We start from the raw sequence: 281224 nt of genomic DNA, 5'->3' as shown, positions 1-281224 counted from the left end.
GCTTTCACATACTGATAAACTGATCTTCATCTTAATATGCACTCCCAAGTCTGGGTTATTTTTACTTTACATTTTCACATTTCCACTGTTTTGTCTACCCTCTAAAAATTGTTGTCCCTCAGCTGCAATGTATGGGAGTTGGAACCATTATAAATCACTGTATCAGGACACACATCTTCTTCATGTTTCAGAAACACAGTATTTAAAGACGTGCATAAAATTACTTCCAAATATGTCATATGTATTTTTTTTTGTTTGTGCTTATTTCATGTTTGGCAGATTAACAGGAAACGTTAAGAAAAGCAAGATTTTTTTTTTTGCTCCACAAATTTCCTCCAAAAATGTCCCCCACGCTTCCGAAACTTGTGCTGTTTCCGTGACTTACGCACCTGTGGAATGAAGTCAATGTCAGCTGAGGCGATACCTGGATTAGGCAGATGACAAGTCGTGACTCCAAAATGAAGCCACTTTCTACCGGTCATGTCTTTCTTTTAGTGCTAAAATCAGAGGGCTCATTTTTTCAGATGTTCCGAGTTCTCCCAGTTTAATGAAGACCTCACTAAAACATGGACGGAGACAATGTAGTGCGCCACAGTGGAGTATCTCTGGTTCAGAGACTGCCAATTTTCTTGCCGTGAATACATAAGAAGGGCCTGTTCATGTCCTGCACACAGGTTCTGTGGAGGAGGTAAAAATACAGCATCCCTTCTCAGTGTACCGCATTGGCATCTGTTATATATAATGTAAATATAAAACATGAAGTCTGAGTAAAGACCTCTAAATTTCGGGGAGCACCATTACCTGGGAATCTCAACAATTCGCGGACAGGCACTGTAGCCCTGAGCTCAGACTAACCGGCGCTGCTCACGAAGACACGTCAGGCGCTTTCAGGGAATTCCGCGGAGCTGCGGTATCACTCCTGCGCCGAGACCTCTATAGCCGCTGCGGAGCTCTCGGCTGAACAAGTCTGTAGCGTGCACACACGGACGCTTCTCATCCCGTGACTGCCACGCTGCAGTTGTTCTTCGCTGGGGGTGAAAGGACGCACGCCGGCCCATCCTGGGATCCACGATGAGGAGAAGCGACCTGGAAGCGCCGCCCTGCAGCTCTGACCCTTTTGATTCCTCTTATCACCTCGCACCCTGAACACAGCTCCGCGGTGCGGCACGATGCCCACGGCTCCCTCTTCCACGACTCGCCTCTTGCTCCTTTGCTTCGCGCTCAGCGAGAAAGGGGAGCCGCGCGGCACACATTCGCAGTAGTCACTTCTTCTCGTTTACACTGCTTGCTTTGTTTATATGTCTGTGCTTATGGCTTATGGCTTATCTAAAGTATGGTCACCAGTGCCTATGGTGTTAGGGTCACGACAGTTTAACAGCACGGGTGGGTGCGTAGCCCACCTTCCTTGGAAACATTCATGATGTTACAAAGTACAAGTGTGAAGCTCTTTAGGCAGCCAGTTAGACTAGAAACATGACACAAACATATCATGTCGTGTCACGGGGGCAACTGGTGGTGAGGTGGTTGCCGCTGCTACCTTTGGGCTCAAAGGTTTCAGGTTTGATCCCCCCCTCCTGCTGTAGTACCCTTGAGCAAGGTACTTACCTTGAATTGCTTCAGTAAAATTACCCGGCGGTATAAACGGGTAAATAATTGTAGGTGTCTTAACGTTGTAAGGGGGGCGTGTGTGGTGGTGCAGTGGGTTGGACCGGGTCCTGCTCTCCAGTGGGTCTGGGGTTCGAGTCCCGCTTGGGGTGCCTTGCGACGGACTGGCGTCCCGTCCTGGGTGTGTCCCCTCCCCCTCCGGCCTTACGCCCTGTGTTGCTGGCTTAGGCTCTGGCTCCCTGCGACCCTGAAAGGGACAAGCAGTTCAGAAAGTGTGTCTGTGTGTGTGTTAACATTGTAAGTTGCTTTGGAGAAAAATGAAAATATAGACAAAAGAACTTCGAAAGGGATATGCTGCTCGTGTACGGACATGTTGGCCACGGGCGGACGGCCCACCTCATACCTGTAGACGGAGGACAGCACTTACAGAGACACCATTTTTAAGCGTCACTGTTATTTCTCAGAAGGGTGCGGGACGAAGAGAGTCTTTTGAAAGCACTGAGGTCACGTCGGGCCCTCCGTTGACACGGCGTTCAAAGAGCGCCACCTTGAGGACATTCCAAAATATTGTCGTCGGTGTTGCGGGCACTCACGCGCGCGGCCGTTAAGGGGATCGTTCGTTCAAACAGTTGACTTCCTGTGAAATTAACTGGGCTTTTATGCAGCCTGCCGACGAGCATTTAGCTGTTAAGCGCCTATTTTGAGACCTAGACCAATTTTACACATAACTACGGAAACATTTTAAAGAAAAACTCCTCTTTAGCTGACTTTTCAGTCAAAGTATTCATACGTTAGTTACTCATTTATCTGGTGCTTTACTCCAAAGCAATTTAAGGTTACTGTTGGAGATTCTATTCAGTGTGCTCTCATGTTGGTGAAATATCTATCGATCACATGACCTTTGTTGTGCGTGATGTGTTCTGATGAAGCACGTATGTAAATAAATGTTCTCCCCTTCCGGTTTAAGCAAACCGATGGTGTGAACGTGTACTTTGTTACCTCCGTTAAGTATAATCTATTTACCACTTCTCAAACGCAGAGATGGCTGCGCCAACAGGTTATGGGCCCAGGAGAGAAGTAGGTAATAGACTGAGTAGACTGTGTTTCGACGGAGATGAAAAGAATTACGAACTTTGGGAGACAAAGTTTTTGGGGCACCAATGATTCTTAAAGGTTTGCCAGAATCGTTTAAACCATTCGCAGTTCATGTAACACAGAGTGATGAAACTATGACTTTTGCAGAATTTAAGACAAAGCTTAGAAGTTTTGAAAACACTGAAAAGTATGCTAGGTCAAATGACGACAACGTTATGAAAGCGAGTGGTGCAGCTCCTGTGAGAAGAGGAGAGAGAGAGAAAAACGCAGACCCTGATAATATTACGTTATAATTGCGGTCAAAAAGGACATAAAGCCTGGAGATGTCCAAATGAACGTCGTAAAAGTCAAAAACAGTGGTGTAGCTATTGCAAAAGCTCAACACACAAAGACGCATCTTGCAGACGCAAAAGAAGAGACGACGCAAAACAAGCGACGCATGAAGAGGACGCAGATAAACATGCTGCATTTGTCTTCAAAACGTGTGATTATCAGCTAGATGGGCTGAAACATAAAGGACTAATGGTTGATACGGGAGCAACATCACACATAATTACCGACATCGGAAAGTTTAAGAAATTTGACGAGACTTTCCAAACGGGCAAACATTTCATTGAGCTTGCGGACGGGACAAGAGCGAGTGGCGTTGCGCTGAAGAGAGGTGACGCGGAGATATGTTTGATTGACAGTGAAGGAAAGCAAGTGAGTACAACGCTAAAGAAAGCACTGTACATTCCTTCATATCCACAAGACATATTCTCTGTTAAAGCAGCGACTGCCAACGGGGCTTCTGTTCGTTTTCGACAAGGACATGACGAGCTCATCCACAAGGATGGCACGAGATTTGAAATAAAAGAGTATAATAGACTGTACTATCTAAACACTATAGATAAGGGAGGAGATTATTGTAACGGCTGTTACGACATTCAAACTTGGCACGAAATCCTCGGCCACTGCAACTATGATGATGTTTCCAAGTTGCCAGATATTGTGGAAGGAATGGAAATCAAAGGCCCGTCCTGGGTGTGTCCCCTTCCCCCTCCGGCCTTACGCCCTGTGTTGCCGGGTAGGCTCCGGTTCCCCGTGACCCCGTAAGGGACAAGCGGTTCTGAAAATGTGTGTGTGTGTGTGTGGAAATCAAAGGAAAGATTGACAAGTCCAAACTGCACTGTGAAATCTGCACACAAGGCAAATTTGCGCAAAGCAGGAACAGAGAATCCGATGCACGTGCCAAAGTCCCACTTGAACTTGTGCACACAGACTTGGCTGGTCCTATTCAACCAGAGGCTAAAGATGGTCACAGGTATGCACTTGTATTTGTTGATGATTTCTCAGGCACAATATTTGTTTACTTCCTGAAAGCGAAAAGTGACACTGTAAAGGCTACGGAAAAATTCCTAGCAGACACTGCTCCTTATGGTACTGTAAAGTGCATTAGGTCAGATAATGGCACTGAATTCACAGCAACAAATTTTCGGTCATTGCTAAGCAAAAATCGCATTAAACATGAGACCTCTGCACCGTATTCACCCCACCAAAACGGTACTGCTGAAAGAAGTTGGCGAACATTGTTTGAAATGGCCAGATGCATGCTCATTGAGAGTAAATTACCAAAAGAGTTATGGACTTGCGCTGTGATGACTGCTGCAGTAATTCGCAACAGATGCATTAATAACAGAGTAAAGCAGACTCCATACTACATGTTGACAGGAAGAAAACCGGATCTTTCAAAGATGAGAGTTTTTGGATCCATGTGCTATGCATACAAACACGACAGAAAGAAGCTAGATTCACGTTGTGAAAAGGGAATATTTGTTGGGTATGACAAGAATAGCCCTTCATACCTAGTGTATTACACAGACACTGGAAGAGTCCTTAAACACAGGCTTGTCAAATTCTTCAAGAAATGTGCTGTCGAGCAGCAAACTCAAACTGACCCACAAATACCAGATGAGGATGTTTATGGGGGAAGTTATTTGCCATCTAAGGTAACAACAAACATCACTGAACAGAGTTCAGGGAAGTCTCAAGATAGTGGAGACAAAACAGATCTTCAAAATGATGATCAGACTGAAAATATTCAGAATAGATGCAACCCCAAAAGGAACAGGAAAGCTCCCCAATACTTATCCGACTACGTAACTGATATTGAAGATGATGATCAGATACTTACTAATATTGACTACTGTTACAGAATGTGTAATGTACCACAAACCTTCAAAGAAGCCATGAGTTCAACCAAATCACAGATCTGGATTAAAGCCATGGAAGAAGAGATGGATTCTCTAAAAGAAAATGGAACTTTTACGTTGATGGCTCTACCCGAAGGCAAACATGCAGTGGGGGGGTAGATGGGTCTATGCAATCAAGAACAATGCAGATAACAATGAAACATTTCCTAGGCATTGATTTTGAGCAAATGGATGGAGTTGTGAAAATGAATCAAAAGGGGTACATCTTAAAAATACTGGAAAGGTTCAACATGTCGAATAGTAAGTCCAGATCGACCCCATGTGAACAAAAGCTAGAGTATAACGGTGATGGAAACTCTGTAAACCACACAAAGTATCGTGAAGCAGTAGGTAGTTTGATCTATCTAATGACATGTACTAGACCAGATCTTAGTTGGGCTGTGAGTAAATTGTCTCAATCTATGTCAAAACCAAATGAGCAACAATGGTGTACAGTGAAACATGTGATGAGGTATCTGAAAGGTACAGTAAACCAAGAACTGACGTACAAGAAGAGTAACGAGAAGCTGAAACTTACGGCATACAGCGATGCTGACTGGGCATCAGATCCAAATGACAGACGAAGTACGACTGGATACTGTTTTAGTCTAACCAAAAATGGTCCCCTCATTTCCTGGAAGTCAAAGAAGCAGCCTACAGTTGCTTTGTCAACATGCGAAGCGGAATATATGGCACTGGCTGCGACCACACAAGAAAGTCTGTACCTTGTACAATTGATGAATGGACTGGAAAATGGATGTCAGTATGCACCGGTAAAAATCTTTGAGGATAACCAAGGTGCAATTGCTCTTTCCAAAAAACCCTGTTTGTCGACAAAGATGTAAACACGTTGACGTTAGGTACCACTTCATTCGATCAGCAATTAGTGATGGTAAAATAACAATTGAGTACTGTCCAACAACAGAAATGGTTGCTGATGTGATGACTAAACCAATGACGAAGTATAAGAAAGAAAAGTTTGAAAGCTTTATGTTTGGGGCATAAATGTTGCTGATACAGGGATGTAACTGTGTGTTGTATTGTAAATGGACCTGTAGAGAATGAGAGCAAATGGGGGTGTTAGAGATTCTATTCAGTGTGCTCTCATGTTGGTGAAATATCTATCGATCACATGACCTTTGTTGTGCGTGATGTGTTCTGATGAAGCACGTATGTAAATAAATGTTCTCCCCTTCCGGTTTAAGCAAACCGATGGTGTGAACGTGTACTTTGTTACCTCCGTTAAGTATAATCTATTTACCACTTCTCAAACGCAGAGATGGCTGCGCCAACAGTTACAGTTTGTCACAAACTTGAGTGGCGTCACTAGGGGTGACACCAAAATGACTGTCTATATAATTTTTGTGCAGTGTCTCAGCTGATATTTATTATTTTTTTAGAAAAATATCTCTATAGTTAGTTATAACAACAAAACCATTTTTCGTAAGCCCATCTTACATGTTTCAATATACCTGCAAGCGTAAAACTCTATGCTAATTGACTTTTTGAACCTTCCAATGCGCTGCGCTCAGAGCTCTCATTATGATCCAATTACAGTGACGCTTCGAATCACGTGGTTTCGTCTGCACGCGCCACGAACGCGCGCTGTTGTTTTCGTTGCAGCTGTTGTCTTTGTAGTCGTTGACTTTACATTTTTTGGTGTTGTAGCTACATTACTGTGGTAATTAGTATTTGTGAACCTATATCAAAAACTTTAAAACAAAATATAATTTTGATATAGTTAAACAAACGATTAACTACATCAAATTATATTTTATTTTAACGTTATTGATATAGCCCCGGGGGTGTGGTGGTGCAGTGGGTTGGCCCACAGTCCTGCTTTCCAGTGGGTCTGGGGTTCGAGTCCCGCTTAGGGTGCCTTGCGACGGACTGGCGTCCCGTCCTGGGTGTGTCCCCTCCCCCTTCTGGCCTTACGCCCTGTGTTACCGGGTAGGCTCCGGTTCCCCGCGACCCCGTATGGGACAAGCGGTTCTGAAAGTGTGTGTGTGTGTGTGTGTTATTGATATAGGTTTATTTTGAATTCTATTGTTTACTTACCCACATTTTAACTTTCACCACATGATGATGAAACTATGTACTGTAAATGTAAATACATTGAGTCTGTACGTATGATATTGTAATTTAAAGGTGTCATTTTAATTTTTCTAGTTCTTTATGTCACTACTATTGCCATTACATTCAGTGATATGGGGGAATTGCAATTTACCAGTAACATTAGTCCAAAAAGCATGACTAAGGATTCTGGATGGTCTGGTACAGGAGGGGATTACGCCAACTCTGGTGACACCACTGGCAAGCTTGGAGTTATTTGTCCCTTTATACAGCTGGATAATTTTCTGGGTGCAATTGTGGCTAAGTACCTTGCTCAGGGGTACTACACCTAGAGGTGGGGATCAAACCTGTGACCTTTGGATCCAAACACAGTGACTGGAACCACTACACTACCAGCTCCATATGTACATTGCCATTTATGCAGTATTATATTCTTACCACTGTAACTCAGGGTACTCAAGAGTACTAACATTTATTCATTTAGCTAATGCTTTTCTCCAAAGCAACTTACAATGTTAAGGTTACAATTATTTACCCATTTATCCAGCTGGGTAATTTACTGGAGCAATTTTAGGATAAGTACCTTGCTCAAGGGTACTACAGCCAAAGGTGGGGATTGAACTTGTCACTCTTGGGTCCAAAGGCAGGGGCTCTAACTACTACACTACCAGCTGTCCCTAACTGGTACTACAGCAAGGAGTGAGACTCTTAGGTTTCAACATTAGAAACTGTACCTTTTAAACTGACATTTAAATTCTGTTTGCTGAGCCAAAATCGGTTTGGCCAATTTGGGTCAATACAATGATAACCAGTTGTGATGTCTCACTGTAGCGGAAACTGATCTTGAAATGGAAATAAAAAAAGCAAGAATGATAACATGACATTATAGCTGTCACAAACCGCAAGACAGGAAGAGGCTGCTGCGACACTGAAGTCTGTGTAGAGGAGGAAACGCATATTGATAAGATAAAGGCCTAACTGTGTCCCGTGCCCTACGTGTGTGCTCAGCGCCACTGTGACAAACAGCTCTGATATTCTAGCACTACTCAAAATATGGTTTCGTTAATTATTTTATTTTTTATTCTTATTGGATTCTGTCACACCCAAATGTTGCATTTTGCTCTACGATTTCAGGTACTAAACCTATATGACTTATGAGCTTATTTCCTACCTTGTGTAGAAGTGTTCACCTTTGTTCTTATGTTAAATTTAAAGCACCAGGGTTCCATTTACCATGAATACAAATCAAATGAGTAGGTAGGTCAGATCTCAACACTGCTGGGTGCAACTGCACACCAAATAAAATGTGAACAGAATCAAATTAAAGCACCAAACAAAGGATAAGTAAAGTAAGGAAAATCTGAATTAAAAAAAACATGACAAGGCCACCCGTGAACACAAAACAAAAAGAACAAGACATAAGCTCCAGACAAGAGCTAACATTTCATCATTGAAAGCCCACTCATCCAATCTCTTTCAGTGACCAAATAGTGCAAGTTTATTCGTCTAACAAAGAAAAGCAATCCACTATAATAAAAATGAAATGGCTCGCCTTCTCAAACAATAAAATCTACCTCTACTCCTCACACAGCAATAAGTCTCGCTGTCAACCAGCTTCTCTTGTTCTCATTTACATGCCCCACATGAAAACCGGCAACAAGTGACTGCCACTATAAAGAGCAACAGTAAAATTCCACATTTCAATACAACAAACCCACTGAATAAACTAAAAACAATAATTACAATGCCAGGAAGAAGACCCCTGCATTTGAGAGCATCCAACATCTTTAACTCTTTGCGGCATGTACTAGCTTTGCACGATGTTAAACTTTGCTGTTGAAGAAGATCCTCCTCCTAAAGTCCCAGACTGAAGTAGATTCTCTGGGAGCATTTCCATGTATTTTGTTCCTTTCATTCTTCCTTTTGTATGTCCAGTCTGTGCTGATGATAAGCAACCCCACAGCATGATGCTGCCACCACTAAATTTCACTGTGGGGATGGTGTTTGTTGTGCCATGGGCAGTGTTATGTTTTTGTATGACAGAATGCTGCAAAAGAAGTCATGACTCAAAAAAAATCTTAAAGCGCATTTGTAATTTGCCAGAAAGCACAAGACTGACCCAGCTGAGATTTGGGGGAATTTTTTTGTGGTCAGATGAGACCAAAGCTGTTTTTTTTAGACAAAATTTAAAGTATCAAGTATGGCACTGTCATGGACAAAGGCGGGAGACCTAGGAGTCAGTGTGGACCCAATTGTGGGTTTGTTTATTGTGGTAACAAAGAAGGAGTGAGCGAGGATTGTAGTCGGGGACAGGCGTGGGTCGTTTGAGGCGCAGACAATGTTCTTGGGACAAGACTGGAATCAAAATAGATTAGGCAAAGCAGGAGATCTGGAACCGGGAATGCAGAGAACAGGGAACGAAGGACGAAGGGCAAAGGACAAGGAGGGACTGGAAGGACGAGGAGGTAAGTGAGGTTCTTTCTCAATTACAGGTGAAGAGCATTAACTCAATGAGGTTCCGCAACCAGGTAAGCCGGCACAGCTTCTTTTATACACTGCTGCTCTGATTCAGGGCAGGTGCGGTCATTTGCCCCTAGGGTGTGGGCGTGACAGGCACAAACCTAACACTGGACATAAACATAAATGATATATTTTATCATTGAGTACATTTAAATCACATGGAAATATTAAAAATATTTAAATACTAAGTGTTCTAATAACATTTGAATAAATTCCTCAGACCATTGTTCCTTGCCTTCTTATGTTAAATAAAGATAGTAATGGTAAAGTCTTCATAAGAAAACTTGTAGCATTGACTTGTAGCATTAGAAGTTCATGTTTCCCATTTTCGGCAAGGAGCAGGGACAACTTCGAAGAAAGTTCAGCTAGACAATAAAAGAGAAGCGATTTTACTGTTTTTCAGTATTATGATCTTTCACTTACTTACTTACCTATTCCACCCCACCTGGGGCACAGGCTGCCAACAAGGGTTCTCTAGATGTCCTCAAGATCTGAGATGCCTTGAAGTTTCCTTGTGGCATTTCTGTAGCTAGCAAGGTTTTTGTGGTGTAGGGTAGCTAGCCCCACTCCCAACCCTCTTCCTTTCTCAGCCGGATTTGAGACTGTCCATGGCAGAGTTATGATCTCTAAAAAATGTCAATATTTCCAAATGAAATCTTTTTTTATTTCAAATATTGGATTCCTTATCGTAAATACTCAAGCAGCTTGTTTTAGAACTAAATATTCACACAAATTAAATAATTGACATATTATTTGCACATAGGGGGCACGGTTTACAGTATGTTCTGGGTCGTATTTACATCCCTAGAAAACCAGAATGGCAGAGCACTGGTAATAGCAGACTGGTTTGAGAGAAATTACATCCTGAGAGAGGCTCATGTGTCAACAAGTCTACTTCTGGCACAATACAATTAATTGTTAATATGAAGTACAAATCTTGGTTCACTCTGTGAAAAAGCCAACCAGCCAACCAATATCAACAACCGCTTGTCCCAAGCGAGGTTGCGGTGAGCCAGAGCCTATCCCGGAAACACAGAGAGCAAGGCTGGGGGGAGGAGGCGGCGACACCCTGGACGAGATGCCAGTCCATCGCAGACCACCCCAAGCAGGACTTGAGCGCTGGAACCATCACATGGTGGCCACTGGCCAAACCTGCTGTGCCACCAAACCTGCCCTGTGAAGAAGCACACGAAGGAAATGCGGTCCAGCGAATTAGAGCCGCTTCACACGACACTCTGTCTCCGCCAGTCATTTCCATGGGCCTGTGCTCGGGGACACGGCCAAAGTGTCATTACCATGGTAATCAGGAGTTTGGTCTATTAGACTGCAATTGTAGCTGTAGTGCGATCCTTGAGTTGTTTCATTTCGTCTGGAGCCCACTGTTGGGTTCACACCTGGTTTAGTGCAAAGTTGTTGAGGCCCCCAAGATAATGGTCCACTGATGCTCTGTAAAGGAAGTGGATGTTTATTCAAGCATTGATGTGTGAGCTTTGTGAATAAAAAAGATATAAAAGCACACTACTGCGTGCCCTAGAACTCCATCTGTCAAGGTGCTTCGATGGCACAGTCAGGGACTCCCTGTCTAGTGAAGGTGACAGTGGCTTCAGTTTCAGTAGAGTATGATGAATAAAGGTCAGGGGAAAAACAGAGACAGGTGAAGGACTGCTTCACACTCTCTGATCCAACCTGCGTTTGTACTACGTTAGAGTAAGTAAAAAAAAAAAGTACATGCAACAAGTAGAATTAGCAGCAACGGGTGCAAAAGGCAGAATTTAAATGAAACCATATGGCTTGAATCACAGGACGCAAAGCGTTAGAGGTGTGTGAGACAAAGGCATTAAAATGCAGCTGGTTTTTCTGTAACACCTGTTCCAACTGCGCGATTTGGATATAACGCAACTAAGCATAACAAGATCCTATTCAGAAAATTCAAACTCGCTCTATGTATTTTTTTACACTTTGTGTTCAGTTTTAACGGACTGCGTTGCAGTTAGGCAGTGTTAAAAGTTTAAAGAAGTGTTCTGGTCTAATGCCGAAAGAGAAAGTGAATAAATATATATATATATAGTAGCGATATAAAGTGCTTTGAAAGTCACTAAATTACAAAAACATAATATGTTTTTCATTTTTTTCATGGGCATTATCATTTATTTTGTTTCTGCTAGATCTTGCATCATCTTTTAATTTAATATTGGATGTGCTGGGAATTCGTGATGACTGCTGTACTTCATGTGCTCTGCCTTTTACCCCATTTTCTTATGAAACTGCAGTTTTTATTACGACATGATTCATACGAAAACAACCGTCTCATTACACCAGAACTGATTGCATTACTGAAAAAGTAATGAGGATTCTTTTTTGCACTCTGTACAGAATCGTGACTTCCATCCCAGGTTAAATGGCGTACACTTGGCGTGTGCAGTAAGCGTAAAGAAGAAACCCAATCATTGCAGTTCAAAGACAGACTAGTTTTATATGTTGCAATACCATTTGACAGACATCAGTTTGGGTGTGCGAGCGGTCTGAATTCTACATTTTGAAAATTACTATTTACTCTAGTTGGGGGCAATGAGAAAAGAAAGCAGAAGCAGAAGAAAACGGTAGAAATGTTTTCCCATAAGTTAAAAACCATTTATTCTGTACAAAAATATCAGTAATCAATTTACTTTTTTGCATTTCAATACGTAAAGTGCAGTGCCAGAAAATAATCATTATTGGAACACATACAAACGCAAACCCAGCAATTCATTTAAAATGGTATTTACATTTTAAAACGTATTCAAAAGTCAGAGATATGGCTTTTCCTTATTCCTTACGCTAGTGCAAAACCTATTCGACATCAAGACTAAAAGCTGTCTATATTCATCACAGCTTAAACACTCGCTGTAGGAACTGCAGTTTTGAATAGTTGAAAAACATATTCAAGTTGATCCTAGCATAAGCCCTCGGAACATGAGCTAGCAGTCTCTTTTTCCAGTCGCCATGGATTAAAGGTAGAGACGTGTGCACGTCAGTGCACATGCAACTAGTGCGTGGCTGCATAGTGGTGAATGTGTCCTCCTACTCTACTGTCAGTAACTCAGTTTTATCTGTCCTGAAAAAAAATTACAAAGTCAGCCTGCACGGGGCGAAGACATTCAACTTTGTAGTATTTTTGCTCAGCAAAAACTAGTGTCGTAGTTAGTCTGCGTGCACAGCAGAGACAGGAGTGAAGATGCATTGTGCTCGGTGCAGAGCAGATGGCACGTGACGACCTCCACAGTAACCTTTTGCTTTTGAGCTTTTTCAAGTACCGAAGATTGCGCGAGTCCATCCGACCGGTGCCGACAGCTCGGGAAGGGGTGGGTCAGTGGCACAAAACGTCGGTCTCAAACTGCAGAAGCTGGCCCATGAAGGCCAGATTAGGCGAGATGACTCGCCGTCGCTGCTTGACGAAGTCGAAGGCCTCGTCCAGACGCACGCGCAGCGAGTGGATCAGGTAGGCCAGGCAGATGGTAGCTGAGCGTGAGATGCCCGCTTGGCAGTGCACCAGTACGCGCCCGCCGCTCTCCTTCACGGAGTCTACAAGGGACAGGAGGGGTGGTTAGTTCCCGAACAATTTCATGGCAAGTGCTGCGGGTACATGTTGCACTCTGAGCGAGCGAGCGAGCGAGCGAGCGAGCGCCGCGCGGTGCTCACCAATGAAGCGGATGGCCTCTGGGAAACGAGCGCGGATATCTGCCGCCAGGCTGTCCTCCACGCGTAGGGTCATGTAGAGGAGCTCGGTCTCGAAGAGGTTGGGGCAGGAGGAGGAGACGTTAAGCACGGCCGTGATGCCGCACTGCGCCAGGGTCTCGCGTCTCGAAGAGTGGTGGGCACTGCCCAGGAAGAGGAAAGGGAGGATCTCGACCGGACCGTCCTGTCAAAGGAAACATGCGGGAAAAAATTGAATCTTCCGACAATTCTCGCTTTCGCTTTCTTTGGATTTCTACATTTTAAAACAGAAAAATGTCAAAGAACCTTTTTTCATGTGTCTCAAAATTTGAATTCTCCACGTTTGCGGTTAACTTCCAAGTTACTACTAAAGTGGTTATATTTTAACTATTTCAAGGAATGTTTTTTTTTTTATTATTATTATTTTGCCTAAACGCAAACCAGCCAAACTGCAGGGAGGTACACAGGTGGCGAAGGTGGACCGCGGCGAACCGAAAGTCGCCTCAGCCGCACCGCGCCGCGCCGCGCACGCGCACACACACACGCACGCGCCGCTCACCTGGTCGTAGAGGGGCGTGGTCCTGCCGGACAGGCCGGGCTCGGGGTCCCTCGCGGAGCTCTGGTTTCCACTCGCCGCCGCGCTGTTGACGCACAGATCGCCGTAGGCGCCGAAGAAAGACTCGAACCCGCCTGAAAAGGGACATCCGGATCCGCACGTCAGAACAGCCCGTCCTCGCGCGCCACGTTTCAACAGAACAGAAGCATCAGATGCATGAAACCCGTTATTTCCAGCGAGGCGTCATAATATATATAGTGCAGGACCAAATAATGTAAAGTAGGCACCATTGTGCACTGTAAAAAAATGGAATATTAAACAGAAAAATATAAAAAATAATAGTAGCTGTCATTTTACCATATCACATATTCTATGATTACTGCACATTTTTATGCAAAATAATTGGCAATAGCGTGCATCACATTTACTCTGCGTATTATTCATTTAGAGGACACTTTTCTCCGTTTCTCCACAGACGAGAAGAGTGACATAAAGTTCGACACGATCTGTACTCGGTGTGTAATAATTGTCCGTGGGCGCGTGCGAGTGTTTCATAATCTACGTATCATCTCATCATATCTACAGTGAACGTACGGTGAACTCACTCACTCAGTGCGACTGAAAACGACCTCACAGAATTATTTACTAATCGAAAAATCGGATTTTAATGCCTGTGCTGGGAAATTTTTTTCTGCCCTGCTGCGTTACTCTCTGGAGCACTTTTCTCTGACCTGAGTTTTTGTGCAGATCGCATGATGCAGACGAGGCAGTGTGGCCAGCGGTGTTACCGTGGTGTTACTGTGGTGTAAGTAACGCGGCGATCACACTTAGTTCATGACCCTCCTCTTCCCAGACCTTCATGACCCCTAACCAGAGGGCGGCGGCGCCGGAGCGGACCACGAGTGACGAGGAAGGTAAGAAGGAGTACCTTGTAGGAAGCAGATCTGTGCCGCTCCGGGTTCCACCTCGGCTCTCAGGGCGCTCAGCAACATGCTGGCCAGGCTCTCCGCCTTCAGCTCGGCCACGGAGCGGCTCTCCTCGTCCAGCACCACCACCGGGGAGAAGTGTCCGGCGCGCAGCCCGCTCAGCAGCGACCTGTCGGGCACCAGCCACTCGAGGCTCACCACGGCGCTCTTGGACCTTCGCCGCAGCATCGAGTTCCAGTTGACGTTGCGGGAGCCGCGGATGTGCGCCCGGGAGTACGACAGGAAGGGTCTGCAGTCGAGGAGCACGCAGCCGCCCGAGGCGAACAGCTCCGGCGGGGTGCGCAGGATGTGAACCAGCTCGCTGCCCGCGATTTCCAGCGGCTCGCCGTTAGCCATCAGCTCGCGATAGAGGGACGGAACGCCTGCTTTTGCTTCTCAGTCTTTCTTTTCCCCACGCGACCACGATAATGATCTGTCACGATAGCTGCCAAAAAAAGTGTTTTTGTTGTCTCTTCAGTAACTCGTCTCGCTAAATATAGAAGTCAGTGTTCGTCTTGGCTTAATTAACGTGTATTTTTTTGTACGCCAGGCACAAAAGGTGATATCTAAAACAAGTTGTATTTATTGCTCAGCTGCCCGGACAGTTTCTCAGTTTCTCTGTTTCTCTGCTTTTCACGCCTCCCGCGCTCTCTATTGTTTTCTGCCGTGAACTGACAGTGAGGGGCGGATCTTCGCCTTTTGTACTTGAACATTGCGGACATTGGTCCTGCCCTCTTTTCCGTATTAAGGAAAAACGTCACCGACGGAACTGCCATATTTGGTCTCTTTGACGGCGCCGGTGTTCCTTATATGGTTACCGACGTGTGCACTCCCTCGTGGACGCCCGCGCGCGGTGCCTTGGGGTAACCCCGTGTTTGTGTTCGGATGACGTTGTTTGCAGGGTAGGCAGTGTCTCTCGCGCTGAAAACCCCGGTATAATAGAGGTGCGCTGCGTGTAGCAAAGTGTGGCTTTTCGGATCCTCCCCAAAATCAGCCCGTTTTTCAACTTGAGGCAAATTCCACTGAATCACAGCTGATTCACGTGTGTGTGTGTCTGTCTGCTTTTCGGGTGTGATCAATTTTTTGAATTTGTAATAAGTGTCAATATTACAATACGTGCGAATCAGAAGTGCATCATTTCCCGTTATTTGCGTCCTACTTTTCCTCCTTCTCCTCCAGCTTCTGCTTTATTATAATTTACGCAAAGGAAATATCCTACTGAGTGATTATTATTATTGTCAGATGGAATTTTCATTCGGGACCCAAAAGTAGGATTAGGGGACAACACAAGGACTCATACCTGAAAGCTGTGAATGATCGTTTAACCTGCGATTTGTAATTAAAAAAAAAAAATCAGTAAAAACACTACAGGATGTGTGGTTTATACAAAGTTGAAGCAAATACAAATAAAAAAAAAAGCAAAAATGACACTGACATTCACCATAAAAAAACAGCATTGTCTATTTTCGTTGCGCGCACTAGACATCTAGTGATGCGCACATGTCTAGTGCGCGCAACGAAATAGAGGATATTTTAGGTTACGCAAGGATTTAATCGGCCTGCGCAAAAAGTAATCTTTAAGAGGAGAGGACATGATGATCATCAGTGACAAAAGCGCAGAAAATGATCTCTTCCTCCAGTGTCACACAGCTGTCATTCACACTCCATACGCGTTATTATGCACATTACGTTCCAGCGAAATAACCCCCCCCAAGAATCACGTGTTTCCAATAGCTCCATATGGCAAACTGTGATAATAACTGTTCAAAAGTGCACATCATAACTTCCCAGCCTCTCTTCTTCATCACAGTTCTCTCATTAGTTAGTCTGAGCTCAGTCACTCCCATCTCTTACGCAATTCCATCCTTCCGGAATCTTCCTTAATCACACGTAATGCTGCCCTGCGATCTATTTTGTATGACAACAGTAGCGCTGATTAATATTGCAAGGGAACACATTTTCCGCAAGGAACGCGTTTACATGCTGCTTGACTGGAAAGCAGGAAATCGTCAGTGAGACTTACGAGCTGAGCTCGGAACAGACTCAGAGAGCGATGAAAACGTGACCATGATGTACAGTATTGTTACTCTGGTAACGTGTGTCACTGCAGGGCATCATGCGCTGGGAGGAGATTTCCTATGATTGTCTGCTGTCTGCTGGAGCTGCCACAGGTTCTCAGTATTAACATAGTCTGTTTTTACCTTAAATATTCAAATATAGGGGGTGCGGTGGCGCAGTGGGTTGGACCGCAGTCCTCCTCTTCGGTGGGTCTGGGGTTCGAGTCCCGCTTGGGGTGCCTTGCGACGGACTGGCGTCCCGTCCTGGGTGTGTCCCCTTCCCCCTCCTGTGTTGCCGGGTAGGCTCCGGTTCCCCGTGACCCCGTATGGGACGAGCGGTTCTGAAAATGTGTGTGTGTGTGTGTGTATTCAAATATATATTATTATTATTATTATTCGCCAATTATTCACTGGGAAAAAAAAATACATTACATACTGAAACATTTTGATAACTATAATATAACCGCCTGCACTGGCCTGTATTATATCTGACTTGGACTTAAGGAGATAAATGTTTAATAATTTTTTTTTTAATACAGTATTTGTGTCTGATTCGCATGGATCTCATTTTAGGAGCTGTCTTCTGCATCACACAATGATTTGCCAGACTTGACAAATGTCTAATTCCATCAGCGGAGTTTTACCCTGAACCCAGATTTCAGTGTGGGATTCGGACAGCTTTTCTCTGTGCGCCTCCGCACTCTCTCTCAATCCCCCTCTGATCCCTCTAACCCTCTTGCATTAATTTAATCTGACCTCACCTCAGAACTCATCAGTCATTCTAGCGCTGCATGGTTTCCTCAGAACTGCCTAACCCCCACGCTTTCCGCCCCGCTCGTGACTCCCACTCATGCCGATCCCGCCTGCACCATCTCCTGCCCTCTTCTCTTCCCCCTCACTTCCCCTCGCTCCCGTAATCTGAGCTCATCAAGGAAGGCCGAACATGTCCTTCTGCCCCATCTCCCACTCCTCGTCTCGTAGTCTGAACGCACAAGGAAATTCACTCTTGCATATCTTTCTTCTGCCCCTTCTGTCCTGGATCCCCTCTGGAGTAACTCAGTCTATCGTTTTTAGTTCAACTTCCCCCAGGTCTTTGTTTCTCCTTTATGTAATTTTTGTACGTTCTTGTTTTTTCATTGCCGAGGGATGTCAGAAGTTCTCAGTGTGTGATAGTGGCTTCAGACCACTAACAACACCATGCAAGTCAGCTTCCTTTTGGGCCCAGAACAGACCTTTAACACCCACAGAAGTTCACTGGAAAAAGTCGTGAGCGCAGCTGTATTCGGTGCATTGAGGAAGTAAGAGAGAAGCTTAAATAAAGCCTAAAGGCCTACGGACTTTGTGTGTGCGTGTGTGTTTACGCCTGTCAGTCGGTGTGTACGCATGTATGTGAGGGGGTGGGTGGATGTGGGCTGTGGTTTGGATGACAGGATGTTGCCACTGCTCTTGATGCATAACTGACGGGGGGTAAATGACAGGGGGAAAAGGGATCACGTGACAGACAGTTGGCTGGAACACTCGCTCGTTCGTGTACGTGCTGACATCAACAGCCCTTACACACTGGCAGAGTGGAACGATGCAACAGAGATTTTCCACAACAGATAACAGCCCTTGCGGCAAGAGCAATGTACGAACGGCGATTTAACTAGGCCGTGAAAAGAAAATACGTTCGATGATCTGTTTAATTACATGTACACAGATTCTCTAAAAAAAAAAAACACATTTTGGTCATTGCAGCACATGGGCGATGCCGTAAAACTGAAAAGCAAACAAAAAAATAATCGGCGACATCAAAACGGATCCCGTGCGGTACCTTTATAGACACTCGCAGCCATTCCGAACGAAAGGTGGTTGAAAAAAACAAAAGCGCTCAGAAAGGACGATGGTCCCATTCCCTTATATAGACCATATTTTTAAAGGCAGGAAACCCACAGCTATCTTTAGATAGAAAATGCAGTTCACGTAAAAATGGTTTTCACATGTCATGTCAGTTGGTATCCACCGAACAAATGCTATGAGTAGAGAAAGGCCTTTTTTAGTGACATAGAGTCGTTTCATAATTTTCTTTGTGGTTATTCAGCTTTTGTCATAGTGCCCTGTACAGATTAGATTTCACTGTATTGCTACTTATGGAGTAACCGCCGCTAAAGCATGGATGACACAGGTCCAAAATGTCAACTCGAAGAGTTTAACTCTCACACACACACGCACGCATCTTCAGAACCGCTTGTCCCATACGGGGTCACGGGGAACCGGAGCCTACCCGGTAACACAGGGCGTAAGGCCGGAGGGGGAGGGGACACACCCAGGACGGGACGCCAGTCCGTCGCAAGGCACCCCAAGCGGGACTCGAACCCCAGACCCACCGGAGAGCAGGACAGTGGTCCAACCCACTGCACCACCGCGCCCCCCTGAGTTTAACTCAGTTTGGCTATTATATTCATTTAAAGCACATGTGTAATCCGACCCTAATACCCCACAGAACCACCTTCAGACTAGTTTAAGAAAGTGAGGGTGCCATGGTCCCGGCTAACCAGAGCAGATCTTCCAGAAACCTTTCATCAACCCCTAATCCAGGAAATTGATTACACAGACCTTCCTGGATAGAATGAAGGACAGTGGATTGAACACTCCAGTGCTCAGTCCTTAAGTCTGGGTAGGGCCAAGTCCAAACCTATGTGTTGTCGAGCTCTTTTTTATTCCTTATTTCTGATCCCTATCCTTGGAATCTTTTCTGCCTTCTCGATCCCCCGGCCTCTCTCCCGATTCCTAATTTTTGGTAAAATCCTTGTGGTTCTTCACTGTGCTGTCCCTCCGAACATACAGTCCCTGCTGTGTCTACTCTGCTCTTGGGTCCATACTTGGAAGACTGTCATAGACTTCCTATACCCAGCATTTGCAGCCTGAAATCCTGGTGGAAGTCCATAACCTGAAGTCTCAGCCATGGAGGGGGTGACTACAATAGGCAGAATACCAGACACCTAGAGTAAGTCACCACGGTGAGCAAGGTGTGTGGGCTGGTAACACTATAGAGTTCATTGGAAGTCACTTTGGAGAAAAGCATCTGTCAGATAAAAAAATGTGAATGTAAGATATAAATTGTTACTTTCTCTCTTTGGCTGTTTATCTATCCCCTGCTCTACTGCTGCTCAGGAAGGTTTATCTTTACTGTAAAAAAGGAAAAATGCATATTACTGCAAAATGTCAAGGTTAAAAAGAATGTTTTTCTTTGAGTTAAAATACAAGCACACACCATCTGAACCGCTTGTCCCATACAGGGTCGCGGGAGCCGAACCCAGCAACACAGAGCGTAAGGCTGGAGGGGGAGGGGACACACCCAGGACGGGACACCAGTCCATCGCAAGGTACCCCAGAGCCACCGGAGAGCAGGATGAGGTCCAACGCACTGTACCACTGCGCCACCACATCCTCCTGAGTTAAAACATCAAGTGTTTATGCCACAACACAGTTAAGGCCATTAAATAATTTAGTCTAGTGTATTTTACAGTCTATTCTAAAATAATCAGTTAGATGCAAATTAACTGACATGATTGAAAAAAAATTTCAAATTATCTAAAAAGGCAAAATGTATGTACTTAAATATACTCTTAACTACATTAAACAGAAGACATTGGTACATAAGACAGATGTCAGTCACGATTTTGTTAAATCATATTTTGAAAACTAAAGGATAAATGCATGACTAAAACATATGATGTATGATACATCTGGAAAAGACGATATTTCATTCTATTGTATATATTTTGTTCAGTGGGTATATGATCAAATAATTACTTGCATAGGTGGATAATTATACAAATACACAGTTTTGTGTGTAGTTTATCATACATATGTCTAGTGGTTTTCATATGCTGAGCAAAGCTTACGGCTGAAACGTGCTGATGTTATATTGTCACCTTTGCGTTCACATTAAGTGATAAGTATATATATAGTTACCACTGCAAGTTCTGGCCTCATAACACTTTATTTCAGTTTTTTCTGGAGGCTTTTGTTCCCGAACACCAGTAGCAATAGTTTCTCCTGTATGTTGGAGAGCCTTTCTTTAACTTTTCATTATTTTGTGTTTGGACAAGAAATGTACACTTCCGTATAACTATTTTGTACACTCATCGGTACGGGGGGCTGCCTTCATTTATTGTGTGGAAGAATACAGTATCATTCTAATAATGAGTTTAATATACAGTATTAATGGGTTATTTAGGGGCACTTTTGTGGAAAAGTCTTAGGTTATGTATTCATTTACCAGGCTTTGTCATGGATACACACATATCAGTAATGGGGTTAGAGATGGACACTTGTATTAACTAAGAGGAACTTATTTGCCCGTTTATCACTTTTGGGTAAAAATGTACATGTTTTAAAAACTTCCTGCATAAAAAATTTATTGGTTTATTTTAATGGCTGTTTTAACAAAGGGTTGCTGCTTTTTTTTTTCTTTTGCTTCATTTTGACAATTTTACTGGACATTTGGAAGTTTAGAATGAAGCAAAAATGTCATGCTTTATTTTGGGGAATTTATTTTTTATTTATGATCAGATTTGTCTTCGCGGACGGCAGTTCTGATGAGGAGCGCATTAATTTGATTCACTCAAGTTAGGAAAAAAAAATCCTCCGGCGTGTACTCTGGTTGACTTGGTCACACAGTTTGTGCTATGAGAGCATAAAGCGCTTTAAATTATAATTACAGTTTTATGATTTTTTTTTAATCCTTGCCAGACTGCTATTATAATCAGAAATACCATAACTACAATCACTTGCCATAAACTCATGGTTTATATGTGTTTACATGTTCTACTGTAATTCAAGGGTTAAATGATCAGCAACTTTGCTGCCACACATTTAACTGTAGAAATACTGTGATTTTTTTTTTTTTTAACAGCACTGGATTTGTGACACAGAATTAATGAAATTCACAAAACTCTCCGCTCTGACCATTATCGACATAACCGTGTAAATATTTCAAATCATTTAGCAAAAAAGACCTGTTCCATTAATGAGTTAAACAACCCTTAACCTGTGTAACCTGTTGCAGTGCTACCACAATGGACTGATATCACTGGCTAATATTTGGTTACATAAATTAGAATAAATGACAACAAAAAAAGACATTTTTGTCATTTCTTCTTTCCGGTTACAGGGGATGCACTATTATTACAACAAAGAACTTAAAATTTTTTTTCTCTTCTTTATTTGTTACTCCTAGACTTACAAGCCAAAAATAAATCTGCATATCAGCGTTTGAAAGGAACAGCAGTCTCAGGCACTTTTCCAGGCATCTGTGCACAAACTTTATTGGTTGTGTGACAAAAAGGTTGTTTCATTTTTCTTTTTTCGCAAATGTTGTTCATTCTCTTCTAGTCGGCTCGCCCGTCATCTGTATTTCCTCCCTCCGCCTCCATCTCCTTACCAGCTCCTGCTGTCGTTTCAGAGCTTTGCTGAGGACATTTTAACAATACAGTTTTATTAATTTCCTCTGCGAAGGCACTGAGCCGAACGCACGACTTTATCACACTTCTTTATTTAGCTGGACTCACACTACTGGCCCTTTTATAGAACCAGATGAGCTTTTCATAAGACGACTTCTTTTCCATAACATTGCAAACACAACCTTCTAGCCATTCCTTAAACTAACTTAAACAACCCATCCCCAAGAAGAACAATAAATCACGTGAACAGATTTCAGCGCAGACTTCAAATAGCGTAGTATGTTTATTTGCCAATAGTATATTTCCTCCCCACTTTTACCGGGGTTGCTAATTCGCCTATGCTCAGTTTACTACAGCGGCAGCCCGTACTTGCCAGGAAGCTGGGGGCAGACTGTGCGCACTTGACAAATTCACACTCTCGCCAACTCACTTCTTTCGCTGCGTGTCAGGTAACACTGCAGGGGAGCTGGTATTGACTGGAGGAGCGCAGTTCTAAAACTGAGCAGCTCGATTGAGTCAAAGCCCTTCGACATGCTGGGGAAAGGGCCCGCGGAGACCCTTCTGCCGTTTTAAACTCAGATTTAAACCCTTATGAAGTAAAGTTATGACACTGGGCTGGAGAGAAAAAAAAGCCATCTCTCCAGCTTTCTTAACAAAGTACCATACGTATGGTGAAATCCAAGAGTTGGATACAAATCCTGGAATCATCCCCGCCCGACCCATGAGAAGCCCATAGGAGGCAGAAATTGTATGAAATATCATGCCTGGCAAACAACCCTGTGCCTCAAATACAAGACATGCAAGTTTTTGAAAGGATGCCTTTACTGGTTGGTCAGTTTGGGAGCTCCAGAGCAAACTGTGGAGCCACTGAGCTACATTATCCAACGCTCGTACCTTAGAATGACACCTAACTCCAGTTTCTTACATTGGGTCTCTTCTCCTTTCTTTGTGCGTCATGTTCTTCGTTCCTAACTCTGCGACTCAATGAATCACTCACCCAAAGCAAACGGCGATGGCAAGGCTGCCCACTAGACCGAGGGCAGTCACTGCGGCAATAGCCGAATGAACGAGATCCCTGTAGAGCGCCGAAGAAGGGCCGTCACCAGGAACGGTGGGAATAGTGGGAACGTCGGGGGTGGGGGTGGGGGGCAAAGCTTTCACTAATTGAAAAAAGGGAGAGAAAAGGAGCCAAGGCCTGATAATAATGCAGTGATGCAGTTCTTTGGAAAGTAAGGAATTCAACGCAGCGCTCTGGCGGGATCTACTTTTCCCTGAAGTCCGTCACCTGTCAAATTGTAGTACATTTCCGTCAAAACGGTTCCACTGCCGTCCTGCAGGAGGCAGCGGTACACTCCCCGCTCATCCATTTCAAGCTGGTTTAAAATCACCTTTGACTGAGGAGTCACCAGAAACGCGGTAAATTCCCCGGAGAGATCTGAAGACTGAGGATACCACGCACAAAAGAGGACGGATCAAGCGTCAGTCGTTCAACGCGACAGCGCTTACGTGCGGCAAGGAAATGCCGGATCTGTGTCTCACCCGGGAGAAGTGGTACTCTTTTTCCTCAACCACCAGGCTGTGCCAGGGCAGGAAACAGTTGAGCACCACCTGACTGTCCTGCTCCGCTTCAAGTTGCAGCACTGGGCCATGAAGAAAGAGGGAGACCAGCAATGGGTGCATTTAAAGTGATCGTATAGTGGGAAGGGGTGGGGAGGCTTGTACAAACACAGGCAAGGACAAAGTGGGACCCTCACCGCCACAACTACGTTGGTCGACCGGAGACGCACAGGGGTGCAGCTCGTTGCCGCAACTGGCGCAGTTGATCACACTCTGATTGAAGACCCCTAAGGAAGGCAACAGCACACGAGAACGCGTCAGCCGTTCGAAAGCAATGACATCCGCTGACGAAATCTCTCAGCCATCACACGCGAGAGAAGAAAGAGCGCGTCCCGGCGCTCGCCCCTGGAGAGCAACAGTGATGGGGACACGGAGGGTTCTCACAAAGTACGTGAAAATGAAGCACAACTGCGGCAATGAGAAGATTAAAATCAGACTTACCGCATGTATTTGGACAAAGACCTGAAAGAAAATGAATAAAAGGATCAATGCGAGGATATACTCCAAACGCTTGTAATGCCTCGTATGAAGTGACTCAATCCCCCTGTATTATGCAGCCCTGTACCTGTTCTGACAAATTCTTCCAGATGGTTCTTCAGGATTGTTTCTCCCTGCTGAAGTAAGCGAATTGCGAAAAACACCTCTTCCTCTGCGTAGAGACAGAGTCTCTCAGTGACACATATCACCCAGTGAAACCACCTACAAGTCACTCTGGATCAGCGTTTAATGTTCTGAACCACTAGCAATGTTAACTGCTACAATACAGTATTACAAATATATAGTATCTACGTCTTCTCTATAAATCAGCTGAAATCCGATGTGCGAAAAACAGAGATATTGTCCGTTACGCTAATGAAACAAATATACAACAAAAACGCTAAACTCACACATCTGTGTAAGGTGATCTACAGTGTTAAGTTTTTATGCTTAGTTATAAGTACTTAGTAATTGTTTTTGCATTTTTACTCCTTGGTCGTTTTTACTGGATTGAACGTGGGTAAGTGCCTGGACCAATATTACTATAGTAGGAGCGGAGATTTGAAAACTTGTAATAGCTGAAGTGCCCGTTGATGGGAAATCGATGGCTCCGATGACTACGCCATCTGCTGTCACTAAGAAGCAGTTACACCATTTATGTGTCACATGTCACTTGTGTAACATGTTTTTTGGGCTGGATGTGGAGGTCTCATCCATGAGGCTTTTGGCAGACGAAGATGATAAGACACGTGTAATCCGTACTTGGAGGTGTGGCCACTGCACCCATTCCTCATATAATGGGGTTAATTTGTTCCATGAAATCACCATGTTATGCAAATTTCTCTTCTCATCGATCTCACTTGGCTGCCTAGGCGTATCAAGGCCTACAAGACCATCAACAGATCTCTCCCCCAACACCTACAGAACCTGGTCACTTGCTATACCTCAACCAGGCTGCTATGCTACGCCACCTTTGGTTAAGTGGTAGTCCCACTCACAAGAGGCCCACAATGAAAACCCTAACATTTCGGTTTAGGCTCCACTGCAGTAGAATGACCTCCCTCTGTCTCTCAGAACTGCTGAATCTCTGTCAATATTCAAAAAGGGTCTCTAACCACATATCTTTCTGACACCCTTCTCTCCTAGTGTCCTATCTGCTCCACAGACCTTCAATACATTATCTGTTAAAAAAAAAAAAAAAACTCCCTAATCCTACATACAGCTATTTGTGTAATGAATGCTGGCAAAAAAAAAAACAATGATACTTGACTAATAGACAATACTTTGTGTCTAAATATGTAACTTTACATTTACATGTATTCATTTAGCAGACACTTTTCTCCAAAGCGATGTACATCTCATAGAAAATACTATGTGTTCCTTACATTAGGAGAAAGAGAGACAGTTGCAGACATGTGATTCTTAAATACAGTTTGTTTCTTTCCACCATATGAACCAATGCTCATCACAGGAGTAGCTGCATAAAACTTTATCCAAATGATCCACAATTCCTACTCGCAATTTTTTTAAACAAACATTTTTTTAACAAACTTTTGTTTTTTCACATTATATGAGTAGCTGGCTTATCTGTTATTCAACAGTTATGACCTCAAAGTTATAGAGCACGAACATTTACACATTACATGAACTTAAGAGATCATGGGAGAAGTGAGTTTTAAGACCCTTTTCAAACGTAGAGAGAGATTCAGCAGATCTGAGTGTGAGGGGGAGGTAGTTCCACCACGTCGGAGCCAGAACCTAGAACCTTTACGACCTTTCGTGCGTGGGACCGCCAAGCGAGCAGAGGTGGAGGAGCGTAGCAGTCTGGCTGGCGTGTAGCGAATGATCAAGTCTTGTAGACATCTGGGAGCAGTTCCATTGATGCTTTCGTAGACCATGACCAGAGTCTTGAATTTGATCCGGGCAGCTAAAGGAAGCCAATGCAATGTAACTTACTTTCAAAACCTATGAAAACCTGCTTAATTCTTACCTTTCCACTCTCTCAACAGTAAACTGGTTGATCCCATTGGACAGAAAAAATGTGAACCTTTCGTGACGCAAACACATTGCTCTTATGTTGCTTACATATAACACGCAATACTTGATGACACGACATGTAATATTCTACAGCCATGATACAGTTGGTAGAGTAGCATTTCCTTGCAAATGTGCTCGAGTATCAGAGTAAAAGTAAAGTTTCTCAATGGCAAAAATCAGTCAAAAGGTACTATTTCTCCAGAAACTGACTTAAGGAGTAAACGTAACTTCTTACGACACGTTTTTGCTAATAGGAACATCACTTCTCTGATGACACACTTGAACTGCCTTTATTCTGCACTAATCTAAAACCCCAGCATTGCCTCACCGTCAGTTGGATTGCTTGCCAGGTACTTTGCGATTTCACTCTGGAACTGGGTACGTGCACGGTACAGTGTGGTGAAATCTAGCGGAGACAGTGATACGTTGGTTATGAGCAGCATGTCAGACGGTACGATGCCTTAAAAAAATGAACACATCCAGAAGTGTTATTCATGTTACGCTCGCAAATATGAGTTCAGTCGTCACCATTATCAGTTATTATGTGTGATATTGTCATTACCACGGCCTATCATTTCTGCTTGCAGGCAACAAACACACCACACACACCAATTACTCCCTGGTACTGTCTGCTGATGTCTTCATATATTTTATAGGCCCCATTTAAGACCGTATTCAGGCGAATCTGGTTTTCCAGCGGAGCAGACAGTGCTATGTCCTCCAAAAGGTATCGAATCAGTTTGTCACACTGCAGACATGCGCTGGCGAGGGAGAGCAACAGGGCCGCGCAGACGAGGAAAACACAGCGAGCGCGAGCCATTCCGGTGAAACAAGCGATAACTTTTCGAGCAGAGGAAGTGGGATTTCCATGACACTGACGCCGCGGAGAGGTGTCCCCAGCGTGGTAGGCAGAGCCAAACCCCCTGTGACATCACCGCCATCAACTTTGTTGACTGTCATGTTGTTGTCGTTGTCATGGACACTACTAGAAAGTTCTTTGCTCGCTGTGTTGCCATCAGTCTCACCATCACAGCCACTTTACTGTCATGTTAGCAGGTGGTTTGTTTCCAGAGCGCCACTCAGGGGTTTGCGTCAGACATCATGCTATGGCTTCTAATGAGTTAGCGTCCTGGCCACTTCACGTTTATTGTATAAAACAAGTGGTGTATTTCATCTCGGATTGGTGTGACACGGAAAACCGAACGCTTGGTGAATGACGGGGAAATGTTCCGATATCTGAACGCTCTTGCGTGATGACAGTGACGAAGATGCTGACTTTTCTGCTTTCTGGAATGGCTACATTTGGCACAATTACGAGACACACGGTACGAGTTTGACAGCTTCGAGCTTTGGGGGACCTTGAAAGCTGCATTATTGACTGTACGGAGAACCAAGGGGGGTTGGACCGGGTCCTGCTCTGCAGTGGGTCTGGGGTTCGAGTCCCGCTTGGGGTGCCTTACGACGGACTGGCGTCCCGTCCTGGGTGTGTCCCCTCCCCCTCCAGCCTTATGCCCTGCGTTGCCAGGTTAGGCTCCGGCTCCCCGCGACCCCGTATGGGACAAGCGGTTCAGACAATGTGTGTTCACTGATAGTGAGAGGTAGTGGGGAGGGTTCCAGGTACCACCACATCAACTCTGGCATTGCGACCCGACACCTACAATTCCCTTCTTGCAGGCGGTGACTCTCCTACAAAATTAATTTTGTCCGTCCAGAACGCTGATGGAGGATTATGACTTTAATGGATTGTGAAGTCACTTCTTTCACTGGTATAATCCATGCATGTATCAAACTCAACTCATTTCTGCAGGCTGCATACTTGGGCACTGCCATTTGCGGGAACTGATATCCTTGTTAAGAGCGAATGCTGGTGAATTCAGTTGAAAAACTTGCCCATTTGAGTGACGCAGTATTAGGAACAGCACTCAGTACAGCTATGCACAGGCTTGCTGGAATATTGGTGCGACGCCACAACATGGGTAAAGTGAAAAAAATGGACAAAGTGAAAGTTATTCTACATCTCATGTACCGTTGCATTCAGCTGCCATCTAGTGACGGTATAAACTCAGTTCAATTAATTTGTATAGAGTGCTCCTCTCACACTGTGACACAGAGCGCTGAACAAAGGCAAAGGGCAAGAATCAAAAAAATCTGGCAAAGAAACAAAGAAAACTTGACTACAGACTGGCGTAACACATATTAATGCATTTATTAATGCAATAAGTATGCCTATTGGCCACAGAGGAAAGGAGCAAAAACTCCCAACTGAAAGTCAAGGGAGGGAAAAAAACCTCGGGGGATCCAAGTGCCAGTGGCTGCCCGCCCTTCCTGGGCTTCCTACATTAAATAAGACTTCTAAATCAGATTACAGGTAATAATGGCATTGTTGCTGTATGTTGACTTGATTTCCCAGTTCACCAAGGTACGGCGGTTGGTCTTCATCCTCAGTCAGCATGGGGTGCTTCTCTAACGGCTGGCCGGCCTCCTCAGGTTTTATCGTTCGGGTCTCCTGAGGTCTCATTACTATGAAATCTATAAACCGTTCAACACTCATCGTTTTACTTTTTCAAAATATTGGTGCTGTTCCAGATGATTAAGCTGTAGAAATATTTAAATTTCCTTCATATAATGAAGTCTTTTACAATGACAAAGCCTTACAACTGCTTATGAAAATATATACAGTACACTCGCCACCCGTTATTCTATTTCCCAATATCTGGTTTTTCACTTATCCAGCCCACATTTATTAACATCTCTTATTGTTCATTAGTCTGGATTTCATTTACTTGGTCTGAGATATTGGTTCCCAGGCCATGACATGGAGTCTGGTGCAATAAACTGAGACCACGCTTGAAATTATGCTAAGGGTCTGTGAGAGAAAGGCTGAGATGCACTGCACTGTCGGAACTGCATACCAATGCTCTCGACCGCACTTTACAGCCGCACCTGTCTACTCATGTGTTTGCATCCTCTGTTTGGCACCGCTGTGCTTTAAATTTATAATTGTGGCTGGGTGAAATTATACTGCTTTCCCTCCATCTTCCCATCATGCACTATCACAGCAAATGCACTTTATGAAATCATTATTCCTTAAAATTAGTTTCATATACCATTCGTGTCCATGCTTGGCCTTCCTGCGACAACGAAATGTCCATGAATAGCTTGCTGTTATTCTATAGACCCAGAAAACCTTAAAAAACAGCAACAATAAAATAAATATAAAACAACAAACCTTTAACCTCTGCATTTATAATTTAAAGAAAAAAACAACAAAAAAGAAAATTAATTGTTCCTACTTCTGTTTCAAATGCAGGCTTCAAACAGAAACAGAGGTAGAATGGTGTGGAAGCTCCTTAAATAAATACAAACCCATGTTTGCCATTACAACTGCTTGCACGTTCTGAAAAAAACTGTTTGGATAGGTGCACGATACAAAAAAGGCTTTGTATATCCAACTTAAAATAAATATTTAAAAATTAAGGGAAAGAAGCCTGAATTTAAAAAAAACTAAAAATACATGAACAGAAAGGGCTGCGCGTGTAATGTTATTTATTCTGTTTTAATGTTACACCACTTTTTTCCTTTTTATATCAGGCATCATTAAGGATGAATTTGGGGTAAATTCAAGGCTTGGAACCAACAGGCATTTTCCCCATAAACAATTTGGTGCCTCTGCTGTTTGGGTGTAGGTTTGAATCCAGCTGTCACGCTCACGCCAGATGACTGCACGTACAGCTGATCAAGGGAAGGGCTACATAAGGACTACTCCAGTGCACCAGTTTGCGGAACCTTGTTGAACAACCGCTACAGCCTCGCGAACCATAACGGGCACTGCCTCCTTGCCTACCTATTTTCCTTTCCCGTGCTTACCCTGTACACCCCTTGTTTCGCTCTTCTGGCTTCTGTCCTCCTGCCTTGTTTCTCGGACCCTGTCTTTTGGATCTTCCCTGTTATTGACCTATGCACCTCGGCAACCCCTTGCTTGTCCTGGACCACGACTCTGCCTGCCCCTGTATCACCTACACTAAATAAACGGCTCCAGCGTTTGAGTCTGACTAGCCGATTCCTTGTGGTTGCCACGACAGAAGATTTCGCCTTGCCAACAGATGCAGCAGAGCTGCAGTGCCTGCACCATGCCGTTTCCACCCAAGGTGTGTTGTTGGGCTCCCATTACCAGACCTTCCAGCAGCTCATGGAAGCCTTCCAGAGTCTCGTCACTGCGTTATAAGAAAAGGGAGTTCTAGACTCGTCCGACACCGAAGCCCTCCTGGAGCGGCAGGTTGTTTTGTGGACACATGCTTCGCAGTGACATCATATTCCCAGACGCGAATGTGATGTAGTGTTACACATTAGTGCGCTCGATGGGCAGTCCTTAGGAACTGGGGTGGCGAGTTCCCGCACGGTACTGCTACACATACAGGTCGGGCTTACCACCAGGAGGAACTCGGGTTTTTCCTGATCAGAGCCCCCATATTCCCGTGATCCTGAGATTCCCTTGGTTGGTCCAACACGACCCTGTTTTCAGACGGAGCACCGGAGAGCTTGTCGCGTGTGGGGCACGGTACATTAGGTCTGTCTGGCCTTTCCGTGCAGAGTCACTTCGTAGAAAGCCCCGATACCAGCCAACCTATATCCGTCCAGACCAAATACGAAGGCCTCCGTGAGGTCTTCAGTAAGAGCCAATCCGCGTCACTGCCATCCCACCGGCTGTGGGACTGCGCTATACACCTCCTCTCTAGTTCCACCTCCCCACGGGGCCGTGTTTATCCTTTGTTGTTACCCAAACAAAAGGCCATGCGGAAGTACATTACAGAGGCCTTAGAAGCTGGCATTATCTGGCTTCTGCAGGGTTTTTCTTCATCAGTGAAAAGGACGGGGGGCTATGCCCCTGCATTGATTACCGGGGACAGAACGGCATCACAGTCAAGTACCCCCATCCTTTGCCCCTGATCACCGTGGCACTGGAACATGTCCATCGGACCCAGATTTTCACAAAACTAAACCTTCATAGTGCCTACAACTTGGTATGGATCAGAGAGATGGACGAGTGGAAGACAGCGTTCAGTACCTCCCCAGGGCACTATGAATACCTTGTGAGGCCGTTTAGTCTGTCCAACGTGCCCAGTGTGTTCCAGGCCTTTGTTAATCACGTGCTGGGTGACTTAGTCAATGTGTTTGTTCTTGTGTATTTGGATGACATCCTGATATATTCTAGGTCTAGGAAGCAACATGTCCAACATGTGAGGGAGGTACTGAGGTGACTCTTACAGAACAACCTCCATGTTAAAGGAGGAGAAGTTTCATCAGTCACAGGTCGCGTTCCTGGGATTTATCCTAGGCAGGGAAGGAATGGCCATGGATCCAGGGAATGTCCAAGCTGGGATGGAGTGGCCTTGTCTCTAGACCATGAAAGCCTTACAGAGGTTTCTGGGATTTGCTAACTTTTACCAGAGGTTCATCCGGGGGTACAATTCTGTCACTGCTCCCCTGACGACCCTTACTGCAGGTAAAACCTCCCGGTTGTTGGGGACAGCTCCCGCCCAGCAGGCCTTCCAAGCCTTGAAGAACCGTTTCACAACCTCCCTTTGTGGTGGAGGTTGATGCCTCCCTAATGGGAGTCGGGGTAGGGCTGTTTCAACGACTAGGAGGCCCCCTAAACTGCACCCTTGTGCATTTTTCTTGCGTAAGTTATCCAGGGCAGAGAAAAAGTACAACATCGGGAAACCGGGAGCTCTTGGCAATCAAGCTGGCCTTGGAGGAGTGGCACTATTGGCTAGAGGGCGCTGTGCACCTCTTCATGGTGCTGACTGACCATCGAAATCTGGAGTACCTACAGACTGCCCACTGCCTCAGCCCCCAACAAGCCCATTGAGCGTTGTTTTTTACCCGGTTCCGGTTTACTGTGTCTTGCAGGCCTAGCACTAAAAACGCCAAGGCAGATGCACTGTCATGGATCTATGAACACGAACCAGTCCCAGATCCATCAGAGTCCATTTTGCCTAGACACTGTCATTGCCCTTGTGCATTGGCAGTTTCTTCACAAGCTCCAGGCAGCCCAGGAGACCGAACCAGGACCTGTGGACAAAACCCCGGGAAGGAGTACGTGCTGATAAGCATGTGTCCGTCACTGCTGTAATGGGCCCATGATTCTCCAGCGGTAGGGCATCCGGGTCACTGGCGCTCCCTTGCCCTTCTCCAGGGATGGTTTTGGTGGCTCTCCATCAGGGAGGACGTACAGGGCTACATCAAGGCCTGCACCACCTGTTCCCACGCAAAAACCCTGACCCAAAAGCCCACGGGGTTGTTGGAGCCTCTGTCCCCACCCATGCGCTCATGGTCGCATGTGGCCATCGATTTCCTTGTGGACCTTCTGGTGTCGGAAAGTAAGACCACCGTGCTAAAGATAATCGATCGGTTCTCCAAGGCGTGCCGCCTCATACCCCTTCCAAAGCTCCTTACGGCTCTGGAAACAGCAGAGGCCTTATTCCAACATGCATTCTGCTTATATGGCCTCTCAGAGGACATAGTCTCCGACCAGGGCATGCAACTCACGTCTCGCGTGTAGGGGGCCTTCTGGTGCAAGTTTGGAGTAGCAGTCAGTCTCACATCAGGGTACCACCCACAAGCAAACGAACAAGTTGAACACCTCCACGAAGACCTCGGCCGGTTCTTATGCAGCTATTGCTGCCGGAAACAGCATCAGTGGGCCCGGTATCTGCCACGGGCAGAGTATGTCCATAACTCCCTAACACACTCCTCCACAGGGCTTTCCCCCTTCCAATGTGACCTAGGTTTCCGCCCTCCGTTATTCCCATGGTGTACCAGACCCATCAACGATCCTGTGGTGGACACTTATCGGGAAAGCTGGGAGACATGGCGCACCGTACAGGGCCATCACCACCAGAGCACCAGCAGGTACAAACAGCAGGCCGACCAGCACCGCTGCATACTTTTGTTTCTGCCAGGACAGAGGGTTTGACTCTCCACTTGGGATATCAAGATGCAATTGCCATCAAAGAAACAGAATACATCCTACAGTATACTGGCCCCTTTAAAGTCCTGTGCCACATTAACCCAGTTACCTACAGGCTCCAGCTACCCCCCCAGGTGCAGATATGCCCAACCTTTCGCTCCTCAAACCCTGTGATGCTTCCCTTTTCCAGCAGGCCCCAGTCGATGCACCACCTCAGCTGCTGCAGGTAGATGGCGCTCCTGCATACACCATGAGGGCCCTGCTAGATTCCAGAAGGCGGCACGGGTCCTCGCAGTACTCGGTGGATTGGGAGGGCAATGGTCTGGAAGAGCAGTGTTGAGTACTGGCACATAACATCTTAGACCCTGTTCTGATATCTGATTTACACAGGAACCACCCTCCCTGACCGGCCGGCGCCTAGACCCAGGGGTCGTCCACCCAGACCCCGTACGGCAACAGGAGCCACCCATCGGGGGGTACTGTCGCACCCACTCCAGATGACTGCACCTGCAGCTGATCAAGGGAACGGCTACATAAGGACTACTCCAACGCACCAGTTTGCGGAACCTCGTTGAACAATTGCTACAGTCTCGCGAACCATAATGGGCACTGCCTCCTTGCCTACCTATTTTCCTTTCCTGTGCTTACCCTGTACACCCCTTGTTTCGCTCTTCCGGCTTCTGCCCTCCTGTCTCATTTCTCGGACCCTGTGTTTTGGATCTTCCCTGTTATTGACCTATGCACCTCAGCAACCCCTTGCTTGTCCTGGACCACGACTCTGCCTGCCCCTGTATCACCTACACTAAATAAACGGCTCCAGCACTTGGGTCTGACTCCACGATTCCTTGTGGTCGCCATGACACCAGCTCAGTCTGGGGGAAGTTTGCATGTTCTCCCCTTGTCTGAATGGATTTCCTCCGGTTGCTATGGTATCCTCCCACAGTCCAAATTGGTGATGCTCAATTGTCCATAGTGGACACTGATCCAGTGGGCTTTATTGGGAACATCCATGGTGCTGTCTACTCTCCAGATTTCAAAAGAGTTTAGTGCCACCTTTCACCAGATTAACATCCAGAGTTAGCTTTATTCTCAAAAGACAAGAAGAGGTGAGCACAATATCTGGACTTGAGTACGAACACCAGGCTGAATGAACTCCTGATGGGACTGTTAGAATGAGGGAAGAGAGAGAGAGACACAGGCCGTGATTTAGCAAAAGTTAGTTCCTCCGTGAGACATGGCCATGCTTCCTAACCACACTATCAGCACCAAACAAGCAACGCCCTGGTTAATATGTCCCTAAGGCCTGGCCTACAGTGCACGGGGACAAATATAGTATTGTTGATCAGATTGGGGGTTTAGAGATTACCATGGAAATGACAAACCTTGACTCAGCTGCAGCCCTTTATTGCAACAAAGCAGTTCGAAACCTGGTAAGAAGAGTCCAGTGACCCAGATGGTCAAGCTGATACCATCACGCTGATAATGAAAATATATAGTACAATGGAACCGTCATATGCCAGCCCTGTCGAAATAAGTAGGAAGGCACGTACCTACAAAAGCGTACGACACACTTTTCACACTATGCATAATAACAAAAGATGTCAGTACACTTCTTTTCTTACAAGAACTAAATTCGGAAAAATGTTTGTTATACTTTTACATGCTCATACAAAAGAGTTATCACTGCACTCTTGAGAAAGACAAGTGTAATTAAAGCATTACAGACCCTCAGAACCACTTTTGCAGAGAATATCCATTGCTTACAAAATATATACAGCCAAACAAAAAGTTTTCTATGTATATGATAGAGTATGAAACTGACTGTCCTTCTAACCAATATCCATTGCTAATTGTTGGTTTCTGAGTCCTTCTTGTCTAAGTCCACCCAGTCACCACGTGGGAAACTAATCAGTCCTTTTGGAAAGATACAGGTATATGGAATTACTGAGCCCTTCCAGAAAACTGTATTTCTCGCTCTGTTGTTCTTTTAAACAGGTTGTTCAGCGCATACTAAACGAGTAGCTTGTGTGGGGCGGTGGAGGAAAGCGAGCCGAAACCGACTTCAGCTTCCTTTCCAATAGTGCTGGCAATTATGAGCAATTCTGTGTATTGCATGTGATGAAAATCAGCACACTTAACGACACCAGGGATATAATTAACAGCATTCATTAAATCTGTGCTCGAATCTCTGTGACTACAGCAGCATGATATGTTACCACAGTGTTATCGCTCGCTTCGTTCTCTACGCTCCTGTCAATCCGATTCCCTTCCTCTTTCCAGAGCGGTTGAAAGGACAGTCAGTTTCATACCCTATCACATGCATATAAAGCTTTTTGTCTGGGTGTGTTTCCAACGACATGTTCTTCAAATGCAAACTATTGTAAACCGGATTCGATTTCTAGTGACTCAGATGTCTTATATTTTTGAGTGGGGAAACATAAGTGGTAAATCCAAAATGCATTAACCATCACCCTTGATGAAAGCTTTCCAAAAACTGCCTTTTTGTTTGGTCTGGTGTACATTGGACCCAGTACTTGTTCCTTACTACTTACATGCAAGTTTATAGACATATTAAGAGATTAAAATGAGTGTAACTGTCAGGGAATAGGAGAAAAAAAAAAAAAAACAAGACATGGATGACCAAGAATGGGTGAAGTGATGTGAATGGAGCAGCAAAAGCATAAAACCTGAATCACTATAGACAAAGACCTCATGATAAAAACATAGTTAATTTTGCTCTGTTTGCTCTGTTAGCATAGGGGCTGCGGTGGCGCAGTGGCGCAGTGGGTTGGACCGCAGTCCTGCTCTTCGGTGGGTCTGGGGTTCAAGTCCCGCTTGGGGTGCCTTGCGGCGGACTGGCGTCCCGTCCTGGGTGTGTCCCCTTCCCCCTCTGGCCTTATGCCCTGTGTTGCCGGGTAGGCTCCGGTTCCCCGTGACCCCGTAAGGGACAAGCGGTTCTGAAAATGTGTGTGTGTGTGTGCTCTGTTAGCCAATATTAAGAGGCTGTCAAGGACAACTGTAGTGTCAGTGCATACAATTATTCTTTTTTAAGTTTAATTAAGCAAAAAATAATCATAACTGTTGCTGACTGTCCTCTTCGGCGCAGATTACACCATCCAAACGACACTAGTGCTCAACAGTAATGAAACTCTCAATGTACCACAGCAACAGGATAGTGGTAGATTTTCCATGAGAAAATGTATTAAAAAGTTATAGTATATTTTCAAAACATTGGGAGTACATTGCAGAAAGTGTCACACAGCACACACAAACTTCCAGAAAGCAAGGCAATATTTTATGTTATTGCAATATTATAGACATACGGCTATTTTGAGTGACTTAAGATTTGTTTGGCCAAACATGAAGTTTAACAAAAAACGATTGCAAGATGTTGGGAGGGTTTGTGTGGCAGAAAACTGCAGGACAGATTTTGCAGCGGTACAAAATATATTTCATCATAGATGTTTTAATATATGGCATTTGATCTTATTTTCTTAATGCTTGACATATCTTGGGAGTTTTCACACACCTGATTGATATTTTTTCCAGTAGTACATTTCTACCATGCCTGCTCTACTGGGAAATAGAGTTTGTTATTTTTTTCCGGGTCATTGACACAGTGGGTAGTGATGCCATTGCTGTTAACCCAATATTTGAGTTTTGGAGAAAGATCTCAGGTATCGCTGACTTTTTAAATAATGGTTTCAAGGTATACGTCAAGCGAAAAAAGAATGCTGTGTAATGAGTAGCAGGAATATGGTCCCTAGTAGATGAAATCTGAACACAGGCTTGGGAACAGCACTCATGTACATTCACGAGTAGTGTTCTCTACACAAGACAACATGGGTGGTGTCCAGGATTGCTCCTCTTCGAGTTCAAGAGCTGGGCACGTCGTCTTGTCAAGTGGGAATCCATATCAGATCAAGTTCCTCTGCTTGCTGACTCTCTTTTGGTGATAAAGCTCAAATCTACAAACTCCTTTCTTTAGACCTATCATCCATTATCGTAAGGCATCCAAATCAGTTTTTATGAAGCAGCTTGTCAAGGACAGCACTGTTTGAAAGTACTTATTCTCCCTCATTTTATAAGTTGTCGACACAGGTGGAGCTGTCATTTTGCAATAATGCAGGATCACAAATGAAAAACACACATTTAGGGTTGTGACCTTCTTCAGCATTAGTCAGTAGAGCAGACCCAAGAAAAATTTCATACAAATCGAGGAAATAGAGGGACAAAGTACCATCTAAGATTTAAATGTGTAATAATTTCATTCTATAGTCTTCTCTAGGATAATGAGGATAACTGTTTCCTCAATAAGGTAAATTATTAACAGGCACACCTTTAATTGCTATTAATTTATAGGGAAAAACAGCTGTTCCTTAGCTACAAAAGCACCCATGTTTTTACCAAACATGCCTTCATACTTCATACTTCGTCTTTCATACTTGGACAAAGTCTCATTAAAACCAAGTCCAGAATATTAGAGCATTATATCTAGTAGAGCAACTACTGCAATCACTCACAATGCTCTTAATCCCTCACTGCTGAGAGAATTATAAAGAATCATTTGCGACAAATGAACAGAGGGAATATACTGTATACTTTTCCTATATATCACTTTCTGTTTTAAACTTGCGGGTAAAATTTTCCTTCTCTTTTTTGTCTTTGCAATAACTTCAGCGCTTTCTACGTGGTTCTTGCTTTTCGGCTAATTTTGATGATTCATGACAGTTTTACGGTATGAAAAAAGTCACCGGGTCTCCAAGAGATGCCAATGAACAAGAGCATAGCTGTGAGACAACTGAGATGAGAAATAAGGGTGTGTCGGGGGTTCAATGTCACCAATACTCATACTTTCAAATGAAATTTATGTTATTTCCTCATAAGGTGTTTCTAGTAAGTGTGAGTTGCACATGATGCAAATGAAAAGGTGCAAATTCCATGTGGCAGTCAATGTGAGTTCTCGCAACATGAGGGCTCATTATTTGTGGGAGGACCATTATTTTACTGAGCGTGCCTGGGTCCCACAAATGTCAAACCTGTTTTTACCCTAACTGAGGTTTTCAGTAATTAACAACTCCAGGAAAGTCATTACCTTTTATACTCAGCGTGACATTTGTAGTTATAAAATAGTAATAACAGCCTGATTTATAAATCAAGTGTTTAACAGCATGAAGTAAATATTCATTAGACGTTCACTACCGAAAGCAGAGCAAATGTTTCCAAAAGGGAACTACAAAAATTGTAACACAATTAAATACTCGTGTTTTTCACTGTTTGCAAAAAATACAGTAAATCTATCGCTACTTACTACATTTATAAAAAAATACTGAAAAGGAAAGTGGCATATGATTTACATTAATTAATTGATGATATATTTTTTATAGCATATACTTCATATCAACATATCTTTTTTAATTGCAGATTGCAACAAGATCTTTTGTTTTTTTCTTTTCCCTAACAGGACTTATTTAACCCCTTTTAAATTAAACATCCGATTCTTATTTTGTTGACAACAGCGTGACTTACCTGTACCTACCCATTTATATAGCTGGCTAATTTTCACTCATCACTTCAGGGTGAGCGCCTTTCTCAAGGGTCCTACAGCAGGAAGAGGTATTCAAGACCTTCCAGTGGCAGCATGATGGATCTAACCTCTGTGATGTTTGTTGCCATGCTCCTCATTATCACTGTAATTATTGATTTATATTATTCTCATTTTAATCAGCATTAAAATGTGAGGGAACTCCCCAAACCGTACTCATACATACACAGACAGCCAAAGCATCAGAGATCAGGAAATTCTGAAATAATGACTAGTATAGATCTTGCATCAGAGGAATCCTTCATTTCAAACTGTGTACACGCATGCAATGAGGCACACAGTGAAGGGAAAACGAGAAGAATTGTACAAAAGGCTGCTGTAAATGCAGTGTTAAAGATAGGATGTTCCTGGAGGAGTTGTGTGAGGTAGGGCCTGGTGTGACAAAGCTGGCAGATGGCACCACACCTGACCTTCTTATCTGGCGTGGTGTAGAGGAGGTGTAAGTGTTGAGTGAGAGGGAGCAGTCGCTGCGGCGCGAAGGGCTTGGCAAGGCCTATATTCCACGGAGGATCAGGAACGATTGTGCTATTGGTGTGATAACGATAACAGTTTTCTCAGGCTGGTGCATGAGGTGCCCGGAGATGAGTCTGCGGGATGACTAGTGCGTACAGGAGATGAGTTGGCACTATATGGCCTCCATCCACAGACACACTTGCATTACCATGGCAACCAAGCACCACACCTGCTCTCGGGTCCCGAAGCGCCCGTCTCAGTTATCAGCGATCCTGCTTCTGCACCCACCTTCGCTCCCATTTGACCAACCAGGTGACAGCAAAACTAGCTCAGGCTGGGTAAACTTCAATTAGGTAACAATGTTGTTTTCTTCAAAACAAGTCCTTCTGTGTTTATTTAACAGCTTTATTTAGATGCCAGTGAGTTGAAAGCAATTTGTATCGGGCAGAGGATGAAGTTGTCGATAGTGTACCTAGAGGTCCATGTAAATCATTTATGATGAGGAACACGGAAGACTGTTGGATTCTGGGGGTATTAACTATTTATGGATAACGTTTGTCTGTTCACAAGCACAGCACTGAGCTCTCCAGCTTCCTCGTTTGTTCTCTCTGCATTCGAGCTGGTCGTTCGTCCTAAAATGTGCCATATTCATGAAAGAGAACCTTGAGTTCTTTGAAAATTTTGTAGTTCAGTACGTTCAAAAACACAGATTTAATTACAGCTGTTTGCCAATCCATGTGTGCAGTGTGCAGTACAAAAATGAAAAATGGCTTGTGTATTGTACTATATGGTTGTGAAATGTATTGTTTAATGGATGAACACACAACAGAGTGATTTTATGTAGGCTCTAAAATACTGTAGATGTATCCTGTACTTCTGCAGGACAGGATAGGACATTAAGTATCTTAGGCAGCAGAAGACAGAGGGTGATGAGGAAGAAGAGGAGACATGGTTGAAGACCAAGCCCCTCCACGGGCTTTACTATCGACAGACAGAGGGAGTGGCTGACATCAAGAAATCCTACCAGTGGCTGGAAAAGGCTGGTCTGAAGGACAGCACAGAGGCTCTGATCATGGTAGCACAAGAACAGGCTCTAAGCACCAGATCCATAGAGACTGGGGTCCACCATAGCAGATAGGACCCAAGGTGCAGGCTGTGCAAAGAAGTCCCTGAAACAGTCCAGCACATAGTAGCAAGGTGTAAGATGCAAGCTGGGACAGCGTACACTGAGGGGCATAACCAAGTGGATGTGGATGGGATAGTGTACAGGAACATCTCTGTAGAATACAGACTGGAAGTCCCCAAGTCCAAATGAGAGACACCACCAAAGGTGGTTGAAAACAGTAGCGCTAAGGTCCTGTGGAACTTCAAGTTCCAGACTGACAAGCAGTTGCTGGCCAACCAACTGGACATAGTGGTGGTCAACAATGAGGAGGGCAATTGTGATAGATGTGGCAATCCCAAGTGATCGCAATATCAGAAAGAAGGAGCATGAGAAGATCGAGAAGCACCAAGGGCTGGAGGAAGAATTGGAACGGAGGTGTAAGGTGAAGTCCAGAGTGGTCCCAGTGGTAATAGGAGCACTTGGGGCTGTGACCCCCCAAACTGGGAGAGAGGGGCTCCGGTAGATTCCGGGAACAACATCTGAAGTCTCTTTCCGGAAGAGTGCGGTCCTAGGAACAGCTAAGATGCTGCGCAGAACAGAAGCCTCAAACTCCATGGCCTCTGGTAGAGGACCCGAGCTTGAGGAAGACACACACACCACCCCATGTTGGGGTGAGAGGGAAGTTTATATATATATATATATATATATATATATATATATATATATATATGTAAATGACAATATATATGGGTTATATGGATTGTAGGTGTAGATCATTTCACTTTGTGACAGTGAAACTAGATGAATGGCTCTGCTGTTTGACTCTGTCCTCCTCTGATATCTCCTCCTCCCTGAACTTTGAACCATCACCTGAAGGATTTTCAAGGACCTTCACCTCTGTCGTGGAAAGCTGTCTCTGCGTTCAAAGCTGACACCTGACATGGTTTCCTGATGGGGAACCTTTCACACACAGGTTGTCATGATCTGGGTGCAAAGTCATCAGCTGCATAGGCTGTTCTTGTGCTCTTGCGTTGACACCTAGTAGAGATTCCGATAGATTGCGAGCAAGATGTTAGCGAGTGTTGCTTATGTATCAATACCAGCTGCTAGAGCCTTGCTTCTGTTACTTTAGTTTGACTTCTATGTATAACCGAGGGTCAGGAAGTTGGCACCTGTACTAGTTCACTTTATCGGTACAAGGGGTTTCCCTACTCGAGGATTGTTGCAGTGGACTTTTGCTAATGTACAATTCTTTTAAAAGTAGCATTAAATATTAAATTGTTAAAATAATATCACCATAAATATAACTCTCATAGTACAACTGATGGATGGATGGATGGATGGAATAAATTAAATATTTGCATGTCACATTTTATCATTGTAACAATGTTTGTATTAAGTCGAGTGCTTATTATGTAACAAAGTCAGACCCATGTGCAATTTGCATTACTGGCGGCGTCACAACTTTTCATCACATACTGTATTTTAGGTTGAGGTCAGGTGTGTGGTAGTGAGTCGTCGCACTCAGGGATTGCCCCTCACTCTGTACTTCCTCCTGCTGGCCCTCCTCGCCACACATACCATGGCTGGCTGTAGTCCTCTATGGTCGTGCATTTTTAACTCTTTTAACTTGGGTTTTCTTATCTCGTTTTAACTTGAATTAGTTCAATTTCTAGGCCTTTTGATACTCATGGTTTTTTATTTTCAATATACTGCTGTAATAAATTGAAAGTCTGTTGCAGGAACCTTGGAGAACCCAATTAGCATGTTCTCAAGGTAGCAACTTGAGTTTTAAATTTTCCTTAGGCACATCTGCCAAAGTGGTGTACTCAGATCAGGTATGTGTTCCTGGTGTCGTACTTTTTGTCTCGGCATTTTATTCTCAGATTCATCATCGTCTATTTGCATTTACCCTACTTGAGAAGGACTGCGTGCCGAGGTGTCCCGCCACACAAACAGGAGGGTTTGTATGATGCCATTTCAAGTAGAGCAGGTCTTCCGCACTCTGCTCACCTACCGTGAAATTAGGGAAAAACAAATGTTAACACAAAGCATTAAACTTCAATATACCTGGTCTGGAAGGAATGGACACTGAAGAAGATACAGTGCATGATTTACCTACCGATGCACAGATGACTTATGGGTAGAAATCAATGATATAATGAAGACAGACTATAAGACAACTGTTTATAAAAAGAAAACACAAACAATGAATTAAACACATATTGGGGCACAGAGTGCTGCGGATTTGGAAGGGGCAAAGAAGAATGCAGAAGCAGCATTCATCAAGAACAACTTATTCAAACACCAGAGAAATAATACTTTTGGTCAAAGGACCCTGCTTCCGCTAGGATCCGCTAGCCTCCTTAGCACCTCCAGATGTTCTCCCAACGCACTCCTAGACACAGTCACCCCATCGTTTTCCCCAGAAGTGCCCCCAATGGTTGCACACCCACATTTCACCTTATTCCCCACAATGCAACTATTTACATTTAACAAGTTTCCCGCCTAAAACACAGCAAACGGGGGTCGTTACAATATTTTTACTCTACATAAATGGTACTTGAAAGAAGCTGTACAGGAATCGTAATAAATTTACGCTTCACTGGTTGATATAAAACAGAAATCTTTGATCAGAAATCAGAAATCATCACCAAACATAACAAAAAAAATAACGGTAGACAATGACATGACAATATATGGTAAATAATTGTCTCTAAATTAATCTCTAATACTCTCTTGGATAGAAACGCTCATGGAAAAGTAGAGTAAATGACAGATGAAACAAATGACCAGTCACACAGAACTTGAAGACTTACTGACGTAACAGAGAAGACCCATGGTTCCTCCCAGAGGCGAAACAGTCAATCAATAACTGTCTGGGAAAAATGCCATTTATGAGTTACAGTCCAAAACATAGAGAAACTCAAACATTACAGCTTGTTTAAATCCCCAGTGAGTTTCTGTTCCAAATCAAATATACTCAGTACTCTATCAAACATACAGCCATACTAGCAAATACATATTCACTGATGCTGCTTATTTAAGGTTATTTAACATGTACTTACTGTAAATTATTATTTATCAAAGGGTCTCTCTTTTGCAGTAAATATTTTACAGGCGTGCTATATTGAAAGTTGTGCAAGGTAAGCATTTCTGCTAAATGTATAAAATGTGAAAATTTATATCAGGATGTAGTCGACAGTCAGTTCCAGCTCACAGGAACACTTCTTTTATGATCATTCTGTACTTCAAACCTGTCATGATAACCATAAGGTTTATGATTTTATCATGAGTTATAGTTATGAACTTTTTTCTTTAAATACAGGATTCATCCAGTTAACCTGGGATTTAAAAAAAATCATTTGAACTTTTCCGTTGATTAAACCAGTGTTTATTCTGCATTTTTTTTATTTGCAGTGAAATTTAGAAATAAAAGGTACATTTGTGAATTGGTGAAGAATTTGGTCTGAGAAGGCCGAACTGACCTGAATGCCTTGAGTTTGAAGGACCCAGGTTCGAATCTCACCCGCTCCCGTAGTACCCCTGAGCAAGGTACCTACCCTGAGCTGCTTCAATAACAATTACCCAGCAGTGTAAATGGGTAAATAATTGCAGATGCTGTTAATGTGGTAAGACCCTTTGGAGAAAAGTGTCATCTAAATGAATAACTTACTGATGATGACTGTGCCTGCAACAAAAGACCTTAAGACCTCCATCATCTGTACATGATGACCATGTGCTTATTTACATTTATTCATTTAGCTGACACTTTTCTCCAAAGCAACTCACAATCTTAATCAATCTACAATTATTTACCCATTTATACAGCTGGGTAATTTTACTGGGGTGCTTTATGGTAAGTACCTTGCTCAAGGGTACTACAGCCAGAGGCAAGTCTTAAACCTGTGACCTTTGTCTCCAAAGGCAGCAGTTCTAACCACGAAGCTACCCGTTGTCCCTATAAAAACTTTACAAATTGCATAGGTAAATACTGTTTGCTGCTGGACTAAGCTTGAATGTACTTGTAGATACAGATAATTAACTGTACATGTAATGTTCCTTTACTAAGAAATAATGTGCAATCATGGCAGAACTAAATTTCAATGTATAACCGACTGAAAATCTTAAATTTTCTTCAATAAAAAATGAGCTGCCATCATACTATTAGAGATGCAGTGAGGTGATGGTGGGATGCGGGCGGGCTCAGGAGCCTAAAAACCATATTGGATTTTGCAGCAAAGGATTCAGTTGCAGCTTGTGGTTAATTTTTTTTTAGCTTCCAGCATAAAAACTATTGGTGTCTTTCCCACACTCATACTTTCAGCTGTTGAACATTATCTCCTTCTTCTCTTCCCAAGTCCTTGAAAGATAAACCATATACTGGGTATAATTCCTTTATTGAGATGGAACCTCTGCACAGTCCTGCCAGATACCATTAAAGACGGCCATGACCTTGCTGCACCATATGCTGATTCAGCAAACAGCGATTAGACTTCCAGGATCAAGCGTGCAGGGAAATCAATCGTGCTACCAAGAAAACAACTAGAAAAATATCTTTTCTATAAATACGAAGCCTCAGCTGAGGCCAAATGTTAGGCGAAAAATATGAATGGTTTTGTGAGCGATATATAGTTCCAAGATTTATTTAAAAAATCCGGTGCTACTCAGGAATGTTTACTTTATCACGGACAAGCAAGTAATGTAAAAAGCGTGAGTTTTCAAAAACGTCAAAGTTTCTATTATGATATAAATATTAGAAGCCGGAAGGCATAAGAATACGTTTTAATTGGATGAGATGGATTTTTACGTCGTTTGTCGCAAAGGAGGTGATTTGTGATGTTTTTCACTAAACTTTAGTTTGTGCGAATAAGATTTTCCATATGTACGTATACTGAAACACGACTGCCTCGCCTCTTTCACATCACCTTGTTACTTCAACTTGTCACACCGTTATTAGTCCTAAACCAACATTGTCCCAACTTTTCTGGAACGTGCTGCAGGCATCAATTTCAGAATAAACGTAGATCTTCAAAAAACAATGCAGCTGATTCGGTAAAACATGAAGTACCTTGTCTTCACACACAAATCAAAGTAAAATTACAAATCACTCCTTTTTGTTTATATTAGCATTTTCCATACTGTCCTAACTTTTTTCGAATTGGGATTGTATCGTGAATAAAAATCGATATGAAAGTGCAAAAACTGAAAATATTCAGTACATTTAATTAGAATTAAATTGTCATAATTGCCATCAAACTTGTTCTTTTTCTACATTATTATTATTACTATATGCTATATAACCATTATATATTAACCGTGAAGTTCACATTTGCTTTGCTTTTCTAGTATTCTTATACATTTATGTTGGTTATGTAAATTTGTATTGCAAAACTACAGAATCTGACTTCATAAAAGGAACTCAATGCAAATATTGTTACGATAATAAAATGTGACATGCAAATATTTAATTTATTCCATGCATCAGCCCATCAGTCGTACTATGAGGGTCATATTTACGGTGAGAGTATTTTAACTATTTAATATTTAATGCTACTTTTAACCCGTGGTCACCAGTGGAAGCACAACTGTTTATGAAACAGCCTTACGATACCACGTAACACAATCATAGTGAACTGAGTATCTGCTTCACAACATTAAAACAGGAATATCTGTATTTATTTTCGCTTTAGAGAGCCACACATATTTAGCAGGAGCATAAAAACTTGTCTTTTCCTGACCATTAATTAGATATAAATAACGGTGAAAGAATCACCTTAGAAAGCATCAAATACATTGCTACATATAATATTAATATATAAAAATACATTATTAATGGGGCAATACTGAAAACGAACCTGGATAAAAATGTAGTATTTGATACGCTGTCTGAAATAACAATTTACCATCAATTACAGATTAAAGATGTAACACTTTATACCTTTGGAAATGACCTGACAACAGAATAAACACTGAAATAATTGAAACGCATGTATCAATTGAAAAACAAGTGTCGATGGAATGTTGTGTGACAACCGCTTAAACTGGAGACATAAAATAATTGTAAAAAGACGTTTAAAAAATTGCAGGTAAAGCAGGAGAGATGCTGCATAGATTGTTTGAGGGAGCACTTTATTCATAGTTTCATAAATCAAGGCAAGAAAATATTATACAGCACGAAGCAAAGTTGATGCATCTCACCCGAAATGAACTTATTAGTGTGGTATGATGTGTAAGGGTGTCAGCACAGCTAGGGGACAAGACTCCTCTCCCCTCCCCCAGAGTGGGGAGTGAATAGTGAATGCAAGAGCCCCGAAAACCGAGAGTGACATTCGTGAGTCAGCACCGTCCCGGGAACGTCCGTGCTCTTTACTCCTGTGAAACTGGCAGGAGAAGGGAGCTTTCCAGCAGGTTAATCATTCCACAGGATATGCAGATTTTGAACATGGCCATTGGTATTCCCTCCATCAGGCCAGATAAGAAAGACCTGGCATCAATATCATTGGTCCTCGTCTTCATTTCCCGCACATCTCTCATTCAGGAGTAACTGTGGATGCAGACACCTGTGCGGTTCCCTTGGCCGCCCCGGGACCAGACACACTCCAGTAAGGCTGTTTGACAGCTTCCTCTCAAACATCAAGGGACTATAACTGAGAAGCAATGATTCGAACGCTCACCTTTCTCTCCTTTCTTGCCTGTCTGGTAAGTTGCTATAACTTCTCATCATTGAAATGAATTGGAGAGATGGCAAATGACACAACAGTACAGACGCGTTTTGTCGATTGTCATTCGGAAAGCAGAGCTACGATCCAGTAGGACTGAAGCGTAACTGAATTGTGGGTCCGGTCCAGTGAAACGGCGCTGATTTTTTAAATCCTCGTGCTTAAACACACCAAGCAGTCTTCACCTGATGGTCGTCACCTGCCAGCTGCTATAATATCCTTCAGAATATTAAAAGTATATTAAAGCATTTAAAGAATTTCAGATATTGTTTTTTAAGTTGTATAAATATCGGTGAAAGTTACTTTCGGTAAATGTGAGATAAGTGGAAAATACACACACACACACAAAATAATATTTTATTATTTTTAGAATAATAGAGTCTGATTATTTTGAATTTAGCCTTCACAAATACCAACCCCAATCCACATTTTGATTCTTCTATCAGCTCTCACTGTTCTCCTGGGGATATTAGTGCATTACGGTGATTTGAAGTGGAACCGCTTTGTGTGTCTGCATCTTGGGATGGGAAATTCTGAAGTTTCCCATCAATTCGGAAATGAATCTAACATGAACCAGAAGCTAAAACAGCATTGCACTGTTTTTATAGCACATAAGATACATTATCACATAATTATATGACTTAGATTAGCAGCAGAGTAACTGTTTCACTTATATCACATGTATATGGTCCTGTGCAGGGGATAAACCCAGAACTCGTCAAACAGAAGACAGTGCTGAAAACCAGATTGCAGACTTCGAACTGAACCCATATCGTTGACTTGACATGCAGAAATACAATTCTGTTGCGTTTGAGTACTCACGGCACGGTCTTACGTCCACAGATCATTTCAGAAGCTCAGCACGAACCAGGGTTCTGCACATTTTATGAAGAATGTGGCATTAATCCTGATGTGACTGGTAGCCTGATCACTCCCACCATTCCCTGTCTGAACTACAGCACAGCAAGGCTTTTGGACAAAATCCATTACCTGAAGCTGAAGTCTGTATGTCCAATGCTGGACCAAGGGGAGGGCAAAACCTTCGCCTGCTGTTCATTAGGTCAGCTCATATCCCTGGAGAAGAGCCTGAGTTTGTCCAAGGCTGTCCTGATCCGGTGTCCCTCCTGTGCGGAGAACTTTGCTCACCTGCACTGTGTCACAACCTGCAGCTCCAACCAAAGCCTGGTGGTCAATGTCACACGCACCATCAAGGTCAACACTACTGGGCTGGAAAAGGATGCCGTGACGGCCTACCAGGCCTACATCTCGACAACGTTTGCCGATGCAGCGTTCAGGTCCTGTCGGAACGTACGAGTCCCGGTCACTGGAGGATTTGCTATCGCCACCATGTGTGGCCTTTACGCAGCCACTCTGTGTACCCCCCAGCGCTGGTATGACTTCCAGGGGGACTCCAGCAATGGCCTGGCACCCCTGGACATTGACTTTCGACTCATCCCACCAGGTGCACCTGTACCGTCAGGCATCGTGCCCTATAATGGGAAAGTGCCAGGATGCAACGAAACCTCAAGCACAGGCAACGAGCCCTGCTCCTGCCAGGACTGCAAAGAAATGTGCCCCTTTATTCCTCCCCCCACTTCCCCACCCCAGCCCTTCAAAATAGGCCACATAGATGGTCTCCTGGCGGTGTGTCTGTCTATCTTCTGTTCACTACTTCTCTTCTTCGTTTGCTTCCTGCTGCTAAGAACCTCAGACCACTACTTTAAGTCTAGAAATAAAGTTAAAGACAAAAATGGCAATGATTTAAGTCAGGAACTCATGGAGCCTAAAGATGTGACTTGTACTGACAGGAACAGCCTTGCCACACAAGAGTTCCTGGGATCCCTGTTCCAGAAATGGGGTACCCTAATGGCCACACACCCTCTGAAAACACTTCTGGCTTCCGCAGTGGTGGTTGTGGTCTTTGCAGTTGGCCTAATGTACATTGAGCTGACCACCGACCCCGTGGAGCTCTGGTCTGCACCCGACAGCCGTGCCAGACAAGAGAAAGACTTCCATGACGAATACTTTGAGCCTTTCTTCCGCACAAACCAGCTGATCCTCACAGCACCGGGCTACCCAGGCCACTTTTATGACTCCCTACTCTTTGGCATGTACAACTTCAGTGGCATAATCACAAAAGACCTGATCCTGCAGCTGCTGGAGCTACAGACCAGGATCCAGGCCATTGAGTTTTGGTCCGATGACCTAAACCGCACTGTCACCTTGAAGGACATCTGCTTCGCTCCCCTCAACCCCAAAAATCCATCGCTGTCAGACTGTGCGGTCAACAGCCTGCCACAGTACTTCCAAAACAGTGTGGAAAACCTGAATGCCAAAGTGAACATGACAAAACTGGGGGTGACCAAGGAAGTCGACTGGAGGGATCATTTCATCTACTGCATAAAGTATGTATCAGTGACTTTCGGGCCTCTGTGGCTTTTAAAAAGCATGAATGGTGGAAAACTTTGCGTGTATGTAAAACCAAAATTTTAATATTAACTTTAAATATCACATGGTTGGGGTTGGAAGAGTGAGCTGCGACAGCAAAAAGCAGGAAGTACCATCGTAGTTAGTGTTGCTGCCTTTGGGCTCAAAGGACCAAGGTTTGAATCCCAGCTCATGCTGTAGAAACTTCAGCCAAGGTCCTTACCCTAAATTGGAACAGTAAAAATGGCCAAACTATATAAACAGGTAAAGCACTGTAAGTTTAAAACTGTTAGTTGCTTTGGAGTAAGGTGTCAGGTGAAGGAAGAAATGCTATGGATTAATATGGAAGAACGCACACATGTATCCTTAAAATAATTACAGCGGAAAATTCGTAGAGCATACTTTCACAGTAACTGCAAGTGACTCTAAGAATGCACTCTAATGCATTTATTCGCATTGCTTTCAAAAACAGCAGAGTTGGGTTAATAATGAGCAAAGGCTGAGCTCAGCGGCACCATCCGCGATTGTCGCCGTTATCTTCAGGATCTCACGTGAAACTGCTGTTCTCCGCAGCTCTCCGCTGTCTTTCAAAGACATGACAGACCTTGGCTTGAGCTGCATGTCCGAGTACGGTGGTCCCGTCTTCCCATTCTTGGCAGTGGGAGGTTATGAAAGTAAGGTGTTTCCTTTCTTTGTTTCTCTCATGATTTCCTCTGCAATTTCATTATTAAATCTGTAATTTCTTGCTTTCACAATGGCCTTGAGCACACCAAGAGGCAGAAAGCCTAGTCCCGTCATAATTTTAACACCTCTCGGCAATACACGGCTGGACATTTTTATTTCATTTCCCAGATTAAAGGCTCTATAAAGCACATATGAGATCAATGCATTTAAACTGACCAGCCTCCCCTCTCACATGTATCCACTCCCAAGATGAGGACTACACCATGGCAGAGGCACTGATACTGACCTTCTCTCTGAACAACTACCCCCGGGACAGCGTCAAGTTCAAACTTGTGGAGAAATGGGAACAAATGTTTTTAGACATTGTGGCAGAGTACCAGAAGAACCCAGCCACCAATTTCACATTTGCTTACATGGCAGAAGTAAGGCAGGATGTTTATTAAGTCCTATAATACGTTTTATAGAAAAAGGAACTACACTATAGTATATTACTATAAACATGTTGCCATGAATTTTCCTTCTTTTAATAAACGTAAACCCTGAAGATACACGGCGTTCTCACGCTGTCTGTTTGGCACTACCCAGCGGTCCCTCGAGGATGAGATTAACCGGACGACAGCGGAGGACATTCCAATCTTCATGATCAGCTATGCTGTGATCTTCGTGTACATCGCTGTCGCACTGGGCGAATATTCCTCCTTTAAACGCATATTGGTAAGTTCTCAGACTCTTCGGCATTCACAGGCCAGCCACCCTCGAGTCCCACAGGGTGACAGACTTTACAGCTGTTCATAAGCAGCCATTCCTAAAGGTGACTGTATTCAGTTCATTGTTTCCCATATGTCATTCATGTGTTAGTAGTCTCAGCTGATATAACAGCTATTTGGGGAGATATTAATGTTACTGTGCCATTTTCCATTAAACGTACCTATTTAAATGTGTTCTTGATCGAATTTTCAGGAGGTGGATTGTTTGAAGAGTTTTGACCCAGTACTGTTTTACTGTCAGTGCTGTAGCTACAGCCACATGTGTTGGTTTTCAGGTCATGAATTGGAGGGAATGTTTTCTGTAGAGGCAATTTAGTCAATTCAGACTTGGAACGGATAGCTAATCTGGGACAATCTTTTTCAGGTGGACTCTAAAATCCTGGTTGGTCTGGGTGGGATTTTAGTGGTTGGATGCTCAGTCTTGGCTTCCATGGGATTTTATGCCTGGATCGGCATTTCCTCCTCACTAGTCATCCTGCAGGTGGTACCATTCCTGGTGCTGGCCGTCGGAGCAGACAACATTTTCATATTTGTTCTGGAATACCAGGTCAACAATCTTCATGATTCCATTTCTCTGTGTAACTCTGATTGTCATTTATTTTGTCTGAGACTTATATACATTTATATATTCATTTAGCTTTTCACCAAAGTGACTTACAGTGCTAAAATACTTCCTATAAAGCAAAAACATTATCAATGCTATTATTAATACATGAAGAGGCATTCATAGTAATTACCTGGAACATGATAAGGATGGTCGTTTCCATCCCATACAGAGGGACAAGCGGAGGCCTGGGGAGACCAGAGAGGAGCACATTGGTCGAGTCCTTGGCAGAGTTGCTCCCAGCATGCTCCTTTGCAGCCTCTCAGAATCCATCTGTTTCTTCCTTGGTTAGTTCCTTCTCCATGCATCACAAAGTATAGGCTTATTTATGAGTCTCCCCGGTGGTCCCGTCTTTCTGGCATTTTGTTAAAGCTTATGTGGGCAGCAGCCTCTGAGGATCAGGAAGACTGAACACCTGTACCTGTGACACCACTGACAGTTTAGACTACTATCTACATGGAAGTACTGTAAAAATTAAGCAGGCCAGTGATGGTGTCCATATGTCATTTCAGGGGCACTTAGCAGCATGCCGGCCGTCAAGTCCTTCGCTCTTTATGCAGCCCTTGCTGTGGTGATGGACTTCCTGCTGCAGATGACAGCCTTTGTGGCCGTGCTGTCACTGGATGCCCAGCGGCAGGACCGCAATCGTTGTGACCTGGCATTGTGTGTGACTGTGTCCACACCCCGGCCCTCCAAACCCAGTCAGGGCTTCCTGCTGCCTTTCATGAAGCGTTACTACGCCCCGGTGTTGCTGAAACCTGTCACTAGGATCATTGTGGTACGCTACCACACATGTTAAAAGTTGCTTTTGTTGGTGTCCTTAATCGGAGTACAAATCTGAGGGGCACTGTGGTTATTGTCAACTCTTTGTATTCTCCCCTAGGTTGTAGTGTTCCTCTTCATGTTCTGTGCCTCAATCTTCCTGATGTTCCACGTGACTGTTGGTTTGGATCAGGAGTTGGCATTGCCCACGGTGATTCTTGTCACTTTAGTATCCAAACGATCTTACTGCAGCCTTGCTGTTATAGCCCTACCTGTCAATGAGAACAGTTTTTTCATTTCACTGTGATCAGACTTGAACATTGTAATCATTCCCAATGTCAGTTCCCATATCTGACATTTCTCCCTCTGCCACAGGATTCCTACATGCTGGAATACTTCAAATATCTGAATATGTATTTTGAAGTAGGCGTGCCCACATATTTCATCACCACCCGGGGCTTTAACTTCTCGACGACAGAGGGCATGGATGCTGTGTGCTCCAGCGTGGGCTGCGACCCCTTCTCACTCACCCAGAAGATACAGTATGCCACAGAGTACCCAGACAAGTAAGGACTTGAACTCGACACAAAGACCTTCATCAGGATTTTCTGCACACTGATCCATGCATTTTTCAAGCCTGCCTTTTTAAACCAGGAATTTAATGTAGCGCTCATGTAGTGGTGCAAAGGAGGTTTTCCAGTAAGCACTACAAAAGCCGTTTCTATTCGCTGATATTCTCAGGTCCTTCCTGGCTATTCCAGCTTCCTCCTGGGTGGATGACTTCATCGACTGGCTCAACCCTGGCTCTCGATGCTGTCGACTGTACACTTCTGGCCTCGATATAGGGGAGTTTTGCCCTGCCTCTGAGCGTATGTATCATAAATTTATAATATCTCAGAGCAATGCGCAAAGAAATGTTAGCACATGCCTACCATTTAAAATTCCTCATAGACAAACAACATAAAGCATCTTACTGGACTGTGTAGCAGTACTGACAAGCAATGATACCACTAGAACATAAGATAAAAATTAAACTTACCCCAACTTTGCTTTTGTTCTACCAAGGTTAAGTATTATTCCATTATGACTTCTATGCTAGATGTGTTTTTTTTCCTCTGTAAAACATTTTCATCTGCAATGGAATAAACTGTCATGACTTGTTACCAATGGGATCTGCCCACTGTGACTGCAGCCTACAACAAGTGCATGATAAACTGCGTTCGTGCCACCATCAATGTTACCCTAAGGCCCACGGTTGACCAGTTTAACAAGTACCTGCCCATCTTCCTGGACAACGTGCCAGACTTGGAGTGCCCCAAAGGGTAAGAGAGCATGAAACAGCTAGGAAACCATATGGTAACCCACAAGATTCTCAAGAAATTACTTATTTTCAAGGATGACTGTGCCATAATGTCACAGGCAACGTGAGTGGCACTGTTAAGGCCCTCACTATGTGCCACAAAACAACAGATCTACAATTTCTTTGTACTTCCGGAAATTTCATTCCTTGCCCTCAAACAGGGTACTACAAAGCTGTGGATAACTTTGCCCTCCAGTAGACACATCCTTACAATTTCCATTTAACTTCCTGGAATCCCTTGACTAGTACAAAGTACTGAGGTTCTGTGTTCATTGTCGGCTCTTGAAATAACTTTCACTGGTTACCAACCAACATTCTCAGGATTCGTGGGTGTTGAAGGAAATCTCCTTGCCTTCACTGACAGGGGCCTGGGAGCCTATGACAAAGCTGTGGTGAGAGACACGAACGGAGAAATCATAGGCAAGATTATTTTTTTCATCTAAGTGATAAATAAAGCAACAGCATGGAATGGCTTTGTTCTGTACAGCACTGCATAATTAAAATTCAACTAGTCAGCATAAAAGATTATCAGCAGAGACAAAGTATGCTTTATAAATTTCAGTCATACAGTATTTGCAGTGTTTAATGTGTCAGAAATTAATGAAAGACATATGCAGTGAATGGGGTGGGGACAGCAGGTACTTAACTGTAATGAGAAAAAGCTGCCCCTTCCCTCGCCGATATGACAGCGAGAATGTGTCCCCAAACTTCATGTTAGGATCTGATTTGGACTGTTTGCTCCTCCCTTCCACAGCATCACGGTTCATGGCCTACCACACGCCACTCAAAAACTCCCAGGAATACACAGAGGCCCTGAGGGCGGCGCGGCAGTTAGCGGCCAACATCACCCGCAGCATGCGCGAGGTTAACGGCACCGCGTCGGACTTTGAAGTTTTCCCTTACACGTACGTATGCTGCTCTCCTTCCCCCTACACTTCTCTCCGACGACGACGTTTCAAGAAGAAGCTGAATAAATGGGGGTAATTGGGCAATGAAATGAAAAGTCTTATTGCAAACTGCGTGGAGTCAATATTTAGAAACCCGTTCTTGCGCCAGTGCCCACCCGGCACCTGCCCCTGCTCACCACTACTATGCAAGTCTGCTTCCTTCCAACAGGGTGACTTACCTGTTCTACGAGCAGTACCTTACCATCGTGCCCGAGGGCCTCTTCAACATCGCCGTGTGCCTGGTGCCAACCTTTGTGGTCTGCTGCATCCTGTTGGGCATGGATGTGCGCTCAGGCCTGCTCAACCTGTTAACCATTGTCATGATCACAGTGGACACTGTGGGGGTTATGACACTGTGGGGCATCGACTACAACGCCGTATCCCTCATCAACCTCGTCACGGTCAGCTGCTCGTCAACATTCGAACCTTCTACAAACACTTTCTTACACTGCTGACAATAATGCCTTGCCAACACACTCACATGGCATGCAAAATGGGCAGCCTTTTGTGTAATAAGCATTTTGTCAGCGAAGCAAACAGTACATAAACATGAACACATGCTTAGACAGTAGCAGGTGAGGCTGTAGGCTAATGCTTTTTGTACTTGGTGTCCTTACAGGCCGTGGGCATCTCAGTGGAGTTCGTGTCCCACCTGACTCGCTCCTTTGCTCTTAGCACCTGTCCCACACATGTGGAGAGAGCCAAGGAGGCCACAGCCAACATGGGCAGTGCGGTGAGGGAATCGCTGAGAACACACACCTTTCCCTTTCTCGCCGCTCAAAGGGAAAAATTAATTATGTGCTTAGCAGAAAACAGCCCAAAGTTTTTTAAAGAAAAGCGCTAGCAAAAGGACAGACTTTGCTTTAAAAGTGGTGGCTGTACTGCTTCAGTGATCTTCGACTGAACAGGAGTTCCTGGGTCTATCATAGGTGTTTGCAGGAGTGGCTATGACAAACCTGCCCGGCATCGTGGTGCTGGCATTTGCCAAAGCGCAGCTCATCCAAATATTCTTCTTCCGCCTGAACCTCGTCATCACACTGCTGGGTCTGGTGCACGGCCTTGTTTTCCTTCCTGTACTGCTCAGCTTCTTCGGTGAGAACAGCCTCACTCACACACACACACACACACACACACACACACGTGCATTTGTTGTTCACTTATTTTTATTTTAGCTTTCAGCATAGCAACAATTCACCTAAATTACCTTACAAATATTTCTTCCAGTTTGCCCCTTTTCAATTTTCACGTTTCACTGAAGCAATTCGTATTAAAATTAGCTTGAACCCTGAGTGTCCACATGTCATTCACTACTGCAGATCTCTTCTGCACTTTCTGAAATATGTCAAAAAATTTAAACTAATACCATAACTTGTAGATTGCAACAACAGGAATTTCCATGTGCGCTGCAGTGTGAAACTCCTCAGGAACATGCATTCAGGTAGTGGGGTACAGTACCACAGGGAGAGTGGAGCAGCACATCCTGAACAGCTCTTTTTTCTAACTGCAAACCCTCTCACCTCAGGGCCAGGACTGAACACGGCTGTGTTGCTGGAACAGCAGAAGGCGGTGACGACAGCTCAGGAGGCAGAGAGTGACAAGACGCATGTTTACACCAACATGAGCTTCGAAGATTCTGAGATGGGCCGCCCCCCAGCTGGTAACCAGTCAGCCAAAGCAGCAAGATAACGGCATGATCTAAGACACAGTCTCCACAATGTCAGCATCCACACACTATGAACTGACAAATTACTTTACCCACGTGATATACCTCCATACAGCACAAATACAGTGTAGAATGGCCAGGCTGTGGCCATTCCACATTCCGTCTCACAACAGAGAGGGCCAATGTGCAACAGACGAAGCAGAAGCACTGAGCAAGCATGGGTTCGGGAGTCAGATCATTCTGCTGCAGCAAACTGACTCAGTACTTAACATAATCAGCCATAACCAAACTCTAAAGTCAGCCGCACCTCTTATTTGTACTTACAGTGTTTCTACTATGTTGACAAAAAAGACGAGCAAAAAATACATTTTTGGCACATGGACAACATAATTACTTGGTGTTATAAAATTACAAAAGGGAAACCTTAAAACAGCTAATTTTATACTGTAAATATTTAAATGTGTTCTAAAACTTATGCATACTAATTTGTATCTTACATATCATTTATATTTCCCGTTGTGATGTAATACCATGAAAAGACCTTTTTTTGAGTCAGGAGGCAATGCAACACTCCCTTTTTTACAGCTTCTGTGAGTGAAAAACACAGCAACTGGCTTGATATAAACAGTTACGAAATTGTCAAAAATACTTACATATATTTCATGAATTTTAAACACTGTAAAAAAATAACTGCAGTTGTATATTAAACTGATATTTATTTTTTATATTTCTTTGTTTAGTTTATCTTGCTGATGAACTTGCTGTAACATACTGCCAAATTATAAAATTCCAGCGTTTCAACAACTTTCAGTAACCGCTTGTTCTAGGCACGTTGTGGTGCTTTGGAGTCTATCCTGGAAATATAGTGTGCTAGACTAGGCAGGGTATACCCTGGAAACAAGACCAGTCCATCACAGAGCTGTCTCTCTCTCACACACACACACACACACACACACACACACACACACACACACACACACACACACAGGCAATTATCCACCCGAAACACATGTCTTTGGACTGTAGGAAAAAATTAGGGCACCAAGAGAAAACCCACACAAAAGTGGAGAATATACAAACCCAACACAAGCTGAATGGTGATCAAACCCATGCCATACCACACCATCCTGGCACTGTGAGGTACATGCGCTACTTGCTACACTGCCAAAAAAAAAAAACAATCTGAAACTACAATCTGCATTATGATAATACCAACTCATAACATTAGTAGTGAAAAGAAATACATAACATACTACTTTAAGTATTTAATATCCACTCACTAAATCCAGTGTTAGACTGTCAGAATGATCTGTTCTTCGGAAGAAAAAACTAAAACTGGGTTTCATTCAGGTACAGACATGTGACATGGTAACTTGCAGTCTGGAAAAAAAGAAAAGCTTGGTGGGGAAAAAAGTTTTGATTCAGAATTTAACTGCACAAGAGCAGCTGTTCTGCACCGTCGGAAAAAAAATACACACACACACTTTTGAACCGCTTGTCCCAGACGGGGTCGCGGGGAACCGGAGCCTACCCGGCAACACAGGGCGTAAGGCCGGAGGGGGTGGGAACACACCCAGAACGGGACGCCAGACCGCCGCAAGGCACCCCAAGTGGGACCCGAACCCCAGACCCACCAGAGAGCAGGACCCGGTCCAACCCACTGTGCCACCACGCCCCCCTGGAAAAAAATACTGCAGCACATATCCTGCTCTGCAGCATGAGACAAAGATACTATATACAATATCATTCCTTTCAGGGCTTAAGTCATTTGCACCTCACAAAGGAAAAGTGTTTTACTATAGGAAAAAAGATTTCAGCAATACTGCCATTCCAACACCTAAAATATCTTAGTGGCTACCGGCAACTCCGTAGCACAGTGATCCATATGCGATTGTTCGCAGCACTGCAGGGAGTCTTAGGCTCTTAACCTGTAGCCTCTGTAAAAGCAGCAGAGCAGACATGACACATTTTGAGCGAGAGATACCCAGTTGCCCCAAAGGTACCCAGAGTGGTACAGCCTCAGGCTACCAGCAGCTCCCACAGTCCCCACAGCATTGTCCATGACTCAGGCCTGTTCCTCAGCAGCCAGGTCCGGCTTTTTGCGGATCTTCACCCTCCGCATATTCATTCTCCTGTTAGGTCAGCAAGGCAATACCATGTTACCGAGTTACACTGCCGTACACCACATTACTCATGAAAACCAGGTACTACAATTTAATCTACATAAATTAGTATGATTAGCACAAAACAAGAGTTACAGAAGTAAAGTTTGGCCAGGTTGATTCCAGGCCTGACAATCCACATAAATGTGACAGCTGACACAATATTGATATATAAAGTTATTAATGTACTGATTCAGGGTCACAAGGGTGATGATGTCTCTGTTCCCAGGCTGACATCCTTTCACAGTGTCTATGGCAAACAGGGACTGCACGTTCTCTCACACACACACACACACACACACACACACACACACACACACACACACACACACACACACACACACACACACACACACACACTAGAAGTAAGCATCTGCATGTGGTTTTTTTGTGGCTTACCTGTTGGCCTGGCTCACCATGCACTTCCACAGCATTGCATAAAGACCCAAAAGGAAGGCGATGAACAGTGCAGCAGCTATCAGCCCTGCGCAAACATACACATATACCAACACACACATCAGCACTGCAGCATTGCTCTGTCCCTTACACCCTGCTGAGTGGGTCAAGGCATGCATTCCAAGGAAATTCCAATTACAATTGCACAATACAGTAGAAATAATGTCTGAATGCAAAATTTCATGTTCAAAGCTAAAACATTAGCTTCTCTGTGCACGTAGAAAAAGAGAAAGATGAAATATTGGCAAAGTCTTTAAAAAACTGGCAAAATGAAAGCAAATAAGATGGAATACACAGAAAGTTTTACAGCAGCTTGGAGTAGTGAGCAATAGTCAGTGGCAGCTCAGAGTGTTATGAATGTAATTATTACAGTACTTTTAAAGCACTTGTGCCCATATGCTTGTATTCCAACTTTGACTATTAAATCGACACATGTTTTTAACCCTGTATTTGTATTTAAAAAGAGTTTGAAACTTATTGACACATTTAAGTGTAAATTTGATTAACCAAAGGTTGAAAAGATGCTCGATAAGAGTGCACACATTCAACTGTGGTCAGAATTTCATAGAACCCTTGATATGATTTAAGGTCGAAAGTGTCGCTGAATGAGCTTCAAGCACCAACGGTGATTCTCACAAGCAAGGCTGAGAACATTCCCAAGAAAAGAGACCAAAGAATTCTCAGCAGGTCATAACATGTCTAAGATATCTTTTCCTAAGGCTCATGAGCGCAAACAATCATTTAACCATTTGAGGCACTGCAAACACAACTCACTTCTCAGTATCTTTCAATTCAACTTCACAACATAGCAACAGCTCATGGCCACTACTTCAGTTTCCCTTTGTAGGGTCTGAACTCAACTGTTTTCAGACTGTTTTCAGACCGCCAGCTCCAACTGGCATTACATGGGTGTGACCAGTACCAATTACTCATCCCTCAGGTCAGGCGGATCCTTTTGTGAAGACATATCAGTGCTCTAACAGTAGTCAGGAGACACAAACATGGTACACAACCCCGCTGTTTACTAGGTGGGGCAGGATGGACAGGTACTCTTTAGCCGGTTTGTTTATTTTACCAGGAAGATCAGTGTGCCAGGGTAGGTGTTGTTTCCCCAAGGTACACTGTCAAAATGATTCACCTTTGTAGCCCCTCACATGTAGAGAAACACAAGGTTAATTAAGATTGTGTACAGATTTATAGTTGGCCACTATTCACTACAAACAGGTGGCAAGAGTAAACAAATGAAAAGGTTTCAGGTGTTTACTCACGACTTCACATGGCATGAGAGCAGAGGAAGTGGCCCATGACGCCTTCTTACACTGTTCACGCACAATGGTCTCATGCTAGGAACTGTCCTTACTTGTCGAGGGCAACAACAACCCTCCACGACACTGATTATTCTGGTTATGAATGATCAAGTTGGGATTTTTAAACATGCAAACATTTTCCACTCACTCACTCCCTTCCCTTCCCTTCCATAACCATCTGCTCTGGTTAGTGTTGTGGTGGTCCAGAGCCTATCCCAGAATCAATGGGAGTAAAGGCCAAAGGAACACTTTGGATGGGATGCCAGTACATCATAGTGTAGCTATACACACACACACACACACACACACACACACACACACACACACACACACACACACACACAAACAAAATCACTTGGTCTCCCATTCACACACTAAAAGCAATCTAGAGTATCCAATTTTCCTGAGCTGAATGTGTTTGGATTGTGAGAGGAAACTGCACCTGGAAGAAATCCATGCATACATAGGGAGAACATGCAAACTCCACACAGACTGAGTGTATTCAAACGTATCCCCTAACAGACAACGCACTGCAAGGCACCAGCACTATCAGCTGCAGCACTGTGTTGTCCCAAACATTGTCCAGTTTTTTTTTCACATTTATTCTTAATCATGCTTTCTTCACTGACCTATTGCCTAAAATTTGCACAGTGTCTGCAGTGGAGGAAACGTGCCCTGTGTTTCCACACCCTGCAGTTAGTTTGCAGTAAAGTGTACCATACTGTGTATGTTCACTAGTGCTGGTGATCAAGAACAAGTTGATGAGCCTTCCATGTTTATATATAAATCAGTCAACGACTGGCACTGAACACAGATTTACAAACTCAAGAGATTTTTGTTTTCAATTATTTTGAATTCGTTTTAATTTCTAGGTAGTTTCAAGTCAATAAAAGTAATAAAAATATATTTCTTTAAATTCTTGGCTGTATAAATCAGTAAAAACTGCAAGTAGCAAATGTTAGCTGGTACAGGAAGTCCCCGGATTACAAACGTCTGACTTAAGTACAACCCCTAGTTATGAACCACCCCCTTACTGACCAGAAGTTAATTTTTTTGTCACCCTTAATAACAAATGACTTCATAATTAAGCTTATTATATTCAAAATTCGAGTTACATACAATGGTTTGTAATAACAAATGGACGCTACTTTGTGACCTGCATCAAAACATTGCACATCTACAGCTGTCTGTCAGCTCATGGGCACGTGGGCACGAGGTAGGACAAAGACTTCCTTCTTTTCAGTCGGACCACATTCATGTCAACAGTGACCCGTGTGTTACTGTATTTGGCTTTAATTTTTTTGTTTTTATCCTCCTAACCAATGCACCAAAGTGTTAATGTGATGCAAGTGATGGTGATGCATCCAAGAAAAGGAAAACGATCACGATTGAAACTAAAGTGGAAAAGTCACGGTGAAAAAGTAAGAATAAAACTAAAGAATGGTTGTTTTTTTAAGTCCTGACTGATTGTAATTTAATGGTTCAAAGACTTTCGAGTAATGAATTAAAAATAATAAACAGACTTTGATCTTAACTGTGTTTGTCAGTGTACTTCATTTTGGAGACAAATCCTCTGCAATGCAGCCAGAACACAACGCTGGTGGCACTCACCTGGGATAATGCCACTAGTCCTCTCCGTAGGGGGATCCACGTTTGGAAGGTCCGGTTCGGGTCTGGAGTCTGACCAGAGAGAAGAGGCTTGATAAAAGTGTTTCCTGCACTTGCAGCTGATGACCAAAACACACAACTTTGCATAAGATCTACAAGGTAAGTATAAGATCAACGGTGTGCTGTTTTTTCCCCTCATTTTCTTCTACCGCAGCTTGGTCCTCCACCTTGTGATGATAATGTGTACATGATGATACTCCAGAAAAGTTTTTTTTTTATGATGAGTATTTTCTACATTAATTTCCCTCAGTTGGTATTGGTAGTATACAGTAAATAATTGTCTACTGCCTCATATCAACCCACTTTTACAACAAGCATACAGGATGGGGGGATGGGCAGGCACAGTGGAATAAGCTGGTGCTTATGGTGGGTATAGTGGTTTGAGTCCAGCTCAGGGTGTGCAGAATTTCTTCCCGGGTCTGGACCCAGAGGGATGTGCTGAAAAAGACTCTGGCAAACTATTTCCGTTCCTCCCTTGCCTTGAAAAACCAAAAACTTACTTTGAGCCGAAAATCAACTTGATGGAAAATCGATATAGGATATAACCAAAATCATAGAGACACAAGAAAAATAAAACTATGAAATTAATAAATTGCAATGATAAAGGCAGCTACAGAGGGATTATAATCTGCATAAAACCAATTATAAATACATATGAGCGATAGAAGAGGCCTAACAATCAGCATTTTAAAATACGGGTTTCTTAAGAAATTTGAAAAGCCAAGCAGAGTTTGAAAAAGGTGAAACTCCACATTTTAACTGCAATTCAGCTGACCACAAAACCTGCAAAATGATTTAATGTGACAACAGAAAAATTGTCTAAAATCATGACAATATTTATAAAAAGGAACTGCATCAGAAAAGAACAAGTGATTACATGTCAAAGCAAACCCAATGTAAGAGACGGCAACTTAACAGGATAACTGATAATTAACCACAAACAAGTGTCAAAAATGACCACAACGCCGACTCTGACACACCTCTGAGGGCCAGTCTCAACAAAGGTATACAGTCAGCTTCACAGAGGTGGTATTTATGGTATGGCTGCAATCTGGATATGGCTTCCATTCCAGGACAATGTGTAAAAACATAAAACCTGAAGCTCTGAGCAGTGGAAAAAAGTAATATGGTCTGATTTTTCTTTCACCACCTTTCCTGCCTCTAGGGTGTAACAGCTAACTCAAGTGTCCACTTCTTGCAGCACAACGAAGCCATAATCCAATCCTACAGATAACGCCTGTAAAGCATTTGCAGGACGGACTCACTACACCCTTCTGACACCCTCTACTCAGCTCCTGGTTCAGGCTATGGCGATATCAAGCCTCTCCAGCTGATAGAGAGTGCCAAGTTGTGTTAGACCTGCCAAGACATTTCCATGTCAAAGTCAACTTTATTGTCACTTCCACAATATGTTTTGAACATACATCGCAGTGAAACAGTGTTTCTCCAGGACCACGGTGTGACACAGATGGCAACACATACAACATAAACTACTGCAATAAATAGAAATGTAAACAGATTTAAAAGTGGTAGTGCAGAAAGTGAGTTTTTGTGCAACAATTGTTTGAAAAAGAGGGTTAGTGCGACCTAATGTAGGTCAGTGTGGAATGTACTAAAAAAATGCAGCAGCTATACTTTCGGATGGACCCCAATTAAGTGAGGTTTCAGCAGAGACTGTCAGTGACTTGAGAGGACAATCTCTCCAGGCCGTATGAGAGTGGCTGGTGTTCCTCTGGATAGGGGGGGGGGTTTGATTCCAGTGGTCAGAAGTCAGGATTCTGGCATCTTTTGGGGGTTATGGGTGGTACAGAGAGTTCAGGATCCTGACAGCTTGAGGAAAAAAAGCTGTTTCACAGTCTGGTGGAGCCAGTTTGTATGCTCCTGTATCTCATCCCAGACGGTAGGAGGCTGAGGAGGCAGTAGGAGGGGTGTGTAGGGTCACTCACAATTTTGGAGGCTTTGCAGGCACAGCAGTCATGGTAGATGTCCTGTAGGGAGGGGAGTGGGGTACCAATGATCTTCCCAGCTGTAGTCACTATGCACTGTATGGTTTGTGGTCGGAGACATTGCAGTTCTCATACCGTGTAATGATACAGCTAGTCAGGATGCTTTAAGTGGTGCCCCTGTAAAAGGTGTGCATGATGCGTGGTGGCACCCTCGTCCTCCTCAGCAAGTATAGGTGCTGCTGGGTTTTTTTGGCTAATGATGCAGTGTTGGTGGTCCAGGAGAGGCAACTGGTGATGTGCACCCCCAGGAATTTGGTGCTGCTAACTCTCTCAACAGCAGAACTGTCGATGGTCAGTGAGGGATGATGGGTATGAGCTCTCCTGAAGTCAATGACAATCTCCTTCATTTTCCCCACATTTAGGAGGAGATTGCTGCTCCTGCACCACACAGCCAGTTGTTCTACCTCCTCTCTGTATGATGTTTCATCATTGTTGCTGATGAGACCCACCACAGTTGTGTTGTCAGCAAACTTAATGATGTGGTTGGAGCTGGATCTTGCAGTACAATCATGAGTCAGTAGGGTGAAGAGCAGGGGACTGAGCACGCACTCCTGGGGGGGCCCTGTGCTCAGTGTGGTGGTGCTTGAAGTAGTGCTGCCTATCCGAATTGACTGAGGTCTTCCAGTGAAAAAATCCAAGATCCAGTTACAGAAGGAGGTGTTCAGGCCCAGCCGGTCTAGTTTGCCCCTGGGTTGCTGAGGAATGATGGTATTGAATGCTGAGCTGAAGTCAATCAACAGCATTCTGACGTAGGTGTTCTTGTTGTCCAGGTGTGCCAGAGCCAGGTGGAGAGCAGTGGATACAGCATCAGTATGGACCTCCCCACATCATCTCTCTCCATTGGTTTCCTGCTGCTGTTTCTTTCAAGACACTGGTTACGGCCCACAAGGCGGTCAAAGAATCTTCACCCCAATACTTACAAGACCTGGTCATTCCTGATCACTGCTAAACCTTTGACTGCTTTGTGGTCCCACTTACAAGAGATTCGAAATCGAAAATCCATAGGCTTCCAGTTTTGTCTCATGTGGTGGAATGAGCTTATCCTCTCCCGCAGAACTGCCAAATCACTTCCTACATTTAAGAAGGGTTTCAAAACGCATCTGTTACGATCACATTTACATTTCCAACCAGGTCACTAAGCAGGTACCTGTGGAATGTGCACTGTCAAAAATGGGGTTACTGGATGAACTGACTGCTCTTCAGTAATTGCAGGTCTACATTTAAAGCTGTCTTTCTGCTGCAAAATGCATTTGTGTTTACTCAGCTGTGTGCCGCTTTGTAGAAAAATCCTTGTTAAATAAATGTAAATGCTTGTGAATGGGTTTATGTAGAACATGGAAGTGGCTCTAAAATGCTATGGACAGCAATCATAGGATCCAGTATTTGCTCAGTATGAATTTATAATGGCCGAGGAATATAAATTGATTTTGTGCTTGATACTCTGTTTCATGAACGCTGTCTTCTCAGAATGTTCATATGTTCCAAGATACACGTGATTAAATATACTCATGAGTGGTAACATGGACACCATGGTAAAGTGAAATACCTTCCACTGCCTCAACAGTCATCCCATCTGAAAATTAAACTTTTTGCCAAATTCTGAAGTGCACAATGAGCACATTTCTGTGTACTTCATCTCTTGAAGAAGTGGAAAGTTTTCCTCCTGAATAACTGTTTGATACCAGAATTCCAAAGACAACATTCTATGGACTACTGATGTTAGGAAAACCAAGTAAATCCTGAGTGCGGTTTAATATTTGCATTAGTTTGTTCACTTCATGTATTCTGGCTGAAAGGTTTGCATAATGCCATGCAAAACAAGGATCCAGCTGAGTCTCTCATGAGCCAAAGAGCAGACTGTCCAACAGACAGACCCTCTAAAATCAAAAGTTTGAATCAGTGTAATCTTTTGTGCTTAATTCTCCAGTTTATCATGGTTTCCAGGCCTACGGGAAGAATGCATTGATGATTCATGAACGAGTCTTTCTGGTTTTGAAGATGAGACGCAACCACTGGGTGTTGTTCAAAACACGCTGGCAAAGGTGATCCCCAGGCAGAAGTAGCGGCGAAAAGACACCTTGCAATGAAGCGTGCAAGACTCACCATTACTGTGTGCTGCAGCAGCAAAGACCCACGGCCGCTGTGAAACGGCCTTCTGAAAGAGAGCAAAACACACATTTATCGTGGGCAAAAAGCGGACACCTGCACACACTGCACTGCTAGCTCAAAAGCCCCTTCGTGGGCCACCCTCTCTGTCCAGCGCAAAACTTACCATCATTTTTGCCTCATAAATGCCATCATTGTTTGCCCTCTGAATGGAGAACAGGACTAACAAAGCACAGAGCCTCTGGGTTTCAATAGGCAGCCAGACAGTGGGTTTATTCACACCAAGACCACATCTTCATGTCAAAGCATGTTTTAAAGGCCTGACACTGGGCATCAATACATGAGCTATTTAAAGAAAATGCAGCAGTCTGATCTCATCATAAACAGGAACACACTGGTTCCAGCTAAATAAGGCAAGGAGCAAACTGCCCATAGACAAATAATGCCTCATTAAGAAAAGCAACTAAATCCCACATGAGAGGCCTCACATGCCAGATTAACTCTTTCTTTGGACCCGTGTCATGGTACGTGTGGAGAGACCGATCTGCATTTATTCTGCGGGTTTTATTCCCGCAATCCGCAAAAGCGCATAAAAGCGTAAACGTGCAACCGCAAGTTGAATTTATCTCGTTATTCGACTTAATTTTAATCATTTATCCAAAACAATGGCAGTCTGGAAATGGTCCTGAAGAAGTTGCTGCTCTCTCTATGTTTAACTTGGGTGGCACAGCAAGCAGCGCTGGCGTCTCACAGCACATGGGTGGTTCGAGAGGACATGGATTTGATCCCTGCTCAGTCTGTGTGGAGTTTGCATATTCTCCCCATGTCTGTGTGGATTTCTTCTGGGTGCTCTGGTTTCCTCCCACAGTCCAAAGACATGCTGTTCAGGTTCACCCAGTGTGAGTGTGTTCCCCTGATTTATGGGTGAGTGACCCGTTGTAAGTAGTGTATCTAGCAGTGTAAGTCACCACAGTGAATAAGGTGAGTGCGCTGGTAACACTACATAGAGTTCACTGGAAGTTGCTTTGGAGAAAAGTGTCTGCTAAATAAAGAAATATAAATTCATTCTATAAAAAAGATGAGCAAAGGACAACATGTGTTCTGCTAGTCACTAGTACTACTAGTAGTAGCGGTTAGAGCTGCTGCCTTTGGACCCCCTAGCTTGTCAGTTCAAATCCCACCTCATACCCTGAAGTAAGGTACTCACTCCAATCGCTCCAGTATAAATGGGCAAATAATTGTAATTAAGTCAACATTGTGAGTCGTTTTGGAAAAAAGCATCAGCTAAATGAAAGAGTGTAAAAGCAAAGCGAGTCACCGCGTAGCTACCCGAAAATAGCTGCACAGTGCTGCAACGCAACCCGCCCGAGGTGCAGGAACAGAAAAGTATTCGACGTATTTACACTTCAGCGTTAGAGTTAAGGAGAGAAATGTAGGCTCCTTCGGTAGGAAGTGACAAAAAAGTAGCCAGGCAACAGCAGAAAAAGTAATTTGTGAGAAACACGTTGCTGCTGTGGAGACCATTTCATTTGCCAAGATGAAGTGAGGAGAATAATTAGCCGAGGGTTTGGACGAGGACATTTCTCCTCCTCGTCCGCCACATAAACACACGGTGTCCGCGCTACGGAGCGTAGTAAAAAAGTGCACCAAAGTCAGGCTCGCTCTTCTCGCTCAACCAAACAGTATGAAAACAACCAAATACTCAGTGGGAAGAGGACGGGGGGGCGTCTGGCAGGACCGCGAGGAAAGAAAAGAAAGAAAGAAAGAAACTGGCGCTGGAGGAATTAATTGTGCGAACGCGAACAAGTGCCTCAGGACCGGACTCCGTGACGAAAAAGTGTGGCGCTTTTTCTCTCCCTCCAGGACAGGACTTACCTCAGAAGTGCTGCTGTTCCCCTCCTGCCACAAGTCGAGGCTCCTGTTTGTCACGGCGGGCAACATTTCTAGCGGAGTTTCGCGGTTCAGAGCGAAAGAACGACTCAGCTCATCGCTGTCCGCGTTATTATAATAGCGAGTAAAGCTGAGCTCTGAGGTACGAGTTCACACTGTTACTCACTCACTCACTCACTCATCTAATTCACTAACTACTCCCTCCTTTGGGAGAGTCACTGTCTACAGAAAGTAAAACTGAGGTACGAGTTCACACTGTTTTTCACTCACTCATCAAATCATTCACTCATTCCCTCACTCACTCACTCATCTCCTTTGGCGAAGTCTGTCTCTACAGAAAGTAAAACTGAGGTACACGTTCTGTGTTACTCATCTAATTCACTCACTCACTCCTTTGGAGGAGTCACTGTCTACAGAAAGACAAACTGAGGTACGAGTTCACACAGTTTTTCACTCACTCACTCATCTAATTCACTAACTCCCTCATTTGGGAGAGTCACTGTCTCTACAGAAAGTAAAACTGAGGTATGAGTTCAAACTGTTTTTCACTCACTCACCCACCCACCTCTATTGGAGGTATGACTGTCAGTACACCAAGCAAAATGCAATTCACCACAGCTTGGAGATATTTTATAACACACACCTATATGTATGTATGTACATATACTGTAAGCCATATACTGTGCTGTTAATTTGAAACACAAACAATGATTGACAAGATACCAGAAAGAGCGAAGAAAAAGCCAAGATTAGACGACATTTTCTTAAGCTTACATTTTATTGAAATTAAACACTACTGCTGTCTAATGACTAACTTCTGATTTCCAGTCTGAAGACTAGATTCCTACTGCATACTGAATGTGGTACCAGAAGGTTCTTCATGTATGCCTATAAAAGCTTGCAGTGTGGTAAGTCTGATTTCTGATACACCACGTGTTGTGACATGTTGCTGCGAGACAGTATACCTGCACTGCCTCTCACAATATTGTCGTCCAATTAAGTAACCCATCTTAAATATATGAACTCCCAAAGTCGCCTTTTTTTCTTTGAACAGCAATAACGTTATATTTCCATGACAACACTGCATCATCACATGACAAAAATTATTTCCAGTGAATTCCAAAAATGTCCTACAAAGCTGGATACTTGGAGACATCATTCAAAGGCACCTGGAGAGATGTATGTGTGAAGTGTCAAGACCTGTCCCCTAAGGCCAAAAACTTGACATCAAATATGTAACAAAGAGAACTTTACAGTCAACATACAAATTAGATTGCAGAAATGCTGCACACCAGGAGCACAGCAATCAGCAATAATTGCTTGGTGAGCTGCACTTAACAAACAACAAATCCAAGAAAGCACATTCGGACAGGCGCACACACGCGCACACACACGCACGCGCGCACACACACACACGGAATCTCAAAATCACACAAGAAAGAAAAACCTTGTATTAAAGGCATGTGATTTTTTGTCTGAAAATTTTGCTGCAGACATTTTAAGGTGTCCTACGGCTTCAACCCATTATGAAACTTATTACATATGAATAGTTGCAAGGAGACATTTACTGCAAAACTTCTCAAATGGAAACAGACATGGTTTGCAGGATCCGCTAGAAGTTAAAGCCATTGCTGTGCAACACAAGAAGTGCTTCTACAGGCGTGATTATTTTGGAAAATGTTTGTTTTCTCCTTCAACAAACATAACAATAGAAAGAATGATGTAGTAGCAAAGCCTGAAGAGATTTGCAGCTCCTCCTTGTGTGGCATTGCAGACACCTTTCATAAACACATGTGAGAAACGTTGCCATTTGCGGCATTATGTTTGTGAGAATGATCTCAGAGCTACACCTTGTTGAGATTCTGTTCCTGTCTATTTATCTCTTTCAATCATGTTTCGGAAACAAAGACTAGCAAAAGCTTTTTATTATCAAAGCTACTCAGAGGATCACTGCGTTATTGATGCATTTATTAAAAAAATATCTAGTCCCTGGTATTGATATGGATGGGGGGGGGGGGGAGGAATAAAAAAATCACTCAAAACTACAGAACAGGAATGTTTCTTTGCTGCATTTAAAGTACCAGGTTCTACTATTGCCTTAACTTTATTCGGAGGAAGCTGTGGCCAAATAAGAACTGAAACATATTTCAGCAGTGGCCAAATATTAAAGGAAATATGCAAGAAAAAATTATGTCCTTAGTGTATAGGTGAAAGTATCTGGCCCAGATGGGTAACCTTGGAAAGACAGTTTTCAGCCAGCCTTGATCAGGCAGACATGTGGATATACACTATCTAAGGCTGGCAATGTTGCGCACACATACACAGAAAATCATCTGCTGAGTTTAAACAGGCCCAGTTTTACCCTAATTAAATACTAAGGTGGTTAATCCATGGGGAGAAGTTATTCCAAGATTAAGATAACTGTCAGTGTTTTGTAGGTTAAAGTCTGCCCTGCATAGCCACCATTAACAATGTTAAGCTCAGCAAACTCACATAGTAGGAATGTTAATAAGTACTAATAGTAATAATATAAACTGTACTATGCTTTTTACTTGTGGTCCATATTAAAGAACGGTCCATATATTTTCAAGTCTGTCCTGTCTACTTAGTCATCCTGCATTTCTATTCAAATGACCAGGAAGGTTTTGTACAGAGCTGGAGATTTACTAAAGGACCAAGCACCATTCACCTAAAACATCCTTTGCACATTCCACAGTGCTCTGTGACTGCACTGGTCAGGAAAATGTCACAGAATAGGCCAGGGTGTCCAGAACTAAAGTCCCAAGAATGGCTGTCAAAGCAGTGTGGAGAAACTGTGCAAAAAGTGTTTAAGGGTATAGCGCCATCTACAGGCACACAGATTAGTACGCATTCAGTGCATGTACCTGGGAAGAGTGATTGCGCCTCTATAGCACTCACCCCGTGTTGCGTTCATATAGAGGAATACTGGCAACACACCAAGGATGAAAGAGGTCATAAGCTTTAGGCTGAAGCATGACCAACTGAGCAGAAGTATACAGTTTCACTACACTGATCAGACACGGTATGACAATAACAACACTGACAAAGACTGCAATCTTACATTTTAGGGAGATTGTATAAATGAGAAAAAACGGTTATGGAACAATTCAGGACATCGGCCCCTTAAAACCTGCTGGAAACAGCTTGACTCAGTTGAACCGTTTCAAAATTATTTTTCTATGCTGACAGAAGTGTCTGTAAAGACCCACTCTCAGGATCACCTCCAGCTCCCTGTTTGTGTTTTGGAATCGGGTTATTGGGGATGCTGGAAGTGGTAGAGCATTGGGCCAAAAGGGGTAAATCCAACCATTCAGTCCAATGACATCACATCACTGCACAGCACGAGTTCTGCTTCCGAGCCTGAAAGGAAACACATAAAGATGAATCAGCTGCAAAACTTACTGCAGTAACTGCTTTAGCACATCTCAGAACAAAAAGTTTTTACAGAATCGAAAAGGAGAAAGGTCTAAACCAGCATCAATTTAAAATATTAAACTTTAAACTCAGGCATATCACATTATCAGAAGTAGGAAGGGGAAAACACATCCATGCAAAGCTCAAGCTTTCTTTGTTTAATCTATTATTACTAACAAATGGGCATTTTAATGTATCTTTAAATTTTTAAAAATCATGCACAACTATTACATGCTTAGGGTACTTCAGACAAATACTAATGTACTCAAGCCCTGTAAATCTAGTTTATAATAACGTATGCCTTTCAAAAACTGTGGTTCCTTTACAATTTATCAAATACATGTGCTACTTTGCCTGTTACGAAATTCAGGAAGGTTACTTACGCTGTCAGAATACAGATGAGGATTAAAAACCAACAAATGTTGTACACATACACACACAAGTAAAGAGGACAAGGAACCCGATATATGAAGAATTTGAGCAGAATCAGTGTGGAGAGACGCAGCTTTCGGAGGACGTGTCTCCTGTCACGGGTACTCACAGTCTTGTAAAAGGCTTTGGACTGGTTTCCCAGATGCTCAGACTTCTGCACCAAGTCGTCAAGCTTTTCCCCTCTTTCCAGCAATGACTCCATTGTGTTGTGCTACCAGAACACCAATGTACCATAACTTTCCCCAATTAACTCCTTACCATCTTAAATTTCTATAGCTGATGACAAACATGTTATAGAGACAGACTTGACAATCAGACACAGATATAGTTAAAAAAAAGTAAAAGCGCACATAGTATAAAGTGGTAATGAGAGCTCAGTACCTCTCAGGCAGTAAGATGTCAGTACCACCCTGACAGGACTCATTATAGAGCGTAATGACTTCAGCTTGCACTCCTTGAATGCCATAACTCAACCAGTTTGGACCACATCTGCTAATGAAGATGCTCCTCTCTTTAGCCAGGGTGGCGTGCAGAGGGTGCAAGCCCTAGTTTAACATGGCTAGGAATTTGTTTAAAGTACGTACTTCTCTGTTCCACTTCCTTAATAGAGTGCAGTTTAACTCCCAGGACTGGGTGAGCTGTCCTCATTCGTTTATTCAGTCTGCTGGCATCACCTGTACAAATGCCACTACCCTAACATACAGCTGCATAGAAGATGACACCTGCTACAACAGACTGGTAGAATATCTGCAGCAATGACATGCATGCTCCAAAGGGCCCCACGTCCCCTCAGAAAGTAAAGACAACCCTGGCACTTTCAAATAAATGCCAAAGCACCGCTCCATTTTCTACATAAATCTTATCTTGTTAACATACGTGACCTCTAGGGTAGGACATTGTCACAGTTCACTCTGTGCAAAGATGAAATCTGAAATCTCACCAGAATGATTTTGGTTTCATCCAGTTCAGCCTGCACTTTGGTCATTGCATCTGCCTCGCGAGGGTTCTGCAATGAACCAACCAAAGACATAAAACGTGATGCACAGAGACTGGTAACATACAGTGGCAAAAAAAGTAGGTGAACCCTTTGGAATTAGTTGGTTTTCTGCATTAACTGGTCATAAAATGTCATCTCATCTTCATCAAAGTCACAAGTATAGACAAACACAATGTGCTTAAGCTAACAACACACAAACAATTATCTTTCATGGCTTTATTGAACACATCCCATTAAACATTCACAGTGCTGTGGAAAAAGTAAGTGAACACTTGGATTTAGTAGCTAGCTGATCCTCCTTTGGCAGCAATAACCTCAACCAAGCGTTTCCAGTAGCTACGGATTAGACCTGCACAACGTTCAGGAGGAATTCTGGACCACTCTTCCTTACAGAACTGCTTCAGCTCAGCCATATTTTTAGGATGTCTGGTGTGAACAGCTCTCCTGAGGTTGTTCCACAGCATCTCTATGGCTAGGCTCTGACTGGGCCACTCCAAAAGGCAAATTTTCTTTTTTTGAAGCCAATTTGTAGTGGATTTATTTTGACGTTTAGGATCATTGTCCTGCTGCTTCAGCTGGTGCACAGACACCCTGTAGGATATTATCCTGTAGGTTATGTTGATAAACTTGGGAATTCATTTTTCCCTCAATGGTAGCAAGTGGTCCAGGCCGTGAAGCAGCAAAGGAGCCCCAAATCATTATGCTCCCTCCACCGTACTTAGCCACTTGGATGATGTTTTCATGTTGGTATGCAGTGCCCTTTTTAAATCACATAGTGCTGCATGTTCTTCCTGAACAACTTAGCCTTAGTTTCATGAGTCTACAAAACATTTTCCCAGTAGTGTTGTGGAGTGTCAAGGCAGTCTTTGGCAAACGACAGGCACGCAGCAATGTTTTTTTTGGAAAACAGCAGCTTTCTTCATGCCTGTTCAATGTTTTCTGTGTAGTAGACTCATGAAAAGAGATATTAACCAGTTCCAATGATTTCTTCAAGTCTTTAGCTGTCACTCTAGGGTTCTTTTTTTACCTCACTGAGAATTGTGTGGTGTGCCCATTGAGTCATCTTGGCTGGACAGCCACTTCTAGGGAAGTAGCTACAGTACTAAATCATCTGCATTTATAGACAATTTGTCTAGCAGTGGAAAGATGAATATCTGAGCTCTTTGAGATATCTTTGTAACCCTTTCCATCTTTATGCACCGCAACAATTCTTGATCGCAGGGCTTCCGAGAGCTCCTTTTTGCGAGGCATGGTTCACATCAACAGATGCTTTTTGTGAATAGCAAACTCAAACTGTTTGAGTGCTTTTTATAAGTCAAGTAGCTCTAAACCAAACCTCCAATCTCATTTCATTAATTGGACACCAGATTTGCTAATTTCCAGCTCTAATTAGCTTTTGTTGAAGTCATTAGCCTAGGGTTTCACATACTTTTTCCAACCTATACTGTGACTATTTGAATGATATCTTCGATATTTACAAGAAGAATACAATAATTTGTGTGTTTTTAGTTAAAACAGATTGTGTTTGTTGATTGTTGTAACTTACATGAACATCAAACCAGATTTTAAGACAAATTTATACATGAATGCAGTAATTTTCAAAGGGTTCACATACTTTTTCTTGCCACTGTATGACACTGAAACTTTGCATGATTGTCCTGAACGTCTCAAGGTAGTGTACCCATTAAGCACTCACTTGGTATTTGGCTAGATGGCTGTCCAGGGCAGTGTATCGAATGGTATCTGGAGATCCAGATGGCCAGTCGCTGCTTTCAACTTGTTTGGAGAAATCATCCAAAACCTGTACATCAGTGTAAACCCAAAATTTTCATTCATCCATCCCTAATTTACCAAACACAGTGGTCCAGAGCAGTCCTTGAAGCACAAGACACAAGGCAGAGTATACCATGTACAGAATGCCAGTTTATCACAGAGCAACACACACACACACACACACACACACACACACACACATAGACTGAAACACTAAGACCATTTAGAGCCACCAATTCAGCTGAAACACATATTACTGGACTGCTGCAGGAATCGGAGCTGCTGCAGGAAATTGACATAAATATATTAAAATCCAGGAGTGGTGACACACCAGCACTGCCCACCATAATTTTAATTTCTTTAAACATCCCCACTACAACATGAAGCTTGTATTCAGTTTACATAAATTCTGTAATGAAACAGATTTAACCTACACGGCAAACTGAGGAACCATTAATACGGGACGTTCAAATAGCTTCTTGTTACAACAAGAAGATGCATGTACCTTATCAAGCAGGGTGAAACATACTCTCTGAGGATATTCGCTGTCTGCAATCACAACACCGCTGAGTGAGTCGTTTCGCACATACACATGGCATAGGTATTCTGGCAGAAGGAAGGAAATATTTTTTGTTAAACTTCCTCCGGCTAAATTCACTACTTTGCTGATGCTTTAACGCAATAATCAATTGTGCTACATCAGTATCAGGCAGTGGGGCTTGAACTGAACACCTTCAGGGTTACATGACCATATCCGCTCTACATGGTGATGAGTAGCTAATGTGAATGTCAGAAAATAAACCTTGTACTTTCCCCTTTAACGTTATGAACCAAGCTTAAAACGTTAAAACGTTCCATATTTTGTATCTTAAACTCCGCTTATCAAGCTATAGCAGGGTATCAGATGGTTTAGTCCTGAGAGGTGCTGTTTCAGGAGCAAGGGTTTGCAGGTTCAATTCCCACCTTCTGCTGGTATACCCCTGAGCAAGGTACTTAATCTACATTAGTATAGTAAAAAGTACCCAGTTTAATAAATAGGTCAATCACTGTAAGAACCTCAACAGTCAGTGTCTTAACAGTTGCTTTGTAGAAAAGCATCAACTAAAATGAAATGGCAAATTCATGCTTTGACCTTACTGTGCAGTCAGTATTATAGGTACATTAGCAAGTGTCATGTACTGAACAGGCTGAACATATTGTACATACTGTTGTGTATTCAACATTCATTATTGTCATGCTTTATTTCGCTTATGCCTTAGTAGTAACAATGTTAGGTTTGAGTCATATGCTACTTTAATTATTTTCCCTCTATATATAGCTGAGTGTTATTACTGGAACAAGTTGGTACCTAAATCAAGGGTACAAAAGCATGGGTAGAGATTCAAACATTTACATTACATTTATTCCTTTAGCTGATGCTTTTCTCCAAAGCGACTTACAATGTTAAGCTACTTACAATTATTTACCCGGTTATACAGCTGGGTAATTTTACTGGAGCAATTTAGGGTAAGTAGCTTGCTCAGGGGTACTACAGCTGGAAGCAGTTCTAACCACTATGCTACCAGCTGCCTGCAAAATGTGCATCATCTGACTGCAAGGCAACAGCATTAACTATTACTCCCCCTGCTGACTCACCAAAAACCTTTTAGTGACACTAATCCTTCTTTTGGCTTACGCTACATCAGATAATTGCTCTTAAATAGGACCTCAAGGGTGAGGACTGCATTTTGAAGACAAAGCTAAATAAATGTTTTAACACTAAAAGAAAATTCCTCTCTTTCTGCTGAAACATGGTAAACACCTGTAATCTCACCTTGCTCTTTGACAGATGCCCGACTCCCATGTGAGGTGCGCTCTACAATCAGGGCACTGGTGAAGGTCATAAACTCCTGGACACTATAAATGGAAATGCAATGAAAAACATACTCACGTGTAAAATCTGAATGGGGTAATGAATGCACCAATACATCATCGAATGTCAGTGGTAATGGTACATCTCTACACTGAGAACGCAAGGGAAAAATGAAGCCCTACCTCGACCTCTGGAAGAAGCTGAAGGATGATAAATCATAAGCTGCTTTCAGCAAGCTGGACTTGTTGGTCCCCTTATAGAGGACACTGAGGCTGTAGAGCTTCATGACAACAACCTGGCTGGATGAGAAAGGGAAGCTCTCCTAGCTGTGGTAATCTCTGAAACATCACAAGAGCACTTTTTACCCAGCCAGACCAATCCCTCCCCCCAGTACACACCGCTCCCCTGCACAGCAGAAAGTACTACAACACAATGAAGACAACAAAGAAGAGACAATATCAGATGTTGTGAGCAGTTCCCCTGCAGAAGCTCAACGCGATTCTGTCAATGTTCATGTTATGATATGACAGATATACACTGACTGACTGTGACTTGGATGTTTTTAATTCGCTCTGCACTTGACTTTAGTTTACGTTAGCTTCAGCTTGTTGGAAAGTTCTGTGATAGCAAGCCAAGTTGTTGGGTTTATAAACGCTCAGATTTGTTTCTCAGCTACTTTCACTTTGCACACGAATCGATGCGTATTTACTAGGAAGGCACAGCTAGTAATACTAGTAGTATTAAGCAAAGTGACAAACACAGCAGCAGCAGGCGACCGAGCTGCCGATGCGATGATGAGTAACTAACTGAGCCTGAGGCTGACGCTGAGGAGGTAGCTATAATTCAACTTCAGGACGACTTCTCTCACCACTCACTGTTTTCTTAGCTGTGTCACTTGAGTATATACATAAACAGGCAACTAGGCACCTAACAGGAGTGGAAACTGGAGTTATAAAAATAAGTGAACTGAGGGAAGAGATAATCCACAGTACAGCAGCGGCAGAAAACTCCCTAAAGCCACACGAACCACGTCATTGACGGAAGGTGGTCCGACAGCAAAACCGCGCCGTGTGGAAACACAGTTCCCTAAAGCCTGCTTTATTTTATTTAGTTCCGCCGACCATAGTTACCATCATGTCTCATTCAGCGGTTCTGAACCTGGGGACTGTAGCTTCCATTAGAGGTCTAGAAAAGGTCAGAAGGTTAAGAACCTCTGCTCCATATCTTTCTCTAAGATAACAATAGTTTTTGAAATAACATCAACATTTTTAACATTATTTTAAAGTTTACAATCACTTACAGTTACATAGAGAGAATATATCATATTCATTCCTGTATAGAAGCAGGTTTCATTTTGGTAAAAATCTGCAAATTGTCATTCAATAGGTCGTCCATGGGCTCTGCCACTCAGAGACGAGGTTCAAGGTGAACCCTGGTGTAAAATTTTATTTGCTAGTGAAGAATGTTAAGGGTAATCGTGGGCTTGAACTGAATCTTTGTCAATCAGGTACATGTAGATGTTGGGGCTCAGAACATAAATACAGAAGACTGGAGAAGGATGACAGTGAAGATGAGAAATGGAATGAGATTGGTCTGGATCTCAGATGGCCAAGACCCTCTCAGGTGGGTGGGTGGGTGCGTTTTTCTCATTTGAGACTGAGCAGCGTCTGTTTGTGCCAACGCTCCCTTTACCCCAGAACCGGTGCTGGTGGTGGACAGGTGCAGGTGCTGCGGCGTAATTCCAAGTAGCTGAACCACTTAGAGTGGGGGGCACGGCAGGTTTGACCAGTGCCTGCTGTGAGGCGCGTCTGGAGTTTGAGCCCTGCTTCGGTTATAGACATTGGTTGGTTGAACCGCTTAGAACCAGCTAGAGTCCAATGCTTTATTCATTCTGGGCAAAAGGCAACAGCCGTGTATCGATCATTGTTTCATATTGTTGGGTATCAACACAAACTGCAGCACCCCAACGTTTTTCCTCACCAAAGCCAGGTGCTGAGAGCGTGGTCAGATAATTCCAGTTGCTATTGTCTCTTCAGTTTTCACTTCTGCATCTTCTGTCACAAGTAACTGAATCTGATGCGCTCTCCGCCAAATCAGAGTCATGTTTCAGCCATCGATGTCATGTGCCATTATATCGGCACTAGCACAGTCATTAGGGAAAAAAGTTCACGCTGCAAAAACGGCGAACATTTTAATAAGTTAAGCAACCTCGCAGGACAAGCACTTGGCCATGGATGCTGCAGCTGTGAGAGCTCGAGCTGATGATTAATACATGTTACAGGAAACGGTAGCGAACATGTGGCTGGCAGGTTTGCCTACAGTCCTCAGCCAACTGACCTACATCCAAGTGGTGGAAAGGTGCCCCAGGATACGATGCTTTCGCACATAAGAGTCACCCTCCACCAGTGTTTTCATAAGGCTTTTTGGCCCATTTAACAATTTCATCTTGCCCACCTGCTTTGCTCATTGGTAAGTGTTTTGCTCCCATACCACAGCTGAGCAGATGAAGACATTTCCAGAGCAACAGATTCAAAACACTTGGCATAGCAACGATACGCGATGGGCGACGCGCTGTGGACACCCGGGGACACGTGGCTCCTCGCTGCTGAGTGGCTTTCGTCCAGGTGTTTGGGCGGGAAGATGCTTCTTTCCCGTTACCATGGGTACAGACTGAATCATTTCCAAAAAGAGCTCAGTCACAGCAAGACTGGTTCAGTATTCCTTTTCAAGATATATTACAGAACTAAAACAGAGAGTCTCCAGATTTATGAAGTCCTGGTTATTAACGGCGATGTAGCGCACACGTGTTACATGTCGAGCAGTGGAAATTCCCCATTTCGGACTTTTAGGAAAAACATGACAGAAAGAAACTCATCGTGAATCTGAACTTGAACAATCGGAGGGCTGGAAGCTGGAGAGGATGGAAATGCGTCGAGATTTTGCGCTGCGTTAAAACGCAGTGGTCAGAGTTCGTCGTCGATCTTGTTTGGACAGTGTGTGTGTGTGTGTGTGTGTGTGTGTGTGTATATAGTGTGTTTACAGTGTATAGTTTACAAAATGTATCTTTGATCACTTTGGTCGCACCAGAGAGGTGAGCATTGAAAATACTGCGGAAAGGGATGACACCTGTGTGGTAGTTCCTCAGTCCTAGATCACGCGGGAAGGAATACAGAGTTTGCAGGGAAAGGCACCGAAACCGTGAAGCGCGAGAGTGAAAGGCGGTGAGAGTCGTGCGCTTCAATCGCGCTGCGAAGTGGGGGTCCATCAGCCCTCATGCCTGGCGACCACTGCACCATGGAGAAGGTAAGAGCATCGGCCTCCTCACTGACAGCCTACTTTAGCAACCCTGTTTCACATCATAGGCAGTGTAGTGGTTAGAGCTCCTGCCTTTGGACCTGAAGGTCATAGGTTTGATTCCCACCTCTGGCTGTAGTACTCTTGAGCAACGTAATTACTCTCAATTGCTCTGGGGAAAAATTACACGATTATTACTTGTGTGCATAATGATCTGATGCTTGGTTATGTGCAAGGCAGCTCACAGGCTGGGCATGATCTGTTTGGATTAGGATTTGTATTCTAATGCTTTCCATGCTCAGCCACAACTGGAGTTCATACTGTAACATGTAAAAAGTGTCCCTCATAAATGATGACTAGTACTGTATGTTGCCTGAAGGCTTTGTCACTTCACAAAAGCAGTATATGCATCATTCTCCATGGTCAAGGGAAAGATTGTTGTAGCCCAGAAGCAAGCTGAGCTCCAGTGGACTAGTTAAACCCTAACCCTAACAACAGTCCCCGTCCCCGATCACCATAGCTATCAGACAGCCCCAGTGAGCGGCATAATACTCTGTCGGTTCGATTTCAGGTGGACCACATCCTTTCGGAGTTCAGACTGGACGAGGACGACCTAATGGAGGTGATGAGGAGGTTGCAGAAGGAGATGGAGCGTGGGCTGCGTCTAGAGACACACGAGGAGGCCAGCGTCAAAATGTTACCCACTTACGTGCGCTCCACCCCAGAGGGCTCTGGTGTGTGTTGCTTCTACAGACTGGAGTGGGAAACATCTCAATGTGGCCTGCGAGACGAGATGAAATGAGACAGAGCTTAGTGATGGGGTTAGACTTAGGTGCTCATTGGCTTAGTTCAGCATGTAGTACAGTGCCTAGAGCGTTACATCTGATACCATGGGCTCTGAGTCCCGGCCCTCAGAGGAACCCTTCTGTTCTCCATCCACTGCCAACAACCGCTTGCCCCATACGGGGTCGCGGTGAGCCGGAGCCTAACCCAACAACACAGGGCGCAGGGCCGAGAGGGGAGGGGCCACACCCAGGACGGGATGCCTGTCCTTCGCAAGGCACCCCAAGCAGGACTCAAACCTGCTGTGCCACCACACCCCCCAAAAGTAAAGGTCTACAAAAATGGTCAAAGTGTAAAGTTACACACTATTCTGGATCTGGTGAATAGTACCTGCTAAGAGACCAAGCAATAAAGAATGATTTTTGACAAAACAGCAAGGAAATTAACTTGATTACTTTTTCATAAAAACAACTTACACTTGTGACCGACAATTTCAAACTTTATACATTTATACTTCTGCATATTTAGCATTGCATGCATTTTGTATGAAGTATACGACTAAGACTCTTCTCCCATATTGTTACATTACTTCAGCCTTCAGGTCCATAATTGCTGTTACTAAGTGGGGCCAGTGGACAGGACTCTTTCCTAGTGGTCTAGAGGTTCTTGGTTTAAATCTCACTCTTGCTGTATTGCACCTGTCCCTTGAAGAACATTGCACTTTATATACACCTATCAGCCAAAACATTAAAACCACCTGCCTAATATTGTGTAAGTCTCCCTTGTGCCACCAAAACAGCTCTGACCCATCAAGGCACAGACTCCACAAGACCTCTGAAGGTGTCCTGTGGTATTTGGCACCAAGACGTTGACAGCAGATCCTTTACATCCTCTAAGTTACAACGTGGGGCTTCCATGGCTCGGACTTGTTTCTTCCAGCACATCCCACAGATGCTCGATCGGACTGAGATCTGGGGAATTTGGAGGCCAAGTCGACTCCTTGAACTCTTTGTCAGGTTCCTCAAACCATTCCTGAACAATTTTTGCAGTGTGGCAGGGTGCATTATCCTGCTGAATGAGGCCACTGCCATCAGGGAATACCGTTGCCGTGAAGGGGTGTACGTGGTCTGCAACAGTCTTTGGGTAGATGATACGTGTCGAAGTAACATCCGCACGAATGCCGGGACCCAAGGTTTCCCAGCAGAACATTGGCCAGAGCATCACGCTGCCTCCGCCAGCTTGCCTTCTTCCCATAGTGCACCCCGCTTCCGTCTCTTCCCCAGGTAAACGACGCGCACGCACCCGGCCATCCATACGATCTAAAAGAAAACGTGATTCATCAGACCAGGCCGCCTTCTTCCATTGCTCCATGGTCCAGTTCTGATGTTCACGTGCCCATCGTAGGCACTTTCGGCGGTGGACGGTGTCGGCATGGGCACTCCGACTGCTCTGCGACTACGCAGCCCTGTACGCAGCACGCCGCGATGCACCGTCACGGCCAGCATTAGGGTTATCGGCCATTTGCGCCACAGCAGCTCTTCTGCGGGATCGGACCGGACAGGCTAGCCTTCGCTCCCCACGTGCATCAATGAGCCTTGGGCGCACATGACCCTGTCGCCAGTTCGCCGGCTGTCCTTCCTTGGACCACTTTCGGTAGGTACTAACCACTGCATATTGGGAACACCCCACAAGATCTGCCGTTTCGGAGATGCTCCGACCCAGTCGTTTAGCCATCACAAAGTCACTTAGATCCTTACGTTTGCCCATTTTTCCTGCTTCCAACGCATCAAATTCAGGAACTCGCCGTTCACTTTCTGTCTGATATATCCTGCCCCTTGACAGGTGCCATTGTAACGAGATAATGAACGTTATTCACGTCACGTGGTTTGATGTTGTGGCTGATCGGTGTATGTGCTTCTATTTGCAAGCTAGTCTAGAAAAAGAGGTCAGCTAGATAACGTTACATATATCTAATACATACTAGCTGAGATTTACTTTGACAAAATGGCTCCATTGTATTCCCTTTCCATGCTATTGGTCCATGTTTGCTGGCAGCAGCAATGCATACATTCATGGCAACTTTGTTGTTGTCGGATTTCCCTCAGAGGTGGGTGATTTTTTGGCCCTGGACTTAGGAGGAACAAACTTCCGCGTGATGCTGGTGAAAGTGGGAGAGGATGAGGAGAGGGGCTGGAAGGTCGAGACCAAGAACGGGATGTACTCCATCCCGGAGGATGCCATGACAGGCACGGCCGAGATGGTGAGAGCCACTTTGCTGGTGTCACCTAGGTTGGGTAGTTGGTTGGGAATAACAGTGGTGAACCTTGAAAAGTTTCTGCCTACATTACTGGTTTATACAGGAATGTTTTTACCATGTTTCAACACTCTCTGCTCTTTGTCCTGCAACCTCCCTGCTTACTATGGCACACAGCTGTTCGACCATGTTGCCGAGTGCATCTCCGACTTCCTGGGCAAACACCACATTAAACACAAGAAGCTGCCCCTGGGCTTCACCTTCTCCTTCCCTGTGCGACATGAGGACATAGACAAGGTGAGGGAGACAGCAAGCCCGCACATCTGGACTGCTCTGAAAGGAACTGCTCGCTGACATTGCACGTGGGTCCCGACCCAGGGAATCCTACTGAACTGGACCAAGGGCTTCAAGGTCTCTGGGGCTGAGGGCAACAATGTGGTGGGCTTACTCCGAGACGCCATCAAGAGAAGAGGGGTGAGTGTATCCCTCCGTTTACCTGACAGGCAGAGAGCCCATAGCACCGTGGTAGCCAACCCCGCTATAGTGCTCTTGAGCCAAGGTATTAAACCTGATTTGATCCGGGTTCAGCAAAATAAGAAGAATCACGTTAACCTTTGACACTGCTGGTACAACATGTATTGCAATGTCAGGATTTTTCTGTGCATTTTTATTGATTTCCTGTTCGATGCTGGGGAAGAAGGGAACATTCTTCTAATTCTTTTGTAGATTTGAACTCATGGGGAATGTTCCCCAGCGAAGCTGTTTTATTCTTAAGATCCCGTTCCAGTATGATTTGTTAATATTTATTGCTTTCCACCAAAGTTCATTTGTCACCCAGATAACAGTTCTTAACCAACTGAATGTAGCTTGTTAAATACCACAGTGTAGTTTCTCCTTACTGTGTGAATTGTATTGAGCTGCTCTTCATGAGTGGAGAAGACTGCTTGCTGCTGTCAATGCATGACCCCAATTCTTAAGTAGCATAAAAACGCATGCTTAGAGAAGGCTGTGCACAAAACTGTACTAAAGTAGTGCTGTGGTGCCAGGACTTTGAAATGGATGTGGTCGCAATGGTGAATGACACAGTGGCCACCATGATCTCCTGCTACTACGAAGACCGCAGATGTGAGGTTGGCATGATTGTAGGTAAGAGGAGCCTGCATCATCTTGTGCAGAGCTTTGAGAGAGCAACTGTACGGAAGAGGTGGTATATTACCGAGAACATGCACAGATTACTCTGATGTCATCTGTACGCCCAGCTCCGCCCCGTGTGTTTCTCCGCCCTCCCCATCATCTCCCCCGCCCTTTCAGGGACCGGCTGCAACGTGTGTTACATGGAGGAGATGCGCACGGTGGAGCTGGTGGAGGGTGAAGAGGGTCGCATGTGCGTCAACACAGAGTGGGGGGCCTTTGGAGACCATGGTGAGCTGGAAGAATTTCGTCTGGAGTACGACCGCGTGGTGGACGAGACATCTGTCAATTCTGGCCAGCAGCTGTAAGTGATGGTGTCATCCTTCACCCCTTGAAACGCTCTCATGACTCAGAGAGGCTATAAATTGCGTTTTGTGTAATTTTGTTTTTGTAATGGCAGATGGTCTTGAACGTTCCAACCCTCAGTTCATAAAAAACTGTATAAAAACTTAGTTTAACCTAAACAACCAGTGGCTCCCAAACCCATGGGTGCAACCCACATGGGGACTTCCCTCTGGGAGGCAAGACGGTCCTGAAAAAAGAGATACCATATTACACTTGTAAATGGGAATTCATTCACGAGCACAACATGACGGATTATTGAAACATGAATTAAAGTTTACTGTCATGGTTGTGGATAATATACCATACATATCCTCATAGAATAATGTTTGAGTCCATTCACGCCCAGTACTCGTAAGTCAAGCAGACCAGTGAGAAGCATATCGTTAAGCAACACTTGAGTCTGGAAGTGATATTGTTGACAGCGCTGTCATTTTTTGCAAGCTTCGAGGTGTGGTGGGAGGCTTCTTTTGTTTTGCTTCGTTCTGGTGCAAGGGTGTGTGGTGGCGCAATGGGTTTGACCGGGTCCTGCTCTTCAGTGGGTCTGGAGTTTGAGTCCCGCTTGGGGTGCCTTGCGACGGACTGGCGTCCCGTCCTGGGTGTGTCCCCTCCCCCTCCAGCCTTACACCCTGTGTTTCCGGGTTAGGCTTCGGCTCCCCGCGATCCCATAGGGGACAAGCAGTTTCAGACAGTGTGTGTGTGTGTGTGTGTGTGTGTGTGTGTGTGTGTGTGTGTGTGTGTGCACGCGTTCTGGAGCAGAGTAAAAAAAGCTAATATGCCGGCATCCACACAGTTAAGCGGTGCTAAAGAAATACCAGTGTCGGAGCTTATACGTAGCCTTGGAACCCCGAGAACACTACACGAAGAGCTTACCCTTAATCATAATAGCCCCCGAGAAAATCTGTGTGTGATAAAGTCCCATGTTCATGTTATTTTTTCCCATTTCACCCAATTAAAAACTGAACATCATTAGGTGCTGGTAAATAATTCAGTGAAACTACTGTATATGAATAAACATATTAACATACTGAATATACCGGTCATTAACACGGCTTGCAGAAGCACTTAGAATAGCCACTCCAGGACAAGGCAGTATTGAGGGTCACCACTGAAAACATTTGGGAACCACTGGTTTGAACCATGGGTCAGGATATGTACATCATTTCTAGAATTTACATTTAAAAAAATGCATAAATGCAGCTACAATGTACCATCTGTTGTCACCGTGCAGCATCTGTTACATAACCACTGTTGGGAAAAGAAGGTCAGTGTCATCACTGGTATGTTAATAAACTCTTTTGGTAAATATTCTGCGTGTGTTTTTGGAAGCTGCAGGTAAGCATCACCTGGGAACCTCCTGTAGGCAATGAACGAAGGCGGCGAGCGCAATTCATTCATTAGTTCACTTGACACTCCCATGGGGCTCCTCTGTGGTTTCCAGGGAGGTGGTTTGTTTTTCCGCCTCACGCTGTCAGCGGCGCCTTGCGGCCCTTAGTTAATACGCCGGTAATGGCGTCTTCTCCATCATTAGTAGTGGCACTCTAATGGGTGTTTACTGAGTGCCACGGAGCGGGCTGCGTAGGCAGTCGTCGTGTTGGGCGAGGGCTGGGCCGTACGCCAAGGCTGTGTTGTGACGCACGACCCTCTCCTCTTCAAGTTACGAGAAGCTGATCAGCGGGAAGTACATGGGCGAGCTGGTGCGGCTGGTGCTGCTGAAGCTGGTCAGCGAGAACCTGCTGTTCAACGGCGAGGCGTCCGAGCAGCTGAGGACCAAGGGCAGCTTTGACACCCGCTATGTGTCCCAGATAGAAAGGTAGCCTCTTTGTGTTTTGCTATTGCACCATAGAAATATCTCATTACGAAGGGATTGCACATGGAATGCTTAGAGGAAATAAAAGAAACCTGTAGCAGTGCCCGTGAACAATATTTCAGCACATTGTGAGGTTATGTAAGTCCCACGGGTCAAGATACAAGGAGAGAGCAGGTCATGTCACAGGATCTGCCCTCTTCTCTCGGCAGTGACTCTGGGGACAGGAAGCATATCTACAACATCCTGACAACGCTGGGGCTGCTGCCCTCAGAGCGAGACTGCGACATTGTGCGTCTGGCATGCGAGAGTGTGTCTACGCGTGCGGCCCACATGTGCGCGGCGGGGCTGGCTGGTGTCATCAACCGCATGAGGGAGCGTCGCAGCCAGGAGGATCTCAAGATCACCGTGGGCGTCGACGGCTCCGTCTACAAGCTGCACCCCTGGTGAGGCGGCCTCTGCGCTCTTCAAAAAAACACGCCGCTCTCATTCCCCCATCCTTGACGCGACGTCCCCTGATCCTGGTGCGGTTTCCCCTTTCCAGTTTTCAGGATAAGTTCCACAGAGTAGTGAGGGATCTGACTCCTCACTGTGACATCACCTTCCTGCAGTCTGAGGAAGGGAGCGGTCGAGGCGCAGCCCTGGTTTCAGCAGTGGCCTGCAAGATGGCAACGTGCATGCTGACCCAGTGAGGGTGTCCAGTCGTGCCCAACAAGCAGCGATACACACAGTGTCCTGATCAAGGTCGGACCACCCATGTCCCGAGAGGGGACTTCTTTTTCCAAACAGACCGGTGTGTCTCACACGTGAGCAGTGTCTTCATGGACTTGGACAAGCACGCTTTGTCAGATTTATTTATTTCAAATACAGTGGATAAATCCTGAATATTTTTCTATTGAACTCGATGACACTGATTGCTTTTAACATATTTATTGCAGCTACTTTTTTGTGTGTATGTATATATTTGTTTTGCCTATTTCAGAATGACATGCATTATGATTGTTTCCAGTGCTAATCACATTAGAGGATGGGGTTTGTAGATTGAAAGGTCCCCTTGATTGTAACATTCACAGCGATGTTCGCTGAGACACACACTTTCAATATGTTCCCTGAGCAAGGATCAATAACTAGTGTGAGAACTGTTTAACTGGACTCCACCAGATATGTGTGTTTAACTGTGTATAGTGTATATATCCTTCGTAAGTGTTTAGCGTATCGGGTGGTTTAGAATAAAAAAGCTATTAAATGCTCATTGAGAATCAGCTGCAGTTAAACATTTACATTTACCTTTACACATTTAGCAGACGCTTTTCTCCACAGGGACATACGGTGCTGACTAAAAGTTTGTGAACCCTAATCGGATATTCTTGTATAAAAAATTAAAAGAAATTTATAAAATAAATAATTGATTATGATTTACACAACTGATTCTAGTTACCTGCTTGGTTTAACCAATGCAACTTAGGGTTCACTTATTTTTGCACCTGGACTACAGCACTACTGTTCTAACACAACCACATATGGATTTGGTCATTACACACCTATTATGTCACGTGAGAAATGCCTCTTCTCATTGGATAGCCATCTTGTGGTAAAACTAAGGGACACAAGGGGTTCACATACTTTCAAGCAGCACTGTACGTCTTAGAGAACAACAGAACAGTGCATTACACATACAGATGGAAAGATCTAGATACACACACATGGCTCTTCAGTACAATCAATTTGTCTCATACCACTGTATATACTGTATTACATTAGGTGCCGCATATAGGTTCTTTTAAATATTACAGATAAAACAGGATGCCTGTAGAGCACATAGGACATCAGGGAGAAGTGAATCCGGAAGAGATGTGTTTTGAGAACTTTCTTGAATGGTGAGAGAGATTTGGCATTTTTGGAGCCAAAACCAGAAACAGAAAGTCTGGATTCCAACATTAATGTAGATAAGAAAACACATCATAAACAGACTTAAGGTACTCGACTAGCCCAAGATATCAGGTGCTGTAGAACTCATTGCCTTGAACATCTAACCAGGGCATGACTTCGATATTGTGACCAGCCCTAGAGATGGCTTTCTAAGCTGAGTGAAGGAGGTGGTCACAAATCAACAGGCTCAGTCTGCCACTCTTCTTTTCACTTTCATTTATCTCAGAAATTTAATGTAACATATTATGACACATTACACACACACATATATATATATATACGTACTATATAAAAGATTCCGGCACTTCCAGATAAATATGTCCTTTCCATTCTTGCCCTAATTTATCACCTAGCCTGCTGGGCTGAGATTTTCTTGTCATAATGAGACCATTGTGTAAACTCCTCTGCCACCGTATCTCTTTTCCACCCCGGAGGAATCCAAGCAATTAAGTGCTTATCATGGTCTCTGAGACCAAGAGGATGTGGATTGCCATGTAAGGGACTGCAATCCCCACCACATTCTTATTATAGGAGAGGAGCAGATAAGGCATGTCGTACATATACGGCCCACGAGTTCTCTTCTGGCCCGGGGCACGAGGGCATCTCCACCGCACCAGACATGGTGAGTATGATGGCAGCAGGCAACTTTTGGACCAAGATGTCCTCTTGATTGCACAAAGAGATTTGTATAATTCTCCCTGGAATACTTCACAATAACACTAAAATGGTTTAATGCTAGAAATTAACCTTTATAGTAATTTTTTTTTATTGGACATTACAGTTAATTTATGGGAAAACATGAGGAAAGCAGAGGGGTTTTAACGTAAGGGAAGATGTACCTGGTGTCAGGAAAACAGTGAAGAGTTGGAAAAGGAGCCAGTGGTGGACTGAGGCTCAAAATGGTGAACTGACTGAGCTTTCTCTCGGGGTTAGGCTAGCAAGAAGGCCAAAAGCAAGGCTGCTGCCAAACGTGCGCAGAGAGGCTCATCCAATGTCTTCTCGATGTTCGAGCAGTCGCAGATTCAGGAGTTTAAAGAGGTTTGCCGTGCCGTTCGCTCACGATACACATTGGAGAAGCAACATGCCTGAAGCTTCACTGTTCTGATCCTCACATATGTGAGTGTGTATCCTCACAGTGTGGGGAAAAACCACAGTTTGCCCTTGAGCTAAGTTAACTTTCACATTCTAGGGCTGGGCGTTTCAGATCCAGATTTGCTAAATGGGTTGCATCTGCAGTATAACCAGAAATACATGGATTTTTTTACATTTATTAACGTAGCTGATACATTTCTCCAAAGCAACTTATAGCATTAAGATTACCATTATTACAAGCTTACAATTATTTACCCATTTAAGTCCATGGAGTAATTTAGGGTAAGTACCTTGCTGAAGGGTACTGCAGCCAGAGGTGGGGAGCAAATCAGCAACCTTTGGATCCAGGGGCAATAGCTTTGACTACAATGCTACTAGCTGTCCCCATTGCTTTTTGCAGGCTTTCAGCTGTATCGACCAGGACCGGGATGGCATCATTAAAAAGCAGGATCTCAAGGAAACCTATGCACAGCTAGGTATTTTCGCCTTCTCCATGTCAGTTTATGGTGTTTTGCCAGCTCTTTCCAAGGGTTTAAGTAACTGCAACAGAGTGTGCGTGTTTCAGGAAAGCTGAATGTGAAGGATGAGGAGCTGGAGGAGATGCTGGCTGAGGGGAAAGGACCCATCAACTTCACAGTTTTCCTCACTCTCTTTGGAGAGAAGCTCAATGGTGAGACGTCCTGTTGCTCTTACTGTGCAGATGACGTTTTGAAATTTTCAAAATCATGGATTTTTTTAAATTATTTTTTAATAAAAAAACTTTATTAAATGACAATAATTAGGGCAAATAGTACTATGAAATCTTTACAAATATCACAGTCACACAAAAACAAAGGAGCTGTATGAAATATGAGCCTGAAATGCAAGTTATACTTTCTCCTGTTTACATATCATGAATGAAATTAAAAATAACTTCAACTTCTTATTAAACTAGAAAGTTTCTCTAAAACAACCCTGTGGTGAATTGGCCACGAACATGTGGCAAAGGCTTTGTTCTGTTTTGGCACTGTACTTTTCAAACTGGCCATTATCAACGTTTTTGGACCAATGAAAGGATTCTTCCAGTCAAAATACCGATCATTAATTTAGACGGGGCTGAGGTGTGCATTGAGTTCAGGTATTCACCCGACATTTCGGCAAATTGTTCAATTTCACATAAAAAATTTTGATTTTTTTCCATTCAAACAACTCATTTCACCCTAAGACCATTGTAACTTGTGGACTGCTGTATTGTGTTGCTTCCTCTGTTGGCAGGGTCATAAGCATCCCCTCTGTCTTGGGCGATTACGCCGACCTGTTTAAGACTTAAATTCCCGTTCTTTCAGCTCTAAAATTTGTGTTAAGATGATAAATGCCAAAGAAAACAGACATGACTTCTGTTCCCTTGTACTTTAACATTCATTTATAAATAAAAACTTAATGACTGCACTGCTTCTGCTCCAGGCACTGATCCAGAAGACACCATCCTCGCTGCATTCAAGCTCTTCGACCCAAATGGAACGGGCTTTGTCAACAAGGACGAGTAAGAGTTAATACAGGGACAGCCACAGTGTCTGGTTGTTTCACTAACCAGCAGCAAACTTTGCGCAGACAGACAGATACATACGTTTATTAACCCCAAGGGAAACCGCGCAAGGCTGCAGCAGCATACATACAACATAGTGAGTTAAGACACTGGATGTACAAGTAGTACAAAAGTAAGTTCCACATGTTGCCGCATGGTTATTTTCACCCTTTTCACTGCTACCAGCACCCATGATGCATAGAGTTTGGAAGGTTTGTGTTTACAGTTTGTTCATTCATATTGCTTTGCAATGAACTGACATCGCATGGGGCGCGGTGGCACAGTGGGTTGAACCGGGTCCTGCTCTCCAGTGGGTCTGGGGTTTGAGTCCTGCTTGGGGTGCCTTGCGATGGACCGGTGTCCCGTCCTGGGTGTGTCCCCTCCCCCTCCAGCCTTACGCCCTCTGTTGCCACGTAGGCTCCGGTTCCCTGCAACCCCGTATGGGACAAGCGGTTTGGAAAATGTGTGTGTGTGTGTGTGTGTGTGTGTGAACTGACATCCTGCTCAGAGTGTATACTGGCTCACACCCTGCATTTCCACGATAGGCTCCAGACCACTGCAACCCTTCACTAAACAGGCTGTTACTGATAATGGATGGATGATATTAGGCAAAACAAAAAAACACAAACCTTTGAATTATATTTCTGAGCCTTTTGACCTTTTCTCTTGTTGTGATTTACTTTTCAGATTTCGGCGGCTGCTCATGAACCAAGCTGACAAATTTACAGCTGAAGAGGTATGTATTGATAAGGATACAGAATAGGAAAGCCACAATTCTCCACCACAACTGAGAAACACTTTCAACACTTGCAATGAAATTTCCAGGTGGACCAGGCCTTCTCTGTTGCACCGATTGACACAAATGGAAATATCGACTACAAATCCTTGTGTTACATCATCACACATGGAGACGAGAAAGAGGAATCATGAAGAGAGACTTCACCCCAACCGTTCATTCTGTACTTCTCCAGAATAATGCAGGCTTACTTTACATTTTTGTATCATTAATCATATGCATAAATCAGAATAAAATAAGAAGGCTATATAAGGAATACATCTTGCAATGTGTAGACTACTGTACTGGTGCCCTTCAGTGAAATAAAACTGATGAGAAAATGACAAACTGTTTTACATAGTATCTTTCATGTACACTCTCAATATTCTCCTGCAAACAAAACTATAATATCTCCAGGATTCTTAAAAACAGGGTAGCACCCTATCTAAAGGGAACCAGTTTAGAGCAAGAATGAAAATCCTCTTTAACTGCAAAAACTTTGATTTTTTTCATAAGGAATCTTGGACATAAAAACTTGTCTAAGAAAAATATCAGAAGGTTTTGTCTGAATTGCTTCATCGTTCTTGTAAATTCATTCATATTTACACAGATCTCTTGGATAGAAGGTTGAGTTGTATATCCTGGTGAAAAAAAATAGAATATTAAAAAATAAATCTTAAGTGAAAGATGTAGAAATGTGGATGTTGATTTTAAACACAAACTTTGTATGACAGCTTTTTCATATTAAAACTGAAAAAGAAATGATTATCACACCACCAAATGTCAAAGAACAGCAGAATCAGAGTCCAAAAATAGCACCTATTTGAATAATATTTTAGTAATATTTTAATAAATGTGATAAAATAATCACATGATTAAAATTCTTCTGATGTGTACCTTGCTTCTGAGAAAAGTGCCTGCTAAATGAGTAAATGTAAATTGTTTGATTTTGAAAATAATTAGTTCTTCATTTCAGAAAGTAAAAGATTGTTACCACTGTTGTGTTTGTTGTTCCTTCATTATTATAGTATTTAACTTACACCTTTGCTGAAAGGAACTTTGAAGGTCAGGGTTCTTACAATCCACTCATTCAAGAGTGCTGGGACCAACCATACACAGCAGTAAAGATATGGAACATGGAATAGTATTATTTATTAACACACTACAAGCAAGAGGTAAAGCACATCTGTCACAAAAACACTTAAAGTTGGAAACTCCTTACAATGTCACCAAGATGTACTCCAAACTACTATCTTAAACATGGTGTTTGAACTTCTAAATAATAGCATCGAACTACGTATATCGTTATTTACGAGGGTAAGTCAATAAATATCTGCAATCACAATAAAGCTTCTTAGTGCATCAATTCAGAATAAATAGTGTAGCGAGCGCTGATTTGGGCTCCAACGAGGTAAACAGTGACACATGGACACTGATCATGACGAACATTATCATTAATCAGTCTTTATTGAATAAAGTTATATCAATCACAAATAACACAACATACATAACATTTCCCTTACTTGAACTGCATCCTCTACTGTCTATCTAGTACATGTCGTAATATAAAAACTGTCACATAATACTCCACAAAACCATAATTTCCTCACGATGAATTACAATATAAAAATCCCTGTAAAATAACACACACACACACACACACACACACACACACACTTTCAGAACCGCTTGTCCCATACGGGGTCACAGGGAACCGGAGCCTACCCGGCAACTCAGGGCGTAAGGCTGGAGAGGGAGGGGACACACCCAGGACGGGACGCCAGTCCGTCGCAAAGCACCCCAAGCGGGACTTGAACCCCAGACCCACCGGAGAGCAGGACTGTGGTCCAACCCACTGCGCCACCGCGCCCCTTCCTCTGTAAAATAACAAAAAAATAAAAAATTACAAATACAACACTTACATAACAACCCACGTAATATTACCCTGATGGCTAAACCACGGAACGAGACCAAACACTCCGCACCTGCCATGAAGGGATGGCCTCCCAAAAGACAATAAAACATTTATACACTTTTCAGCATCTTATGAAACATACAGCACAATATACCAAGCCCCAAAAAAACAATATCAGAATAAAAACAAGAAAATAACAATATCCTATAAAAGTGTACATGGTAACCAAACTACAAAGGCAACTTAATCAGTAACAAAACCCATTACTAAAATACAGTTCTACAAAAACATACACATGCACATTCCACACAATGCAATTACAATACAACAAATAAATTCTCCAGACATAATTAAATAATTAAGTTAGAGGAGGTTATATATTATGCACATTTCACATATTTTCTTAAGATGCCCTTTTTCAAAACGGGTGACCATCCAAGCACTCTGGAGCTACATCTCAAAGAAGCCCTTCCAACTTTCTTTGGCTTCATGATAACCCCAACAAATTATGTCCCGTTGTATTCTGTGTTTTAGCTTCCCCTGTGCCTTTGCAACCACCCCCAGTACTCCCAGTTGCATCCCCTTACAAACAAGGTTACTTCTGGAGTTCCACAGTTCTTTTTTGAGAGACTAACCACTAACTACCAACCAGTAAAAAAGACACTTTTACTTAGTTTGGGAGACCATCCCTTCATGACATTATCCCGAGTTAGCACCACCTTGTCGTCCAGCTGTCTGCACAAGGGCTCAGTCAACGACCATACTGCCTTGGCAAGTCCACATTCCCAAAACACATGCCAGATAGTTTCTCTCTCTGTGCGCTCAGGTCATGAGCTATCTGGATCTCTGGTCCAACCATTCTCAAGCAGAGTCTTCATCACTGGCAACCTCTCATGTAGTTACTGCCAGTTTAAGACCTGCAGCCTATTGTTCAGCTCCTTTGGTTGAATTTGGGTCCAAATACCGTCCTCAAGACACAACCTTACTCGAGTCTTTCTCCTCTCCAAAAGGGTCTTAGATAAGCCCCTGTGCTTGATGACGGTATTTGCTTTGATATCTACTGGAATTGATTTACTCCATCTTACTACATGTCTGCAGTGACCTGGCAGAATCTTGACTTTGGGCCCACTGCTAGACCACAAATGCAACAAGCGCCTCATTAGAAATGACAACCACAGATGAAATGGTTTTGTGTGAATGCTCGAGGGGAGCTGCCAAATGGGAGCAGAACTGTACGAAGAAGAGAAAATTTGAGGGAAAGTCTAGTTCTACTCTCTCACTCCTGTCCTTTCCCAGGCACATTACATCTCTACGCACCTGTTCATACTTTCCACCCCACACCAAACCGAAAACATCTTTCACAAATGTTGCGGGGCATAGGATAGACATGCACGAAATACACCAACATCGGGAGGTTATCTACCTTCAGTGTTAAGGCCTTACCCTTGTAAGAGAGAGATCTCATCTTCTGTCTCATTGCTACTTCCTCCCAGTTGACACAAGCCAATTCCTTTGAAAAAAACCTCACCCCCAACACAAAGTGGACCTTTGCGCAAAGAGAGGGCACTGGTGTTCATCCTTGCCTTCAAGAGGCCAAAGAATTTTACCATTGTCTTTCCCAAGTTCAGCACTGTACTAGAGGCCTCGCCAAACGCCTTAGTCAAGTTTAAGGCTTGGGCAAGTGATCAATCAGAGCATACAAAGAGAGTAGTGTCATATGCATACTGAGAAATCTTCACTACTCTACCACCACCTCCTAGGATGGGCAGGCCATCAATCCTTGGGTGGGCTTGGATGGCTTCCGCCAGTTGCTCCATATAGAGCACATAGAGGAGAGGGGGATAATGGGCAACCCTGCCTCACTCCACTAGACTGAGACATCGGCTCTCCGAGAGAACTGTTGTAGTGTAGATTTAGTTTTGTTGTGTGGTGCATGTTGTGTTTTAACTCTGTATATGTACTTTATCCTTCACCTACTCTACTAAAACAACAATAGGGGGAGGCATGTTGCGAAAAGGGAATCACCCAAAAAACGGTAGGTAAGGTGTATGATAACACCCTGGGAACAGGCCAGGGGACTACCCATCTTGAGCGGTAAATGTTACCGGGTAAGTTTTCCTTTGATTATTTATTAAGTATGGTTTTAAGCCTTGGGGTATGTCCTTTAGTGTTGTAAAGGTTCTGCCATGCGGTTCTTATATTAGTTGGTCTTACTGATTTTAGTATTTATTTTAAATTTTATTGTTTGCACGGCAGTTTTTAGGATTAATTTATTTATTGAATAAAGATATTAATTATCAGAAATAAAAGATATTAATTAATTATCGGAAATGAATGGAGAAATTTATTCCTGTCGAATAAGACAGTGGAGCCAGACACCCTTGGGTTGGTGATCCGTTCTGATCCGAGTAAGAAAAAAAATCTGAAATACACAGTGGAAAGGGTATAAGGGTGTAAGTGAAAGCATATACTTTATCGGCAAACCACCTTCATAGGAATATCGAACTTTCAGAATGATTCGCATGCAGTGTGAGGCTGACCGTGACGCAGCAGAGTGTGTGTAGGACGGAGCGTGAATCAGTTTGCCCTCAACAACATGGCGTCGCACCTCGTCCACGAGCGCTCTTCAAGGTGAAGGTTGAAAGGTCACGGGTCGAGAGCGGGAGATGGCGGGAGTTCTCAATGTTGTTATACGCATTTGAGGAGAGTACATGTCGGAGAAATCTACAAATATTAAAATTAGAAAGCAAATTGCATCGGCGCTGAATTTCTTTTCACCAGACAACCTCGGTATGAAAAATAAGCATTGTGTGTGTGGGGAAAAGCTTGTTGTTGTGGCTGGTAGTAGAGTTAGCTTTGGCTAAGCATTGCATGTGTCTTGAGTCTTGCTAATCTAATTTAGCATCATCATGCTGCATGGCCTTTTGAACGATGATGTAGGAAAACAGTTTTGTTTCCGTCCTACTGAGTTTAACAGCTCAGTCCCGAGAAGCGTAACTTATTCTATGGATAAATATCATCATACCTTGAGTTTTGCATGAGTGTGTGTGAGTGAGTGAGTCTGACAGAGAATCGACCTTTGCTTGGCAATTAAACCACTCTGACTTAGTTGTTTACCTATATAATTCAGCAAATTTACTTTTTTTACTCTATGTTTCGATTAAGTTCCTTGCTCAGGAGCATTAACTTGGGCAGAGTCAGGTTCAGACCCAGGATCCTTCAGTTACACAGTGGTATCTTTAATCAGTATGCCACCTGCTGACTGCAAGTGGAAAATAAGTCATTCATTTTCCGTTCATACACCGTGAGATGCAGTTTGTAGTGCTGCAGCCACCGATAGCTGTGAGAGAATACACTGCTGTCCTCTTTGCAGGCCCCACCATCATGTTTTCTGACCCAGCAACTCGGACAGATGGAATGCTCCTGGCCCCGCCGAGCTCGGGGGGCGCTGGGGGCCCGGTGTTCGATAGGGTCCAGCCCTCCTACAGCAGCCAATCTGAGTGCTTCAGGGTTGGAGAGCGCAGCTTCAGCCGCCAATATGCGCACATGTACGCCACAAGGCTGATGGAGATGAGGGACATCCTCACCAGCAAAGCCAAGCAGACATGGGGTAAAAACGCACTGCGTGTAGCTTAGTACCAAATGTATTTTTATTGTTTTAATTTTTTTTGTCAGAGAGGTGTTAAAAGTCCTGCACTGAAATAGGTTAGCCTGGTCAAGTGTTTGAGTTGGTTTGTGGTTTCAGGAGCTGATGTGAAAGTGAGACGACTATGTGATCTTCAGAATGGGGAACAGTGTTGCATTGTGGGAACCGTCTTCAAACACATGGAGCTTCAGCCATCCATCCTGAAAGAGATCAGTGAGGAGGTTTGTAACAAAACTCGTACGGAGATCCTGCCAGAACTGGGTTAGTGCTGTGGTAGTTTAACGCAACCTGAAAACAGCCCAATGAACCGTCAGTGGTTTTTGGCTATTGTACCTTCAAGTGAAAATATCTGAAAATCACAAGGGAAATGTGTAGCTGTGTGCAGTTGTGCATTTCTTTAATAAAGAATATTTGCTAGTGTAGAAGCTTACTGGAGCAACATTCATGTAATTATTCAGAAGACCTTTAATATAAAACTTCATTTGTTCATCTTGGTTCATGATAAACACTATTCTTGTGGATAATTTGAATGAACTTTGAATGATCAGTTGACTCTTTTGGATCTTCTTAGATAGGGCTTTTTGACCACTGCTGTAACCCTCTCTTTTTAAGTTGCATTATGTACCTCTATGCATTTGATTTTTCCCTTAGTGTATTGATTATGTCTTTGTGTTCTCTCCAGTTCTGTTGCTATTCAAAACTAATAAAAGCTTTGACTAAGCAATGAAATAGTATCATGCCAAATGTAAAAAATAGCAGAATGTATAAATGGCTAAATGTATTGTTTTGCCTAATTGCTGTCGTTCTCAGCATAACCTGCTGCCCCAGCCACCACGTGCAAAGTACATCAGCCAATCTGATGAACTCATTCTAGAAGACGAGTTGCAGAGAATCAGACTGGAGGGCAACATTGACACGGCCAAGTTTGTCACAGGTTTGTCTCCGCAGTTTGTTTCCTCCCAGTAGTTTGGACTAAGATAATTAGAAGATGGAACTTAGTTTGTGAATGACCTTGAATCTTTTGAACAAAACATAGTAGATGAGCATTACTTACTTTTAAGATTTAGTTAAGGTCCGTGAATATGTATATTAATCTGTATTACAAAGAAATTGTGACTGCTTGCTCTTCATGATGGACCTCAATAAATCAGTTCCACCCACACCTCAATGGCACCATTCTTAATTTTGTGGTGTCTGCCTTCAGGGAGTGTTATTGCAGTGCTTGGAGTTGAGAAGAACGATGGAAAGTTCACCGTGGAGGCTTTCTGTACAGGCGATCTGCCCCCACAGTCCCCTAGATCTCGCCTAAGCTCTGACCGGTGAGCCTCAACTCCACTGACCTTTCTCACAGAATTCTAATTACCAAAAATACTTTTTTTTTTTTTTTTTTTTTCCCGGCAGTTGTCAGAAGGAGAATAGGACAGAGTGCTTTAAAGGCAATGCTTTATTTAAAGTGATCAATTTAATAGTATATGTATTTCTAGCCATGTTTAATTGTGTAACTGATACTAACCTAGGCACTTCCTGTTAACCCTTAATTTTGGACTGGCTTTGACTAAATGTACCTGTACGCTTCCGTGCTGGCTGCAGGTTCGTACTCCTAGCTTCAGGGCTGGGCCTGGGCAGCAGTGGCGGGGACAGCCTTTTGGGCCTGCAGCTGCTAGTGGACATGGTGTCGGGGCAGCTGGGTGATCAGGGTGAGCAGAGCAGGGCAGCTTGCATCTCTCGTGTGCTGCTAGCCGGTAACATGCTGAGCCACAGCACCCAGGACAAGGACTCTCTTAGCAAGGTGAGTGCTGGGGGAAGGTTGTGTGCCACCTACAAGTAGAACATTCCTCACACAGATGACAGGGCCTGAGTCTGGTTCAGTGTTTCTCTTGTTTAAGATAAGTATTCTTGTTCCAGGCCAAATACCTGACAAAGAAGACACAAGCAGGCAGCGTGGAAGCCATTCGTATGCTGGATGAGTTGCTGGTGCAGCTGGTGGTGAGTGCAGACCCCTTTGTCTCGTGCCTTCGGGAGGAGCGTCCCCCCCGCCCTCAAATACAGCGATGTGTCAGAATGCAAATTCCACTTAACTGTCATGTGGATAAATTTTGTTTAATGAACAATGACAATCTCTTAGCTTTTTTCTGTTTTTCTAGCTTCACTCTTGTGACAAAGTAGTGAAAAATGTGGCAGAACTGATTTCAGTTTGCACAGTTCAGAGTTCTCTAAGTGATGATTGAATCAGGAGAATTTCCAGCTAAGCTGTGGTTCCTTCTGTCCCGTGTGTCCTGACCCAAAGGCCTCCGTGCCAGTGGATGTAATGCCTGGACAGTATGACCCCACCAACTACACGCTCCCGCAGCAGCCCCTCCACCGCTGCATGTTTCCCCTGTCCACAGCCTACCCCACATTGCAGCTTGTCACCAACCCCTACCAGGCTGACATCGATGGAGTCCGGTGAGCATCGGGAACATGTGTTCTCTCTTAGTGTTCTTGCAGCTGACTGAACTACAGGGTTGGACCTTTGTCAAGGAATGTTGTTTGTGTGCAGGTTTCTGGGGACTTCTGGTCAGAACGTGAGTGATATGGTGAAGTACAGCAGCATGGATGACCACCTCGAGGTGATGGAGAGCACGCTACGCCTCCGTCACCTGGCGCCCACAGCCCCAGACACCCTGGGTGAGGACCAGTCTAATCCCGTGGACGTGATTAGTCCGATCCCAGTAACGGAAGTGCAGCCTTGCTGACTGTCCGCATGGTGGTGTTTTCTTTTCCAAATTGGAACAGGCTGCTACCCATTCTACCAGAATGACCCCTTCATTCTGCAGGAGTGCCCATATGTTTATTTCAGCGGAAACGCGCCCACCTACCAGGCCAAGAAGATTACTGGTAAGCCGACAGACGCTCGCTTCCTCACTCAGCACTTTCTGCTGTATCCTACAGAACTCAAACAGGAGGACAATGGCTGGATACCAAATGCTCTAATTCATGTAAATGTTTTGGCTAAAGCTTCCTTTCGTACCCATCAAGAGTAGTTGTAATGGCTGTTGTCCTTTTTCCTCCACCCTTCATAATTGTTACTACTGTTACTGTGATTCATCATTAATGATGTAATTGGCTGTTCCTTATATTTGTTATTGGCACTTGATCTTTGTGCTCTCTAGGTGAGGATGGTCAGGAGGTTCTCCTGGTCACAGTCCCAGAATTCAGCAGCACGCAGACAGCCTGTCTGGTTAACCTGCGAAGTCTGGAGTGTGAGCCCATCGTTTTCTCCTCATTCTGTCCTGAGGACGAGGAGGAGAGTGAGATGAACATAAGCCACTGAGAGCATCAGATTCTGTCCTTGATTTTTGTCAGCTTTGCAGTTTGTGCACAGGGCAGCTCTGCTTTTCAGAGTTCATCTCTGCAGTACCCGCACCCGTGCGCCATCACTGCTGCGGTAAATCCATCTGATGGAACAGTTGCCTGTGGTTGTTCATCCATATACCTGCACTTTTTTCCCCCAAGAACCAGAACTCTCAAAAATGCTGCTTTCAGTGAAATTTATGGTTGAAACTCTTAACTGACAAATAAGCAAAAAAGACTTAGCAGATATGTGACATTTGGTACATCGTTTATGGGATCCTTTGGGGAAAAATGCAGCATTTAAAACAAGATTTTACAGATGTTTCCTTCCTTACTTCATAAAACAAATATTAAACAATATTCATTTCTGTATATCAACTGTTATATTTAACCACACTGGCTAAGAGACAAAAATGTAAATAAACCCAAGTTTTTTTTTATAATAAAATGCATCCTCTTATCTTGAGTGGTTGGTAAGTTTTTCTTATGAAATTACTGCACAAAGGGCTATTTTTATTTTTTGGTGCTATCTTACAAAGTGATAGCCACTCCAGGAATGTCATCGCCATTGTCTCTTTTTATTTAACTAACCCGAACAGCCTTCTACATTCTGTTCAATGAGCGCGATCATGAAAAAGGCCTCTCTGCTGTGTCCGGAACTGAAAGCCTGGATTCTTACATTCTAAAGGGAGACGAGCCAAAAAACACTCCTCTTTATGTGCTTTGGTTCTCAGGAGGATAGCCAAACCACCCATTAATCTGTGTATTCGTGTCAAGACAGACATCTTTAAAACTGGGTTCTGGAAAAATTGATTACACACACGCGTTCGTGTACACACAGATGTGCACTAGATAGACTGAACAAAATGACACCTTTCAGACCAAAAGTGTGAATGCATGCTGTTACTGCTGTTTAATAAGTATCTGAATAGTCATAGTAGACATAGTCCTGTGTGGTTGTGTCTCTGCTGACTGACGGGAAGTCGGTCGTAGGGCTCGTGTCCATGTACCAGGAGTCGTAAGCAGAGGTACTGCTCTCCAGGAGAAACTCGGTGGTGGTTGAAATTGGGAAGCTTGTTGTGGGGGGCATGGTTGTTGTTGGAGGATTGGTGGTTGTCGGGGGCATGGTTGTTGTTGGAGGACTGGTGGTTGTCGGGGGCATGGTTGTTGTTGGAGGATTGGTGGTTGTCGGGGGCACGGTTGTTGTTGGAGGATTGGTGGTTGTCGGGGGCATGGTTGTCGCTGGGGCGCTGGTGGTTGTCAGAACTGTGGTTGTGGGAGTTTGGGTTGTTGTCTTCTTTTGACTGGTCAAAAGCTTCTGCTGCCTAAGCCTGCGCAGGCGCATGAGACGCAGACGGCGCAGTCGTGAGGCATGGGACACACCATGCCCCCTAATGCTGTTTTCGCTGGGTCTCCGTCTCCCCATCACAACGTTGCCGTTCTGGAGCAGTGGGATATGCCTGTTTCCGTTCATTGCCATGATCTCCCGGATGCGGTCCCAGTTGGACTTGTTGAGGGTGAAGCTGCAGGGCGTGGCTCCTGGCTCGTATCCCACCACACAGAGGCGGGTTAGGGGAGAGAAGCCCTCCGCTCGCACTGTGACCCGGTACTCCCCAGGGTTCAACAGCCGCCAGTAATCCCCTGTGTCCGCTGAGGAACAGAACATTGTTGATTTCTGTCAATGTCAGATGTCTTCGAGATCCAATGCTATATACACCGAGTTGTGTCAGTCACACTGCTGCTGAGGGAAAGTGCTTTCCTTCCATCTTCCATCTATCATGGAAGATAAACTGGGAATAAATGCTTCTGTTCTTTTTATATGTATATTTAAATCCAGAGAGACTTTCCCCTGATCAATACTAGGTTTTCATCTGTCTGGGCCATTCAGATTTTGGAATCATGGTCAACATGTTGGTAGATGAGGTTTTTTCTTAAGTTCTAAGAATAAGCTTTTAACTTCATGATATACTTTAATATACTTTGCTGAATGCTTTCACACTAATATACTTTCACTCTAAACGTGAGGTGATTTCCCTAAGTTAAAATTTACAAAATGCAAAATATGCCAGTTTCTGAGCTCCAATGGATTCTAGTGTGTTTTGATGAAAGCGGTTGGGTAAATGGTATTATACAACCTCTGAGGCACGGTGAAATGATAAATGTAATATCACATCCAGACCACTCACCTGTCCTCACATCATGGTTCACCCCTTCCACCGAAATGGTTGCGCTGCCAATAGCGTTGCCCTCACGATCCCTCACCACACCCCTGATCCCACGATGCACCTAACAAATAACAGGGACATTTACCAGACCTTGAACTATATGCAGTGTTAACAGTTGCGGTACCATGTCTATTGGTAATTCCCTTTGGATTATAAATTTAAAATATCGCTCACAGTGTTAGTATCAGAATATGTGTACGTGTATGAGTATGTGATGCCCTCACCTGCTCCATGAACACCAAAAGAGCCTCTTTGTTGTTCTCCCACTCCTGCGCGAGCTCACTCTCATGGGGAAACTTATCACAGCCAAGAAAGATGGTCAGCTCGAAACAGTTGGTGTGAAGGTAGCTGAAGTCATTCATGCCTCAAAGTGAAGAAAGGGAGAGTAGCTTGAGTGTCATTGTAAATATGTAGAAATCCTTTAACCATCTGTTCAAATTTATACAATTTCCACAACTGATCAGCACACTCACTGCCCACGATAGGCTTCCAGATTGCACGGTTGACAATCCCCAGACTGCGACTTAAGTCATCCCCGTGACAAGACCCTTGGTAGCTGGTGGCCATGTTGTGATGGGTGGAAGCATACGAGATGGCCAGCCAGCGGAACATGGATTCGTCGGGCAGCTCCCGTGGCTCTTCCTCATTTTCCGGGTAGATCCTCCCCCACATCTCAACATCCTCCTCCTCCTCCTCCTCTTCTTCATACTGGCGTGCAACCCGCCTGCTCCTGCTCTCTTCATTCTCCTCTTTTGCCTTTTTCTTCTGGTGCATGTCATAGGGGTACGAGACAACCTTCTCACCTCCTTGCAAGTTAGCCCCCAGGACAAAGGGGATACTCTGCATCCAGGAAATGATTGCTCTTGTCTCCATTGCAACCTAAACAACACAGGTATAACAGACATATGTGAAAGGATAACAACCATGTTAAGATATTGGTAAGAGTTTGACAGTGAAAACTTCGTTAGGTCAAAATGAACGTTTATGCTAGTGAAGCTGATATAGTCATTCAACGTGTTGCTTTTCTTGAGGTGATTTGTTGAAGTGACAAGTTGCCAAGTGCACTATCTTGAGGAAGATTACAGCTGTTTGGCATGTGGGTATGGACTGTAGAGCTGATAGAGTTGAGTGCCTGCTGTTTGGTCCCAACCTCCCACTTTCTTCCTTTTGACATTACACTTTTGACAATATTTTTGACATATTACATGTACGCTCAAATTCAGAATACTTTGAAAGTGAAAATGCAAATTTGGCCCATGACAAAGTGTTATTTCAGGCAAAAAAACAGTTCTTCAGAAATTACGTATTTTTTGGGAAGATGCATGCTGCACTGTCACAACCTATGCTCTCTGTGGGGTGTAAAGGTGCACCGCACATCACATACGGAGCCATTCTTTGAGAGAAAGCTCTCTGGAATTGGGATGTGGTGATTGGGGGTGGTGTGAGGAACCATGCCCTTGTCCTCTGCTGCCCAAAGGATGCTGTTTAGGTCAGGGAAGTTCTCAAAGATGTCGTAGCCCTCTTCTGTCCAGTGACCGAAATCCCAGTTTCCAAGTTCCGATCCCTAAGGAGTTGAGAACACAACTGTTGGCTTCCAAACAATGGAATGGAAAATAATTAAAATTCAGAATAGCTCAGAGGGTGAAACAGGGGGAACCCTTACAGCTTCAAAGGCCAATTCATGGGCATCAGGGTTGAGTGACGGTGCCAAGTGGATGCGTATTCCGTCCACGATACGGCGCACTCGAGGGTTGCCGTCCTTGTATTCCTTGCATAAGAACTGCATCAGCAGAAGAAGCAGCTCCCGCCCCAGTGCTTCATTCCCATGGATCCCGGCCGTATAGCGAAACTCTGGCTCACCTGAAAGAAACATGGAGAGTTACTCTCAAGATCATCACAAAGACAACTGCTGATAGAAACGAAGCATTGTCTTCTGCTCTCACCTGTCTCATGCTCCCCAGGGTTATCCGAGATCTCCATGACGTAGATCCTACGCCCTTGGAAGCTTTCTCCAATTTCATACATTCTGGTGATATTTGGACACTCCTCGGTGATTGATTTCATCATCTTAAGTGAAAAGGGAAGCAGTGTGACTGATATACCTCATAATGGCCTCAAGATGGGTGTAGAACCATAGCTTGGGATAGGGTCCATACCTGTTCCATGTCTTGGTAGCTGTGATGCCTAAAATCTAAGTCATCCACTGGAATGACCTCATTCTGCATATGGTAATAGCTGTTGCCATCTGAGTGGATGGAAACACAATGTTAGTTGACGATAACCTGGGGAGACCGATGTGAACCGAGACAGCAAGCCAGGCCTAGACTGAGTCCAGTGCCATGGTTTGACTCCAGGTGTATCTCCTTAAAGTGGGAAGCACTCACTGGGTAATGGGCAGCCCATCACCTCCAGCCTCATGCACAAGCTGCCGTTCCAACTCTGGGGGAGGATACGGATGTAACGTGCCACCACGGGCTCTGCAAACTGGGACACCACGGGCGTGTCTTTGTCCACATTGGCGAAGAACAGCTGAGAACCAAAGGTGAATACTGCATGACCCATCTTCGCACAGGGTAGGATGCTTTTTAAAGGGAAGCACACTGATCAGCAGGGAGGTTGTGAGCCTGTCAGCAGTGGCTGTTTTAACATTAAACTTGTTATGGCAATACCGTAAGTGTCCATTAAGAAACACTCTGAATGACATTACGTCTAAATCATATCATTATCAAAGGTGGAATTTCCGTTGCTGTGCTACTTAAGTGTTTCATGGGCCAAAGTCACAACTGACAATGGAACTCCGTTTATCTAGAAGTAGGTGGTGCCTCCAGTCACAATGATTGAGAATACTGACCCACTCGGAGTAGCTGTCTTGCAGCACAGTCCACTCCCGGCTGTCGTTGCTGAAGGCCACATAGTAGGACATGACAAAGTCTTCGCTGTTATAGTGGGAAAGATTAAAGATGAAAATCACAGCTGCCCTGTCAGGTCCCGGAGATACTCTAATTAGCTCTTTACTCTCTCAGTGTTTATTTGTGTCTGTCTGTGTAATTATGTTTCTTAATGACTGTTAATTTTTAGTTTATTTTAGGGGTGGCTGGGGTGTGTGAACCATTTTTGTATAAAATGGGGTTACATACTGTGTTTGCTCTGTATGAGTCACTGTGTTTTACTCCTTGTAAAATTGTAAAACTAAAAAAAAAAAAATCACAGCTGCATGCTTGGGTAGCCCAGATGAAAAACAGAGATGATAAACAGAGCAAAACTCATCAAAACACGTAGAACAAGACTTACTGCTGTGAAGAATAAACAATGGATATAGTTGCGCAATGAGAGAGACCTCTTACCTTGTTTTAGAATCTCTGCCCTGGGTGATGACCCCTGTGAACTCTGTGTCCTGGCGTGCATCCACCTCAAACCAGTGCTCTGTCTCCCCAGGATTGGCACACCAAGCACCACCATACACATCATCCTCATCCTCTGAGGCCTGAAACCCGCAGAGTTATTCACAGTGTCGTTGCGTCCTTAGTCAACCTACATCGTGATGCAGCGTGTCAATCACGGTTCGTTGGGTCCAGGTACGGTTCCCCACCTGGATGTTGAGGCGTCCTCTCTGAGGGCCAAAGCCATGATAGGACATGGAGGATGCCAGGAGCTGGTCATTCTCCACCCGGTGGGACTCAAGACCCAGTGGAGGGCATTCTGCGGGAAAGATGAAGCATTCAGACATCAGGACGAGGACATATGAAAGCAAGAGGAAATTTAATGATATTCTTCTCTATGCTGCTCTGCTTTGGGTGTTGTGTTTGTGACACGCAAAGCAAGAAAGAAGGCACACAAACTATCAGAGCCCCAGATGTGTCACACTGGCTCTGAGAACATGCTGGAAAAGAGTTCCGTCTCATTCTGCAGCCGAACAAAGGTAGGGTACGGAGCCAAAAGTAACTCAGACCCTTCCAGGAAACAAGGAAGTGTTGCAGTTGGAGGTCTTTCAGATACTCTCAGGCATGCCTTCATGTCCAGGGCCGGGGGTAACAGAGTACTTTGGCCAAGTTGGACTGTCAGTCCGTCATATTTTTTAAATATATTACATATAAGAAAGAATCCCAGGTGTCTAGGAAGGGAAAGCCTTGCAGTTTATTTTTCCTTTTGTGGCAGTAATGCAGGAAATGTGTACAAATGTAGTGGATTTTAGGAGCAATCATAACTAATAAGACATGATGTCATTTTTGTGCTGTGTTTGCACAGTGAATTGAAATCTATTTCCGTCGTTCAGTTGTCAGATGATTCAGCAAAGGGAATTGTCAGTGTGCTTTTTGTACAGAACACTGAAGGTTTTGGGTTCCACTCTATGGGTCCAAGTGGAAAAAGGGATAAAGTGGAAGAGAACTGAAATCGGGGCGTGGGGACGCAGCGGGTTTGGCCTGTGTCTGCTCTCCAGTGGGTCTGGGGTTCGAGTCCCGCTTGGGGTGCCTTGTAGTGGACTGGCGTCCCATCCTGGGTGTGTCCCCTCCCCCTCCGGCCTTACGGCCTGTGTTACCGGGTTAGGCTCCGGGTTGCCGCGACCCCGCTCGGGTCAAACGGTTTCAGTCAACGTGTGTGTGTGTGTGTGAGAACTGAAATCTAAAGAAAGGAAACGTGTCAACCAACAGCTTCACCCAAGGCAGAGCTGAGGAAAATGTACAGAATGTAACTTTTTAGCACGTAAAATTAGAAATGCTTCATAATAATAGCGTTATATCTTGTCGCCAACATACGATAACTCCACTTGGTCCTTACTCTTTGGCTCCCTGTAGATGGGTGGTGGCCTGGCTCTCGCGTTTTCCTCCTCCTCCTCCTCCTCCTCCCACATTTTCCTCTGTTTTTCTACCGTGGAATAGAGAGGGAGAGAAAAGAGGCACTTGTGAAATGCGAAGTGATTTCTTAGGTGAGTGTAGAAACATCCATCAACGTCCATCTTCACGTGCTGGTCCACGGACAGTTAAATTGCCGAAAGCAACATCTGAGCCGAGCGGCGACGAATCGCTTTTTCGGAACGCTCATTACGATGCGTGGATTTCCACTTCGGTCACAGCAGTTCGCATGTGTGCTATTCCTACCGGCGTCCATCTGCTATCGGGATCATTTAAGAAGTGATTCACTGTGCGCTGGAAAATTCCATAGTTGTGAAAAAGATTTGAGGCACGCTTTGAGACTCTCTATAGATCACAGTTATTTCATTATATTTTTTTTGCTAGTCAGCATTTTACATATCCTGCCTCTGAGAATTCTGTGCCAGACTGGTCCGCTTTTAAATGCGGCGCAGATGTCAACTGTAATGATAGCGATGGGGATATTAGGTTTGACCCACGACCACTGTTGTCTCATAGAGCAGCATCCTGGCTGCCACTTGTCTTTTCCTGCCTTTTGTAAGTGATGATTATGTAGAGGCATTTACTCTTGAAATACAAGACAGGTGATGGCTGATGTTTTGTCGAATGTATGGCATAGTGACCTAGTTTTCTGTTGTATTATTCAAGGTGTTTTTACGACATTTACATTTATTTATTTAGCAGACACTTTTCTCCAAAGCGACTTCCAATGAACTCTCTGTAGTGTTACCAGACCACACACCTTATTCACCACGGTGACTTACGCTGCTAGATACACTACGTCACTCCTCCATACATCAGTGGAACACACTCTCTCACACTAGGGGGGAACCTGAACAGCATGTCTTTGGAGTGTGGGAGGAAACCAGAGCACCCGCAGTAAACCCACACAGACATGGGGAGAGCATGCAAACTCCACACAGACAGGGATCGAACCCACATCCTCTCGCGCCACCAAGTCGCTGCGAGACAGCAGCGCTACTCGCTGTGCCACCATGCCGCCCACAGGGCTTGTCCGTCTGGAGCGTTTCTCCTTTTGCAGCTCGATTCATTCCTTTGTTCAGTCCTCCAGCTACACGCAGCTACAACCCCACGGAACACATCCAGCTAGAGATGATATACACACTGTCACTTTCTCAGCTGTGCCTGCGTGTCGCAGGAAGTGTCTGAGCAACCGGACCTGAAGCCTCCCTCTGCTTCTTGCCGCTTTCGCTTGCGAAAACGGGCACGTGGCAACAGATGTTTTTCTGAAACCCCCCGTGTCTTTTTTCCTCACTGGTCCTGCTTTCAATTCTGTTTCATTCCGTTTCCCCGTTTCATCCACCACCGCCCATCCCGGCTACCGCCTGCTTTTGCTCAAATCTTCAAACTTCATTAAAGCTGAAATCCCTCCGCATTCCAGGTCATTGCCCCAACCCTCGTTTCTTTTCTCCAGCCATTATCAGGGAGGGGATTTTCTTTCCTGCACGGAAGATTCTCGCTGCCCTTTTCCGTTTCATTCGAGTTTTCCACATCCTATGTCAACGCAGTGAATGGAGTCTAGCACAGCACATGGTCATACCTTTTTCTTCTAACTCTTTTTGCTCCTTTTCCCTTATCTCCTCCAGCCTCTTAGCATCTGTGAAAAGTAAGAAAGGGTGCAAGAGAAATCTGAAGAGCGATTTTAAACAAGGGCTTAAATGTGACTAAGAAGGGCCTACTGCTTCCGATGAGTCAAAGGCAATTGCTATTTTAATTTACGGGCTTTTTCAAAAAAAAAAAACCTAAAAATTCAGCTGCGGTGAAGTGAAACGCCGTCACAATCAGAGCCGCTGCAAAGGGGGAAATCTGGTCTTCTCGCTCTTCGGACTTTCTGCACAACTTCTGACATGTGCGGCCAAAGCACTTATTATTTATAGCGTTAGATATATTTATCTAATTATTTATATTACTATTAGATATGTTTTACTGCTATGCGGACAAAATGTTGTTAAAACTCTAGTTCCAGAAAAGTGTTGTATAAATTCTGCACTCCTAGGAGAGTAAAAGATGTAAAAGGTAAAACCATTGTCAATGACATACTGTATCTGTAGTCGTAGTCCTCAAACCATGGCTTTTCAACAGGTGGTAGAGGTGGAGGACTGGGCTCTATAAAGTGTGGAGAAGGTGGGGGACTGGGCTCTGTAAAGATAATTTGTTAGCCATCAGTGAAGAAGGATTTGCTGGTTTTTTTTTTTCCATATTGCGATGCAAACTGACCCAACACTCCCCTAAGAACTGAGCATATCGCTGCTCAATAGTCACCGACTCCCCCGCACTAGAGGAAATGCCTGTGAGCCTAGTGGTCATGGACCAGGTTGTTTTTTTTTTCCTTAGATGGGTAATCTGATGCACTTCAAATAAACTTGAGACTCGTGGCTGTTAAATTTGGCTCATTTCAAACTAATGACTGACACAGGCTAACAGGCAATTCCTTGAATATCTGAAAAGGAGTCATGATGAAGAATTTTAACATGATCACCAGCCTTCTCTTCTCACAGCTTCACATTTAATTTGGCATTTTAAAGGGTAAGATGTCAGGCAGCCTGTAGTTTGCAAGAGTACTCTCAGCTTAAAGCGCAGCACGGTAACTCCTACGCTGATTGCCACCCCTGAGGGTTAGTAGATGTAATGTCACCTGGGATGGGATAGCGCCAATCCTCTGTGGGAATAACCGTTTTGCCATAGGGGAAGTGAAAGGGTCCAAGCTCATCATCTGTTACACAGGTAAGACAAAAAAGAGGAAATACATTACCGAAGTTTTTTCCCCGTAGTAAACTAATAGTAAACTAATGCTGCTCGGCCTCTTCAATTCCACATATTTAAATCCACTACGCGGCCACACCCAAAAATACCACGTGTTGAAACGTACATGTTGGATCCCAGTAGTCATCCTCCTCCTTCCTCATCACCTCTGTTTCAGTCACAATCACTGGGGGCGCTGACGTCTCCGGCGCCTTCCAGAGGAGGTCTTCTGCAGTAGAAAGAGAGGCGATGGTCTTATTGCGGCACCACTGTATTTATAGCTCACATGCAGCTCAGAGCTCTTCGTTGGCACAAGGCAACAAAGGAAGGAGGGACTCCAGCAGCCCCACATTATCATTATGATGTGGTTGACACAGGGACAGAGGACATTTCCCTGGGATTTACTGCCTCGGGAAGACGCCCGAGATACCGCTGTGGTCCCACCACCGGCCTGAGGAGGGTGGTGTTTGAAGGTGGAGCTCTCTCACCATGGTCTGGTTCTGGGTAGTAGTATTCCTCCATCTCTGGAGCTTCAGTGGAGAACACTAAAGAGATGAGTACACAATCAACCACGTGATGCAGCATTTGTATGTTATAGTTTGCTTTCAGGTTGTTTGAGAGTTGTCTTATGGTAGAAAATTAATGTAAAAATGTATTTTTATGTTATATTTTTACCGTATACCATGTATTGATGTATGGATGGAAGGTGTGTGGGCTGATAACACTACATAGAGTTCATTGGAAGTCGCTTCGGAGAAAAGCATCTGCTCAATAAATACATGTAAATGTAATGTAAATTTTGCATTGCTGAAAGATTCGAGCTTCAGCTTACTGAAAGCAGACTGTGGGCAGGAGAACTTCATGTTCTTTGTTAACTTGTGAATAGGAGAGTTTTTGTCTTGCTAGACAGTTTGTCCAACTTAGGAGGGTTTTGATCATACGTGCAGCGGACATTTACGCGTACTCTCGACACCGTACTGTTTCTAGTCAACAGAAATGATATAAAAACTTTGAGATGTTGGTAGCTTCTGGATTCTGACTGTTTGAGAGCAGCCCTCAACTGTGTGTGACTGGCTCTAGGGCTCGTGGCCCATCAAGGATACACTGATGGGTACCTACACTTCTCCTTGTCCCAGCCCACAATGTAGTCCTCTTCCACCAGTCTGGGGGTTGTTGTTGGAGGTCTTTCTGTCTGCACTTCCTCCTTCACGTGCTTGTGCTTCTTCCCAGACTTGTCTCTGTTCTTCTTGGACCCCTTTGGCTTTTTGGTAGACTTGGGAGCTTTGGGTTTTTTTGTGGCCTTGGGGCCCTTTGGTTTCTTGGTGGGCTTGGGTTCTTTACGCTTCTTACCCTTGCCCTCCTTCTCAGCTGCTTTCTTGAGCCTGGCTGTGGTAGGGTGGGGTAGGTATTGAGCAATGCAGAGGAAAAGGGTGCAAGAACAATGTATTAAGAGCAGGAAAAACCTTTTTTAAAAAAAAAAAAAAAAACATTCTTAGTTTCTTCTGTTCATCTTTAAAACTTTTAAATGTGACAACACTAGGCTTTTGCAGTATAGACTGGAGAGTATTTCCTGCTAAGAAACCATGTCAAAAGGAGTGGGGGGAAAAAAAAAAAAACTTCAGAAAATTATTGAGTAAAGAGCAAACATTTGTCTATTGGATGCACTGTGTGGGCACTTTAGGTGTGCGGTTTAGTCATGTAGAGAGCGAGAAGATATCAATGCTGTGCCAAACAGAATAGCACGGGGGTCTATCAGCTCCATATGGCGTCTATGAAAGGTGGCCTCTGGGTTGTGCCGTCAAGAGCAAATCCTCTTCACTTTTACAAAGCCATCATCACTTGACATATTGCCTGCAGGTGCTCTTATTGCTAAACTGCTATGAGAAAACTGGCTCTAAATGAAGCTTTAAAAATCCCTGTGGCCAAACACAGGCAAGGGCAGGTGTATGTTATTATTATGTTATTATATATGTTATTGTGTTATTCTATATGTCTGGCAGACCTCCACTAAAGTGTATATCAAACTTCTGGTCTTAAAGAACAAACTCTATCATCCGATTGCCACATTCATGCTTACGAAATTCCTTAATGTTACACACATTGCCGCATGATGCTTTTAACCAAAAAATACATGGTCACTTGTGCAGATTTTGTGCAGCTGGATATGGACTAATTTCAGATGTTAAATGGACCTGAACTGCATAAACAAAAAATATTGTAGCGTAAAGCCACCCTCAAGCTTATAGATGTCAAGGTCAAGTACATTTTAAGCCACGCATGTCTCATACATGTCAGATGTTTGTTTTTGGTCCAAATCCATTCACACTCTAATGGTGCACAGAGTAAACATTCGAAACTCTATTGCAGGAAGAACAGTTTAATCACATAATTTTGGGACAGTTACACTTTTTTTCTGGCAACTGCCTTTCTTTGCTGGCTTGAGTTTTACTTGGCTGCCTACAGTAATGAGACTGTTTGCCTGAAAATAAGAGCGCAGCGATACAAGTCAAGCTGTTAGGATTCGGATGAAAGGAAGCTGTTCTGCCTATGTGAAGGGAAAAAAAAAAAAAAAATAAGATAATAAATTAGTGAGATGGAGCTGGTGGAACAGCCAGGGACACTTCGTAATGTGGAGATTGTGATCTTCTTCGCTCGGCGTTAAGGATGATCGCTTGTGAGGAGCCTAAGGTGGAACGCTCCTCAGACATTCTAGAGCGCGAGTAACCGTGGATGGAGAGTATTCCACTGACTCTGTGCAAGTGAAATTGGCCTCATGAGACCTCACGGGAGACCCAGGAGTTGGAATCGAAACGGATCTAGGAGACCAGAGCACACCCAACATGCCAGAACCCCCATTAACCCTATTCCTGAACCAGTCGCCTGCCGTTGGCACTGCACAGACAGCAAACTGCGAGGCCTTTTACTGACAGCACTGGTACTGACTGATACTGACGGTGGTATGGTATTAGAGTACACCTCCAGGATACTCTATGGTCTTAGGGTCTGCTCTTCTGGGTGCTTTAAAATCCTTTTTCACTCCATGAAATGCATAACAAGAATGCCAATCCCTCATAATTTAGTTAGTTTATTATGTCTTGAGCTCTTCCTGTTCTTTTCTCTCGGTTAAGACGTTATTGCGTACTTTGAAATGAAAAACGGAGTAATTTGTGGATTTTTAAGGTTATGTTTGTTCAGCCTTTTCCACTCTCTGAGTCGCTAAGTCCGATAGAAGGAATTATGAAATGGTTTTTGGAAAAGAGGGGTTTTGGAAAAGGCACTCAGTTTTCATGGAAACTCCTCATCTTCTCTTCCAGGTCTCATAATCTCTAATTAAGGAGTGTTTGTGCCAGAAAAATCTTCTGTCATAACATCACCGTCCTTGGAGTTTGTCCTACTTTTCTGGTGTTCAACAAGATACAAAAACAATGTATTATATCACTTCTGAGAGCTTTTTTTCTACAATTTATGAGTGTACTTTGATTTGAAGCCCCATCTGTAGACATATCCAACATTTTTATGAACACGTCACAGACAAAGTGCTTCTTGGGTTTCAGAAGCCTCGAATCAGTTCTGTAACGCAGCGGAAATAACCTAATACTCCTGCAAAACGTTTCTTTTAAAGTGTGATGAAAAGACAGAAGACGAAGAGCCAAGGGTTGTAAGAGGAGCTCAAGAAAATAACGAATTCTGCGTGACGGGAACATTTTCTAGTTTACTTTTAAAAATTGTTCATGGATTGGTTACGTGCTTAGTCATCGGAAGAAATAAATTCACCATTGCCTTTCCTCTGCAAAGAATCCTGTTGTAGGACGTAAGACATTAAGTTTAGAGTTAATCACACAAAAAAAAGCATCTTAAATCAGGGAGCTGAGGACATGCAGATGGTTGGAGGCATTATAGCAGAAGTATAATGTTTAGTCTCTCTTTGCCTAAAACCACAAAGAGTTAACACATTTCAGCTTGAAAGGGGGAAAACTAACAGTGGGTTTAAATACTAAAACTTTTCTTTGTTCATTCCATAACTGTAGGTCCTCAGAGTCAAAGTGCTGGTGTTTCTGAAAACCTTCTGTAAAATGTTCTGATTTTAAAGCCCTGAGCTAAGAAATTGGAGTACACTGCCTTTCTAGAAGATTCAGCTCAGATTTATGTTACACTCAGGCGTCAGTCTGCACTTTGCATTTATATCACACACACACACACATTGTCTGAGACCGCTTGTCCCAAGCGGGGTCGCGGCAAACCGGAGCGCACTAATAGCCCGGCAACACAAGGCGCAAGGCTAGAGGGGGAGGGGACACACCCAGGACGGGACGCCAGTCCACAGCAAGCAGGACTCGAACCCCAGACCCACCGGAGAGCAGGACCCGGCCAAGCCTGCTGCGCCACTGCACCCCCCCTGCATTTATATCGGTGGATGTCAATGTATTCAGCACATGCCTCACCAAGGACCCTGGCTTCTCGCACAGCAAACTCATCCAAACTTTTCTCATCTCATCTCCGGCGCTACATGTGGAGACCTTGCATGTCTGAACCCAGCGCTGTCTGCTCCTTTCATTTTACCTGCCAGTCTTTCTTCCTTGGATTTCTTCTTCTTCGGTTTGACCCTGAGAGCCCCCATCTCAGCTTCCATGGCGGGGTGGATCTCAGCCACCTCATCTTCGCGGTCCTCCTGCAGCTCTGCTCTCCGGCGAGGTCGGACTCCCCCCGGCGCCGCGACTCGCGAGTCTGCGCTGTGTCCAAGCGTCAGCAGACAACACACAGCCAGCAAGGCGACACCTAGCCCCAGGGCGATTCCCCTCATCTTTAACCGCCAGCCGGTGTGGGTGGAGAGTTACAAAGTGCTTGCAACCCTTAATCAGCGTCAGTGACAAACAAATATGGAAATAAGGCAGAAGTAGTTGTAGGCAGGTACAGGTACTCCAAGGCTGAAATGCCGCCAAAAATGGAGGGTAAAATAGGATTCTACAGGTACGAGCGCATCGATAATCCTCGAGGAAAAGTGGACGTTCGGTCGAGTTAATCCAACAAGACAAATGAATGGATCCAGCGAGTTCTGGAGCACAGGTCTATCGGAGGAGGCGGAGAACTGTGTCCCGGTCGCGGCTCGGAAGAGGCATGGAGAGCACCTACTGCACGGATGAGAAAGGAAAACTGACAGCTGCAGCGAGGCCACCCGCAACCCTGTGGAGGACGGGCAGACGGCCGTCTCGAGGTCTGCTGTTCCGGACGGCCCTGATACGAGCCCCTTTGCAGTGTGTCGCAGAGAGGGAAGGGAGGGAGCCTTACACTCTGCTAAGCTCCAGAGGTGGAGACTCACAGTGGAAGGGGGTGGGTGATGATATCGAACCCCTGTCGCTCACTCACAGTGGAATTCTCCCCAAAAGTTGAACAAACAGTGGTGCACAAAAGGCAGAGGGACACGAAAACAACCTTTTTTTTCCCCCCCAGAGACTCGTCCATTTCACTCGGACTGGACGGCGAAAAAAAGGAGGGAAAAAGCACGACTCTCTATCAAACCAGATCTCGGTCGCTCGGTTTTCCGCGCTTTTCTCTCGCAAAGGCCGCGAAGTGAAGGAAGCGGGGGCTGAAGCTGGCCCTTCTCCGGCCTCTTATGAAGGAGCAGCTGGTCGCGCTTCGCTTCATACGCGGAGGGGCTTTGCGAGGTCAGTGCCAATGTTATGTTAACAGAGTCGAAGAGACTGCCTGTGGCAGATAAGGGTTTGTGAGGTTCGGCGACTGTGGTGGAAATAAGGAGCCGTAACAAACCCGAAGGACTAGACAGGGGTTCGGAAGTAGACTCTAGACACGAGAGGGCAGTCACTTTTCCACGCTGAAGGTTCTTAATTAGAAGCAGATGAGCGATTGCGTGTTACGTCTCTTGCTGTTCAGCAAAGTCATTATCATCACACAAATTCACCGCAGCAATGAGTCTACGGGAAGATCGGCTTTTTTCTGCTGCTGCTTCGTCAAGTGTCATTCTATACCATCCCTGTCGCGATGACCCTCCTCATTGGGACATACACCGTGCGACGCGAGGATCGTAGAAAATGTTGGTGGTCTTCGTAGCTCGGGTAGATGGTTGAGGTGTTCGGTTGTTCGCCGAACTTGGCGACGAAACGTTTGCAGCCAAGCTCGGCGAACAACCGAACACCTCAACCGCATGACGGTTTTGCAAACAGCATATGAACTCATTAAACCCCTTTTGGCGTCTTGTGACAGGTACGGTCATATGAATACAAAGAAACGAATGCGTTCGCATTACTTGCATCTCCCGACCACAACAGTTCATTTAACATTTTGTATTTCAGGGGCATTTTTTTTACCGTAATACTTAATGATCTAAAAGGAATTGGAAGCGTGTGGCCAGAATTTTGACTCAGATCCAGAGATTGCACCTGGCTCTCCCCTTCCAGCGATGGGGGCAGATGGATGACATCCCAGGTATTTAGGAGGAAAAAGCCAATGCTTAAAAGAGCAGGTAGTTACTTGAATTTCCACGCTAGTAGAGACTAGATATTACAACATTATATCTGTTTGAGTGGCTGTTTTTATCCATCGGGGTATCACTGTCAGTTTGAGGGCCCTTGAAGTGCATTGTGTGTCTTTAATGGATAGAAATTGCTCACAAAATGCCAGCATTTCCGTATTAGGGTGTACAGATGAGGTGGGGAGTCAGTTAATCTTGGACCTGTTGTTTTCTCCCAGCCTTAGTAGTTGTGTTTTCCCCTCCATCCATGCCTACGGGTTTTTTTTTTCTTTTTTTTTTTTGTTTCCTACAATTGTTTTTAACCGGGCTGGTATTTTTTCTGCATCTCTGCATTTTTAAACAGCACAAAAATGAACTGAACCGAAATAAATCTGCTTCAAAGCACTCGAACGGTGATGTTTAAGTCACGTATTTTTTAAGAGGAGCCAGGTGCCGTGGCTTCGGATCACCAACTGCGGGCGGCGTTCGATTCCGCTCTGCTCGCCAGCTAAGGCGCGAGGCAAACGGGAAACAGTTAGGCGGCTGTGGAAATGCTCTAGAGCAGGTGTGCACCCATAGACATGCTGTAACTCCCAGGAACAATGTGCTCTTGTAACAGCAATTTTGGCCACAGTGCAGGATCCCCCTACAAGTGTTTATACAGTAGTAAACAGTAATAATAGGGTGGCAGGTGGAGTAATGGGTAGAGCTGCGGCCTTGCGCTCCAAAGGCCCAGGATTTGGAGAAAAGTGTGAGCTAAATAAATGTCACGGGGTTCAGCAGCAGTTTTAATTGTTTCATATATACTGTAGCTGTCATGAAAAGAGCAAATCCCATACATATGATGGAACAGAACAGCATGTGAAACAGCAGTTCATGCTGTTTTGAAGGCCGGGTGGAAGTGTCGGCTGTGGCTATATCGACCGACTCAAGGCCACCTCTCGCAGGGCATCACGATGGGCGCCTGCGTCCCGTCCGCTTCCGACCGATGGAGAAGCTGCGTGATCAGTCCTGGTCTTCAGTATCAAGTTTACAATTTTGCTGTGTGTCCATAAACAAGAGGAAAAAGGCAAATTGCTCATCACGATTTAGTGATTACATAGCGTACAGGACAAGAGGTAAACATGATCCAGGACTGAAGATGTTTTGTTCAAGGCTACTAGACCTGCTTTTTGGCTGGTAAAATGTGTCGCTGTTAACTACCTCCCGAGACAGCACACTCCACGCCTCTGCTGTGGAAAAGGCGTAGCCTTGAATGCAGCCAGGTGGGTGATGTCATCCTAACGGAAAGAATACATGCAGATCGGTAGAGTGCGCACGTCACACAGATGCCGCCACGTGAGCCGTGCTGAGGTGTGGGGGGAAGAGGGAGCCGGGAGCAGTTTGGTACCAGAAGGATCCCCAGGTGCACATGGAAGCATTCATGTACCCGCTTGCAATAAGGATTTGGAGTGTTTCTCCTACTGATTCTTAAACAGTTTCTGGCCTTCATCCCAGGTGTGTTGTGCCGTAGCGGAGCCTGGACGGTAAGCCGTTTATAGAGGAGCACGGCTACAGACTGATGGAGGAGCGGAGCAGCGTAGCAGCGTAGCCTGACGTCTGCTCGGAGAGCGACGGCAAGAGAGAAGAGAGAAAAACGTCGAGACGGAGAAAGGCAGAGAAAGAGAATAATGAAAACCTTCTGACCGCTGCAGGGTTTCTAGCTTTAAAAGCTCTCCACAACATCAACACTAACTTCAACAGGATGGAGGCTATTTAAATATTTAAAATCCTGCTTGTTTAAAAAAAAAAAAAAAAAAAAAATCTTTACACCGATACATGGAAAAAGTTTGATTGCAGACGTTACTTTTATATTCCTTTAATTGTTCGGTACAGTTTTCATTCATATTTGCATTCACCTTTCGTTTGCATCACCACGGTGGCAAACTTCAGATAGTTACACGACATACTAAAGTAGAAAAATAATGCTACGCACATACTGAGTGCAGTGAATCTGTGATCCTTTTTCGTACACTTACACGTAGTGCTGCTGTTTGAAAGCATGCGAACTCCTCGTGTCCCTTAGTTTCAGCACCAAATTGTTATTACATGAGAATCAGTCTTTCTCATGTGACGGAACAGGTGTGTATTGACCAGTTCCATATGTCGCTTTAGAGGAAATCGTGTGTGGGGTAGAAACACGGAAGCAGCGCAGGTACAAAAATAACCGAACAGCAAGTTAAATTGGGTAAACCAAGTAGGTAAGTAGAATCAGGTGTGTCGATCGTAATCATTCATTCATTTTATACGTTTGTTTTGATATTTTATACAAGAATAATGCCCACCCCTACAGCGTTCACATACTTTCAAGCAGCACCGTACGTAAGTACTGTATAGAACCTATGGCTGCATTTGGGGGGCTCTAAATTCACACCCTGACGCGTCTAAGTCTGCTGCTGCTGGCCTGCGGACAGAGCACAACGGGAGCCCAGTTCCGCACACACGTATCTGTCTAATCGGCCAGTCGCTGCGTTTCCTTTCCCTGAGCACTAGCTTGGTGCAATCGTAGGCTGGTGATCATTCTTTAATTGTTGGCGCTGCATACCGTACATCCGCAATCCGGTCAGAGCGAGTAGCGCTGCTGTCTCATGGCGCCTGGGTGGAGCGAGAGGATGTGGGTTCATTCCCCCCTCTGTCTGTGTGGAGTTTGCATGTTCTCCCTGTATCTGTGTGGGTTACCTCGGGGTGCTCTGGTTTCCTCCCACACTCCAAAGACATGGTTCAGGTTCACCCATAGTGTATGAGTGAGAGAGAGAGTGTGTTCCACTGATGTATGGATGAGTGACCCAGCGTAAGTAGTGTATCTAGCAGTGTAAGTCACCACGGTGAGTAAGGTGTGTGGGCTGGTAACACTACATAGAGTTCATCGGAAGGTGTTTTGGAGAAAAGCATCTGCTAAATATGTAAATGTAACGCTAATGTAAAGAAAAAGAGCGCCACATCCATACAGTGGCATTGCTTTTTTCACTGTTAATCTTTGATGGAATATTATTCTAAAACACTTCCATCTGTTGTAAATAATGCCACATGAACCGTGGCTCACAACGACCCAGATCCGTAAAATAAGCATATTTACTTGTACACTAAGCACGGTGGTCAGCGGTCAGTTCACTTGGACCGGATTTCTTTGAGTTTGTAGGAGGAAATCTACACAAACAAAGACAGAGGTCGGCACAGGCACAGCTTTGGCCAAATTCACCACAAAAACTGTCGCGTTAGGAAGTGACAAACCTGCCTCTGTGGAGAGCAGAGCTTTACATGGAAATACAAATGTCTGACTGAGAGAAATCTGGGAAAAATCAAATAATAAAAAGTGGTTTATCCACTAAGTGCAATGTGCAAAAAAAAAAAAACGCCACAAATAAGTGACGCGCCCATCAAAAGACGCAGACGTTGTTTTAAGAGACAGACTAATGAAACGCAAAGAGCGAAACATGAAAAACAGCACAATGAAATAGCAGCCGTGCTGTTGGCCCGGCGGATTTATAACTAAAGAGGAGAACATATTAAGCACAGGCGAATCAACAGAAAAACACATAAACAGCAAAACTCGAAACAAAACAAAGCAAAACAAAGTAGAGGAAAAAGGAAACCATTTCTGTAAGAATCATTTGAAGTTATGAATATTATTGAAACCGTTGTCAAAGAGCCCATGTAAACTTGACAAAATATGCAGGCGCACACACACACACACACACACACACACACAAGACAATCTGCTGCCCAATGCAGCTCACCAAAAGGTCTTTGGACTGTGGTAGGAAACCAGAGCGCCCAGAGGACACCCACACGATCACGGAGAGAACCAAGCTTTGGTCCAAGAGCTGTGAGGTGCCACACTGCTGCCCCACATGTGAAAACATTCGGGCTACATTTTTAAACATGTGACTCGTCCGAATACCAGAGGGAAAACTATTCCAAGTCTCGGTGCAGATGCTTCACTCCAGATCTAAAACAGAGAAGTAATAACATTAGAAATATTTATACATAACTTGGAATGAGCCTTACATGCGTGAAACTGGAACCTTTATCGTCCTCCGTTTAATACGATAGTTTTCTGATGCTGAAGAAAAATGTGTAATTTGGAATGAATTTTATTAATGCTTGAACTCACAATGCAAATCTTATGTGTGTCTTGGGAGACGATCAGTATGCGTTCCGAGCCAAGAAATATCACGCAGTGCTTCTGTCACAAAAATGTTTGCATGTGTGAATGGATGTGGGGAGAAAGGAGATCAGTGTCCTGAGGAAAGAGAAAAGCTTCCTGAGCTCACAGGGCAGCTTGGAACTAGTGGGGCTGTTTTGGCCTGCTCTCTTGCACCGAGCGCTTGCAGTTGACGCCCTCCTGCCTTCATTCCAGCAGTGCTCTGTATGTCTTACCACCCTGTCAGTTCTCTGCTTTTCCATGGGTATTTCTTACTAACAACATATCACAACATGTTTATTCATTAGCTCACATTTCCAACTCACTGTGTTAAGCTTTTAAGGTAAGTACCTTGTTCAATGGTACTACAGCCATAGGTGGGATTCAAACCTGCAACCTTCAGATCTGAAGGCAGCAGCTCTACCCACAGGTATGTATAAGATACCTAAGGTATAATAAGGTAAAAAAGAATGGGTTCAGTCAGGAGAATGACACTATTCAGTATATGTATTTGCACAACAAATAATTTTTCCCCAGAGTGATGTACAGTGATTTTTCTGTACTATTTAGCTGACACCTTTACCCAAGGTAACTGGCAGTGCTAGACACACTAAACTACGTATAGTCATTCGCCCATCTACACAGTAGGGTTACGTAGAACGCGTTCGTGGACACACTACTATTTAGTCACCACTTCACTCGAAACACCTGTCTTTGGACTGTGGGAGGAAACCAGAGCACCCGGTGGAATGCACAGGAACACGAGGCAAACGCGCAAACTCCGCGCAGACTAAGCTGGATTCGAACGGAGGTCCCAACCCGTAGCTCACCAATGCAAACGAGGAAGTAAATTCATAATATCTAAACACTCAGCAAGCATAACCGGTACCAGAGACATATGCTGCAGTAACAGGTCAAGAAGTTCACCTGCACAAGTTGCATTTTAAGCTGCTTGTCTACTTGTAATTTAAAAAAATCACACATTCCTTTTTGAACAAATGGATACTTGAACTGCATCCAACAAATGGTTCACCCTAGGGCATTTTCCCTTTAATATAATTATCAAAGTAAATACACGATGTATGAGGGGAAATAAAGGGTGACATCGCAGGAAATGTCAAATAAATCAAAGCAGTATTTCATTCTTCCGTGAATGCATAAGCCAAGGATGTGTATAGTATATGAGTCACGCTCAGTAATGTATAAAATGATAACATGCCACGTACCATGTTTCGGGCATTCTTTCTGGGCCTTTCTGCCCGTACTGTGTGCGATACAACAAGCCACAGCAAGAGACGCCGATCCTGAGTTATGGAGATTGATTGTATGCGTGTGTGTGTGTGAGAGAGCTCCCTGTCTGCACATGCTAAGCTTGTGAGAAGTCAGAGGGAAGGGCAGCGCCAAGAAGGCCAGGCCCTGGTAGCTCACATCATCCGCAGGCCAGGACAGAGAGACTGCGACTACACGCATAGACTGCAGGAAATGAACGCAGTGGTCAGCACAGCTCCCGTCACAGCCGGCGGTGCAACGGTGCAAAAACATGAGGATAAAACAGTAAAGATAAATTCAGTGTAAAATATAGACAACTTTGAAAGTGTGGTTTTAAACAGTCTTGGACTGCTGTCGCATTTTATGTGACCACCAAGCTGATTGCTTCTGCTTCTTATTATATGAGCGTAAATCTGTAATAGGAGTGTGAAGCAGCACTTTATTACTGACCAACTCATACTCTCTCTAGTAAAAACGTATTTGTTTCGTCTTATGAAGCTCTTTCTACGGAAACGCAGAGTCAGCCACCCCAACAGCTGGGTTCCTAACAAAGCTGGATGTCCGATACAGCTCTGCACTGGTGGAGGTCGGTCGGTCTTCAGGGAAACTTCAACACAAAGGGTCACGTGTGGAGGAGAGGAAGCCGAGACGTTCAGGAGGCCTGCGAGGAGAGGTGCTCGATCATTCCCGGTACCACGGTGAACCCTGTAAGTTAGTTTCATGTACGTTACGTCATTTAGCAGACGCTTTTCTACAAAGCAGCTCCCAATGAACTCCATGGAGTGTTATCAACCCGCACACCTTATTCACCAAGGTGACTTACACTGCTAGATACACCACTTACAACGAGTCACTTATTCATAGACCAGCGGAACACACTACTCACCCTGCTATCATGCCCACAGCTCTAAAAACGCGAATGACGTGGTCTGCAGGAACTGATATGATCACTGACCACAGAGGTGCAATGCTCCAAATTGCCCTCGAACCCACTGCACCGAATCAATTACATTTCCATTTAATACAATTAATTTATTTAAGCACTTGTATAGCATATATGCCGATTCACCATGCTCCTCTTTGTAGATCTCGCTCCATTCTGCCCACCGCGCCGGCAACGAGCAGACCGGATCTCACGGAGTTAACGCCAGTCAAAGCCAGAGCTGATTCAAACGTTCCTGGAAGCCCCAGGCGATTCAAGCAGGGGTTTCCTTCTGCTGAGCTCAGATGGAGAGCCTCAACCACGTGGCGGGGAGTTTCCCTGGGCCAGGACAGCAGGTTCGCATTTAAATGTAAATAATTTCGTGCTACTGAGTCAAAGGCGAGGAGCAGCTGTGTGTCTCAGGGTGGATGCTGGGATTTCCGTCATCTTTCACGATGGCCGAGATCCTTCATCGACACGGCGCAGAGAAAGCTCGTTGTCTGTGTGCTTCTTCTCTCCTGAAACCCTTCACCTGCGCAGCACTGCAGCGCTCCTGCAACTCAAATGTGCTCCATTTATAAACAGGCCCAAGAAGTGTCGAGCTGTTTAAATGACGTTACAGAAAATAAACACGCTTCGTGGTGTATTAACCAGAAACAGCAAAACAAAAAACGCTGAACTGGAATATAGGACCTGAAAAACATTCCAATTTTAAAAGTGTGTTTTTATTTCGAAACTACTGCTGGGTATCATGCTTTAATAGTAAAAACGCCATAAATGATCATTCATAGTAAAAGCACTGCTTTTAACAGTGTGGGGATACGTTTCAGGGGCGCATACAATGTCTGAAAATATTCTGGAGACACTTTTGGCACTAAAAGATGCATGATCTTTTGTTATGATTAACTGTATGGCTTGGGTGTGAGCAACGGTGATGTGGCTGGAAGTCCACCGATATCGGTCAGCACAATGTCGGAGCAATCAGGCGACCTAGGAAACGCACTCACTGTACAGCCAGCTAGAAACCAGAGAGGCCTGCTGCCCTGGAGGACCACGGAGAGAAACTTTCACAAAACACAACAATTTTGGCAAAGCCATTCTTCGAGGCCTGGCAAGAATCACCAGCTAATTAATGACACATAGCTGGCGGCACAGACCGAAGAAATCGCTGAGGAAGGTCCAGAGAAAGAGATGCTCCGCGCAACGAGACGTGTTAGACGGAGCGGGCCGAGGCTATCGGAGCCTCCAAGGCTTGCGTGCGGAGGCGTCGAGAGGTTCGTTGCTCACCCAACGCTAGCGTTTCAAAAGCACACCCATCGACACCATTTTTTTTCCGAAATTACGCAAGAGAACGCATTGCAATTGAAAAGCAAAGCTAACAAGTTTGCCCTTAGCTAAAGAAACAAAGAAGACTTCACCATAAAAACTCTCTCTGCTTATTTTTATACTTTATACTGGGTGTACTACACAACTTAGCTGTTTTACAAGGACTGGATTTTATCATTTGTTAGCTACTTTAAAGTACAATCGTTTCAGCCTTTAAATATAACCGAAATACAACTTTACGTAGCATCAAAGCAGCGGTCACGCCGAAGCCAAATTGAAAACGATGCTGTCGGCGTGTTCGGTTTGTCGGGGGCTGTTGCCAGATGCGTCACCTGGGTTTTACTGCACTCTTTAAGACAGAAATCTGGCCACATTGCGGAAAACTAAATTAGATCAAAGTCGGAATATCACAACCAATGGCTGCAGAATAAGCAGCTTTAACTGTACTCTTCTTTCAGAATGTTTTTGACAGACTGGTGAAAGTATTTTCTTTTTTTTGGGGGGGGGGGGAGACAGAGAAATAACAGTAAATCACAAATACCAATTTATACACAAGACTGATTTTTAAACAGAATTTATTTATGTTTCTCCATATAATGCATTACTGTACAACTGCATATATTCTGAAATAACTTTCATTACAAAATAGGGCTCTACCATCCATACACAAAATACTTCTTAGGGACATAAACAGCAGAACAACCTTAAAGAAATTCCAGAGATTTAGGAAAACAACTTATTGTTTTAATTTAGCAGGCAGAAATTGAGACGGCTACACCAAAGTCCCAGATATTTGGTACATACAGAATAACAAATGAACTAGAAAAATGCCTTTCATTTTTGTCTGATACAAAAATTTGCAGCGATCGAGTTGAAGCCGAAGGTCTGTTTTTATTAGACATTGCGAATGCTACATTTCCATCTTTTTAGTTGAAACAAACATTACACAACCCATTTATTGTGCCTTACAAGTTCAGCCCTGACTCAGATTGTCTGAGAATTCCTCATCTCAGTAAAAAAGTCAGATCAATCATCCAAGCAAGCAAACAAGGCAAGAATCCTCAGACTCAGACTCACCAACATGAGCTTATTTTCTGTATTTCCAGCATGGCTTAAATGAAACAGATATACATAGCAAAGATGTGTCTCTTATATGTTGTTTTCCTCAAAAAATATAGCTTGTGTGGAATACACATGACATATCCAAGATACATAACAGACTAACAGAGATACGTTAAGTCGTGCTATAATGCAGTAGTATGCAGAACCTACTTATTCACTGCCTTTCTCAACTAATGTAGAGGAAGAGAGAGATTTGGCTTAATTCTGAGGTAAGCAATGTACTTCAATATAATGCCCGGGAAACATTCATACTTTTACAATCAGTATTTATTCTCTATTTACAAGCTTCCACGTTTCTAACTAATCCGAACCCCGGCACTGACCCCACAACCCGAAGGGTTCTTTCAATATACAGCGTATGGAGCCGAAGTTCCTATTTTGATCAGGGCTCCTAGTTTGCAAACGATCCTCTCTTCAAGGCAGCTCGTTCCTCGACCAACAGTCCGGCGCTGCCCACGTTCCTCACCGCTGGTACGTGTCGCCCTGCTTGTCACGTTAAAACATGTCACCTCGAGGCATACAACAACGGAACCGTGTCCTTTCAGAATCTGCCAAAGGAGCGGGGAGCAGTTAGCAGACACCTCGATACAAACAGAGCCCACGGGCTAGGTGGTGATCAATATTTACAGCTCATTTTAATCACACTAATGGGGTTGTGCGACAAACAAACGGATCAGGTTCTACCACCAGGGTAGCGTGCTCCGGCTTCAGAGACCTGTGCTCCTGCATCCTTCGTGCAACGTGCAAGCTCACTTCCTGGGCTAAAACTCTCATTTGTGCCCATCACAAGAGTAATCCTGCATGTTAGCATTTCTCCATCATGTCAGCGCTAATTTATAATTATTACTATGAATCACAAATCACCGGACAGCGGACAGCCTAAGAAGTGACCTGTTAATGCAATTGTATTGGCTATAGCTGTTGCCGATTGTGGTGCTAAATGTGTTACATGAGGAAAGGGAAATTACCAGATGAACTGCACTGCAAGCTGTACGTTTACAATAAGACTTTGTAACCGAGTAAACGTGACCGTTTCGATCGTATAACAAACTTCACGAGAAACAAAACAACAATATTAGGTGCTACAGTTCTAGCGCTACCTGACATGCTACTGAGAAGTGACTGCTGCTTACGAGAGAAGACCGTAAAAGTGTACTGGACTCTAGCAATGAAGTACCTTAACTATATAACTTCACTTGCAGTAATATAAAGAACAGACTGCTGTATGCATTTTTGTTTCATAACACAAGCTATCTCATTTGAAGCTCATTATTAGTTTTTTGTTTTGTTTTTTTTTTTGTTTTCTGATACCTAAAGTTCATATCTAACCCATTGCTCCTTGACTCTTCGCAAAGCCTTGGAAGGCACCACATGTCCCCCTCCTCCGTAATTTTCAAAATGTTTCTATTTCAGTCAACATAAATGCCACTTTCTTGGTATTTACTCATAATCCTTCATTGGTCACAGAATGGGAGACATCCCCATGATTGGAATGTTTTCAAAAAGTCCACCTTACATATCAACTCAGATTATAGTGAGCCACCTTCGCAGTATGAGAATAAATAGTGTAATTCACAGAATTATGTAAAAAAGAGTAACGTTACTCTGACTTAAGAGTCAAATGTACATTTTAACAAACTACTTTGACCTGCTCAGTTGAACCAAAACAAACAGTGAATGTCATAGCATATTTCACTTGGGAAATTCTAGGTAACAAAAGTTCAGATTTGTTTCTAGAATGGTAACCTTCGACATACCACTTACTTATTTAGTGTGCAAAATGGCCTTTCTCAAAAGACAAAAAGAATTTCAAGTTTTCAAAAATTTATCCCCCAAACTTGGGAGCTTTGACTACAACTGTGAGACAAAAGAAATTTAGGCTAAAAAGGCTAAAAAATCAAAATAAATCAACAGTAAAAGAGGGAAGAAAGTTACAGAAAATGGTTTCTACCCTCAAAAGTACTCTATTTCCCAGAAAGCCGCAGGACTGAGTCATCCGATCAGCCTGAGACTGGTCCAGGGACTTTGTCTAAACAGGAAACGGGACACTTCCTGAACAAAAGGAATAAAATGCCTGGGCTTCTTGGTTTGACTTAGAACTTTGACCACAAATTTCCACTCTGGCTCTGCTTGCTGTGCCACACTTTTAATGTTTACCTTGCTTCACACCATGAACGGCAGCAATAAACCTGCTGGACTTAAGTAAGCTAAGGAAGACAGCAGCACTAACAAGAGACAAGTCCAGCCTACGTACATGACAGCAGTCCCAAAGGAGGACTTATTTGCCTTAGGGACAGGCTGTTTGTGCTCAGAAGCCGTCTCTAACCTTCTCAGATGAATGTGCTTTGGTCACACCCAGTTGTTAACTTGCAGACAGCAGGTTTCAGGCGCCACACACCCTCCCGATACCCTCCTACCGCTTCTCCAAGACCCCGCGAAAGCACCAGGTCTTATTTCCTTGCACAACATACAGAGGTCAAATCACTGTGGCAAAACATAAGCGAAGACAAGCCACCCATTCTGAGATTACACTCAACACCAAATGACCCGCCACCTCCACACTGAATCCTTAGACTGCAACCAGCACGAATTTCCAGTTCATGTCTAAGGAGCAACAGGAACATTGAGAGTTCATCTTCATATTAATGCTTTTCTCATGACTGTAAGCCACTGTAAAACATTCCTTAGTATTTGAAATTTTTGCCTGAGGTGACCACTTATGTATGACATTAATGATCTCTCAGCCAACCATGAAAGAGATTTAAACTCTGATTTCAGGCACTGAAACAGTGTTGCAGACTATTCTCCTTTTTCCACAGTGGAAGTACATTACAGTGTCAACTTTTCTTTTTGAAAAATGTGAGGAAAAAAGGCAATGTATCATGTAAATTTGATTTCTGGCCTATCATCATGACAAGAAAACGATGGCTCCATATTTCGGGCAATCTTGTTATATAACTAGTGACTAGTTTTAAAAAAAAAAAAAAAAAAAAAAAAAAAAAAAAACTGCTTAAATATGCCTTCAATTTATGCACGTTGAAGGTGCGTTTGTGGTTAGAAAGAAGGACATGACTATGGCAGCGTAGTAGAAGGGATCTGATTGAACAGCAGTGTGGTTTGAGGGGTTTCACTGGACAGCAGTACACTGACTGGTTGCGATTAGACGGAACTATAGATGAGACAGATATGACTGGACAGTAATGTACTGAGGAGTGTGACATCCAGTAACAAGCGATGTTCTGAGGGAACTGAATTCAAAATCTGGACCAGTTGAGATTATCAGCTTTGAGACGGAGGCTTAGAGCAAAAGTAGAAGTGGACAGTGCCCCAAAAACTCCAGATTCAAGATCAGCTCCATGACACAGATGGAGAGTAAACTTACAGTTTAGCTAACTGTTCCTGGTCTTCTGCTTGGGGGCACTCTCCACTTGGGACGCTCAGGTTGTCACGGGCAAAGTGTCCTCGTCTTTGTCAGATCAGCCTAGCCTCACCCTCCATCTCTGGCGGCAGCTCACACACTCCAGTGAAGTTCATCTCCTTGCCCCTTGTTCCTGAATGCCCGAGAGAAAGCCTTCCTTCTTCAGGAGAGGTGTGATGAGACGGGCTCTCAGGTGACACAGCTGCCCCACTCACAGTACGTCTCTCTTTAAGGAAGCCCTCCAGACGTTTCAGGATCTGCTTGGGGTTCTTTTTGGCAAAGGTCTCCACTTCTGCATGGCAAAACAGAGGATACAACTAAAGTGTAAGCCAACATCACAGAAATTCACCAGTTTCTGCAAAACTTTCCAACTGGATTAGCTTTAAAATCACACACGAATGCATGTGGCCACTATCTGTAAAGAATTATATTTATTCTATACCAGCTTATTTTCAACAGCTACAAACCAAAAAAAAACAATACCTTTGAGCACAAAGCCTGAGTCTGAGATGGTCTTCTGCTGAGTCTTCCACACGAGGAAGAGCTGCAGAAAAGCGGCTACGTAGAACTCATTTAGCACACCAACCACCTGTTGCCGTCGGTTACACTCCCTGACCAAAATCAGATAGGAGGAGGGCAGAATTCAGTGTCTGGACATTCAACAGAGGTACGGGTGAGTTAATCACATGGTTATAAAAACCGTTTGCATGTACATAAGGTGAGATGAGCAAAAGCAAATGGTTCAGCAAGAACTATTAATTTAAAGAGGTTGGGTATTAGAAATAAAAAGTATGTTTTTCATAAATTTGCCAAAGTAAGTGGCATGTGGACTCACTTGGTCAGAACCTCTTCCCGAAGGGCGTGGAGTGCAATGCGTGTTATGTTGATGGACATCACAATAAAAGGAAAGTTCTGAAATGGAAAAATGCAACAGGTAACCAAGTCTTTTAGGTTGTGCTCAAGTCTGCAGGTCCAAAAAAGGTGGCACAGGGTATGGAGAATCTGAGACTTGCTCTGTAATTTGGGCACTGACTTACCTGAGTGGGATGCTGGGAAAGCTTGTAGATGTCCCTGGCCAGAGGCAGTGTCTCTGGGTCCATCACAAGGTACAAGGTGTGCATCAGTCCCAGGAAGCCAGTTCCTCTCAGGTCCGTAGCAGGGTCTGTGCCTGCATTGTACGCACACGCAGTTAAGAAGATGCGCGAGTAGCAACTAGGGACTAGCAACTACAATGTAGAAAATGAGGAGACACATGCACAACCCCAGCTTATATCACCAGCAGCTCTCACCCTGGAAACCCACTGTTTCCCAGTGCGGCCCATAGCGAGGACAGTCAACCCGGCTGCCCGTGAGCCTCTTGTAGATGGTCTGCAAGACGCGTATATGAACCTTCTGGCTGTTGTCCAACGGGCCTGCAAAGTTAACGTTAAGAGCAGTGAGACCGTGCGGTGCTACAGCCAGGGGTCAAACAGGGCCTCAGCATCACCGGGGTTGAGGGAAGACTACAACAGGCAGTGGCAGCACTTCGAAGAGCAGAGGAAGACGTGGCCGTGAAATACTCACATTGAGCAATTGCAAACACCAAGTTCCTCTCCTCAGTCAGCTCCCGGTGCAGCCGGGGTGGCCCGAACAAAAAGTGCGTGATGGCGGCCCAGCCAGTCCTGTGCAGAGTGGGCTGGATATTCTTCTGCAAGAATGGAAGAACGCAATGTATGGCTGACACTGATGAGTGATTCCTGACTTACTGCGCTGTGTTCTCATTAGGGATGCATGCTGCTCATATTTTACTGATATTATCACTAAAAATAATTTATGTCTCAACATCTGCCTCACCATTTCTATATCATTGCCAAAAACAATTATATAGTCATAAATAAACATTTAGTCAAAAACACATTTGTGATATCATAACTTTTCATTTTCAGTGTTATATTTCACAATAAAAGAAAAACATCAGTTTAATTTGACTTCAATGAATCATTACTAGCAGTAGTATCTAACCAGCCATTCATTTGCTTCACATGGATGTGTGCATAATGAAACTATACACATTTAATACATTTAATATTTAGGCCATGGTGATATCCCATCTGGACTACTACAACTCTCTCTTGTGTGGCCTTCCCACTACTGCCACCTAACCTCTACAGCTTGATACAGAATGCTGCTGCACGAGTTGTGTTTGACTTGCTGAAGTGTTCGTATGTATCTCTCCTACTCGTTTCTTTGCACTGGCTTCCTATAGCTGCTTGGATCAAATTTAAGACCCTGGTTACTGCCAACAAATGCATCAGTAGAACTGCTCCCAGCTATTTACAAGGCTTGATCAAGTGCTACACCCCAACCAGACTGCTTCGCTCATCTACTTCTGCTCGCTTGGTGACCCCGCGCACAAACGGTTGAGCACGGAGGTTCTCAGTTCTGGCTCCGTTGTGGTGGAACGACCTCCCCCTCTCACTCAGAACTGCTGAATCTCTGTCCACATTTAAAAAGGGTCTGAAAACTCACCTCTTCCAGACTCACTTCGCCCATGATCTCTTAAGCTCATGTATGGTGTAAATGTTCATGCACCATAACTTCATGATCATGTCCGAATCAGCCTTTACACAGACGAAACTCCCGTATTGTACGTAAATGTTTGCGTATCTCCGGAAAAAAAAGCTGTAGAAAGGTGATCAGGATTTGTCTATTCTGATGTTTATGCAGCTCCTCGTGTGATGAGGACTGGTGCATATAGTGGAAAGAAACTAACTTTACTTAAAAATCAAACTGTATTCCCTGGATGCACGTTGCTTTGGAGAAAAATGTCTGCTAAATGAATAAATGTAAATGTAATACAAAACATTAAATTTGTCCACAACTAGAAAATAAAATGAATTAGAAAAACCACCACCAACAGTAGAGGACTGGAATCCACTTGTTTGCATTGGGAGGGAATTACTTTCTCACTGTAAATCTGTAATAATTGCACAGTGCTGTGGTTTATTCCTTAGACACACATATATAATATATATATATATATTAGCTACTGAAATTAATTAGTAAAATGCATAATGCAAAATAGATGAGGTAGTGAGCCGCCATACAAAATATGCAGTTTGTAAACATACTAAGTGTGTCTTAGTCAAGCTTATCTTGTACTGGCATCACGTTCCTAGGCCTTTGATGAATCCTACAGTGCTAGTCAAGTTGTACCAATATTGTTACACCTGCCATTTTATAACAAAATTAAGTCCGTTCATATTCAAATAATTCAGTCAAATTTTGCTCTAAAAAACCTCTGCTGTATTGTTCAATTCACTGCTGGTGGTATCTCAATAGTCATTTTGCTTCATTAAGCCATATGGATCTACCAAAATAAAACTTAAGAGGTATTCATTTACATGCTGTCTTAATCTGAACATCCACATTCAGGAATCCTATCAAAGTCACTAAGTGAACAGCTGAAATGTTTTCTCCTTCACCTGCAATGATTTTGGATTTAAAAACTATTGCTGTTTTCCCAAATAGTTCTCTTATACTTTGGAACTTTCATTTCATAACGAATCCATACATTTCCCACTCTCTCATGTCATTGTTTTCTTAGCCGCACTAGATAACACTTCACACAGAAAACATGCTACGTGAAGTTTTGCCTTACTGTGCATCCCTGAGGTCAGCTTGATTTTGTGAGTAGTGTGATAAAAAGGGGATAGGGGGCTTGATCAAACTGCTGCATCGATGAACAGAAGGCAAACCGAACCTTACACATATTTGGAAGCATTCACCTAATAATTTAGGACTAATTTAAAAATTACTGCATGCTTAATTGCTTTATGACAGCAGTGTATTCTGATAAACAGTAATAAAGTTTGCCACATCATCTGGTACCAACAGCGGTAGCAGAGCTTAAAGTATCACTTCTTGGTATCCATCCCTGGTCATTAATGATTCTGTAGTGGTTTACCGAAGAAGCACAAAGTCTGGAACATACCAGGACCTCCGACAGGTCTGTGGTCTGGAAGTGCTGCAGGGCCTCATTGAAAGAGATTAGTGGTGTTGGAGTGAGATCCTCGGGAAGAACTGCAGCAATGAGGAGCATTAAGAAAAGCATTTAGAAAAGCATTTGACCCTCCACATCACTAGCAGAACTCTACACGGATAAATCTGTACACATTAATGCACATGCCAATGATACCATACACAGCACCATGCACAAAACCCACAACAATATGTGTACTATTAATAATCACGGAAACATTACATTCTCAGTTGACAAACGTTCTGACGTTGTGAGGGCCAACATAAAGGGAACTCACCAGGCTGGATGCTCTCCAATGCTTCCCACTCCTCACGTGCCTGCCGGACTTCAGCGCTCTCTTCTGCAATGATACAGATGAATGTGGAGGGAGTCACGGTGCACTCGCTACAACCAGTGTGGGGTCTGCGATTATTTTCTTGCTCTCCACACCCCAGTTCTCTGATGGAGTTCTTACTAGTAACATCTAAAGGTACCCAAGGCACACAGCTTTGATATGTGCTGTCAGTGTTTCGGGAATCAACTATTCAGCCTATTCCAAACCGTTTCATATTGATTTAGAGGCTCTCATATTTTAGTGCTGAATCTCCGTTCAATTTAATACGACTCCCACAGGCCTACCTTTGTAACTGTAATTCCAAAACACGATTTGTATGGGTCTTTCTGTCTATGTCTGTCTCGCCCAATAATGAAACAAAACACTTGGTCCAACATTAATATCAACACTGGATTGTCTTTAAATGAATCTTAAATTATATGGTCCTAAAAAGTGTAACTAGAATGTAGCAAGTGCATTCTTCTCTACCAATTGGACAAAGTTGTGTTCTCCCGGCTAAAATAAAGGTTTTGAGGGGGGTGAGTGACAGAGAGAGAAAGAGAGGACAAGCTCACCTTCAGTTTTCTGTTTCTCACCCCCTGCTGCCAGAGACTGCAGGAGCCCATTCTGCTTCAGACTCCAAATCTATAAACAAGTAATTCCATTCAGACCAAAAGCTGGCATTAACCTTTAAGTGACATTATTGCGAGCTGCATTAAGTGACATTAAAGTATCTTCAGCCCTCCATTGCGGTAAGCTGAGAACACAAGCGTGGAAGTGGTGAGCTCTGGTAGTACTGGGTCCTGGTGCTGTCATACCACACTTTTTCACTAGCTCACCGGCAGAGACTTGAGAGCTGCGTTGCCATTCACACATTCTTTGCCACCGCCTTCTGGGATCAGTCCATTCACTCTCTGCAAAAATGAAGAAAAAGATCACATAACTGGCATGCCGCTTACAGCCCTTCTCCCAGTGTGGTGTCTCTTGAGTAAATGGGTAACGACCATGGCTCCTCCCAAACCCTTATCCAACTTTGTCTCGTAAAACTGGGTCAGGGTTGTAAGATACAGAAAAACATGAAGAGGATTCTCTGGAGAGCCAAAGGATAAAATCAAATAAACAAAATGCTTGGTTCACAAATCAACCAAAGGAAATTAATCTCTACAGCCTGTGGGGTAATTAATTTGCTTGTACTTTTTGGCCTGGTCCACATTTAAGACCCAACGCTTTCTGATTCTGAATGGCCAGACACAGACACACCATTAACAATTTCTTTGTTAGTGGAACTGATAAAAAAGTCAATGATATCATCAGGATCATCAGACAACAGATGATTTAAGAAAACTACAGGACATCTCAGACCATGTAGAACACTGATGAACAGGAGAAATAACTAAATTAGTTGGAGAAAAACCCACAACCAAGCCCTGGACATGCTAACAACCCAATGTTGGTCATGTAGAGGCATGATTACGTCTAAGGATTGCGTAAATAGAATGTATTAATAACATATATGTGTGAACTAAACTAAGAAATTTGAGGAGTGGTAAAAAAAAAATAGAAGTCTGAATATTTCTTATGGCGATACAATAAAGTAAGAACTGCTTATGGAATGTTTATGATCTAGAGAAACAGAAGTAGATCCACCAAAAATGAGAAAGTCAGCTTCTCAGTTTGATGAGAGGGAAGAAAAACAAGAAAGTAAAACAAAAATAAAATGAAGTAAATTTTTCATAGGTGAACTTTTAATAATTTAATGAGTTTGGCAGCAAAGTACACAGAGTAAACCTTCATGCTTCACTAATATTAAAGCAAAGTGATTTTTTCTTGTCGTGTCTATAAAGGACCAATGAGCGACACGTAAATCAAAGAATAAGGTACAGGGAACGATGGGAGGGAAGGTGCTGCAGTGCCTGAGACAGGACGGCCGAGGGATGACATCACCACCAGCCTGGACCCGCAATAGAGAGGAAATGCAGCTCACTTCTCCCCAGGGGATACTATGAAATCAAGCACAGGCCAGCGAAAAGTGCCGCTACAAAGAGGCCGTATCCTGCCATGCCTCTGTTGCGCATCACTATTTATCAAATGAACCTCTGTTTTTTTTTTTTTTTCCCTGAAAAGATTCAAAAATCATAAATAATTTTACTTCTTTGACATTACAGTTGGAATTTTCATTTCACTTCTAAATTATTACACGAGGCTGTATTCCTTGGGAAATAAGACCTAGTGCAAAAGACTGATAAATGCAGCCATTAAAGGCTTAGATCAGGAAAAAAACAAAAATAACGCTGACTATCAGAGTACCATCCTGCACTCTATTTACATGTATTCATTTAGCTGATGCTTTTTTCCAAAGTGACTAACAGTGTTAAGCTACTTAGAGTTATTTACCCATTCATACAGCTGGGTAATTTTACTAAAGCAGGTTAGAGTAAGTACCTTGGTCAAGGGCACTACAACTAGAGATGATGCTCGAACCTGCGACCTTTGGGTCCAAAGGCAGCAGCTCCAACCACAACGCCACCAGCTGTCTATGTATACGATAAAAGTCATCATCTTTCATATTAAAAATTGCTCACCCTTATAGTTCATTAGAGAAGCAACTACAAAGCAGTTATTTGAATAAACTAAAAAGCAGAAGGTTTAGCCCTGGAGCACAAACGTGACGAGTACTTAACACTGACAGATACCCATTTTTAACCCCATATTACATATCAGCCAAAACTGTTTGAGAATAAACTAGAAAAAGTTCTCCTTTTGACAAAACTATCAGTATTGTGATTCCAGTGCTTGTAATGAGGAACCTCCGAAAGCTCTTGCTTGAAATAGCCAAGATCATCATCTCCACAAGGTAGGAAGTGAGCAAAATATCTTTCCCATGGAGTGAGGCACAACAGTGCCAGATTTCGGCACAAACTGGCCAACAACAACAACCAGTTCAGTGTATCCCAAACTAAATGTTGCCTACAGCTAACTGGGAGACAAATACAAGCCACGGGAAACAGATTTACAAGAAACACTAGGATGCAAGGAGAACAATAAGCAATTCTGCAGAAGGTTTACATTAGCACTGAGGGCCTGATAAACCATGATCTTAGCTGAAAGTGCTGCGGTACATTAAAAATTCAAAATTTAAATGTGAGTGGAATGCAATACAAATAAAGCAGAGAGAAGGCAGCATAACAGAAGTTTAAATGATACCAAATCAGACAAGCAAATGCACAAGAAGCACAACATATATTTAAGTGCTGTACAACATGAGTTTCCCATCTCTAGAAGGTTACTGTAGAAAGTGTATACACCAGCACCTTGCGTTATAACATTCAGAAATACAAACATTTTCCAATCTATTTATTTTGAACTGCATTTTTTTCACCAGTCTTACTTAAAAACTTCTATCTGTTGTGGAGTGAAAACAATCTGCATTCCTGCACTCAGCTGGTAAGTGTCAGTAAAACCAGACCAAACTGAACAGGAACATGGGACTAACTTAATTCAATGCACTTCTAGTGTTTATCGTTCCTAGTTTTTATATTCCCGAGTGTTGGTCATCTATAACAAGATAATAAACATTGCACTTGTTTATGCAATGAATCAGTAAACAATCAGCATTGAATAGGAGTTTGTGGATAGAAAGTGTTTGTCATTTTACATTAGTTTTAATTTGTCATTTGAGGTTCATAAAAATGTTCAAATGAAAACTCTTTATAGCTATATCTAAAAATTTGACAGACTCTGACCTGTAAATACATCAAGAGACATCTGTACCATTCTGCTTTTACTGAGATGAGGCAGGTAGTCTTTGGCCATGCTTACGTGATGAATTGGTCAGCAACTTGTATTGAATAGGAGGTTGTGGTGATTACATAAATTTTTACTTTGCAATCATTTTAAATAAACATTAATTTTGACTTAATCTGAAGTCTGTAAAAGAAAATCTGGATTGACAGGCAGTCAAGAGCGTACCCTGGCTCACACCCTACGCTACCAGGACTGGCTATGAATCGTTGCGACCTAGCAAGACGATAGTTATTTATAATGAATGGATGAAAGGTTTGCAGAATGTTTTTTGGTCTGTAACACCTTTATCTGAGGTTTTTAGAGAACTTCACTCTGAGCAAATGGAGGGACACCTGTATTATGTCGTTCTTACTTGTACGGACTTTGTAAGAAAAGCAATTTTGGAATTATTTTTGGAATTAGTTTTTATGTTGAGAAGCCAGTGTACAGTACTATACATCTGATGCAGATAGCTCCATATTTTTTCTTGGTGAAATTGTTGTACAATTCATGAGGAAAAACTGAACATTTATATAATTTATTGCTACAGTATCATAGTGTTCAATAAACTTAAAATTAGCTCAACTTGGAAGGATTCAGCTTAGCTTTGCCTTTCTACAGTCAACTGGCACACCATTACAGCCTAATAATAAAAAGGGGTCGGATGTCACTTAGAGCTTAAGTTTCAGAGGAAGTTGTATAGTAATTTTAGTAGTAAGGACTACCTTAATATTACAATTATTATAGATCTAAGCAATGTCAGGACACTGGAGATGAATGCAGAGAATATCTACCAGACTAGCACAATTGCCCATCTACTGCACAATCTGGATTTACAAGGGGAGTAATTACACCAAATGTCTTGAGATGAGACCACATCAAAAAGGGCAAAGGAGATTAAAGTTTAAAGGGAAATGAATTAGTAGGAGTCACAAGGAAACAGAAGTCAAGCAATACTAGCCTTGTGTAATTACAGTAGAGGTTCCCAGTACCTGGTCTTTACTGGCCATTGGCACAAAATCCTACCCCATGGAATGCTCAGGAGAACACAATGAGAGCAAACTCAGAATAAGCCCTCATAAAGACTATTAATAATTTCTTTTGATTAAAAAACATCTGTAGAATCACAATGAAAAGAAAATACATAAATTCAGGAAACCTGGGTATTTAACAGACTCATACATGTTACAAATATGGTCACATTCCTTCCATCACAAAACCAACTCGTGTATATACTTTGTTTTCTTATACAGAAGGAGAACAATCTCAACCACTGACTGTGGTAAATCTAAATGACAACTAAAACAGTACATTCAATAGGATTATTTCATCATTATTTATCTCTGACTTATCTTCAAAGCAACTTGCAGTGTTAAGATACTTACAATTATATAGCCACTTATAGAATGGATGTAATTTTTACTCAAGCATTTCAGGGTAGGTACCTTGCTCAAGCGTACCACAATTAAAAAACTGTGTGGTAAAGGTAGATTCCTGAAACAAGAATGCAGAAAACCATATGTACCTAAAACTACGCAAAAAGCAATAAACTTCAAATGGATGTAGTCCTGGTCATCTCCCATCAATGGATGAAGTGATGGGCCTTAGAACACCTGAACTTCCTCACTCTCTCTCCAATTAATTAGATCAACTCACAAAGGCAAATCTCTCCTCTTGTTCCCTGGTAAGGATTATTTGCAAATGGATTATTCCTAAAAGGATTAGGGGAGTTCATCTGAAGGTGGCAAGGAATTTCACTTACTTTGTGTGCCAGGTGATACAGAGGTTAAAAAAACTGGACTTGTGACCAAAAGGTGGCGACACATGGGAGGAGCAGGGCCTTCTTTTTGTAACGTGCCCAAGGAGATTAACCTGAACTGCTTTAGTGGAAATGACAAGTAGTGTCAATGGACAGAATGCAAAAATGGTAGACATACAGGTGGTCCTCGATTTACAGCAGGGTTCCTTTCTGACAGCCATGTTGACTTTGTTGTAAATCTTGGATTCCCTTAAACTGCATTACATGAACAATAAGATTAACAATTAACATGTATGAATGCTAAATTGTATAGTAGGGCTTTGTCATATTTTCTCCACTAATTCCATGCATTATGTGTTAAAATAACACTAATAGAATAATATACAGTACAATATTTTCATACATTATTATTTTCACTTTAATTTCTAAATCTATTGTCTTTTCAGCAGAACCATAAAACTTACTTTTTTGCTTGATAACCATTTTAAGTAAAACATAAATTGAAGGGAATCACAAACAAAAAAGTTCTGCCAACAAAATACAATCACAGCTAGATACCCAAACACTGATTGAAACCCAAACAAGAACAAAGCAGTCGTTGGACAGTGCAACCAAACACCGGGACTCGAAAATAATATATGGTATGTTTAATGGGCCAGTTGTTGAAAGTTGCATGCAGAAGACTACCTGTACCTGTTTTAGAAGTTAATTCAGTTCCTTAACTAATACAACTCCACTCTTTCAGCTAGTTTTCCTGAGCTGTACTGTAATTAAAAGCGTTTTTACATGACAGTGCAAATGATACAAAAGTGCTGCTATTTGTAGTGTCTTAAATATTGACTAATATCTATAAAAAATGCTCCCCCTGTTTAAAAAAAAAAAAAAAAAAAAAACTTTGCTTTATTACACTTAAATATTAAAAAACTAGTACAGCACAGACTACAATATTGCAGTGACATCTTCAAACCTGTTTTCATCTGTTGTGGTTTAAATCTTTATCCAAGATTATTTGCATCTGCATTTATAGATACAGTAAATGATTAGCATTATAATCATTCACAATGATTAGCACAGCAAGAAAACAATCATATATTTATGACTGAATATCTCTGTGTTTTGATAAACCATTCAAAGCCTTCAGATGACCACTGACTGTACGGGGGGTGTAGCAACACTGCAAAAATATACCACACCGTGGAGTCCATGGAGGACCCGAACACATACTTTTCATTGACATTGCAGGTGCAATACACTTCACACCCACGTTAAAAGGTTTTAAGGGGTGTGCAATTTTAAAAATATTCTCAGAATTAGAAAACATTGTGGCAGAAAAATTATTATTATAAAGTATTCTACAGCAGATGTTTTAGGTGCTTAAGTGGATCGTAAATACCCGCCACTGGCAGAGTACTACTGGTCTATCACCTTGCAGTCTAGCACAAATTCAAAGTAGAAGAAAACATGACTGCTAAGCAGTGGGTAAACTCTTTACTCTTTTGAGGAAAGACTGGAACAGGTGTGAGGATGGAGCTGGACTGGAATGTTTTCTTCCCAGAGAGAATAAGTAATGCAGCAAGCAGTTTGCTATGTGTTGCTTTATAAGGTGACACAGGCCAAAATGTACTGACTTTATGCCAGATACCCGAACATGATATGGTCCCAATGAGAGCATCCATTCACATTTGCACAACAATTTTTCCATTTAAGGTTCTATCACAAGAGAAAAAATTCATTAAAGGGCTTAATATTCATGCACAAATATTTTAAGCACCTACCTCTGCATATGCTGTGACACAGTGGTTTCCTTCCATGACCTAAGTGCTTAACGGTGACGGTTTCCTACAGTCCGACTCTCCCGAGAGAGCCCACTAAACACGTGAGGCCACACATGGTGAGAGCGGAAGGTTTGTAAAACTTGTCCGGCTTCTGCAGTACCTCCGCTTACAGTCTGTTTTGGCCTGTCAGAGCACTATGAGAGTTATGATGCAATTTCAAAGGATCAGGCAGCGGAGTGCCGTTTCAGCACAGCCCTTTTGGGTACTGCAAGACAAGATGCCACAGAGCCTAGCAGGGAGTCAGAGCAAGGGTCACCAACTTACTGCACTTTCCTTCAACCCTTCGGAGTTGTAGCCGTGACCCAATGGCTTCGATCATGAGAGCCACGGTGATGCACAAAGACATCCGCTTCCTTATGTGAATATATCTTCGGTTACATTGGAAGAGGACATCAATGATAAAAGTAACCGGGAACGTGACCCTTCTTTCAGCCTTTCCTCCAAAAATTGTTGTCTGTGCTACAGATTTTCATTACGAGTGGAAGTATGAGGCCAAACTGGGACACATAGCTGGACTGCGTGCTTCCTTATCACGTGGGATCATCGTTCTGGAACCTTCAGGACTGCTTGCCCCCCCCCCCCACACAGAATTCTGCCACTCTTGTTCAGCTGCAGCAGAGCCCGGTTACAATGGACACGATCATCATGCTTCAGTGTTCCCGGTCCTTTCCCATCCTCCTCAAAAGCAAATGTTTATGTGCCATGGCAGCAACACCTTAAGTCAACCACGGAGGACGTGGAGAAAAAAATAAGTCTTTATTTTTACATGGTGCACAGCCGAAAAATCCCTTCCAGGATACGGGCCACTTGCAGCTTCCCAGTCCTCGCACGTAAATTGTTCTTTACCAACCGTTCTCCTCTTACAACAGCAAGTGCAAAAAAAAAAAGGCCTATCGGCAGGTGGTAGCCGTGCCAGGGAGGGGGTCCAGGTAAAGCCGGCCTCTAATGAGCTCTGAGGTGGAGAGAGAGAGATCATTCACTAAAACATGCAGCATTCAGACTTGGGAGAAACACATTTCCATGGTAACAAGGAGATACATCACCAAATTCAGAGCAGCGGTAACAGTGCCTGGCCAAAATGTTTTAACATGGATGTCGTCTGCAGCTGGCTCATACCTGCCTGGTAAACACAGATCGACTTACAGGAGATTTTAGTCGGTCCTGCACGCTTCTCGATGACAGAGGTGGAATAATTCATTACTCATATTCATGATTATTCACTCTAAGAAGGCACATTAAATACAAATCATCCCAATCACAGACAGCTTTTTCCCCTACACCTAGCAACAATCAGAGCCTATTTCTTTGGCAATTCAAATGCTTCTAGTTTACTGTTTACAAAAAAAAAAAAAAAAAAAAAAAAAAACACAATATAAATTAGCTTAAGCAGGGAACCAGAGAACTGGGTAAGGAGGTCGCTGTGATCATTGTAGAGCCCGGGATGTATAACAATCAATCAATGTCACTATTATCCTCTAAGTACATTGAAAGTTTATCACAGTGACAATCAATACTGACATGTTGGTAATTCACTCCTCAGTTTGCCTGAAACAGTCGTAGTTACTTTACTAGTCGTACGGTTCTTCAGGTATTTTTGCACTCAAGTTGTTCGCCAGCTCAGCCTCAGCTGAGTCCGTTAGCTTGTCAAACGGGAATCTGCCAATTTCAAAAATGCAGTTACCACTTAAGATCAAAATAAACTGGAACGACGGCGAGGACATTGTTTTTTTGGGGTGAGCAGCTGAACATGATTTTAAACACAGAACCGTTGCGAACGCATTTTGCGCTACTCTCGTCTGCCTAGCTAGCCCATGCCTCTGAGCTATTAGCAAAGACAGTTTACTATTTTTCAACAGAACATGTTATACATATTTTCATAAATTAAAATTTTTCCTCAGGCCAGTTATTTTACTTACTGCAGTTCTTATTTCCAAATGAAAACCTCAGCTTTTCGCTTACCTCAGTCTCTCTCCCTCCAATCTCTGCCTCCCTTCCCCCTCCAGCGGTGCTGTCATTCCCGGAGCTTGCTGGGAACTGTAGTTTTACAAGTCAAAACGTCCGGCTTTCTTGCCGGAACTGCTTTTACGTTTGTGATATTTTTTAAGTTAATTTATGATCACCTGTAATTGAGGTGTAACTCAAGCTACTCCAAATCTGACCTAGTTTGCATCGTAAGGGAATTTTAGTTCTAAATATTTGTTTTACGTTAATTGATAGCACATATTGGTTTAAAGATTTGAGAGTGTAGACTGTAATTTGGATTAAAATAAATCAGAGAACAATTTTACTACGTAACAATAATTTTGTTTAAAGTTGAAGTTTAAGTATTCCTCCTAAATATGGCATTAAACAATTGAACTACAGGATATGTAGTTCATCACCGTTCCCGCGAGATTTCCGCTGCAAGTCTCGTTTCGAGCGCGGCCGTTGTCCGGGAGCGAGATGGCGGCGGCGGAGGGAGAAGCGAGCAATGCGAATGTGACGGAGGCGAAGGCTGACGAAGGGTCCGTCTAATGAACATGGTTTTAACTGTTTTATTGTAAAAAATCAAAGTGCAAACCCATAACGTATCTGTTTGTACCTCTTGACATTGTAAAGGTGTTTTCAGTCAAAAACCTGTGCTGTGTTCAGGCTGTGTTGTCGATAACGGACGCCGGTGATCATGGCGGGAGCCGTGCGTGAAGACAGACAACATTCAGTCTTACTTGTTGTTATTATGCAATTACCTAGTCGTTAGTAGCCTTGGACTTTCTGCAGCAGTACTTGCTGCTGGTGTGTTAAATACACTTCATCTGAATATACACAGTAAATATTTGTTGAAGAAAGTTAGCTGGTGAGTGGAAATGCGGCCCTCGCCTCGTCACTGACTCTGATGCTGAACACTGTGACTGCCGTGTGTTTTCTTCTTGACGTCTTATTTTTTTCCTCGGGTTTTTGTGCACATTTTTGTAGCTAATAAATGTATCATTGTGTTTAATTTCAGCGATGGTGCATTCGCAGAACTGGCCCCAACTATGGAGACCGAGTCGGCAAATGCAAAGGAAGCCGCGGTTGGTATTCCTCTGCATCACACTTGTCACTTCTTTCTATTATTTACTGTTGATGCGCCCTAAATGCTACATACATCAATGAACAGAACAGTTTTCTTAGTCATTCCATTAATAGTATGTACCTCAATCAGGGACAGTGTTGCAGAAGTGGAATTTGAACCAAGAGCCATCAGGCTACTGCCTTAAGCTCTATGAAACTCATTACTGGAGGGCATGAGCAGCAGGTTGTGTAGTTGGTTAGAGCTACTGCTTTCTAGTCAGAGGACTCGATCTGGAATCCCTGCTCCTGCTGTTGCACTCTTGGTCAGGCCATTTAGCCTGAATTGATCCAGCGAGAACTTCAGCGCTGCATACAGTTATGTATATATTAGTGATGATGAGTGATATTCCACGCTGTCCAGGAGGCTGCGGGGGAAAGCTCTGAGGCTGTTGACACCCAAGTCGGCTCAGCTGATGAGGACAGCGGCCGCCAGCTGGGAGGGGTGGAGCTGCAGTGTGCGCTCTGCATGAAGTGGTTCACTGCTGACACCTTCAGCATTGACACATCGTAAGTTGAAGACGTCCGGGAAGGGTCCTCTGCCGTGGTGAAATGAGTTTATCTGTTGCAACGTGACTTTAGCCTCGTGTCTCACAGCGCTTGGCCTGTGTGATTGGACGTGGCTTTCATCCCTGATCCATCTTTTTGTACTCGCATTGTTTGTCCCGTTTTTTCTGGCTGCTCTGGTTTCCTGCTATAGTCCTTAGATGTACATTTTAGGTGGACTGTAAATTGGCCGTTGTGTGTATGTCTGTTGTACTGCTCTGCTATATACGTAGATAAATAAGGTAGGCAGTTTAGTGCAGCTTGTGAAGCGTTGTAAGTCTCTGTCCATATAGAATATGTGTCAATACTAAGCAAAAATCATTTTACATTGTTTTGGAGAAAAGCATTTGCCAAATGAGAGAATGCAAATATACCTAAAACACGAATCTCTTTGTTTTTGCAGAACCTGCCTGTCTTTCATGACCAACTATGTATTTCACTGCAACGTGTGTCATCACAGTGGCAACACTTATTTCTTAAGAAAACAAGCCAGTAAGTCTAATTTAATAATAATAATAAGAAAAAAAAAACTACAGAGTTAGAGTGAGAGAAAAAAGTAATTTCTCTTGCCAACACTAAGAATGTTAGATTACATTTCATTATAACATTTTCCTGGGTGTTAGACCACAGTTTTTGAGGTTATAGAACTGTATGTCAGACATTGATGTGAGCAGCATAGGGTACCCTTGTGGGGGGGACAGTTTTGCTTCCTTACTGTTCATGTTATACATCTTGTACTGTAGGTACAACCTTAAGCTGACTCCTGCAGAAGTTCTTAGGCGATGCAGTGATTGTTAAGGGTATCAGGGACAAGTAGGAGGATGCGTAAAGTGGCTTGGTAAAGCCTTTGAGTGGTGCAAATGAAACCAACTTTAGCTCAATGTAGAAAAGACCAATGAGGTGCTGGTGGACTTTAGGAGGAGGTCCAAAGGTACACAGTGATCAGTGGATATTGATGCAGAGGAAGCAGGAATGTAAAAGTACTCGGGTGCTCAATTCATTGTCCTACGGAGCACACAAGTCAGTGCTGCAGTCCAGTCTGTTGTAGCAGGTGCCATCTTCTATGCATCATGACATCAGACATCGTGTACCATCACTTGAACCCTCTGCACACCCCCCTAGCTAAACACAGGAGCACTGTTCAGTTGCGGTGTTTGAGCACAACCTAAGGTGATACGGTATTATAATAAATCCTCCTCCTGTCAAGTGTATTCCTATATCCTGAGTGGTATTGAATTCTCTACTATTTATTAGCATATTCTTACACACCTCTACACTTGTCTGTGTGATGTGTTACTCCATCAAATTCTTGCAGGACTTTGATATATACATTTTGTTGTAGCCTAATGCCATTATAAGTTAAATATCTAAAGGTTATTCTAAAATCTTTGTGCCTTTTAAAAATCCGTTTTATTTTATGTCTTCTCATCCTTTTGGTAACCAAAAACTTGTTATAGAAACTGTGTTAAAAATTCACTGGGGCTGATTTAAAAAGTTGCTTGTTTTAACAGATCTTAAGGAGATGTGTCTCACTGCTCTGGCCAATCTGACGTGGCGGTCCCGGAATCAGGACGAACACCCAAAGACCATGTTTTCCAAAGACAAGGTAAGCATGGTGGAATGTGCAGTACTCATGAGGCTTTTGTCCGGGTCTTTATTAGCATTTACAGTTGCAGTTTCCCAGGATTTGAGGAGTTACTTATGCTTGATGTACTAACAGCACAGAAAGTGTTTTAGGAAGGACTGTGTTTAACTCAGAAAGTCATCTCTTTGAAGCTTTAGTGGTAACTGCAGCATTGTTCTCTTATCCTTTCTTTTTATTCACCATACAGGACATCATACCGTTCATTGACAAGTACTGGGAATGCATGACGACCCGACAGAGACCAGGGAAACTGACTTGGCAGAATAACATAGTGAAGACCATGGTCAGCTGCTCTTTAACTATTATGTAGTTGAATGAATCTATGTAGTTAAATGAATGTTTCTTAGTCCCCCGTGGTGTGCATAATTGCAGAGCAAAGAACGTGATGTCTTTCTGGTAAAAGAGCACCCTGACCCTGGGAGTAAAGATGCTGAAGAGGACTACCCAAAATTTGGACTTCTTGATCAGGTATTGTACATTGCTTCAGTCCCCCAGTTTTGTCATGTGCTGTTTTCTTTTTATGTATGTGTTTTAAAGAATTACAAGGCCAAATTTGAGATACAAATGTTAAATATGAGCAGATTTTTTTTAAAAGAATTTCAGTTCAAGAGCCATCACTACCATTTTATGACCATTTCATTTATGACGAGCTTTTTCATTGTTTAAATAGAATTTGCTGATTGCCGATTTTACACAGGAAATTACCATATTGATTTAAAATCTGAAAACAAATCATTCTTTATTTTTGTATTTACATTAATCTGTTTCAGCATTAGCATGACATTTAAATTAGAACAGTCATCAAAGCCCTATGTTCTGTGTCAAGATTACACATACAAATTTATGCACAGCTACAGCCAAGTTAAGAGGGAAACAAGTGTATATTTCAATAAATGCATGTTGTGACTTCTGTTTAATATTAAGGATTTAAAAAACGGGAAATATAATGCATTTGTCTTGAAAGTAATTCACTGCTCTAATTATGTTTTGTAACTGATTATTTGTAATTTTAGGATCTAGCCAACATCGGTCCTTCGTACGACAATCAAAAACAAACGACGTCTGTTTCAACAGGAGGCGGATTGAATGGTGCGTTCATAGCTCCATGTCTTTGAATTCTGACCCAAAGTACTGTGGTTACAACCTGCATCTTGCTTATATGTACATAGACTCCATACAAATATTTGTCACAAGTTGGGTTTTAAGTACAGTCTGCATTAGATGTTAATGCTACATATAGTTGCTGCTTTCACAATAACTTTACATTTGAAATACCTGCAGCACTATAATAGAAATGTGATATTGCATTTTATAGTTACCAGTTTTAGAGATGTTATATGTTGCATGTATACAGCGAGTCCAGTCATGGATTAAAAGTTAGACTGTTAAATGACCTCCTTTGCTATCATGATTAACCACCTCTACTGTGACATGGACAAATAATGTATTAGTATGGTTACTATAGTTTAAAATTTGAACAGCTGTTCTGTAACTGAGGGTAACCCTAAACAGTTGTACATTGTGTTCCAGGTGGATCGTCTTTCCCAGGTGAATACATGGTATTTTAGCAACTGAATTTTATGATGTTGTTTCATCCTTTCCAAGTACCGTCATTCTTTTAATTTAGCTGGTTGATTATGGATTCCTTGTGCTTGCTTTTCCTGGGCCTGTTTGCCCTCCCCCTGCCTCCACCCCGCCCTGCCCCACGCAAGCCCTCAATGCCCACACTAATCCCTGCCTCTGTCTGCTGCCAGTTTTTACTGCACATATGGGTCTGTGCAGCATTCAACCTGATGCTATTGCAGAAATCCAAACAAATGATCCTTATTAATAAGGGAAAACTAAAAACAATTCATCTTTGATCATTTTCTGGATTTTTTCTCAGCTATACAAAAATTATAATTGGCCTCTTGCCTCTTTTTGCTGAATTATATCTGAATTTGACTATATGAAAATGGGTAAATCCATGCCAACTCTCCCAGTAACTGTTTCCTGACCCTTAGATTGTTTTGGGTAAATGTACCCTTGGGTTCACTTGTTAACTTCTTAAAGGGTCAGGCAACATGCTTGACTACGTTGACATGGAAGACCCCAAAAGCTGAATCTTGTAGTCGTGCAGACCTGATGGGGTCTTCATTCTTCTCTAGGCCTGTCATTAAGATTTAATCCCTGTGTCTCCTGTTTTTAACTGAATGGCTCAGTTGCAGTGTGCATTCCACATAAGAATATAATGAGATTCTTAATATGTAGCTGTGCAAAGCTGTGACTTTCATGTGCATTTCAGCAGGGTGTACCTGTGGTTTAAGGCAAGATGTGTGTTAATCCAGTTGCAGTGTGCATTAACAAGGCCATCTAACTATTTAGTAAGTACTAAAGCCCCAGCAGGTTTAACAGCTATAGATGATAACATCATGAACCAGAAAATATACACCATTTTAAAACAAAACATTGCACAAAATGTTTACCCAGTTGAGTGGTGCAGTACTGCTGTAGCTATAAATTGCAGCATGAATAACAAGTCTGCAGTGTCTTTGTGGTGGTCCTGCAATATTGCACTTTGGTTTATGATAGTAAAAATTCTTAATTCTGCATTAAAGTTGGACCTTCTGAATGCACACTGCAATTGACCCAGTATGTTTTGTCAGTGGCTTTAAGTGGCCTATAGCATGTTTTTGCTCTGGTTAGAATTGCAGTACTGACAATACAGTAAGGTTCCATAACACATTGTATAGGCTTTTTTAAAAGTTTGTCAGTATGTTGGTTAGTAAAACAGCAGTACCATTTACATAACCTCTCAAATATCCTAACTGTAGGTCAATATTATTAGTTTCTCTTTTGTTTTTTTTTTCTCCCCCCATCCTCCATTTCCCTTTGTGTCAGAGGACACCTTATAGAATTTACCACACTTAGAAAAACTTATCTTCAAAGCTGACTGACTTATTGTGCCATTTTTAAAACATTTTTATTCAATCTTATTGTGCCTCTGTTGGCTATAGAGAACCAGCAGCAGTTACTAGATATATCCAGTTCTTGCAGTCCTTGTGTTATAGCAAATGCCTCCTTTGTTTGATTTATTGTAATTGTTTGTCAACTTAATGTTGACCCAGAAATTTTTAGCTTTAGTTCACAATATTTATATCTGTTGGCCTGCCTGCTCAGTGCTCTTCTGCTTTGTTATATTTTAGCTTTGGTAAATTGTCAGCTGCTTTTTTGTTTTTGCTTTGTTTAAAGTTTTGCCTTTGTGTTGTGTGTGTTTTTCATAGGATGGTTTTATCAACTGCAGAATTCAGGGCTCTTGACAAAAAACTCAAGGAGTCCCTGACTCCTCAACCAGAAATTTAGGGGGCAACTCAAATTTCATCTTAAAGCAGGGCAGTAGGTAGTTAGTGTTTACTGCTTTTCCTTGCTTTCTGAAGGTTTAAATCCACCTCCTAGTCTCGTAGTCTTGCTCTAGGTTCTTGCTCTGAATTTATACTGTAAGAATATGCCACAGCTTAAATAGGTAAAACACTGTAAAGTTAATTATCTCACACCGTTGTTTACCTTGGATAATGGTGTCAGTTAAATTTAATATTATTACATAAATATTGGTAACATTAGGTAAAATGTTAACGTTTTACTGTCGATCAGCATGCCGTAAACCTGATATGACTTGTACATAAACTGAGAAGCTTGAGTGCAGTTTTTAATTCTGTTGAATTAAGTTAGCATAAAGATAATAATGTACAGCTCAGCTTGCATTAATCTTTCACCCAAGGAGCAGCCGTTGGTGTTAAACGTAACTTTATATGTTTTTGGTCATGTTTGTGACCATTTTAGCAGTCTGGAGCCCTGGATTTATGACAATATGGTAATGTATGTATTTATTTAGCTCAAAGTTATGACATTTATATTTGCTCATGAGGCATTTGTAGTTATGAGAGACCTGTAAGACAGCTCTGTGTTTTCACTCAAGGGCTTAACTGATATGTTGTAGTTTGTGTATGCGTGGAAGTGCACGTGTGCGGGACCAGTTCAGTGTGTGCCTAAAGGGGCTCAGAGCGTGAAGGGTTTATGCGGCCGGTGCAGAGCATACTAGTGACACCTTTTCTATGTGAAAGGTGCACTGGCTCCTGGTGGGACCGGCAAGGGCAGAGGAGCCAAGCGCAAGCAGCAGGACCAGGGCACAGTGGGCACCACCAAGAGGACACGCAGGTAGGCTTGGGAGCCACTTGCTCAGAAAGTGTCAAAGTTTTACTGTTCATACAATGTTGCTACAAATGCAGCTTGTCAGTCTGTCAGCCTTTGCCAGACATCAAATTTCATCATAGAATCAGAATGTTGAACTGTACCTGATTTTTATGCGTTGTGTTTTTCCTGCCCCTTCACCATTCCGGTGTGTATATGACTCATTATTTTTGGCCATAATCTCAGCACGGTCGTGCAGAAGTTGAAGTTGGTGCCTCGCAACTCCCGGGCTATGGGTCGGAACATGTCTTCATATGTTTCCTTCAGGTGCTCCAATTTTCTCCCGCAGTCCAAAGACATGTTTCAGATGAACTGGACATTCTAAATTGCCCTTGGGGGGTGTGACTGCGCAAGTGAATTGAGTGTGTGAGTGTACATAATGAACCTGTTATGGACTGGCATCCCATCCAGTGTGTTCCCTGTCTCATGCCCAAAACTTTTGGGTTCTGCTCTGAAGCACTGAGACCCTGCACTGGGAAAAAAGGTTTTTGATGATGGATGAACCTCAGCTAGGTGTTCCACTGATGAGAACTAGGGCTAAGTGCACATCTCTAGTGGTTCAACATCTTTCAGACAGCTGATCACCCACACTCAGCAACATTTTTCATTGTAGTGTTTAATGTGCTTTACTGTTCTCTCCACAGTGATCCTCTCTTTGCAGCCCAGCGCCTGCCCCCCCATGGCTACCCTTTGGAGCACCCCTTCAACAAGGATGGTTACCGCTATATTCTGGCTGAGCCGGACCCCCATGCTCCTGACCCTGAGAAACTCGAGCTGGATTGCTGGGCAGGGAAGCCCATCCCTGGGGACCTGTACAGGGCTTGTCTGTATGAGCGTGTTCTGCTCGCGTTGCATGACCGAGGTATGTTGTGCCATAAGACTGAGTTTAGGGACTTAATTTTACCAGCAAACTAGTGACAAGGAACACAGTTGGACTGTGCTTCTCTGAAGCCTTTATTTACAGATGAATTTGAGAGTGTAGCATTCTCTGTCAGGCATGTTTCTTTGTGCCTGTAGATTGAAAAGAAGCAAGACAGCTCATAATGTGCACATGAGAAGAAGTGTGAATGTGTTTTCACCTCTGCCAAGTTCACGTAGTTTTTATACTTTGAGAGGAAGACTGGATAATTGGCTACAACTGCATTTGGAAAGACTTCTTAAATTTTATTAAAGTGACATTGTTTTTGGAACTCACTGGAAGAAAACTATGACAAAATATTATTTATATCGTTGTGTAAAGTACAAACTTTAAAGCAAGTCTGCTGTCCTCATACAGCCCCCCAGCTGAAGATCTCTGACGATCGGCTGACAGTGACTGGGGAGAAAGGCTACTCCATGGTTCGGGCATCCCATGGTGTGAGGAAGGGTTCCTGGTTCTTTGAAGTGTCCATTGACGACATGCCCCCAGATACTGCATCTCGCCTGGGCTGGTCACAGCCCCTAGGTTAGTGTCACCAAATTTCTTTGCTCGTACTCATAAACCCATAGCTTTAAATATAGACAGTACACTGGATTCACAACTTAGAAATACAACTGGGACCAGAAGGTGGTCCTGCGCATGAAAGGTAAAGCACAGAGGTTCTTGGTTCTGGCTCCGTTGTGGTGGAACGACCTTTCCCTCTCTCTCAGAACTGCGGAAACTCTGTCTGCATTCGAGAAGGGTCTGAAAACTCACCTTTTCCGGACCCATTTCGCCCAAGATCTCGCCAGCTCATGCACAGTGTAAATGTTCATGCACCATAACTTCATGAGCATCACCAGATAAAGCCTTTAATCAGCCACTACTTCGGCATTGTATTTGCTTGCTTGTGTATCTTAGATTTTTTTTTTTTTTTTTAAAAAAAAAAAAAAAAGGTTAGGAGGGTATCAGGATTTGTCTATCACTGTGTTTTATGTACCTACTTGAACGATGAACCTTGGTGCAGCAAGTAGTAGGTAACAAACTAGATTTACTTCGAGTCACATGTCTGCAGCCATGTCTCTTTCTCTTAACGTAATGCATAAATTTTACTTTTGCTGAGATGTACGTCGATTTGGACAAAAGCGTCTGCTAAATGAATAAATGTAAATTAGGTTTGTATGTTAATGCAGAGAACTTTTCACTATGTCTCAATCAGTAAAGCCATAATAATTCACATGTGTAGCTACAGGTTAGGTTCCATAGGAACCCAAGATAACACTATAGTTAAATTTTGCTGTGAGGTTTTTATTCATCCCGCTCCTCTCCATTTTCATTAACCACTTACCCTGCGTAGGTTTGCTTTATTCCAGAGTCTATCCTGGAGACAGGTCATGAGGCAGGGTACACTCTGGATAGAATACCATACTGACAAAAAAAAAAAAACTTCAAACACAATTAAGTGTACTTTGAAATTACTGAATATAAAATGTCATCTGCAGTCGTCTTTTCATTACTGATTGTTGACTCCTCAAGTAAGCATGTGCAATGTTCATCAGCAACCACTTTTGTTTTTATTATGTATCTAATGAATAGAGAAATAATAATGACGACGTACCTTGAGTTACTTGCTGGATAGTTCTGTGAAATGTAGCTATTTATATGCTATCTTTGAGCTGCAGAATTTAAACTAATTTAAAATTACAAAATGAAATTGTATTGTCTGAACAAACTCCTAATCATTGCTGATTGTGTGATATATCTTGTAAACATGAACAACAATCCTCATCTTGTTCTTGATTGCTGACACTCATGAACGCTGCATGTGAGCTGTAAACTTTAAAATTCCATCTCATATCCCTACTCTGTTTGGGAGTGCTTTATATGAACTAACAGCTGAGTGCAGAAATGGGTTGTACTCACTCTGCAACAAGCAAATTTTTGAAAATAGACAAGTGCAGAAAAAATAATTGAACTAAAAGTTTGTATTTTTGAAAATTTGGAACTCGAGTTCTTGTAACACAAGGACCCAGTGTAACAAATATTTTAGTGATGTATGTTGCTGTTAAGGCTGTAACTTCTGAGTTCATGCAGTGTGTGTGTGTCTACCCTGCAATGGACTGGCGTCCCATCCAGGGTGTACCCGCCCTCATCCTTGTACTTGGTGCTTCTGAAATTGGATTGATTGGAATAATTAATATATTAAATATGTCTCCTCCTCTTTATGTAATGCATAAATTGTACTTTTGCTGAGATGTAGGTTGCTTTGGACAAAAGCATCTACTAAATGAATAAATGTCAGTATTAACCTGTAGGCAGAGAAGAATTTTGTAGTGGAACAACTGTTTGCGCTGAAAAACTTTATGCTGTGGTTTGGGAGGAGCAAAATTCTATTTGAAAGCAGCTGGGTGCTCTGGTTTCTTTTTCAGATCACATCTTTCTCCCTCTGCTGAACTAATAGTTATGACAAAATTAACCTCATTTGGTGTTTCATGTGTAGACACATTGTGTGGCTTAGGAAGCTACAGGAACATTGGATCTGGGAGACCAAAGTTCACCATTGTGTGTACCTTGTGCTCAGTTCCTGAGTACAGCATTCAGTTCAGCGCTTCTCTGGGTGTCTTCAGGGTCAGCACACTGTAACCATTGTCTCTTAGAAGGAACATGTTACAAGAGGGACAGATTGCAGGAGTGAATGTTTCCAGGGCTGCTACAGTGGGCTGGGGCTGTGAGAACCCAGCAGTCTGGGCTGGGAACAGCAGAGGTGACGTGTGAAGCGCCTCCAGCTTGGCTCTTGTATCAGTGGGGAAAAAACGAACGCTGCAGGGACCACAGCTCTTCATTCCACTCAGCATCACTGCTCTTGAGACAGCAAAGTGCGAGACACACCGGTAACACACTGCTGCTGTTGCTGGGGAGTATTGATTGATCTTTTTAGACTGGAATGCCAGAAAGTAAGTCCTTTACTGTCCAAGCAGCCTCTTAGGAGTCTCCCACCTCACTTCTTTCCGTGAAGTAAGGTGGAAGCTCTGCTTTGCAAGTGTGTATGTATCCTGCTGCACGTGGCTTCTCATGCACCATTACTGTAATTTAGAAAGAGTGGACCACCCTGGGGGAGCAGTGACTAATAACACCAACATGTCCACATGTTCTGTAGTATGTTGTATGTGTGCTCTCAGTAATGTGCTGTTGGCTGAATAAGTCAGTAAAAAGAATGATAATGTGTTTCCTGAGGGCTCGCTACCTTTCTTAATAAGTTGTCAATCACAGATTGCTTTTACTATGAATAAAATGGTCTTTGATTCCCTGAATGTTCATAGACTTGCAATTGTTAAGGAGTTGCGTTATTAGTTTTCATAAATGAAATGTTTTAACCTGAATCCCCTGTTAAGTCAGCAGGTGTTATTCACACAATCAGTTGTGTGTAGTTCTCTGCTATTGTATTGTGTACGTATGCACTTTGTTTACTTAGTATATGAATACCAAAACCAGAATTACTCCACTGATCCATACAGCCAGCTATTCAATTGGCATACAGTTCTGTACATAATTTGTTTTCTGCCTTTTTACTGAGGCAGCTGAAAAGTTAACTGGGATGAATCTAATCACGTTTGTGGAAACGAAGATTCCAATAGGACTCGAGTTCACTTTGGTGCTGCTCTACTGAGCACTATATGCCACTTCACTTTTTCCCCACACTGCCTTCTCCAGGTCCCTGGTAATGTCCTTTGTGTCACTGGTTTGACATGCAAATAAGACCCTTTAGTTGGGCTCATGCAGTTTAATAATTTGGCCACCAGAGGACTCTCCGTCACTCTCAAATAGTTCAGTAAATTGGTGATGTGATCTTAACACTGCAGTACACACTCTACTGCTTTTTGTCCTTTTTTTTTTTTTTTTGTCCTTTTTTTTCCTTCCTTGGGGGACAGATGAAAATTGTATGCAGTTTAATCAAATACAGCATCCTATCTGCTCCTTGGTAACAGGAAACTTGCAGGCTCCTTTGGGCTATGACAAGTTCAGCTACTCTTGGCGCAGTAAGAAGGGTACCCGCTTCCACCAGTCCATCGGGAAGCACTACTCGGATGGCTACGGCCAGGGGGACATCCTGGGCTTCTTCATTGAGCTACCGGACCACACAGAGACTGCCAAGGCCCTGCCGGACACCTACAAAGATAAGGTAGAGACTGGATCCAAAGAAGAGTGCATTACATAACTGAGGACCACTCTACTCAGAAAAACACTAGTTTTTCTTTCAGTTTTCCACTTCAGTAAAGTTCACCTTGCATAGGGTGTGTTGAGGACTGTTTTTAATTGTACTTTTAAGTAATTTTTTGTAACAATTTCATCACATTTGTGGACAGATTTAAAGTTTGGTTAGTTACTTCCTGTCAATTGTCCAAGAGTGAAGCGCCCGTGTGTTACAGATATAAATGAGAATCTAACTGTTTTTAGATGGGAAACTCAAGTTCTTTTGGAAAATATTTTTCTTTATCCTTATTTTGTGTGCATGCAAAATTCCTATACATTTGTTTTCACTGTAAATATGATGCATATCTTGAGTAGAACAGCTTTGCTTGCCATAAATTAAAACTGCAGAGGTTCGTCACTGATGTTTCCTTGTTACTGAAATTTGCAGTTCTACTCATATTTAAGTGAGAAACCACCGCAGTTGTTCAGAGACATGTTTGACTGCTCTTTTGTAGGCGCTGATCAAGTTCAAAAGTTACCTGTATTTTGAAGAGAAGGACTATGTGGACAAAGCTGAGAAGAGCCTGAAGACTGTGACCCCCAGCAAGGTATTCTTGCCATTCTCTCGCTTGCACATATACTTTTATGGTACGTTTTTACAAATTTGTGTACTTGTATGATGCATAGTATTCCTTACAGTATTTGTGATACAGCACTCATTTCTGTTGAGTGGTCTCAGATGACCTTAGGTAAAAGTTGAACAGGCAGTGAAAAAAGATGAGCATACCTTAACTCTTGTAATCCTGATGGTATTTGTTTCTCTCCAGATGATTTTTTACAAAAATGGAGTGAGTCAGGGCGTGGCGTATGAGAATCTCTATGAGGGCCTATACTTCCCAGCCATCTCTCTCTACAAGAGCTGCACGGTGAGTCCTGCACCTGTACCACTGCAAGCTATGAATGGCTCTTCTCTGTGATTTGTCTAGTCAGGTGTATTTCCAAGGGTTTCCGGTTTTATTTGCTACCAATGAAGTCAGTCTTGGTTATTGACAGTTTTGCAGTTAAAAGGAATGTATAAACAAATTTGGAGTGCAGTAAAATAAGTGCTTGTGTGAGTATGATTTTTAGATTGGGGAAAATTCTTCTGAGAAATCTTCTGATGTGGCCTAAAGAAAAGAGCATCATGCATCTTCGGGGAGGTTTTTTGTTTAATGTACATAAATTCTGGTTCCTTTTGTTGCTGAAAAACAAGTCGAGGAACGGTCATAAAAAGTCTTGTTGAAATTTTTATTGAAGTCAGTCAAACTTTAAATTTGTGAACCCAGTTGGTGGTTTTTATATCGTGTGCATAACATTATTCACTGACATTTTAATGCACAAATAAATGTCTGTTTTGTTTTAGGTTTCTGTAAATTTTGGACCACAGTTTAAGCACCCGCCCCAAGATGTAAAGTACCAGCCGGTGAGCAACTCTCTTCCACTGGCTGCTAGTGTACCTTTTATTTCTGTGTATTTTGTGGCTGATTCTGAAGTACATTCTTAACTGTTTCTTTTCTGGAATGAAATGCTGAAATATTCCCGCTGCCTGGGGCTAAAAATGTACAAGTGGAAAAGCATTCCTGGTTTTGTTCCTAGGTGAGTGACATGGGCTGGGTGGCAGTGACGGAGCACACGCTTGCCGACATACTGTACCATGTGGAGACGGAGGTGGATGGCCGTCGCAGTCCACCGTGGGAAGGCTAGGTGGACAGAGTGCCCTGAGCGCTGGAACTGAATCAGTTCATTTGGACACCAGGACAGCTCGCACAAAAGAGCTCATACATGAAAGTTCCACATTCAGAGTCAGGCGGAGTGTTATAACTTGTGATAAGTGTCCCAAAACCGTGCAAAATGGTTTCAGGCTTCCTGGAACAATAAAAGACATATTCCATGAAACATACATCATAGGAAAATGTTACAACTCTAAGGGTGCACAGTGGGCAGGCTACGTTTGGCTTCTCCTCCAGTGTTGACCTCACTTGCTGGAGAGTGCAATTCTAGCGAGAAGCAGGTCTCCAAGAGCTCTAAAGTCCTTTTTTTCCTGTCTGAATGGCCAAACACCTGCTTGCTCTGACACATGGCAACTGATGAGCTCTCCACCCCAAAAGGAGAGTGCAGCTTCGGGGGCTTCTGCTCCTTCGAGTGCACCGAGACAGAACGTGTCCCCACAGTGTTTCAAACCTTAAAGACTAAGCTGGTGCTCTGTTGTAATTCCTATGGGCAGTTAATTACCATGTTTCGTGTAAAATATGATTCATTCTGTTTATGTATTTTTTACTAAAAATGGTTTAAAATAAATGTGGTTTAAGTGAATTATTGTGGGATTTGGCTTTGGATGAGCAGTTTCACAACATTTGTTTTTGATTAGGTAAGTCCCTCATTCCATCAGTGATTCCAATTGCTCATTTATAGGATGTTCAGGAATGCTGAATGCTGTCGTCACACTAGTGCTGTCACCTAAAGTGACATGATTCAGAAAGAAAGTTGGCATCTAATTTTTTCCATTTCTTAAACAGAAGGATGTGTAACCTTTCAGCACATGCGCCAGTGTCCTGCTTTTGCGTTTTAGAATCACATTGAGGACATATTCAGTAGGGCTGAAAATGTTTTAAAGAATTCCCCTGCGTGCATAATTATGACTTATGCACTTGGCAAGATTACAAACTTGTCATTTCTTCAACCAGAATCTTTCACTTTGGTTGCTTTTACAGCGTTACAAATAAGCCCGGTACTGTCATGCTTAAAGACCATGCGCAGTACCAGTACAAAGTGCGAGTCCACCTGGGCAGTAGTTGTGAGGGAGCAGCTGGACAGAGGAGCGAAGCCAAGCAACCGACAAATGTCCTGCATCTGTGGAAAGTGGCGCAGAAGAGCGGAAGGCGGGTGTCTCTGATGTCCAGAGACATCAGAAGCACACACAAGCTCTTTTCTCAAAAAGAGGTAAGATATAACCTGTACAAGTGTGCACCTCTCCTGCCTACACAGGAGGTAAAAGTGGGCCCAAAAGAAGTTGCTCAAGTGTGTGGTGGTTTGTCACCCTGGCCGAAGCGCCTGGTGTCTTTGCGCAGTGACTGCATTTGCCTACAAATACAGCTACAACCCAAGTGCTGTAATGACTCTCAACAACAGTACTTTTATTGTTGTGTACATTTAAATTCTTTTATCAAGAACTGATTTGAGTAAGCCTAGACTAGAAGGATTTGCATTGCTGTTTTGATGAAAACGTCGGGTCATCTTACGCTCATGTGTACGTAGCGAGTTTACAGTGCGCATTCAGATACTGCAGATTTCAAGCAGTATAGATTGTGTTAAAGCTGTTACCTACTATTTTTGACTGTAGAAAGTGGTGTGAATGTCCTCCACAAAGGACTGCTAACAGTGTGACTACACAGCTGCCCTTAGTGTTCACATGCCACGATCCCCTCTTTTTACAAGCCAATTGCTGTGCTGAGAACACGCACAACTCATTGTGTCATTATACATTTTTTATTTGAGCTAAAATCTGCAAGTGTCGGGCTTCTGAGACAAGCTGAAGCTTGTATTCTTAAGAAAATATTATTGTATCAGTACTGTGTTGAAATTGGCACGCGATTTACATTCCATGAACATACTTTAGAAAACATGACAAATGTGGTTATAAATCATTGGCTACTTGAGACTTAGATCATCATAACCCTTTAAATGTTTTATCACATCTCTTCCGCACTTAATGGAAATTCACTTCAGACCACAGATTTTGTGTAATTTGTGCAAAAATGAACCAAGAACAAAACTTAAGACTGGGAGTGGAAATGATCAGGCCTTAAAAACAGTGTTTATGGTTTCTTAAGAACTGTGCTGTCCATGGATGGAAAGCAAGGAGCTGCAGGTCATAGGTTCATTTCCCCGATACTTGGCCGTTCCCTTTTTTTTTTTTTCCCCTGACCTCACTTTTTCGAAATGCGGTGCAAGTGCAGTGGTTTGGTACTGATCTGCAGGCTTGTTTGTCCTGGTCTTTTAGCTATTGTTGCATTCTCCAGCCACAAAGACAAGGGACGTTAATAGCACCATGATGCAGACGTGAGCCCAGGAGTGAAAGCCAGTGTGTACTGCTGAGGAGCATTTCATTTATTTTCAGAATGTAGCAGCAGGAAGCTACCGCAATGAGACTGAAAGGTTATGGTTAACAATCTCTCACACACATTTTCAGAACCGCTTGTCCCATACGGGGTCGCGGGGAGCCGGAGCCTACCCGGCAACACAGGGCGGAAGGCCGGAGGGGGCACACCCAGGACGGGATGCCAGTCTGTCACAAGGCACCCCAAACGGGACTCAAACCCCAGACCCACCGGAGAGCAGGAATGTGGTCCAACCCACTGCGCCACCACACCCTGGTTAACAATCACCAGCCTTATATGGATACTTCTCTTGTAAGTCACACACGCATTCATTTATAGACCAAGGGCAAACTAGAAGCAGCAATTCACCTGAGACGTGTCATCACACGGTAGGAAGCAACCCATGCAAACTCCATACAGACAGCTGGATTTAAAGTGTGAGGCACCAGAGCTACCTGCTGTGTCAATCATGCTGCCAGAACGGTTGTCGCTTCCTGTTGTTTTAATGTTATTGTATCATGTTTTTTTTTTTTTTTTTAGGTACTTTAATGTGTTGGTATGTAATTGCCTGGCAAGGTCGAACAGTTCTTAGTCCCCCAAAAGGGAGGTAACCTTTGTTTCGCTTTTGTCACCCACATGTCATCAAGGGTCTTCAGTCCAGGTCCTGAAGGACCATAGTGTGTGTAGCCTTCCAAATACATTTTTAACCACTAACAATCTTGGCATGGAGGGAGATGCAGGAATTAGCTGTCAAATGAATAATTTTATCAGATGCTTAACTGCTCAGGCAGAATAAAAGTGCTGCTGAAACTCCAGCAACAGAGACCTCATTTATAAAATGTTCATATGCTCAAAAAATTAAACTGATACACACAAACCTAAACTGCTAGAAACTTTTAAATGGTGACATGGAGCCACACAGTCCGGGCTTTCAGCTTTCTGCACGCTCGTCACTCGTGGTGTTTTCAGAGAGGAGCAGATTACCATGTTTTCTGTGCCTGTGTTTTGGGCTGTTTGTTCTCTCACTTTTGTTGAAAGCAAGTATGAGATATATGGAGGTTTTATAAGGGAGGTGCCGGGATGTTGGTTGTGAATTAGCTGAAAACATAAAAGTTGTATATCACATGAGTCTGCATTAAGCTGACAAATGCAAAGAGTAACTACATGAATGACTGTGGCCTTCAGTTTTTTTTCCCTCAGATGCAAATATGGTAAAGGATCTGTGTACCACTAAGGGCTATTTTATTTACATTTCTGACACTTTTTTCCAAAGCTACTTACCCAGTGGTGTAAATAACTAATTCTACTGGAGCAATTTAGGATAAATACCTAACTCACGTGTACTACAGCCAGAGGTGATACTTGAACCTGCAACCTTTGGGTTCAAAAGCAGCAGCCCTGAACATTACACTACCACCAGGCATGCCCACACACTTCCTGAAGCCACAGTAGCCTCAAACAGAAGTTGGTACACTGCTCAAGTACTTACTAAGCACCAGCTGACCCCTCACCACCCCTTGGTTAGTATCACATAACAGGCCAGCTCTGCCCCCCATAGTACACAGTTATGAATTGTTAGTGATCTTCCAATAAGTTTCTTTCAAGCCATAGATGTAGATACAATAATGCTGTGTGCAGGGAGGAAATGGGAAAACAGCCTCAAAGCATTAACTGTGAGCAAAATGCAAAACAATATACACACTGTGCCCTGTAAAGTAGTTTAACACACAGTCTTCTGTCACTTTTGAGACAAGGACTGCACCAGTTTGATTATATGACAATAACTGAACTGGGCAGAATGTCTCATAAGTTTATTGGTGACAATGCCATTGCTCCACATCATTATTTGTGACAACTGAAGAGCAGCAAGGGTCTTCAATGCAAACTTTATATAATGCATATGCAGAATATTGATTGACTTTTCTTCCTCCCATATTGTTTCTTTCAAGTCTAAAATCAATTCTGTGCTGTCTATTATGCAACATACAAGGTCTGATTAAAAAAAGCTGGCAGTAATTTTGTGAATGAAGTACTACTACAGGTTTAGAGGAAGGTGGGGATCCAAAGGTTCCACCTACAGTGACTGTGTGAACTTGGCCTGTGTCTGCGCTTACAGGGGCAGCATCTCTCCGAGTGCTGGACCATCACGGTCTACCTGGACCATAGGGTCTGCAGTTTGTTGTACGCCACCTTTGGAAATAACTTTTTCATAGCAATGTGGGATTCATTTTGTCTTTGAACCAGTTTCTATACAGCTGACATATCTGCAGAAAGATTGTAATTTTTTTAATCCAAATATTTTCATCATGATTTCTAGGACATGACATAACCAGCAGTGATACAGCACTTGTGTATCGGTGTACTTCTCGCTTCCTAGACATCTCACACAGCACAAATGCTTAGGTGCTATTACCTGCTCCCCATCACGTGTTCCAGCTGAGGATTGCCTTTAGCCCTGTTGTGTTTTGATCAGTCTATTAATGGAGTGGAAAATCCCATTTGCTAACAACTGAGGGGAAAAAAAAAAAACACTTAAGTCTCATTCATCCTACTTTTGTCTGTACAAAAAATGTTTGGTTGCATCAGACCTTTCAGGAACAGCTAAAACATTAAAACAATCTTTGGCCTGAGATTATACAAGGCAAAACAAAGTTTGTCTTGAGGTTTGTGTTGTTACATTGTGTGTGTGTGTGTGTGTGTGTGTGTGTGTGTGTGTGTCACAGAGAAAATGAGGAAGAGAAAATGTGTGTGTATTTTAGTCATGAAAAAGACACTGACTTAATTCCCTGCGATGCTTGTCCTTTTAAAAAACAGATGCCCTGATATTTTTTCCTTTATTTTTTGTCACCATTGGTCATGCTCCTGTGGTCCAGTAATCCTGAGCACCACCACGGTCACCGCCTGTTCTCTGCTCCTCTCTTTTCCCGCAGGACATCCTGCTTGCTCCAGTGGACTCTCGGACCCCCGTTTAGCTTCACTCAAGACCAATGGTGTCTTCAGCTCAGATAGCCCAGGATGGCTGCTGATTTGACTCACTGAGACCTGTCCATCAGTAGTGGAACAGCTCGTTCTCCACAGCATGATGCTGTGGTAATCCGCTAGGGGGCAGAGTTTGATATAGAATCCACAGAGTTCACACTGGAAGACGAGACACGGCTGTGGCCAATGGACACCTCTGGGTGCTGGAAAAATGAACAAAAATACCATATGCAGAGTTGTCATATCAGGAGTCATCATGCTGTTGACCCCAGGAGCAAAGTGTTTAGCCTCAAGTGCTTCAGGGAAACTCCTTAGATAAAGGGGTTGAAACGACAAGCTGCTTTCGACAACCAACACCAGAACACACTAAAGGAAGGGAGGGCGCCTCACGTGTCTCCTGAAGATCCTGTCCAGCAGGCTGCGGCGGGGGGGCTCAGGGGGCTGGGACCAGTCCAGGTCCGGGGTCCGTAAACCGTGGGGCCCGAACACATTCAGGTCTTTAAAACACTCCGTCTCAATCATCTGACAGTAGAATAATGGAAGAGATCATCAGTGGTGCCAAACAAGTGATGGGGCAAAGGCTGAGCTCACATCTCTCGGTACCAACTGCGGCCCCCAGGACTCCCCACCTCATTCTGCCAGGGAATGGGAACGCTCCCGGTGGCGAATTTGCTGTAGAACTCATTGTCAGTGTGGTCCAGGTTAACACCTTTGACGGTGGAGAATTGCTCGATGTCCAGGACGTCCTTGCAGTAGACGGCTCTGGGCTGGGTGGGAAGAAGTGCAGTCAGCTTGACTGGTGCTTTTTTAAACAAATCATTTCACTTATGATTACAGAACAAACAGTGTCACAAGTGCTCTACTGCAGCACCGGCCAACCACGTAACTAATGGCTGTAAGTGGCCATTTAGTACAAATGTGTGACCAACTCGAATTAAATTAGCCGAATGTCACAAATATTCTTGAATTACAGGATGAGCATACATCACTCTAAGACCGACTATAGGATTATTTGTCCAAAAACAAACCTCTGCTGGAAATGAATTTATTGCAACAAAAACTTTCTGCTCTGTCAAGCTCGGGTGTTTTAGTAAACGTGTGGCCATTTCTGTGGATCACTGGCCATATAAGTGACCAGGAAAAGAACGTTTTCCACCCCTGCTCTGCGTTGACCACCACAGTGTGAAGTGGAATTCAGGGACACCCATACTTACATCAGGCACAAAGGAGGGCTCTAGAATGCCAGCCTCCAACCGCTTGAAGTTGATGTTCTCGAAAAAGGGGTGTGCCTTCACTGCGTCTGCCCTAACCAGCTGGCATCCCAGTCGCTGCTTTGGGTCTTTGGTCAGTAACTGTAACAAAGTGTTGATAAATTGAGATGGCTGCAACAAGGAGCCATGCTCCGGAGGTGATCCAGTGTCACTGGTAGCGCTCACCATCCTGCAGATGGCCTTGGCATCCTCGGTGAACCGGTCACTGTACTCCTCCTGCTCCTCCTGCACCCGCTTCTCCACCTCTTCCCTCTTCACTCGTTCCTTGCGCGCTCGAAAGGGCGACCGTCCTGCTGTCATCTCGTAGATAAGGCAGCCGAGGCCCCACCAGTCAGGACTCATGGCGTACTTCTCATTGTTGATCACCTCTGGGGCTAAACACATCCACAGAATTATTCATGGCACTCCACACCACCATCTCCTACCGGACTTCACACGAAGAACACGTATTCCTTCTGACAGATGACCACACAAACGTGCTGGACGCGGAGCTGATTCTGCGGGAAGTGATGACGGCTCACGTACCCATATAACCCACGGTCCCCACTCTGCCCCGGATGAGCTCCCCCTCGGGCACCTTGATGGCCAGACCCAAGTCAGATATCCTGATGTGACCTGCAGGAGCCAGGGAAACAGGCATGAGAGTGGTGCGAGTGTCTGACCGCAGCCTCATCATTTACACATATCATTTAGTATGTAAATATCAGCCAAAACAACAGTATGGTAAGTATTTTGTTCAGACAGCCAACCGTCACATTTAGTTCCAATCCTTCCGCTGGATCACAACTTGCACTGTTTCTCAATACTCTTTTAATTAAAAACAAAGTGAAATATGCTGTGTTTAAACTCACCATGGTCATCTAAAAGAATATTCTCTGGCTTCAGGTCCCTGAAAAGCACAGAAAGCAACATCTTCAAATGGGGATTTCCTCCACTTCTCGTACTCTTTGTTTAAAGGCAGTAGGGCAGATTCTTTAGAATTTTGAAAGTTTCTCTGTCTTTACAGACATTACCACACCCCACTTCTGCAATAACGGTGAGTCACCACAAAGATGACTTTCATCAAGCAAGTCAACTCTGGTCGTTGTCGTGCAGTTTCTCTCTTAGATGCACCTTACCAACAGCGACTTATGGCATGTGATGTTGAAAAATAATACACTATGATGGAATAAAATAGCATTTAACTACAAGAAAATCAACATGAAACGCTCTTACAAACATTTCTGGCAGAACTACTTATTCGGTGAGCTTTATGGTGGTCAAGAGTCTATCATGGGAAGGTTGGAGCATAAGGCCAGGTGGAGCCTGGACAGGACTCCACTTTACAAGCCCATCTGAGCAGGACATTTTGACTGAAGGGGAGAAACCTGCACAAATTAATGTATTTAACAGAAAACAAGGTCTGTTTTTTAACAAGACCGTCCTAAGAGAGGTTATTAGTGTGCCGCATGGTCACCTGTACACAATGGATTCCCTGTGCAGGTGGTCCAGACCACAACAGATCTCAGCAGCGTAGAACTGCACTCTCTCTTTCTCGAACCCAGGTGTGCCCATGTTGTAGATGTGGAACTTGAGGTCCCCACCATTCATGATGGTCAACACCAAACACAGGGCGTCTTTGGTTTCATAGGCGTACGCAAGGCTGACCTGCGCACACCAAGACCAGAAGGACCATGAGACACTTCCTTGTTCCTTGCTCTCTGTTGCTGAGCCCCTCCCTGATAGCAGAGGGTCACCATCATAACTGAAAATTTGTGATTTACAGGAACCTGTTCGCAAAGTGTCAAGTCATGATTATGTGGTGGAAAGAATCGCATTGGTAGTGGGCGGCGCGCAGCTCCACCCACTGCAGGCAAAAGAAGATCGATCACGGAGCGTAGACCGTGCAGCCGACACTCACGACAAATCGGCTATTCACTTTCTCGAGGATCTGCTTCTCGTTGAGAGCCATGGACTCGCCCTTCCGCTTCTTGATGCGCTTCTTCTCCAGCTTCTTGCAGGCGTACATCTTGCCCGTGGCCCGTACCTGGCACGCACACACCTGAACGGGTTCAAAGCACATAAGGCACACGGTGTAAGAAACCATGACGCCCCACTACGTTCAAAGGACAGTCCCGCATTCTCTTTCTTTGACCAGGCTACGTTAAACCAAAAACCTCAGCACCACTGTGGCAGCGACTATTTCCTTTAATTGAATTTCATGACTTCTGCAAGAAGACACTCACCTCCCCAAACCCTCCTTTTCCTAGCACACGGTACTGTCGAAACGTATCTTTTGTTACCGGCTGTCTGAAAACAAAACAGAGCTTTCAGGCAAAGAAAATGGGAAAAGGTGATCATTCACCTACATTTTTATGTGGCAGCATAAGCTAAAACGCACACACATACAGCATGTCCTGTTCCTGAAAGCCACACGCCAAACACACGGCACCAGTGACCAGAACTAACCTTTCCAACATTTTCCACTGTAAAAACCGGTCAAAATACATGCTTTCCTGATAGTCGCGGAAGGGGGTCCCACTTAAGTGCTCGTGGAGAGTTCTGTGAATGAAGGCACACAGTGAGTGTGATAAGAGCTCTGTCTTCTCATTTATCTCTAGTATTTAGCTAACACCTTTAACCAGCGGTAATTTACACTGTTAAATACACTACCAACGGTTGATCGGCCATCTGTTCAACAGAGCAATGCCACACACACATTCAGTCACACACACACACACGCGCAGAGTGAGTAATTTAGAGTCACCAATCCACCTGAAACACATGTCTTTGGTCAGTGGGAGGAAACCTGCACAAACAGACTGAGCCGAATTCGAACCCATGTCTGAACGTGGCCCAGGAGCTGTGAGGTAACAGTACTACCTGCTGTGCCACTGTGCAGCTCTTAGAACCTTCCGTTAAGGACTGTGCTCAGAGCACTGCAACAGCTAAAGTTACTAAGAGTAATGGGCAGGAAGTGTGGAAAAGGTGGTACAAACTGTGGCAGGTAACAGAGCTGGAAAGAGGAGAGATGAGAGGAGACGAGAGCACAGCACGGCATGGATGCGGAGGCCTCTCACCTTCGACAGCTGCTGAAGATCTCTTTGCAGGGACTGATCTCCAGGTTCTCCCGACACTGCTGCGCATGGTCCTCTCCTACTTCCGGCACGTAATCAGGCGACTGCAGGTGGCGTACATGAGCCGATCACGCACACGCACACACAAAGAAACTTGAGTTCACGGTCCCAGCAGTAGTTGCTTTCAGTTAAATCAGAGGTATAAGGTCCTGCTACCGACACACGATGGTGTCCCACCTGTTTGCTGAGGAACCTCTGTATGATCTGCTCTCCTCGGCTCTTGCGCTTCTCGTCTGGCGTCACCTCGTAGTCCTCCTGAGGACGGCCACCACGCGGTGCGGTTAGACGGGGTCTGGGGATCCCTCAGCCCACCCAAGCCACGGAAATTACAGTGAAAGTGGATCTGATGGCACACGCTGCTGCCCTGCTTTTCACGGCAATACCGGATCTTTACTTCATTCAGAGTACATTACAGGGAAAGACACGAAGGCTGCAGCTCCAGCAGTGAGAAACGGCAGTAAATCTGTGGCAGATCGCAAGGCGTTTAAACTCGTTTTATACTTGTCGCGTTAGTCGCCACCTTCATTCACTCGTTCGTCATGGACTCGCCGCATGGTTACAAGTCGGTCAGCAGTCCCCTTCCGCCAGCATTACAATTACAGGTCTGCTGGATCAAACCGTTATTCCTCGAACTCCCGTTTACACTTCCCAAGGCATAAATCTTTCATGGATCGCTCGGGGCACACTGGAATTCTGGGAATTAATTTCCATGTAAAACCTGGGTTTCTTCTTTTGATGTAAAAACGAAGCCAAGTCTCAGTGCCGTTTCCAGCGATGTCCACTGCAACGCACATTTTAAGGGACAAAGACACTTTTAGCAAGTAGCCTCGTCTTGCCTCGGCCCCATTTCACTCATCCGCGACCAAAATAGCATCCGCTCTTCCCTGGGAGCCCGTCTAAAGCGACGAGTCCTCTTCAGTCCAAAAAAGGAAGATGCTGATACCACATGCTGCTCTTAAAATGTATTTTACAAGTACTGTAATCAAGTTGCCAGCATTGTTTATCCATTTAATTATTCAGTTATTTATTCCTTTATTTATTAATTTCCCAGAGTAATTTACAATGTCATTTACAATTATTCAGCCAGGTAATTCTTACTATACTGATTCACAGTAAGTACCCTGGTCAAGGGTACTACAGCAGGAGGTGGGATTCGAACCTAAGTCCTTTGAATGGAAAGCCAGGGCTCTATCCACCGCAATGTTTTCTTTTAACCTTTTACCCACGTTTGTTGATTCTAACAGTGTCAAACACGCCCCACGGGTGGTTATTCCGCAGCTAATGCTCATCACTCATGTTAGAGGGAGCAGCACTTTTTTTTTTTGAAATAACTGGCTTTCTAACCCTGAGCTGAAAGGTGCATCTTAATCCTTTGCACTAATGCTCTACCGTTGTCACATAAATACATAACGATGCAGGAGAACGACAATGATTTCTGCAAGGGGTTTAAACATTAAGCGTTTTTCCATCCTGTGCACATGTCTTACGTACAACAGACCGCAAGCGCGGGTTCCCTCTTCTTACACAAGAGCACACGGTACACGTGACTGAGTCCACCCACGCTGGCCGCCAGGTTGTTGCGACCGTGTGCTTGTCAGCTGCTGAGCGTGCATCAGGCGCGGTCGCCCGCGCAGACGGACACCGCTAGCCGGGGTCCCGTTACACAAATTTCTCCACCGTAACCACCTGGCCGTGCTCTGACCCCGACAGTGCTCCAGAAAGACTGCCGCCTCTGACACAGCGTTGCCTGGCGACCACCCTGTCAACGCGGTGGCGCTCCCAGGGGATCCGTAGCGCTGCAGCGCGTGGAATCCCGGTCCCGGCTGCTTCTCGAGTCGGGGTGCTGGACATATGAGGGGTTCTGGGTTTTCATTCCTTCCATTCCTTTAAAAAAGAAAAAAACCTCCACCGCACATGCTCTGGATGAATGCCAGGGTCCCGGGATTTACTGACTATCTCATGGCTCAGGCGTGGGAATGCTGCTGAGTCCTCCTCCCTGGAGCATCCACTCGGTTTCAATAATTACATTCACAGTCATCTGACACTTTTCTCCAAAACAAATAGCATTACTAAGCTGCTCGCAATTGTTTTCCCATTTATACAGCTGGGTAATTTTACTGTCGAATCAAGGCAAGTACCTTCCTTAAGGGTACTACAGCAGAAGGTGGGACTCAAACCCATGTCCTTCGAGTGCAATGCGCCACCTGCTGTCTCAGTGACAGGCACCGTGGTGATGTGAGCTCTAGCCAGAGTCCCCGTTGTGTGTGTTGTGTGCGCTGACCTCAGCGCGGATCAGTGCCCCTGAAAGATTCAGAATTAACTGGACGACGTACAGTGTGTGGGGCTTCCTGCTGTGGTCGCTGACATCCACATATTATTTCCATAATCAGCGTTCGTGACCAAAATAGAATCTGGCATCAGTGGGACTCAAAACCAAAAAAGTAAAATCAAAGTGAAACGAGGCTCGAAGAAGTAAAGACGTCACACCGTCGCCCAGATGAACCAGAGGAAAGGCTGCCCTGGTCACCGCGAACGCGTTGGCGCGATTAGATCTGTCCTTCTGGTTGAGCGGCTGAAAGGCGTTGGGTTGACCCCCGCGGTGGAGCGCGGCCAAAGGGCCGGGGGGCGTTTTCTCTCTCCCCTTTGCGTGGGCTCCCAAAGGGCACTCCCCCTGCCCACCCCCCAGTACCGGAGACAACAATGGGCCGCCCGCTTCCAGCGCCGCAGCCCCATCCTGTCAGGAAGCGGCGGTTACGCAACGGAGGCCTCGCGGCCCGCACTCCGACAATCGAGCGCTGGCTCGGCGCTGACGTCACAGGATGCCTCGGGGTGCCTGCTCTCTACTCGCCCTTTTGTTTTGTTTGTCGTTTCTCTCCATCTCTCTCTCTTTCTCTCTCTCACACACACAGACACTGAACCCCCCGCCACCCCCACTCAGAAAACACACGCACTCTCTTTTTCGTTCATTTCTGCTCCCTCTCCGCCTCACTCATGACTAATTGGCTCAGCTGCGATCCACCCAAGTGAGATGGGAAGAGAGCGATCACAGACAGAGGGAGCCGTACTCAGACGTGCGCCTGTATGATGGTGGCGCGCTGGCGAGGGCTGCGGGACACAGGGGAAACGAAACCTCACTATCTCGACCATGCATTCCCGATGCACTTTCTCGAAGGTGTCAAACACTGACGGACAGGGTCAGCGGACGAGGAGACGTCTATGGTGGGACGCTCATATGCTGTAGGAACTGCAAGCACTTCTTGCCAGGGGGCCTCATGCCCATTCGTTCCTAGAATACACAGTGGTGCAGTCTGATGGGCACGAGACTCCACACAAAGCCTTCTTTCTGACACACACACACATTCTGGGACTTTGGATGGAAATGTGTCATGTCACGGGCATGGCGTTTGGTCTAGATGTGCCGAATGGACAAAGCTTCACGGTCTCACGAAGGCCTTGCTGGCTTTCCTCTCACATGTGCGATGCTGAAGCTTTCAAAGAGAGCGGGTCCCCACCGTACCAGCGGACCTGCGTTAATGGTCACAGCTCGGGGTACTACGGTTTTTTTTGTAATGACAAAACTGTTGCAATCATGATGTGCTTGACTCCACTTTCACAAGAACAATGGTTTCCAGTATTAATTTAAAAAAAGTCTTTTGTTCACAGATGATGGCCGATCTGTACAAGTGTGTATGCCATTGAGAACATTCTGAAAATGGGGTGTCCCCATAAAACAATTTTTTTTTTTTTATTAGCGAGTGTGTGTGTGTCCATATGAGTGGGTGTGCTCGCAGGGCTCTCGTACCATGGCGTCCAGGAGATGGATGCATCGCATGAGCCCAGGCTTGGTCTCACAGAAGTGCCGGAACAGGAGTCTGCCGATGGGCTGTTTCTCGCACAGGCTGAAGTAGTCGCGCTCTGCAACAGAGGCCCCCGCAGGAAGGTCAGCTGTCCCTGAACCACCCACCCACCCACCTACCCTGACACACACACACAGAGCACTCACCGATTCCTGCTTTCAAACCTCCTCCATGAACACAGGTAGAAATGTAAATGCAAGCTGACTAAGAGTGATGTTACTTATACTATGACAGCTCTGTGTATCAGCTTTGCTGCTATCAGTCACAGGTGGCCTGTAAATAGATTTCACCTATTTATCCTGCTTATCTATCCTAGTTATTACTTATACCACTAGCAGATGTTTATTTCCAAAGCTGTTCACAGGGTTATTGTAGGAAAACAGAAAGTGTGGATTATTATTTTTATTATTTCCATTATTGTCATTATTGTTAGTCTATTATTATTATTATTATTATTATTATTATTAATAAGAATAATAATAATAAACATTGCTTAGCTAATGCTTTTGGAACAGCTGGTAGCACAGTGGTTACAGCTGCTGCTTTTGGACCCAAAGGTCACAGATTTGAATCACACCTCCTTGAGCAGCTGTACCAACGGGTAAATAATTGCAGGTATCTTAACATTGTAAGTCACTTTGGAGAAAAGTATCAACTACATGAATAAATGTAACGTAACTAACAAAATTAGATTTGTATGCCAAACTGCATAAAATTACTTGCCCATATGTACAGCTGGGTAATTTTCAGTGCAACAATTCAGTGCAAGTATCTTGCTCAAGGCTACTACAGCTGGAGGTAGGATGTGAACCCGGTTCTTTGACTGCCAGGCACTGGCTCAGATGCTCAGCACTACAGGTTGTTAAGAGATAATCAATGATTCCAGCACAGAAAGTAATGGGACACTGAAGGACGCTGGGTTGCGGGAGGGTTGGGGGCTACAAGACTCACCGATGCTGTTCCTCAGCTCGACGCACTGGCTGATGTGAGGGAAGCGCAGGATCTCCCTCCATTTCTTGCTTCTCCCTTTCCGCTTCCCTCCTCCACCTGCGGAGAGAGCCGAGAGTATTTGGAGGGAAAGCCGGAGCAGGCTCATCCCACAAGGGGCGGCCATGCGCTGCACTGCACAATCTCTCCCCGCGCCGGCGCACAGTTAACCAGGGCTTAACATTTTAATGGCGATCGCCGTTCTGTGAAGAGCGCCGCTCATGAACCTGCTTAAAAAAAATATATATTTTTAAAAAAGCAGTACTGTGCATTACCATGGCTCGGATTTCCTACAAATACTTCATAAAGGAGCTCCTGGGAAATAATTTCAAACAAACGTCCACCACGTTCAAGTGAGCCGAGCCAGAGCTTCCTCACTGATATTCTGCACAGGAACTTCCGTGAATCGTTCAACCAACAAAAAAATCCCAGGAGTCACATACATAATAACCTCTCTTCATTCATATCACTAACCACTTGTCCAACGCAGGGCTGCACTGGCCGGGAATTAATTTATTCAATTTATTTTTATAAGGTGCTTTTCTTAGCTGGGTAATGCACAGCACCGAACGGCTGAGAACTTACAGAAATGATGAAAGACAACCAGGAGATAAAGATGGACATTGACAGTCAGTTCATAAGGAAGATTACGGGCAACTGAAGAGAGGAAAAAAAAAAAAGTCCCGACCCAACGAGATGGAGCAATAATAAAGCTCAGGGGGTCCAAGGAGCAGCGGATGCCCACCTGTTCTGGGCATTGCGGCGTGTGACAGCTGGTCCTCAGGCTGCTGATCTCACGCACACTCTCACACAGACACACTGACTCAACACAATACAGGCAATTCAGACTCTCCGATTCACCAGAAACACACATCTTTGGACCGTGGGAGGAAACCAGAGCACCTTGAACAAACAACTTCGAGCCAGAGTCAGATCTGAACCCACAGCCCAGGAGCTGCGGGGCACCGGCTCTGCATACGATAAATACAGTACGAATGACAATGAGTGTACCGCTTTCACAAACACAGGCATTTAAAACAAGAGCGTCCTACAGAACTGCCCCTGGATTTCGGCGAGGAGAAGCGTCACTCCTACTGCCACAGACAGAAATGCCTAAGCTGAGACACGAGCGTCCTACGTGTGGACGGGTCTCAGGTCCGGAAGTGCCATCAGTTCGCGTGATGCCCCGAGCTCCTCCATCTGCTGAAACCGGTTCAGCTTCTGGCCCCGGTCGCCCCCACACCGAGGGCAGCAGGGAACTCTGGTTTCGATTCACCGCCTCAAGATTCAGACTGCGGGAAAGGTTAGCGGCCCCCACGAGCGCACGGCACCACGTTGCCTTTGCCTCGAAGGCCCTGCCGCGAGTACGTTCCCCTTTAGCGAGAGCAGCATAGGCAGCCTGTCCTTCTTCTGCCACCAGAGGCTGGAGTGAAAGCAAGGCCTTGCATGAGGAACACCTGTCTGCGCAAGCGCGTGTGCGCATCCACAGTTTTCGAGCATGAAATCACAGTCCCAGCGCGCAAGTATAACTTTATATGTTAAGTTACATCCTGCTTCCTCCCTCCATCCCTGCTGGCCTTCCTTTCCAGGACAGTCCCAGCGAGGCCCAGCAGGAATCGGTGACACAGCAGCAGCAGCAGCGCCCTGGGAGCGCAGCTCTCTGCCAGCTCAGATTCCATCCCTGTGAATAAGAGAGAATGGCTTTCCAGCACGGCTCGCAGTCGCGCGCTCACACGCATCTCTCCTACCCCCTCCTTTGTTCACGAAACGGAACATTTCCACACGAACCCCCAGCCCGACACCTTAACCAGAGCGCGGAAGGCTCAACGCCGCGGTGGCGCCGCCTCCCACGGCCGACGCTGCGAACAACCCAAAGCAATAATGCGGGAACTCTCCAGAGCGTCACGTCGCACACGCGCCACACCCCCTGCGTAACCGCTTCAGCAGGTTTCACACGCTCCACGTGCAAAGCGTCGCCTCGGATCCTCCTCCCCGAGGGGAGGCTGACCACAGCGCGGCCTGCTGGCCTGAGGCTCCACCGATGCCATGGAGCGCTCACTCTCGTCTGTAGGCCTCGAGTGTTTGAGTGCTCGTTTCGGGGCGTGAGGGGCGCGCGAGGGCCGCGTTGGCGCCGGAGAGGGTACACCCGCCCCGGCCGAACGCCGCTTATGAGAGCACATAGCCGCGCGACGCACCGCGCTCGCCGTCGCTAAGCACAATGGGCGCAACGGCTGCTGCGCACTTCCACAGGAAACGCGCACACAGCACACACGTAAACGCAGAGTGCGCGTGTGTGTCGCTGCAGAAACGCAGAAACGCAGAAAGAGCGGGAACGCCGCACAAGCCGCACACGCGCGTTAGCTTAGCTACCGCTGCTACGGTTTCTCACTCCGCTCGAGCACGAAGCAGTGAATTAACCCTCAGCTCCTCACCGACCAAAAAAAAATTTTGCACTTTTTAAGGCTAACAACTGAAAACCGGCGTGTTTTGTGACATAAACTACACTTGACAGAACACACACATCAGAGAGAGCTTCCGAAGACACGCGGACGGTACGCTGCGCTGCAAGTGCACACACATTCAAACCACACACAGTACGAACTGTGACACCCCACACACACAGAGTCCATGAAGCCCTTCACACCACACAAGGTTATGGCAGATAAGAGGGACTTTGGTGAAGAGATGAGGCAAAAGTTGAAGGAGACCACTGGTGTCCTGCATAATGAACGGTCTGATAAGATGCGTTTCAACCGCAACACCCTGGAACAGATCCCTCAGTATCATATGTCACGTGCGTATCAACCGCAATAAGTTGGAACACATCTCTCAGCAAACTCTGTCCTCTCTCTGCAGTCTGTGGGCTGTCACACGCTGCCAGGTTCTTAGGAGGCTTTCTGAGGAATGGCCCAAGTTAGGAAATCTGAGACACGCAGACCGCCTTGGACCACAACACGGCCTACCGCGGCCAGGTCTCCTCCTCGCACCCTTTCGCTCTACGATACACCTCCATTCGGGGAAGGCAATACGGAGTGGATGGTCTTCACCTTAATCCCAGATGCTCGCTTCAAGAAAAAGTCTAATGAGAATATATGTGTGTGTGTGTGTGTGTGTGTGTGTGTGTGTACACATGCACCCATTCCTCATATTGGCGTTCGTTCGTTCCGTGAAATCACCCAATTACGCAAACTCCCGTTGTGAAGGGGGTGTAAGAACCATTATTTCATAAGGAAAATCTAATTGGTTCCGGGATTTAAAAAAATAAATAAATAACATTAAAAAACATACATATTAATAAGCAGGAAGCAAAAGGCATGACACGGTACACCCTGAACGGAAATATTTTCTTCATTTGCATCACAAATGTTTATGAGGTGAAGAAATGAGAAGCGCTGCTGTAGGACCTTAAGAGAAGGCACTTACCCTAAACTGCTGTATCACCGAAGCCACCAGTTACCGTGCGGTGCCTGAGAGGCGGGACCAGGCAAGGCCTCCGAAGAGCCCCTCTGGAGGCACGGTGAGCATCAACACCCCCAAGACTCAGCTCATCGCACACAGATCCACCACTAGGTCCAGAGAAGAACCTACAAACGTCCATTCCTAATTCCTCACACGGTTAGTACACTGGGTCTGTGAGTTACAAACTTTTGAAGATGCGAGTATGTTTCTGTTTAATTGCTTTTTTTTTTAAATTACATTTTTCTCATTTGCATACTCTCAAAAAAGGTGTTATTGGAGTGAACGTCACCTGCATTGTCGTTAGCTTGCAGTAAAACGCAACCAAAATATGTGAAACCAGATTAATTCCACTCCCTTCCTATGTGTTTACAGTTTGCATCGGATGTTTGCGAGTGTCCGTGATCAATAACATAATCAATAATGCATGTTTATGGGATAAACCAGTCAACAATCAAACTGGAAATTGCAGAGACAACAAATTTTTTATTGAGTAATTGTACGTTTCTATTTGCTTTCAATGTAGTCTGAACTTAATAAAAATGTTAAAATTGAAAGTCTTGGCGTATTTTTTCCATTCACTATAACTGTATATCTGCCAACCAAATTAAATCAAGTTATGTCCATCTCCACTGTTACAATTTTAATAAAGCAAACAGAAAGTGGCCAGATACTGACAAATGTCAAGTTAATGAAAGAGAATAAAAATCCTGCAACAAATTCAAGCGCTTTTTGTGGCATTCCCTGCCTCGCACCCTCTATTTCCAGAATAGGCTTTGGAACACAGAGACCCTGTGCAGGATGAGCAGTTGGTGAAAAGTCATACAGAGAATTTATAATTCATTAAATTCATTATGGGGGGGGTGTGGTGGCGCAGTGGGTTGGACCGGGTCCTGCTCTCCGGTGGGTCTGGTGTTCGAGTCCTGCTTGAGGTGCCTTGCGATGGACTGGCGTCCCCTCCTGGGTGTGTCCCCTCCCCCTCCAGCCTTACGCCGTGTTGCCCGGTTAGGCTCCGGCTCCCCGCGACCCCATATGGGACAAGCGGTTCAGACAATGTGTGTGTGTGTGTGTGTGTATTCATTATCTGATGTTCTTTATGTAGCGTCTATTATTAAGCTTTTATTGACTGCGACGCGGCGGCTGGATTCACCAACAAAGTGAGTTACAGACAGACTTCCAGCCCCAGTTTTGTCTGTAAGATGAGAACCGACTGTACAAAACATAGGAAAAAGTGCACCTCTAATGGCATTGTCCCAGACCAGAGTCACATGGACTGCTGAGTGTCACAGGATGACCTCTGGAGACTTTTTTGCATTTGGTGTCTCTTTTGACTGAGTCGGAAACTGGAAAGCAGGCTGCGCGTGGCAGGGGCTCAAGGACACGCCGAAGACGCCACTAAACGGCCTTGTAAATGAGCAGGCAGCGTGTGCGAGAAGCGCCCCAATTCACTGGGCCGACAGGGTGCGAAACGCGACCGCAGTCTGATTAACTAAAATAACCGGCTGCCCGAGGGTCAGAGATGCTGTGCGTAACGGGAAACCGAAATGCGTAGTTTCACATCTTAGACGTCAAAGGGGCTGATGGACAAACTGTGCACATCTGGCCCCGAGTGGCGGGTTTTGTCACATCATCAGCACCTTGGGCGATATGACACAGGACATCAGTAGAGTGGAAGAGGGACAACACATGCTCCACCTCGCTTAGCAACATCACCGCAGATCAGATTAAATTAACGTTCACTGAAAGGGTGGCGTCTCTCTCCGCTTGGGTAATAGATGTTGGATAGGAAATACTGTGACTGTAATGTGAACAGGGAGTCTTCTGAAAACATACAGCTTGGGTCACAAAGCCATGAGTCCTGAGACATGAGTGAGACAGAGAGCAGGTTTGTAGCAACACGCATCTCTCGTCAATGCTGTAAAGAGTGATAATCGGTGTACCTCGCAAATTCAAGACATCCACTAATGTTTACATTTCATGCCTAACTCAAAACACACGTAAGCGGTAAATCTCAAAGGTCTTCAATTCCGACATTCCTTGAACAGCTTTTCTTGCTAACTTTGGAAATGAAACACTGACTGAAACATGAGGCAGGAAATATTACTTCCAAAAGCGTACCTTGAGCACTGGAGAACACCAGACTCCCCACAAAGCCATTGGGGTTCAGCTTCAAATTCTCCAAAAATTTTAAATGCACCTCTTTGAAATTGCCGGACCATGACGAGTCTTGGGGAATGGCCGACTATAACATTCTTTACCAAGCAATTGAAAAAATATTCTTTTTTTTTTTTCTTTTGAAAAACCAAGTGAGAACACAGCACTGACTGCTGTGGAACCTCTGGGATCTCAACACGTTTCGGTGTCAAAGAAGTGCCGCAGGGCCTGGGCCAAGAACTTGGACGGGTGACTGGATCATGTTCCAAATGTGTAGAAACCCAGCGGTATCAAAAAGGCTACTTCGTGCTTTTTCATATTAATGAGTTTTCTCTTGTGAAAATCCATGACCGAAGTGTTTGGATCGGACAGTGATGGTGAATATGAGTGAGACAGTAAGCAAGGAGACACCTGGGTGGTGTCACACTGCAGTTCTGAGTTTTAGGTCTCCAGGGGCACATTGCCAGAATAACCACCACCTGCAAACCAGGAAGGCACCCGGAAGGTACGATCTTCTAGCGTTGAGAGATGCTCCACCCCTCCACCAACCCTCATGTGGCCAATGATGGTAGAAGCTCCACTCCTGGAGCAACCACCATGTGCCCAGCAGTGGGAGATACTTAACACCTACAATCAGAAGCATGCGCTCAGCAGTGTGTAAAGACAACCATCAGCTCAGTAGGAAGTGTGATGGAGGAACACAGAACCTGGACATAAGACCCTGCAGGCAGGAAGCCTGAAGCATTAAGCGCAAATTTACGGTATGGAAAAGAACCCAAAAACATTTAGCTGACACTTTCCCCCGATTTGACTTGTGATGTTAAGCCACCGAAAATTATTAATCTGTTTATACAGTTTGGTATTTTTTTTTACCCGAGCAATCTAGTGTAAGTTCCTTGATCAAGAGTACTACTGCTGGAATTTGAACCTGTAACCCTTGGGTCTAATGGCAACAGCTCTAACTCCTGTGGTGCTAGCTGTCCACCTGCAACATTGCTAATATTCAAAATTAATGTAACGCTATACCTTGGATATTCTAAATGAATCACTGCTGCAACGAAGGGCTCCAGGAAGCTACAGTTATCTCGTCAAACCTACCGCACACATTACGACTTCATAGAGCGCTGAAAACATCTGTCTGGTTACGGGGTGTAAGTCCAACACTTCTTTAGGAGAACGGCAGTACGGCAGAGCGAGCGGGCCACCCTGTGACGAGCGACGGTGGAAAAACCCTGCAAGAAGCCGCATTCACGTCAGGGTCAAGCCCTGGCTCCAGTCCTTTCTGGTTTCACTTGCAGGTCCAACGTGTCAGAGCTATAAATGTGCGTGCAATGTCATAAAGCAGTTACGCAAACACCACGCACGTGGACCTCTACGATCAAGTCACCTCGGCCCCAACACACACACACACGAAACAGGAGAAGAGCTGCACACAGAATCAGAGCTCATCATTTGTTCCAAAGGGGTCACTCTTACCATTCCCTGTGTGTCACGCTTTCAGTTTATTACCCTGACAGCTTCAGCCATGTGAAATGAAGATGATGCTAAAGAGGCTGGCGTCTGGCTGGCGAGACGTGGCAGACTCCCATCATCCTCTCTGAGGTACGCTGCTAATGGACCGGTCCGAGGGACGAGTGTGAATTATACATGCTCCACGCCGGGAGGGTGCGTACCCGTGATTTGCTGGGCCAGCACTTAGGCCGCTCTCCAGCGTCCCGTCAGACTGAGATGCCGTCAGGGCTCGAGCACTCAATCCGCTGCACGCCACAGATGCGCACAAACTGCATCGGAAGCTGTCTTCTGTAGCTACATTTAGGCCGTGTGTACTTGCCTTTCCCGATATGAAAGGAGGAGACGTTCAGTGGAGTACACAAATATAAATGGAATCAACCGCACGCCCAACGGGGTAAATTCATTCCAGGAAATCATCCCATTAGGCAAACTCCAGTTATCGAGGGCGGCCGCTTTACCGTCGTCTCTAATGGGGGTGGGGGGAATACATCGACAAATTAAAAATTAACTAAAACAAATGTTATTTTTATTGAGTCTGCCATTTCGGCTGTGATCGGCAGAGATTCTCGGAGCGACGGGAAGTAGGAAGCGTGTACAGAGGTTGGTTTTGTTAAGGAAGAAGCGGTGTCTGTGCGCCTTGCCGAGAGAAACACGCAGTAGGCAATGAGTAAAACGCCTGCGGTGAATGCGAAATTACCGCATTACTCGGAAATATTGCCACTGAACAGGGCTGATGGCCCACTGTATGTGAAAAAGGGATATAATTTCATCATTTTGAGCTGTTGCACTCATTTTTTATGGAAGCGGACCCTGTCACACGCAGAAAGGGTGTACATGTAGGTTTGCCACTTTTACTCTGCCCCATCCATTCCATCCCACCACCTGGGGAGGATAACCGAACACGACCACCCCAGTGACTCCATATTCCAGCATCATGATACTATGATGAATGACAACGTCACCAAATTTCACTTCTGTAGGATGAGTGAGCGGAGAGAACGTCAGAGGTCCCGCAGCATCTGCTGGGCTCGTCCTGGACGACCAGATATGTCCAGCGGTGGGATTCGCAACAGATGTCATTTTCCCCTTTGACAGTGACCAGCACGTCCAGCTCACCTGCTCAGATGTGTTGTCACCCATGTAAAGAAAAAACAACACGGGAAGTATGGGTGTGACGGTGACCCGGTGCAGTACGTGCTGAAGCTGTTGCCTTTGCACTCGAAAAAAAAATGAAAAAACCACGCTCGAATTCCTGCTCCAGCTATAGTACCCCTGACCGCGGTACTTGAGCTGTTACTTGCTCCGGTAAAGGCGAATCATTGTACGCAACATTTCCCCTAAATACATGAAATGTTAAAAATGACACAGTACAGACACAGCACAGTTGAAGCATCTCACCCCCCTCCCCCCGTAGGTCCAGTTCATTTTGCAGCCTGCAAATATGTGAAATGTCGATCAGTCAGAGGATGCGGGTCCAGCGCCCGAGGGGGTAGTGACTACATCGGGGACGACCGTACCCGTACATTACTGAACCCAGAGGGGAAGAGGGCGATCACCGCCTTTGCTGACTGGCCCTTCATGATGGTTCACACGCCTTTGAAAAACCCAGCTGTGACACAACGCAGACACCCCCTCTGTCCAGGACTTACATAAACTATGACTTATGCTGGAGAGGTCCTGTTTATCTCCTTAGAGACCGCTGAGATGTAGCGTTTCGGCCCTTGAGTGGGCAGGCAGCTGACGAAGCCGTCGATTCCCTTCTTCTTGGGTGGAGTCCAGCGGAGTACTGCATCCTCACCGTGTGTCTCACAGCATTTCCTCTCATGTCATAAAGCTCTGGGTCCGAGCTTCCTCCACCTACATGTTAAGGCGCTGGCCGCTTACCGAAAGAAATTCGCTTGAGACATGCAGAAATTAAAGCAAACGGCTGTTTACTGTGCAGTCACATTCAAAAACACATCAGCGAGATTTCGCATTACACTTCCCCATTTCTTAGAAAAGGACAGAGAGAATTTATGAATGCGGACACTGGTTCATCAGCTTACAAGCGCTACTGGGACTGGAACAAAGTGTGTAACTCAAGTTGTTTGTGAACCCAAAGTCATTTTTAGCACTGCTTCAGGCTCCATAGACGTTTAATAATATGGACATCCCTCAAAAAGCCTGTAAAACCCCACACACACACACACACACACACACACACACACACACACACACACACACACACTCTCTGAAACCGCTTGTCCCAAGCAGGGTTGCGGCGAGCCAGAGCCTAACCCGGCAACACAGGGCGCAAGGCTGGAGGGGGAGAGGACACACCCAGGATGGGACGCCAGTCCGTCACAAGGTACCCCAAGCGGGACTCGAACCCCAGACCCACCGGACAGCAGGACTGTGGTCCAACCCACTGCACCACCACACCCCCTATATTAAAAATACATAATCTGGAAATATCAGTTTCCTTCTGACAATTCATAACTGGTCGTTCGTAACCTGAGGAACTGGTGTATTTTGACGACATACAGTGTGTTGTCACTGTCATTACCTGTACCTTGCAGTGATTTCTACACTCTTAATCAACCCGTAAAGACGTTTGTGAAGTGCGATTGAGAGCACTCGTTCGAATGTCGCCAGACTGTTCTAGCCAACGCTGTGGAGAAGGCTTCTTCGACGTCCACATGCGCTCGTGTGTTTTAAGTGTAATTTTTGAGATGGGCCTAGCTAATCTCTGACCAGGACCTTTGGACTCTCTTGATGACTACATTACGACCAACGACGGTTGAAGCATGTTAAAAAAAACCCATTTCATACGCATACTCTCCACAGTTACTGCTTCTAGTTTTCCCCAGCAGCTCTCGAACCGTAGCTTCGAGCTTTAGCCCACAAGCATCAGTCAGAGTACTTGGTGGGAGTGCGCCTTAAAACTATTAAAACTACTCTGTTATCTTAAAAATCCAAGATACGTGGTTAATAAGAGTTTACAAATTCTAGACACCACACACAAACATATATATGCACTGTAGAGTATTTGGTGTGTTTGCTGCCAGCAGTGAGGCCGATGAGAACATGGTGCTCATCCTTGTGCCGCAATGCATTGTGGGTATTGCCACAGAAGCCATTCACACAGCACTGGCTCTCACAACAGTCATGGACACCAGCGCTATCTGTTTCTACCCCCTGCCTCTCACTCTCTCACTCTCTCTCAATTTCTCTCCTGCTGCTCAGGCTACAGAGTAAAACCACATCCTGACAGCCAGGGTGTCAAAGAAGGTCACAAGCAAAATAAATAAATAAAAAAATAAATAATTTCCCCAAAAAAAAAAAAAAAAAAAAAAAAACACACTTCTGAATGATTCACATTCATTCCCTGAACTCTGCCTTCACCCACGACGCCTCTCCACCCTGGGGCTGGAAGCTGACGGACATTTCTCCTTGCAGGTGCACGACGGGCTGCAGACTTATACAGGTCATATGTCCCACCCACCTGCTGCGCCACTGCCGATCAGGCGCTCGGCTTTGGGCCGCTGAAATTCTCTTCAGATTCACGCAACTGCAATCTAACCGCTAAGGGGAGGGGGGGGGGAAGAAAAATTTAAAAAAAAATAATTTGTTCTGGCTTGGGCACACTGGGCCAGTAGGTGGAGCAGTGGTTAAAGCTGCTGCCTTGCACTCAAAGAACGCAGGTTTGAATCCAACCTCCTGCTGTAGCATCCTTAAGCGAGGCACTTGCCTTAAACTGACACAGTAACGACGAGCCAGGTGTACAAATGAGTAAATCACCGCATGGAGCTGAAGATTCGATTTGACTCTGGAGAAAAGTCAGCAGAAGAAATGCAAGTAAAGCTCCAAGAGGAGCACAGGTGACTTACAAGACGACTTGGCACAGAGAGGACAGAATACGCCAGCGATGACGAAGACTGGGAACGGAACGAGGATGAAGTAAGCGCTGGGGCGTTACCCGTTCCTTCCCCCCCCCGGTGACCCAAAGACTCGGGAGACAATGTAGAGGCGCAATAAAACTAACGAAGGCATTTTAAGGTCGCAGCAGGCATCCTTCATCGCACATCCTGTTTCGCTCTTATTAGTCAGATGCACACCGTCGCTGTCATCTAGGGGCATTCCTTTTCCTGTCAAATGACAGCATCTGCGCTCCTGGGAGGAATAAGCCACGCCGCCCTGGAAGCGGAAGTGCGTCCACGTCTCCGCGCTCCATCCCGCACGCACGCACGCAGCCGCGATTGCAAGGCATCGGGTTTGTCTGGTGTCGGCTCGCCGGCGTCGCTCCTCATTCGTCGAACCCAGCCCGGTGACGCCGTTGATGAGGCCGGGCGAGGCAAAAGCCACGTCAACATGCGAATGTGTTTGTCCCTGGGAAGAGAGGGAACATCAGCACGAGTGAAGGAGCTCATCTCGGTCTGTGTGTGTGTGTGTGTGAGAGAGAGAGAGACCAAGTACGCATCCTTCTGCTTTACATTCAGCCTCTATACAACATGTCTCTGGTTAACGGGACCTACAGCGTCCAGAATATGAAAACGTGCCATATGCTCCAGAGGTGGACATGACGACGAACGGAGGAAGAGGCCTTTGTTGCAGCTCCACGACACTACAGTTACCGCATTTACCACGTTGCATCAACGCCTTTCGATGTGCGGTCCTTCACCGCCCGTTTCTTTCCCCTGCCACGGCAGACCAACGGCCTCCGATCCGAAAAGACTGCGATGACTCCGAACAAGTACATATGATAAAAGGACTGAACGTGTCCCGCCACCACATCGTCGGCAGGCTGTTACTTTCAGTAGATGTCTGCCACGCTGAAGAAAAAAAAAAAAAAAAAAAATTGCAAGAGTCCCGTCATTCACGTATGGTTTCCATCTACTGAAAAAATAAGATTGATTTTTAGTTCTGAAGTAGACGCCTAACCTGCGCGTCTTTCTCTGACCGAGCTGCCGGCGGGGTGCTGATCAACGCAACCAGAACAAGTGAAATGCGACAGCGCCATGGCCGTCTTTTAACCCCACGAAACGGGATTTGCGCGGTTTTTGTCCGAAAGGGTTCCCTCAAAGCAGGCCAGATTCTGACTTCCTGCCGGAACTCGAAATGTCCCGCTCTTTAGAGTTCACTGTCCTCATTTACCGCGGTAGCCGCGCTGCCTGCACGTCTAAACATCCTCGATACTGGCGTGCGTTGAACTCGCTGCCGCCCTGCGGATCTGAGAGAACCGAGAGAGCAGAGAGCCTCGGACTGAAGAGGCGATCCTCGGGTTCCTGGAGAAGGTCAGCGCAGCATGTGCTTCGTGGCCTGTGAACAACGTGGGGGTCACACTAACAAGGCAAACGGAAGGTTGGCGAAGGCAGGAAACGGGGTTAAAGCGATTACACCTCCCCGCTCCACACTCGGGGCTCTGCCTCCAGCTGTTCCCCATTTCCTCCACTTTGAAAACCGTTCTTCTCTGGCCACGAGCCCATTCCTCCTCTCGCCGCCCCTCCGTCGCGACCCGCCAAAGGTCCGGGACGTTCGGCCACGGCAACCGCGCCCACCGCCGCCTTCGCCTACATGTTCGCCGGAAGCTGACGAACCTCAGAGGACATCAGTCGTCGACGGGAATGATGTCACCGTTGCCCCCGTGCAAAAGCTTTTATGCACTTTTTTTTTACATTTAATCATTCATGCAGCTGACGCTTTCCTGTAAAGCAACTTTTCACATTAAGCTACTAACACCGATTTACCCTTTTATACATCTTTTGCTGTATCGATCCAGGGTAAGTACGAGGTACTGAGGAACACGGTGAGATTCGAACCTGTGTCCTTCGAGTGCAAGGAACTGGCTGTAACCACTGCATCATCCGCTGCTTGTTTTACCCCAAAAAGGCTGCATCCGAGGCGACGGGAAAGTTTTCTTTTAGAGTTCGAGTATAAGCCACAAGAAGGTAAAACCAAACAGTTAACACACACACACGTCTGAAACCGCTTGTCCCGAACAGGGCTGCGGCAAACCGGAGCCTAACCCGGCAACACAGGACATAAGGCTTGGGGGGTAGGGGACACACCCAGGACGGGACGCCAGTCCGTCGCAAGGCACCCCAAGCGGGACTCAAACCCCAGACCCACCGGACAGCAGGACCCGGTCAAGCCCGCTGTGCCACCGCGCCCCCCTCCAAACTGTTAACGCATAAACGAAATTTAAAGTGACGCAAAATGGTTTTACGAGCACCCTTTTCCGTCTGCGTCTTGCATAAAAATTGCTACAGATTTATAACATGCAGCTCAGCGTTTTAAACCTCTGCTGTATGCGATGATGCTTTGAAGACGTCGTCGAAGGAGATGTAAACGGACGCGCCGTGTCGGCCAACGAACCGAAGGCACAGAGGCGCGCTGGCGGAGAGTCTCCCGGAGCCTTCGGAGGAACGCCAAACTGTTTTCGTGACAAACAGTCTGAAAAATCATGTTATCTTGGGCTCTTGCGGCAGATATTCCTCCCACTCAGCCTCGACTTCCTATTACAGAAGCCGCGCGCGAGGAGTCTCCTCGGCTAACGTAAGAGCCCACGGAGCGGCCTGCCACCGAACCCATTACACGTCCGCGTGCTTGTTCAACTAATGCACAGAAAAACGTTACACGAGCCATTACAGGCCGTCACACCGTCTGACCACGAGAGTGAAGCAGAAGCATCTTGGGGAACAAATGCCTGCTCTTTCATGCAAGATATGAAATGCCATGGTCCTCCTCCCCTCCCCTCCCCACCCCAACGCTTCTTCCTTCCGAGCTGCTATATAACATCCTGTTCACACAAGCATGGGTGAAAAATGCCATGCAGCCTCTCCACCTGCGCTGAGACGAGGGGCGGCGCGCCCGCGGTTCCGGAGGATGTGCGTACCAGACGCTTTTCTTTCGCGGCTTCGTCAATTTCGGCTTAACGGCTGCGGCGAGCGGAGGGAAAGCACAGAGGCGTCGCCCGTTCGTGAAAACAGCTACTTCGTCTAGGACAGGATAAAATCATGGAAAGGAGACAATAGGAATATGTAAACACCCCCAAGTCACCAGAAGCATCACCGCAACGAGGCCTTCGGCAATGACCAGGGGTGTCCGCGTTTGGGACGGACCGGGAGCTCGGACTGGGAATGAGCTTTTATCGTTGCTCATCTCCAGTTTATTCATTTAGCTTACAGCTTTCAGCTGCTTACAACTGTTTACCCATTATACAGCTGGGTAATTTCACAATTTTAGGGTAAGTACCTCGCTTGAGGGTATTACAGCTGGAGGTGGGGGTCAAACCTGCAACCTTTAGGTCCAAAAGCAGCAGCTGAAGGTGGCACAACCAGTTATGAAGTGTAAGGGGGCAACTGCTCTTCCACACACTGCCACTTGGTGCTCATTAAATAAATGAGACAGGGGTTGGGGGGGTGCCATTTCTTCACTTAGGTGCCCTTTCTAGTACTAGATTTGTGCTGAAGACCTGAAGACCTGAGTGTCAACAATACGCAGAACTGGAGGAAAGCAAACGCTTGTTCCGAGCTTACAGAAGAGCGTTGTGTTCGTGACGCCAGTTTCTCCAGCATCTCACAGTGCAGCACGGGTGTGACAGCCACACTCAATCACGTCAAGCTCAACATTTCCACGCTTGTCATGTTTTACATGCAGAGCATTAGAAGAACTTGGGAATCTAAATTGCCCACTGTGTGTGTGTGTGTGTTTGTGTGTTACGTTGCTCCGCTGCGTAGATAGCGAGCCTTCAGCACACAACAGTCCGACGCAAGGCTTCCTCAAACGGCACATCCCCAAAAACAACGAAGGCGTAACACCTTCACGCACGCGTTACGTCAACCAGCGCCTGGAGCCCACGCCGCTTCACCAAATATCGGCTTCTACGCGACCGCGGGCTTCTGCGCGATCCTCCCTCGATTCTCAGCGGTAAAACACGCCATTCAAGACGTCTCCCGTCTCAGTTTCGTCGTGAATGTCAAGTGCCATTACCCCAGCCAGCAGAGCTCCAAAGATGGGAAAAGCTCCGGTTTATTTTCCTGCGCTTTTCAAGAGATACACAGGGCTATTCATCTCCTCCTGAAACAGGTTTTTGAGCTCGAGACATCAAAAGGAACATCAGGAACTTGTGGCATTTCACTCTACGTATCTACATATGTACATACTGTATATTTACACACACACACACACACACACACACACACACACACACACACACACACACACACACACACGCGCTAGAGTATTCGGTGTGTTTTCTGTCAGCAGTGGGGCCAATGAGAACATGGTGCTTATCCTTGTGCCACAATGCATTGTGGGTATTGCCACAGAGGCTTCTGCTTAACATTTCAGAATAATTGAAATGACAGCGATAAAAGGACGTGAAACGACATTCTTATACCCTCAGATATATATATCCATATCCACATCCATATGGGTTCGTGCTCTCCGAGTCACTATGATGCATGCCTACACCCTGTTGCTTTTTCTCAAGGTGCAACTCAGTTTCAGCCTCCCCCCTTTACATTTAGCTGCAGGTTGTTTGTTTCTAACTATGATTTCCACGTTTCCACTTGGGTGCGTTACGTGGTATCCCGGTAATAACGGAAAACAGCAAAGATCAGACAGCGAATACATCTGGAATTTGTTTCTTGGAGGTTACCTCACGGAGAACGCGGTTGAGGGGAAGGCGGCTTTGCGCCCGGAGACACAGACCTCCCCGGACCACGGGGTGGATTCGCGACAATCACCTGCTCTAGCGCTTTCTTTACGCGCCGCTCCGTTCGGCCTCGTCTCGGCCTAGGTGCAGAAATTAAAACGCCGCTGCTCCGCACCGCCGGCCACGCGCTAAAACAGCCCGAAAAGGAAGCAAAGGCGGTGTAACCCCAGTAGAGTCGACATTCCCTCAGCAGCCTACAGTCATCGCCCAATAAAGATTTACAGCATTATGTCATGGCTCAAAACTCTATAAGAGGCAACAGAAAGCGCACACTCCGGCCTTTGTATCCGAGCGACTGTTTACCCAGCAGTCGGACGTATCCAGACAGGCACGTCCAAATCTGAGTCAAAGGTGTTACATAAAACACAGTCGCACCACAATTACCCCGTAGTGCGGAACGAAACCCGACACCCTGCGTCTACAAAAGCGGGCTTAACCTGCCGGCCGATTAGCAATTAAAAGGCGATTCTTGCGAGATTTTTCTTGTGCCCCGTCTACGGCTTTCTATAAAGTGAGCGCTGCCATTAGCCAATAGCTTCCTGGCACCTACCGGAGGACACTGAAGTCAGCCAAGCGTAACACTGAATTGGCAGCAACTACACAAGACGGGGGGGCTGAGGGAAGTATAGAATAAACATTCGCCTAAACAAATGGAGGGAGAAAATACAATAGAGCACAGGCTAATTCCGTGAGCTTGGGAAAGAGCTGCGGGAACACGACTGACAGCCCAATGTATACGGAGTAGGAATCCAAAAGTAATGCGCACGTAGCGTCCAAAAGCTTCATTAAGACACAAAAACATGCTTTTTGTGTAAAGATGACCTTTGTGGAGCGGAAAGCCGTACATTATACCCACCTCCGAAGAAAACATATGCTTGCGGGAGGAGCAGGGACAGAGCGGCCTAAAGAAATGCGCTCTTGGGTCGGTGACAGATGGCGCGTTGCCGCAGGCTAATGGTCAAGACGAGATAAGAGCCATCGTCGTAGACAGGGCGGCGGGAGGAGGCGGCCAAAGCCGAGAGCGGCTGCATTCTTCCCTCTCCGCGGGCCCCCCGGAAGTGATCAACCTCCGGAGCAGCGCTCGCGCCCGGGGTCGCCCACCAAGGCTCGTGCACCTGCCTTCAGAGTCTGGGGTCCTGGGACTCGACCACCACCAGCGTCGGGGGGATTGTATTAACGCTTAACACCATTCAGCAAATAGAAGTAATAAAGTTTCATTCAGCTGATCGTTGAACGGCAGCGATGGGCCGAGGACGCCCCCGATTTATTACCGGGGCCGAACCCGCGCCATGAAGCTCTTTTCACATTTGACGTTGCGCCTTCTCCTCTTTTCTGCATTCTGTGTGCGTGGCTCACTCTTCCTGTCCATGGGCTTTCGTTGCTAACACAGACTGTATTAGTAGGGCTACACCTTCACTCCACTGCAAAATGAGGAGTTTTCCCACTTAAACGTATTACCTGGAACTTAAATGTAATGAAGAGCAAGGATTTTAAGCGTCTTGAAAAGAAAGACAAAAAAGCTGGGGCTATTAACACAGGAAACTCAAAGGTGCTCAACGGAGAACGTAAAACTTAAAAAAGGGACTGGGTTGCTCTAGTTCACTCCTCTTCCTATAACTTGAACAAGAAATGCTGTTATTGTAACGAAGAAGAATATCCTTTCCACTACAAGTCCATTCAGAGAGGAACTCCTTGGTGCCAAGTGCTGTAGCCCTTCGCCCTAGAGTTGTACTACGTATCTGCGTGTGTTTGTATTTCCTTGGTATACTGATCTTATCCCTGTGTCATCGTGACCCGGTCCTCTTCCGTCAACCAACTTTAAATAAATAAATAAATAAATAAATAAATAAATAAATAAATACACACACACACACACATTTTCAGAACCGCCTGTCCCAGACAGGGTCACGGGGAACCGGAGCCTACCCGGTAACACAGGGCGTAAGGCCAGAGGGGGAAGGGGACACACCCAGGACGGGACGCCAGTCCGCCGCAAGGCACCCCAAGCGGGATTCGAACCCCAGACCCACTGGAGAGCAGCACTGTGGTCCAACCCACTGCGCCACCGCACCCCCCTTATATATATATATATATATATATATATATATATATATATATATATATATATATATATAAAAAAAAAAAAAAAAAAAAAATAAAGATGATTACAAGTCTAGGCCTCTATCACAGAGCTCACCACAGAGCTTTTTAGAAGATAACCATGCTTCCCCCCTCGCCTCTTCAACTGTATGTGCTCTTAATCTAAAGGCAACAAATTTAAAATGTTCATTTTGGGAGCTTAGAAAGGAGGTTCGACAATAACCCTGCTTTTTCGGACCTCAACTAGCGACTTTCGGTTCCGCTTCTTGAACCGTTCGGTACTGCAAAAGCCTCCCCGGTGTGCCAGCAGCATGCGACTCTGCGTTCGGGTCTCATTCCAAACATCTTCTTTCCAGCTTTCAAAAATGTAATTTAATATTCATGCAAAGTTATGTACGCTGGAATGGACCGGCATCCCATCCGGGGTGCATCCCGCACAGCCCAGCGCCCTGCGCTTCTGGGAGGGGCTCCTGCCCACTGGGACCCTGCCTTAGGATAAGCAGTGAATGAGTTATAGCTGTATTAATATACAATAGCCTGTAGCTGCTGTCATTGTTCTTTGGAGAAAGACGTGGTGGCTCACGCTGCGTCTGCTCCCCGCCTCGCTTTTACATCCACCCGTCTTGCTTTCTCCAAACAACGAGGGGCTCCGGCTTTCGCACTCCATAATGAAGTCAAGGATACCTCCAAGAGAGATGTATCTTTAGCCAAAATAGCGGCCAACAGCGCCAGAAGGGAGGGCTGACACTTAGAGCAAGGTCACTGGCAAACAGAGGTGGCCTTTCTACTGGACGGCTGCCTACGTCTAAAGAGGGTTTTTTGGGGGCGGCTGTCAGCGCAGTGGTTAGCGTTGCTGCCTTTGGACCCAAAGGTCAGAGGTCCAAATTCTGCCTAGTGCCACCTCTAGTACCCTAGAGAAAGATACTCACCCTAATTTGCTGCAGCACACACTTACCCAGCTGTACAAATGGGCAAATAACTGTAAGTAGCTTAACAATGTAAGTGACTCTGGAGAAGAGCATCCCCAAAAGGAGGAAATGTCAATGAAAAACCCTTAGCAGCCAATGTAGACAAGGATGTATATGGTAAGTACTCAACTTACAACCTTTCAGAGATCAGAACAAAACGTAGCTCCAGATCCGACAAATAAATGCCCAGACCAAAAGGTATTGCTGTGAAAGGGAACATAGGCTGATAGGTGGCACAAAACTTACAACCTGAATTAGTATTATTGTTATTATAAGGACTAGCAGCATCATTAGTTCAGGGGCCATGTAACAGTGGACTCAACATAGGGCCTTAACAAGGTTCTCTCTACTGAAAAATGTGCAACTGCATTAATGGATCAGTCGTACTTCACGTCACCGAAGCACCGCAACAAGGCCGGGACGTTCGCTCGTGAGAAAAACGATGCAAAGAATGCGACCGAAAAACGTTTTCCCGTCTTCTTCGGCGCTTCGTCGCATAACACCTTTTATGTCTCGCGCATGCTACGAAAAAAGACGAGCGTCAGTTTTAACAGCGCTGAGTCACTGCGCTCATTGTCCATCGTAGGCAAGGACAGCTAGTTTCCAGCAACGTCCTAAAAATATACACGCATTAGAGCGAAGAACGTTACGAAACGATCCCAATAATCCAAAGCATGTTAGACCACATATCTTACAATCACCAAGATTTATTGTAACCATTTTTTTTTTATCGTAAACATTAGGCTTGGTTTACTTTAAAAACGGCCCCATCCGCACTTTGTAGAATCCAAGAAAGCAGGTTAACTTCTGGAATCTCTGGCTGGCGTTACAGATATGCGTACGACGAAACAAAGCACGCCAGAAGTTTGGCGAGGAAATCTGAGAAGTGCACGCGGTGCATTATAGCGGGAGCAGGAGACACCAGGCTGACCTCCGCAGTAAACTCTTCTCACATTTCCCTGAGTGCATGAGTGTGTAAGTGTGTGTGCGTGCGCGTGCCACGGTGGAAAGTATTGTGATGACTGGGTGTTTCCTGCGGAACGGGACTTTCGTTTAACTGGCTCGGAGCATCGGGGTCCCCCAGCCTGCAGCGGGTGCCGTGCCTGGTGGGCCTGGAGGTCAGTCGCAAGGCCGCCTTCCACTTCCGCGTGCTCCGTCCTAAGCGTCCCCCCCCCGTCGTCTTTACAAAGTTCAGGGAGCCATTCGTTTGAACCGTGAATAATTCACTTTTAATATCTCTCGCACATTCAAAACTTATAGAAAACACAGCCGCGCGTACAGGACAGCCCCCAGCGCGGCGTGAACGTCACATTTGTTCAGTTTAATCACATCTGGTTCTTGTCTTTAAAAACAAACAAAAAAAAAAAAAAAAAAAAGGTTTCCTTTATCTGTACACATTTCTGCCCAACAGCAAACAAATTAACGGCAAATTGTTTTGCTACACCACGTGCAACTATTTACACGCTGACTTCAGGTCTCCGAGCCTCTGCGGAACACTAATCTGACCGCGTTGCTTACCTTTTCGCGTTTGAGGGCTCTAAATATACACACACACAAATTTTCTGAACCGCTAGTCCCATACGAGGTCACGGGGAACCGGAGCCTACCCGGCAACACAGGGCGTAAGGCCGGGGGACACACCCAGGACGGGACGCCAGTCCGCTGCAAGGCACCCCAAGCGGGACTCGAACCCCAGACCCATCAGAGAGGAGGACCTGGTCCAACCCACTGCGCCACCGCACCCCCCTAAGGAGGAACACGGATATGTAATGTTGGAAGTGTAATGCTGGATGGATGTGTAATGTTACTGGTCATTTTTCAGTGAATTTGTGTCCATCCAGTAAAAAAAAAAAAATCGTAGCAACAATGTGACATCACATTTGAGCTCATTTCGGAGAGCCGTACATGCACTTTCCATACACATCCCCACGTGGATGCTACACACGTGGGACATTTCTCGCACACTGATGCTGTAACAGGTCCGGCATCCTGCGCTGATTTGTCCGGGGCAAATAATGCACAAGCAAATTAGCGGGAAGGCTTTTGCATTATGTTTCTGTAAACATTAACCAAGCATGTTTTGTGCCGTTTGTTGCCCTTGGTAACCGAGTCACAGGTAACGGCGGCTGCGGGAACGACTTATTTCGAGAGCACGATTAACAAAGTTGTTTGGTTAGTCATACCCATACACAGACGCACATTGTCTCAAACCTTGCAGAGAAATATTAAGGATGTCTACAGTTTTCTGTTTAGCTTGGACAGCCCGGGTTTTGCTTTATTTCAATGATTTCGGAAGTGTCGGCCGGGCAGTGTAAACACGGCGCGCGGAGCGTAAACTACGCTTTCCTGTTATCTCTGTCTGTGTGAATATTTGGACAGTCGAATGCAAGCTCCGTAGCCAAATTGCGGTCGAAACATGACATAAGCAAATAGGGATTAATCGTGATCTTCTTTGCTGTTCCTCGACCGTAAGTGCGACCCCTGACCCTAACGGAGGCTTTACACGAGAAGCACACACAGCGGCATGACGTTCAACCGTTTGACCGGAACGGCATCAGCTGAAGTCACCGACAAACTAAAAGTTATTAGAAACAAATGGGGAGGATCCCTAATTCGGAGGGTCGTGTTTCCGGAATGACGCGGCCCGCGCAGGTCACGAGCCTCGCATTTTTCCCAGGCCCGCTCGTACAAATCCTGCTATTTTGCACCGCGAAATAAACACGCGGCAAAGGGACGCAGGCGGCCGAGGCGGTTCTTCAGTTCCGCCGCTTCCGTCCTTCCTCGCCGTCCGTCCGTCACGATTTTCAGCCGCGGCCTCTGGAACGGTCCGCGGACAAACCCCTCTCATGCGTCAATGCCGAAGACTGTGGCTGCTGTGGCCAAATTACACTATGCAAAGCATGAGCGAAAGTGTGCCTGACATGGGCCGTTTCTCAGAGCGCAACGCATTCTTTTCTGATTCTGTAACAGTCGCTGGGATATTCAGGCCTGCGTTCACCGACAAGTCCTGTGCGCATACTGGAGGGATCAGAATATTGTCCCCTTTTCTAAAAACATGATTTCAAAAAAAAAAAGAAAGCGATACCTGACAAAAGATCCAGTTCTGACTAGAGGCATCTACAGCTGAAGCAAACTGTGCGGGAACATTTAGGCATTAACCAGGCATCGTTTTATTATTTTCCCATCTGCATAACCATGCAAAAAGCCTTCATACAAAACATTTGCAAGTTACAGGTCAGTCGAACACCTGACAGTGCATTGCAGCCTGGTGTATCTTATAGGAAGATCAAGAGATATATGATTAATTTACACATTGGTATGTGAGTAAAATTGCATTTCTGGATGGAAAAGGGCAGTTGGCAAGCAAAAATGAATAAGAAAGTTTAAGAATGTTAATAAAAAAAAAAAAAAAAAAAAAAAAAAAAAACAAACAACAGTACATTGATTGACACAACCAGGCAGGCATAAGATTTTCTACCAGTGGCAAAGGGACACATTTATCCGTTGTATTTCTTCATGATCAGCTAATGGACAGAATTATCGAACTAAAATATTTGTATTAATAAGCAGAAAGCTCACAATAAGGAAGAAAATTACGAAATAAGGCTCACTGGGTTCCTTCCTCTCTCAAACTCAGATGCGCATTTCTCACCGGCTTCATTTTCCGTTTCATTTACATAACAGAGCTGAAACCAAAATCATGAACAATTATGAATTAGAAGTTGGATCATTTATTCTCGAACCAAAAAAAGAGAAAGTCGTGCGGGAAGAAGACGCTGATGCGGTTGTTCTCGGAGGACTGAGTGAACTAAGCTTTTAGTCCGATGCGCAGCTCAGCTGTCAGTAACAGGCCTGACCACGCACGCTACGGCACCGGGGAACCCGGCAAAACACGGTACAGGAACACAGTGAATGGGGATGAATCAGTAGTGAGAAAGAAGAGCAGCGCTATAATTTTGCGCGCGTCTCCGGCGGCTCGGCGTCCGCGCGGGAGGCGGACTGTCAGCCCCGCACGCGATCGCGGCGTTATTAACGCACACATGGAGGAGGACACACGGCCGGCGCGCGCCTGTTTTGAAACACAGCTCCGAGCTCGTGTCTTACCTTCCCTGGCCTTCAGCAGCACCGTGTTGGCCACGATGTTCTCCAGGTCCATCCGAGTGGCTGCGCGGGGACACGTACAGGTACACGTAGAGGCACGGGCACGGGTACAGGTACGGGTACGGGTACGCTCACAGTTGCTGATCGCCCTCACGAGTGCCTCCTTTCACGGGGGCGCGCCGTCGAGCAGTAGTCGGGACGAGAGACGAGGAGAGCGGCGCGGCAGCGCTGCCTTTCGAACATGCTTCGCATCGAGCCGTCCGCGCTCCACAGCCCAAGACCATCTTCGCGAACGGAACGCGCCGCGCTCCCGTTGCGTTAAACACGCCGGGCGCTGCCGCTTCTCATTGCATTCGCCCACAAAGAGAGCGAGCGAGCGAGACAGAGAGAGAGAGAGAGCGAGTGAGTGAGCTGCGCGCGCCTCTGCCAGCCTTCGCTTCGTAGAGGTGGAGAAGCGCGCTCCCGGCGATCAACCCCCTCCTGCCCGGTGCGCGGTCACAGCACGGCTCACGCTCAGTCAATCCCACCTAGCTCCACACACACACACAGGGCTTTCCCGGGGGCTCCGCCGCGCTTCTCGTTCCCGTTGCAGAGCCAGAGGCGCAGACCCCGCGCAGATCCAGCGGACACGCCGCTCCGGTCTCCCGCCGCACCTCGGGCTGCCAGAGGAGGCGTGAACGCGCGGGCGGGGCCTGAGACACGTGTGCCTGTCACACAGAGCCGATCGCGGGATCCCCGGCGCCGTGCCAGGAGGGGAAGGGTCACTGCACCGCGAAGTGACCGCGAAGCCATGTGGCAACTAATATGTAGTATGGCCGTGTAAATAAGTTACATTGCTGTAATAATACAGTACAAAGATTAATTACCACTGAAAACATGTACGCGCGCCTGTCGACCTGTTGTGTTGTGTGAGCCTGGCTCAGCCTTTTTAATTTCTGCAAGCACAAAGGCTAAATGTGTGATTTTTATGTAATATGTGGAGGTGTACCGCAGGGTAAGTATATAAAGTGGTTGTACAGTGATACACAGAGCCAATCAGTAAGACCATATGCTAATTAGCCCACTCAGTGGTGACTGCTGGCTGCAGCAAATCCTTCTAATTATCTGGCAAAATAAACCTTGACAAGTGACTGTACTTTGAATTATCCTCTGGTGCTGAATCTGTGTGGAAACAGGATCTCTTCTTTAAAAAGTTTGGTTCCCTTCACTTACAGGTATGTAAACAAGCGACACGCCCGCTGGCATTAGCTGTACCGAGATGCTTTTGCGTAAGAAGAGCTTAGGCCGCTAAGGTAGAAAGTCCACAAGGGAAGGAGCAGAGGGCTGCAAAGACAGAAATGGCAAGTTATGAACAAGTTATTTCCACAGACTGAACTGTGAGGAATCAGGCGCCATCTCCTGGGATGTGGGGTCTGTTTTATGTATCTGACATATTTGCACCCAAGAGATCTGAACATTCAGGATATTCCACAAATGCTCCACTCTTACATTTTTCAGTGAAAAAATTAATTTTTAAATGATCTTCTAAGGCATCTGTCAGGCCCTCATTGTTCTGCTTCAGTGGACAATCCAAAGGGCTCTTAATTTAGCGCTGCTAGCATGTGGCGTAAGACTGTTTGCAATGTCGGGGTGGACACCGCCTGGCACGGTGACCGTGGTAGCGCTGCCAGTACCAGGATTGCGGCAGCACTTTTTAAGATATCTCAAACTCAGCCCCTGGCAGTGCCATGTGTACACTGGTCTTGACCATGACCCTTTGCCCCGCCTTGTAGTTCATCAGTTCAATTAGGAGATGAGCCGACTTACAGCACGAGCCCCGTTTTCAGTAGATCTGCTGAAATGCAAACACATGCTTTGTTTTAGAAGCTGTCCTTAAAGTATGGCTATTCTGAGGAATCTAAGACTGATACAATTTAACTGTCAAATATAAAAAGTTACTGGCAACCAATTTCAAAACATTTCACTAACACTGTGTACCTTGCCTTCTTTCTTTGCTATGTACATAACCATATTACACGTGGCCTAAGAGATAAGAAAACCACAAGAATTCTTACACTTTTTCAAAAAAAAAAAAAAAAAACACACACACACACACACACACACACACACACACACACACACACACACACCTTACCTGAAACAGCATTGCTGTGCTCACTGCATAAAGCATGCAAACACAGCCCTCTACAGGCTGACTTTCATACCCATTCCTTCAGCCAACCCACTCATTTAGGTTCTATCGTTATGATTGCTATTTGGTTTCTTGGATAGCCCCATATAAACTAGATCCCTGGATGGCCATTTTTACACATTAATTATTTCTGGGATTCACTATTTACAGCCACAAATCACATTAGATATCCTCCTAAAAAGCACTTTTTCTTAGCTAGGAACCTAATCTAGGTAGTGTCAAATTTGCATCAGAAAGACTTTAAAAGTTCAGTGGACATAACTTAAGAGTTCAGTATTGGGTTTAGAAATATACAAGTACTTCCATTATAGCCAATGCAGCAAAGGTGAATGTTTACACAGAAACATCTCAAAAAGCACCTTTCTCAGAAAATGCATTTATAGTAAAAAATAAGACGTTTAATACAACAAAAAACTAATTTGTGTTACGAGTTCGCTCTGCTCATTAACATGGGAACAGTGAAATCAACCATATCAACTCGACAAAAAAAAGGTTGTTATAAACAATTCTGCAGAACTGGGTATCCCGGCTGCTTTAAGGAAGGGAAACAAGTGCTTCCATTGGTTCCAACTTCTACTTTGTGTGGCATCATCTATCAAATGTAACAAAAAAGGCATTTGTTTATAGCCACCGTCCATTAAATTAAAATACCACAATACAAAATCAAATGTCTGCATTTGTGTTATTCATTCAAGATGTCTGGTCTCCTCTTTCCTCTTTAAACTGTCATTTAAATTAAAAACTTAAGAGTCCGACAAATCAAGTGAAAATACTATAGCCGTGTTTGTGTCTTAGTATTCATCCAACATGTCCACCCTGGGAATGGAAAGTCCTCGGTCTTTCAGTGCTTGCGTTTTGGCTTTCTCCGCTTCCTGCTTGGCTTGCTGTTGTGATCTCTGCTCTTCGAGTATCTCCTCGATGGAGACTTGCTGCAACACCGTTTCACTCTCCTTCTCAAGGTCCTGACAAACAAACAAAGTTAAGCTTTGAGATGATCCACACACTCCTGGTCTTACCCATAAGCACTAAACACTTTTGATAGGCCACTATTAACAACTACATATACAAAATATGTAATCAAATTGAATTTAATGTATTTAATCAAGGTTAAATACAAAGACCAATTTTGACAGAAGATATGACTACTAAATAATGATACAAAGTTAGTGTGTAAAGAACAGAGTCCAAACTGTTTTAAACATCAAGAACGTGATAAACACGAAACTTACAATTTCTCCAAGCAAAACAACATTCTCTCCTCGCACGATGAATATTCCTCTCGGAATGTCGCCGTACTTCTTCCCAACGTGGATGCGTTCGACAGTTTGGTGCAAAACAAGATTAGCTGAAAAGAAACGTCTTAAATGTGATTCTGTTTCATTATACTTTTTAGAGCATGGGATGGCTGGTAACGTAGAGATCAGAACTGCTGCCTTTGGACCAAAGGGTGGCAGATTCGAATCCCACCTCCTGCTGTAGTACCCTTGATCGAGGTACTTACTATAAATTGCTCCAGTAAAAATTATCCAGCTGTATATGGGTAAATTATTGGAGATAGTTTAACATTCTAAGTTGCTTTTGTGGGGGGGGGCATCTTAATAGCTAAACAAATTGAAAATTAAGTTTTCATTAAACTTAATAACAGACGGATCGGTGCGGCGTCCGCAGTAATGCGGTCATTGTACCGGTCTGTTGTGGTGAAGGAGGAGCTCATAAGGCGAAGCTCTCAATTTACCGGTCGATCTACGTTCCTACCCTCACCTATGGTCATGAACTCTGAATCATGACCGAAAGAATGAGATCGCGGATACAAGCGGCAGAAATGAGTTTCCTCCGCAGAGTGGCTAGGCACACCCATAGGGATAGGGTGAGGAGCTCAGTCACCCGGGAGGAGCTCGGAGTAGAGCCGCTGCTCCTCCGCATCGAGAGGAGCCAGTTGAGGTGGCTCGGGCATCTGTTCCGGATGCCTCCCGGACGCCTCCCTGGGGAGGTGTTCCGCACATGTCCCACTGGGAGGAGGCCTCGGGGCAGACCCAGGACACGTTGGAGAGACTATGTCTCCCGGCTGGCCTGGGAACACCTTGGGGTTCCCCCAGAGGAACTGGAGGAGGTGTGCGGGGAGAGAGAAGTCTGGGGGGTTCTGCTCAGACTACTGCCCCCACGACCCGGTCCCAGATAAGCGGAGGAAGATGGATGGATGGATAAAATTAATAAATTAAATATAGAGCAATACATAAATGTAACAAGCAGTGGATCACAGCCTTGACAACAGAAAAATACAGTAATACAACACATGCTGTCCATTTCATTAAGAGAGAATAATGCAAGCTGTGTGGCCTGTTGACTACATGCGCAGAGTGTACATTTTTGTGTGATGTAAAGCATGGTAAACTCTGGATCTGCCCCAGATTGGTCGAGCACTGGAGTACTTACATACCAAACTGGTCGATGCTCCTTAAAAAGCCAATCAACGTCCTCCCATCCCGAAGCAGCACGAGGTGTTTCTCTATATATAAAAAAAACACACACACGTACAACACAATCAATGAACGCGAAAGGTGACTTGAGAATTTAAAGTGACGTTAAATAAGTTGCGCACTTGGGGCGCGCGCGCTCGTCAGCGTTGTTGTTGGGTAGAGGAGCCGTTTCTTGCCTCAGAATTCACCGCGTTCAGTGGCACACGAAGGACTGCGGTCACAGCTGAACACTCTTAACACACACTGGCCGAGAAAACGCAAACTCCCCTCAGGAAAGAAAGCGCTGCAAGCGAATGCATTATGCTAGCAGACTGGTGGCTAGTTAGAACGCTAACCGCTCCCCTGCGAGGTTGTTCAGCTTCTCACAGCAGTGTGCAATGTTTGTTCCCCGAGCCGGATTTGCGGGGACTCACTGTCGATATCCTCGATGAGGCTCGCTGTTCCCGGCATGTAATTCATCTCGAACAGTCTCCCGCCTTTATCTCGGAACTGAATAAATAAGCGATTGCCGTCTCGTCAGATTCAGGCCATGAATCATTCAAAAGTGCGGCCCTTTCGCTGCAGGAAGTAGAAAGTGTTAGGGCTTCCTCCCCGTTTTAACCCTTTATATGCGTTCAAGAGTGACCACGGAGGACAAAGTGAACGGACACGGAAGGAGTCGCTTTCAAATGTGTCCCCATATTTTAAATGTTCAGACCGATTTGCTAGGAGCTCAGTGTCAGTAGTTGGATTGAGTATTTCATTCTGTACATTGAAACTTAGTTGTCAGTATGAAAATTGGGTATTCATATCTATGGTATATATAATGTTTCTTACGAAAATATGGTTGTGTGGAAAAGAAGTTAACTGCGGCTGTTTCTGCAGAGGCTCATTCGTTAGCACATCTTTTTACAAGCTTCTCCTTTAAAAGCCCCAGCAACACAACATCTCGAAAAGCTAGTGAAACGTCACTGTACCTCATATTTTTTCCTATTGGGTTGCCTCAGATGTGGGTGTGGCTTAATTCTAACACGTGCGCTCCTATTCGGACTAGTCTCAGACATGGGCGTGGTTTATCGCTAATCCGTGTCCTCCTATTCGTCCATGGATAAATATTGTCCATTGACGCAAGAAGAGCGTTATTATGTAAAGCCACCGACTAGACCAGGAAAACCAGGCGCTACGAAATTTAAAGGTGCAGTGTGGCATTTTTAAATGGTTTATTTAAATTGCTGAAGCTGTGTGTTTCAGTAACATTTGTAATTTTGATCTCATAGGTCAGTAGAAGGTCTAAACAAAGTAGTTTCACTCCGAGGCGACAGTCAATGGCGTACGACTCGGTTAGAAACGACAGGAGTGGGGGAAACGCTCCTTGGGTGCATCACATGCAACCGAAAGGAGGTTGGCCTGCGAATTACAGCAGCTCGGAAAATAACAACTGGAACAGCGCAATGGTTACCGGCACCAGAGTAAGGTTCCTCTTTTTTGTTGTCTGTGTGCGTTCACAGTAGAATTTAGTAACAAAAGAGGACTTGACACACAGTCAGTGAAGTGCCCGAAGGAACACCAGTTTACTGGGCCTCCGCCGGTCCGAGTGTGAAATTTCAGACAGGTCGGATCAGTGAAATCAATGTCAGTCTACAACACAGTGACAATTACTCTAATATGTCTAGTCCTAAGCTGTTAAAGTCAAAGTACATGATCAGTCCTGCCAGCTACGGGCCGTTTCAAATTATATGTAAATAAAGTTTGGAACTCGTGTAGGTGATAATCTGGCATACTTTCTTGCCAAAAAATCGAATTAATTAAGACTATTTAATCTAAGAATTACACAGTTGTGTCCTCTGTGGTTTCGGTTAACTGAGACGAATTAACTGGATGGTGTTATTTTCCGTTTGTGTCACATTTCGGGAAGTGATTTTTCTGTAGAGAAGTTTCCCTTAGGATGGTTTTAAAGGCTGCACACGGTGGCGGTGTCACATTAAAAAGTGTCTCCCTACCTGTGTGGTTGCAGGAAGCAGTTCCTTATCCTGGCTACCCTTCAAACTACTGGTATCCGCCATCCCACACAGCCGGGCCTTATTCAAATGCCTATCCTTCAAGGTCAGAGGTCAATGGACAAGGAGCTTATAACGCACAGGTAAAACTGACCGTCAGCTCAAAAATCTATATGTACATAGTCGTGCCAAAGAACACCCCATGAAGGCTTCTTGTTTTTTTTTTTTTTTTTTCTTCCCCCATCCCTGTTTTGGACAAAAGGATATTTTGATTACTATTTCAACAATACTTATACATAACAGATATGATTTTAAATAATAACATTGAAAAATCACATCTTGCACCCATCTGTACTATTTTTAAATAACAGAGGTGCAGTTTCCTTGTGTGGTAAGTAATGTGTTCTCAATTGCTCCATTGTCTGTAAGATTATCTACAAATGTATAAAATTTCAAACCTCTGGCAATATATGCCCCCTACAAAATTCAACCCAAGAGCTGATTGACAGATGGTGCAGGAAGTCTTCGAGAACACCTGGGAAAACATCAGTCAATGTCGAAGTGCACGAGTCAACAATCAGAAAGAGACTGCACAACTTTTCCTAACATGCAAGGTCTCATGAAAGAATATACTGTAGATGCACAACTGAAGTTTTCCTGACAACAGTGTGCTATGGATGGATGAGTCAGAAGTAGAGCTGTCCTACAACAATACCAGAGTCGTGTTTACTGAAGCCAAACATAGTTCAAAGCAACTGTAAAGCATGGCGGTGGAAGCATTACAGCTTGGGGCTGCTTTTCTGCCTCAGGATCTGGCCAGCTTGTCATCATAGCACCATACCTTTTGAAATTTTTCCAGAGAACTTGAGGAGAATGTGAGGCCATCTGTGGAAAAAGCTGAAGCTGAACCTTGAGACAAGACAATAACCCCAAACGCTCAAGTAAATCCACCAAAATATAACTCAAAAAGAAGAAATGGAGGGTTATGGAATGGCCCAGATCTGAATCCTATAAAAATACTTTGTGGGAACTTGAAGTGGTCCCTACATGCAACACTGCCCTCAAACTTCATACAGTTGAAGGAGTTTGGCAAGGAAGAGAGGGCAAGAATTTCTCGGTTATTGTTCGAGACTGATAGAAAATACAAGAAATGCCCAGTAGTGACGTCTACTAAAGAAGCAACACAAGCTGTTCTAGCTGGGAATGTACCTATTTTTTTTTCCACAGCAAATAGTTGTATTTCTGCCTTTTTTGCTGAATAAAGGATTTTTGGTATTTAAATACAGTCACCTTTATCTCGGTATTGTTGAAATGAAGATCAAATATACACATGAAAATATGCTGAAAATTGCACCTTTTCATGGAGTGCATTTAGTTTTTCACTGCTTTTTATAAAATCTGTGTATCCATATGTAGTTTGATTGCTCACAGTCAAATAAGTAGTGACCATTTTTCCTCTTTCCCAGACAATGCCAGGTTATCCAGATGCTGTTTACAACCCAGCACAGTATCCCCCAGGTCTCCTCCATCCATCCAATCCCTTCTACTGTGGTAATCAGCCTGCCCCAAGGCAGCCACCCTACCCAAGTCAAGGCTGTGCTGACCAGGGAGCTGGTGCATCCAGTCAACTTCCCTCCCAGCATTGCCCTTACCCTGTATCTCATTGTCAAGGGGTAAGTTTAAAGGGAATTGCTAGTGTTGAAAGGCAGAACATTTGGATTGTAAGGGCACAATGATTTACAACCAGAACATTAATGGTTGTCATCCAAAGATAGGTGTTGTCAGGTGACCTGAATTTAGTTTAAAATATCCTGCTTCATAAGGGTAAATTGGAAGTATTTCTTGTAAAGTCCAGGAGATGACAAAGGATGCACAAGTGGGGTGATTATTTGTGAATACTGTCTAGTGCTTAGATGTTTTACTGTTGTTTTTTATTTTTAGGTTGCCTTTTGGCACTGACTTTTCAAGGTTATTTTGCACCTACTAAGTGAATATATCCAAGGTGCTGTTTCCTTGATCAGTAAGAGTTATAATTTTATTAAACAGTTAATAAATGCAGTTTTTATTTGGATTTGTTAATGTTTGTCAATGGATTTGGAATTAAGTGATGTGTGTGCATGACAGTGGTCTGAGATTGCTTATAAAAAAATGGAATATACAGTGCTGTGCAAAAGTTTTAGGCACTTGTGCAAAAAAAAGCTATAAAACAAGGTTGTTTCCAAAAAATAATGCCACGGTGTTTTTTTATTAGCCAGTAAACTTCCTATAAAATGCAATAAATGGGGAAAAAATTAAATCAAATCAATATTTGGTGTTACAACCCTTTAAAACAACATCAATACTCTTAGGTACACTTGTGTGCAGTTTAGGGAATTCAGCTGGTAGGTTGTTCCAAGCGTGTTGGAGAATGTATCACGGTTCTTCTGCAGACTTTGGCTCTCTCATTTTCTTTTGTCTCTGTATGTAATCCCACACTGGTTCAATGATGTTGAGATCAGGGCTTTGTGGGGCCATACCATCTGTTGCAGGATTCCTTGTTCTTTTAGCTGAAGACAGTTCCTTATGACTTTTGCTGTGTGTTTGGGGTCATGCTCATGCTGCAGAATGAATCTGGGACCGATCCAGTGACTCCCTGATGGTATTGCGTGATGAATAAGAATCTGCCTGTACTTTGTAGAAGTGAGTGAGCCATTAATTTTGCAGCCCCAAACCTCCAGGGAACCTCCACAATGCGTCACTGTTGCCTGCAGACACTGGTCCATGTAGTGCTCTCCAGCTCTTCAGTGGACAAGCTGCCTTCTGTTAGAGCCAAACATGTTGAATTTTGACTCATCAGTCCAAAGCATCTGCTGCTGTTTTTCAGCACCAGTCTTTTTGTTCTCATGTGTAGGTGAGTTGCTTGGCTTCATTTCCAACTTGGAGGATTGGCTTTTTGGTCACAAGTGTTTGAAGACCACTTCTGACAAGACTTACCCAAACTGTAGATGGGTGTATGGTACCAGGGTCCCAGTGGTTTCTGACATATCATTTCTGCACTCAGTTTCCAAGGCCGACTGCTGCGTTTCTAGTCCTCATCTTCTTACCTGTTTGTTTCTGCTTCTGCCCAAGAGCTTGTACAGCACATCTGGAAACACCTGTCTGCCACTAAATTTCTGCTTGGAAGAGACCTTATTGGTGCAGGATGAGCACTTTGTGTCTTGTGTTATGCTCACTCTTGTCATGGTGTAAAATTAGAATGTTATGCTGCCATATCTTCAGGAACCTCATCTTTTTACTATGGTTGTTCCTCATTCAGTTTATTCCTGTTTCAGTTTGGTTGAATCTGCTCATTGTCATTGATCATTGATGCGTGAGGTGTGTTTTTTTTTTTTTTTTTAAAAACATGATCTGGGGGATATGCCTATGAAGATGTCAAGATTTTTTTTTATTTTTTTTTTTTTTTTTAAATCTGGAAAGTGATAACCCACTTACACTTATTTTCTTTCTTTAACAATGTGCCAGAATCTCACTATTTCACTGTTTGGAAAAGGTATTTTTGGAAATGCTCTCTTTCCTATGACATACTAATGTAGAATACAAAATGATAGTTGAAGAGGAATATTTTTGTGACACATCTGAAATGCACAGTACCATATATAACAGTCTATGAATGTGTGGAACTGGGGAAGAAAATTAAACAGTGGAAATAAAAAGAACACCAGCATACTCTGATTTTTATACCGAGTTGTTTTTTGGATGTGTAAGGCATCAGTGGTTTCCATCAACCTTTAGGAAATTTAATTGAATAAATAAGCCAAATCTAGGGCTTTTTTTTCAATCGTTTGAGGTAATCTAGCATAAAGGGCATTTTAGTTTAAAAGCAGGCTTGATCCCTTTCTCGGAGACTGATCCTAAGCGCAATATGATAGATGTGTAATTGTATTTTAAAACTTTCAGATGTGTATATGTGTTGGTACAATATCTTCCATGCAATTGCACATGTGCTTTCAGTTGATTTTACCTATTTTTCTTTGTTTCGCAGGCTCATGGATATCCTCCAGCACCTTACCCTCACTACGGGGATGGTGGTCACCCATTGCCTCAGAATTCTCCATACCCCCACCAGCAGCCTCTGCATCCCAGGCCACAGCCAGAGTCATGGACTCACACAGGGGGCTATGGGCATGGAGCCCAGTCACAGTGGCAGCCCGATGCCCAGCCCCCGCAGAACCACTATGGGAACCCTCTCATCTCACCCCACCCGCTGCCTGCGTGGACTGGAAGCGGAGCAGGCTCTTCTGTGCCCCAATATGACACACAGGTATGTATTAATTGACTAGTATTTCCTGTTTTTACCATAGAATATTTTTAAAAGGCCATACAAATATAAAAGTTACATATGTACTATATTGTACTGTATTCTCCTTGGCTTTGTTGTACAAACATTTTAAAAGTCTTAACATGTGTTCTGTAAGTTTTTGTGCTCGTTTGTTCTATATGTGGAGGGCGTGGTGGCACAGCAGGTTTGGCCAGGTCCGCTCTCTGGCGGGTCTGGAGTTCGATTCCTGCTTGGGGTGCCCTGCGACAGGCTGGCATCCCGTCCTGGGTGTGTCCCCCTCCACCCTTGTGCCCTGTCTTGCTGGGTCTGGGTTAGGCTCCAGTTTGCCGCAGCCCTGCTTGGGACAAGTGGTTTCAGACTGTGTGTGTGTGTGTGCTCTATTTGTTTTAACAGTGTAGAACCTTTAATATATTAGTTTCTGCCTTTATGAAATGTTAATCCTTTATTTGTACTTTAATGAGTTTGAACTGCTAACACACTGACAAATTTATATCTATTTCTTCATTTATCAGTTGTGTTGATGAATTATGGTCATATGCTCTGCATCACTGGGACTCTGACCTTGGCAAGCACTTACTTACACTGAGTGACTGGCAATTGTCATATTAGAAATAGATCCTCTAGCTGGTGGTTAATGACAGAATATTTCCATAAAACAAATCTTTGAGCTATATCTTGGAACTGCCTTACTAAACTTGATTGGTGTGGTTTGGGGGGTGCAAACACAGGAAGAACATGCAGCTGGAATCAAACCCCACTCCCACCAAGTAGTTCAGGAATTGTGATCCCCAGTTCTGTGCCACTGTGTACCATTATGGCAAAAGTTACCTGTTTTATAAGTTAAGAAAGCAATCCTAAGAAACTGTTCTGTTTTCTCCTTTTTACATTTCTTAAATGTCAATGCGCACCAGCATTATGCCACTGGGAGGGATCGTGTTGCCATTGCCATCTGTGTGTTCGGGATATTTAGCTGGTGTGTCTGTGCGTTCTGTTAAGATTTATTGCTAAGATATGCCAAGGTGCAATAAAGTGCATGTTCCAGAAGTCCCACCTCCCAAGCCCATTATTAATAATGCTATACTCCATAACGTCAGCAATAACATTTAAAAGAAACTGAACAGCAAGCCCATATGAAAGCTAGCAGTGTTTACACGGAGATCAGGGTGTCCCACCACTCCTATAAGCTATTTACTCTTGGTTACTCAAGTGATCTCTTATGACATGCAAGGTAATAGCTCTCGTCTTATGGTATTATACAGTATGTCCGAAACAAATCGGAGATTTCAGTCTTATTTCTGAAACAGTCACTGTTTTGCTGGATAAAGAGGATCTATCCAAAATGTTTTTTCATCTGTAGTAATTCATCATATCTAGCACCGTTGTCAAATTACAGTGTTAGGTTTGTACAATAGAGTAGCTGCTTACAAGGATACAGGGCAACAGTCATATGATATTTTGAGCTGCAGCTAACACAAGACTAACCTATTATTAGACAACTGCAAGGATCATTATAGCGAAATGAAATTATTACAACCTGAGTCAAATTGCTGAGGCAGGGTCTGGCAAATTTTAAGTGACAAAAGCAAATATTTGCAAAGATAAACTAAGGCTAAGAGCGCAGTGACAAATGATGAAAATGAGCACTGTTCCAAGGTGAGTCATTCTCTCTTTTTATTAGGTGGTGTTTACTTTGAATCCTAACCATAACCATAACCATATACTCTCTATTTAAGGATCAACAGTACCCTGGTTATCCCCCTCGAAACCAACCCATGGGACCGAAACCACCACCTGTCAACCCTGGACCTGGTCAGAAAAAGGAGTTCAGTGCCCCTCCTCAGATACACAAGACTGGAAAACGGCAGCAGGAGCCTAAGCCTTCTCAGGATGAGAACCCTCCAGCAGCCCCTGGGGGGCCACCCCTGAGTGAAAACCCCAGCCTGGCACGGGTGCAGCAGGTGATGGCACGAGTCTTCCTGCTACAGGAGGATGTGGATGAATTTGTGGGCCATAAAACAGACAAAAGCTACCGCTGCTTGGAGGAGCTGCTCACCAAAGAGCTCTTGGAGCTGGACTCTGTGGAGACAAATGGGCAGGAGTCTGTCAGACAGGCCCGGAAGGTGGCAGTGCAGAAGATCCAGGGCATTCTTGATCAGCTTGAGAAGAAGGCCTTTTGAATCAACCTCCGGCTCCACCATTCCATACCTGCAACTCACCTTTCCTGCACTGCCACAAGAAAGACATTGCTTACTCAGTGTCTATAGGGTTTAATGTGGACTGGTGGAAATGTCAGCTCCATAAACTGTCCTGAACACTCCAGCAGCAACTGTGCAGTTGTTCATTTTTGACTCACTCTTTTTAGTTCTGGTCTCATCTGCACTGGAACATCTGAGGGGATTTGTGGTGAGAGTTTTACACGGTAGCACATTAAAGTGTAGCTAAATCAAGTTTACAGCTATGACTGTGTTTGTTTAAACCTTGCCATGAATGGGTTTTTTGGGAGATAAAAACTTGTTTGCGGTTTGAAACAGCAGAACCAATCCATACAGATTTACTTTTTTGTAGTTTGCACCAAAGTCATAATTTAGATTGTACATGAAATTATTTAAAATAACAGTATATTTTTGTTTAATAAATTAGTGCCATAATATTGGCAGGTGCTTTTTCATATTAGAAAATTCAGAACATTTCTCCGTAACCTTGCATGGAAGGAAATGTCTAATTCGTTTGGGTTTTCTTTGTATTGTGTATTGTCTCAAAATAGAGCAACAATGTACATCAGCTGCCTCTTTGATAATTAAAAAAAGTTTATATATATTTTACACATGGATGTGTCATAAGGGGAACTCCTGTACATGTTAAATTTGTTTCCACAAAGAAACATAAACTGTATAAAACAAGAGCCTTTTCTACAGTTCTTCATTTATTCCTCATATCCTCTCCTTGAGGAACTCAGTCCAGAGTGATGAGCATAAATGTTTCCAGCTCAACCTTTGGATGCTTTCTAGAAATGATATGTTTAATGAAGGTCCTTCTCTGTAAAGAATAAATGTACAAGTCCTTTTCAAAGAAAGGACACGTGCTTCATAATTAAAAGGTAATTCATATAAATGCATGCAGAGTAAACATACAGCAACCTCTATATCAAGTCTCTTTGGACCTTGAAGGTGTTTTCTTGAACTTAAATTTTATTTCACAACTAAGTGTGCAAGTAGTTTCTGCACCATTAATTTCTGCACAATTTATTTTAGTATTCACACATATTTTGTGCATGAACTTTTTTACATCATGTATAGTGTGAGTAATAGGCTTGTTGGGAATATTTTCTTATGCCAGAGCACCTGTGAAAAATAACAATATACAGTATATCTGGTGTAATATAGTAATGGAGGGTTATTTTTGTATGTCAGTTTTTACTTGGGAAGAAGTACAAATGCTCATTCTTATATGATGAATATGAACTTTACAATAACTCTTTTCCCCAGTTATACTGCCTGTGATTTTTTTTTAATAGTACATGTTTTGACAGAATTCTCACTTCACCCTGGTGTTTGTTAAAATGTGACCCTAAAATGACTTATGGGCTATTTAACCATGCCAAAATCATAAAGGCTTGCTTGGTTTGCGGTTGTCTGCTTGCATGTTTTTTATATAAGCAAATGGACCAGTTGTCACGGACACTGCTTAAAATAGCCAACTGGGTATCTTTGCTCAGTCTGCTGGAACTTTCCTCTCAGAAGCCAGGACCAAATGATCTGTCACGAAGGTAGTGCACACCATTTAATGTATTAAATGAAAAAATTACATAAAATCTGACATGACACATTTGGGACTATGTGTTTTCAGTTAAAGAAAAATGTAAATACTACAATGACTATTATAATGATCTGATGAAAAGCTAAGCATGTCCATCGGAATTCCTATTGCAAGTATTGCATTACTGCTTTTTCAAATCTGAACACCTTTTTGCCAGAATTTTGTTCAATTTCTCTGAACTAAATGTTTTTTTATGTTAATATAGATATCCCACTATGTCTAAAGGGGAATGTCAGAAAATATTACCATTGTTTCTCTTCAAATTATGCATCTGAAAATAGTACGAGATTAGTGATGATGAGTGTTGTTATTGTTGTTGTTGTCGATTTTTATCCAATAGAGTAATGAGAGTGTCCAATGGCGTTCAGATCCTCTTCCTCCAGCTCACCTGTCTTGACTGTGTTTGAGCTTGAGCAGCTCCTCTACAAGGGGAAGTGCACCTGTAACCATGCAGATGAAGTGTGGCCCAACCTGTATCTTGGTGATCAGTCAGTAATTAACTTTTTTATTTAAGCATAAACGTGTTCATTAACACAATGATGAACTGTGACCCAGACAAGAAAAGCATGTTTGAAGATATCAGATGCACTCACACTTGGGTCTAAAGAAGTAATGAAAACATGTAATTGTTATGTTGTGCTTGGGTGTACAGTATGTCCAAATCTTGTGTGTTAGCAACTTGTGTTGTGCATTTTCTGTATTTCAATGTGACTTTGAATGTGACACACTTATTTGAATTTATAGGTGATTTCTTTTTTTGCAGGCAAATGGCAGACAATCGTAGTGGCCTGTCAAGACTCGGCATCACTCACATCCTGAACTGTGCGCACAGCAAGTGGCGTGGCGGTGCAGATTATTACAAGGGTATGGGCATCACCTATGAAGGCATCGAGGCACATGACTCGCCCACCTATGACATGAGTGTCAACTTCAACCTTGCAGCTGACTTCATACATAAGGCACTCAGCAGTGGAGGTGTGTGAAATGTGGCGATTAGAGCATGATGCAATCTGATGGATGGGTCCAAAAGAGTAATAAAATAATCTTGTTTGCATGTGTTCTAAATCGAACTGAAACAGGTTGTTGTTTTTACTGATGTATTCAGTAGCAAATGTTTTTCTAGAGAAAAAGCATGCAGTACTGAAAAGCTCATGTATCAGTTATCTGGTGCATGTATTGTATCATGAGCTCTTTGATAGTGTGGTTTACCACCTTTATATCCCCATTATTTGGACTAACCTGAGGCAAGCTGACTGAAATACACAAGGCTCTAAGTGGACCATATGTACACACTGCTTGGATGAATGATAAAACATCTTTTGCAGCTGTCTATCCAGTGTAGTTCTAATTTTATGCAAAGCATTACTAGGGTAAATTTCTAAATTAGTACAGTAGATACTGGGAAAACAAAATGAGAAGCAATTACGTCTAAGTTCTGTACCTTGCATGTCACTCACCTCTTGCCATGAGCCATGCACTCATGTCTGGGGTTCCCTACAGGGAAGATCCTGGTGCACTGCGCAGTTGGAGTGAGCCGGTCTGCTACCCTGGTGTTGGCCTATCTCATGCTCCGGCAGCACATGACTCTGGTGGATGCCATAAATACAGTGAAGGAACGGCGCGGCATCATACCAAACCGTGGCTTTCTGCGGCAGCTGAGCAACCTGGACCGCACACTTCATGGCAGACATAGGATCTAGAGCAAACTGGGAAGTCCCACTACCCTCCACTTTATTTTAATTTTATGATTTTGTTTTGCTCTTAAACAGCTTCCAAGTATGCAGTAAAGTGGTTGCATGATATGTACGTATGTGAATATATATATATATATATATATATACACACACACACACGAGTGTATCTGACTTACTAGCAAGACAAATCAGGTTGCAGTATGGTTACTTCTGAATGGTGGGAAAATTGAGGCAAAATGAGTCTCCTTGTTTTACTGATTTGTACATTATTACATGTAAACACAGTACTTAAGACTTTTGTTTCATTTCTTCAACTTAAAGGAGCTTGTCTTTCAATGTATGTAACTGCTGCAGCTAGAACAGTGACTAGTTTTATGTCACATTTTGATTTAATTTATTATTTTTTTAACTGTAATAGAGCGATAGGTTATCAACTTTATTGGTCACATTTTTATATTTCCAAGCCAACAGGCATTTTTAAGAAAAAGGTGTTAAAGTTTCTAAATTTTCAGTAAATTGTTTATAATGGCTTAGTTGCCCAACAGCACCTGCTGCACTTTGTAAAAGCTTTCATTTTAATCATGGTTTAAAAGTGTTTGACTGAAAATACTCTGTGGAAAGTAGCATATCCTCTCCTTCTCTTTTTCCACTTTAGTAGTTTCACTTAATGGTGTTGAATGGCAGCTCAAAATTTTCCAAGGTAGAAGTCAGCATTATCACACCTAACCAGCAGAACAAGAGAGTTTCTTCCCTGTATTGCTCAACTGTGTCTTTGGTCACATTTCAAGTTGTGATTCTGCAAAATAAATGCAACATAATGGAGAATCAGTCAGTTGAAAGTATGATTCATCAGTAGCAGTTACTTTTATGTATCGAACATATAAACACTGAGATTCTTGAACAAATGTTTGACTTTTGCGAAGGGCAGTCTGAACAAAAACAATTTCAGTGACACCCGGACATTAGGTACCAGTGGTATCCATGTAAAAATGCACCTGGAAACTATTCATAGAAGACTCTGATGGTCCGCGAACACAATGCTGATGTCATGTCAAGAAACCATATAAGCAAGGAAATCCTGTATGAAAGTGTGCTGTACATGTAGAGCTAGCTGTGTGTTTGAAGAATGAAGGAATGCACTGTTGCTCCGGCGCCATTACGACTGGCTAGGCAGGTGACAGTCATGTGAGCTTCATATTTGAAAGACAGTGACAGTAATTGGGCGTAGCTGTCATTTGCACTATACCATGTCTGAGTATCTTCAGTCTATTTAAAGTGCCCATATTAATGAATGTATTGCAATTATTTATGTATTTATTAAATGTATTGCATTAAAAATGTTACGTGTACTGAAATAAATTTAAAGTACTGGCTCGCAAAGGCTGAAGGAAGGGTCCCCGCTAAACAACGCTCTCTCCTTTTATCATGTATGTCAGTGTGGCGGTAAAACCGTGTAAAAACGCTCCTGACGTCACCAGCGCAGTGTATGCGAGTGGAAGCGCGAGTCTGTGGGGAACAAAGGCAAAGCGTTGCCCGTTTTTGGCGCCTTGTGCGCGTGAGGGACCCCGGCGCGAGGGGCGCGTTGGTGGGAAGGAGCTTCACGCAGACCTTAACCAAAGTGTGCTCCCCGAGTTTGCGCACAGCTCGGACCAGTGTGTTTACTCTGTTTGTGTGTGTGTGTGTGTGTGTGTGTGTGTGCGTGCGTGCGTGCGTGCGTGTACTGTTGTGCCGGTATTTTCACACGGAACCGGCAGCCGCAGAGAAAGCCCGCGGAAACTCCTGAGTCCTGTGAACTTCCACTACTAGTAGTACTCGGCTAGCGCGCGAGCATTTTCAGTTCCTCAAAGTTCCTTAACCACTCCTCCCGTGTGTCCTTTAAAGAAGCGCGACCGGGAAACACAACACACACACACGGTGAGAGACGCGGGGATGCTTTGTCCACGGACAGCAGGGACGATGCTTGTCGCGCTCGCGCTCCTGTGTGTTCGCGGCGTGTGCGCGAGCCGAGCGCCCGCGGTCCCGCTGAACGACAGGCCGGTGATCGGTGCGTAGGGAGCGCTTTTACCACGCTTCACACACCGACTGACTCTGTCTGTGTGTGTGTGTGTGTGTAAGAGAGAGACAAGGAAGAAAAGAGCTGCTACTTATTGACCTTTACTGTGTGAGCCAGGAATCCTGACCCAGGAGACGGAGGACGAGCACATGAAGCCGCTGGGCGGGACCTACATCCCGGCGTCCTACGTCAAATACCTGGAGTCGGGCGGCAGCAGAGTGGTGCCCATCAGGTATGACCACGAAAAAAGGGGGAGTGCCGTAACAATGCGGGGATGATCCCACGTTCCCACGGTGCCCTGGCTGGCTGTTACATTTAAACTTATTCATTTACTAAATGATTTAGCCAAAGCCACTTACAATGTTAAGGTTATTACAAGCTTACAGTTATTTATCAGCTGGGTAAGCAAGGGTAATTACCTTGCTGGAGTCAAGGGTACTACAGCTGGAGGTGGGTATCGAACCTGCGACCCTCTGGATCCGAAAGCAGTAACTGTAACCACTAAGGTAGCAGCTGTGATGATAGCGCTGGTGCCTCTCTCTCCCACTTTGGACTTGTGCTCGAATCCGACACTTCCTGTACGGAGTCTGCGTGTTCCCCCTTCTTCTGTTAGGGTTAGGGTGGGATGGCTTTCTTCCAGGTGCTCCGGTTTCCTCCCATAGTTCAAAAATGTGTTTCAGGTGGATTGGTAACTCTATGGAGGGTGCGGTAGCGCAGCGGGTTTGGCCGGGTCCTGCTCTCTGGTGGGTCTGGGGTTCGAGCCCTGCTTGGGGTCCCTTGTGACGGACTGGCATCCCGTCCTGGGTGTGTCCCCTCCACTCCCGGCCTTGTGCCCTATGTTGCCGGGTTATGCTCTGGCTCTCCGTGATCCCCGCTCGGGACAAGTGACAGAGAGAGAGAGTGAGTGGGACTGGTGCCATATATATATAAGCAAATAACTGCAGTGGGTTTAGTACAGTGTATCTGCCACTGTAAGTCACTTTGGATGAAGAGGTCTGCTAAATTCTGCATAATTTGCATTTTGCATCACTGATAAATGGAAATGGATGGGATTATTTTATTCCGTTCAAAAGAGAAATATATTTCATCACATCTTTCAATACCTGTGCATATATAAAAGTTCCTGAAATGATTGTGATTCTGAAGTGATTCTGATTCTAAAATTACTTTATTATATCTCAACAATGTAAGTTTAGATATATATGCATATGAGCCATGCAGACTAAAACATCTTGCAGTGTATGTCAGAATATGTTATATACTTAGAGGGAATTTTCAAGTATCTGAGTACATTTCACAGACAAAATTTAAAAATGTCACACTCAAACTTTAAAAATTAAACTTAAATGTTAAATGCTGATTTCATGGTGATGTTTGAAAATAGTCAAAAACAAATGTGTTTTTGTTTTTATTGAAGGCTCAATCAGTCGCAGGCTGAATATGAAAAGATCTTCAACTCAATAAATGGGTATGTGTCCATCACTTGAAATCTACACATGAATTGCTTTATTTTGTACCATACATAAACCCTTGTAGTTTGCATACTCTAAGTGCAGTTATTGATTATATAAAATATTTGTGTGCGGACTGCATAGTACATGTTTTGATTAATACACAAGTGAGAGTAGCATATATTCTCCAGGTAGATAAAATATTATTTCAGTACCTTTTTTTTACTTTGAGATGTGGCTGTGAATTTTTTTTCGCTGCTCAAGGGACTTTCACTTGACTACCAGCTGCAGCTTCTTCGTTTGCGGCTGTCCTCTCGGTCAAACCTTGACATTCAACCGGAAAATGTGTGTAGGTCCCCCTAAAAGTAGACGTTGAAGAATGACGTGTTCTGTGGAAGTGTTGGTCACGCACTTGCACTCCTGTGTCCAGCTGGTATTTCTCAGTCCCTGTGTTTTTCATGAGTGTGACCCTGGTTCAGTGGAAAGGTCACCTGCAGAGTTAGGTTAACTACGAAAGGCAGGGGCTGCAGGGGTGTGGAATCACGTGGGTAACCTGCAGTCCACTGTCCCCCGCAGCGTGCTGTACATCGGCGGGGCTGTCGACCTGTTCTCCTCAGACTATGCCAAGGCCGCACGCATCTTCTTCCAGCTCGCCCAGAAAGTGAGATGATCAAGGCTGAATTCATGCTGGTTCTTACGTTAAAAAAATCGTGATCTTGCCTAGCCATCATGCCTTTTATCCTTACAGACCTACAGGGAAGAATTTCTATTATTATTGCAGTCGTTGTTCAGTTGATCCTGTTATCGAAAAGAATTCAGATAATTGAATTAATTTACACATTGGGACATTTGCTCATGGGAGCTACGGTGGTTGTGGGAAGCGGAAGCTAAGGAAGCCACCTCCAGGTTACCGTGAGCATGTTTTTTACCACTATGCCATCTACCACGACATTTTTAAAGAAGAATTAGCCCATGGGGAGTGGGATCACAAAATACAGGCATAGTAGCACATTTTACTTGCATCCAAGAAGACCTTGTGGAAGATGTGTCATGAATGGCTGAAGAAGTGTCTCTGGTCTTCACAGGCCAATGACATGGGAGACTACTTCCCGCTGTGGGGGACCTGCATGGGCTTCCAGCTGCTCACAGTGATGGTGGCTGGAGAAAATCTCCTAACCAACACTACTGCAGAAAACCTGGCTCTGCCTCTCAATTTAACTGCAGGTACAACCACATTTAAGAGTAAATAAATACTGTATGAACATCCTCTCAGCACCTATAAAAAACAAAACCATATCTACTTTTGGCCAGCAGAGGGGAGCAGTTGCTTTGTGTAAGGATTCACTTAAAGTGCATGTTCTTTAGTAATAAATACATACACACACACATTATCAGAACCGCTTGTCCCACACGGGGTCACGGGGAGCCAGAGCCTACCTGGCAACACAGGGCGTAAGGCCGGAGGGGGAGGGGACACACCCAGGACGGGATGCCAGTCCGTCGCAAGGCACCCCAAGCAGGACTCGAACCCCAGACCCACCGGAGAGCAGGACTGTAGTCCAACCCACTGCGCCACGGCACCCCCTAGTAATAAATACCTTATTAGTAAGTGCATTTTTTAAGGTAAACATTTTAGAAGGGTGTAAGGAAAAATGAATGCATCTCTTTACCATATTATACTCAAGACTTTGTCAAATTACTCTTTTTTTTTTTAAAGCTTGTAGAATTTAAGTGGTTAAAGACATTGGTTTATATTAATTAAGATGCACTCTTACTTGGTTGTACTATATGGTGGGGTGTTACTGCACAAATTCTATCCTCCATCACTTTGCTTTGCTGCTCTGTGCTCTTGAGTTGTATTTAACATTAAATGTGGGCTATAACCAGCTTTATGAAGGAAATGTACATTCACTATACATGTGGGCACACATTTTTTTGTTCCATTAGAAGCCTGGTTCAGCCGGATGTTTGAGAACTTTCCTGTTAAGCTTCTGAAGGCTGTGTCCCAGGAGCCTCTGACAGGAAATTTCCATCATTATGGACTCACTGAGGAGGTGTGTAGCCTCAAACATCTGTAATACAATTTTTGTAATGCCCTAAGTAGATTTTGTCTATATAAATGATGTACAGATGCACTGCCATCTGCAGCACCTAAGGTTCAAGTAAGGTAATAGATTGCTAAAAGTCACCAGCATTCCATTGTATTGGCATGACAGCTTTGTCAATTTCTACAACAGGGTTGTGTCTAATGGACTGTTATGGATGGCACAGACCCTTAACCTTTAATTCCACCATTCCTGCTGTGCCAAAAAGATGGCGAAAAATGTTTGGCATCTGTATTTCAGACTGACTGCACCAGTAACCATGCAACATCAAGGCCATTTGTACTTTTACACTGTTCACTTGTACGTTGCTGAAAGGAAGCTGAGGCAGACAGACAGTGGGTGAAGGTTCAGAAAGGGGGGTGGTAAATCTAGGGAGATAAATATGTATGGAGTTAACAAGGATGAGCTAAGCAACATAATAATATGATGATGATGGTTATTGCTGTTTTGTTATTGTTCTGTTTATGTCTAATAATTCTGTGTTTACAATTGTAAAATAATGGAAAAACCTTCATGCAGCTACTGGTAGGATGTACACTGGTTCATATGGTAAAATGTGACAAATTAAATGTACTCTGGCATCATGTGTCTGCATCTAAATCTCTCCTTCTGCTGATAATAATGCACTCATTGCAGTTTTCTCTGAGATGTAGGTCATTTTTGGAGAAAAGGGTCTGCTAAATGAATAAACGTAAATGAAAATAATAATAGTAGTGCAGCTGTCTATTACAGATTTCTCAGAAGTTACCAACAATGTCTGAATTGAATGACTTTACAAAGGTTGCCATTTATCATACACTGCTTTTAGACCCATAGCAGCTTTGTGCAATTGTTGCTCACCATAATGTGAGCTTCCTCTTCCTCTCTGCGACTAGTCTGCAGATGGTTTTGATATGAGATAACCTGCATTGAATACATTTTGTATTGTTTACGACAGCAGCTGTTACTGACACAGAAATTCCCATACTACCGATGAGTCAATATTTTTCTGTAGATTTTCACCATACAGAAAAAGCGTTCTGTTCTTCTCATTGCATGCGAACAAAACATCTCTCACTATGTGTAATAAGGGGCATTTTCAAAATCTTTATCTTACATTGCTTTAAGTAAAGTACATTTTTATTGATCTTTCACAGAATTTTCGAAGAAATGAAAAGCTGCAGCAGTTCTTTTCCATCCTGTCCACAAATGTAGCAGAGAACGGTGCTACGTTTGTTTCCACCATGGAAGGTAACTGCAAAGAAACGCCTGTGTCCCTCCTGGAGGGACTCGTAAAGTGTGCTGCTTTCACTGGCGAACGCTCTTGAATAAGAAAAGCACTAGTGAAAGTGCACAAAGCAACATTAGTTGCTGTGTGCCTGTTCCTTGTGATTGTTTGCACAGTAATTAGTGCGTGTCATGTTGTTTTCCCTTGTTTACCAAGGCAGGCGGTACCCGTTCTACGGGGTGCAGTGGCACCCTGAGGTGAACCTCTTCCAGTGGAATCCCCACTTCCAGTTCCCTCACTCTCCAAACGCTGTGCGTTTGTCATCATTGCTGTCCGAGTTTTTTGTTAACGAAGGTAAATATACTCAGCCAGGGAGTAACAACAGGAAATAGTGCAAATCCACGGGTCCTTTTTGTGGCCTGTTTTGGCAAACGTGCCATTCTGACAGACCCCTACGATTGTGGGCTTGGCGTTTGTGTGATTGTTTGGAGCAGTCGGCCGATCACAGGTGGCCAACATTGTCCCAGCTTCCTCTGCTGGGCGAAACTTACATCAGTGTGACTGACAGTGACGTTGAGCCTCTCACTCTGCAGCACGGAAGAGTTTGCACCACTTCTCGAACCCGGAGGAGGAAACCGCAGCACTGATCTACAACTACGCTCCTGTGTTTGTCGGCAGATTTACTGCGTACGAGCAGTGCTATTTTTTCTGAAGCGCAGGAGGACTGGGGGGACAAGAGAAAACAACAGTGTAAAGTGAATGGTTGGAAGGAAATTGGTCTTGACTGTGAAACAGCAATAGCTGGCTGCACAAATTTGGTCTATTCACAGGATAGTGAAGCAGATAAACACTGTGATGTGGGTGTGTGTCGTACTTCTGAGCAAACAGCGTTTTGTGAGTTTGAAAAGAAAATAAAATATGGTTTTTGAACACAGCTCTCCATGTTTGGAAACAGAGTGCATGAGATTTCCCAGAAGTTTAAGTAGTCAGACAATGATTCTGTGCAGACAAGCGGAGGAGGATGGGCTGAGCTTGGAATTGTGGAAATTGATACATTTATTTGGACCCAACAACAGATTGTGTAAACATCCAACATTTTACTACAGCTCGCAGGTTTCTGCCAAGAAGCGGGATATTTCCCTGCCTGACGCACTTGGCGTAGCTCGGTAAAGGCGCTACAAAGGATTGTAATAATTACAAGAATTGCCCCGTGACGTAGGATTATTTAAAAGCAACTTCTCAAAGCACTTTACAGTAAAGAAGAAAGACGTGGGTTACACTCCAAAACAATTTACCATAACTAAAAAGTGGGATTTATGGCAAATTTTCCACCACTCTCCATACCAACATGCTTTTTGTGCCCAGAATCCCTCGGGGGTTAATTATGAATGTAGGAGAGCAAGAAGAGCCTTACAGATTTACTAGAAAATGCACCATTGACCATCGATGACCTTTAGGGGCTCAAGAATACATAATTTTTAATTGAAATGAATGGTACTGAAGAGTTCATCTTACAAGGAATCACTTTAAGATCAGATCCTTATGTGATTTGGAAACCCTGTAGTGTCCAATGTCTTGTCAAGGTGTGCTGCTTATTTTGCTTGTGTTCAATAAGGCTAATCATTAAGTGGCCCTGCAGTAAAAAGACATATACGTATGTTTTTCTGTTCAAACATCAGTTCCACTAGAAACAATGTCCGTCCATCCATCCATCGTCAACAACCTCTTGTCTCGATCGGGGTCACGGCAAGCCGGAGCCCTACCCGGCAGCACAGGGCGCAAGGCCGAAGGGGGAGGGCACACACCCAGGACGTGATGCCAGTCCATCGCAAGGCACCCCAAGCAGGGCTTGAACCGCAGACCCGCTACACAGCGGTGTGTTTTGTATTATGATTGTATTAGAAACGATGTGTGTTTGAACTTGAGAACAAAATCATTGAAGTAGATATCTCTTCAAGCCTGTGAGGTGGAGCCATGGTATCCATGATATACCGTAGTTATTTCAGTGCTTAGTGATCATTGCCTTCTACCTCTTACGTTTGAATCTCACCCTTACTATAGTGATATAATAACATTATTATTTCTTGTACTGCAGGATCTTGACATGAAAGAATTTTCAGAATGTCCCTATAGCAATTTCTTCCATATTAATAACGGCTGTGGCAGGAAACCGGCACAAACTCCATGTGACAGAGCGAGACGGACTGGGAAGAACAGGGAAATCCACAGCGGAGGAGTTGTGATGCGCCCGCCAGTGCGTCCCGCTGCACCACCGTGCCCTTGTCATGCACGTCGCATTTGCCGGGACAAACGCGGTGAAGTGTGGTTACTGACAGCGGAAGGAGACCGCGGTAACGAAGCATCAGTGACCCGTTACCTGACAGGGAGTGTGGAGGCGCGTGAGGGTGTGTGTGTGTGTGTTTTCAGGCAGATAAACCAAGGGAGAAGGAGGAGGAGGAGGAAGTGATGAAGAAGACGGGCTGCACGGGGTGCCTCTGCCACCACTGAATCTGAACGAACCGAACGGCAGCGTGTGGGGGTGCCCACCGACCGACAGCAACCCCGATACTCATTTGCAGAGCAGAAAGGTGAGAACACGGGCGACTGTGTCCTTAGCTGCGTCCACCGCCACACACACACACACACCGTGTTCGTGGGCGTGGGGCTTCCCACAGACCATATCGGCAACGGCTGCCGCGGGCGGAGTGTGCGCGCGAGCGTTGTGCGCACGCTCTCTGTTGACAAACACGCAGTCCCTGGAACCCCGCGCCGCACGGATGCAGCCCCTCCAGTGGTGTGACGGTGAGCCCTCCTGTCTCGCTGCGTCCCTCCCTCTCCGTGGGACCCGTGTGGTGCGCGGGTGAGCTCTCCTCTCCTCTCCTTCGCTCCCTTCACTTTCCTTTATCCTCTCCGTGCGCGTGAAGAGCGGCGGCGGCGCGCGACGCGGAGCGAGGCAGCGGCCAGGTTCGCGGGAACAATGGGCGCGCGCGCTGCGGCGGAGAGTCGGGGACCGCGCGCGCGCGCGCTACTTTCTGTTGGTCTACTTTGTGTGCTGTTGGCGCTTTCTCCGCGTGAAGGGTGGCTTTGTGGCGAAGGTGGCGCGCGCTGCCAGAGAAATGGTGATTCCGTGATTCTCCTCACACAATGTCCACCGTGCGGCGGTCCACACACGGGTTCTGAGCCCTGCTTTCATCGCACAACGTTTCGTCAACTTTTCTAGTACTTCGCGTATATACCGCTTCGCATCGCACGTAATGATCGGCCGGAAACCTTTGCACGAGCCGACCTACTACGCACCAGAACGATTTGTCCACTCGCATAGCAGCGTGTAAACGTTCCTACCGTATCACTTCAGGCCAGGGAATTGCCTTGGCGAAGGAGAGGGTTTCGACCCGGGAACCTCCTGGTTTGAAGCAGCCTTAAACGTCACTGCGCCACCTGCTGAGCTTTTCTTTTTCTGTTTTTCCTGGAATCAGGTTAACCGGCCGCCGAGAAAGAGAGAGAGAGAGAACGCGGGTAGCCTACATGTGTACACACACACACACACACACACACTCGCGCGGGTATGGGAACAAGTGAAGTGTAAAAGTGTTTTGAGTACAGCTGTAACCTTGGATCTTCATATTACTTCTCCAAGAGAAAAGCACTATTATCAGACAATCCAGTGTTCTCTCTTTCTTTGATCGACGATTAGTTCACTGGAAGCTGCAGTAAACCTTTTGTTACACTGCCAACAATCAATGTGTTTTGAAGCTGCAACGATGCAGACCGATCCACTTGCTATTAGACGTTCATTGTATTGATACTTCGTACAGATGATGATCCATTTGTTTTATACATGCAATCGAATCGAATCGCATCATTTCTCTCCACTCCAGTCGGGGCAAATGAGAGTTCCGTAACAAAACTAAAACGTCTAGAAAAACACGTCAGGGACCCTTCTGCACTCGTTGAATGCACGTAATCGATTGCTGCTTTCGCATCACTGAGGCACCACGCTCCTGATTATATGTGATCGCAGCATTTAGAACTGTCAGACCTGACTGCACAAGGACCAACCAAGACTTGGTGCGATTACTAGTAATTCTGTGAGGTACAGTAGAAGGAGAAGTTCAGTTCATACCGCACTTTGTTTCCAGTTTTGCATTTCCTCTTTATGCCTCAGTGCATACCGACACATTTTTGGAACTGTGTGTCAGCGATGGCACCCTGCTGTCTTTCATACTGATGCATCTTACAGTAAGAAGTTGTTTTTTGTTATTTCAGCTGGATCTCTGCATATTATGTCCATTTTCCTTTCAGAATATTTCCAAATTTACATTACATTTGTTTATTTACCAGACGCTTTTCTCCAAAGCGACTTCCAGTGAACTCTATGTAGTGTTATCAGCCCACACACCTTATTCACCAAGGTGACTTACACTGCTAGATACACTACTTACGCTGGGTCACTCATCCATACATCAGTGGAACACACTCTCTCACACTATGGAGGAACCTGAACAGCATGTCTTTGGACTGTGGGTGGAAACCAGAGCACCCCCGGAGGAAACCCATGCAAACTCAACACAGACTGGGCAGAGATCGAATCCACATCCTCTCACACCACCCAGGCCCTGTGAGATAGCTGCACTACTTGCTGTGCCACCATGCCGCCCGCTCAAAAGACACACATCTGGGATAGGTACGTAGAGCAGGGACTCTTATGGGACCTGGCCAAGGGGGACCTGCCTTTGCTGCAGTAGGAAGAGTTTGAGTAATTCTTAGAGACACCGAGCAGCCCAAATATCTTCAGTGTAAAAAGCAGTCGGGTTTGTGGAGATCAGGCCAGCTTGTGGAGCCCTGAGAGAAACTGCGTCCTTGTTTGTTCTCTCGGGAGATGTCAGCTTGTTTGCTCCTTTGACGTTACAAAATGCTGTCTCAACATGCTCGTGTACGGTCTTAATTAGTTAGAAGCGAGGAAACTCAACCTCGAAATGTTGTGGCCTTGGAAAGACATGCAGCCTGAAGATAAAAAGAGACAGATATCAAGAAGATGTGTTTGCGGAAGTATTTATTCATACGAATACATCCCTTTCTGCAAGTGTCAGTAAGCTGTGGTGAGAGACAAACTCTTCAGTGCTGAGAGAGGGTCTGTATTCTCTCTGACTTTTCAATATTTTATCGAGTGTTTATTCATCTCGGGGGCAGTGGTAAGAGGGGAACTCGTCAGTGAATGAGGACAGGATCAGGTTTTATTTGTGTATATTTGTTGCCTGCATGTTGCGTTCATTTTCACTGATAGACGGCCAGAGAGAAAAATTGTGTTTTTGTAAGAACCTGATGTTCAGTCCTCTTTTCAATAATTAAAGTTTAATGAAAGGTTTTGCACAGTCTGTGTAACATGCATTTATAAGGCACTTGTTCAGCAGAGAAAATTAGCATGGTCTAAATTTATTCAGTTTTGTCCTATCTGCGTTTCCTTCTCTCTTTGCACTCTGATTATATGCAGATAGATTAATATTTTACCAAAAAGTCCCTGTGTTGTTTTTGCCAGTTACATTACATTTATTTACATTTATTCATTTAGCAGACGCTTTTCTCCAAAGCGACGTACATCACATAAGTATAGCAGTTATTGCATAATTTCTCTTAATTTTAACCTAAACACTCGTCTCAGGAAAAAAACAGATGTTGCATGGAGAAGGTTTCCCAAACTGGGTGAAACTCTGTTGCGTCTTTGTCATGCAGAAGCCAAGTGGTGGGTGTTATACTGTGGTCAATTACCATGGTAATGGCTGTAACACCAATCTCCTGTTTCTGCATCTTGTCTAACATTTCAATTTGAAATTAGCTTGTAATACGGTGAAGAAACAACGAGGATCTAAATTGCTCAGATTTCAGCTAAACTGAGGTCATTATTTCTGATGTGTTGGAGTTAATATTTCCATTGCAGCAAATAATCTTCTGTAATGTAAATCTGTGATGAGGGAAACGGGCTTTTCTGCCAGTTTCATCAGTATATGATGATAACTGCAAACGGACGATGAGGATATACCGAGTTGTGTGGAGATGTATAAAGCAAACCTTTTGGTTTGTTTACATTGTCAGATATTGCCCGTGTGGCTTATTCCCCCTCATTATTTACCTGGGTATGGACAAAAGTGACATTCCCTCTGAGCTGGCACCTTGGGGGGGGGGGGGGGGGGGGGGGGGTGCCTGTCAGAGCCTGTTGTGTTCCACATGGTTTGAGAGAGGGTGGAGCAGTCTTTAAAAACCAACCGAAAGGTATGTGTTTCGTGAGAAAGGTAAACGTATTCAGATTCAGTTTAACGTTTCTCTGGCCAGACAGCTGGTGCTCGTGAAGCCGCCAAGCTCTCTTGTGTGAAACTAGTAATATAAGTGTTAATGCCAAGGAGGCACAGATTTGTGGTGCATGTTAATATGTTTGGCATGGTACGATTAATGGGCAGATAAAGTGACATGCAGAAGTGAATGCGTGTGAAATGCATGCATGTGAAAATGGACCCTGCTGTTGTACCTTCAGGAAGCACTTAATCAGAATTGAGATAGCGGTTTGTCTTTTAACTTGTGACACACAAAAACATTAGCTAAGATATGGCGTAACGTTTTGATTTATATTATGTGTACGTGGCAATGTGGTTAATTGAAAGTGAGCGAGTTCGTGTCGTGTAGGTTGTAGTGAAGTGTGTGAGACACAGTAGAAAAGAGCGGAGCAGTGCGAGTGGGTCATGCAGAAGGCTTCCTGCTTTTCTGTAGGCTGTACCACCATAGCAACACTACGCCTCTCTGGAGACAGCCAATGTAGGTCAGTGAGCGCGCGCCGTTTCTGTCAGTGATGCGCGTCGCGCCTGTGTGTGCTGCACAGTGCGAGGCCTCGTGGGCCATACCTGTAGAACGTCTGGACACAGCGGTTGGGTGGTGTACGCTGTACTCTCTGGCTGCACGCTGTCATCTTGTAGAGCCTTTCCTTTATTTCACACGTTGCAGTTTTTCCCACAATTAACCCGGTATTCAGATAGCAGCCCAATTCAGACAGACACGTTTTCATCAATAATTGAACGATAGTGCTGTTCTGTTGACAGTATGTTTAAACATTGCTTCTGTGTGAGTCAACTGCTGAAAGGAATGTGAAGATTGCTCTTGTCGTTCTTACTAAGTGTACACAGAGGGACCAAACAGTGCTTTGGTGTCCAATGGTTAGTCGTCCTTCCAGTGCACTTCCTGCTGTTGCTGCATTGTTATTGTGAATGTTGTCATTCTGTTGCTTAGCCAAAGCTTTTAAACACTAATGAGTTTAGTTTAATAGCTCTTTAATGGGGGGCACAGTAGTGCAGCGGGCTTGACCGGGTCCTGCTCTCTGGCGGGTCTGGGGTTTGAGTCCTACTTGGGGTGCCTTGCGATGGACTGCTGTCCCATCCAGGGTGTGTCCCCTTCAGCCTTGCGCCTTCTGTTGCTGGGTTAGGCTCTGGTTTGCCGCGACTCCGCTCGGGACAAGCTGTATGAGTAAGAGCTCTTTAATATACTGCAATTCAGGTTACACGCTGTACTCAGGACTACAGTTTCAGTAGGTTGTACTAAGGTTGCAAGTCTGTGCTCTTAACCACCATGCCTCTTACCGTCCCTGTGTTTCCTTCAGTGTAGGTTAGGGGAAAGATGACTGCATTCTGTGAAGTGATAGACAACCTTTGTTCTACCCGTGACATCCAACTAAATTCATGGCTGCACATCACTTCATTTGTGGGCCAGCAGGGAGCGTAGTGGTTTCAGCTGCCAGCATCTAGTCAAAGAACTTACTTTCACCCTTGAGCAAGTAACTCACCCAGAATTGGTACAGGAAAAATTACCCTGGTGTGTAAATGGGTAAATAACTAAGTAGCTCAACATTGTACGTTGTTTTTGAGAAAAGTGTCAGCTAAATAAAATGCAGATGGTTTGGTCGCTTCCGTGACCTGTCTCATAGCATTCAGCAGGGTTACTGGTACCAGTACTGGACAGGAGAAGAGTTGAACCGGCCCTTCTCTTTCTGCTAGATTGTTCTGTGTTCCGAGGAGTCCGACCTCAGATGTGTCATCTGGACTCTCTGCAAGTCTCCTTTACACAGTAGAACACAGTAGAAAACACAGTAGAAAAGCCATCCTGCTTCTTATTCCCTTGATCTTGCATGACTTCACACTTTCTAGGAATGCTTATCTCACAGCATGGAAGATTAATTAAACCAGTAATATATTGTGTGTCGTGGAAAAAGTGATCAGTTTAGTGTCTGAAAAGCTGAAGCTGACTGCCGTTAGTTTGTGTTATTAATAGTATACAGTATGTAAGCTCTGCAGTTGTTTAGTCTGAAGCCCTGATTCAAACCTGTCTCTCCATGTGGGATGGGCAGTATTTCTCTCAGTTGTATATGAAATCCTTTTTATTTTGTAATTCTGTAGAAACAAACAGTAGAAAAAAGGTTAAATGCGGGGACAGCTGGTAGCGTTGTGGTTAGAGCTGCTGCCTTTGCAACCAAATGTCACAGGTTTGAATTTCATCTCTGGCTGTTGTACCCTTGAGCAAGATGCTTACCATAAATTGCTCCAGTAAAAGTTACCCAGCTGTACAAATAGGTAAATAATTATAAGTTGCTTTGGAGAAAAGTGTCAGCTAAAGGAATAAATGTAAATGAAGGCACTCCTGTACTGTGTCCACCCTGTCTGAGTGCATTTCACTGCCCACTAAAAGCAGGGTAGGGAAACATAAGCAGTCTTTGTTTCAAAACAGGCAGAACCTGTAGCAAATGGATTGGTGAAGAAAATGAAATTAAAAGTAAATGAGAAAATACACACACACACACACACACACACACCATCTGAAACCGTTTGTCCCATGCCGGGTCGCAGGGAGCCGGAGCCTAACCCGGCAACACAGGGCGTAAGGCTGGAGGGAGAGGGGACACACTCAGGACGGGACACCAGTCTGTCACAACGCACCCCAAGCGGGACTCAAACCGCAGACCCACCGGAGAGCAGGACCCGGTCAAACCCACTGCACCACCGCACCCCCCACAATGAGAAAATATCATCTTTGAAAATTCTTAACTCGATTGTTCTTAATGCAAGGAGCCAGAGTAGCTACTTTTTCTTTTAATGCTACTTGTCACTAACAAGTGATGTTTCAACCTTTACTTGATTATCTTGCTATGTTACTATGATAGACGTTCATTGTATGATAGACTTGTTCTTGCAGGATAGCCAGCAATAACTTTTTGTGCTTTCAAAATAGAAAACACTGCATTTTGTTTTTAATTTTTTTAATAAAGTATTATTATGATGGATTTACCTTTGTATTAAAACATATTTAGATTTTTTTTCCCTTTCTGCTTCAAATATTGCCATCGTCAGTCGTGACGGCACCAGAATTCTGGCTCTCGCTAGAATTAGTATTGACTTTAAGGGTGGGTGGTGTGACAGATTTGTTTTTGAACAATTTTCCGCCCTGTCTCTGCCGCACTGACCCTGCTGTCCCCTCAGTGTGGGTGAAAGGAGTACATGCCGAGGGGTGCGCACATGTCGGCCCACGGCATGGCCCTGTCCTGCTGCCTTCCCTCTTTGTGCTGCCTGACATGCCCTCTGCGCAGTGACAGTGGGGGAGCGCTTTCAGAGCTGGGGTGGACAAAGAGGATAAGACAGCAGTCCAGCTCGTGAGCCATTTCTTTTTCTGCTTCTTTTTTATTGTTTATAAAGAACTAATAATAATAATAATCGTGATCACTACTATTATTTTTATTTACCTGACAACTCCCTACCACCTACAAGCACTTGACACAGACCATAAATGGGAATGCCTTAATTCAGCTTATTCACTTAAGCCAAGTTCTCAGTCATGTTTTTCATATATATTGTGTTGTTGCTCATTAAATTTGTTTTTAAAGTAATTATTTTTATATATGAAATGTTTCATAGCGTTAATGTGAAAAGGTGCAGTGTTGCACGGGAGTATGACTTCCGGCTGTAGGCTAAGTAAAGCATTAATAGCAATGGCAAACGGCGAGGAAATAGCTTAGGAAGCCCTAAGCACTGTTGCATACAGTTCTAAATACAGTTGGACCTCCTCTCTTACCTGTAAAGGAGAAGGTGTGTAAAGAGCTCACTGTGAGCACAAATGCTTTTGTGTTCAAATGGTTGTTTGTTAAATCATCTTGCTTTGCAGTGGAAATGGTAGCCAGTGACCTCTGGGACTGGTGATGGATGCATAACAAAGGGGACTCGCTAGAGTGTCCTGTATCCCACTGTTAGGGGCTTTCTAAAGGTTTAGAGGTCCTTCAAAGGACAGAGCTTCAACATGGTGTTATTTTGTTGTGCACTTACTAAGCCATCGTCAGTCAGACAGCATTTCAACATTTTGTGTCCACCTTAATTTTGGTTTTTGCCGACTGGTGTGAATGGCTGTTGGCTTGTATGACATCAGGGCAGATTTTATGCAAAGGCTTCCACTTGAGCTCCTTTCATTGTGCTGGTTACTCTCACTGTGCTCTTAATCTTTCCGACTTTCGCTGTTGTGACACCAAATGTGTACATCCGAAAATAGGGTGACATTGATCATTTTCCACTTCCTTAGATGCTTTTGTCTTCGAGCAACTCCACTGCCCTAGCAGATGTGTGTTACCGTCCCTACTGCCTCAACTGTCCACGGCGTTCTTTGTTAGTGGGCGCAGTGCTTCGAGGGAGTATTTCAAACAGTGCCTCACTCTCATTTAAATTCAAAATGGATTAGTTTTACTAATTAAAAAGTTATTGAGTGGGAAAGACAACGTGTGGGCAGGCGATGACTCTGGGACACGGGGTTTCTGTCCTTGGGTATGCAGTATGGCGCTTGGCCCACGTGGAGTCAACCCACAACACACACACGCACACATGCGCGCACACACACACCGCAGTAGAGCCCGTTGGGATCAGGGGGAGGGTGTGAAGGCTTCCCCCAGGCTAGAGAGCCCCAGTAACATTAATCCTGATAAACATCCCTGTGGAGCAAGGTGTTATTAAGTCCTGTTTCTCCCTGTATCCCATTGTGACTTTTCAGTAATTTTTCTCCCGAATTTTATTTTGGTATGAACATTGAAGGGTTTACTTGCATATGTCTTTATCTCTCACATTAGCTGATCTTATGTGCTGTTCCGCTCTTTGCTGTTAAAATTACAGAGTAAAGTTTTTTTCACACGGGTGGAGATGTGAAAAAGAGAAACGTCTTAGAAGGTGGAATTCTAAAAAAAACTGTCACACTTTTTTAAAACCCAAATGCTGGGATAATGCACATATTCCAGGACGTCGACTGGTTCCAGTCATATGTAAGAAAGAATACAAACCTTGAGAATGAAAAGGGCAATGTGTGCGGAATGGGTCCGCCCTGACGGACACCTCGCAGAGATCCCTTTTTCAGTCACAGCAATGATAATGTGGCCATTCATCCCTAACAGCACACTCAGCGCTGAATATGAGTCCTAAATCATTCATATAGGACTGTCTCTTTGAAATCCTCATATGGCAAGTGTGTTTTTTTTTTTGAAACGGAAGGAAAAAATCTCCCTGTCTCTGGCTTGTGGTTTCTATAATGGGTCTTTTGAAGTCTGGCTTGACTGGCAGATTTAGCCACTCTGTGCAATGCTCAGTACCTGTTTTAAAGTCATACTTTAACCAGTAAGTGTTCACCAAAACCACAGTTCAGTTCCTACCTCTGTTTACTGAGGTACTTACTTTATGGAGACGGTTTCATTTGCTACACCTCATTGGCCTGATGTTTTCGTTTAAACAGATGTGAACCTGTAATTTCTACTGCAGTAAAGTGTAGCACATAATCAATAGCACAAGCTGTGTATTCCGTTCCTTATGCTGAAAAATCAGCAAGTCTAGATCCTCTCCTAAGAGGATGGTCTGTTTGCGGTTAATGTGCTCATTGTGGTGGAAAACACCCTTTTTCAGGACAACATCGTCTTGGCTACATGAAATTGCTTGCTCTGGCTGCAGTTTCCACCATGGAGCCAGTGGATCGGAATCTGGGTGAAGGGACTTTTCTGTCGTAATACCTCCTCCTCCATCATCTTAGAGCAGATTTTTCTTCTTGGTGATGCATAGTTTCCCCAGTAGGTCAGTCTTGGCTGATCTCTAGTGTGGAGACGATCCATGTACTGAGTCTGCTTGCTGTATGGCTGAATTAATCTCTGTGGAATACATTCCCCATGAATTAATTTAACGTAAGTTTTTCTCCAAAACGACATGCGACTGAGAGTAAACAGAAGAGTTTTATGTGCAGATGTCATTTATTTGGACTTTCTGTTGCAGATGTGGCAAGATTCTGTTATGAACAGAATGCATTTATTAAAGCTCATCTAGGACATTGAAATAACCTGTAGCTTTTAAACTGGAGTTTTCTGAAAACATAATTTCAGGAGGGATGTATTACACCAAACCCCTGGCCACATTCAGCTGTCAGTAACATACAGCGTATATGAATGCCGAGTGACCTTAACCTTCTGCTCTCACATGGCCTGTTTGGTGCAAACCCACCAGCCCACGTGTACCTGTCTTTTGTCCAAAGGTGTCCCAGCAAGAGCTCGATAGACCCACTCGACCGCAGGTGCGGCCTCTCCAGCTGACCCTCTGACAAGATGGAAGGTATATTAAGCATTTGCTGAGTGCAGGATCAGAGTCTAATACTTCCAGCTCCTGAAATAAATATTACTGAGCTTGTGTGACAGTGAAAGAAGTATACACACACACACACACACACACACACACACACACACACACACTGTCTAATCCGCTTGTCCCATACGGGGGTTGCGGGGACTCGGAGCCGGAGCCTAACCCGGCAACACAGGGCGTAAGGCTGGAGGGGGAGGGGACACACCCAGGATGGGACGCCAGTCCATCGCAAGGCACCCCAAGCGGGACTCGAACCCCAGACCCACTATAGAGCAGGACCCGGTCCAACCCACTGCACCACTGCGCCCCTCAGTGAAAGAAATAGTCGGAAGTAAAATTGTGTAGTGTCTGCAGGCTTGTGAAGATTTTTAGATGGAGGAAAGGGCTGGAACCTTGGGCCCAAGGGCAGTGTTGCTGTGGAGGTAATCCAGGTCACGAGCGTGAGAGTTGCTGTTGCCCAGGTCGTCTCTGATGACAACCTTGACCTCCTTGACTGTTGGGGAATCTTGCATGTTAACATGGATTTTAGTATGACAGTCAGGATCTTGGAGACACATGCGGTTTCAGAGCTCATCGGGGTTGTTAGTGTTTCCTGGGGTTTAAAAAAACAACAGCAAAATGAGTGTCTTTCCCTCATGTGTCTGTCTTAGCACAGCATGAACAGTGACCTTCTGTTTAGGTTTTTGCTCAGCCAACTCTTAGCTCAAGCACATAAGAAAATAATGAATGAGGGTGTGGGACGGTTTAAGAATCTTCTGCTTCGGCTCCAGGAAGTGAGTAGCTGTGTTGCAATGAAAAAAGACCTCTTTGACTTCCCAAACATCTGGTTCAGCACTGTTGCTTTCTATGATGGTACACTGACTGCATGAGCAAAGCAGCCTCTTTATGATCCCAGGTCTGTCTGTCTTTCACCGTGTTTCCAATACTAGTATGACAGTTTCTTAAATGGGGGGGTGTCTCTAGTACCTAGTTTCACATCTCCCAATCTGAACTAATGTAGTGATCGTTCACGGTCCTTAGTCCTGGTCCACCCATCCTTTGTTGAAGTGCTGCAGGTGCTTTGCGCAATTTGTGGGGGGTGGTGACTCATGCAGATTCAAACAGTGGCTGTTTGAATACAGCAGGGACATATTAGTATGTTGCATTTCAGTGTGTTTTATGCATTTCCCCAGGTGTAGGAGCAGTATAGTGATGACTTTTTAAATGTGTTATCTGGTTGGAGTGACAGCCCCAAAAATGCCAAGACCGTTCTGCAACCACTGCTTCATAACTGTAATAACCTGAGAACCTAAAATTCTCCCAGAAAGTTAATTTGGCCACTGTGAGAGGTCTCCATCACATGCTTAATTTGAATTTGAGGAAATCACAGCTGTCCCACAGCGCCTCAGTGGTGCGAGAGGATGTTTGTTCGATCCATGCTCAGTCTGTGTGGAGTTTACATGCTGTTGCTGTGTCTGTGTGGGTTTCCTCTCACCGTCCGAAGACATGCTGTTCAGGTTCACCCATAGTGTGTGAGTGACAGAGAGAGTGTGTTCCACTGGTGTATGGATGAGTGACCCAGTGTAAGTAGTGTATCTAGCAGTGTAAGTCACCACGGTGAATAAGGTGTGTGTGGGCTGATAACACAACACAGAGTTCATTGGAAGTCGCTTTGGAGAAAAGCGTTGGCTAAATAAACAAATGTAAATGTAAGAATTGGGATTTGAATTCTGAATTTATAGGTGTTTATTGCTTGTTATTCTACAGGCTGTAATATTATATCCTGCAGGAGCTGTATGTGGTACCGCGCTGTTATTTTACTATGCGATTAAAGCTTAGTGGAAGGTAACTGTTATCACAGGGTGAACCACATCAAACAACAATGTACAATGTGATACAGTATGCATCCAAATATGTGTACTGTTACAGTATCAGTTTTCAGAGTTCACTTTAAAAAGATTTTCCTCAATTTATTTCTACATATCCACTGTCATATTACAGTGATCTCCAGGTACTAACATTAATATTACGTATTTACTGGGTGGAGAGTCAGAACCCTTGTTTCTCTGAATAAGAGGTATTTACAATTGTGGATTGTTGTACCACTACCTCCTACTGTAGTACCCTTGTTCGAGGTAGTTACCCTGAATTGATACAGTAAAAATTACCCAGCTGCAAAAAAAAGTAAATAATTGTAAGTATCAGTTAACACTGGATTGCTTTTGAGACAATGAAAAGCTGAATGAATCGTCACACCAGTGGACTTTTACTTGAAACATGTCAATAAGATTTGTTTTGTATTCTTAGGCAAGATTTGTTTTAACTCTACTTTCAAACTCTTATTTTGGCCACCTGACAGCACTAATTTCCTTAAAAAATAAATTCAGCAGAGAGGATATGCATAAGTAGGACTGCACATATTGTTGGCCAGTGATTGGTCTTGTATGTGCCTTTCTAATGAGTCACATTGGCATTTATTGAATTAAATTTCCCTTTTCATGAGTTTATGAGCAGCAGTGCGATACAAGCCTCTGAGAGTCGGCAATGCACCTTATTAATTGTGTCCGTTGCCAGGTTACTGCCACGTTGTGTTTGTGGCCATGCAGTGGACTCTGGGTCTGCGGTGATCTCAATTATCTCTGCTATCAAAACACTGTAATCACCGAGGACCACAATGTGAAATTTAACATCCCTGTGCTGTTTTTTTTTAAACTTTAAAAGAAATTACTGCTTTAACAATTTGATGACATTATTAGTTTACCTAATGCTATAGTGGTTTCATAACTCCTGGAATTTCATCTATCTGTCTGCCTGTCTCTCTGTCTGTCTGTCTCTGTCGCTGTATATTTTATTGAAAATGGCAAGTATACTGCAAATAATTTGCGTAAATAAATGTATAAATATGTTATCAAAATTCTCCTGCTTTTCAGTTCAGCTGTAATTTTTTGGAACATCTTAACAATCTTTGTTGGTTGGTGTATTGCATTGATCGATGGCAGTGTGATATAAACGCACACAAATGCAGGTATAAAAGGGATTCTGTCCCTCAGTGAGTAGGCTGACAGGTGTCAGTGTGACGGTTTGACTTGACACTCAAGTGACAGCAGGCTCTCATGCAGGAACGCTGTGGCCTTTTGAGGTTTATAGACTTCTCCTTAGTGACACAGCATACACATAGCACATAACTGGTTATAATTTTCTACTTATTGTCTGAACCTTTATACATAAGTCTGTTTACTCCCTTTTATTGTGTTTCTTTAATTACCAAAGATTTGGTTTACATTTTAAAAGTTGATATGTGTTCCTATAAATTGGCCAGATTCCATAGCAAATCTCTTCTTGGGATTCCTTCCTTCTTGGGTTTTTTTGACTCCTAACTGGAGCAAGACGTTTCCCTGGAGCTGGGCAGTGTGAGCCCAGTGAGAAACGTGGCTGTGCCGGAGGATTGGTGGAGCTCCAGAGCGTGGGGGTGTTTGCGGGGGATGGAAGCTGTGCTGCGATGCTGACGGTGCAGCTGTCTTCTGTATGTCGACTGAGGATATACATAGAATACTTATTGGATCCGTTTCAAGGTCGCCCTGGATGTGATGAAGCGAGATTCACATCACCTCTGGGGTACAACAGCCTTCCTGTCACTGTGACTTTGGCACAGCTTCCCCCTCCCTTCTGCTTGCTTGCTTGCTTGGAAGGCGCTCTTATGTGCTATCTGTGTACTCATATACACACTTACATGTGCGTATGCAAAAGTATTTTTAAACATGTGTTTTTGTCCTTGCTGCTCTAGTGCAGGCTTTGGAGGGCGTCTGGGGGGGATCACTGTGTAACTTTGCCAGCATGACGTTCTGTTGGATTATTATATCAGTTATTTTGAGGGAGACACCCACTCCTGCAGGGCTGTGCTGGGCAAGATGTTTGTGTCTAGTGTAAGGAGGCATGAAGAAACCAGTTTCACTGACTGCTTCTTTGGGATATTATTATTATTATACAGGCTGCATCTAAATGATGATAATAATATAATTATTATTATTATTTAGAGAAAGCCTGTGTCCAAGGCAACTGACAGTGTCAGGTTTGTACACTAAGACACGTGCAATGATTTACCCGTTTATTGTAGAATATGTGTCAGAATTATTTTTTCTATCTTTCAGCGTAGAAGGAAGGGCGACACAAGAGGAACACACTGTGGGGGTAATGTGACGCTTGTTTCATCGCATCAAGCACAACCTTGTTTTGACAACATGATTTTCTTATTAACGGTGGAGGATGTGAAGTTCTTAGATTATTTTGATCTTGAAATGCAATCTGCAGATTTGAAGCACTGATGGGTAAAACGAAAAAAGCAAGATTTTACGTCGCATTGCATATGCGGTGTGCTGCAGTTTTCCCGGTGAAGTTCGGAGTAAATTGCAGAAATACATTTCGACAGTAGCAAAACAGAACTGTTGTGCGACTGAGATATTTAATAGTATGTACATGCGTAGTTGCTAGTTCCTCTTTCTGTTACAAAGCTTCTCATCTGCTGCAAGAACAGTTAGAGGTACTGGCTGATCCAGGAATGGGCAACCAGTGGGCATTTTGTAGAAATGTGTGGCCAACTCCATTTAGGTGTTTTCTGTCAGGTTCAGGCATTGTGTGTATATTTGGCTTTGTATTTCATCACAGGTCTGAAATAAATTGACTTTTTTTCAAATAACAGCCTGGCCATTTCTGTGGATGACAGGTAACAGAAATGGCCAGGGCAGGATAAACAATGTTCCCCAGCCCAGGTTAAACTGTCAGCTGCAACAAAATAGCCCCAGAACAGCTTCCTCTTTGTTGCTTTTATATTTAATTTAACACATTTTCATTTTCCTCTTTTGCACTCCCCTTTAGAAATAGTTCTGACCCACATTTGAGCAAAGGTTTTATTGGACCCCCCCCAACATCTAAATTAAATGAATCATTGATGTTCATTTGACTTGCTCTATAGGAGTTTCAATTTGAAACAAAAAAATAGACAATTCAAGGTTGAATTACCCAAATAAATACGGAGCTGTGTAAACAAACCAGGTGTAAAACTTCTAACCTGCCTAACTGGATTAAAGGACCCACAAGGCAACAGTGTTCACTTAACTAAATGAATTAAATGAGATGATAAATCCCACTTCTCAGTGCCATCCAGTGTCCTGGCGATGACCCCACTTGGACGCGTCCCTTAAGGAAGCTTTGCTATGTGTCACGTCAAGGTCTGCCCACAGGCTGAAACACAACACACCGCCAGCTGACACATCCTGCCTGTTGAACCTTTGTCAGAACGAGTTGGCACGTCACACAGGCTAAAGAGGACCTTGTGGTTTCCACCTTTCCTGGAAACCTTGTAAAAGGAGAAGATCCATGTCCTAAAACCCAATCAGCAGGACTGTTCATTGACAGCAGATGTTAGTTGAGTGCCTTTTTATAAACTGGTCCTGTGGAGATTTATCATTGTTTTACTGCACTTTTTTTTACCTGTCTGAATGAATCGGCGTTTGTCAGGGGTGACTTGGAGGAACGGGGAAGGTGCCGTTTTCAAGATCAGAGCTGAATGGGACCTTAACTCTGGATCACATAAGGAACTTTGTCGGACAGTCTGCTTTGAATGTCTCGCTTGAGGAGGAGCCCAGAAGGCTCCTGTCCTGTTCAGATACGAGACAGATGATATAGGCTGACCTGCAGGAAGGGATGCATCATCTTGGGAGCCGCGCTGTTTTTCCTCCACCTCACCTGACTTTTTCTCTTTCCCTTTCCCCTTAGGGTGCTTCTGTGGTCTGGGCTTGACCTACAGTAACAGGTCGTGCAAAATGCCTCCCATCACCTTCCAGGACCTCCCGCTCAACATCTACATGGTCATCTTCGGGACAGGCATCTTCATCTTTGTCCTCAGCTTGATTTTCTGCTGCTACTTCATAAGGTGAGAGCATCAGTACAGGGGAACCATGTGGGACCCCATTGTTCTCAGTCTTTTATTAAGGTCAACGGTGTTTTTTCGGCACGGTCCTTTGAGTCTCTAAGCAACGCTGGCAGTTTCTCTCGCTTCCTCTTTCTACCTTGTCCAAACATTCCGGATACAACTCAGATTTTACGCAAGGCCTCATTATTCATTTAGTATAACAAATGGAGAAATCTCCATATTCCATTGTTGTGTTTTACAGCAACTCTTGTTATTTACCTCATTTGTCCAAGTTGTTCTGTAAGTGTGTGATTGCCCAGAGATAGACTGGTGTCCTGTTCTGGGTGTACTTTGTCTCATGCCCCAGTCTTCTGGGATAGACTTATCCATCTGTCCGTCCAGCCACCCATCCATGATCAATAAATGCTATAGGGTTGCGGTGGTCCAGAGCCTGTCCTGGAAGCCTACAGCTCCATTTGTCTGTCCGTCCAGGGGTCTGGTATTTCTTGTAGTTATTCCTTCTGATCCTTACTTGGAGAGCTGTCAAGGTCCCTAATACATTTCAGGGAACTTATGAACAATTTAGGTGTTTTGTTTTTAGCTTCTGCCATCTAGGCCACAACTTTCACTGATATAGTCTTTGCCATGACAGAATAGGCCTATTTTTTTTTAGGGATGAAATATTATTTTGCTCAGAAGGAAATGTAATCGACTACATATTAGGCGTGTGCGAGGGTAAGTGAAGCAGTATCTGCTGTGTATTTGTAAACAAATTATTGCAGATACTTTTTGACCCTCATAGATGGTCTTCGGCCTCTGCCACTTGGAATGGTTCTTCGTGCAAAAACTACACATTCTTTCTTGTATACCCATCATTGAAAAATCTCATTAACAATCTTGGATACAAAATTCTTTTAAAAGCCACCATAGAGACAATACTGGCCCATTTGAGTGACTCGTCAGCAATGAGTGATTTAAAAGAAATTGTCAATAATCCATGCAAAGCGCTTTACCACCAACCCAAACTGTGCCCCCCTTCCGCCTCTGGGGCACAGAGCTCTCAGAGAAGGTCAGTAGCCGTTTGACAGCGAGTGTAGTGACTTCTCAGAGTCATGATGTCCCCTGTGTCCAGCAGCAGTCACCAGTAGCCTGTCTGTCCTCCAGTGAGGGCAGGGCACTATGGCACCAGGGGTTCAGCGTGCGGGCTGCCTCCCAGTATCACCAGTATGGCTCACAGATGGTTTGTCTGCAGGAGCTGCTGCAAGTAACACAGAAGATGTTCTGACAACGGGGGTATTTGTTTCATTCGTGCATCACATTCACAGCTCTGATGCACTTTGCTGGTTTAAAGCAGAATGTACACTTGTTTTATTTATTTATTTATTTATTTTTATTTATTCTTATTTTTATAGAGTGCTCTTCTCACACAGTGACACAGAGCGCTTTAACACAGGCATACAGCAAGAAAAATTGATACAAACAAAGAAGACAGTCAACTAATGGCTACCTTATTCATTTAACTGACACTTCTCTGCAAAACAATTTATGATGTTAAACTTCTTACAATGATTTACCCATATACACAGCTGGGTGATTTTTACTGTATCAGTTTAGAGTAAGTGCCTTGATCAAGGGTACTACAGCAGGAGGAGGGATTTGAACCTGTGTCCTTTCAGAGCAACACAGCTGTCTCCAGTAGTATAGCTGTCTATAGCTGAGAGAATTAGACTTTGAGTCCTGGTCCCAGTGAGGGATGAAAACTTAAGTGCAGTCTCATCAAAAAGCTTTTTATGTTTTGCCTTTCAGCATTAACTGATCTGTTTATTTTATTTTCTTATTTATTGTTGGTTAGGTGTTGGAGAGGCAAGAAGGTCATGATCGCAACTGCTCTTTTCGTGTCAATGCACTTGAGAGCCAGCTGATAGGATCTCCATACATCAGCAGTGTCCTGTGAGCTAGGACCAATTGTTGCCTACTTAATGTGCAAAGCATCAAAGTGCTTCTTCTCTTCACATTTCAGGGCCATGTCTTTAACCACTCTGCCAGCTATTGGTAGTCATGGTAGAGGCTGTTGGTACTTGATTGTAATGCTCCCTCATACAGCTACAGCTAGCAAAGCCTCTGGTGTTCATGTTCTGTTTTTGTCTCCATGTCTCCATCATCTTTCATCTTCATCTGTTATCTGTGCTGGAAATCGTACCTTTGCAGCTGCACGCTCTAGGATTAGTGTGTGTTGTACAGTTTGGGCCTTTCCATATTGGAGGGACATGCAGCATATGTAGATCGCCTGGCTTCACAAGCACTCGTCTTATAGAGGCACGCATTCCTGGTAAGGGGCACACGCAAAGCCTTTTCAAATCCATAGTCTTGTTTGTGTGTGTGGCACATCTAAAAGTTTGCAGGAAGATCTCTGACAGTCAACAGCAATGTGACATGCAAAAATTTGCTGTGGATTTTTACTGCTCTCTTTAATGTTTTAGTCTCTGCTGCACAGGGGAGCCGTGAGTCTTGGCTTTTGTGTGCAGCACACTTCCTCAGTGATGAAGTACTTCCCAACTCAAACAATTGGCTGCTGATTTTTATTGTCGCTCTCTGTTTGCCGTGTTATTTTTGGCTAAGGAGATTCAGTGCCAGGCCTGTATTTCACAGAGTGATGGCGCGTCCTCCACCCGCACGCCTCCTGCACATTGCCTTCACGGCTTCTCACTAATTGACGTTCCTTCTCAAGATCAGCTCTAGTGCTATGTCGATAATACTCTGTGGCTGAGTGCGGATGGGCTCTGCGTTATTTTACTGTGATAAAATGCTCGGGTTGCTGCAAATGGCGGAAGTAAAATCACCTATCTCGTAGCAAGCGAGAAGGACGCTTTGCTGCACTGGAAATGGCCTTCCATGTAGGACATCCGTCACCTTCAAGGACTTTGGGGTCTTACCGTGGTGATTTATATTTGATTTACATGAATGTGTATCCATTTAGCAGGGGCTTTTCTGCAAAAAAGACGTACATCTCAGACAACAATATAACAGTGCATTGCAGCAACAGAAGGATGCAGACACATCATTCTTGAGTACAGTCCATTTATCTCATACCACTGTGTAAACCAGTGTACATTACACCAGTAGATGCATATGACGTTTTTTTAAAACGGATGACATAGTAGATATTTGATTCGTAGGTGATTTACCCCCACGGGGGTTTTCATCAGCTGCTGTGCCTGTGTTCCCCTTCTGATGTAGTTTAACTGAGCCGAGCCCCGTGTTCCAGTGTAGGTCTGACAGGTAATTTGGACCGTGGTAAAGTAGGTGGTAGGTAGCCACCTTGACAAGTCATGTGTATTGTTAACACGCAACCTTTCGAGGGTGTAATGTTAGGTTTAGATGCATGAAATCATCATTTTCTTATATCAGCATAACTTTTGGAGCAGCGCAGTGGCACAGCCAGTAGTGCTGCTACCTCACAACACCTGGGCTGTTTGGGTATAGGTTCGAATCCAGCTCAGCCTGTGTGGGCTTTGTGTGTTCTCCCCATGTCTGTGGGGGTTTCCTCTCACAGTCAAATACATGTACTTCAGATAAAGTGGACACTTTGTGTGAAAGTGGCTACCCTCTGATGACTTGGCGTCCTATCTGGGGTGCTTTTGAGGTAGGCTCTGGACCAGCACGACCCTGACTAGGAAAAGCAGTTAATGGGAATGAATGTTAACTTTTGTGTTTTTTAACATTCCTAATAGGTCAGATAATCTTACTCTATAATCTAAAAATTTAGATTCCTTTTCTTTTTTAATCAAAGCACAGTTTGACTTTTTGGGTCGTTTAAATAATATGTTACACAAATATAATATTCTGAAGAAATAAAACATATTTTCTTCTGACAAATATATACCTAAACCCTTGACCCTTGTCTGTAAGGGTGAGTGCTCTGACTCCTGACTTACTTTGTCATAAACTTAACACCTAAAAGTGAAGGGGAACCTGAGGCACGAATGTGAAAACAGGGTGAAATGACGTAGTCACACCTATGCCAGAGCAAACATCACATGTGGTGATTCACAGCAGAGTACAGCGCAGCAGTAGAGTAGGAGTGCGAGGTCAGTGAAGCGGGGGACTGGGCTGGAGGTCAGTACACATGTGCACCAGTGCAACCTGCTAACGGAAACCTGTGTGACATCATGGTGGTGACTCATGCATGGCTCATCGCAATGGCTTCCCACCTGCACATTCTGTGGTGATTCATGGCGCAGGGACATGGAGTGTTCTGAGCGCAAGTGCGTTTCAGCAAAGAGAGATGATGTCTATGGGTAATTTAGTCTTTTGCTGTGTCTGATATGAACGATGTGTTATTATCTGCATCCATGCGCTATAAATAAAAGTTCAAGAGGAATCTGACCTCCGCTTGAAGAATTTGTTTGCTGTTGATTATTTCCGTGGTGCAAAAAATGACTTCAGAAACAAATCATATTTGAGAGACATCTTTGTTTCCAGCTTTGAGTGTAAAATTTGTTTAGTTACTCAGATTAAAAACAGACCAATGGGTAGTAATCAAATGGTGAAATATGGTGCTGTTAGACACGAGTCAGTAAGGGAAGCAAACGTGTGAAGGGCCAATGACGTAACAAATGAGCATACGTCAGGAGTGGATGCACTGAGGGACTGATGATCTCCAAAGACTGGTTTGAGGTCAGCTGGTTTGGTTTGAGACCCAGCAGTAATGGGCATCTGCGAGTACCCTGCCCAGTAATGGTAGCCCTGGCCATAGTGTCCAGTCCACAGGTGTCATGTGGAACAGAGGACATGGAGGAGGTTGGACCCAAGTGCAGGATTGTTTATTCAGTATTAAGGGATCAGACTTGTTCTCATGGTCGAGGACGGGTGAATGGTCAGTTGATCGGCACCAATTGAAGTCAGGTGCTGGTTGAGGTGCGGGTGTGGTTGTGAAAGTATGCCCTTCCTCATGGGGGGCTCTTGCCGCCCTGCAACCCCTGGAAGGAGGGCGATCTCTGGGACAGGGTGCTGGCCGGTCTGGATGGTCCCGATGGAAGTCGGCAATGGATCCAGAATTTTGTGCGCCGGAACCCAGCTGCGTTTCTCAGGCCCGTACCCTTCCTAGTCCACCAAGTACTACAGGCCCCCGTGTCGGCACTTGGAGTCTAGAAGGGTACAGACAGCATAGGTTGGCACCCCATCCACTCCCACAAGAGGGGGTGTTGGGTCTCCTCAGAATGCCTGGAACAGGGAGACATGAAAAGTGAGACATATACGTAAGTGTGGGGGCAACTACAACCAGTAAGTGACGGGGTGATGCATCGAAGGATCTTGTCGGGGTTGGTGTAGCAAGGGCTGAGTTTTCTGGATGGAAGCTTGAGGCAGATATCATGGTTATACATCCACACCCTTTGCCCTGGCTGGAAGGTCAGGGCGCGGTGATGTTTTTCGGCCTGCTGTTCGTAGCGGAGGATGCTTTTGCACAGGTACTCCCGAACCTCACACCAGGCCTCTTCGCTCTTCTGGAACCAGGAATCAACAGCAGGGACATCAGAGGAGCCAGGGTGTCATGGGAACAGGGGAGGTTAATACCTGAGGAGACATTGGAGAGACCTGTGGAGGAGTGTGAGAGGGAGTTGTGGGCATACTCGGCCCATGGCAGGAACCGTGCCCACTGGTCCTGGTAACAGTAGCTCCGAAGGAAGCGACCAAGGTCCTGGTTCAGCCGTTGGCCTGGGGGTGGTACCCAGACATGAGACTGACAGAGACACCAAGCTTCTGCCAGAAGGCCTTCCACACCCTAGACACGAATTGTGGCCCTCGTTCAGACGCAGTGTCTTCAAGTAACCCAAAGATGTGGAACACATGCTGGAACCACTGCTTGGCCGTGTCTGGAGCACTAGGGAGTCGAGGCAATGGAATAAGATGGGAGGCCTTTGAGAACTGATCTATGACCACCAGGATCACGGTATTACCAACGGAGGATGGCAAGTCTGTGAGGAAACCAACTGCTACGCAAGACCAGGACTGAGACGGACCCGGGAGTGGTTCCAGCAACCCTGCGGGCTTTTGGTTTGGGGTTTTAACCTGTGCAGAGACCTCACATGCCTCCACGAATTCCTGTACATCCTCATGGAAGGAGGGCCACCAGTACCTCTTCTCTAGCAGGGAAAGAGTCCGTCTGCTCCCTAGGTGGCCGGCTACAGGGGCATCGTGTACCCAGTGCAGTAGTTGTGACCGCATTCTCGCTGGGATATACTCCTTGCCCTGAAGGGTGTCCGCTGGTCCTGGGTCTTGGGCCCTGGAGGTTCTGTTTAAACTGCCACTGCACAGGAGCCACGAAGCTGGACTTTGGCAGAATGGGATCGGGACTGGCAGGGGCCGGGTCCTTGTTGTAGAGCCTGGAAAGGGCGTCGGCCTTGGTGTTTTTTGAGCCCGGGCGGTACGATACGTGGAATTGGAACCTGGTAAAAAAAGAGAGACTCAGGCTTGTTGGGGGTTTAGTGGACCAGTTGTTCTTAGGTATTCTAGATTCCGGTGGTCGGTTGGGACCAAGAACAGGTGAGCGGCCCCATCCAACCGGTGCCTCCATTCCTCTAGTGCAAGCTTAATTGCCAGTAACTCCCTATCACCAATGTCATAAATGCACTCGGCAGACGACAGCTTATGGGAGAAGTACGCACAGGGATGGAGCTTTGCAGGGGGTTTCCTGTCTCTGTGAAGGAACCGCCCCACGCCCACAGTTGAAACATCCACTTCAGCAACAACAAGGGGTCGGGGTGTTGGAGCACCGGGGCAGCTGTAAACCGTTGTTTGAGCTTCTGGAATGCCTCCAGGGCTTCTGACTGCCAAACAAGCCGGGACCCCTTCCCCTTGAGCAGGGAAGCGAGAGGAGCAGTGATATTGCTGAAACCACAAATGAACTGGTGGTAGAAATTTGCGAACCCCAGGAACCTTTGTAGGGCCTTTACAGAGGTCAGGCGGGGCCAATGTAGCACCACCCTGACTTTGACCAGGTCCATAGCCACCCCGTCTAGGCCAAGAATGAAGCCCAGGAAGGCCACGTGTTCCTGATGAAAGAGACATTTCTCATCCTTCACAAAAAGGTGATTATTGAGTAGGTGATGCAGGACCACCCACATGCTCAGCCATAGAACATGAGAACACCAGTATGTCATCCAAGTACATCAGGATGGACTTATTCACCAAATCCCTCAGTACGTGGTTCACGGAGGCATGGAAAATGGAGGGAGCATTGGCTAGCTCAAATGGCATCACTAAGTACTCATTGTGACCCAGGGCGGTGCTGAAGACCATCTTCCTCTCTTCCCCCTCTCTCATACAGATCAGGTTATACATGCTGTGGAGGTCCAACTTGTTGAAAACCCGCACCCCGTGGAGCTGTTTCACTCCGGCTGTGATCAATTGCAAGGAATGGGGGTATTTCACCGTTATGTCATTAAGACCGTGATAATCTATACATGGACACAGCCTGCTGTCCTTTCCCACAAAGAAAAAGCCAGCAGAGGCCAGCGAGGTAGAAGGTCTGATGATGCCTAAGGCTAAGACCTTGGTCATATAGTCCTCCATGGCCCTCTGTTCAGGAAGGGACAATGGATATACATGGCCTCTCAGAGGGAGAGTTCTCAGCAGGAGGTTGATAACACAGTCCCACAGCCGTTGTGGAGGGAAGGTAGATGCTTGGGATTTACTAAAGACTTCCGTGAGGTCTCTGTAGTCTTTTGGCACAGCTAGAGGCTGTGTGGACCCAGGGCTCTCGATGGAGAGCCAGGATCCCTTGTGGTCTGCCAGGGATGTTGCAGGCACTCATGGGCCAGGTTGTCCAGGGCGATGGTGTTCATTATGTACTGGTCCAGGGTCCATTCTTCGCCCCGATAAGAAACATTTGAAGTCACTACACTCCCTGTCAAACGGCTACTACATGATAGGGACAAACAGGAGGAGGTGCACTGCTCTCCCCAAGAAACCAGCTCTCCTGTGCTCCAGGAGAACACAGGGTTGTGGAGAGCCAGCAAGGTGTATCCCAAGATAATTGGGTAGTCAGGGGGCTTAATAAGAAAAAAGGAGAGAGCCTCCTTGTGGCAAGTCCTACCTGAACCCCTAATATGTCAGTATGGGAATCCACAATGCCCTTCCCCAGCGGTTTCCCCATCGAGTACACTGATTTGTAATGTCACATCACAGTCCTGTTTGGGAATTCCGTGCGAATTCACAAAAGCGATGTCCATAAAGTAGCTGGTTGCTCCGGAGTCTACTAGCGCGCACGTGATTATCTGATGGGATCCCGCTCCCCAAGGCAAGACAATGGGAATGTTTAGCTGTGAGGAAGAATGGAGGAGGTTACTTAGCGATGGCCGTGTTTGAGGAACTCCCGTGGAGGGCCGCTCTGGGCAGGTCTCTCAGAAGTGGCCAGAGCTTCCACAGTGGAGGCAAAGACCCTCTTAGAGGCGTTGCTGTCTCTTAATGAGAGTCAGGCATCCTTGACTGACCCGTAAGGGTGTCGGGGCGTCAAAGAGAGCCAGGATCCCTTGTGGTCTGCTAGGGATGTTGCAGGCACTCACGGGCCAGGTTGTCCAGGGCGATGGCGTTCATTATGTACTGGTCCAGGGTCCAGTTTTTGCCCCAATAAGCAAGCTCAGTTTGGATACGGGGATTCAGACCCTGCTGGAAGCATGCTAGTAGTGCTCCCGGTTTCCACTGTGTGGCTGCAGCGAGGATGTGGAACTGCGGGGTGTAGTCCGAGGTGGTCCAGTCGCCCTGTTGCTGGGTCAGCAGGCAACAGTCTGCACTCTTATCGACAGAGGGGTAGTCAAAGACGGCCTCAAGCTGCATCCTGAAGTGGTCATATGAGTCGGGCTTGCACTGCCTCCAAATTGCTGTAGCCCAGGCTAAGGTGGGTCCCATCAGTAGTGACACTAAGTATTTTATCCGGCTGGCATCGGTGCAGTAGGCCTGCAGCCGCCTTGAGATCACCAGTATGCACTGAAGCAAAAAACCTTTACACTTTTCCGGGTCACCATCGTAGGGTTTGGATGTGGCTAGCCAGGGGTCTGTTGCTGGGACAGGGACGGCACCTGGTGAGAACACGGGATCTGGCACAGGAGCAGGCATCGTCTCGGTCCTTGGACCCTTTTCCTGTTTGAACAGACGTAAGAGCTCCTGCAGGGAGCCAGACAGTTGTTTCAGCATCTGCTCATGGGATCTGAGGGCTGCTCTGTGGGTGGAGACGACCTGCCACAGTGGTTCGATCTCTGCTGGATCCGTGTCGTAAGTGGAATCTTCTGTCATGCAGAACAGAGGACATGGAGGAGGCTGGACCCAATTGCAGGAGCGTTTATTCATTATAAAGGGATCAGACTTGTTTTCATGGTTGGGGACAGGTGAATGGTTGGTCAATGGGAAAACAGAACAGAAGCGAGGAGCTGAAATCGTGGTTGGGGAACAAGGCGAACAGTAGTTTACCAGATGGATGTGGAGCGGGACTGGGGAATGTTGAGGAACAGGACGTGTGATATGTATGGCAAGGTAAGTTTGAGAATGCAGAGGGGATGGTTGTCTCGAGAGATTCCGCAACCCGGGAGTGGTCAAGTGGCGGTTTTTGTAGCCAAGTGCTCCAGTTGAAGTCAGGTGCTTAATCGGAGCCATGTGCTGCTGGCTGAGGTGTGGGCATGGTCATGACGACGGGAGGCCACTCGTGGCTTAATCAGATCTTCATTTAGTAGGGTTCATATTGTCAGTCATGGCCAGGTGATCCAAATGTCATGAGTCACACTCTGCATCGTCACTCAATGAGCTCAGCCTAGAAAACATTGTTCTGGGGGAGTCCACTGACTGGGTTCACATTCCCACCCCATGTGAAAGTGCGTGACGTTCCCTCGGGCTGAGTTTCCCATACGTAACACCCATGCAGGGCACAGGGAAAAGAACACCTTACAATAAGACTTCCTAATCAAGAGGCCCGGAGAGAAAGGCTTGTCTGCATAGGCAGATTACATTTAACCACACTGTTATGGAGATGATGCCATTGTGTGAACACCGTAGTTCTTCTAATTGCTTGTTTTTGTTTTTGTTCTCAGTAAACTGAGGCATCAAGCTCAGAGTGAAAGATTTGGGTACAGGGAGGTGAGTACTGCATATGTGCGCCCATGGCCTTGTCATTTTTGTCCGATTTTAATGGTGTTTGTTATACCATGCCCAGTGTAACATGGGCTGTGACCCTAGAAACCTGAGGCTTCCAACATCATGCAGAACTTCTCACTAAATTCTTTCTCACAGATGTTTGCAGATGTCTCCAAGTCATTACTATGCACTGAGGTTTTTGTCAGTGCTGCCAGGAAAAATTAAATTTCCAACCAGTTAATACAATCCAACAGTTGTACTGGTGCAGAGCGTCCCCATATGGATGTGCTCGGAACTGCGTGTTTGCAGCAGATCATCTGGGCAAAATGTTGGGGAGAAGAGGCAGGACTGAGCGGAGTAAACAACGTTTACCTTCAGCGCCCTCAGACACTCTGTCTCTCTCACACACACACACACACACACACACACACACACACACACACACACACACACACACACACACACAGACAGACAGACAGAGCTGGTTCTGCAATCAGCTGAGTATCCAGGACTCCCAGAGACGATATGAATTTACACCAAAATCAGATGGCTGTACAATGCCAACTTTTCAGGGTGTCTCTTAAAAATGTAAATCCGTTCTTATTTTTCAGGTTATATTGAGAGATGATGCCAAGAAGTTAAGTCTTCATGGGGTAAGAGTTGCCACCCTGGATCTGTCTGTCTGATTGGTAAAATGTTAAGAATTGACAAACACGACTATTCAGAGGAAATGCTAGATGTTTTTTATTCACATCAAGAAACTGCAGGATGTCGGGTTCAAATGCCTCTATTCATATTAATTTCCTTTTAAATGGATGTATTACCTTCAGTGTTATCATCAGTATCATTATGTTTATTCAGAGAATAAGACAAATGTAACGTTGTACTGATGTGACTTTTTGGTGTTAGTTCTTGCCTAAAATAACGGTAGGAACACCCTGTCTGTGCTCCTGCCTCCTTTCGTCTCCATCACAGCAGACGTGTGCAGTTTGCCTGGAGGATTTCAAAGTGAAGGATGAGCTGGGAGTGTTGCCATGCCAACATGCCTTCCACAGGAAGTGGGTAGAACACGACTACCCCGACACACTGCAGAGTGTCGAGCACAAGACAAATAAATAGTGCATTTGCAAATGTCACAGCTAGATGTACAAAAACCACGATTGTTTATGTGGACACTTGTGGGTTTTCTTACTAAGAGTGTCATGAAATACCTGAAAATGTACGGCCCTTGACAATGAGCTTTAAAGTACCTTGCTCAAGGGTACTACAGCAGGAGGTGGGATTCAAACCAACAACCTCCAAGTCCTAAAGCAGCTCCTCTAGCCACTGTGCCCATGGAATCTTTTCTCCAAGTGATGATTAACTAATATTCAGCTACCACCTTTATCCAAGGTGACTGACAGTGTTAAATACCCAAACTAAACTCCTGCATTCACTCTCCTGTATACTACAGTAATAAAACACACACACACAAAATAGGCAACTTAGAGTCACAAAGTGCCCCATTGTTCACCTTTTACTCCCATGTTATGTCAGGTGTCTGGTGAAGTGGCTGGAGGTTCGCTGCGTCTGCCCCATGTGCAACAAGCCTATCGCCGGCCCCCCTGAACCGCACCAGAGCATTGGGACCCTGCTGGATGAGCTTGTGTAGTCCGCCATTCTTTCTGTCCAGGACCAGCACACTTTTACAGAAACACGAAGCAGTCCACATCCAGCTCGCACCCATATCCCACAGTCTGCCTCAGAGGGCGGCGTTCAGCTTTGGTCCAGCATGGAGCAGCAGGGTGCGGATGCAATGGCAGCAGCCCAGGGAGCTATAGAGTGGACATACAAGGATGAGGCACGTGTTTCCTGGGAACGTGTTTCCGATGACCTGTGATGTGACCTGTGTATCGAAGGAGGCTGTTCTACTCTGGGACAGCAGGACCTTTTTTTTTCCTTCTTTTTTTTTCTCCCCCCTTTTTCCTCTTCTCCAGCTGCAGCTGGAAAGAACATAGTAGACTCTCCAGCGCTGGAGCTGATCAGGATTCCGAACTCTGACAGTATTTTTAAAGTTCTCTTCCCAGGAATGCTGATCAAACCTTTGACTGAATGGCCAGCAGGTGCATACTTTTGGCATTTGTGTTGTTTTTCCATGTTCTTTCCCTACAAGTTTAAAAAAAAAAAAAAAAAAAAAAAACACATTTGTGATTTTGTGTATTTTACCGCATTGCACTGTAGGAATCCACCAGGTTTGTGTCTGCAGCAAAGCCACAGACAACAGTCAACGCATTTCTACAAATGAAATGCTGAGGAAAAGGTGAAAAAAGAGCTCTGGCCAATAAGTGTGAACTTTGCTTGTATGATTTGGGCCTGTGAGACTCTTTTGTCAATAAGCTAATGCTTATTGGAATGAAACAAGAATAAATACATTAGGCATTTACTGTGCAGAAATTGCTGCAGAGGAATTAAAGAAGTACCCTGCCTGCCAGTATGTTTAATAAATGATCCCAAAGTGCATTCCTCCATGTGCAAGCTTTGATGATTTAGCGATGAAGACCATTAAAATTTATGGTTTTCTTTTAAAAGCAATGACTGGGTAAGTACAAACCATTCCATAGATGTAGGCCAGTCCCATGACAGGGTCCTTTCTGAACAGAGCATCACTGCCAGACTGAATACATGCAAGACTGTAATTTGTACTACTAATTAGAAATTGGTTGGATTTCTCTGCAAAAGAATATTTCAGAATGCATATGATTGCATTGGATTTTAACAACATGTTTATTTTGATTTCAGCGACAGATTTGTTGATTCAACAAATATAAATAAAATACAGCAGAATGTATGTCCATGATGGCAAAAAATTGGGTAATTTCTTTGGAGAAAGAAAAAAAAAAAAAGCACATTTTTAAATTACACTCCATCTGGCACCTAACTTCCTCAGTTGCCAGAAAAGCTGTAAAACATATAGCTGATAAATTATCCTATAAACTGTGAATAACTATGAATCAGTGTTAGCCCACTGTAGCTACTGTTGAACTTATTTTTTGTGTGACTTTCAGTGAACATGTCAGTCGTGTTACTGTGATGATCCTGAATTGTGGGTGACCACTTGTGGTAAAAAGGGATACGTTGATCAACACTATTATATGTAAATATGTCAGAGAAAGATGTCTACAGTAAATGGCAATATCCACCAGCAAAGTGCCTCAAGTGTCGAATGCATGCGTTATGTTCCCACCTTAGAGGCCACACAGGCTTTCAGATGTAAATATTGAAAATGGTTTAAACCTTGTTGAATTTGATTATTGTATGTGTTCAACATGGTGACCGCCACTCGACTTCTACAAAGCTGTAATACCCAAATTATTCTGTTTTAGTTATTTCTTTTGTATAAAAGCGAGAGCAAATAAACATGAACAAAAACCTAAAGAAGCCTGATTTACTTTTACATGGCACATTGATATGGTAAAACAATGATCCCCATTCCGTGTTTCTGGTGGCCTCTTCAAAAATCCTCATGGTTATGCCTGTAAGTCCCCAGAGACCGGAGGTCACTCACTAACCTGTAACACTCAAGTCCATAATATTAGCAGAAAAATAAAACTGTATGCATATCCTTGCACAACTCTGACATTTTCCACCATTCCTCTGAATACAGTTGAACTCCAGCCGGTCATACAGTTGGGTACCTACGCAAAATGTTTTTAAAGATACACATGTAATTTTACCGACTTTTACAGACTTCCAGACATTACGATTACAAACATACACATAAATAGACAAAACAAGTATTTTAAAGAAATACTTGCTGGAAAGAAGGAGTTTGGGAAGATTCATTGCTTATTTTTTATTTATGCCGGTCATTTTCAACGTGTTTTAATTGTTATGCAGCTGGAAGTTACTAAAAATAAAGTATTTATTAATCATAGTTGTATCTGAGATGTTTACCGACTTGTAAATAATTTATTTTTCATTATTGATTCGTTGTTAGTGAGTTTAGAGCCGAGAGTCAAGAAAGAGGAATGAGGTTCCACAGTTGTGTTGTTTGCATGAGGAGCAAGTGCGCCTTGTTTTGTAATATCATGTCGAATATTAACTTGTTTCGTGATGAAACAATTATTTAAAACAAGGGAGCAGGAACCGTCTGCTCGTATATATCTTTAGTGCGTGAGGAATAAAGAATGTCAAAGTACTCCTTAAAAATGTGCTCCATGTTGGCGTTTACTTTGTCCTCCTGCAACATAGGTGGCAGTATGCGCTCCCGTTGCGGTTATTCGTGACAGAAGAAGAACTATCGCGAGAGCCGGAAATCTCACGTTTTCTCTCTTCTGCCGTCTGCGTTGTACGTGCGCACGTGTGGCCGGTTTTTTTGGAGATCTTTTACATACGAGCACTTGATTCAGTGTGTTTTGTACAACATTTGAAAGAATAAAGATAAAGAAGCATCGCTGACGGCGCAGGGCTGGTCTGCTGAGGGGAGCGGAAAATGCAGCACGACGACGTGAGTGAAAGAGGCGCGTGTTTGGCTCGAGCGGAGTAGAGTCTACGTGCTGAGTGTCCGCGAGGCTCCGCGAGGCGCTCCTTTCCTCGAGCTGCGGAATCGCCTCACAAACGGGGAAATAGAGTAACGGGGAAATCGCCTCCGAATCATGAATGAATGTTCACATGAATGAGGCGGCAGTTGTTCTCTTCTCGGCTGAGGTTCATTCATTGTGTGTGACGCTGCTGTTTTTGCTTCTCCTCCTCGGTTAGGTGATTTGGGACATCATTGGAAACAAACAGTTCTGCTCCTTCAAAGTCAAGTGAGTAGAGCCGCCGCGTGACTCCTCCACCACCATCGTGCCTCAGGCTCTTACTGTGGGACCAGGGTTGGGCTACATTTACCCGACCTGAGCTGAGCGAGTGTGGGGCTGGCAGTCAGTGTCAGTGTCACCTCCACACCTACATTATTTAAAATGTATTCCTTTACTTTCGCCAACGTCACTGTGAAGCTACACCGCCCATCTGCCCTCTTATAAACTCTGGCTCTTTTTGCTGGAGCGATTTATGCCCAGGGCTCCTCTTCTGCTATGAAGCCGGTGTGATTCATTCCCACCGCTGCTGTAGTGCCCTAATCATGGTACTTTACCCTGAATAAGTGACAGAATAGGATTAGAACGGGTAAATTGCTGTAAAGTGAACTGTCTACATTTACATTTATTTATTTAGCAGATACTTTTCTCCAAAGCGACTTCCAACAACTCTGTAGTGTTATCGACCGACACACCTTATTCACTGTGGTGATTTACACTGCTAGATACACTACTTACACTGGGTCACTCATCCATACGTCAGTGGAACACACTCTCTCTGTGTGTCACTCACACACTATGGGGAACCTGAACAGCATCTCTTTGGAGTGTGAGAGGAAACCAGAGCACCCGAAGGAAACCCACGCAGTGTATTTTTCTTTGGACAAAGTACTCAAAGTACTTTAATTTGTGAGCGTGTGTGCCTGTGCTTATGGCTATATAATGTATGCTTTTCCACAAGTTACAGCACTAATAAGGTTATAACTTAGTAAACGTTACCCCCCCGCAGGACAAAGACACAGAATTTTTGCCGAAATGAGTACAACATCACGGGTCTGTGCACCCGCTCTGCCTGTCCACTGGCCAACAGTCAGTACGCCACCGTGAGGGAGGAGAAGGGTGAGCTGCTGTCAGTCTTTCCATTATCGTCTGCCGTGTCTTTGCGACATATTTAGAGCAAGGTTCTCTAAATTCATCATAGTGTCTTGAGACATCGGCCCGAACATGGCTGTGGCTTCATGCAGTACAGGCTGACGATGAGATGTTCGTGGTGATAAAACACGTGAACGAATTTGTTCTGTAAGGTGCGGTTGGTTGATACCGTACTGCTGTGCTCGCTCCCCGCAGGCCAGTGTTACCTCTACATGAAGGTTATTGAAAGAGCAGCGTTTCCTGCCCGCATGTGGGAGAAGGTGAGCATCACCTGTCCAATCAGGGAGACTCGCTTGTCATTGTTAGCCAGCAAATGATGTTAATGTGCAGAAAAACTAAAGGGTAGAGGGACCGTAGTAGAGAGAAGTTGAAAAAGGTACTATTGTGGGGTGCTGAATGTATTTTTGGGTTGTAGGTGAAGCTGAGCAAAAACTACGAGAAGGCTCTCGAGCAAATTGACGAGAACCTCATTTACTGGCCCAGGTTTATCCGGCACAAGTGCAAGCAGCGCTTCACGAAGATCACGCAGTACCTTATCCGCATCCGCAAGCTCACCCTCAAACGACGGTGAGTGGCGGTGGCTCTGTGGACCGGAAGTCCTGCCATTCTTTGGGAAACTGTAACCAACTCCTGTTACCAGGGGCCGAGTATGATGTAATGAAACTTTTGTTGTTTCAGGAGAAAAATTGTCCCCCTCAGCAGAAAAGTTGAAAGGAGAGAGAAGAGGCGAGAGGTAAATCTGAGCCCCGAAAAACAGGCTGCAGTTGAATTCCTTTATCTCCATCTGTGGTCACAAAAAATGGAGAACTAGCTTGCACATCAAATGGACAAAGTACTGTGTTGATATTTAACGTACACGTGTTAATGTAATGCAGTTGTTTACCTTGCTCTAGGAAAAGGCCCTTATTGCTGCCCAGCTAGATAATGCCATAGAGAAGGAGCTACTGGAGAGACTCAAACAAGGAACGGTGAGTTCAGTAGAGCTTCACTTGTTTATTATGTGTCCACTGGAGTTATTTGGTTTAGACTGTACTGCATATCCATGATTTTGTTTCTTTCTTAGTATGGCGACATCTACAACTTCCCTGTGCACGCCTTTGACAAGGCACTCGAGAACCAGGAGGAAGAGAGCGAGACCGACTCAGAGAATGAAGCAGAAGACGACGAGGTCAGGCTCTCCAATGTTAGAATTATTGACATTAATGCTTTGCAAAGGCAGATATCCACATACAGAGGGCACTTATACACTGTGGAACCCTGGTGGAGTCAAAAATTTTCATCCTACATTTCAAATGTTAATTGCTGGAACAGATGTTGATGCTTGTTTTTAATTTCTCTTTTCTAGGATGTTGGGAAGAAGGAGTTTGTTGCTGAGGATGATGTGGAAGAGAGTGACCTCAGTGACTTTGAGGTATGTTTAAAAAAAAAAAAAAAAGTGTCATCAAGGCATTTACAAGACAGGAAGGATACAATGTTTATTTCCCTGTGGCAGGACATGGACAAACTGAAAGGCAGTAGTGATGAGGAGGAATCCAGTGAGGACGAAGATGAGTCGGAGGAAGAAATGGAGATGGAGCAAACAGAAACCCAGAGGAAGTCCAAGGGGAAGGCACCACTGAAAGGTCCAGTGAGGAGGAAGAGGGCTTATGTGGAAATCGAGTATGAGCAGGAGAGAGAGCCCACCCCCAAGGCCCGTGGCACATAGAAGACTGGGCTCTGAAGGAACATTTACCTAATCACCAAAATTTCACCTCTGGTCCAGTTTTGAAAGGTCTCTGGGTTCTCCATGGACACTCCTGGGACATGTATGCAGGCAGTGCACATTTACCTTGGAGAAACCACTTATTGCAGCTGCTTTTCAACATAAGTAGGACATTCAAAGGTGTGTCTTTAAATTAGTATTCTTTTTTTTTCCAAAATCAGATGTGGGGTGCCACTTGAAGCACGGTTTAAAAAAAATCCAGAATTTATAAACTCCATTTCTCAAGCCTTGCACTGAATGATGGTGAGAATGAAGTTTCAGTCTGCAGAATCCTCCATTACTACTAGCTAGAGTCTCTTACTCGCTGTAGACACTGAAGGACATCATGGTGGGCACAGCTGCTGTCCACATCATTGAGCAGCACCTGTAAGGTAGAAGGGTCAGTTTTTGATGGAAACCATGCAGTTCACATTACATGTGCTCTGGTATACTACTACAAATATCATTCCCACATCCTGTCAATTCACAGCAGAAAGCATTTACTTAAATGCTTTTCTCCAGTGAACGCTATCACTCAAGCAGTAGGCATATGGGCAAGCACAGGGAAAGTGCTTATTTGTCAGGATTTGGATACTCGCCCTAATCTGGCCTTCAGAATAGCGGTCCAGCAGCAGCAGGCAGCGTGTGGCCTTGTCCAGAAGTTCTTCCCTCGCCACAGGGGAGCACAGACCGGAGTCAGCAGTAACATCACACATCAGCTTCAGCAGAGCTCGCACCAGCGCTCCCAGCCTGCTCTGCACTCTGCAGCCACACACGAGGGGTGGGGTGGGATGGGATGGCGAGTGACAGTTTAGTCCTCTGCCACCTGCTCATTATGGAGCCTCATACTGTGTGTTCACAATCCCCCCCCTCTAGTTTACCTTGGCCAGGTGTTCTGTAGAACCACCTCAAGGACATCTAGGATGCTAAGCCTGGACTGCTCTCCAGGACTGTCGGAGACCTCCAGGTATCCCACAATAACTCTCTCCAGTCTCTTCAAGTGGCGAATCATGACAACACCCATCCTAGACCACATATATATTTTTATTTTTACTTTTTAAAAAAAAAAAAGGATGTGTTGTCAAAAAAGGCATCAAAATAAAGATATGTTGATGAAAAACTGATTAAGAAGCAGGTTTTAAAAAAAAAAAAAAAAAAAAGTACCACACTTTCCCTCCTTAAATGCATCCCTGTCACCTCTTCATCTCAAAGTCATAACCTTTCACATCTTTAAATAGCAAACTTTAGCCTGAACTGCTCAATTAGAATCATAATGCTGCAAGTCACTCTGAAGAAAAGTGCCCGCTGAGTGAGTTAATACCGAAATCTAACCACTCTTTCAGCTGCAGTAGTCGACCACAGTTCATGCTTTTGATGGGATGAGACTGCTAAGAATAAGTTACCTAAAGGATTTCTGTCCTTTGCACAGTCAGTCACATATTCATCAGACTGCAAAGGCTGCTAAAGGTCGACCCCACCCCGTGCTCACCTGTGGGCAAAGACGGCGAGGTTTCTGGCGTACACCCGGCGCAGTGCCAGCTTGTACTCCATCTCCATGTGCGTCAAGACAAGTCGCAGCACCTGATCGTAGCGGTTGGTCCGGCGAGTCATCTCCGTGCTCCCGCAGGGCTTCTCCAGCACAGACAAGAGGTCCAACAGACACGGGAGGACCACCTGGCATGAGAGCAAATGGGTGGGGAGGCGTCATTTGAAATGAGGACACTGCAATCGTGAAACTAAAGAGCGGTTAACGGATCTTGTCCATCATACACACACCTCTACGAGCTGTGCCTCGGGGGTGTAGAGGTGGTTGTACAGAGCGTGGTATAACACCTGGGCTCGATTGTACTGCCGCAGATCAGCTGCAGGCTGCAGGGGAAGAACAAGGGGACATTGCTGGTTTAAGGGCACCAGATCAACAGTGCGATTAATATGTTTAAAAAAACAAAAATAAAATTTAAAAAAAAAGAAAAAAAAATCAGACAGTGGCTGCTGGCCTTACGGAGACAACAAAGCCAAGCCTGCTCTTAACTTGATTTGTCAACGGTGAAAGTGACTCAATTTACACAGCCACAATCAATAAAAGCTACACGGAACAAATGTCCTTCGGTTTATTTATAGCTCAGGATCTGTAAAAATCTTCAACACAGCTTTAATAAATATGTACTTTGTAAGACTTAACATTTTCTAACTTCAAGCTACATAAAAATGAATGAAAATGCTCCAATTCCTGTGTGATGCCAGTTGTCGATTCCACCCATAAACATGTGCAACACTTTTTACAGATCAGCAGCAGTCAGGTACACCGTATCTAGACCAGTCACACACCTTATTCTGATGGAGTGATCTGGGGGGGGGGGAGTCACCTTTGCCGCATAACAAGCAGAAATTGTAGAATTTAACTTAAGTAAATGAATGGGAAAATGTTTGAACCTTTCACAATTCAAAGGACTAGGAGACCGTGCGGCTCCGGACCACGGCCAACTCACCACGTTCACGACTATGTGCTGCAGACACTTGACACCCAGCACTTTGTTCTCTGTGCGGTAGTCGTCAGAGATGAGGAGCGAAGAGGCGAAGACGTGGTCCAAATGGTCGGCAAGCCACGGCCGGCCGACCCGCGTAAGGATCCAGGAAAACACGAACTTGGTGGCCTGGTTTCGCTTCCAGCTCTCCCTGATCCAGAAGAAACATGTGGCGTTAGAGAGGAAACGCTGCCGCGTTCACATTTGTTCATGTAGCTGATGCTCTTCTCCAAGATACTTGCAATTATTTACCCATTTACATCGCTGGGTAATTTTACCAGAGCAGTCTGGGGGAGGTACCTTGCTCAAGGGTACTGCAGCAGTAGGTAGGATTCGAACCTACAACCTTTGTATCTACATTTACATTTATTTAGCAGACATCCAGTGAACTCTATGTAGTATTATCAGCCCACACACCTTATTCACCACGGTGACTTACACTGGGTCACTTCACACATCAGTGGAACACACTCACACACACTATGGGGGAACCTGAACAGCATGTCTTTGGAGTGTGGGAGGAAACCAGAGCACCCAGAGGAAACACACACAGACACGGGGAGGACATGCAAGCTCTACACAGACTGAGCCGGGTTCGAACCCAAGTCCTCTGGCACCACTCAGGAGCTGTGAGACAGCAGGGCTACGTTGCTGCTGTGCCACCGTGTCGCCCCGTGGCATCTGCATTTATACCTTAAGACTTAAGTTAACGGCGTGGTTTACAAAAAATAATAAACATTTTGTAAAAGCGTACTACAAACTATACAGGCTCCCGTCCTACAAGAAATATGCTCTTCTCTACCAGGCGGAAAGCAAATATGATTTTGTAGCACAAAATCTCTCTCTCTCTCACACAACCTACGAGCCGAGCGCGGTAAACTCGCTCTTACGAGAGACGACGACGACAAATCCGGTCGGCGGGAGGAACAAGAAGAGCCACTTCAAGTTCGTTCGTTCGTTCGTAAAGAAAGACAGAAAGAAAGAAACTATCTATGCCGCGCATTTTACTTGGTCATCTGCGGCCTCAGGAGGCGCAGGACGGCGCTCAGGGCCCCGGGTTGCTCCCCCGACGGCGTCCCGCCGCACAGGAACTCGGCGACGGACACGGAGCCGCTCGCGCGCACCGCCGCCTCCAGCAGCTGCGAAGCGGCGCTCCTCGACTCCGGGCTGCTCCACGGCTGCTCCTGCACGTGCGTCGCGGCGAACACGCACAGAGGGGCTGCGAGCGCGCGCACCACGGCCCTCGCGCTCGCGGGGCTCGACGCCGCCTGGGCTTCAGCGCCGGCCAGTCTGCCGAGCAGGACGCGCAGCACGTCGCACACCTCGCGGGCCACGTCGGGAACGCGCGCGTAGGCGCTGGCGGGTAGGTCTCCGCTGTCCGTCTCGCAGGGGGGCAGCGCAGCCAGGTCGGTGAGCGCGCGCACGAGCCCGCGGTACAGCTCGTCCAGGCTTGGGCTCGTAGCGGCGCCGCGCTCCGACAACAGCCAGCCGACGTCCGCGCTCTCGAACAGCATCCCGACGTCCCTCAGGAGGCGTATGCGCGTCGCCGAGGCGCGCTCCTCTCCGAGCATGTTCTGGATCTGAGGGAGCAGCTCCCTGGGACCCGCGTCGCATCCCTCTGCGAGGTGGAGGTCGCGCAGTATGGAGGAGAGCGCCATCGCGGACACGCGCACAGCGCAGCACGAGCACACAGCGTCCGCCAAGAATTAGTGGCCGACCATCGTCGATCGACGGCAGCAGTGTGTGACAAACAAGCGATTAAAGTTGCAGCTATGGTACAGGAGCGCAGCTGCCAAAAACATCTGCATTCGGTCTAAGACCATCAGACGAATGAAGTGTCAACGAACCTTCACTTTATCGAACTCATTCAAAGTCACTCAGGACATTTCGGCGCTAAACTATCACTGCTAACTGCTCGCCCTCAGCGCGTTGCTACGGTGCAACTTCAAAATAGGTCCTCCGCTCACAGCGGAAACAGAACACAAAGAAAGGGGTTCCGGACATATTTGTGAACAAGCGCATTTATGTAATATTACTGTTATGTTTGTACTAGACCTTAAAATATTTTGTAGTATCTCTTTTGACTGACCTTATTAATCCTCACTCTTCTAGTTAATCCTTTAAAAATAACTGATATTTATGAATACACACTAAATGTTCCCAGTGTCTACACGAACAAGAGATTTTCTGAGAGATTTAAATTGACAGTTTTGGTCGCACTTTCTTGTTCTTACCGCAAGGGGGCAGGACGTCGAAAACCGAACCCCTTTCGCCTGTTATGGTAAAAGGGACGTAAATACTACACACTACATATATTGACGGGAGACGGGCCTTTTAAAAACATGTCGTGCAACACAGACTGGCCCTACATGTCTACAGAATGTAAAGCTAAATGCAATAGTCAAGAATTACAGCACACTGTTCCTTCACTTTTGTCCTTCCCGCATTTTTACTGTCATATCGAATATTTCCCCAGATCATGTAGTTCAAACTCCGGAGGGAACGTGTTATCTGAGCAAAGGAACAATAAAAGCAGAAAGAGAACATGATAAAGTGGCTGTGCTGAAAGGATCAATGAGTTTCCGCCCTTTTCCATTCTTGTCACTGATCTCCTGTGCTCGCCTTTCTTTCATCGTAATTGCACCACTATTTACTGAAATTAAAAGCTTAATATCCCCCCCCCTTCCCCAGGTCTTGCGTAGCCAACCCCTCAGTGTCTGAAGAAGGGATTTTCTTGGCTGCTGGGCGTTCGTGTCCAGGTTGCCAGGAAATGTGATTAATCGGCGCCGTCCTGCCTCTTCCGACGATGCGCGGTTATTTATTGTGTGGCGACCTGCTTCGCTGTTGTTACCCGAGAGATTGGAAGGACGTCTGAAATGTTTAATTAGAGAAACGCTTCCTCCGACCCCCCGCCGCTGTTGACTCAGCTTACAGGAGTGACACGGATCGCCCGCGATGACGTCATTATACAATAGACGCACATATTGCATCGCCGCGGGACAAAGACTTTGTGTTTGAGTTTGTGTTTCCCTGCTGCCAAAGGGAATGGAAATACGTTTGGAAATGTATGGTTAAATAATATTGCTGAAAAGAAGATGAGTCATCGACAGTATGAAGGAGGCAGTGGTGCTGATCGCACTCATTTTAGACTCATCATCTATACGTATTTATTTATCTCAGATTCAATGGGAAAATGCCAACTGGGCAATGAATGCTGTTGGCTGTCAAGTAAATCAGCACGGAAAATAATGGAAAAATGTAACGCGTTTGTTATCTGACCAACACTGAACTCTGTCCAGAGAACACAAGCAATGGATAAGTTGGGTAGGACGCTTGTGCTCGGGTTGGAACAACAGCCTCAACAGCAAGAGCAATAAATGTTTTCTGGAGTTTTTCATTTTTGCTATGTTGAAAATCTGGAAGAAGATTCATAAACAGTTCAAATCCATCCCATTTATTATCTTTATGAGCACTTAAGGAGGCAAATCCGGTCATGGTCATGTCATTGAACAATTTCTGCAGAGTTCTAAGGACTGGTGCTCTCGCAGATTGGTTATTAATGGCACTTTGAAATTGAAAGTGTTTGAGCTTCACCGATGCTGATCTCACCCTTTCCATCCTGACTTTGCTTCTATCAGCTCCTCCTTTGTTATAGACATGACTGTAATATAGGACTGAGCCTCAGCGAAAAGGGAAATTAAAGGGAAGTCGAGATAGGCATTGTTTGCAGATAACACACCCACACACACTCAGTCCCACACAACACACAGACACACACTGCTGTGTGCACACATCAAATATAAGTATACAATAAATTGATTATATATACTGTACATCAGTGTGAATCCAGCCATTTCAGTAATTTTGAAACTAGTATCAGATTATGTTTCTCTTGTCTTTTCCAGCACACAGAGCTGATTTCCTAGTTTATTTTCGTGTTTCACTGTTCACCGTCTTTCATAAATGGTTTACAAACAGTACCAAGTTGAGCATAAATCAGTCAAGTTTATATCCAAATGTCACCATACAGTGTTTTAAAATGTCTTTCTTCAGAACAGTTCAGCAATATGCAAAATCGGGTTTTTGTCATATACATGATCTTTAACAATAATTTACAAAAACCATTATGTTTGAATGACAGACTATTTTAATGGTAAAACGTACACATTCTTTCACCACGTATACATCGAGTATACATACATAGGCTTAGCATCAGGAAACATCACAGTATTAAGAACAATTATAATTTGAAAGACTGATAAATTCCGGTGGTGCATTGTAGTTAATTTGTCTGTTTTTCACTTCCTTCCTTTCGGATGTCGTATTATACTTACAAAATTTATCTGCTGTAAGTGTGCGATATTTCTTAGCACAGGGTTTACCAGAGCACAGATCAGAAGATACACAAATTACACTTAATTTTTAATTACAAAATGAATCATTAAGTGATTTGCTCATTCACAAAGAAGTATTAAAAGACACAGCATACTTCCATATATAACAAATATACGTATAAGAAATCCTAAGGAGAAAGAAAAAATACTATTATGAGACATGAAAACAGCATCACATTACGAAATAAAAATTAGCGCACATTTATCCCTTTCTGTTACGAAAAACGAGTGCATACCGAGAAAATGGCTCATTCTGAGTTCATTTACTGTGCACAATAGAGTCAGTGAAAGTTAAAAGGAATGTGGTAATATTGAATTAAAAAGCGCATTTCTGAAGTCCTTAACAACTGCACAGTATCCCACACGAATTCCTCATAGTCATAGGTGTACATCAGCAGTGAATCTGAGCACACATTTTGGCATTTACACACAAAACCCTTCACTATTTCAAAATAATATTTTTCTTTCTCAAATTCCCAAAAACTTCTGATATTACAAAGACGACTATTTTTATTTTATATTCCACATAGTGTATAAGTACGGTTAAGTCATTTCGTTTCACATGTCATGCAGAAGTCAGAAAGAGCAAAAAACTTGGCTTCAGCAAAAGGAATGAGTATGTAGTTCCAGAATAATGGATCTTTTTCATGGCATTTTTGGTCTAAGATGAGCTTAACGTGATGTATCAGGTGACACGTTGGCAGCATATCGGCAGCCAGGCCCCAGTGACAGATCCAGAAGCGTGGTGTGAAACCACAACTGCCCTCTCAAAGCGCAGCGCCCGTTTCGTACTCTGTAAAGTACTCATTTTCACCATTCTGAATTTGCACAGGTGTCACAAGTTTGGCTCAAAGGGTCCACTGCAATGGATCACCTCTGTGTCTGTAGGTGTGTATATGTGTGCTGTGTGTGTCTGTACATTTTTGAGTGTGTGCAGCTGTGTTTTGTGTGAAGGTTGCGGTCATTCCTCTGTCTCCACTTCACTCTCGTCACTCAGCGGAAACTCGCGATACGGCTTCTGGGTGCTGTAGCTCTTGACATGCATAGGGCACTCCTGGTTGATTATAGCCTGAGAGGACAACACATGACATTTACCAGAGGACAGTGCATAAGGCCAGGAAGAGCAGACTTGTACGCCGCTGCCTTAAAGAAAAAGTGCTGTGCAAGTAGTGTCATTTGTCCACGACTGCTTATTCGAATGCAGGGTTACAGTGGTTCAGAGTCACACAATGTGGGTAATTTAGTGTCGCCAGATCATCGGAAACACACCTCTTTGGACTGAGGGAGGAAACCAGAGCATCTGAAGCGAAGCCATGCAAATTCGACACAGACTGGGCTGGATTCGAACCCACGCCCGAACGCGTAGCCCAGGTGCTGTGAGCCACCAGTACTACCGGCTGCTCGCCCCGTACAAGTATGTCAGGTGACAAGTGTAACATTTAACACCCTCTACCAAACTAAAATTTTGACAGTAGCATGATTTCCATTTAAATCAACACTGTGTAGTATGGTACATTAGGAATTGTGCAACATTTGTGCTAAACGCTGCTCAGCAAGTGTGAACATGAACAAACGCACCATCTCGGCCTCTTGCCTCACTAACACACAGCTGGAGCACCGGCATGTCTCACAAGTGTGTACAGTCCCACTGACGTGTCCATGCCTTCCAGCTGTATGCAAGAGTGCGCTCATTCCACAGAATGAAAAAGTGCTTCTTTAGATATATATCATTTGTTATACTGCGGTTTGCTATTTTTTTGCTCTGTATGCAGTTGTTTTACTCATACAACGGTTATTTCATTCCATACAACGGCTTGTAAGAGACGCTTGCGTGACATGTTCTGGGACAGAGATGCACACTTGGTGTCTCAAACCCAAATGATTTTTGTGCCTCCTCGATGTCAATCTGGGTATTTTCTGTCTACATTTGGTGCATCAACTTCTAAATTACTCTGGAAAAACGGACTCCTAGGGTCTAAGTAGGGTTGAAATTATGGTAGTTGGACTTTTCTCTTTTAAAAGAATATTTTTATAGACACTGGATGGAGACAGATGTTCCTCCAAGCAGGTTATTAACACAGTCACACTCCTTCTATAACAAAACCACCTATATACTTGTTACTTGTAGTGACATTTATAATCTCAACCAATCAAAACCATCAGTTAAGGTAAATACAAATCACAACTGAAATAGCAGATTCAATTCAATTCATTATCATTATTATTATTTTTATTATTATTATGAAAGATGTTGACAATGATCTTGTGAAATTCATTTCTTTATGTCATAAACATTTGTGAGCCAAATTATCACAACGTCTCTGCTCACTCTGTGAGCTCAGGCTCTCGCCCCAGGCTTCCTAGATGGACTCTGGCTCTCTGTGATACTGTACTAGCACGAGTTAATCCATAACAAATTAATGAAAATATTGTTTTAAAAGATATTCTTTACATATTATATCATTTGTTCTTTTATATGAATAACAATACCTTTTTATTTGGATATTTTAATGAATATTAAGTGAAATTTTTAAGTCCAGGAATCAGTCATTACAATATAAAGGTAATTTGATCCCTTTACAGTGGGAATTTGCCTAAAAGGGTTATTTCAAAGAGCAAATCAACTTGGGTGGTTAACATCATAGGACTGCACTGACCGAGAGAGATCATTTTGAACGCTGGCCTCTCACACGCTTTGCTGGTGTGAACTCCATCCTTGCTCATAAGAAGGCACAGCCAATGTATTCCATGGACTATACAGTATGTATCTTTATCAAGAGCTCATGTTGCATCTTCATGAGCAAACCTTGCTGCGGACTCTTCCCAAGCCAGAGGCAGTGCTGCACAGATGCTTGGTTTCAGTGCAACTGTACTAGGGGGACAGGGGATGCAACTCACCATTTTCTCTTCCCTGGCAGCTGGGCTCCTCAGGAAGCAGCACAGGGGCGCATAGAGGATGTTAATGATCCCAATGATCACCATGAGGTAGGGGAATCCAATGGCTCTCACAATGGCACCTCCCGTCGAAGGACCTGCATAGCAGGAGCAGGACTGTTAATACACACGTTCTATCCATGCATGACTGAAGGAACCAACAAAGCCATGCCTTTGCAGTCACACCTGTGTTTGAAACCCCATGTTCTTTTTTCATGTACGGAGTGGTGTGTGTTTGTGAGCCTGTAAGAGGTGTCCCACTTGCAATCCGGCCTGACAGACTTACAGGTGTGCTGATATTGATATTTATACAGTAGGTACTCAGTGACAGAGACAGTCGTGCTCACCAATGGCGAATCCCATGCAGAAGGCTACATCCGCAATGGCGTAGACGCTGCCATACACTGACGTGTGACGAATGTCCACTAGGTACCCCATGATGGGCATCATGGAGGAGTCCACCATTCCTGATCCACAACATAAAGCACACATGTTGGGCACATTACATACTTCTCTGTATCTTGCTCATATATTTGAATGTTTCTAGCCCAATTTCGTATAACAATGCTAGAGTAATATTTATCAGGTAATTCTCGATGGTGATGGTTATCATTAACTCTATTCAGCAATCCATTATCATTAACCACTTGTGCAGTGCAGCAAGATGGAAAGTGATGTGGAGCCTATCCCAGAAGTGTAAGGCATGAGTTAGGGTACACCCTGGACAGGACTCCAGTCCATCACAGGGCAATCATATACACACACTCATTCACTCATACACACACTATGGGTAATTCAGAGGCACCACTTCACCTGACACATATTTTTGGATTTTAGGAGGAAACCAGAGCACCCAAAAGAAACCCACATGAACATGGACAGAAAGATGCAAACTCCACACAGTGTGAGCCAGATTCAGACCTACTGTACATCCAAATTAAAAGCCCTCTAGAGCACTGTGCCACCTATTAGCATTAAATATTAAAGTTAAATGAAAATTTTCATGTCTCTACAGACATTCTCTCCTGCACACCTTATTAAAAGTTATATGTCTTGATAAGGTGTTACAGTTGCTCATACCCACTAGTAATATTCAGTGTGATCTACACTTACCAATAGCAAATCCCAGACCACCATTTGGGCCAATGAGACCATAAATATTTTTCGCAAAGGGGACCTATGATACAATGGTAAAAAAGTTATATGTGATACATGACAGTAGCCTAGACAAGAGTATCTTTCAAGAGCGGGAAGTGATGACACACAGAAAGGGTTACTCACACAAAGTAAACTGATGCCAACAATGAGCATGCCAATCATGGAGCACAGCCACCTGAGGGACAAGAGACCCTACCATTAATACACACTGCAGGAAAGTGAGCACAAAACCTGTCAGTGAAGCTAATGCTTGGGAAAGTGGTGATAAAAAAGCCCCTGGTGTTACTTTATTTTGCATCGAGTTTAAGAGATTAAAAACAGCACACAATCATTGGAACCTCTGAAATAAAATATGGAACGCAAAAAATCATGCAAAAACGGCTTTCTTCGTTATTTGCGTGATTTAATACAATAAAGATATAGATATGTACCTTCCCATTTTGTTGGCCAACAAGCCAAACAAATTTGTTCCGATGAGGTAAGATATACTGGCTGGTAGGAAAGCCATACCTGGAAGCCACAAATAAGCAGTGAAGTGAATTTTAAATAAACTAGTAAAAAAAAAAGAAAAAGTAAAATACACACACACACACACACACACACACACACACACACACACACACACACACACTTTCTGAACCGCTTGTCCCGTACGGGGTCACGGGGAGCCGGAGCCTACCCGGCAACACAGGGCGTAAGGCTGGAGGGGGAGGGGACACACCCAGGACGGGAAAAGTAAAATATATATAATATATATATATATATATATATATTATATATATATATATACACACACACACACACACACACACATATGCTTTCATTATTGGCTTCATTTAATGAAATTATATAAAAATCCTCCTAATTTTTAGTTTATTCTGACCTATTAAATATCTGTCTATAATGATTACACAATGCAGATATTTACAGTTATGTTAAAGCCTGATCAGTGCTCTTTAACTTCTCTTTGCCTTTGGGTTTGAATGAGGTGTCTGCGTGAAACAGGCAGTTGTGCATCATCACACAACCTCCAGTCTGCGGCACAAGACCAGCAGTGAGAGGTACGCACCCAATTGCCACTTGGGAGAGCACATGGTCTGCATCATCCAAATGGGCAGGGTGGGCTCCAGAATTCCCACTCCCATGTTGGCGAAGCATATAGCACCTGAATCACAGAACAGCGTGTTATTCTCATAGTCAGTGGCACATTCTCGTCATTCAGTCATGCTTGTAGGAAAGGCCCTCGAGGATGACCTGCACTGATGAGGATGTAAGGGTCCTTCAGCAGGGTCAGCAAGGGGGTTCCCTCCATGCTCTGAGATGAAAGCACAGGGTTAGCCTGAACATCTTAGTCACCCTGTCTCTGTGCTCCTTGTAGACCTGGTTACACTTGCCTCTGTCACAGAGAGGCAAATCAGTCCCTGGCTTTGGGCCAGCGCATGAAAAAGGGACATTTTTGTTGGCTGTGAAACTAATGCGTGGGTGCGCTCAGTGCATAGCATGATCTTCATTATTAAATTAAATAATGCAATAACATAACTTCCATATTTACTTTTTTCATCGGCTCGGATATTGATACTGTTTTTTTGTGTCTGGAAGAACGACAAAATAAGTCACTCACGCCAGGAGAAATTTTTGATGGCTGCAAGATACAGAGTTGTAGAGCTGCATTAAACAAGAATTAGATGACGTTAGGAAAGAAATTAAGAGGATCTTTTGGGAGCTGAATGACATAAAACACAGCAAGAGCCCAACAGTTGCTCCCATTCAAAATTTCAGATAAAAAAATAATCTTGTTTCATCTAATTACTTTTTAGGCTGTAAAAATGGCAGATACACCGATGAATGAATTTGGTGCAGTCATGAGGTCATTCTCACTGCCATTATCCAGAATTACTCTGTTCTGGAAAACATTTATCAGACTCATGAAATGTTTTTAAATGGGCTGGCACTGACAAATGTACTTTGCAATATGATTATCACAGTAACTGCCGACAGCTAAAACAGGGTACTTATGCAACTGTGACTTTTGACTGGAGGCTCACATGGCATTAAGAATAAATCATTATGTATGTAAAACAATTCAGTTTGTTCAGAAAATTTACAAAATACTTAAAATATGTGTAAAGGAATGAATACGTAACTTACAAAAAATGTACAAAGTTTCGCAATTTTTTGCAATCCCAATTTCTAATGCATTGTGCCTAATGTGTTGTGGTTACCTACCTCCATCCAGCACAGCAAGGAAGGCCAAGATAAGGAAGGGTGAGCTCTTCCCGACAAATTCATACATCACGCTGCCAAATGGTGCTCCAACTGCGGGAAAGCAATTCACATTTCGCATTTGTGCACGGAGGTGTATGAAAGGAGGACCTGTGCAGATTAGCAGTATCTTCAACAGCTGACTGACTGACCACAGAATGAGCATTACTTAATGTCGCAATGAACCGCAGTGGAAAGCCAGGCCACTGAGGGGTAAGAGTGACTCAGTGAAGGCAGAAGACTAAACATACAGCCCAGACCACAGTTCAGTTCTGAAGTGTGTCATTTACTGTAGCATGGAGGTAGTTGTGTTAGGAAAGAAACAATTATGTTGTGCTGGGGTGGGGGAGGGACTGCCACATACAGAAATTCAGCTTTGACACCTCTACGCATGACTTGAGTAATAAGAATTGTCAGTTACACTTCAGCTATGATAATGGTCACTTTACGGTTCCAAGCAGTGCTTAGCCCTCCCAAACAGCGCCAGGTGACTGGCCGTGTGAAGAGATGGGAGAACTGGCACAACATGGACATGGATTGTACAGCTTCTTCAGCGCTCATCTGGTTTCACGCTATAGCCATTCCTGCTCTGTGATCAATAGCTGAATTATGAGAAAATATCTGGGGAAAATTTTCAATATAATATGGAATTGACTCACTGAGGACACCCATAGCCAGTCCACCCAAAGCGAAACCCATGGCAACACCTCTTTCATGGTCATCAGTGTAGACGCTGGCCAGCATTCCGAGGCCTGTGACAGAGGTAATTACTGGTTTGAGAAGTAGTAAGAAAGATGGGAAGCTTTTCTGTCATTCACATCATCATTAATTTAGTTACTCCTTTGCAGTGGTTGCACAAGTCTTAGCCCTACATACAGCTAGGTAAAGACACCGGTAGCTCAATCTGCAACGACAATCTCATCAGTCTAAACATAAGTAGAGCTAATATTTAAAGGACTTTTAAAACATGCTTACACCTTTAAGAAAGCTGTAGTACTGCATTCTGAAGGATTTTACCATGAAAATTCACAAACAAGTCTAGTTAAACTCACGCAGCCTGAAAAGTAAGATGAGCAATGAGTACCTGCCACCGAGGAGAAAGAGGAGCCAACTCCTTGCAGAGAACGGGCCACAAATAGCAAGGGGTAGGTCCCAGAGAATGCAAACACTGTGGAGCAGTGAGACATGAACAATTGCAATGTGTGTTTGGACAGTTGCCAGCTGTTACATAAGCATAACAATATATACAGCATTTTAGAGGGAGCCATATAATATACCCTAAAGCCTCAGATAGGTGTAATTTTAAAGTTCTTTTACAGTTAATCCCACACATCTAATCTGTATCAATCCTTGCCCCAGTAAAGGTGATCATGTCCCTTTAGCTATATGCCTTTAGCTATAGGACACACAGATAAATAACATTACCATTTAAAACAACTGCTCACCATTTTGCAGTGCTTTTATCATGATGTTCAATGACATCTTCAATATTTGTGGAAATCTTTAACGTGTTAGACTGTTGCCATGTTAAATTCATGCTTTCCTACTGTGTGCAGGTACTTACTTATGGTGGACACAAACATTATGGCAAAGCCAGCAAACATCGGTATGTGGTATCCAATCCTTGAAATAAAAAGAAGGTATATGTTATACACAGCAGGGAAGCATTTTTTTGATGACAGCTGTTTCCTGCTTTTTGCCTGATTTCAGCACAACTGAAACATCACCTCCATGTCAATGTGACAATTCCAATGAGACTCTGTCCTGAAGAAGTACATACCTGTTGGTGAGTGGGCCCACAAAAGGGTTCACAAGCAGCTGCACTACAGCCTTGGAGGCAAAAAGCAGCCCCACCCTGACATTCTCCTCCTCCAGAAAGTCAGTGTCCTCCAGGCAGCTGGCAGGAGAAGACTGGTTGGTGCTGACTTCAGAAAGGTTGGTCTCTGGGCTCCCAGACATGTGGGTGGTGTTATCGTAAAGCGAGATGACCGATGAGAACGGTGTCCCCTGGGGAGTCTCGGGGCGTGGGGTCTGGTTGGAGGCTGGGGCGAGGTCCTGTCTGCTGTGCTCAGTGGTGTACAGGAACGAGGGAATAATGGGTACTGGAAGACATTAGAAACAGTGTGTTGTGTTTTGCGGATAAGAGCCATTTTGCAGGCAGGCACTAAGGACAGAGATCAGAGCCTCCATCCCTGGAGAGACATCATCATGAGATTTCTGCCGCTAGGGTCCCTCTGTCCACCTCTATTAGCTGTATCTGCTGAAACACACTTAATAAAACCAGCCCTTCAAAAGGTCACGTACAGCTTACAAATGTGCATTCACCATGGTTCTGGGGATGACAACAGAAGTTCTTGCATTGATTTTAGTATGGTATGCTTTTATAGTGGTATAGTTTATATACACACACACACACACACAGACACACACATTTTCTGAACTGCTTGTCCCATACGGGGTCGTGGGGAACCGGAGCCTACCCAGCAACACAGGGCGTAAGGCCGGAGGGGGAGGGGACACACCCAGGACGGGATGCTAGTCCATCGCAAGGCACCCCAAGCGAGACTCGAACCCCAGACCCACTGGAGAGCAGGACCTGGTCCAACCCACTGCGCCACTGCGCCCCCCCTATAGTTTATATATCCCATGGTGTTTTTTTTTTATTAGCAATATATCCATTTATGAGCAGTGTCAGTGTATGACGGTGATGTTACTGTGCTATGTTACTGTCAATCACTGTGTGATTTTGCGGTGTAATGTAATGTCTGACATTCTGCCTGGCAATGCTGCCCTGGTACCGCGAGTGTGTTGTGACTGAGATGCGTCACTGTGCTATGAATGTGTGGCTGTACACTGCAGCTGTGCTATGTGTGTGTTCTGACTCAGACTCAGTGGACTATGACCCACCTACGACAGTCAGCAGCATATTGTCCAACAGGAGGGCCACACATACCACCACCAGCACCAGCCGCGGTGAGCCCCTTTTCCCCTTCAGCCACTCCATGGCGTTGAAAGTGGGCATGCTGCTCAGTGCTATAGGGTCTGGACGGCACAGAGCTGCATTAGGGTCAGATGATGGTTATGAAGTCAACACTCCCACCCAAGGCAATAATGTCTCTACAGAATGTATTGTTCAAACTAGCAGGACCACATTTCAGGTCCTGCGCCTGAACGTTCCTCACATGTTAAGCGCACCTTGCACTTCAAAAGAAATCAAATGAGCCAGCAATGACCAATGGAGCACTGATAACACTGTCTTTGTCTCATACACTGCAGAGCAGGCCAACTATCATCGATCCCATTCTTCATCATTGTTCCATGGCCACCATTCTTCTCCTCTACTGATTAGATAAATACTGATACACGGATGCCGAAGTTGCTCCCAGGCAGCTTCATACCAAGCGGAATCGGGAGGAGGCAATGACTAGGCAATCAGGCGGATTTTCTCAGAGACATTATACTCCTAAGTCATTCTTTGCCAATAGAATTAGCTTTTCTTCCAGGATAAATACCACCTTTTGTAAAGGATAACTAAGCTTCATGTGAATAAAGGATAGTCATGTACTTTACGTGTAAAATCTTAAGACAAAATTAAAGCAACTTAATGTTTTCAGGAGAGAAAAAAATATTTTAATTCTTTGTATATGCTTTAATCATCAACAAAAGTTGGCATCATGGTCAGCTATATCTCATGCAACATACTATTTTTAAAAGTGCATATTCAAATTTAGGAAAATGTCAAATCTAGTGTCGCTGTAGCTAAAACAATCATTTTGATTAAATTACTGATCCTGTTTAACGTTACAGAGTCTTTTAAATACTGTTTAACTAGAAAATAACTAAATGAGCTTAACATTTTCATACATATTATATATTCACATTGTTAGCAATCACTGTATTTCCAGGACTTAAACAGCAACAGCAATGATTCAAGTTAGAGAAAATACATGGATGGAGTCCAAGACACATAATATATGGAGAGAAAACATGGACAGAAAAGAGTATGGCGGAGTAACCTGGTGGCAACTGGATAGAGAATCCAGGCAGATGTAAGTGCCGCTCACGTTGATGTCTTCATTACGGCACAGCGGAGTCCCTCGGAACACATGGGCTCGGCTGAAGATGGACAGTGGGAGCCATCGATCCTGTGGGTCCACACCAGGTACAAGTCAGTCAGTGCGTGTCTCTCTCTAGCCACCTGTATTTAAGGGATCCGTCCTCTGTGGGGGGTGGGTAGCCTTTTGTCATAAGGTAGTGATGCTTGACCCCACCCCCCAGCCCTGCTCACACACACAAACTGAACGGAGCTTACACTGCGTCATACAGGAAGGTAATTGACTGCATCTGCTCTGGTTTATTGGGCAGGGACATAGCCGCAGGCCACGGTAACTCGCTACAGGAGCTTATCAGCCATCTCAGGCATATTAACCCTTTAAGAGCAGGCTGACCTTTCCGTGGGCAGGCCAGGACACACGCCATATTTGCACAGTGTCCCCACTGCCTGCTCTCTGTCAACACACTCCCTACCTCCAACCTCCACCCCTTCAGACCACCCCCACCAGTGCCCCACGTGGGTCAGACCGTCGGAAAACTGTCGTCAAAGGCGAAGCCATGTTTCCTGTGCAGCTGCAGATCTCTTTGACGCAGGCTATGGAGGTGCTGCCCAGCTCGAGGAAGACTGGACCTAGCAGGGATGAGGGGCGAGTATGAAATCAAGGTTGCGTCATAAAACTACCTGACCATAATGAGGGAGTGCATTCAGTTTTTGGGGCAGACAGTACCATAGGCCACACCGCCATCTCCCAGACTACCAGTCATACTTGGGGAGGGCTAGTGATGAACAAACAAGCATGAGATGCAGCAAAGTTACCCAGAGCATGACTACTGAAAGGGAACGGTTGAGGAGGAGGGTGGGTTTTTTGAGAGAGGAGTTTTAAGCTTCAGTGAATAGTTTGGAATTGTTCATTTTGGGAAGGGTTACATTTTTTCTTGAATTTTGAAATTGACTTGGTAATTCTGTTGTTTTAAATTCACATTTTAGCACTTGGCAGACACCTTTCTCTAAGGTATTGTCAGGTTTGTTGACATTTGATAAGATTTGTTCTTTCTACTTTTTGTCTCTACTGAGCTCTTGTTTAGATTTTCATAATTATGGGTCATAGAAGCAGCAGGAACTGCCCACCCACTGCTGCACAGCACTTGGTCACTGGTACTGTGACATGCCCGTGTGCGCCCCAACATTATACTAACAATCTACGAGCACCCTTCATTTTACATTAAACCACGCTACACAAACCTGCTTTACATGCTAAGAACATCTAAGAGATGTTCTTTGTGTCACACACACACACACACACACACACACACCCCAATGAACATGACCGATGAAGGTTTCATCATCAGCCCACAAATCAGTACCCTTCACCAAACATGGAAACATAAACAAGGACTTTTATTCCATAACACCAGTAATTACGGTTGGACTATCAAGAGACTTTCTGTCAGACTTATTATGCGCTGATTGTCTGCTGAGCAGTGTTTGGGGCACAGAACAGGTGCAGGATCAGTGCAGCATTTCCGCAGCCTTAGGGGCTGTTGAAATCAAAAATAGAGCAAGAGCTACACACCCTCATGTTCTACACGGAGCTGATCCCATCCATCGGACAGGTGCACTGATGCTGCACTCCAATCTCTCCATCTTTCTCCCAATGCGTGTGCAAGCTGCTGTGTTCCTACATGTTTATACAACATGCACTGCATGTGTTTGAATGCACAGTAAGCAGAACAAAAAGGCTGGTTGCAGGGTACCAGCTTGGTGTTTCTTGCAAGGGCCCTCAGAAGCAGACGCCAGCAAGAGCGCCCCACCTTACTGCAGCACTGCCAGAGAGATAAGCCAGTCTTTTTGTAATAAGGCCTTGTTGTCACTTCCACATGGGCTATGGGAGATTAGAGGCAGCAAATACAAAAGGAGGCAGTGCTTCCGGACAAGTATAATCGCAAGGTGTTTGGAGAGGAAATGATGATGTGAGGAGGGGGGTGCTCTGGCTTCTACGAGAAACAAACCTTCCCCTTTCTGACCTCAACCTCTTTATATGGATCCTCCTCTCTTATGTTCTGTGAAGTCTGGCTCATGCCACAAAAAAAATATACGTAAGAAATAACCTGTTTAATAACAATGGTCTCTGTCAAACAGACAAATTATGGAAGAAGCTGTATTTTAAACCGTTTACTTCTTTTCAACTTGCACAAAAGATAATAACAGATGGTAAATGGAATATCAAACCAGTCAGGACAAAACCCAAACCTCACACAAAGAAATGCAAAGTATGCTTTTATCATAGGTGTTCAAACATTCTGGAGGGTAACAAATGACAGGATATCCTGTTTAGTGTTAGAGGCCCTCACCCTTATATCACACTCACAGGCCAGCACAGTGAACACTAAAGGTTTCAACAGTGCTACTGTTTGTCATTCATATTTAAACCTGAATTGCAATAGGAAGTGTCATTGCTAAGGAACTGCTGCAAATGCCCCAGTAAGAAAATTGTTCAGTAAATGTCTGCAGCTTACATAAAAGTCACTTCTGGAAAAATCAAATCAAAGCACATGAAATCTGAGGGGCAATACTTTGAAATGACAATGTTGAGTTTCCAAAGTAAACGTGAAAAATTAAGGGAAAAATCTTCACGTTTGTGCATTTCCCATGAAAAAAGATGGGCCATCATCTAAAATACCCATGGTAGAAATAACTGTAGCATTTTCCTTAATGATATACACAAGTTGAAAGAAATACATTGCCATTCCTCAAAATTACACCTCTCAAAACTGTTTGTAGTATTTAATCATAAAAATCCTGGGATACCATAGTTTCCAGTGAGGTTGACATTTGAATTATTTAGTTATTGTACATTTGTATTGTTATAATATAATTTCTGTTTTTGATATGTGAATGTTAGCTTGATCCTGTAATTAAATATGTAAAAGTAAAGAAAATATTGCGTAAGATACGCAATGTTATTATGTTACAGAACACGTACATTTCAACAGTGCATATGTTTACAAATGTGTTTTTACAGGGAGAAAAAAAATCCCATGCCTTTACTTGGAATAAATGGAACCAGGGGGTGCGGTGGCGCAGTGGGTTGGACCACAGTCCTCCTCTCTGGTGGGTCTGGGGTTTGAGTCCCGCTTGGGGTGCCTTGCGACGGACTGGCGTCCCGTCCTGGGTGTGTCCCCTCCCCCTCTGGCCTTACGCCCTGTGTTGGCGGGTAGGCTCCGGTTCCCCGCGACCCTGTAGGGGACAAGCGGTTCTGAAAATATGTGTGTGTGTGTGTGTGTGTGTGTGTGTGTGTGTGTGTGTGTAAATGGAACCAATGGCTACACTGGTAAAAGAGGAATTATGGGAGCTGGCGCTATTTAAGTACTGACGGAAAGATCCATTTGAAAAATGATCCTACAGACAGACACACTGTTTTACGTTACCAGCACTTAGTAGCAGAATGTATGAAATACTCTGTTTGTAAAATGTTATGCTACTGAACTGTTATTTTGTTGTACTTTAAATGTAAGGTGGGAGTGCGGTGGCGTGGCTGGCTTGGCTGGGTCCTGGCTTACTCTGAACTATGGCTTTTTGGTAACAAATACCGATCACAAGGCCACCTAGTGCCACAAAGCATTACACATCCCAACGTCAAAGACATTGATTTTCCCGCATTTGCTCCAATGGCTTGTTTTGTGGTGCTATACTTTTAATGTATTTATTTTTTGTATTCTGTTGTTTTTCTATTAGGGGGGTGCGATGGTGCAGTGGGTTTGGCTGGGTTCTGCTTTCTGATGGGTCTGGGGTTCGAGTCCTGCTTGGGGTGCCTTGCGACGGACTGGCATCCCGTCTAGGGTATGTCCCCTCCCCCTCCAGCCTTGCGCCCTGTGTTGCCGGGTTTGGCGTCCGGTTTGCCACGACCCCACTCGGGACAAGAGGTTTCAGATAGTGTGTGTGTGTGTGTGTGTGTGTGTGTGTGTGTGTGTGTGTGTGTGTGTGTGTGTGTGTGTGTGTGTGTGTGTGTGTGTGTGTGTGTGTGTGTTAGCTAGCCAATGGATTAGCTGAGCCTCTAATATACAGCTGCTTCAGTTCAAAGGCAGAGGAAAGGAGAATGAAGAGTATTGCTGTTCAGACTGTTGTTCACTAGCTGAAGTCTTAAGTTTCTATATAGTCATTGTTGAGAAATTTGCAGCTCTAAATACAGCACTGGGATATTGAAGAAAAAATAAACTTTTTGGGATCCACACCCACCGCACATTCACCTCATTAGTTGGCCAAGGGCTTACAACCTATTGTTGAAATGGTGGGGGGAGGCAGACCTCTTCAGCTGTGGTCAGCAGTCTGCCTAGGAGAGGAAAACTCCAACATAAAACCTATGGCCTGAGGACCTCATCGTCACCGTTCCAGCTTGCTAGGCTATGGCAGATGAACCTCAGGCTTAAAGGGTGGGTTCAGTTCTGTGCACACTGCATTCCTCCTAAAAGCTCCTTTGCACAAGCTTTTTTATACGACTCCTTTAAGTCAGGTCCTGTACCAATGAGAAAGGGGCAAAAATGGCAGGTGGAAGATGTCACTAGAAGCCGCAGTCTCAATCCGACTCAGGTGTAAGAGCCGTCTGATGTTGACCTGGAGATGACATCATCACCTGGCAGCAACCTGAAGGACCAAGCAGCCCTCTTTAGGAACAGCACTGCTTGCTCCATACGGAGACGGACCTCTCCCAAACACCTAGTTGGCTTACTGTCACCAACAGGCATCTTACACTGCGGTTGAAACAAAATAAATGAGAATCATATTCCACCAAGAGGTGAAAAGGGACTCAAGCTCACTTCTTGGAACATCAGAACCATGTTGAACTCGAAAGACAGCAATCTTCCCAAACACCACTCCGCTTTAGTTGCGCTCGAACTTGCCAGGCTGGATGTAGTCATACCTGTTCTCAGCAAAGTCCGCCTCTCCGAGGAAGGTGGTCTACAAGAATATGGCGCAGGTTACACCTTATGCTGGTCAGGAAAACCAGAAGCGGAAAAATGTCTATCTGGTATTTGTTTCATGGTCAGGAACTCCGTTGCCATAAAGCTTATAAACCTACCATCTGGTCACTCAGACCATATTATATCCATGTGACTTCCACTCAGAAACAAGCAACATGCCACAATCTTCAATGTATACGCACCAACTCTTCAGGCAGACCCTGCAGAAAAAGACTTGTGAAATCTGCTACAGAAAGTCCCTGCCAGTGACAAAGTAGTCATCCTTGGTGATTTTGATGCCAGAGTGGGCCGCGACTCTGAAGGCTGGAAAGGCGTGCTTGGTAAAAATGGAGTAGGTAGCTTGAATGAATGTATGAAGTATGAAGCTTAAAGACATCCAAAACACGTGGTGGACAAACCTCACAGTGAAAACCCAGCTCTGCGCTAACACTGGCAACTACAGGGGTTTCTACGATGCCTTGAAAGAGGTCTATGGACCATCCTATCTGATTCAGAGTCTGTTGTGGAGTGCCAATGGGAAGGAGCTGTTGACAGACAAGGAATCTATACTCAGTCCCTGGAGAGACCACTTTCACTCCATCTTCAGCACCAATTGCACAGTGCAAGATTTTGCACTGGACCGCATCCCTCAGCAGCCAGTGAAGCATGAGCTGGATGAACCACCAACACTTGAAGACACTGCAAAGGCCATAAAGCAGCTGAAACGTGGTAAGACCGCAGGAGTTGACAGTATCCCACGTTAGGTTTGGAAGGATGGTAGCTTAGGCCTTCACAAACTTTTCACAAACTTCACAAACTTTTTGTCTACTGCAGGGAACTGAGAAAACTCCCCCAAGATCTAGGAGACACAGTCATCATCACCCTGTACAAGAACAAAGAGGAGAAATCAGACTGTTCAAACTATCGCAGAATAACCCTTCTCTCCATTGCTGGCAAAATCCTTGCAAGAATACTGCTAAACAGGCTAAACAGGCTGGTACCAACTGTTGCAGAGGAACACCTCCAAGAGAGCCAATGTAGATTTAGATCCAATCGTAGCACAATGTGGCATGGTGTTTGTTCTGAGATGGATCCAAGAGAAGTGCCAGGAGCAAAACAAAGGACTGTATGTCACCATTGTCGACCTGACCGAAGTGTTTGACACCATGAACAAGAGCGAGCTCTGGTCAATCCTGGAAAAGCTAGGTTGCCCACCAAAGTTCCAGGGCATGATCATGCAGCTCCACGAGGGCCAACTCGGCCAGGTCATACATAGAAACAACATCTCACAGCCTTTCCCAATCGGAAATGGCATGAAACAAGGTTGCATCCTTGCCCCTATTTTGTTCATCCCATTCTTCAGTATGATGCTCCAGCAGGCTGTCCAAGACCTCAATGACAATGATCCCGTTTACATTCGCTTCCACACTGATGGCAGCCTATTCAACCTGAGGCGACTGCAGGCTTGCACCAAAACCAGGGAACAGCTGATATGGGAGCTTCTGTTTGCTTACAATGCTGCCCTTGTTGCTCACACAGAATCAGCCTTGCAGCGCATGTCATCCTGCTTTGCAGAGGTTGCCCAGCTCTTCCGACTGGAGGTCAGCCTCAAAAAGATAGAAGTCCTCCCATCAACCCACACTGAAAGAAGAGTGTAAGCCTTCCAGCATGTTCATCAGGCAGAGAGAGCTAAAATCAGCCCAAGAGTTCCCTATCTGGTGTGTGTGATATCCTCTGATGGAAAAATCGACAAAGAGGTGGACAACAGACTGGCTAAAGCCAATAGTGCTTTTGGCAGACATTCCAGACGTGTCTGGAACAACAAGAAGCTGAAATCAGAATGAAAGTCAGGGTGTACAAAGCCATCGTTCTGACCACCCTGTTGTATGGCTCTGACTCTCAGCATCCATTGGATGGATCATGTCCCCAACACCAAAATCCTTTAAAGAGCAGAGTGCACTAGCATAGAGGCCATGCTCTTCAGAATACAGCTGAGCTGGGTAGGGCATATTTCCAGGATGGATGACCATCCCCTGCCCAAGATCCTACTCTGTGACAAATTGTCCACAGGCTATTGTGACTATGGGGCACCACGGAAACGATACAAGGACACTCTGAAAAAGTCCCTCGTGTACTGTGGTATAGATCACAGACACTAGGCATCCCAGGCTGCCGACAGAGACTTGTGGCGGCAGACAGTCCAGCAGGCCACTACATAGTTTGAGATAAACCGCATGGCCAGCATGGAGGAGAAGAGAAGAAAGCAAAAGAACCCTATTCCCCCAGCACCAACCATAAACCAGTCCCTCCCATGTAGCTGCTGTCTCGCATTGGCCTCATCAGTCACCAGCGTGACTGCGGCAGACGTGGATCCTATCCTTCCTAATCTTTGTTCGCGAAGTCATGCCAAGAAGAAGAAATTTGTGTTTGCAGTTTATATATAACTTGTAAATACATTTTAACCTGAAAAACTTCAATTAAAAAGACAAAAAAAGTTAAAATGGAAAAACACAAATCAACTAGTTGAGCGTATAAGAACATATATCAGAGAGGAAGTCGGAGTGCTAAAGTCAGCATGATGTGAAGTTGGAACTATACAACACAAGGATATTTCTTATGGTAATTATGGATGGTGGCTGATATAATTAACACACAAACTTCCCAAATATAAGACGACACATATTGACCCACAAGTTCATAAAAATTCACAACCAACATGCCAGGATATTCTGCCTTTCTTTCCTAGACATGAATTAGTGTCACTGTTCAGAGGCTGCTTATGTTGCTTTTTTGCAGTAATATTTTAATAGTGAAATACTTAGAAAATAACCAGCTTAAGAAGGTAAGTTAAGACTGACTTTATTATGTAATGTCCATTTGTTCCATCAAAACTGCTTAAAGTTGGCAGCTTCCTTTTTTGCTGGCACACCTTCATCTTAGGATAAGAATAATCCAAATAAAAGGAACAACATGTTCAACACCTCTCCTTATGCCAAAATTAAAAATAACAATGAACAGTACATACATCTGGACCTTCACTGACCATGTTAGTAAATGCAGTCTGCAGTACATACAGGCTTGTCCAATGCCGACTAAAAAATGAGAATTTATCTTTCTCTTGTGCCCCTTCATAGTCACCTTTATTGTCATTCTGCCTATAGGTGAGTTATGCATACAGAAGATTGAAATTCCACTTCGTTTTGGGCCTCTGTGCCACACAGAACATACAGTGCACCTTCTGAAAAAGATAAATACAACAGACGAGTGGAGATTTCTTTGGAAAAACAAGAGAAAAATGGAAAGTATTCATTATAACAAAAGACATACTGGATTAGATGATACTGACATGGCTTACCCCAAACATCTAAAGTACTACTATGAATTTATTCAACAAGTGCTCTTTCGGATGGATAGTGAAAGGCGGTCCCCAAAAATCAAAGAACAAAATCAGTGCTGGACTGTAAGATTTTGTCAGCCGCACCCTGTAAAGCTGCACTGGTATTTATGTTTTTTTGCTGGGGGGTGAGAGAGAACATGTACGATTATGTGAAATGCAGTTTCAGAAGATCTTGTAAACTGAAGAACAAATTGGAAAAAAATGAATATTTAAAGGGGGGGGGGGGGCAGTGGCGCAGTGGGTTGGACCGGGTCCTGCTCTCCAGTGGGTCTGGGGTTCGAGTCCCGCTCAGGGTGCCTTGCAGCGGATTGGCGTCCCGTCCTGGGTGTGTCCCCTCCCCCTCTGGCCTTACGCCCTGTGTTGCTGGGTAGGCTCCGGTTCCCGGCGACCCCGTATGGGACAAGCGGTTCTGAAAATGTGTGTGTGTGTGTGTGTGTGTGTGTGTGTGGTTCTGATTAAGCCTTTTGAGTAGCTTTGCAAGGGAAAGATTCCCAGTTAGGGTTACTGAGGAACAGAGTCACACTGGGACTACATTTGATATTTATCTGGATGAGTAAAAAAACTGGGCATGCATATTTTTTTTAATATAAACTCAACTCAACTATTCAGGCGACAGTCTGATAATACACAATAAACAGATAAACCTGAATCTTGCTAATCACCTTTTAACATTTTAAACAAAGGTCACTATATGCAAATGCAAAAATGCAGAGATACGAAAGCAAATTATGTGCCATCTGTCAGTTCAATGTACAGTCTTCTGCTGTTCTTCACCTGGTTCATTATGCAAAGCATGATTTTCGTATTTTTTAATATTTCTATTTTTCTGACATATTTAGCTAAATTTCAAAATTACAGCTTGAAGTATGGTGACGGGTGGTCACAAATTTCGACATATGAAATATGAACCTGAAGCTGCCCCTTAGTATTAGCTACTGGTCCAAAATATTTGTGGCACTAAGGGAACGAATTTTCTCCGTTTACATATACTTACATACATACACTCCTGCATGCTTCTTCTAAAGTCACTTGATAATAAGAAGCATTAATATGAGTAATGTTATCCCGCATGTCCTCCGGAATGACACACATATTCTTCAAAATCTATAATGGGTAAGCAGTTTTTCCAGTAAGGGTGGTTGTTTAAAATGGTGCACCAGATGATTTATTCCGTTTATAAAAATGATTTTGCAGCCACTGTAGTTTTGCTACTTGGTTTAGACTTGAAATACGACGAACCCGTTCAGGAAACTCTTTCCAGTCCCACTACAAGGTAAGGTGGGGAAGGTTGTTAAATATATCCACCTTATTATGAACTGTTACGTAGCAGACACCTTTGCCCAAGGCCCCTTGCCATGTTTGACTTTAGGCTCATTTACTCATGTATACTTCAAGCCAAGAGTACGACAGCAGGAATGGGATTTGGACCTGGGGACCTTTACATGGAAGGAAACACCCCTAAACGC

The 281224-nt window shown here is 44.4% G+C and overlaps 20 protein-coding genes and 1 long non-coding RNA gene across 42 annotated transcripts in view; 10 read left to right on the top strand and 11 right to left on the bottom strand.

Annotated features, from left to right (window-relative positions):
• adra2b (adrenoceptor alpha 2B) overlaps positions 1-5494 on the bottom strand; it is a 14769-nt gene extending 9275 nt beyond the window's left edge. Inside the window, exon 1 of the mRNA XM_029256846.1 lies at positions 5470-5494. The gene's annotated coding sequence lies outside the window, so the exon portion shown is untranslated. The remainder of the gene's footprint in view (positions 1-5469) is intronic.
• Positions 5495-12133: 6639 nt separating this feature from the next.
• dusp2 (dual specificity phosphatase 2) lies at positions 12134-15424 on the bottom strand. The gene is made up of 4 exons (XM_029256847.1): positions 14702-15424; positions 13777-13907; positions 13203-13422; positions 12134-13085 (listed from the first exon to the last, which is right to left on the bottom strand). The coding sequence occupies exons 1-4, from the start codon at positions 15093-15095 to the stop codon at positions 12871-12873; spliced, it is 960 nt and encodes a 319-aa protein (XP_029112680.1). The 5' UTR covers positions 15096-15424; the 3' UTR covers positions 12134-12870.
• A 7118-nt stretch (positions 15425-22542) lies between these two features.
• izumo1 (izumo sperm-oocyte fusion 1) lies at positions 22543-27244 on the bottom strand. The gene is made up of 7 exons (XM_018762381.2): positions 26983-27244; positions 26702-26779; positions 24425-24508; positions 24301-24321; positions 23997-24086; positions 23782-23882; positions 22543-23684 (listed from the first exon to the last, which is right to left on the bottom strand). Exons 1-7 carry the CDS (start codon positions 27191-27193, stop codon positions 23481-23483), a joined length of 789 nt encoding a protein of 262 aa, XP_018617897.1. The 5' UTR covers positions 27194-27244; the 3' UTR covers positions 22543-23480.
• Positions 27245-47061: 19817 nt separating this feature from the next.
• Positions 47062-57343, top strand: npc1l1 (NPC1-like 1). Its single transcript, XM_018762554.2, has 18 exons — positions 47062-47208; positions 48072-49633; positions 50229-50329; positions 50589-50761; positions 50925-51053; positions 51471-51653; positions 51883-51997; positions 52223-52488; positions 52594-52683; positions 52848-53038; positions 53214-53341; positions 53665-53794; positions 54197-54252; positions 54587-54737; positions 54949-55180; positions 55399-55512; positions 55709-55871; positions 56302-57343. The coding sequence occupies exons 1-18, from the start codon at positions 47167-47169 to the stop codon at positions 56463-56465; spliced, it is 3990 nt and encodes a 1329-aa protein (XP_018618070.1). The 5' UTR covers positions 47062-47166; the 3' UTR covers positions 56466-57343.
• On the bottom strand, positions 52675-54520 carry LOC108940399 (uncharacterized). The gene is made up of 3 exons (XR_001966561.1): positions 54480-54520; positions 54142-54219; positions 52675-52744 (listed from the first exon to the last, which is right to left on the bottom strand). It is a non-coding gene; the product is annotated as an uncharacterized LOC108940399 (long non-coding RNA).
• Positions 57344-68814: 11471 nt separating the features above from the next.
• Positions 68815-77639, bottom strand: LOC108940303 (synaptobrevin homolog YKT6). 6 transcript variants are annotated; one of them, XM_018762353.2, is made up of 8 exons: positions 77395-77639; positions 76709-76864; positions 76488-76570; positions 75180-75280; positions 74598-74702; positions 72845-72910; positions 72014-72115; positions 68815-71418 (listed from the first exon to the last, which is right to left on the bottom strand). In XM_018762353.2, the coding sequence occupies exons 2-8, from the start codon at positions 76810-76812 to the stop codon at positions 71383-71385; spliced, it is 597 nt and encodes a 198-aa protein (XP_018617869.1). In that variant the 5' UTR covers positions 76813-76864; positions 77395-77639; the 3' UTR covers positions 68815-71382. The 6 variants fall into 6 exon arrangements, with proteins under 6 accessions (XP_018617869.1, XP_018617867.1, XP_018617872.1 ...); XM_018762351.2 differs by having other exon boundaries at positions 76709-76825; XM_018762356.2 differs by having other exon boundaries at positions 76709-76821.
• Positions 77640-79533: 1894 nt separating this feature from the next.
• On the top strand, positions 79534-87041 carry gck (glucokinase (hexokinase 4)). Its single transcript, XM_018762424.2, has 10 exons — positions 79534-79829; positions 80392-80554; positions 82709-82863; positions 83035-83154; positions 83236-83331; positions 83904-84003; positions 84169-84352; positions 86048-86203; positions 86410-86643; positions 86742-87041. The coding sequence occupies exons 1-10, from the start codon at positions 79800-79802 to the stop codon at positions 86887-86889; spliced, it is 1386 nt and encodes a 461-aa protein (XP_018617940.1). The 5' UTR covers positions 79534-79799; the 3' UTR covers positions 86890-87041.
• A 1206-nt stretch (positions 87042-88247) lies between these two features.
• On the top strand, positions 88248-91859 carry myl7 (myosin, light chain 7, regulatory). The gene is made up of 7 exons (XM_018762458.1): positions 88248-88748; positions 89060-89164; positions 89619-89694; positions 89784-89888; positions 90662-90740; positions 91470-91518; positions 91608-91859. Exons 1-7 carry the CDS (start codon positions 88746-88748, stop codon positions 91710-91712), a joined length of 522 nt encoding a protein of 173 aa, XP_018617974.1. The 5' UTR covers positions 88248-88745; the 3' UTR covers positions 91713-91859.
• A 4268-nt stretch (positions 91860-96127) lies between these two features.
• pold2 (polymerase (DNA directed), delta 2, regulatory subunit) lies at positions 96128-101038 on the top strand. Its single transcript, XM_018762407.2, has 11 exons — positions 96128-96262; positions 96846-97082; positions 97218-97339; positions 97929-98052; positions 98323-98437; positions 98709-98907; positions 99024-99104; positions 99406-99563; positions 99658-99785; positions 99894-99995; positions 100271-101038. Exons 1-11 carry the CDS (start codon positions 96184-96186, stop codon positions 100429-100431), a joined length of 1506 nt encoding a protein of 501 aa, XP_018617923.2. The 5' UTR covers positions 96128-96183; the 3' UTR covers positions 100432-101038.
• Positions 101039-101129: 91 nt separating this feature from the next.
• Positions 101130-115890, bottom strand: LOC108940322 (inactive carboxypeptidase-like protein X2). The gene is made up of 20 exons (XM_018762380.2): positions 114868-115890; positions 111427-111693; positions 110796-110852; positions 110435-110536; positions 110201-110278; positions 109606-109704; positions 109106-109162; positions 107453-107539; positions 106266-106375; positions 106021-106160; positions 105528-105612; positions 105061-105205; positions 104833-104921; positions 104620-104743; positions 104340-104536; positions 104061-104240; positions 103150-103555; positions 102901-103040; positions 102638-102737; positions 101130-102101 (listed from the first exon to the last, which is right to left on the bottom strand). Exons 1-20 carry the CDS (start codon positions 115106-115108, stop codon positions 101365-101367), a joined length of 3441 nt encoding a protein of 1146 aa, XP_018617896.2. The 5' UTR covers positions 115109-115890; the 3' UTR covers positions 101130-101364.
• A 9092-nt stretch (positions 115891-124982) lies between these two features.
• On the bottom strand, positions 124983-142752 carry elmod3 (ELMO/CED-12 domain containing 3). Of its 2 annotated transcripts, none has more exons than XM_018762433.2 (12): positions 142684-142752; positions 140665-141676; positions 134187-134261; positions 133923-133992; positions 133312-133374; positions 132987-133075; positions 130577-130700; positions 130303-130425; positions 130051-130181; positions 129849-129925; positions 129497-129624; positions 124983-129305 (listed from the first exon to the last, which is right to left on the bottom strand). In XM_018762433.2, the coding sequence occupies exons 2-12, from the start codon at positions 140698-140700 to the stop codon at positions 129067-129069; spliced, it is 1155 nt and encodes a 384-aa protein (XP_018617949.1). In that variant the 5' UTR covers positions 140701-141676; positions 142684-142752; the 3' UTR covers positions 124983-129066. The 2 variants fall into 2 exon arrangements, with proteins under 2 accessions (XP_018617949.1, XP_029112920.1); XM_029257087.1 differs by having other exon boundaries at positions 142641-142688.
• Positions 142753-143133: 381 nt separating this feature from the next.
• ash2l (ash2 like, histone lysine methyltransferase complex subunit) lies at positions 143134-157919 on the top strand. Of its 2 annotated transcripts, XM_018762403.1 has the most exons (17): positions 143134-143228; positions 143708-143774; positions 144176-144321; positions 144761-144849; positions 145869-145963; positions 146190-146285; positions 146375-146470; positions 147016-147091; positions 147533-147550; positions 150103-150196; positions 150874-151091; positions 151506-151673; positions 155114-155307; positions 155834-155926; positions 156146-156244; positions 156721-156780; positions 156954-157919. In XM_018762403.1, exons 1-17 carry the CDS (start codon positions 143167-143169, stop codon positions 157059-157061), a joined length of 1779 nt encoding a protein of 592 aa, XP_018617919.1. In that variant the 5' UTR covers positions 143134-143166; the 3' UTR covers positions 157062-157919. The 2 variants fall into 2 exon arrangements, with proteins under 2 accessions (XP_018617919.1, XP_018617920.1); XM_018762404.1 differs by lacking the exon at positions 147533-147550.
• Positions 157920-160828: 2909 nt separating this feature from the next.
• LOC108940333 (G protein-coupled receptor kinase 5-like) lies at positions 160829-195304 on the bottom strand. Of its 2 annotated transcripts, none has more exons than XM_018762405.2 (16): positions 194657-195304; positions 171629-171724; positions 170623-170735; positions 166998-167075; positions 166764-166864; positions 166153-166245; positions 165930-165993; positions 165605-165745; positions 165161-165351; positions 164556-164593; positions 164230-164319; positions 163870-164078; positions 163648-163785; positions 163063-163200; positions 162824-162955; positions 160829-162636 (listed from the first exon to the last, which is right to left on the bottom strand). In XM_018762405.2, the coding sequence occupies exons 1-16, from the start codon at positions 194706-194708 to the stop codon at positions 162553-162555; spliced, it is 1758 nt and encodes a 585-aa protein (XP_018617921.1). In that variant the 5' UTR covers positions 194709-195304; the 3' UTR covers positions 160829-162552. The 2 variants fall into 2 exon arrangements, with proteins under 2 accessions (XP_018617921.1, XP_018617922.1); XM_018762406.2 differs by lacking the exon at positions 194657-195304 and adding an exon at positions 172410-172545.
• A 1947-nt stretch (positions 195305-197251) lies between these two features.
• lsm1 (LSM1, U6 small nuclear RNA associated) lies at positions 197252-199933 on the bottom strand. The gene is made up of 4 exons (XM_018762477.2): positions 199735-199933; positions 199282-199350; positions 198074-198189; positions 197252-197806 (listed from the first exon to the last, which is right to left on the bottom strand). Exons 1-4 carry the CDS (start codon positions 199778-199780, stop codon positions 197636-197638), a joined length of 402 nt encoding a protein of 133 aa, XP_018617993.1. The 5' UTR covers positions 199781-199933; the 3' UTR covers positions 197252-197635.
• A 502-nt stretch (positions 199934-200435) lies between these two features.
• bag4 (BCL2 associated athanogene 4) lies at positions 200436-208415 on the top strand. Of its 2 annotated transcripts, XM_018762427.2 has the most exons (6): positions 200436-200495; positions 200578-200769; positions 201315-201440; positions 202764-202970; positions 205319-205597; positions 207349-208415. In XM_018762427.2, exons 2-6 carry the CDS (start codon positions 200626-200628, stop codon positions 207790-207792), a joined length of 1200 nt encoding a protein of 399 aa, XP_018617943.1. In that variant the 5' UTR covers positions 200436-200495; positions 200578-200625; the 3' UTR covers positions 207793-208415. The 2 variants fall into 2 exon arrangements, with proteins under 2 accessions (XP_018617943.1, XP_018617942.1); XM_018762426.2 differs by having other exon boundaries at positions 200460-200769; positions 207349-208414.
• An 879-nt stretch (positions 208416-209294) lies between these two features.
• LOC108940355 (dual specificity phosphatase 26) lies at positions 209295-211222 on the top strand. 2 transcript variants are annotated; one of them, XM_018762456.1, is made up of 4 exons: positions 209295-209381; positions 209772-209919; positions 210195-210406; positions 210932-211222. In XM_018762456.1, exons 2-4 carry the CDS (start codon positions 209789-209791, stop codon positions 211129-211131), a joined length of 543 nt encoding a protein of 180 aa, XP_018617972.1. In that variant the 5' UTR covers positions 209295-209381; positions 209772-209788; the 3' UTR covers positions 211132-211222. The 2 variants fall into 2 exon arrangements, with proteins under 2 accessions (XP_018617972.1, XP_018617973.1); XM_018762457.1 differs by lacking the exon at positions 209295-209381 and having other exon boundaries at positions 209803-209923.
• A 26-nt stretch (positions 211223-211248) lies between these two features.
• LOC108940349 (gamma-glutamyl hydrolase) lies at positions 211249-218871 on the top strand. 2 transcript variants are annotated; one of them, XM_018762447.2, is made up of 9 exons: positions 211249-213169; positions 213296-213410; positions 214596-214646; positions 215206-215290; positions 215715-215853; positions 216577-216683; positions 217871-217964; positions 218158-218295; positions 218535-218871. In XM_018762447.2, the coding sequence occupies exons 1-9, from the start codon at positions 213055-213057 to the stop codon at positions 218651-218653; spliced, it is 963 nt and encodes a 320-aa protein (XP_018617963.1). In that variant the 5' UTR covers positions 211249-213054; the 3' UTR covers positions 218654-218871. The 2 variants fall into 2 exon arrangements, with proteins under 2 accessions (XP_018617963.1, XP_018617964.1); XM_018762448.2 differs by having other exon boundaries at positions 211252-213039.
• Positions 218872-219807: 936 nt separating this feature from the next.
• Positions 219808-250236, top strand: LOC108940359 (RING finger protein 122). Of its 10 annotated transcripts, none has more exons than XM_018762467.2 (7): positions 220695-220743; positions 234746-234785; positions 236370-236526; positions 246585-246630; positions 247239-247280; positions 247603-247685; positions 248164-250236. In XM_018762467.2, exons 3-7 carry the CDS (start codon positions 236417-236419, stop codon positions 248276-248278), a joined length of 396 nt encoding a protein of 131 aa, XP_018617983.1. In that variant the 5' UTR covers positions 220695-220743; positions 234746-234785; positions 236370-236416; the 3' UTR covers positions 248279-250236. The 10 variants fall into 10 exon arrangements, with proteins under 10 accessions (XP_018617982.1, XP_018617980.1, XP_018617981.1 ...); XM_018762462.2 differs by lacking the exon at positions 220695-220743 and adding an exon at positions 221043-221060; XM_018762468.2 differs by lacking the exon at positions 220695-220743 and adding an exon at positions 233859-234212.
• A 677-nt stretch (positions 250237-250913) lies between these two features.
• Positions 250914-254322, top strand: mak16 (MAK16 homolog (S. cerevisiae)). The gene is made up of 10 exons (XM_018762488.2): positions 250914-251113; positions 251365-251414; positions 252193-252302; positions 252531-252595; positions 252751-252902; positions 253014-253068; positions 253229-253303; positions 253399-253503; positions 253681-253746; positions 253828-254322. Exons 1-10 carry the CDS (start codon positions 251099-251101, stop codon positions 254038-254040), a joined length of 906 nt encoding a protein of 301 aa, XP_018618004.1. The 5' UTR covers positions 250914-251098; the 3' UTR covers positions 254041-254322.
• A 40-nt stretch (positions 254323-254362) lies between these two features.
• tti2 (TELO2 interacting protein 2) lies at positions 254363-259491 on the bottom strand. 2 transcript variants are annotated; one of them, XM_029257085.1, is made up of 7 exons: positions 257610-259489; positions 256566-256752; positions 255853-255945; positions 255566-255750; positions 254958-255101; positions 254676-254838; positions 254363-254461 (listed from the first exon to the last, which is right to left on the bottom strand). In XM_029257085.1, exons 1-7 carry the CDS (start codon positions 258257-258259, stop codon positions 254381-254383), a joined length of 1503 nt encoding a protein of 500 aa, XP_029112918.1. In that variant the 5' UTR covers positions 258260-259489; the 3' UTR covers positions 254363-254380. The 2 variants fall into 2 exon arrangements, with proteins under 2 accessions (XP_029112918.1, XP_029112917.1); XM_029257084.1 differs by having other exon boundaries at positions 254385-254838; positions 257610-259491.
• A 2105-nt stretch (positions 259492-261596) lies between these two features.
• Positions 261597-271690, bottom strand: slc18a1 (solute carrier family 18 member A1). Its single transcript, XM_029257093.1, has 16 exons — positions 271366-271690; positions 270257-270391; positions 269130-269451; positions 268914-268972; positions 268434-268517; positions 268009-268101; positions 267314-267403; positions 266709-266752; positions 266342-266402; positions 266157-266252; positions 265519-265597; positions 265211-265262; positions 265043-265106; positions 264277-264396; positions 263894-264027; positions 261597-262064 (listed from the first exon to the last, which is right to left on the bottom strand). The coding sequence occupies exons 2-16, from the start codon at positions 270369-270371 to the stop codon at positions 261957-261959; spliced, it is 1521 nt and encodes a 506-aa protein (XP_029112926.1). The 5' UTR covers positions 270372-270391; positions 271366-271690; the 3' UTR covers positions 261597-261956.
• Positions 271691-281224: the final 9534 nt, after the last annotated feature.

Source organism: Scleropages formosus, chromosome 12 (assembly GCF_900964775.1).
Source record: "Scleropages formosus chromosome 12, fSclFor1.1, whole genome shotgun sequence".
Taxonomy (NCBI): Eukaryota; Metazoa; Chordata; class Actinopteri; order Osteoglossiformes; family Osteoglossidae; genus Scleropages; species Scleropages formosus.
This window is presented reverse-complemented; position numbering and strand designations above follow the sequence as displayed.

Excerpts from the sequence above, each read along its gene's own strand:
- dusp2 (XM_029256847.1), bottom strand. The coding sequence starts at position 15,095 with ATGGCTAACGGCGAGCCGCTGGAAATCGCGGGCAGCGAGCTGGTTCAC. Across the intron at positions 13,908-14,701 it reads ACAGATCTGCTTCCTACAAG|GCGGGTTCGAGTCTTTCTTC; the intron begins GTACTCCTTCTT and ends GTCCCTTTTCAG. Across the intron at positions 13,423-13,776 it reads CCACGCCCCTCTACGACCAG|GACGGTCCGGTCGAGATCCT; the intron begins GTGAGCGGCGCG and ends TTCCTTTGACAG.
- izumo1 (XM_018762381.2), bottom strand. The coding sequence starts at position 27,193 with ATGGCTCGCGCTCGCTGTGTTTTCCTCGTCTGCGCGGCCCTGTTGCTC. Across the intron at positions 26,780-26,982 it reads ACAGTACCAGGGAGTAATTG|ATTTCACCACACTGTACCGT; the intron begins GTGTGTGTGGTG and ends TGTCTCCGCTAG. Across the intron at positions 24,509-26,701 it reads GGCAAGCAATCCAACTGACG|AGGAAGAGGTGTTTTTCGCA; the intron begins GTGAGGCAATGC and ends GTCTCTACGCAG.
- npc1l1 (XM_018762554.2), top strand. The coding sequence starts at position 47,167 with ATGATTCGAACGCTCACCTTTCTCTCCTTTCTTGCCTGTCTG. Across the intron at positions 51,998-52,222 it reads ATCCATCTGTTTCTTCCTTG|GGGCACTTAGCAGCATGCCG; the intron begins GTTAGTTCCTTC and ends ATGTCATTTCAG. Across the intron at positions 55,513-55,708 it reads CAGCCAACATGGGCAGTGCG|GTGTTTGCAGGAGTGGCTAT; the intron begins GTGAGGGAATCG and ends GGTCTATCATAG.
- LOC108940303 (XM_018762353.2), bottom strand. The coding sequence starts at position 76,812 with ATGAAGCTCTACAGCCTCAGTGTCCTCTATAAGGGGACCAACAAGTCC. Across the intron at positions 76,571-76,708 it reads AGCTTCTTCCAGAGGTCGAG|TGTCCAGGAGTTTATGACCT; the intron begins GTAGGGCTTCAT and ends TTCCATTTATAG. Across the intron at positions 72,116-72,844 it reads ATGAAACCAAAATCATTCTG|CACAACACAATGGAGTCATT; the intron begins GTGAGATTTCAG and ends GTGTTCTGGTAG.
- gck (XM_018762424.2), top strand. The coding sequence starts at position 79,800 with ATGCCTGGCGACCACTGCACCATGGAGAAG. Across the intron at positions 79,830-80,391 it reads ACCACTGCACCATGGAGAAG|GTGGACCACATCCTTTCGGA; the intron begins GTAAGAGCATCG and ends GTTCGATTTCAG. Across the intron at positions 83,332-83,903 it reads ACGCCATCAAGAGAAGAGGG|GACTTTGAAATGGATGTGGT; the intron begins GTGAGTGTATCC and ends CTGTGGTGCCAG.
- myl7 (XM_018762458.1), top strand. Across the intron at positions 90,741-91,469 it reads GGCTTTGTCAACAAGGACGA|ATTTCGGCGGCTGCTCATGA; the intron begins GTAAGAGTTAAT and ends TTTACTTTTCAG. Across the intron at positions 91,519-91,607 it reads ACAAATTTACAGCTGAAGAG|GTGGACCAGGCCTTCTCTGT; the intron begins GTATGTATTGAT and ends TGAAATTTCCAG.
- pold2 (XM_018762407.2), top strand. The coding sequence starts at position 96,184 with ATGTCGGAGAAATCTACAAATATTAAAATTAGAAAGCAAATTGCATCG. Across the intron at positions 98,438-98,708 it reads TCTCGCCTAAGCTCTGACCG|GTTCGTACTCCTAGCTTCAG; the intron begins GTGAGCCTCAAC and ends TGCTGGCTGCAG. Across the intron at positions 99,996-100,270 it reads CCAGGCCAAGAAGATTACTG|GTGAGGATGGTCAGGAGGTT; the intron begins GTAAGCCGACAG and ends TGTGCTCTCTAG.
- LOC108940322 (XM_018762380.2), bottom strand. The coding sequence starts at position 115,108 with ATGAGGGGAATCGCCCTGGGGCTAGGTGTCGCCTTGCTGGCTGTGTGT. Across the intron at positions 106,376-107,452 it reads CATCTACAGGGAGCCAAAGA|AATGCCCTCCACTGGGTCTT; the intron begins GTAAGGACCAAG and ends TCTTTCCCGCAG. Across the intron at positions 104,744-104,832 it reads GCTACCAAGACATGGAACAG|ATGATGAAATCAATCACCGA; the intron begins GTATGGACCCTA and ends TTTTCACTTAAG.
- elmod3 (XM_018762433.2), bottom strand. The coding sequence starts at position 140,700 with ATGGAAGGAAACCACTGTGTCACAGCATATGCAGAG. Across the intron at positions 133,993-134,186 it reads CAGCTCTCAAGTCTCTGCCG|ATTTGGAGTCTGAAGCAGAA; the intron begins GTGAGCTAGTGA and ends ACTTGTTTATAG. Across the intron at positions 129,306-129,496 it reads CTCAGGCTTTGTGCTCAAAG|AAGTGGAGACCTTTGCCAAA; the intron begins GTATTGTTTTTT and ends TTTGCCATGCAG.
- ash2l (XM_018762403.1), top strand. The coding sequence starts at position 143,167 with ATGGCGGCGGCGGAGGGAGAAGCGAGCAATGCGAATGTGACGGAGGCG. Across the intron at positions 146,471-147,015 it reads AATTTGGACTTCTTGATCAG|GATCTAGCCAACATCGGTCC; the intron begins GTATTGTACATT and ends TTGTAATTTTAG. Across the intron at positions 151,092-151,505 it reads GCTCGCGTTGCATGACCGAG|CCCCCCAGCTGAAGATCTCT; the intron begins GTATGTTGTGCC and ends GTCCTCATACAG.
- LOC108940333 (XM_018762405.2), bottom strand. The coding sequence starts at position 194,708 with ATGGACCTGGAGAACATCGTGGCCAACACGGTGCTGCTGAAGGCCAGG. Across the intron at positions 166,865-166,997 it reads AGAGGTTCCTCAGCAAACAG|TCGCCTGATTACGTGCCGGA; the intron begins GTGGGACACCAT and ends CGCCACCTGCAG. Across the intron at positions 162,637-162,823 it reads ACAGGATCTTCAGGAGACAC|CACCCAGAGGTGTCCATTGG; the intron begins GTGAGGCGCCCT and ends TCATTTTTCCAG.
- lsm1 (XM_018762477.2), bottom strand. The coding sequence starts at position 199,780 with ATGAATTACATGCCGGGAACAGCGAGCCTCATCGAGGATATCGACA. Across the intron at positions 198,190-199,281 it reads AAGGAGCATCGACCAGTTTG|CTAATCTTGTTTTGCACCAA; the intron begins GTATGTAAGTAC and ends GTTTCTTTTCAG. Across the intron at positions 197,807-198,073 it reads TTGTTTTGCTTGGAGAAATT|GACCTTGAGAAGGAGAGTGA; the intron begins GTAAGTTTCGTG and ends TTTGTTTGTCAG.
- bag4 (XM_018762427.2), top strand. The coding sequence starts at position 200,626 with ATGGCGTACGACTCGGTTAGAAACGACAGGAGTGGGGGAAACGCTCCT. Across the intron at positions 200,770-201,314 it reads CAATGGTTACCGGCACCAGA|GAAGCAGTTCCTTATCCTGG; the intron begins GTAAGGTTCCTC and ends GTGTGGTTGCAG. Across the intron at positions 202,971-205,318 it reads CTGTATCTCATTGTCAAGGG|GCTCATGGATATCCTCCAGC; the intron begins GTAAGTTTAAAG and ends TTTGTTTCGCAG.
- LOC108940355 (XM_018762456.1), top strand. The coding sequence starts at position 209,789 with ATGGCGTTCAGATCCTCTTCCTCCAGCTCACCTGTCTTGACTGTGTTT. Across the intron at positions 209,920-210,194 it reads AACCTGTATCTTGGTGATCA|GCAAATGGCAGACAATCGTA; the intron begins GTCAGTAATTAA and ends CTTTTTTTGCAG. Across the intron at positions 210,407-210,931 it reads TAAGGCACTCAGCAGTGGAG|GGAAGATCCTGGTGCACTGC; the intron begins GTGTGTGAAATG and ends GGTTCCCTACAG.
- LOC108940349 (XM_018762447.2), top strand. The coding sequence starts at position 213,055 with ATGCTTTGTCCACGGACAGCAGGGACGATGCTTGTCGCGCTCGCGCTC. Across the intron at positions 214,647-215,205 it reads ATCTTCAACTCAATAAATGG|CGTGCTGTACATCGGCGGGG; the intron begins GTATGTGTCCAT and ends TGTCCCCCGCAG. Across the intron at positions 215,291-215,714 it reads TCTTCCAGCTCGCCCAGAAA|GCCAATGACATGGGAGACTA; the intron begins GTGAGATGATCA and ends TGGTCTTCACAG.
- LOC108940359 (XM_018762470.2), top strand. The coding sequence starts at position 220,919 with ATGGGCGCGCGCGCTGCGGCGGAGAGTCGGGGACCGCGCGCGCGCGCG. Across the intron at positions 246,631-247,238 it reads AAAGATTTGGGTACAGGGAG|GTTATATTGAGAGATGATGC; the intron begins GTGAGTACTGCA and ends CTTATTTTTCAG. Across the intron at positions 247,281-247,602 it reads AGAAGTTAAGTCTTCATGGG|CAGACGTGTGCAGTTTGCCT; the intron begins GTAAGAGTTGCC and ends TCTCCATCACAG.
- mak16 (XM_018762488.2), top strand. Across the intron at positions 252,303-252,530 it reads CACCGTGAGGGAGGAGAAGG|GCCAGTGTTACCTCTACATG; the intron begins GTGAGCTGCTGT and ends CGCTCCCCGCAG. Across the intron at positions 252,903-253,013 it reads AAGCTCACCCTCAAACGACG|GAGAAAAATTGTCCCCCTCA; the intron begins GTGAGTGGCGGT and ends TTGTTGTTTCAG.
- tti2 (XM_029257084.1), bottom strand. The coding sequence starts at position 258,259 with ATGGCGCTCTCCTCCATACTGCGCGACCTCCACCTCGCAGAGGGATGC. Across the intron at positions 256,753-257,609 it reads CTGAGGCCGCAGATGACCAA|GGAGAGCTGGAAGCGAAACC; the intron begins GTAAAATGCGCG and ends CTTCTGGATCAG. Across the intron at positions 255,946-256,565 it reads AGCACATAGTCGTGAACGTG|CCTGCAGCTGATCTGCGGCA; the intron begins GTGAGTTGGCCG and ends CTTCCCCTGCAG.
- slc18a1 (XM_029257093.1), bottom strand. The coding sequence starts at position 270,371 with ATGCCCACTTTCAACGCCATGGAGTGGCTGAAGGGGAAAAGGGGCTCA. Across the intron at positions 266,753-267,313 it reads CCTTGCTGTGCTGGATGGAG|CTCTACAACTCTGTATCTTG; the intron begins GTAGGTAACCAC and ends TGTTTAATGCAG. Across the intron at positions 262,065-263,893 it reads CTGCCAGGGAAGAGAAAATG|GCTATAATCAACCAGGAGTG; the intron begins GTGAGTTGCATC and ends TTGTCCTCTCAG.